Source organism: Bubalus bubalis, chromosome 6 (genome assembly GCF_019923935.1).
Source record: "Bubalus bubalis isolate 160015118507 breed Murrah chromosome 6, NDDB_SH_1, whole genome shotgun sequence".
NCBI lineage: Eukaryota > Metazoa > Chordata > Mammalia > Artiodactyla > Bovidae > Bubalus > Bubalus bubalis.
Genome location: NC_059162.1, coordinates 54,777,417 through 55,065,774, shown reverse-complemented (window position 1 = coordinate 55,065,774; position 288,358 = coordinate 54,777,417). Strand labels below are relative to the sequence as shown.

Sequence of the window (288,358 nt, the reverse complement as noted above, 5' to 3'; positions counted from 1 at the left end):
TATCACATTTGGTCTGCCATATCAATGATAAGTAAACTGGGCCAAAATATCAAAAAGCAGCAAGTATGCTGGAAGGTTTAGTAATAAACATAACACTCTGGTGGGTAGAGATAAACCCTACAAAGATTAAGAGGTCTGAAACATCAATAAAATGTTGGCGATCCAGTGGTCTGGGAGCATGCCAAGACCACCTCTCAAAGAAGAAAATATTGCATCTCCTACCTCCTACCTCAAAGAAGAAAGCATAATATCTGGCAGGCCTTTCTGAGGGCCTAGAAAAAGCATATTCCACACTTGGACTATTATTCTGACCCATATACCAGGAAACAGGAAAGGTGGCCAGCTTTGGATGCATCCAGAGCTGTTAAAGTCCAGGTCATGGTATAGGTAGTCTTGCCACTTGGGCCAGAAAAAACAGCAGATCTGATGGATTTTCAGGTATCTGTGGAAGGGAAAGACACACTGTAGAGTTTATGGCAAACTCTAATATGAAATGGAAAAGAAAATGGCAATCCACTCCAGTATTCTTGCCTGGAAAATTCCATGGACAGGGGAGCCTGGTGGGCTTCTTCATGGGGTCGCAAAGAGTTGGACACGACTCAGATATGCAAATGATACCACCCTTACGGCAGAAAGTGAAGAGGAGCTAAAGAGCCTCTTGATGAAAGGGAAAGAGGAGAGTGAAAAGGTTGGCTTAAAGCTCAACATTCAGAAAACTAAGATCATGGCATCTGGTCCCATCACTTCATGGGAAATAGATGGGGAAACAGTGGAAACAGTGTCAGACTTTATTTTTGGGGGCTCCAAAATCACTGCATTTGGTGACTGCAGCCATGAAATTAAAAGACGCTTACTCCTTGGAAGGAAAGTTATGACCAACCTAGATAGCATATTCAAAAGCAGAGACATTACTTTGCCAACAAAGGTCCGTCTAGCCAAGGCTATGGTTTTTCCTGTGGTCATGTATGGATGTGAGAGTTGGACTGTGAAGAAAGCTGAGCACCGAAGAATTGATGCTTTTGAACTGTGGTGTTGGAGAAGATTCTTGAGAGTCCCTTGGACTGCAAGAAGATCCAGCCAGTCCATTCTAAAGGAGATCAGTCCTGGGTGTTCATTGGAAGGAATGATGCTAAAGCTGAAACTCCAATACTTTGGCCACCTCATGCGAAGAGTTGACTCATTGGAAAAGACCCTGATGCTGGGAGGGATTGGGGGCAAGAGGAGAAGGGGACGACAGAGGATAAGATGGCTGGATGGCATCACCGACTCGATGGACATGAGTTTGAGTAAACTCCAGGAGTTGGTGATGGACAGGGAGGCCTGGCGTGCTGCGATTCATGGGGTCACAAAGAGTCAGACATGACTGAGTGACTGAACTGAAGTACACAGTACTAATAAGAAAATCACAACGAAGAATCCCAGAATTCTGTAGTAAAGCCTCACCACCAGCAGTGGAAAATTAGACAGCTATCAAAAACACACAGCTCTTGACATGCTACTGGGCCTCAGTTAAACTGCAGCACCCAACTATAGGACAGCAGTAACCATGCTGTCAGTACTGCCCACTGTGGGCTGGATTCTGTCCAGCCTCAAAACCAGCTGCAACAGTGGGGGCTGTGACTCATCCTATTAACTTTCCTCTTGAAAATTTTCCCCCAGGAAAAGAGGTTCAGCAAAACCCCAAAGGAGCAGTCCCTAGAACTGGTACAAGGCAAATGGATTTCATTGGCACAAGGAGGTGATTTTGGTAGACATTTAAGTATGTCTACCATACTTAAATGTCCAGTTCATCCTTTTCACTTCAGTCCTGAAGCACTCGTTCCCCCAGCTGCCCAGAGTATCAGCTAACAAGAGCCTTCTCTTTCCATGTCATGTTCCCTTCCCAGGGACTGGTCAATATAGAATAGAAAGGCTCAGTTCCCTCGGTGCAGTGCCATTTTAGCTCCAGAGCTCCCGATGGGTCAGCTGAGGTCTTCATTGCAACGACATCAGCTCTTTCCTTGGCACCATTCTGCATTCTTCACTGACCTATAGGTATTGACGCAAGAATGGTAAACTTTCTGCATGCTAATCTTCTCAGAATTTTCTTCCCAGGGAATCTGACCCGTAATAGCTGTACTTAGAGTGGGCAGCCTTCCCTTGACATACTCCCTTTCACAAAAAATGCTTTTCTAAGAGTTTTGAAAAACAGAACTAATGGTCCATCCACAATTCAGTTGTGTTTTCATTTTTGTTCCTGGGTACACTACAAGATATGAGGGATCTTAGTTCCCAGAATGAGAATTGAACCCATGCTCCCTACAGGACATGGAGTCCTATGGAAGCATGAATTCTTAACCACTGTACTGCCAGGGAAGTCCCCACAATTCAAGAGTTTAATCTTTCCAATTGCCTCTGAAAAACTAAAGTTAAAATTAAGAAGCCATATATCTCTTTATTGAAATAGTTGTTTCATTACTCTATGAACATATTTCCCATTCTATGAAATTAACATTATTGCTACATTTTCATACATTTTTCATAAAGAGATAAAATCATTGCCTTTTATTTCATTCAAACTTTAAATTTTTCTACTAATAAATAACTATAAATTCCTAAAACTCTAGTTGCTAATATTGCCAATTACTACAGCCTAATGGCGAAAGCCAGAGAAGGCAATGGCACCCCACTCGAGTACTCTTGCCTGGAAAATCCCATTGATGGAGGAGCATGGTAGGCTGCAGTCCATGGGGTCACGAAGAGTCGGACACGACTGAGTGACTTCACTTTCACTTTTCACTTTCCTGCATTGGAGAAGGAAATGGCAACCCACTCCAGTGTTCTTGCCTGGAGAATCCCAGGGATGGGGGAGCCTGGTGGCTGCCGTCTATGGGGTCACACAGAGTCGGACACGACTGAAGTGACTTAGCAGCAGCAGCAGCAGCAATGGCGAAAGCAAACATTAAACAAATAATAGCATAAATGATCATTTGAATAACAATTTTAATAAGTGATCTGAAGGAAAAGCCAGTGTGTTCTTTGCTCATACAACAGAAGACCCTAACACAGAGGTGCTTGGGCTTCCTAGAAGCTGTGGTATTTATGCTGAGAGCCAAAGAATGAATGAAATTAGCAAGATGGAAGAGGGGGAAAGGGATGTGCAAAGCAGGCAAGAAAATAAGATGTGATAAAATTTCAAGATGGATGGAGGAGATGGCTATCTTCTTGATACTTCTTTCTCAGCCCTTCACAGTATGTTTCAAAATACTGAACACTTAAGTTTTAGGAGCCTCATAAAATTACTGAAAGAGTACTCTTTGGTCTTTGGTCCCATGAGCAAAATGGCATGAGTCATTATTTCCTTTTGAAACACAGGAAATGTTCCCATCTTGTTGGGTTTTAGAATATCAATGCCACAGACCCATTTTAACCATGCTACATTTTTGCAAGCACAGGCTTTAATTGCTTAAGAGAAGAGTCCATTGTCCATTGTTTCTAGTAGTTTGAAAGCAAAAGAACATTATACATATAGAGATGTTCCCTCATATTTGCTTCTCCACTTCAGGAGAAAATTTTCTCCCACCTCCTATATACACTATATTTCTTAAGGGCAAGAATCATACAAGAACCAGGTCTTACCCAGCCCTGCATTTTCAGCTTTCAGCACAGTATCTGATACACAGTAGATGCTACATTTAAATCAAACGTTAATAATCATTTGTATTGAATCATACATTCAGATAATAACTGTGATAGATAACAGGACAAGATTTTATCAAGTTCAAAATTTAAAGAATCTTTGAAACATTTTTTTTAAACAGTCAAGCTTAATTTACAATTTAAAAAAATCTTCCATGCAATCATTTGTGAATAAGTGTTACCTGAGAGTATAAGTAGAAAGTACAAGCAAACAACCAATGCTTTCTCCTGGAATTAATCTCCTGAAATGAATCCAAGCTAGGGTAGTGCAGCCTGTTGATTCCTTAGCAGAGATTTTAGTAAAGATCACCTGACTAACATTCAGAACTCATATAATTTCAGCATCAAGTGATGCAAGGGGAGGCCTAGCGTACCTGGGTGATACTTCTGCTCCTTACTGCCTGTCCCTCACTCCACCATGAGATGACAGGCGCTTGTGTTCTCAAAGTGCCACCACTTAGGCCAGCTCTTTCTCATTTTTGTTAAAGTATGGAAACAATTGCTATACGACTTCAACCATCATCTCGTCATCACATTCTCAGCAAGTTATTTGGGGACCCAAGTGGCATTTTGTACTTCTATATATATTTCAGCAAAGTGTAATTCTCCTTTTTAGTGACTGTGCAATATAAAAAAGTTATTGCAGAAGAGATCACTATGACATTTTGATAAAAGAAGTTTTTATTTTGAGAGAAGAGAAAAATCATTGCAAATGTGAATGCAAATTTCCTTGAGAACAAAACAAAAAAGTAACTATGACAATGATAGCATTGTACATTGAAGATAACATCAGGCAGTACAGCTTCACAAAGTAAAAATTCTATGTCAAGTATAAACTCTAAATATCCATCTCCTTCGAGTTAATTATTAACTACAAATCTATATAGCAAGGAAGAAATGTCAAGTTATTGCTCTTATTCTATTACTGATAGACTGTGAAATATCTTAAAAATAATGTTCTAGGGGCATCCTTGGTGGCTCAGACCATAAAGAATCCTGCAGTGATGGAGACCAGAGTTCAATCCCTGGGTTGGGAAGATCCCCTGGAGGAGGGCATGGCAACTCACTCCAGTATTCTTGCCTGGAGAATCCCCCTGGACAGGGGAGCCTGATGGGCTACAGTCCATGGGGTCGCAAAGAGTCGGACATGACTGAGTGACGAAGAACACACACACCCAGGGCTTCTCTGGTGGCTCAGTGATAGAGTCTGCTTGCCAAAGCAGAAACATGGGTTTGATCCCTGATCCAGAAGCTCCCACGTGCCATGAAGCAAGTAAACCTGTGGGCCATAACTATTGAGCCTGTGTTCTAGGGCCCAGAAGCCACAACTGTTGAGCCCATGTGCCGCAGCTACTGAAGCCAAGAGCCCTAGAGCCCGTGCACCACAAGGAAGAGTAGCGCCCAGCACTCTCCACAACTACAGAAAAGCCTGCACATCCATGAAGACCCAACACAGCCAAAAATATATCAATAAATAAATGTTTTAAATATAATAATGTCCTAAGCCATAATTGTATGAGTGTATACATGCAGTACTTGGATACAATCTCAAAAACGACAGAATGATCTCTGTTCGTTTCCAAGGCAAACCATTCAATATCACAGTAATCCAAGTCTATGCCCCAACCAGTAATGCTGAAGAAGCTGAAGTTGAACGGTTCTATGAAGACCTACCAGACCTTTTAGAACTAACACCCAAAAAAGATGTCCTTTTCATTATAGGGGACTGGAATGCAAAAGTAGGAAGTCAAGAAACACCGGAAGTAACAGGCAAATTTGGCCTTGGAATACGGAATGAAGCAGGGCAAAGACTAATAGAGTTTTGCCAAGAAAATGCACTGGTCATAACAAACACCCTCTTCCAACAACACAAGAGAAGACTCTATACATGGACATCACCAGATGGTCAACACCGAAATCAGATTGATTATATTCTTTGCAGCCAAAGATGGAGAAGCTCTATACAGTCAGCAAAAACAAGACCAGGAGCTGACTGTGGCTCAGACCATGCACTCCTTATTGCCAAATTCAGACTTAAATTGAAGAAAGTAAGGAAAACCACTAGACCATTCAGGTATGACCTAAATCAAATCCCTTATGATTATACAGTGGAAGTGAGAAATAGATTTAAGGGCCTAGATCTGATAGATAGAGTGCCTGATGAACTATGGACTGAGGTTCCTGACATTGTACAGGAGACAGGGATCAAGACCAGCCCCATGGAAAAGAAATGCAAAAAAGCAAAATGGCTGTCTGGGGAGGCCTTACAAATAGCTGTGAAAAGAAGAGAAGGGAAAAGCAAAGGAGAAAAGGAAAGATATAAACAACTGAATGCAGAGTTCCAAAGAATAGCAAGAAGAGATAAGAAAGCCTTCTTCAGCAATCAATGCAAAGAAAGAGAGGAAAACAACAGAATGGGGAAGACTAGAGATCTCTTCAAGAAAATCAGAGATACCAAAGGAACATTTCATGCAAAGATGGGCTCGATAAAGGACAGAAATGGTATGGACCTAACAGAAGCAGAAGATATTCAGAAGAGATGGCAAGAATACACAGAAGAACTGTACAAAAAAGATCTTCATGACCTAGATAATCATGATGGTGTGATCACTGACCTAGAGCCAGATATCCTGGAATGTGAAGTCAAGTGGGCCTTAGAAAGCATCACTACGAACAAAGCTAGTGGAGGTGATAGAATTCCAGTTGAGGTATTTCAAATTCTGAAAGATGATGCTGTGAAAGTGCTGCACTCAATATGCCAGCAAATGTGGAAAACTCAGCAGTGGCCACAGGACTGGAAAAGGTCAGTTTTCATTCCAATCCCAAAGAAAGGCAATGCCAAAGAATGCTCAAACTACCGCACAATTGCACTCATCTCACACGCTAGTAAAGTAATGCTTAAAATTCTCCAAGCCAGGCTTTAGCAATATGTGAACTGTGAACTTCCTGATGTTCAAGCTGGTTTTAGAAAAGGCAGAGGAACCAGAGATCAAATTGCCAACATTCACTGGATCATCAAAAGAGCAAGAGAGTTCCAGAAAAACATCTATTTCTGCTTTATTGACTATGCCAAAGCCTTTGACTGTGTGGATCACAATAAACTGTGGAAAATTCTGAAAGAGATGAGAATACCAGACCACTTGATCTGCCTCTTGAGAAATTTGTATGCAGGTCAGGAAGCAACAGATAGAACTGGACATGGAACAACAGTACATCAAGGCTGTATATTGTTACCCTGTTTATTTAATTTATATGCAGAGTACATCATGAGAAACGCTGGACTGGAAGAAACACAAGCTGGAATCAAGATTGCCGGGAGAAATATCAATAACCTCAGATATGCAGATGACACCACCCTTATGGCAGAAAGTGAAGAGGAACTCAAAAGCCTCTTGATGAAAGTGAAAGTGGAGAGTGAAAAAGTTGGCTTAAAGCTCAACATTCAGAAAACGAAGATCATGGCATCCAGTCCCATCACTTCATGGGAAATAGATGGGGAAACAGTGGAAACAGTGTCAGACTTTATTTTTCTGGGCTCCAAAATCACTGCAGATGGTGACTGCGGCCATGAAATTAAAAGATGCTTACTCCTTGGAAGGAAAGTTATGACCAACCTAGATAGCATATTCAAAAGCAGAGACATTACTTTGCCAACAAAGGTCCACCTAGTCAAGGCTATGGTTTTTCCTGTGGTCATGTATGGATGTGAGGGTTGGACTGTGAAGAAGGGTGAGCGCCGCAGAATTGATGCTTTTGAACTGTGGTGTTGGAGAAGACTCTTGAGAGTCCCTTGGACTGCAAGGAGATCCAGCCAGTCCATTCTAAAGGAGTTCAGCCCTAGGATTTCTTCAGAAGGAATGATGCTAAAGCTGAAACTCCAGTACTTTGGCCACCTCATGCGAAGAGTTGACTCATTGGAAAAGACTATGATGCTGGGAGGGATTGGGGGCAAGAGGAGAAGGGGACGACAGAGGATGAGATGGCTGAATGGCATCACTGACTCAATGGACGTGAGTCTCAGTGAGCCCAGGGAGTTGGTGATGGACAGGGAGGCCTGGCGTGCTGCGATTCATGGGGTCGCAAAGAGTCGGACACGACTGAGCGACTAATCTGATCTCTGATCTGATCTGTACTAGCATTAAAATCATGGACAGAAAAATGCAAGAATAGAAGTGATCAGGGATGATCTATGCCATAGTTACCAAAACAACTAATAAATAATATTTCTCTGTCATTCTAACAAATATGTAATAATAAGTATAATGTATTATCAATATGTGTTTAATATATACATATTATACTGATTTAATAATAGATTTACAACTTGAAAATTTATTTAGAGTGTTCTGTTTTAAAACTTTAAAATAACATCCTTTTAAGACTGGGGAACTTACTGTCACACAGGAACACTTAATGAAACACACATTTTTAACACCAGGGCAGAGCAGACAGCTTTGATTAGGAAACCTAGAGGATATTTCATTTGATTGCTCTAAAGATGAAAAGGCAAGAAAGAAAAAGGATGAAACAATTTCAGATGCTTTCAATGCACTTATCAAATCAGAATGAACTGCTTTTGACTATGGGTGCAATAAGTCAGAAGGCATTCACTAAACCAAAAAGCAAGAACTTCTGTTCCACCATGACTAATTCAACTTAATGAAATTATTTAAAAAAATAAAAACTACACATATGAGACATAAGAAAAAAAGGGAAGATAGAAAGGCAAGCAACAGCTGGTATGTTTCATGAAAAGACAATGGCTACGATTTTGAACCGATTAATGTTAGAATTTCTGCCTGACCTTGAATTTGACAAAATTCAATATAAAGACCAAGCTTATAAAAGGCCTTCAATTATAAGAGGTTATCTAAAGAGCACTTAAACTGGTTTTCAAGATGAAATACTAACTGAAGTTTGTATTTATTTCATAAACAACCATGTTAACCTTGCTATTTGCACTGCCAATGACATCTTCCCAAGACTATAGAATCCCTTTGCTATAAATCTTTACAGATAAGCAGCTCATTCCTTGTTTGTCAAACTATGGTAGGAAGTTGTACCAGGAAAATAATATAGAAATGAATCAAATGCAATACTGTATATTACAGAAACAAAATATATTATAGAACATGCCGTATACTTCATAATAATCTTTTCTCCCCTAGAAACAAAATTGACATTACAGTAACCAACATTTATACCTCAGAGAAAGGCCTTAAGAGCTAATAAAATATAATAATAGTATTAATAACCCCTTGCATGTGTTTATTGCTTTATGGTTTACAAGCCTCTTTTGTCAGTATTCTATCAGTTGATCTTTACAAGAGTCCTGTAAGACAGGTTAAGGTTTGTCTTAGAGAGGGGACTTGATTAGCCCAAGGTCGTATGGCTAATAAGAGGAAACTTAGAATTCAAACACAATCTAATTTTTCTTTGCAACTACTTCTGTGAAGTTACTGTGTTTGGTCAGGGATAGAAGATAGGAAAAAAGAAAATATTGCAATGTCAACACTCATAAAATTTTATTTGATCTATTATAAAAAACAGAAACCCAAAACTTTCAGCTTTTAATATTTTTTAAATATCTTCCACAGATTTATTTAATAAAGCAATACTGCACAGAATTTCTTATATAGTAGAAACCTTATCAAATGTAATCAGGGACAGTATTAGGGTGCTAATTGAAGAAATCAGTGGAAGTATGAAATCATTGAAAGATAATAAATACTTAAAATATTTTATTTTGTTAAAACATATAAATGTTTTAATATTTTATATTTATATGTTAAACATATAAATGTTTTAATATTTTATATTAGATGTTATATAAAATATTTATTCACCAATTTTTTATAGGTGCAGATTTTTATTTGAGAATGGGCCCAGTGATTGTCATCTTAAATGTCTATCTTACAGCAGTCCCATATATAACTTATCATGTACAATTTTCAGTTTCAGTTTATTCAGTTTGAAGCAAGAACTTATTTAGTTGAGTAGAAACTGGATTTGCCTAATGTCAAACTATCTCCTCCATGAAATATATTGACTAGAAAGGGAAAAATGCAGTCACTACCTTAACCAAGTGATAACATAACCAGTAGTGAAATGTATCAACATCATGAACCCTTTGATATCAAGCACTGAGAATGGCAGAATATCACTTCTATAGTATTTTTGCCCAAAATGTATACACTGATTCCAATCATAAGGAAACAGGAAACAAACACAAACTGAGGGTATTCTACAAAATAAATGATCAGTTCTCTTTAAAAGTGTCATGGTCACAAAAAGCAAGAAAAGATTGTGGAACAGTTACAGATTGGAGAAGATTAAGGAGAAATAACAGCTAATTGCAATGTGAGATCCTGAATTGCATGCTGGAATAGAAAAAAGGAAATTAGGGGGAAAACTAATAAAATTCAAACAAGATCTGTTAGTAGTTAGTCATGCACACTCAGTTCAGTTCAGTTGCTCAGTTGTGCCCGACCCTTTGTGACCACATGGACTGCAGCATGCCAGGCTTCCCTGTCCACCACCAACTCCCGAAGTTTACTCAAACTCATGTCTATCACATTGATGATGCCATCCAACCATCTCATCGTCTGTCATCCCTTTCTCCTCCTGGCTTCAATCTTTCCCAGCATCACAGTCTTTTCCAATGAGCCAGTTCTTCACATCAGGTGGCCAAAGTATTGAAGTTTCAGCTTCAGCATCAGTCCTTCCAATAAATATACAGGACTGATTTCCTTTAGGATTGACTGGTTGAATCTCCTCGCATCCTAAGGGTCTCTCAAGAGTCTTATTCAACACAACAGTTCAAAAGCATCTGTTCTTCAGCACTCAGCTTTCTTTATAGTTCAACTCTCATATCCACACAGGACTACTGGAAAAATCATAGCTTTGACTAGCAGACCTTTGTAGGCAGAGTATCGTCTCTGCTTTTTAATGTGCTGTCTAGGTTGGTCATAGCTTTTCTTCCAAAGAGCAAGCACCTTTTAATTTCATTGCTGCAGTCACCATCTGCAGTGATTTTGGAGCCCAAGAAAATAAAGTCTGTCATTTTTTCCATTGTTTCCCATCTATTTGCCATGAAGTCATGGGACTGAATGCCATGATCTTAGTTTTCTGAATGTTGAGTTTTAAGCCAGCTTTTTCACTCTCCTTTTTCACTTTCCTCAAGAGGCTCTTTAGTTCCTCTTCACTTTCTGCCATAAGGGTTGTGTCATCTGCATATCTGAGGTTATTGATAATTCTCCTGGCAATCTTGATTCCAGCTTGTGCTTCATCCAGCCCAGCATTTCTCATGATGTACTCTACATATAAGTTAAATAAGCAGAATGATAATATGTATCCTTGATATATTCCTTTCCCAATTTGGAATCAGTCTGTTGTTCCATGTCCAGTTCTAACTGTTGCTTCTTGATCGGCACACAGATTTCTCAGGAGGCAGGTCAGGTGGTCTGGTATTCCCATCTCTTGAAGAATTTTCCACAGTTTGTTGTGACCCACACAATCAAAGTCTTTGGCATAGTCAATAAAACAGAGGTAGATATTTTTCTGGAGCTCACTTTCTTTTTTGATGATCCAATGGACATTGGCAATTTCATCTTGGGATCCTCTTCCTTTTCCAGCTTGAACATCTGGAAGTTTTTGGTTCATGTACTATTGAAGCCTCACTTGGAGAATTTTGAGCATTATACTTTCCTAGCGTGTGAGATAAGTGCAATTGTAGGGTAGTTTGAACCTTCTCTGGCATTGCCTTTCTTTGGGACTAAATTGAAAACTGACCTTTTCCAGTCCTGTGGCCACTGCTGAGTTTTCCAAATTTGCTGGCACTTTCACAGCATCATTTTTCAGGACTTGAAATAGCTTAGCTGGAATTCCATCACCTCCACAACCTTTGTTCATAGTGATGCTTCTGAAGGCCTACTTGACTTCCCACTCCAGGATTTCTGGCTCTAGGTGAGTGATCACACCATTGTGATTATCTGGGTCATTAAAATCTTTTTTTGTATAGTTCTTCTGTGTATTCTTGCCACCTTTTCTTAATATCGTCTGCTCTATTAGGTCCATACTGTTTAAATCCTTTATTGTGCCCATCTTTGCATGAAATGTTCCCTTGGTATCTCTGATTTTCTTGAAGAGATCTCTAGTCTTTCCCATTCTATTGTTTTCTTCTATTTCTTTGCATTGATCACTGAGGAAAGCTTTCTCATCTCTCCTTGCCATTCTTTGGAACTCTGCATTTGATGGGCATACATTTCTTTTCTCCTTTGCCTTTAGATCTCTTCTTTTCTCAGCTATTTGTTAAGGCCTCCTCAGACAACCATGGCCGACTCTTCATGATCCCATGGACTGTAGCCCACCAGGTTCCTCTGTCCATGGGATTTTCCAGGCATGAATATAGGAGTGGATTGCCATTTCCTTCTGCAGGGAATCTTTCTGACCCAGAGATCAAACCTGCATCTCTTGCATTGGCAAGTGGATTCTTTCCCGCTCTGCCACCTGGGAAGCCCAGTTAATATAGTAGTATTATGCTAATGTCAACATCTTGGTTTTGTTGATTGTACTATGGTTATATAAGATTAACACATTAGAGGAAGTTGGGTAAAGTGTATACAAGAACTCTATGTACTATTTTTATAAACTTATAAGTCCAAACAAAATCAGTTCAAAATAAAAAGTTAAAAACAACAAATACATGAAACATTTGCAAAGCAATCTGACTGCAAATGAGTAGGAAAGCAGCCAAACCCCAATAGTTAAAATAAACAAAAGGGAGTAAAGCAAGTTGTAAAATAAAAGGAACCAAATGGCCAGCATTAAACAAAGAGAAACAAGATTCTAACTTCATAGATAAAGAAATGCAAGTTAAAATATCTTTGCTTTCAAACTGACCCATTGGTTTTACATATAAAATTCAGTGTTTTATTGCATACAATTCAGTGTGTGAAGATACGGGGAGAAAGGCATTCATAACCACTACAGGTGGGAATGTAAATTGGTATATACTTCTTTGAGAAAAATTTTTTAAATTTAAATGTCCATATCCTTAGGGCCAGCATTTCCATTCTCTAAAAAGTTATTTTGAAGAAATAAATGTCAGGAATACAAAAGACATTTATTGCATGAAAAATTTTAAACAACCTAAATGTTCATCAATAGGGAAAAGAAATTATTATGATGTATTCATGAAATATTATGCAATAATTTAAAAATATAATCTAGAGTTATATTAGTTGACATAAATAGATATACATGAATTATTATTATGCAAAATATGGATAGAAAAGAACATGTATGGTAATTATCAATTATATAGTATGCCTGTTTATACTATATATACATAAATATATTTGTTTTTTTTCATATTTTGATTTTCTATTTCTTCTACAACTAACATATATGACCTTTGCAATAAAACTTTTTAAATTCATGACCCACTCAAACTTTATTTACTTTTCAAGGATCTCTGTGTGAGGAGGGTCACTAACTCCATTCAGCTAACAGATGGAAAACCAACTATGGGATAGGCCTGCACTTTTAGGACATGTCACTTGGTGGTACACTGTTTCTCTAGCAGATATTCAAGACATTTTAATTTGTTTGCCATACACACTTTGTGCTATGATCCAAAGATAAAAATCCAGTCCCATATAGCCAAACCTCAGAGATACTGTGAGTTTGGTTCCAAACCACTGCAATAAGCGAGTCTTGAGAATTTTTTTATTTCCCAGTGAACAAAAAAATGTATGGGGACTTCCCAGGTGGTCCAGTGGTTTAAGACTTCACACTGCCAAGGCAGGGGGCATGGGTTCAATCCCTAGTTGGGGAACGAAGATTCCACATGCTACATGGCACAACAAAAAAATTATTTTTTGATTCTTGAAAAGTTATGTTTATACAGTAGTAGTCCATTAAGTGTGCAAAAACATTATGTCTACAAAATAAAAAGACTCTAAGTAAAATTACTTTATTCCTAACATTGCTAACCGTCATTTGAACCTTCAGTGAGTCATAATCTTTTTGGTGATGGAGAGTGCTGCTTTGATGTTGATGGCTGCTGATTGGTCAGGGTGGTGGTTGCTGAAGGATGGGTGGCTGTGACAATTTCTTAAAATGAGGTTTGCTGCACTGGTTGGCTTTTCCTTTCATGAACGATTCTTCTGTAGTATGCAGTGCTGTTGGATGGCATGTTACCCACAGCAGGACTTCTTTCAAAACTGGAGTCAATCCTCTCAAATCCTGTTGCTGCTTTATCAACTTAGTTTATGCAATATTCTAAATCCTTTGCTGTCACTTCAACAACCTTCACAGCATCTTCATCAGAATCAGATTCCATCTCAAGAAACCACGTTCTTTGCTCATCCATAAGAAGCAACTCCTCACCCATTTGAATAGTATCATGAGATTGCAGTAATTCAGTCACATCTTTAGGTTCCACTTCTAGTTCCCTTGAAACTCCTCCTTGATCCATGTGTTGCAGAATGGACGTTGTGTTAGCAGGCATGAAAACTACCTTAATCCTATTGCACATCTTCATCAGAGATCGTGAGAAATCAAGTGCATTGTCAATGAGCAGTAATACTTTGAAAGGAATGGTTTTGCTGAAAAGTAGATCTCAACAGTGGGCTTAAAATATTCAAAAACCACATTGTAAACAGATGTCCTGGCATCCAGGCTTTGCTGCTTGCATTTGTAGAGCACAGGCAGAACAGAGTTAGCATAATTCTTAAGGACCCTAGGATTTTCAAAATGATAATTGAGCATTGGCTTCAACTTCAGGTCATCACCTGCGTTAGCCCCTATCAAGAGAGTCAGGCCATCCTTTGAAAGCTTGAATTCAAGCATTGACTTCTCCTCTCTAGTTATGAAAGTCCTCTATGCCATCTCCTTCCAGTAAAAGGCTATTAGATGAAATAGAAACTAGACAAAGTTAAAAATCTGCTATTCGGTGCAGCCACTTTCATTGATGATCTTAGCTAAATCTTCTGGATAGCTTGCTGTAGCTTCTTTGTCAGTACCTGCTGTTTCACCTTGCACTTTTATGTTTCAGAGATGGTTTCTTTATTTAAACCTCATGGACCAACCTCTGCTAACTTCAGCCTTCCCTTCTGCATCTTCCTCACCTCTTTCAGCCTTCATAGAACTGAAGACAGTGAGGGCCTTACTCTGGATTAGGCTTTGGCTTAAAGGAAAGTTTTGACTGGTTTGATCTTCTATTCAGACCATTAAAACTGTCACCATATCCGCAATAAGGCTATTTCACTTTCTTATCATTCGTGTGGTCACTGGAGAAGCACTTTTAATTTCCTTCAAGAATTTGTCCTTTGTATTCACAACTTGGCTAACTGTTTGACACAAAAGCCTAGTTTTCAACTTGTCTCAGCGTTTGATATTCCTTCCTCAGTAAGTGTAGTCATTTCTTGGTTTTGATTTAAAGTTAGAAAAATGCAACTTTCTTTCACTGGAACACGTATAGGCTATTATTGGGTTATTAATTGGCTTAATTTCAATACTGTTGTCTCAAGGAATAGCAAGACCAAAGAAGAGGAAGATAGGTGGGAGAATGGCCAGTCAAAACACACAACATTTATCTGTTAAGTTTGCCATCTCATATGGGCACAGTCTGTGGTGCCCCCAAAACAATTACAATATTAACTTCAGAAATTTCTAATCACAGATCACCATAACAAACATTTGTTGCTGTTCAGTAACGTCTGACTCTTCATGACCCCTTGCACTGCATGCCAGGCTTCTCTGTCCTCCACTATCTCCCAGAGTTTGCTCAAATTCATATCCATTTAGTTATAGAGGTCATCTAACCATCTCATCCTCTTCTGTCCCCTTCTCCTCCTGCTCTCAACCTTCCCCAGCATCAAGGTCTTTGCCAGTGAATCAGCTCTTCACATCAGGTGGCCAAAGTATTGGAGCTTCTGCATCAGTCTTTCCAGTGAATATTCAGGGTTAATTTCCTTTAGGATTGATTGGTATGACCTCCTTGCAGTCCAGGGACTCTTAAGAGTCTTCTCCAGCACAATTCAAAAGCATCAATTCTTTGGCGGTCAGCCTTCTTTATGGTCCAACTCTCATATCTGCACATGACTACTGGAAAAATTATAGCTTTGACTATATGGAACTTGGTCAGCAAAGTGATGTCTCTGCTTTTAAATAATATGTTTAATAACAAACATAATAATAATGAAAATTTTGAAATATTCCAAGAATTTCCAACATGTGACACATAGACACAAAGTGAGCAAATGCTGTTGGAAAAATGGTGCCAATAGATTTGCTTGATGCAGAGTTGCTACAAAACTTCAATTTGTAAACAATGCAATATCTGAAAAGCACAATAAAACAAGTTATGCCCTTTTTCATTTATCTAAAAATGATTTTACCTTCTCTCAAATCACTGTTAATTTAATAGTCAGTTGCTCCATTGCCTTATGGTAGGCATTCAAGAAGACTCATTATTGGGCAAAAAAGACATAATTAAAAACAGAAACAACAGATGCATTAAAAATTGAACAGTTTCTTCACATCATTTTGCTGTTTTTGTAAATGTAGTTGAACGGGTTTCATGGGGGCCTTTAATATGATATTCTGCATTGTGGATCTACATTAGAAGAAAAGATCAGCATTTCTCAAATGTATTTCAATTCCCTTCTTTTGTATAAAGTATCTTTGAAGGAATGATATTCCAAGGAATACGACTTGGAAAACCCGCCCTCAACACTTGTCCATCTTGTTTAATGAAACCACCCTAGCATCAGTCCAGCTGAAGTTTCCATCATCCTCACTTCTTGTTGTGGACTTCATCTTGACTCCACTCATATTCCCCCCCACTATCATATCCCATCTTTTCATTTGCTATAAGTTGCCCACAAGGTGCTGAAGTCTGTCAAATACAAATCCTCTGTACTTAAAGCACTTCTTGTTTGTCTCTCCTACTAGACTATGAGCTCATTGAAAATAGTAAATATGTATAGCTCATCTCAGTACCCCCCTAATAACTAGCATGGTGTCTGTAACATTGTAGGTCTTACTATATATTTGAAGAATAGATACATTAAATAAGTAAATGAGTGAAAAGGGTAATATGTTTGTCAATAAAGACTAGAAGGAGCAGCTCAGTTCTAATAATACAAAAACATAAAACTTGCATTAAATATGCTAACATTAAAATGGCTTCCTCATTCATTCATTCAATCAAAAAACATTAAGTACATTGCAGACATTGTATACAAAAGTCAATAAAAAATAATTTGGCCTTCAAGATGTACAAAGTGTAGTAGATAAAAATTTATTTAATGCTTCAAATATTTTCATGTCTGATATTCACAATAATCTAACAATACATATTTTTCATATCTACATTTTAAATCTTTTAAAAAGTCATTTGTAGCTACAAAAGAACCTTATAAAATTGTGTAAGATATAAAGTAGAATGACTAAACAAGCTTCTGTGTAGGCACCACCCAATTTAAAAAGCAAAAACATTCAGATCCTCCATCTCCCCTTTTCATTTCGCCCAAGAGAAAATGCAAACTTGAATTCTCTCTTTACCTTTTTTTTCCACTTTATCTTTAACCATATTGGTTTTATTAAGCAATATACTACATACTTTTCCATGTTTGGACTACATGTGGAAACATACTGGAAACTTGCTGTTTCTCCCCAACATTGCAGTTTTGTCTTGTTCATGTAAGTCTTAATCCACATGGATTTCATTTTTCTATATGTGGTATGAGATAGATCTCCAAAGTCATGTTTTCACTTTCAGATTACCAGTCGTCCCAATAGCATTTAGTGAAAAGTTTGTCTTTTCCTAAGCAATGTGCAGTGTCAATGTTATCTCAGTCATAGGTCGAATTTCCATTTTTGGTATAGGTCTGCATCTGAGCTCTCTTTTCTATTTTGTTGGTCAATGTGTATACCCCTGCACCTAATCCCAGACCAACTGAAGAAACAGAGATGCATAGTAAATTGTTAATTTCTGATTTAAAAAAAAACAAAAAAACAAAAAAAACACAGTTCTTTCACTTTGTACTTCTTCTTTAGGAATGTCTCTTTTATTCTTAATCATTTACTCTTGCATATACATTTAAAACTCATTTTGCCATATCTCCTTTCACATGTAACTGAGTTGTACCTCAAAATGGTTCACAATGAATTATGGTGAAGCCAAATATTGAACCCATTCCAGGGTTTCTTCCATCTAATACCAAGCATTACAGAGGAGATCTATTCTCACATGTTCCAATAAAAGACAAACTTATAAAGCTACTTCAGAATGTATCATGAAACAAATTTATCAGGAGATTCTTCAAAATGTAAAATGTTCTTTAAAACAAAGGGTTCCCTACACCCATACTAAGGTTTTTCAACAGATAGTTATGACGAGACTGCTAGTACTGATTCATCATTCATTCTCCCATTGTTTCTCACTGACAAAACCTTCATTTTGTTGGGAGATGAGGGCAAAGTGCCCAGCTAATAAAAACTAAATTCCCCAGCCTCCATTGTAGACAGACATACACACGAACAGAGGTATCCATGTGTCAGAGTTCTGGCCTAGGAGATATAAGTAGGTGTGTGAGGCAGGAAAAATGAAAATACCTAAGGGAAGTGGGGACAGACTCAGCTGGCATGCCCATTCTACACTTTGTGTCCTTTGTTCTCTCACCTTTCTGCATCTTCACGTGCAGACATGATGGCAGGTGCTACAGCAGCCACTTGCATTTGATCACAAAGGAAAAGCCAGCAAGTCCTTAGAGAACTGATATCCTTCAGTTTCTTACCATGCCTGCCTTCCTGCGTATTTTTTGTATCATGAAATAAAATTAAAATTTTGTCTAACTCAAGCCACTATTATTGATATTTGGGTGTTTTACTACACACAGCCAAATTTAAGCCATACTTGATAAAAGAGTAATTGAATTCCACATTTGTAAAGTTATACCTGCTTACAGTTATCTCTCCCATAGTATATAGCACAGAACTTTAGGGCTTCAAGCAGCCATTAAGTTAAAGCTCTTTGCCAGAACATAAAAGAAGCTCCACCTATAGGTATGCCTACCACTCATGTTGATGGTCAGAGTTAGCCACCTATAAAGCCTTCCTTGGACACGACTGAGCTACTAAACTGAACTGAACTGAACTGAAAGCCTTCCTCAGCGATCAATGCAAAGAAAGAGAGGAAAACAACAGAATGGGAAAGACTAGAGATCTCATCAAGAAAATTAGACATACCAAAGGAACATTTCAGGCAAAGGTGGGCTCGATAGAGGTCAGAAATGGTATAGACCTAACAGAAGCAGAAGGTATTAAGAAGAGGTGGCAAGAATACACAGAAGAATTGTACAAAAAAGATATTCATGACCCAGATAATTACGATGGTGTGATCACTCACCTAGAGCCAGAGATCCTGGAATGTGAAGTCAAGTGGGCCTTAGAAAGCATCACTATGAACAAAGCTAGTGGAGGTGATGGAATTCCAGTTGAGCTATTTCAAATCCTGAAAGAGGATGCTGTGAAAGTGCTGCACTCAATATGCCAGCAAATGTGGAAAACTCAGCAGTGGCCACAGGACTGGAAAAGGTCAATTTTCATTCCAATCCCAAAGAAAGGCAATGCCAAAGAATGCTCAAACTACCACACAATTGCACTCATCTCACACGCTAGTAAAGTAATGCTTAAAATTCTCCAAGCCAGGCTTCAGCAATACGTGAACCGTGAACTTCCAGATGTTTTTAGAAGCTGGTTTTAGAAAAGGCAGAGGAACCAGAGATCAAATTGCCAACATCCACTGGATCATCAAAAAAGCAAGAGAGCTCCAGAAAAACATCTATTTCTGCTTTATTGACTATGCCAAAGCCTTTGACTGTGTGGATCACAATAAACTGTGGAAAATTCTGAAAGAGATGGGAATACCAGACCACTTGACCTGCCTCTTGAGAAACCTGTATGCAGATCAGGAAGCAACAGTTAGAATGGGACATGGAACAACAAGCTGGTTTCAAATAGGAAAAGGACTACATCAAGGCTGCATATTGTCCCCCTGCTCATTTAACTTCTATGCAGAGTACATCATGAGAAATGCTGGGCTGGAAGAAACACAAGCTGGAATCAAGATTGCTGGGAGAAATAACAATAACCTCAGATATGCAGATGACACAACCCTTATGGCAGAAAGTGAAGAGGAACTAAAGAGCCTCTTGATGAAAGTGAAAATGGAGAGTGAAAAAGTGGGCTTAAAGTCCAACATTCAGAAAATGAAGATCATGGCATCTGGTCCCATCACTTCATGGGAAATAGATGGGGAAACAGTAGAAACAGTGTCAGACTTTATTTTTCTGGGCTCCAAAATCACTGCAGATGGTGACTGCAGCCATGAAATTAAAAGATGCTTACTCCTTGGAAGGAAAGTTATGGCCAACCTAAATAGCATATTCAAAAGCAGAGGCATTACTTTGCCAACAAAGGTTCGTCTAGTCAAGGCTATGGTTTTTCCAGTGGTCATGCATGGATGTAAGAGTTGGACTTGAAGAAAGCTGAGCACCAAATAATTGATACTTTTGAACTACGGTGTTGGAGAAGACTCTTGAGAGTCCTTTGGACTGCAAGGAGATCCAACCAGTCCATTCTAAAGGAGATCAGTCCTGGGTGTTCACTGGAAGGACTGATGCTAATGGTGAAACTCCAGTACTTTGGCCACCTCATGTGAAGAGTTGACTCATTGGAAAAGACCCTGATGCTGGGAGGGATTGGGGGCAGGAGGAGAAGGGGACGACAGAGGATGAGATGGCTGGATGGCATCACTGACTCGATGGACACAAGTTTGAGTAAACTCCGGGAGTTAGTGATGGACAGGGAGGCCTGGTGTGCTGTGATTCATGGGGTCGCAAAGAGTCGGACATGACTGAGCGACTGAACTGAACTTGTCTGGATGCCCCATATAAACTTTGATTGTTATTTCCCTCCAATTTCCCTCATTCTGGGGTTTGACATAAATGATGCTATTTTAATAAGCAGATATCAACACTTCAAATACTTTTCAAAACAGTCATAAGCCCTTGAAAATGAAAGTGAAAGTCACTCAGTCATGTCTGACTCTTTGCAACCCCATGTACTATACAGTCCATGGAATTCTCCAGACCACAATAACTGGAGTGAACAGTCTTTCCCTTCTCCAGGGGATCTCCCTAACCCAGGGATCAAACCCAGGTCTCCCACATTGCAGTGGATTCTTTACCAGCTGAGCCACAAAGGAAGCATAAGCCCTTAAACGCAGGCAGAATTGTTGCATGAAGGGGGGACCCCTTCCAGGGCCCGAAACTGGGCTCTTGTCTAACACTCAGAAATGAATTGTCTGAGGAGACACATGTGCTGACAAAGCAAGAGATTTTATTGGGAAAGGGCACCCAGGTGGAGAGCAGTAGGGTAAGGGAACCCAGGAGAACAGCTCTGCCACGTGGCTCGCAGTCTCGGGTTTTATGGTGATGGGATTAGTTTCCGTGTTGTATTTGGCCAATCATTCTAATTCAGAGTCTTTCCTGATGGCACACGCATCGCCCAGCCAAGGTGGATGCTAGCGAGAGGGATTCTGGGAAGTGGATGGACATGCAGTGTCTCCTTTTGACCTTTCCCAAACTCTTCCGGTTGGTGGTGGCTTATTAGTTCCGTATTCCTTACCAGGATCTCCTGTCATAAAACAACGCATGCAAATGGTTACTATAGGGCCTGGCCAGGGTGGGCAGTTTCAGTCAGTGTGCTTCCCCTAACAGAATGGTAGGATTTAGCCCAATTTCCCTTGCAGATCTCTGTCATTCTAGACACTGATCATCTGGCAAGGCATCAAGCTAAAAGTTGTCAGGGAATCAGACACTTAAGATATAACCCTTGTCCTGAAAGAGTTTATAATGTAATAAAGAAAATAGACTCACTTGATGATTCAGCCTTCTGAGATTGGGACTCAAATAGCTGAGATATGAGATTGAGTGAAAGGTCAAAGGGAACCTGTTCATTTCTACAGTTCATTTTTCTGCCATGGACCCAGAAAAAAAAAAAAGAATTGTGGCAACATTTTGCTTATCTCAGATGTCAGAGAATACCTGTTTCCTTAATTTTACGTATAAGATTTCTGTTCTCTTTTATTCCTATTTCCTTATTTTGCATAATGAGTACTATCCCCATTAAATCTGTACGTCCCCAATCCCTTTAGAAAAAAAAGAACATAAAACTAATTTATGTGATATAATGCAAAGATCATTTGTTTTTGAATGGTAAATATTGGTTCTAAGACTCATTAGCTATGTGATTCTGAGCGGGTCATCTAACTTTTCTTAATACCATGCCTCTCCCCACAGCCTGAGTAAAGCCCCTTACCATAAGGAGTTCTTATGAGGCTCAAATGATAAAAATAGGAATTAAGCAAAAAAAAAAAAGCAATGCATTGCAAATCTATCATAAACAAGCACTATTCAAAACATAGTGAATGAAAAAAGACACTTCCTGCCCACATGTAGTTACAGTATGAAAGTGAAAGTGAAGTCGCTCAGTCGTGTCCGACTCTTTGCGAATTACAGTATAGAATGTGAAAAAAGACATGTATAATAGTATCAGTAGTGAAAGTGTTAATAGGAAAAATAAAGCAGGCTATGTAATTATCATTATAGTTGAAAATAAGGCACTATTAGGGGGAAGTACCTTTTTTGGTATGCTCAACAAAGAGGAGCATGATTTGAACAGAGTCCTAAATGAAGTGAGACAGACTATGCAGGTATCTGGAGAAAAGCAATTTCAAAGAGACGAAAAAAGGCAAAGGCCTAGAGGCTGGAGTGTGTTTAATCTGTCAAGTACCCAGCAGTTGCCTAGTTAGCAGGACAGAACAGTTCCTTTGCAGCTCTGGGAGTTCCAGCTGATCGTTCTGAAACGAAGTTGCATCACTGCTTTATCTCCTTTGCTCTGGACTCTGTACCATGACACAAGCTCTTTCTTCTAGATTCCAATAACACGGGCATTCTCTCTCTTCTTCTTTTACTTTTAGCTTAAGCCTAGATTCTCACCACAGATACTTACAGTGTTCCCTTTTTTTAAGTTAACACACATTGAGAGCTAAACATATGTCGAGCACTTTACTTACTAAGCAATTTGTGTATCTTAAGTTATTTGATCCTCACAAAAATCCTAGAATGTAGCTATATTGTGTTCCATAAGTGGAAATAGCTTTGAGAGGTTAATGTGGTCACGTTCACACAGCTAATCAGAGCTTGAGTTGGAACTTGAACCTAAGCCATCTCAGGTTTATGCCCAACAGATTAACCACTATTCTACACTGCTTGCTTGCCAGTTGAAGAAGGATCCTGCAAGCCCATTGATAAATAGATTTGGCATAGACTGTTTCAGAGAAAATCCATTTTCATAATGAAATGATTCCCAGCTCTAGCCTTTCAGAACTTCTAGGGTATTTGCATTCATGCATACAACATTTCTTGAGCAAAAATTATGTGTAAGGAACTATGCGGGGTTCTGGGGACACAGTAAGCTGCTATGAGTTGTCTCTGTCCTAACAAGTCAAAGGTATAGAAAAACCATAGAAATGAAATTCATTTTCTTCCTTTAAGAGCATGATGTCACACAAATAGAATAACAAAATAATTATAAACAAAACGTTACTAAACTCAACTGCAAAGAAAAGTTGAAAATCACCTCTCTAAAGAGGTGGTCTTAAGTAGTCTGCCCTGTCCTAATCAGGTCCCATTTACCATCCTCAAGAGACTTCTCTCTACAATAGATTTTAAAATATCCCATTATAAGAATTAGCAGTAGGTCCAAACATGTTCTTTATTGTTTGATGGTCTCCATCTATGTGCATTTTTACTACTTAGGGTTTGACAGGCTACAAACTAAATTTCAAAAACCATAAAATCTTAAAATGCTATTAACTCTCAGTGAACTTATTCTTTCATTTCCTGCCTCCTTCACCCTTATTAGAATTTCACCTTTTCTCTTTCCTCTATGAATTCCAGGCTCTGTGTGCCTATGCGGGTGAATGGCGAGCAAGCACCAAGACTATATTGAATCTGTTCTTATGCTCCACAGAAGATTAAGTCCTGTCCTTCATCTACAGACTACAAGCCAGTGAAGCTGAGGAGCAATCGAATAGCACACTCTGTTAGGCAGCAATGAATTTTATGACGTTTAAATGATCCCTAATGACTTTGGGGGAGAAAATCCAAGCTAACACCAACAGCACTGTGGAAGAGCATTTTCTGGGATGACAGAAACAGTCTGTGTGTCCAGTTCAATACAATAGCCACTAACAATGGTGACAGAGTATTTGCAATGTGGCCAGTGTGACAGAGGAATTGAATTTTTAATTTCATTTCATTTTAATAAATTAAAAATTTAAACCCCATATTTGGCTGCTGGCTACCATATTGGTCAGCACAAACACATAAGGGAAAGATTTCCCTTGATTTTTAAATATTCCTAATGGCATGAAGACTGCTAAAATTCTTAAACTGACTTCTATCATAAAACAATCATTTCATAATTCTCATCTTAGGGCCTGTAATGCGAATAAAAGGTGGCAATAACCTGATTTGTAAAACTACATTTTCTTCTCGAGTGGCAACTGCAGATGTTATAGCTTGTTCATTAATGCCACAGAGCTAAATGTGCTACTTTAAAGAGATAACATTTACTAGAGCAAGATTTGGGGCATATTCAAAATGAGACTCCACCTAAAAGGCCAAACAAAGCTTTTCAGTCCATCAATGAAAGAACTGACAAAATGTAGTTTATACATAAAGTAGAATATGATTTAGCCTTAAAAAGGAAGAGATTCTGACACAAGCTACAACGTGGATGAAACTTGAAGACATTAAGTGAAATAAGGTGGGCACATAAGGACAATACCACCTGATTCCACTTACATGACTTCCTAGAGTCATCAAAACCCCAGAGACATACTGTAGAAGAGTGGATGCTGGGGGCTCGAGAGAAGGGGTAATGGGAGTTATTGTTTAATGAGTGGAGACTTAAGACTTAAGACTTCCAGTTAAGGAAGAGGAAAAGTTCTAGTAATGGATAGTGGTGATGATTGTACAATAACATGAATGTAGATAATGCCATAGAACTACAAACTTTAAAATGGCTAAAATGAAAAATGCTATGCTATATATTTTTTACCACAATAAAATATTTTTAATAACTAATTCTTTAAAAAGTACTTCACATGATGAGTTCTTACAGAGCAAATCACACACTACAATGAAGCTAATCCTCAGTCTAACCAAAGCTCATAAAGGAAAAGTACAGCTCAGATTCAGCAAATAGTTCAGTTCAGTCACTCAGTTGTGTCCAAATCTTTGTGACCCCATGGACTGTAGTACACCAGGCTTACTTGTCCATCACCAACAAACAGAGCTTGCTCAAACTCATGTCCATTGAGTCGGTGATGCCATCCAACCATCTCATCCTCTGTCAGTTCCTTCTCCTCCTGCCCTCAATCTTTCCCAGCATCAGGGTCTTTTCCAATGAGTCAGTTCTTTGTATGGCCAAAGTACTGAAGTTTCAGCTTCAGCATCAGTCCTCCCAATGAATCGTCAGGACTGATTTCCTTTAGGATTGACTGGTTGGATCTCCTTGCAGTCCAAGGGACTCTCAAGAGTCTTCTCCAACACCACATTTCAAAAGCATCAATTCTTTGGCACTCCACTTTCTTTATAGTCCAAGTCTCACATCCATACATGACTACAGGAAAAACTATAGCTTTGACTAGAGACCTTTGTCAGCAAAGTAATGTCTCTGCTTTTTAATGTACTGTCTAGATTGGTCACAGCTTTTCTTCCAAGGAGCAAGTGTCTTTTAATTCCATGGCTCAAATTCCTAATAACTCAGACATACTCCTTAACTTGAGAATGTGTGACTGGGTTATTTTTACTTTTTGTCTTGGGATCAACTTCATCAGTAAGGTTGGCCTGTGGAAATATTGAATTGCCCTAGGGTGCACTACTGACAGCAACTGGTAGCAGAGTAATTCTGATCTAACTTAACTTCCAGTGAAAGACTGCACTGAGCACATAAACCACAGACTGATAATGTGAAGGAGGAGGGAGCTGTTAGATTGGATGGGCCAAGGTCATGTCAGTGGTGCTCACAGCTGCAAACTGAAGACCCAGCATATGCCTCTATGTAGTAGACATTTAATAGATGTGCTGATTGTTTTCAGCAAAACAATGAATTAATTAATCAATAGGAAATATTTCTGCTTTGAGCCTAACCTGCATCTCCACATGTTGGGCTGCTCAGGAAAACAGATGGTATGTTATACCTGAATTCTATTCACTTGTGGGATTGAGAAATAATTGGGGGAAATAATTCTTCCAAGAGTCAAGCATGTAAGTTTGACTCAATAACAATGTTTCAGTTATACAGAGAATATTTATTTTGAGAACATCAAGGTTTGTGTTACTCGGAATTGTCTTCCATCCCAACACCTAGTCTTGCTGTGAGCCCTAAGGAGGGAAGAAACCATGCAGAAAAGCTCAATTCACTAAAATGTCTATGGCATCTTGGAAGCCCTCATCAGGATTTCATCAAGACCAAAGATGGGGGTGGGAAGTGATTTGAAGTGTAGCAGGATGGGTAGTGGCTTGAGTTGACACCACTGGTTTCAGCAGAAATGGCAAGACTAACATTCTGTATCAACAACTTTGGAGAGAAAGCTTTGAGAGAGACTAGAAATTACACCTGACACAGACTTCAGTGCCCTCAAAATGGACACAATGAAAACATTATTTGGATCTCCAAGTTTCCCGTAGTTGAAATTAAAGGGATGTTTACAAATATGAAATGCATCCCAAAGAGTTTCAGAAATATTTGAGGACAGTTTTGTTGAATCCTGGAGGTGGATGAAGGCAAAATTTCAATAATTATTATCTGTTATCGTCATTGGGTTTCCAGGTTGATGTTAACAAAGATGGCACACTTCCACTTGAACACTGTGACTGAGAAGATTACTGGGCTCATTCTTGATGGCACAAAGCCATCAAGAAAAAAAGAAAAGGATCACACTCCCCAGTGTCCTTTGTAGCTGTGAATGACCACATGACTCAGTTCAAGCCAAAGAATGTGTGCAGAAATAAAATATGCTCCCCTAGCAGACATTTCCCCAGAGTAGGAAATTGAAACCCACTCCTGTATTCTTGCCTGGAAAATTTCATTTCTTAGCACCTCGCAACCTTTTCTTCTTTTATGTGCCGGTTTCATCTTCGGGCTGTTTCTTTAATCAGACAAGATGGTAGAAACATTTCTAAGCTTCATATCTTCACCTTCAAAATCCAATGGAGAGCTTGGAGAGAGCAGCCTGGCAGGCTACAGTCCAAAGGCTCACAAAGAGTTGGACACAACTCAGCAAGTGAGCATAGTGGATATTTGGCAGGCCTGGAGTGACTTTCATTGATGCAACTGGGGTAAGGGGGATGCTACCAGCATCTAGTGGATAGAGGCCAGGGATGCTGTTAACCATCCTACAGTATACAGAACATCCTTGATTAATAAAAAATAATCTGACCCAAAATGTTGATAGTGCTAATGTTGAGAAATTGATTTAAAGAAAAGAGACACATCCTTCTCTTCTTTGCCCCTTCCATTGGAATTGGGACACAATCATGACCCATGTTTGACCATGGAGATGAAAGCAACACCCTGGAGAAGATGGAGCAACACCCTGGTCCTTTACAGTTTTACAGCACAAAGTTACTACACCATATCAGATTTTAAATGAAAGTGAAATACACTTTTATCTTGTATAATATACTGTTATTTTGAGTCTTTATTTCATGTACCTGAAATTATTCCAACCCATACAAAAACTAAAAAAATTTTAAGTAATTCATTTGTTTGTTGGTTTGTTTGTTTTTTAATTTTTGGCTGCACAGGTTCTTCATTGCTGTCCACAGGCTTTGTCTAGTTGTAGCAAGTAGGGGCTACTCTTATTGCAGTACACAGGCTTCTCACTGCAGTAACTTCTCTTGTTGCTTGTTTTCGTCATGGCATGTGAGATCTGGGGGCTTCCTTGGTGGCTCAGTGGTAAAAGAATCTGCCTGCAATGCAGGAGACCTGGGTTCAATCCCTGGATTGGGAAGATCCCCTGGAGAAGGGAATGGCTACCCACTCTAGTATTCTTGCCTGGGAAATCCCATGGACAGAGGAGCCTGGCAGGTTACAGTTTATGGGGTCGCAAAGAGTCGGACACGACTGAGCTACTAACACTTTCACTTTTCATGTGAGATCTTATCAGATCAAGGACTGAACCCATGTCTCCTGCATTGGCAGGCAGATTCTTTACCACTGAGCCACCAGGGAAGCTCTCCATTGGATTTTGAAGGTAAAGATATGAAGCTTAGAAATGTTTCTACCATCTTATCTGATTAAAGAAACAACCCAAAGATGAAACTGGCACATAAAAGAAGAAAGGGTTGTGAGGTGATAAGAAATCATTTGATCCCCCAGATCAAACTGCACCTATGACAAGACCTACCTCTGGCCCTTTTATTTGAGCCAATAAATGTTTTGTCACACAAATTTGAGTTAATTACTTGGTCACCTGCAACCAAAAGATTTCCAAGAGAGACAGAAAATTTTATGGTAGAAAAAAAATTCTGATAAGAGAAGGTTCACACGTGGGATCTTTTCACTTTACTCAAGAGTTAGGACATCATCTGCAACGTTTCCTGTATCAGGAAAACAATTACAACAGAAGTTTTGCCACTGCCTGTGTACTAGGGAACTGGATGTAAAGAGATTTGAATCACTAATGTTTCTTGGTGTGACATATGCCTCTTAGACTTTAGTCTACTACCTTCATGTATTACACTCCTGTTTCTCTTCCCCCTACTTAACTTTACCCAGGTATCCAAACAGTCAGACTGGAGAGGAACTCTGTTTTCTTTCATGTTGTTGTTCTTCTGTGTTTCATGTTGTTAGTCAAGGCTAGAGATCTTTAGCAATCATTCTGAGTATGTTTGATTGCTCAATTTCCCTAGGAATCATAAACTGTAATCCTTAAATAAATAGACCCAAATTTGTATTTGGGTTTTGTAAACTTCCACTTCATTTGCCTTTTTATTATTCCTCAGTTCCAGGTTCCCATTTTTATTAAACATTGCTTAGGAATTTATTTTCTGCTCAACAAGCTATCAACTTTAAGAGAACTTTGGGAGAAAATTCTTGTTTCCAAGATTTAACTGTTCTAATAATAGGATGTTAGGAAGGTGCCATGGCAGGTGATATTGTGGATGCTTTCAGACTAAAAGACTTGATCACTCAGACCAGACAGTTAATATGCTTGTGTCCATGATAAAAGTTTTAGTTCCCCTGTTGTCCTGTATTGTTGCAGTTAGTGGTCAGCCTCTGTGGTCGTTCTTGATCTTCATATATTACAGTGGTCGTGCTGCTCTTGATTCTAATATGTGGAGAACATTGTTGTCCCAGGTCTAGCCTATACTCAATATAATAGCCATAATTTAATGGCTCTGTAACCTAGGAAAGAACACTGGAATGGGTTGCCATTTCCTTCTCCAGTGCATGAAAGTGAAAAGTGAAAGTGAAGTCGCTCAGTCGTGTCTGACTCTTCGCGACCCCATGGACTGCAGCCTACCAGGCTCCTCTGTCCATGGGATTTTCCAGGCAAGAGTACTGGAGTGGGGTGCCATTGCCTTCTCCTAACCTAGGAAAAGGTATCTAAATGCACCAAGACTCAAATGAGAACAGATGGGAACCCAAATGAGAAGAGTGGTGTTGGGTACCACTGGTAATTACAGTGTTTCAATTCAAAAAGTCATATCCTACAACCAAAAGCTTTGGAATCTTAGCAATCCACTTCCAGGGATTTATTTTAAAATAATAAAAGACCTAGAGAGCTGTCAGGGATGTTACATTTCAATCTAAGACTTGAGGTCAAAGAACAGTTGCAAATGGATAAACTCCACAACTTTCACATATCAGATAATCAATGGAACTAACTACTACAGTGGGCTTCCCCGATGGCTCGGTGGTAAAGAATCCACCTGCCAATGCAGGAGACACAGATTCGATCCCTGAATTGGAAAGATCTCTTCGAGAAAGAAATGGCAACCCATTCCAGTATTCTTGCCTGGGAAATCCTATGGATAGAGGAGCCTGACAGGAGTCAGTCCATGGAGTCAAAAAGAGTTGTAAACAGCCACTAAAAACAACAACTACTACTACATTATTCATGAACAATTCAAGAGAAGATTACCTGGCAGAGCAGCTACCTTGACATTTTTATTAAACTACACTGACTCTTGCCTAGGGCCTTGGCATACAATGTTCTCTCTACTTGGAACAGTCTGTCTCCTCTCTGCCCTGCTGTTACCTGTACTTCCCATGAGACCTCAAGATAGCTCATATTTTCCCATGAGAGCTGAAGATCAGCTCTCACCCCAGACATCACTTTTTGTGGAAAACTTTCCCTACCTGATCCAACCATCCCACAGTTTCCAAACTATGGTCTTTATAAAACTTAACATAAAACTGAGTTTAAGTTGTCTATTTATTACTTACACAAGAGTATAACTTCCATGAGGACAGAGATATCTGTTATACACAAATACTAAGTTCTCAATAAATACTTGTTGAAGCAGCAGATTGATGGATAGCTGAATAGTAGGAAGGATGAATAGATTGGCACAGTGCATTTTCTCATGGTTGCACATTGTAAATCTGAAAAATGACAGGCCCACCTACAATTGCAAAGCATTTTTAATTTTCAAAGTGTTTTCTTTACCTTACTTCCCTGACTGAGAAATAAAACAAAGGACAATCTTTTAAAATATGTGTGTAAAGATGGCTTAAAGATAAGAAAGTACAAGAGTTTTAAATGACTTAAGAAAACATAATTGTATGGAAATCTGGATTTCTGAATTCTAACTCTGTATTTGTTTTGTTTATCCATATTCCTCTCCAGGATTTGGAACAAGGGCTTGAGTATTGAACAGGCCATTGAGAAACCCAAATAGCATGACTCTTCATACACAATAAGATATTATTCTACTGCCATCTTAATATCATCAATCATTTGCACTAGTTAAAATGAAGATATACTCAATGATGTTATCAAGAAAATGAATGAGGTTAATTGAATATGACCAAACTGCAAACATATATGATTGCTTTGACTCTACACAATGGCCATGTGTTTTGCATATTGTTGTTTTCTAAGGGGCTGGAGATTACAGTTTTGATTAATTCTACTAATTCTGGGACTTAGAATCAAACTAAGAGGTATGCAATTCTTAGGCCCTTTCTTGTCCTTTATAAACCTTCCTTGGGAGGTCTTGAAAATGACTTTCAAAATCTGAAATTAGTTTTCTTTCTAATCCCCTAGAGATCAATGCAGTGAATTTCATCATGCCATGATGATTAAAAATGCTGAAATGAGTCATGATATAATTAGGGATTTCTTTGTCCAAATCAAGCCCCATGAACTATATCTCACACTGATTCAATTTATAAAAATCAGTCTGTTCTTCCTGATGCAGGAGATGAATTTTGGCAAGGAGACTTAAAAATCTCATAACTTTAAGTATATTTATTTAATCAGTCAATTTTTCTAAATGGTACTAAAGTGACTCAGGATTTTCCAGGTGGCTCAGCAGTAAAAAAATCCACAGGAAACGCAGGTTCTATCCCTGGGTCAGGATCCCCTGGAATAGGAAATGGCAACCCAGTCCAGTATTCTTGCCTGGAAACTTCCATGAACAGAGGAGCCTGGCTGGCTAAGTCCATGGGGTCGCAAAGAGCTGGACACAACCGAGCAACTGAGGACACGAAACATCTCAGTAAGTTGGCAGCTTATGCAAAGACATAGTAGCAGAGAACAAGGAACACTACAAAAACTGCAGGAAAGTCAGTGCAGTACATGCAACATGAAGTACATGAAACAAAATGAAGGAACTTTTCCTCTTAGCCACTGGTAGGATAATTCCTCTAGGAGCTTAATTAACATCATATTTTTATTAATAAATAAAAAGTTTAATATGCTACTTGGGATGAGAGGTGAGACTACAAGGGACATATTTAAACTAAAAATAATGGCACTCAACAAGAATGGAATCTAGAAATAGAAGGCACTTTGTTTTGTTGAGCCCTTGGATGGAGCTGGGAATGTATATTTATAAACAAGGGTTAGAACAAAGCCAAATTGCTCAGTATAATAAAGGGATGAGTGTAAAGAGCTGGGGCGTGGTGCAGGCATGAGTGGATCCAAGAAGACTATATACCTTGGGGGGAAAGTAAAGACAAAGGGAAAAAAATTCTAGGAGTTCCACAGAAGAAAAGAAACTTCAGGGGGAACAAAATGTCAAATGGTAAATTGGGGATTGTTACTCTACCACATGTGATGGAAAATTCCCTTCCTATCCCCTGTGAATTCTTAGTGCTTCCCACTAAGACTTTTGTAAATAAGAATTTGTAAAGAGAATATGAAGACATGCAAGTGTTCTATGTCCATGTGGGTGTAAAGTAAAAATAAGGCTTGCTTTTACAGAGGAGACAGCTGGCCCCTGGGCGTCTATACATTGTAAGAGGACAGTGAGAAGGAATGAGTCTGGAAGGATAAGCAGGGTAATTTTATGACAGATCATGTGAGCCGTCTAAAAATGTGTGCATCTTATCTCAGGGCTAATAGCAGTGAAAAAGATTGAAGGACAAGAATGACATCATCAGGTTTGTACTTAAAAAAAAATTACTCTAGCAACAACTCAGAGAATGGGTTAGAAGAAGCAATGATAGAGGCAAAGAAAAGTTACAAAGCTTTGCAGCAGTCTAGACACGAAATAAAATTGGCACTTAGTAACCTTAGTTCTTGGAGAAGGAAATGGCAACCCACTCCAGTATTCTTGCCTGGAGAATCCCAGGGACAGAGGAGCCTGGTGGGCTGCCGTCTACGGGTCGCACAGAGTCCGACACGAATGAAGCAACTTAGCAGCAGCAGCAGCAGCAGCAAAGAAACGGGAAAGCCTTGTACTGATTGCAGTAGCAGTGGAGACGGAGAGAACTGACAGCTGGACATACTAAAATGCTGAGTCAGTGGGTCTCAGTGACTGACTGGATGAGGGGGAAGGGGTGACCAGCCTCCCTAGTTTGTCCAAGATGGAAGGGTTCCCAAGATGTGAGACTTCCAGCTTTAAAATGGGGACAGTTCCAGGCAAGTCACTCCAGTTTCCATAGATGTAGGAACTTTATGCTAAAACCCAGAAAGTCCTGGGAAAACTGAGATGAGGTAATTATCTTAAACAGGAGTTGAAGTTGTGGATGAGTGAGTATGATATCTTATTTCTGGCTTGGGAATGGAAGTACCAGTCACTGAGACAAGGAAGACAGGAACAGGAACAAATTCAGGTGGGAAAAAAAAATACCATTTCATTTTGGGACATGTTTCAGAAGCCTATAGAACATGAAAGAGGAAATATCTAGGAGACAATTAGAATTTTTAAAGAATCTGGTATTGGGGGAAGGAATGAAGGGAAGAGATAATTGGGGACTTTGGGATCAACATGTACATACTCCAATATTTAAAATGGATAATCAACAAGGACTTACTGTATCACACATGGAACTCTGCTCAATGTTATGTAGCAACCTGGATGGGAGAGAAGTTTGGGGGAGCGTGGATCCATGTATATGTATGGTTGATTTCCTTTGCTGTCCACCTGAAACTATCACAATATTGTTAATTGGCTATACTCCAGTATGAAATAAAAAGTTTTTAAAAGATTAAAAAAAAAAAGAATCTGGTACTCAGGCTATCTTTCTTAAGAAAGGAGATTGAATTTTAAGTATAGTGTTGGGAGTTATTGGCATATAGTTGGCACTTGAAGCTACGCAAATGAATAATATTGCCCAGGGATAGTTTATAACTGAGAAGAAGAGTGGAGGAAAGGAAGAGGAGGGAAGAGAAGGGATAGGAAGGGAGGGGGCTGAGGACAGATCCCTGGGAAACATCAAGACACATTCACAAGACATAAAAGGTGACTGAGATGGAGCAGCTATAATGGCAAGATAAAAACTAAGAATGCACTGTCTAGAATTCAGGACAAGACAATGTTGGAAGGAGGTGAGGTCAGTGTCAAGTGCTGCAGGCAGATCAAGTAAGATAAAGACTGAAAATTATCCTTTGGATCTAAGCACAACAGATCATTATTGATCTTGGTGAGAGTACTTTTAGAGAAATGGTAGAGAGATGCTAGACTGAGGAATGAATGGCAGATAAGAGAACAGAGATAAAGAGTAAAAAAAAAAAAACAAGTCTATTTCAAAAAGTTTCAAAGGAAGAGAGATATAAGTAGAATATATGGAGGAAGATGTGGGGTTGAGGAAAATTTTTTTATAATCAGTATCTTAGCCTGGGTCCTCTAGGAAACGGAGCCTGAAGTAAAGATCAAAACACTCTTGTTTGTGAAATCTGAGTCCAGGGATGCAGGGGTAAGGAAAGAGGGAAATAAGGCAAGCAGAGGTGCAAAGCAATGTGATGGGCTGCTTGGAGCCCTGATTGCCACTTTATAATGATGCACAAAGAAACAGGGGAATCTGCAGGCCTTTTTGAAAAGCTGTCAGAAGCAATCACACCTCAGCAGAGCCCGCAGAGGGGAAAGGTTGAGGAATTTATTTTATCCCTTCCTACTCTTGAATCTCACTGGTCATTTCATCCCACTGGGCACTTACTCCTCCACATTCTAGGCTATATCATCTGGCCTTAGCACTCATCAGGATGTTAAATTCCATGCCTGTAATGTAGTTTTTAATCCAATATGCATGAAACATTAAGGGCACCTTGGAACAGAGGATTGAACGTGTGGATCCAGGTGCTGGTGGTGGCTGTGGTTAATAGCCCAGACCAGGGACCAGCAGTGTCTTTGTAAAGAAAGTAACCAGGATAGTCTCAGGTGGACAGCAAAGGGACAATCACAACATTGTTTATCAGATATAATCCAATATACAATAAAAAGCTCTTAAAAAAATAACCAGGAAAATCTGAGAAGGTGCCCAAAGTTTGTGTTTCAATTACTGGAAAAGACTTAACACATTTAGTCGCTGGGGAGGAGTCAATAGAGAAAAGGTTGAAGGCACAGGAGAGAAGGAATCTCTTTGACTGAGAGGTTTGGCTACTGAAAAAAGAAGGTGGAGACAGAAGTAATTTCACAGGAAAGATAAAAGGAGATTGTCAATTCCCCACTTAAACTCTATTAAATTTCCTCAGTCCTTGAACATATTTATTTAGTGCTCACCTCCCTGATACTATTTGAGCTGGGCACCAAGAAAAGTCAACACTATAGTCCACCAACCTTAATCTAATCTTCCTCTAACTTTAGAAATCATATGTAAAGTTCTGTGCTCTTTGGGGACAGAGACAAAAATATAGGATAGAATAAGATATTGTAGGGCTTCCCTGGTGACTCTGATGGTAAAGAATCTGTTTGCAGAGCAAGAGACCCGGGTTCGATCCCTGGGTTGGGAAGATCCCCTGGAGGAGGAAATGGCAACCCACTCCAGTATTCTTGCCTGGGACTTTCCATGGACAGAGAAGCCAGGTGGGCTACAGTCAACGGGGTCGAAAAGAGTGGGACATAACTGAGCAATTAACACTTTCACTTTCTGGTGGCTCAGTGGTAAAAAATCTGCCTGCAAGGCAGGAAACCCGTGTTTGACCCTGGATTGAGAAGATCTCCTGGAGGAGGAAATGGAAACCCACTCCAGTATTCTCTCCTGGGAAAATCCCATGGGCAGAGGAGCCTGGTGGGCTATAGTCTACAGGGTTGCAAAGAGTAGGACATGACTGAGCAAGCGACTGAGCACACACGCAAGCTATTATAATCAAATATTGTCAGGAAAGTAACAACCCAGATAATATCATCAAGGAATAAGGAATGGCACACTGCAATTTTCTGGGAAGGCCTCTTGGGCAAAGACTGGAGGGACGGCAGTAAGCCACCATCTTGGCTTTTAGCGTTTCTGTAAGACCTGGGTGCTGATCTTTCTTTGTCATCTACTGATTGTATCTGCCAAAATTACTTAAGCTTTTGAAGTCTTAGTTTCCTCTTTTGCAAAATGAAGATGATAATAATTGTTCCTAACACATTGAGTCAGAGAAGGCAATGGCAAGCCATTCCAGTACTCTTGCCTAGAAAATCCCATGGACGGAGGAGCCTGGTAGGCTGCAGTCCATGGGGTCACAAAGAGTTGGACACGACTGAGTGACTTCACTTTCACTTTTCACTTTCACACATTGGTGAAGGAAATGGCAACCCACTCCAGTGCTCTTGCCTGGAGAATCCCAGGGACGGGGGAGCCTGGTGGGCTGCCGTCTATGGGGTCGTACAGAGTCGGACACGACCGAAGCGACTTAGAAGCAGCAGCAACACATTGAGTTTCTGTATTAGATAATATATGACAGGAAAACAGTTTGCATAGCACCTGGAACATGCTAGGCATTGTTTTTTTATGGACCTTAAAGCTGTGCTAAGTGTTGAGGATTACCATGATGAAAAAGTCACAGATCCCTAAACCGGATAACCTTGCCAAAGAGGTAAAAAGGTTCATATTGGAAACAGATCATCGATGGGGAAGCCTCTGCACTCTCTGCTTCTGCCCCACTCATGACACCTCTGCCCTGGCTCTAAACACATAGAAATTCTGGACACAATTTAACAACAAGACAAACTTTAAATACACAGCTAAATTGTGAACAAGAAAGAAATACTATCTAGTTGTTAGAAATAAAGACAGAATTCAAAGTGAGAGCCATGAGCAGAAACTGAAGCCAAAATTTTACAAGGTGATTCAAAAAAATAGAGGCCTGGAGTCTTTAATACCTACCTGAGGGACAGGGGAGTCTACGCCTCAGACACCTGATCTCTGGGACCTGAAACTGAGCTACCTGCATAAGCCTAGGAGCAAGGAAGGCTGCTCACTATGTGACATGGACCTGAAATAGGATCATCTAGGCTAGAAGCAGTTCTCTGTATAGTACAACAGATTAAAAACTTCTAAAAAAAAATTAAATCTGTGGTCTGAGTTGCACAGGGGCATGTGGTCTGAATTCAGACTACCTGTAAGTGAGGAAACCTAAGCTAGGAAGTTGACATAAACCTGGGCCAGAACAGATGGAACTTTTAAAAGTAAAAATAAGCTGGATACTGTTCATAGGAATATTTCCAGGACCTAGGACTCCCATGAAAAACAACTTACAGGAAGAATCAATGCACATCAAAAAAAAAAAAAAAAAAAAAAGAATGTTTATCTTTAAGAACAAGAGGAAAAGAAAAATCTAAAATAAACTTCAAGATAAAGGAAGTGTTCAAAATTATAAAAGAAGAATCTAAGGCAGTAAAAGAACAGTGCTTCTGTAAAACACAGATCAAATTAAAAGATGCTGGAAATTAAAAATACAAGCACTAAAATTAAATATACAATGGATAGGTTGAAATGTAAAGTAGACACAGCTGAAGAGAGATAAAACACAAAATCTAGAAAAATCACTCAAAATGCAACCTAGAGAAAATGAGAGGAAATAAATGAAAGCAAAATTAAGAGAAATAATGGATAGTGTGCTGCTGCTGCTGAGTCGCTTCAGTCGTGTCCGACTCTGTGCAACCCCATAGACGGCAGCCCATCAGGCTCCGCCATCCCTGGGATTCTTGAGGCAAGAACACTGGAGTGGGTTGCCATTTCCTTCTCCAATGCATGAAAGTGAAAAGTGAAAGTGAAGTCGCTCAGTCGTGTCTGACTCTTAGCGACCCCATGGACTGCAGCCTACCAGGCTCCTCCGTCCATGGGATTTTCCAGGCAAGAGTACTGAAGTGGGTTGCCATTGCCTTCTCCAAATGGGTAGTGTAGGAAATTCCAATAGATGGTCAATAGGAATTTCAAAAGAATAATAATCAGAAAGATGTAATATTGGAAGACAAAATGGCAGGAAGTGTTTTAGAATTGGAAACCCATGTATAGAATATGAATGGTATATACACCATTTTAGGACACACAGCACATATACCATTTTAGTGTGTTTGACTCTTGTCTGTCTCAAGTCTACTGTCTCTTTGAGCTACTACTGCAGTGATTGACCTCATTCGGGCAAAACACTTACCTCATCCTCATGCTGCACACTTGTCCCTTGTTACCTTGGCGCTTCTACATTTATATCAAGGTCCAGACGCTACAGTGCCCATATATGTATACCCCATGAATGAAAGGGAAAAAACACTCCACGGGTGAATCTCTGACATCAGCTAAGTTGTGTGCTTATCACGAATCAATCTGTAGTGTTTTCATTACTCTAATTCTTTACTGAATTAAACATTTTATAAACTGATGAAGTATGTGTGAGAAAAAAAGAATTTTTTAATGAAATTTAACTGGAATACTTTGATAAGACTAGATGAAAGCAGTTGCTAAAAAGTTACTGTCAAATGTAGATGAGACAAGCGTAAAAAATTGGGGAAAAAGTTAAAATCTCAAGGGATACAACACTAAGATTGCTTTGCAGGTATCTTCAAATTTTTGTTTGGCTTTCAGGAAATGAAAATTGGAAAACATAGGCAATGCATTATGATCATGATTGAAGAGGGAAAAAAAAAGACAAAAAAAACTTTAGAGCAAGGTTACATTTTAAAAACAAGTCCTTTACCTAACATCAAAATATTGATGAACTAAGACATCCCTGGTGGTCCAGTGGTTAAGAATTTGCCTGCCAATGCAGGGGACATGGGTTCAGTACTCTGGGCCAGAAAGATCCCACAGGCCATGGAGCAACTAAACCAATGCACCACAACTACTGAGCCCTGTGCCCTAGAGCCTGTGTTCTACAACAGGAGAAGCCACCACAGTGAGAAGCCCAAGCACTACAATAAATTAGCCTCCACTCATCACAACAAGAGAAAGCCCACGGGCAGCAACAAAGACCCAACACAGGAAAAAATAAAAATAAATAAATACATTAAATTTTTTAAAAATAATGGTGTATATATGTACATCTTTGGGATTTAATACAATATAAAGTAAAATGTTAATGGCATTCTCAATAGCCTTCCATGACATACTACTTCCATACTTATCTTCCAAATGCTGTGTTTGTTTCCCAAATCCAACCACTAAGCTAAATCCAGTGGTTTAACCAATTCTACATAATTTTACCTAGCTTAATTCTCCAATTTTATTTTCTAATCATATACCTTAACTTTAGCTCAATTAGACCTGTAATTCTTTGAACTCAGGCTCTAATTTTAAGCTCACGCTAGTCTCTTCAACTGGAAGAAAAGGAAGGAGAGAGGGAGACAGAAAGGAAAGAAGGGAAGGAGGAAGAAAGGGAGATGAAGCAAACAGGAAGAAAGGAAGAAAAGGAGGAAGGGAGGGACAGAGACAGGAAGGAAGAGAGGAAGGAAAGGAGGGGAGGAGATAGGGAGGGAAGGAGGCAAAAAGGATTAGCTGGATGAGCTAATTTCAACCCATCACCAACGCTCCCAGGACATCTGTCCTCCCACTCAGCTCAAACTACCCCATATATTGTTAGTCTCACTCAGTTGCATCTGACTCTTTGCAACCCCATGGACTATAGCCTGCCAGACCCCTCTGTCCATGGGATTTTCCAGGCAAGAATATTGAAATGGGTAACCATTCCCTTTTCCAGGGGATCGAACCCAGGTCTCCTTCACTGCAGGTAGATTCTTTACTGTCTGAGCCACCAGCGAACCCCATTTATTACATGTATTAAAATCTATGGATTCACAGTAATGGGTTATTACATGGGGCAAGCATAGGGAATGTGGGCTTCCCAGGTGGCTCAGTGGTAAAGAATATGTCTGCCAGTACAGGGAACCGCAAGAGACGCAAGTTCAATCCCTGGTTCAGGAAGATGTCCTGGAGTAGGAAATGGCAACCCACTCCAGTATTGCCTGGAAAATTCCACGAACAGAGGAGCCTGGCGGGCTACAGTCTTAGGAGTCTCAAAGAGTCTGACACAACTGAGCACACACACAGTTACACAGGGAACACATCAACCCATGAAAGAGTATAAATGAAGCCAAACCTGTGGAAGAGAGCAGAATTCAAAAATTTTGTAAGTAAAATGTAGGTAGCTAACTTTTAAAAGGACAGATGTAAATTTCAAGTGATATAAAGAGCTAATGTTCACTTGACTGTTTTATTCTGTAACTTTGCTTCAGTTCACTATCAAAAGAAATTTGTCAATATATACATAATCTTCTATGAAATGAGACGAGTTGTGAAGTCAATTAGGGGAAACTAAAGTACTCTGGATTGGAAAGGAAAAGACAGGACCCTCTGTTGGTTAACAGTCAGTTAAGCCCCAACAAAGGAGTTCTAAAACAACTGACTTTGTGATTTCAAAATAATTTCTAACTTAAATATTGAAGCTTTTGCATCTCTTCACTTCTTTCTCACTCCTGACCCAAGAGAGTTAATAATTTCGTTAGTTCCCCCCCCCTTTTTTTTGCATTACATTTCTGCCCATAATTTTATTTTTCCATTGATTCAATAAAGTTTTTCTTAAAAGTGACAGAATTATAAAGACTCTAAGTTAGAAAAGACCTTGGGCTATTATCTTCCATTTTGCTATTTTCAGACAGCATCACAATAAAGCTATCCCAGGCAGATGAAGAACTATGTTGTTTTTTAACCTCCAGAGAAGATTCTACAATCTGCCAACACTGACAACTCACACTGTCAGAAAATTCTTCCTCATATAATCTAAGTCTCTCATGCTGCTGTTCAAATCAGTTTCCACTCGGCAGAGCTGAGTCAATATTGAGAACAGCTGGTCTTCAGTCTCTATGTAGAAATTCTTCATTTGCTGCCACTGTAATGTAATATGATTGAATTTTCTGTATAGCTTTGATTTAGTCCTTAGCTTATATCCTTCTCCAAGCTGATTAACCCCTGTTCCCCAACCTACCTGGAGAGTTCATTCAAACTCTGATCTGTACTCCCACTTCACTTTGTAAGCTTCTCTACCAGAACATTATTCCAATTTAGTGTGATTATATGTATACAGGACTATTTCCCCACACTTCCTCCTGCCTTATTTGTGTGCCTATCTCTGTGATTAACATACAATAGGTCCTCAATAAATGACTATTGAATGAGTCAGTGAATTAATAAATGGCATCCCGATAAACAATTTTCTTCCAACATTTCAGGCATGGTTGTGGCCATCTTCTGTTAGCTAAGTTTCTTTGTATAACACATAATATAAACCAACTCTAGCAGTAAGAGCAAAAGCAGGGAAGTGAAAGCAAGAATATCTTACAGAATCCAAGAACTAAAGTGAGGCTCAGAAAGGATAGGATCTAGGGCAACTCCATGTATTTCTTCTGCAAGAAATTGTGGGCCTTCCTTTCAGAGCACTACACTGTGTCTCAGCTACCAACAACTTCCAATAACACTGATGCTCTTCTAGCAACATTTCCATTTCATGGGAGAAATAAGCCCATTGTCTCACTTTAGGTGAGATGACAGACTGGAATCAACAAGCCATGGTCCAGGGAACTCTTTCCTAACAATGAGATGGCTGTCGAGACAAGGCAAAGAGAGCCCCTCTCTGTGTATCTTGGCAGCTCCTCAGAGAAGCGGAACCCTAGACTGTGGGGTCACCACGAGAAGTGCCCACTCAGGCTCGTTGTCACCACTGAATTCTTGTGAGGATGTCACAGCTAAAAAAATAAGGTAATTCAACCTTAACATTTTTTAAAACTATTTTCTTTAGGCCTTCCATTACCAAGATTTAAGAAGATAAAACATTTATACTACAGTGTTGCAGTGTAAATTTCCTTTGAATTACGGATCGGTACTTGAGTTAATGACAAATATTATTACAAGGTTTACGGCACACAGAAAAATCTCCCTTTCTGAAATTCGATGCAATTTATGTATCACTGAATTGGTAGCAGACTTATATGTGAAATACTGATTAGCAAGAAACAAATAGTGGCCAAGGCCACAAACATGCCCCAATTGGCTCAGTATCCCTGCACTATCTGGTCTTGAACTTCCTCAAGAGCATACCTGCCAAAAAGACCCTAGAAAAGAAGGGGAGGAAAAATGGACCAGCTATATGGCACTAACACTCTGCAGTGATTCAGGAGTATTCCATTTAAGTTAGATTCTTTCATATCGCTTAGCCCATTTTGTAATTGAGTTAAATACTTAGAGAGGTGAAAATAAGCCACAAATTCTTTCTATCCCCTCTCACAAAGAGGAGGCAGCTTCTCCATTCCCTAAATAGGGGATGGCCTTGAAACTGGGTCTAACTGAATGAGGAGAAAGTGACATTGTGTGAATTACACGGCTATGCCTCAAGAGACCTTATGAACAAGCCAGATAAGAGGATAAGAAACAATGTGGAAACTTCCATATTCTGGAGGGTGGGGGATTGCAGAAATAGATAACATACATCACAAAAACTCACAGCTGATTTCAGACTATAATAAGAAAATAGGGGTCCAATAAGTCACTTACATTATATATATGTTTCAGTTTAGTTCAGTCGCTCAGCTGTGTCCGACTCTTTGTGACCCCTGGACTGCAGCATGCCAGGTCTCCCTGTCCATCACCAACTCAGAGCTTGCTCAAACTCATGTCCATAAAGTCGATGATGCCATCCAACCATCTCATCTTCTGTCGCCCCCTTTTCCTCCCACCTTCAATCTTTCCCAGCATTAGGGTCTTTTCCAATGCGTCAGTCCTTCACATCAGGTAGTCAAAGTATTGGAGCTTCAGCTTCAGCATCAGTCTTTCCAATGAATATTCAGGACTGATTTCCTTTAGGATGGACGGTTGGATCTCCTTGCAGTCCAAGGGACTCTCAAGAGTCTTCTCCAACACCATAGTTCAAAAGTATCAATTCTTCAGCACTCATTTATCCTTATAGGCCAACTCTTCGCATCCATACATGACTATTGGAAAAACCATAGCTTTGACTAGACAGACCTTTGTCAGCAAAGTACTGTCTCTGCTTTTTAATATGCTATCTAGGTTGATCATAACTTTCCTTCCAAGGAGTATGTGTCTTTTAATTTCATGGCTGCAATCACCATCTGCAGTGATTCTGGAGCCCAAAGAAAGTCTGTCACTGTTTCCACTGTTTCCCCATCTATTTCCCATGAAGTGATGGGACAAGATGCCATGATCTTAGTTTTCTGAATGTTGAGTATTAAGCCAACTTTCTCAATCTCCTCTTTCACTTTCATCAAGAGGCTCTTTAGTTCTTCTTCACTTTCTGCCATAAGGGTGGTATCGTAGGTATATATGAGGTTATTGATATTTCTCCTGGCAATCTCAATTCCAGCTTGTGCTTCATCCAGCCCAGTATTTCACATAATGGACTCTGCATAGAAGTTAAATAAGCAGGGTGACAATATGCAGCCTTGAGGTATTCCTTTCCTGATCTGTAACCAGTCTGTTGTTCCATGTCCAATTCTAACTGTTGCTTCCTGACCTGCATACAGATTTCTCAAGAGGCAGATCAGGTGGTCTGGTAATCCCATCTCTTTAAGAATTTTCCACAGTTTGTTGTGATCCACACAGTCAAAGGCTTTGGCATAGTTAATAAAGCAGAATTAGATGTTTTTATGGAACTCTCTTGCTTTTTCGATGATCCAGTGAATGTTGGCAATTTGGTCTCTGGTTCCTCTGCCTTTTCTAAATCCACCTTGGAAGGTGGATTCCACATCTGGAAGTTCATGGTTCACACAGTGTTGAAGCCTGGCTTGGAGAATTTTGAGCATTACTTTACTAGCATGTGAGATGAGGGCAATTGTGCAGTAGTTTGAGCATTCTCTGGCAATGACTTTCTTTGGGATTGGAATGAATACTGACCTTTTCCAGTCCTGTGGCCACTGCTGAGTTTTCCAAATTTGCTGGCATAGTGAGTACAGCACTTTCACAGCACCATCTTTTAAGACTTGAAATAGTGCAACTGGAATTTCATCACCTCCATTAGCTTTGTTCGTAGTGATGCTTTCTAGGGCCCACTTGATTTCACATTCTAGGATGTCTGACTCTAGGTGAGTGATCATACCATCATGATTATCTAGGTCATGATCTTTTTTATATTGTTCTTCTGTGTATTCTTGCCACCTCTTCTTAATATCTTCTGCTTCTGTTAGGTCCATACCATTTCCGTCCTTAATTGAGCCCATCTTTGAATGAAATGTTCCCTTGGCATCTCTAATTTTCTTGAAGAGATTTCTAGTCTTTACTATTCTATTGTTTTCCTCTATTTCTTTGCATTGATCACTGAGGAAGGCTTTCTTATCTCTCCTTGCTATTCTTCGGAACTCTGCATTCAAATGGGTATATCTTTCCTTTTCTTCTTTGCTTTTCACTTCTCTTCTTTTCACAGCTATTTTTAAGGCCTCCTCAGACATTTTGCATTTCTTTTTCTTGGGAATGGTCTTAATCCCTGTCTCCTGTACAATGTCATGAACCACCATCCATAGTTCTTCAGGCGCTCTGTCTATCAGACCTAATCCCTTGAATCATTTGTCACTTCCACTGTATGATCGTAAGGGATTTGATTTAGGTCATACCTGAATGATCTAGTAGTTTCCCCTACTTTCTTCAATTTAGATGCTTCAAAATGATGCTTCCATAAGCCTCTTATCCTTCTCCATCAGAGGGCAGACAGACTGAAACCTTTGGAACTCGGAAGGTCATAATGGCTGAACTCTTACCTATAAGAAATGGGGGACATAAAGGCCTTTGTGCCTGGAAGCCCCACAGGGCCCTGCTTGGTTTCAGTACCTCTTGCTTTTTATTTGTGCTAAGTCTCTTCATTTGTGTCCAACCCTTTGTGACCCTATGGACTGGAGCCCACCAGGCTCCTCTGTTCATGAGATTCTCCAGGCAAGAATACTGGAGTGGATTGCCATTTTCTGTCCCAGCATATCTTCCTGACCCAGTGATAGAACCTGTGTCTCCTGTGTCTCCTGCATTGGCAGGCAGATTCTTTACCACTGCGCCACCTGGGAAGCCTTTTATTTGGTATGACACAAATCATAGTCTTCCTTCAGAAATTTTTGATATGTGTTTTTCTTTACCATAAAATTAATAAGTAAGTCCAGCTTAGCTTCCTAACATTTTCAAATGATGTTCATACTTAAAATGTAGTTAATTCATGATCATTCTTCTCTAGGTTATTTAAGATATTCAGACAGCCCATAAAATCTTTTTCCAAATGTAAGACCATTTGCAAAATTCTTGCCTCTCTTTTTGCATCATTTACTGAGAGAATTAAACTTATGTTTTATACGCTTCCAGTTCTGTTCTCCTGAGTGAATTATCTGAAAGTTAACTGGGTAGTTGAAATCTATGGTCCATCTCCCTGGATGTAGAGATTTGGCTTTGTTCCACTTCATCTTCCCTGACTTCCTGATTTGGAGATCTGTCACAAGCCCCTGCTGTGAGAGTGTCTTTATTCTATTTTCCTTATCTTTACCCAGAGACTTTCAAGAACTCTTTGTTCCTCCTATTTCCATAGTTACTTTGGTATTTGAATATCTTCCTAGGTCTCATCCTGCTAGAGAGAGAAGTTTATGGATGCTTAGCCTGAATATGGAATGAGAGCGGGGATACTTTATAATAAGCACAGAAGCCAGCCTAGGAATTCCCACAGCTGGTCATATCATATACCCTTCTGTACTCATTATTTTTACTATGTTCTTTGATAATATTCTGCTTCTCAAAGACTAAATGAGTCAGTTTCTTGCCCTGAAAAAAAAAAATCTTACTCATTTTGTATGGTTCCACCTTTTATTCATTTTTAATCTAATATCTTTATTGTCCTTATTTCCAGTTTCTGATTTTCTCTTCTCCTATAATGATTATTGGGTTTTCTTCCCAGGTGGCTCAGTGATAAAGAATCTTCCTGCCAGTGCAGAAGAACTGGATTAGATCCCTGGGACAGGACAATTCCCTGGAGAAGGAAATGGCAAAACCACACCAGTATTCTTGCCTGGGAAATCCCATGGACAGAGGAGCTTGGAGGGCTACAGTCAATGGGATCACAAAAGAGTCAGACACAATTTAGTCACTAAACAACAACAATAACAAAATACCTCGCTTACTCTAAATCGAGCCTCTTTTTTTTTACCTCAGAAAAGAGATAGTAATCACTCTGATAAACAGGAGACAAGAAAAACTAAGTTCCATAGAATAAGAGTTGGAACATTATTTTAAGAGATTCCTGCATTCTTACTATTTCTCCAGGCATCAATATACCAGGCACCTCTATTCACATTCATCACTTGCTCCTCCAAAAGAAATAATGCTTTTCTGGAAGGTTGGGGAGAGGGTGGGAGGGTACTCCATGAGAAGACCAAAACACTATTGCCTGAAAACATCAAAAATAAATTACAATCCTTTTTATTTGGAGTTTACATTAGGGGGAGGAGAGAGAAAGCAAAACTTTGATCTCTTTATTCAAAAAGCACTTATTGACCACCTTGGCTATACAGTTTACATCTGCATGCCTCAGTTTCCAAAGTGCTTCATGTAAATTATATGTGAGATAAGTAGGCAGATAATGAGCTATTGCACATGAAACACTTTAATGATAATACACTGTATACATGCAAGAAATATTTCCATTTTATATGTTAAGCAAATGGCGGTCTCAAAGAAGCTGTGAGACCTGCCTAATCTGATATGCCTGTTCTCCTGACCCCTGGGAACCTCTGCATCACACTTGTGAGTCTCCTCTGTGCAGATCTCTGACTTTAAAGAGTTTACACGTCTGTTATGGGAAAATGCTGTACACAAAAAAGAACAAATAACATCACCACCACCACCACTATCATCATCATCATTTAGTGCTTACTTTCTGCCAGGCATTGTTTTACCTGCAATGATTCATTTAATTCTCTCAGCAATCTTGTTAGATAGACATTATTTTTATTTTCAATGTAGCATAGAAATAATTAAGATGCAGAGAGGTTTAGCAACTTGACTGAGATCACCAGGAATAGTGAGTGGTAGTACCAGGATTTGAAATCAGTTTCCTGGTCCAGAGTCTATACATCACAGACCACTATACTTCACTGCCTTTCTACAAAACAGTATATGGAATTCCATATTCAGTATATGAGTGTGGTAGAGCATAAGGGAGATTCATGTTGAGGAAAAGAAAGAAAAACAAAGAGAGATGGATAGAAGGAGAAAGGAAGGGAATGGAGAGGAAGGGAGGAAGACAAGAATTTGTGTCCCCCCAAAAAACTAGTATAGAACAGAAATTTAAGTTAAGATTTACTTAACTGGAAAAAGCTAAGAAAATATCATAAGCAAAAAAGAAAAAGAAAGTCTGTGCTCGGTGTTTTCAGGAACTGCCAATGGAACCATCTGACTAAAACTGAGGATTTAGGTAAGGGCATAATAGAAATTAATACTGGAGTGTTAGGTATGAATAAGTTGTGACTGGTCTATAATAAAAAGCTAACTTTAGGACTCAGCAATAAACAACAGGAGACCAAAATGCCTTCCTAGCGAGAGGCTAAAGTCCTCAAAAATCTGTTTTTCTATCATAAACAGAATAGATTAGGGAGGGGAAGACACAAGACCTGTGGGGATGAGTTAAGCAACTCTTGCGCTGGCCCTTGGAGGTCACAAGGGCTTGAACTAGAGAGATGTGAAGAGGAAGGGAAGGACAGAGAAGCCCAGTGGACATTATTCACGGAAGATTCATAGGTTCTGGTGACTGACAGGATGGAGAAAATGGGGAATGCAGAGCTGACTCGACACTTCCAAGCCTGTGAGAATGAGAAAATGATAAATGTCATTCATGAGAACAGGGTGTTCATAAGGGAACTGAGTTGGAGACACATTCGATTTGGACATAGTAGATTTGGCGTGACAGGGTGACATCGAAGGGGAAACATCAAGGAGTCAATCAGCAAGTATCTATTGAGCCCCTCCTTTGTGTTAAGGCCTTGTGCTGGTGCCTAGGGCAACTGCGTGACAAGACAGACAAGGTCTCTATGCTTGTGGAGCTTGGGGTAGAACCTGGACAGATAGAAGACTAGGCAGACTTGAAGACAAGTCAGGGACAGAGATCAAGATTTCGAAACTCTCTATCCAAAGTGGTAACTAGAACCAAGATGCTGTTCTATACTCTTTCTCTCTCTGGCTCTTTTTTTTTTAACCTTCTAAGAGATTCTTACAAAAGACCCTGATGCTGAGAAAGACTGAAGGCAAAAGGAGAAGGGAGCAGCAAAGGATGAGACGATTAGATAGCATCACTGACTCAATGGACATAAATATGAATCTGAAAAAACTCTGGGAGATAGTGAAGGAGAGAGGAGCCTGGCATGCTACAGTAGCCCATGAGAATGCAAAGAGTTGGACATGATTCAGCAACTGAACAACAAAAGAGATTCCGTTATTATTATTTAGGCTCTCACTCCATCAATTGAATTACTGTTAAGAGTTGTTTTTCTTCACAGAGAATTAAATTTTTTAAATGCTTACTTAGGAACCCAAAGAGGCAGGGAGGTATTCCAGGTCAAGAATTTGCTTGAGTTGGCTACATCCTACAAATAGGGATGATCAAGCTCCCATCACAGCCAGCATCAAACAAGAAGAGAAGAATTCTAAAAAAAATGTAAAACAGACTATTTTTAAATTCTACACAGCAATCTATTTGCTGATAAATGAGCTATGGCCCCTAATGTTGGCCACGCAGTCTCTAGGCCAGTGATGACTGTTTGCAGCTCATATCTGTGCATATCATTAGACCTTGTGCTTTCTTAATTACAGAGCAGAGAAACCAAGATCTTGATCATTTTTGATGTATAGGTCAAAGGTTGAAAATGGTGCCCAAGGGTTAGATTGGCCCACAGGCCTGTTTTGTTTGGCCTGCACAGTGTTTGCTTTTTTTTTTTTAAAGTTTGGGTCAATATTTAAAATTCAAGTTTTGAATTTAGAGGTTATAAACAAGACTCAGGATTTCCAGATGCTCTTGAAAAATTAGAGTACCCATCAACAGTGGGTTAGCTTTTCTGACTGACAATATTGGAACAGAATTAAGTCAGATCTGTTCCTTTGGACACAGCTCATACCTTCACACGAGAAATACAACCTTTCAAATGTGTAGATCTCTGCGGAAGTTCAGCAAAGGCCCTTGTCTGCAGGAGATAGTAGAGCAGAGGTCTGTGGCCCCATGCTAAACTGATATATTAGGAGGAATAAAAATGAAGGAGTTAACCAATAACCAATAGAGGGCTCTTTCGGGAGAAAGGGGCTTTGGTCATTAACAGTGAGACCTTGAACAAGTAATTTATATTTTCTAAAACTTAGGTCTCTAATTTGTAAAACGAAATTAATAGAATTTATCCGCCAAAATTGTTGATTCCATTTAATGAGGTCATGTTGCATAAAACCCTTAGTACAGTGCTTAGCTTCAGGTGCAAATACAAGCTGGTTTTTCTATATATTTTATTCATCCATGTTTATTGTGCACCTCTTGGAGCAACCCCCCCACCCAGAGAGTTAAAAAGCTGGCTTAAAACTCAACATTCAAAAAACTAACATCATTGCATCCAGTCCCATCACTTCATGGAAAATAGATGGGGAAACAATGGAAACAGTGACAGACTTTATTTTCTTGGGCTCCAAAATCACTGCAGATGGTGATTGCAGCCATGAAATTAAAAGACGCTTACTCCTTGGAAGAAAAGCTATGACAAACCTAGACAGCATATTAAAAAGCAGAGACATTACTTTGTCAACAAAGGTCTGTCTAGTCAAGGCTATGGTTTTTCCAGTGGTCATGTAGGGATATGAGAGTTGGACTATAAAGAAAGCTGAGTGCCAAAGAATTGATGCTTTTGAACTGTAGTGTTGGAGAAGACTCTTGTGAGTCCCTTGGACTGCAAGGAGATCCAACCAGTCCGTCCTAAAGGAAATCAGTCCTGAATATTCACCGGAAGGACTGATGCTAAAGCTGAAACCAATACTTTGGCCACCTGATACAAAGAACTGACACTGGAAAAGACTCTGATGCTGGGAAAGACTGAAGGCAGGAGGAGAAGGGGACAACAGAGGATGAGTGGTTGGATGGCATCACCGACTTGATGGACATGAGTTTGAGCAAGCTCCAGGAGTTGAAAATGGACAAGGAAGCCTGGCATGCTACAGTGCATGGGGTCACAAACAGTTGGACACCACTGAGCCACTGAACTGAACTGACTGTGACATTGGAAATATATAAGAATAAACATTATTCATGTCCTTGGGGAATTCCCTAGTAAGAAGTCAAAGAGTTCAGGAAAAAAGGATTAGCAAGAGAAAAAAGTTTCTGAAGTGGACAAAACCATCTAAGATGAAAAATTAGAAATAAACAACTGGAAAGAAGCAAAAGAGTCTCAAGACCTGAGTCAAGAAGATTGTATATGGGAAAATATCACAAAAGGTGAAAGCAAAAGAATATTTTAGATTATGTTGAATTGGGGATTTCTATAAAGAAATAATGTTTTATATCATGTTAAATTTGGAATTTCTAGAAAGAAACAATATTCTTGCTCCACAAAATATTATCTTCAAACAATAACTCTGTGACAACTAACCCCTATAGCACTTGCTACATATCAATCACCATTCCTAGTGATTTGCATATATACATATGTACTAGTTTATTTACTTTGCAGAACAACTTTTCAGATAGGTTCTATGATTTACCTTTTACAAATGAATAAATAACAGCACACAGAGTTCAATAATTTGTCCAACGTTATTCTACTATTAAATGGTGGATCTAAAATTTATAATAAAACTAGGCATGTCCATAATCCATGCTCATAAGAGAATCTGGAAGTAGATCCTGGAAGAAGGGAGGTATTTTCATAGTGGAAACTCTTCCAAGGGAGAAAGAAAATGTGGTCTAACACATCAACCCAAAGTGCTGTTCTCCTGGGATACATATGCAGGTAACTTCATGGAATCTATCCTTACACTTTTTCTGATCAACTTTGCCATCAGGAAATCTTGGCTTTAGTGCCAAACCATGCTTTTGAAGGTCTGAGGAAGAATGAAGGGAAGAAGATCTGACTTGGGGCATGTCCAGGAGCAAGCACACCATCTCTGCTTTCCAGCTGAGTGCTAAAATTTTAGGAGAGAAAGCTGGATTTGGAAAGTGATTGACTGACCATATAAACAATGTCATAGGATGGGATTTTGGTTGCTCTCACACTGAAGATATTGCAATGAAGAGACCTTCTCAGAGTAGGAACACGTTACTAGCTCAGGGAAGCAAGAGATTCCCAGTGGCTTTCCAAATGGCTCCTGAATACATGTCATGATTCAGTTACATACCAGATCAATACCAGGAAATCCACAAACACACAAAAGTCAATAATAATACTAGGACAATTTTACTGAGTACTTATTCTGTGTCAGATATAGTCCCAAGTGCTTTCCATGCAATATGTAATTTAACCTCACAACTCTACGAGAGGGGCAGTATTATTTTCATTTTATGGATGAAGAAACTGAGACACAAATGCCTCCACAGCTAATAAGGTCTGAAATTAGAGTTTGAACCCAAGTAGCCTGACCTGCAAGCTCTGTTTGTTTCCAAGGCAAACCATTCAATATCACGGTAATCCAAGTCTATTTCCCAACCAGTAACACTGAAGAAGCTAAAGTTGAATGGTTCTATAGAGACCTACAAGACCTTTTAGAATTAACACCCAAAAAAGATGTCCTTTTCATTATAGGGGACTGGAATGCAAAAGTAGGAAGTCAAGAAACACCTGGAGTAACAGGCACATTTGGCCTTGGAATACGGAATGAAGCAGGGCAAAGACTAATAGAGTTTTGCCAAGAAAACGCACTGGTCATAGCAAACACCCTCTTCCAACAACACAAGAGAAGACTCTACACATGGACATCACCAGATGGTCAACACTGAAATCAGATTGATTATGTTCTTTGCAGCCAAAGATGGAGAAGCTCTATTCAGTCAACAAAAACAAGACCAGGAGCTGACTGTGGCTCAGATCATGAACTCCTTATTACCAAATTCAGACTTAAATTGAAGAAAGTAAGGAAAACCACTAGACCATTCAGGTATGACCTAAATCAAATCCCTTATTATTATACAGTTGAAGTGAGAAATAGATTTAAGGGCCTAGATCTGATAGATAGAGTGCCTGATGAACTATGGAATGAAGTTCGTGACATTGTACAGGAGACAGGGATCAAGACCATCTCTATGGAAAAGAAATTCAAAAAGGCAAAATGGCTATCTGGGGAGGCCTTACAAATAGCTGTGAAAAGAAGAGAAGTGAAAAGCAAAGGAGAAAAGGAAAGATATAACCGTCTGAATGCAGACTTCCAAAGACTTTTAAGAAGAGATAAGAAAGCCTTCCTGAGCAATCAATGCAAAGAAATAGAGGAAAACAACAGAATGGGAAAGACTAGAGATCTCTTCAAGAAAATTAGAGATACCAAGGGAACATTTCATGCAAAGATGGGCTCCATAAAGGACAGAAATGGTATGGACCTAACAGAAGCAGAAGATATTAAGAAGAGGTTGCAAGAATACACAGAAGAACTGTACAAAAAAGATATTCACGACCCAGATAATTACCATGATGTGATCACTGACCTAGAGCCAGACATCCTGGAATGTGAAGTCAAGTGGGCCTTAGAAAGCATCACTATGAACAAAGCTAGTGGCGGCAATGGAATTCCAGTTGAGCTATTTCAAATCCTGAAAGATGATGCTGTGAAAGTGCTGCACTCAATATGCCAGCACATTTGAAAAACTCAGCAGTGGCCACAGGACTGGAAAAGGTCAGTGTTCATTCCAATCCCAAAGAAAGGCAATGCCAAAGAATGCTCAAACTACCACACAATGCACTCATCTCACATGCTAGCAAAGTAATGCTCAAAATTCTCCAAGCCAGGCTTTAGCAATATGTGAACCATGAACTTCCTGATGTTCAAGCTGGTTTTAGAAAAGGCAGAGGAACCAGAGATCAAATTGCCAACATCCGCTGGATCATGGAAAAAGCAAGAGAGTTCCAGAAAAACATCTATTTCTGCTTTATTGACTATGCCAAAGCCTTTGACTATGTGGATCACAATAAACTGTGGAAAATTTTGAAAGAGATGGGAATACCAGACCACCTGACCTGCCTCTTGAGAAACCTATATGCAGGTCAGGAAGCAACAGTTAGAACTGGACATGAAAAAAAAAAAAAAAAAAAGAACTGGACATGGAACAACAGACGGGTTCCAAATAGGAAAAATACGTCAAGGCTGTATATTGTCCCCCTGCTTATTTAACTTCTATGCAGAGTACATCATAAGAAACTCTGGGCTGGAAAAACACAAGCTGGAATCAAGATTGCTAGGAGAAATATCAATAACCTCAGATATGCAGATGACACCACCCTTATGGCAGAAAGTGAAGAGGAACTCAAAAGCCTCCTGATGAAGGTGAAAGAGGAGAGTGAAAAAGTGGGCTTAAAGCTCAACGTTCAGAAAATGAAGATCATGGCATCCGGTCCCATCACTTCATGGGAAATAGATGGGGAAACAGTGGAAACAGTGTCAGACTTTATTTTTTGGGGCTCCAAAATCACTGCAGATGGTGACTGCAGCCATGAAATTAAAAGGTGCTTACTTCTTGGAAGGAAAGTTATGACCAACCTAGATAGCATATTCAAAAGCAGAGACATTACTTTGCCAACAAAGGTCCGTCTAGTCAAGGCTATGGTTTTTCCTGTGGTCATGTATGGATGTGAGAGTTGGACTGTGAAGAAGGCTGAGCGCCGAAGAATTGATGCTTTTGAACTGTGGTGTTGGAGAAGACTCTTGAGAGTCCCTTGGACTACAAGGAGATCCAACCAGTCCATTCTGAAGGAGATCAGCCCTGGGATTTCTTTGGAAGGAATGATGCTGAAGCTGAAACTCCAGTACTTTGGCCACCTCATGCGAAGAGTTGACTCATTGGAAAAGACTCTGATGCTGGGAGAGATTGAGGGCAGGAGGAGAAGGGGACGACAGAGGATGAGGTGGCTGGATGGCATCACTGACTTGATGGACGTGAGTCTGGGTGAACTCCGGGAGTTGGTGATGGACAGGGAGGCCTGGCGTGCTGCAATTCATGGGGTCGCAAAGAGTCGGACAGGACTGAGCGACTGAACTGAACTGAGCCTGACCTGAAGCCCATATTCACCACAATTTATTACAGGTACACATGTAATTTTGATTTCTAAATACCTTTTAACTAGACTAATATTTTTCACTCAACTCACAGCACATTTCAGGCCTTATTAAGGCCTGAGCCAAACTTGTTTTCTAAACCTCAGAAGGCCTCCTAGCATTTCTCTCCTGCTAATGCTTCTCTGGTGGCTCAGTGGTAAAGCATCCACCTGCCAATGCAAGAGTCGTGGATTCAGTCCCTGGTCCAGGAAGATCCCACATGCCACAGAGTAACTTAGCCTGTGGGCCACAACTACTGAGCCTGTGCTCTAGAGCCCAGGAGCTGCAAACTACTGAGCCTATGTGCTGCAACTAGTAAAGCCCGTGCTTCCCAGAGCCCGTGCTCTACAACAAGAGAAACCACTGCAATGAGAAGCCCATGCACCACAACTACAGAGTAGCCCTTGCTCACCACAACTAGAGAAAAGCCCACGCAGCAATGAAGACCCAGCATAGCCAAGAAAATAAAATAAATATTAAAATTTTAAATAAAATAAATAAAATGTAGGTACAGACATAGATAGCAATGTAATGCTAGTTCCTAGACTTATTGAGAATGAAATAAGTATTTGAAGTTTGATTTGGTGAGCAAATGCATCTTTAAGTCTATAAAGATTAAGTAGTGATGTTTTCTATTTATGTGGAGTAATTGTCAATTAAGTGGCATAATAAGATAGTGAGTCTATTATATACTTATCAGATCGAAGTTGAATAAAATCTTACCCATGAAAAACTAAAATCTCTTCACTGAAGTCATATAACGGTTCACCACTAGATGGAGCAATTAAATTTTGTATTTTTTCACTAATGGCAAACCTTCAAGCTTGTTTTGAATTTAGTCCTGATTTTAGGTTACTTATTAACTGTGCTTTTTCCTTATCAGATGTTTTGATATTTACTATAGTCTCTAGTAGAGAAAATTTAATGAAACAGCATTGCTATTTAGTGCATCTGATGCTTGTAGACTTAAAGGTTTGTGAGAAAAAATTGGTCAGACAAAAGTTCATAATTTCAAGGAAAATACATAAGAAATTCAACTTAAACAGATTTTAATATGCTTAACAACTGCCTTAGCTGCCCTCCTATCTGTAATCTCCTACCGAACAATGTGCCTCATCCAGTCAAACCAAGCAAAAAATACCCTTGACCCACTAGAACAAATTTCACAGAGTTGGTTTACAGATGGCTTCATGTACTGATGGTTTTATATGTGCATTAAACAACATAAGTCCTGGCTGGAAGAGCCAAGATGCTGTTTGACAGTGGGCATAGGAAACACAACAGTTTAGGGGTAATGATTTCTGTGTAATTGAGGGTCATTTTCCTAGACAATGTGTATTATACTTTTCCCATTGAAAGCCAGAGCAATCATCATTTATTTAATAGATATTCATCGAGAGACTGCTAGGTGCTGGGCATCATAATCTCTATGACTTTCATCTCAGAGACAGAACCTTGTCTCAGAATTGGGCTGAGCTGACTGTGAGATATCAAACCCCACAGAACATTATTCTGAGCATCATTGTTAAGATAGCTACTCATAATATATGTGCTCATATTTCAAGCTGAGCCATATTCATATAATTTTGTGTATTCATTATAAATACCTGAGTTAGAGAATGTTTTTGTATATAACATTAAAATTCTCTCTGGACCAATTATAAGGGTCAAGATTCTGTTGATCAAAAAAAGCAGGTCAGGTAAGCAGCCCCTCTTAACAGAATGCTGCTGCTGCTAAGTCGCTTTAGTCGTGTCCGACTCTGTGCGACCCCATAGACGGCAGCCCAGGCCCCTCTGTCCCTGGGATTCTCCAGGCAAGAATACAGGAGTAGGTTGCCATTTCCTTCTTCAATGCATGAAAGTGAAAAGTGAAACTGAAGTCGCTCAGTCGTGTCCGAGTCTTGGCGACCTCATGAACTGCAGCCTCCAGGCTCCTCCATCCATGGGATTTTCCAGGCAAGAGTACTGGAGTGGGCTGCCATTGCCTTCTCCCTTAACAGAATGATACCTCATTAAAGCTTTTTCCTGCCTGAATAGGCCAGCTGCACTAATGCTGGCTTTCCTCATGAGCTGGTTGGGTTAGGCATTCACTCACAGACCATTTCATTTTATCTTATTTAGAGTTTGAATAAGCCTGATTATCTGGTTTCCTAGTCCTTAGCAGATTTGAAATAACAAACAAGAAAGAGAATGACAATAACAAACATTTATTGAGTATCCATTATTTTCCAGGCATTGTTCTAAGCAGTTTTATTTCACTTAATCTTCATGACAACCTCATGAGGTAGGTGCTATTATTATCTGCCACTTCATTCATGAGGAAACTGAAGAGCAGAAAGGTTAAGTAACTTGCCCAGGGTTTCCTGCTCTTACAAGACACATCCGAGATTTCTACCCAAACAGCCTGGCTCCACACTCCCTCTCAAGTCCACTACCTCTACTATGAAGAAGGGATATTAGCTGGCAGGCCTTAGACAGCAGCAAGAAATGGCTTGACAGCAGGGGAAAAGAGGAAATTTGAATGGCAGCTGAACTGATTTAAAATTCGCAGTAACCTTGGATCGTTTAAAACACCAGAAAATTATTCTTTAATTACATGTTTTCTGGATTTTTTTCAGGATACTTCAGATTTTAAGTATTTATTTCCATAATCTCCATAGTGACACTCAAAATTTTCCCACTGTTTTTCCTACTTTACAATTAAGAAAATAGTTACTACACACAAAACTTTCTTAGCAGTAAGTGCAATCAATGATGTAGCTCAGAGATCATGAGAGTCAGTGTCTGAGTGTGCCTGTGTCCTGGAGGAAATATCACTGATCCAAGTTCTCTGAAAGTTATTTGTGTTCCAAGAACTAGGGCCCATGATTAGGGGCCAGGATTTCTAAAATGGGGGCCTGGGGTGTATGCAGATGGCCTCTGCTAAGGGGAAAACTTAGAAAGAAGCCACCACAAATCTTATTCAGGTGGCAGGGCATGTGCCCCACCCCACTTGCAGAGCTAGTTACCAGACATGCAAGTGTGCATACTAAGAAACCAGTTCTCACAGCCAGTCCTGTGACTCAGCCGAAGACAGGAAAGCTGTGGTAATACAGACCCCTATCCATAAGACAAGTGAACACGAGGGAACACTGGGGTACTACTGCCTGCTTCCCCTGGAATCAACATCCCGTGTTAACTTTTTGGGGTATGCCTCCCCTTTTTTCCAAAAAAGGAAAAACTAGAAAACCTTTGGTGGGATTCTGTCAACCTCCTATTGTTGTTTAGTCAGTAAGTCATGTCTGACTCTGTTTATGACCTCATGGACTGGAGTGCTCAAGGCTCCTCTGTCCATAGGATTTCCCAGGCAAGAATACTAGAGTGGGTTGCCATTTACTTCTCCAGGGGATCTTTCCATCCCAGGGATTGAACCTGCATCTCCTTCACTGGCAGGTGAATTCTTTACCACTGAGCCACCAGGGAAGGCTGTTAACTTCCTATAGGAAGACAAAAACAGTATAAAATAAAAAGCTCAGTGTATAAATTATGCTAAGAGTGGGGTGGGTACAAGGATGGGTCCACGTTTTATGATGCCTGATGCTAGCACAATTTGGGAGTATCTTTTAAGAAAAGGAATAAAAACTTATGAATTTAATTTAATTAATTTAAAACAGGGTCAAAAATGAATATTTATACAGAATAAGAACAGAAATTACAATAAATTACAAATTTTGAAAAGCTGAAAAATATCACAAACTTCCCTAAATCCAGAAATATAACATTTTACTAATTAATTTTATGATAATGTAAAATAGTTTGCTATATTTTTGGCTATGTATTCTCTGATAACATCTTTAAATGATAACGATTTTATAAAATTATCTATAAAAGAAATTAAAAGATAATTTGTCTTTCCTCTAGAATGATTGATCAAAGATTTTTAGTTCCCTGATCAGGGAGCAAACCTGTGCTCCCTGCTTAGGGAGTGCAGGGTCTTAAACACTGGACTACCAAGGAAGTCCCCAAAGTTTTTTATTATTATATTATTACCAATAGATTAGAAAAGTTTCTTCCAGGTTCACAGTTCACTATTCCCAATGTCATTTTTAGGACTGCTGTCAAACTCTGAGAATATCAAATTTTTATTATAAATCAACTACAAGATTTTAGGGCAATTTAAGTTTTTTTGGCAGGAACTATGTTAAGAATTTTGCTGGCATATTGAGTGCAGCACTTTCACAGCATCATCTTTCAGGATTTGAAATAGCTCAACTGGAATTCCCTCACCTCCACTAGTTTTGATTGTAGTGATGCTTTCTAAGGACCACTTGACTTCACATTCCAGGATGTCTGGCTCTAGGTGAGTGATCACACCATCGTGATTATCTGGGTCATGAAGATCTTTTCTGTACAGTTCTTCTGTGTATTCTTGCAACCTCTTCTTAATATCTTCTGCTTCTGTTAGGTCCATACCATTTCTGTCCTTTATCAAGCCCATCCTTGCAATAAATGTTCCCTTGGTATCTTTAATTTTCTTGAAGAGATCTCTAGTCTTTACTGTTCTATTGTTTTCCTCTATTTCTTTGCATTGATTGCTGAAGAAGGCTTTCTTATCTCTCCTTGCTATTCCTTGGAACTCTGCATTCAGATGCTTATATCTTTCCTTTCCTCCTTTGCTTTTCACTTCTCTTCTTTTCACAGCTATTTGTAAGGCCTCCCCAGACAGCCATTTTGCTTTCTTGCATTTCTTTTGCATGGGGATGGTCTTGATCCCTGTCTCCTGTACAATGTCAGGAACCTCCATCCATAGTTCATCAGGCACTCTATCTATCAGATCTAGGCCCTTAAATCTATTTCTCACTTCCACTGTATAATCATAAGGGAATTGATTTAGGTCATACCTGAATGGTCTAGTGGTTTTCCCTACTTTCTTCAATTTAAGTCTGAATTTGGCAATGGTTCATGGAGTTCATGGTCTGAGCCACAGTCAGCTCTTGGTCTTGTTTTTGCTGACTGTATAGAGCTTCTCCATCTTTGGCTGCAAAGAACATAATCAATCTGATTTCGGTGTTGACCATCTGGTGATGTCCATGTGTAGAGTCTTCTCTTGTGTTGTTGGAAGAGGGTGTTTGCTATGACCAGTGTGTTCTCTTAGCAAAACTCTATTAGCTTTTGCCCTGCTTTATTTTGTACTCCAAGGCCAAATGTGCCTGTTACTCCAGGTGTTTCTTGACTTCCTATTTTTGCATTCCAGTCCCCTATAATGAAAAGGATGTCTTTTGGGGGTGTTAGTTCTAAAAGGTCTTGTAGGTCTTCATAGAACTGCTCAACTTCAGCTTCTTCAGCATTATGGGTTGGGGCATAGACTTGGATTACCATGATATTGAATGGTTTGCCTTGGAAATGAACAGAGATCATTCTGTCGTTTTTGAGATTGCATCCAAGTACTGCATTTCAGACTCTTTTGTTGACCATGATGGCTACTCCATTTCTTCTAAGGGATTCCTGCCCACAGTAGTAGATATAACGGTCATCTACGTTAAATTCACCCATTCCAGTCCGTTTTAGTTTGCTGATTCCTAGAATGTCGACGTTCACTCTTGCCATCTCCTGTTTGACCACTTCCAATTTGCCTTGATTCATGGACCTAACATTCCAGGTTCCTATGCAATATTGCTCTTTACAGCATTGGACTTTACTTCTATCACCAGTCACATCCACAACTGGGTACTGTTTTTGCTTTGGCTCCATCCCTTCATTCTTTCTGGAGTTATTTCTCTACTGATGTCCAGTAGCATATTGGGCACCTACCAACCCAGTGAGTTCCTCTTTCAGTATCCTATCATTTTGCCTTTTCATACTCTTCATGGGGTTCTCAAGGCAAGAATACTGAAGTGGTTTGCCATTCCCTTCTCCAGTGGACCACATTCTGTCAGACCTCTCCACCATGACCCATCCATCTTGGGTGGCCACACATGGCATGGCTTAGTTTCATTGAGTTAGACAAGGCTGTGGTCCGTATGATCAGATTGGCCAGTTTTCTGTAATTATGGTTTCAGTGTGTTTGCCCTCTGATGTCTTCTCGCAACACCTGCCGTCTTACTTGGGTTTCTCTTACCTTGGATGTGGGGTATCTCTTCACGGCTGCTCCAGCAAAGCACAGCCATTGCTCCTTACCTTGGATGAGGTCACCCCTCCTGACCTTGAATGTGAAGTAGCTCCTCTTGGCCCTCCTGTGCCCGTGCAGCCACCACTCCTTGGACATGGGGTTGCTCCTCTCGGCTGCCACCCGACCTCAGACACGGGGTACCTCCTCTCAGCGGCCACTGACAGAATGACGACTTGTACCAGAAAGCCTTCAGTTAGCAATTATTATTAAAGTCTGCTCACAGTAAAGCCAATCTACTGACACTGGGTTGTGTTGAAGGAAAGTGCAGGTTGCAGTGATGGAAGTGTACAAAAGAGTCCAGGAGAGCTCGTGCTGAAAAAAACAAAAAAAAAAACAAACAAAAAAAACCATGAACTCAATATGCCAGCAAATTTGGAAAACTGAGCAGTGGCCACAGGACTGGAAAGGTCAGTTTTCATTCCAATCCCAAAGAAAGGCAATGCCAAAGAATGCTCAAACTACCGCACAATTGCACTCATCTCACACACTAGTAAAGTAATGCTCAAAATTCTCCAAGCCAGGATTCAGCAATACGTGAACTGTGAACTTCCAGATATTCAAGTTGGTTTTATAGAAGACAGAAGAACCAGAGATCAAATTGCCAACATCTGCTGGATCATCAAAAAAGCAAGAGAGTTTCAGAAAAACATCTATTTCTGCTCTATTGACTATGCCAAAGCCTTTGACTGTGTGGATCACAATAAACTGTGGAAAATTCTGAAGGAGATGGGAATACCAGACCACCTGACCTGCCTCTTGAGAAATCTGTATGCAGGTCAAGAAGCAACAGTTAGAACTGGACATGGAACAACAGACTGGTTCCAAATAGGAAAAGGAGTATGTCAAGGCTGTATATTGTCATCCTGCTTATTTAACTTATATGCAGAGTACATCATGAGAAACACTGGGCTGGAAGAGGCACAAGCTGGAATCAAGATTTCTGGGAGAAATATCAGTAACCTTAGATATGCAAATAACACCACCCTTATGGCAGAAAATGAAGAAGAACTAAAGAGCCTCTTGATGAAAGTGAAAGAGGAGAGTGAAAAAGTGGGCTTAAAGCTCAACATTCAGAAAACGAAGATCATGGCATCTGGTCCCATGACTTTATGGCAAATAGATGGGGAAACAGTGGAAACAGTGTCAGACTTTATTTTTCTAGGCTCCAAAATCACTGCAGATGGTGATCGCAACCATGAAATTAAAAGACGCTTACTCCTTGAAAGGAAAGTTATGACCAATCTAGATAGCATATTAAAAAGCAGAGACATTACTCTGCCAAGAAAGGTCCATCTAGTCAAGGCTATTATGGCTTTTCCAGTGGTCATGTATGGATGTGAGAGTTGGACTGTGAAGAAAGCTGAGTGCCGAAGAATTGATGCTTTTGAACTGTGGTGTTGGAAAAGACTCTTGAGAGTTCCTTGGACTGCAAGGAGATCCAACCAATCCATCCTAAAGAGATCAGTCCTGGGTGTTCATTGGAAGGACTGATACTGAAGCTGAAACTCCAATACTTTGGCACCTCATGTGATGAGTTGACTCATTGGAAATGACCCTGATGCTGGGAGGGATTGGGGGGAGGAGGAGAAGAGGACAACAGAGGATATGCTGGCTGGATGGCATCACCGACTCAATGGACATGAGTTTGTGTAAACTCCGGTAGTTGGTGATGGACAGGGAGGCCTGGCATGCTGTGATTCATGGGGTCACAAAGAGTAGGACATGAGTGAGAGACTGAACTGAACTGAACGTTAAGAAACTCCTTGAATTCACAACATTCAATTGGCCAGGTTGCTAGGGTCTTCGAATCAGCCCAGTCAAGTGTTGGGCCCTGAAGCTTAAGCTTCAGTGACTTCATGATAAACCCTCTTCTGGGTAAGCAGACAATTTCCAGCTGAGATTTGGGAACCAGTAGAAAGCTCAGTGGAAGATGTCTAGCTACGCATAGTGGAACACTCCCACAAGTGGCCATCTGAAGACTGGGAGCCACTTCTAATCTTAACGACTAAGCTACACAGCATCAGCAACAACACAGAGGCTTCAGCTAGGGGATAAATCTCTGCAAGCAAAATAAGGAAGCATTGCGTGAATTTGGACCATGTCAGTCAATGGTAAGAGTGGCCAGAGCTATCATACATTATTGGTCAAAGGGAAAACATATTCCTTCTATTTCCTTTCTCGATGCCTGACTCCTTTAGAAGAGGTTTAATAAAATGCAGAGGCAAAAGGAATAGTGCATCATAATAGGTGGTTTTCAAAAATCAATACTTTACTTCATTTTAGAGGAGACCTAGAAAATATGGTATTGCAATTGATGTTTGGAGGTCACTCCTGATAAAACAGTGTATTGGCTTTGGAGGCAAGTGGACTTAACCTCAGACTTCATCATCCAGTTTAAATTATTTTAATATTGATTGATTAATTGATTTGGCTGTGTCAGGTCTTTGATGAGGCATGCAGGATCTTCATTGCATCATACAAGATCTTTCACTGTGGTGAACAAATTCTCTAGTTGTGATGCTTGGACTTCAGTAGTTGCGGCCCAGGAGCTTAGTTTCTCTGCAGCATGGGGAGTTAGTTCCCTGACCAGGGATCGAAACTGAGTCCTCTGCATTGCAAGGTGGATTCTTAACCACTGGACCATAAGGGAAGTCCTCACTTTCAAAATGTATTAACTCATGCTACCCTGGTTTCTCCTATACCCAATCTACACCCCATCTCCTTCATCTCCAAACAACTGTAAAAACAAATTCCAGGAATCATAACTGCTCATTGGCAAATATTCTAGAATGTATTTCTGAAAGAAAGGGCTTGTTTTGTTCAGCTTGGGCCACTCTAACAAAATACCATAAGCTGGGTAGCTTATAAGTGACAGAAATTCCTCACCATTCTGGAGGCTGAAAATCAGAGATCAGTATGCCAGCACATCAGGTTTTGGCCCTCCTCCAGGCTGCAGACAGCTGACTTCCAATTGTAACTTCACACGGCAGAGCCAAGAAAGGAAGCAAGCTCCCTCCTGCCTGTTATAAGGGCATCAATTCCATTCATGAAGGCTCCGCCCTCATGCCCTCATCTAACCCTAACCTCGCAAAGGCCCCATCTCCTAATACCATCACACTGGGGGAAGGGGTCAACATATGAACTTTGGGGGACACAAGAAATAGCTAGTCATATCTTCCTTTACCAATGTAAAAAACCAAAAACTTAAAAAATGAAAAACAAAAATTTTAAAAGAACAATGAACTGAAAGTGAAAAAAAAAATGTTTAAATCAGTTTTTTCCAATATGCATACATGGCAAATTCTGGACTTTGATTCATCCTTTTAAAACAAAGACAATTCCTATCCCACGTAACTCTCATTCTCTCATTATTATTACAAAGAGCAAGTAACACTTCTCAGAGCTTTAGTACCTCATCTATAAAATGGGAATAATAAATAACCACCTTATAAAGTTGCTATGAATATTGGAGGAGATGAAACATTTGAAATATCTGGCACATACCACCATTGAGAAAAAGAGATTAGTTCTCTTTCACTTTTGAATCCCAACTTCAACTTCAAACAATACTGCTACATTTCATGGTGTACAATCCTTGCTCTGATATTCTCTCTCAAGTATTCACAACAATCTGGAAAAGTAAATAGCTCAGGTTGTGTGTAATCCAGGGATCAGAGCGATTGACTTGCCCAAAGTGCACAGCTGTTTAACGATGGAATCAAGATTTGCATAGAAAAAGCTCCTTCATCTTCTGTGTTCTTTTGAACCTGTGACTTCAAGTGAAAGCTAAGTTTTATTCTGGATATTAGTTCACAAAGGCATATATATATATATATATATAAAATAGTCTTAAGGAAAACTTCCATCTAAAATGGTTATATATTTAAAGTTTTTCAAACTATTTGATCTCAGAAATTTGTTTCTTAGATGTTCAGGACAAGAGGTTTCAGTTTTATCTATGCCAAAATGAGCTATGTGAAGGCTTTTAAAAACAACTACATTGACACTCAAGTGTCCAATTTGTACATATTTCAAGTGCAGTTTTTTAAAGTTGAATGTCTATTGGTTTTAAATAATCACATTTTAAATCTGTTAATGATAGTTCACAATGATTTTTAATTTCTTAACAAACATGCCTATATTTTCTAGTAAAATAAAACCAGAAACCATTCCTGCAAGAAATACCACAACCTGACCAAATGCTCATTCTAATTAGAATGTTTATTGCAATTCAGGTTGCAGGTGGCCCAAAACCCTTTAAATTTCCTTGATGTGGTGTACTTAGAAAGTAACAAGTCACAAAGTGTGTAGCTTTCCACCACAGCTCTTCCACTAGAAACAACAGCATGTGTTCGCTTAACCCACTTCATCTGGGTGAATACTAAGTCTTTCTCAGCTACAAACCTGTAGGAAAAGTTATCTTACAGCTCAATAGTCCTGTATTTTCTTTACATGAGTCTCACATGATTCTTCTTAAGGTCATTTCGAGGTATTTTATATAGTTTTCTGCTATTGTAAGTGAAATTCCCCTAGAGGGATTTTTTTCATTGATATTTGCTGTGCCTGAGGGCTTAGTCACTTCAGTCGTGTCCGATTGTTTGCGACCCTATGGATTGTAGCCCACCAGGCTCCTCTGTCCATGGGATTCTTCAGGCAAAAATACTGGAGTTGGTTGCCATGCCCTCCTCCAGAGGATCTTCCCAACCCAGGGATCAAACCCACGACTCTTAAGTCTCCTTCATTGGTGATTGGGTTCTTTACCAGTAGCACCACCTGGGAAGCCTGGTATTTGCTGATACATAAGTAAATGATTGGGCTTCCCTGGTGGCTCAGTGGTAAAGAATCCGACTGCCAATGCAGAAGACTCAGGTTCGATCCCTGGGTTGGGAAGATCCTCTGCAGAAGGAATAAGAAATGGCAATGCAATCCGATATTCTTGCCTGGGAAATCCCATGGACAGAGGAGCCTGATGAGCTACAGTCCATGGGGTCACAAAAGAGTCAGACATGACTTAGCAACTCAGCAACAAGCAAATTATTGCAAACCTGGGTGACAGAAGCTCCTAAATATTTCTGGTAATGGATAATTACTAGCCAAAAGATTACACCAGAATTCAAAATGACCTTGAAACATTAGCAAAATGTTAGAAACAAAGAATATAGTATTTAGCGGAGCAGGCACAACACAAAACGACAACCACCCATTTTTCAAAAAGAAAGGGATTCTGGAGAAGGCAACGCCAACCCATTCTAGTACTCTTGCCTGGCAAATCCCATGGATGGAGGAGCCTAGTAGGCTGCAGTCCATGGGGTCGCTAGGAGTAGGATACGACTGAGCGACTTCACTTTCACTTTTCACTTTCATGCATTGGAGAAGGAAATGGCAACCCACTCCAGCGTTCTTGCCTGGAGAATCCTAGGGATGGGGGAGTCTGGTGGGCTGCCATCTCTGGGGTGGCACAGAGTTGGACATGACTGAAGCGACTTAGCAGCAGCGGTGGCTATACAAAAGACTGTCAGCAAAACATGTAGGGTCAAAGTGAATAAGTAGCTGACCATGAATGAGCAATGAAGGCCTACATTTTTTCTTATCAGGAATCTGGTATGTGAGAACCGTCAGTCCACATCCCTGGTGTGTTCAGTGCTAGTGGAACCTCTACCATGACACACACTAATGCTGACAGGCACCTCTTTACGAGCAAGGCAGAGATCTTAGAACCTAAGTTGACATGACAATGCTGAGGACACCTATACATTTTTTTAAAAATTAGAAGATGGAATTACCAAAAAGATAAAGGTGCTATAATAATAAGACAGAGACCAACAGTAGCCATGCACACAGATGACAAAAGATAAAACAGGCTTAACCTACAACTTGAAGTCTTGCCATAAATGGCAATGTTTTTGGATAGCAGGTTTATTAGTCACTAAAATGGATTAACACATGAGATTGTCAAATTTCCTGTTCTGGAAATGTAATTTATTAAAGTTCTCTACTGTGTTTCTCAATTCTAAGAATACTGACAACTCCAGTGACCTCAGGCTGTTTTTGAAGATGCTAGTGGCTAAGATATCCACAGCTAAGAAAGTAAATAATTCACCTTGCTCCTGAATACAAACAAAAGGATAGTCCAGCTAGTGAGTGACTGGGAAAGTACAGAGTGTTTATCTTACAGTGCTTAGTGGAAGAGGGACATGGCGTGTTTGTTATACCCAGCAACCATCCAGGTCTAGTCTGTGGTGTCTGCTGTGTTTCACAAGAAAAGACAAGGAGAAGCAACTTGGAAATAAGGTAGGATCTTGTTGGATCAAATACAAAACTACCTCCTAACACAGGCAAAAAGAGACTCCCAGCATCTGAGAAACAATCCTTAATCAAGAGGGACAAATTCATTTAAAGAGGTTTTGGACCAAGGTATGAGAGTTTAAGGTTGGTATGACCTCTTAGAGAAAAACGTTAAGAATTGATAGGGAAACATAACAGCAGTGCTAAAGATTATAGCACAGATGAAGAATTACTCCATGCTTCATTTAAAAATAAAGAGGAATATACCTTTTTTTTCATGGTATATTCAGGATTATTTGAGATATGGCCTCTTGAACTGCCCCAGGTCAGTACTCATGTTTTTATTCACCTCTTTTTGGAGCCCCATGAAGGTCACTATTCATTTTTTTTTTTTTTTGGTACATACCAGTATGTTTTCCTTTCCCATAATCCTATGTTCTTCCCTTTGTAATATGCCCTTTTCTTACTTAAAACTTATTCTACAATTCATTACATTCATGCTGACAACTGTTTCCTATTGTCTTAAACTTAACCTCATGAAAATGTGCAGATAGATCTGTAATGCAAACTGACTCTCCCTAAATTGGCTGTCTTACAGTTTGCCCCCTGTATTTATATCATTTCCTGACTTGTAATTCACTACACTGGCAGTACAGAGCAATGACACTGAGTAAGGCTAGATGTGAAACTGGAAATACGTGTGGAAGAGTCAGTCTTCTACTTACAAAGGAAAACTATACTTAGAATACCTATAGTACAGAGACTTGAGTTGGCATAGTTTGGAACAGAACATGTGCTCTCATTTTGAATACAGGGAAGTAATACTTTTTCCCTTTGATTTTCTTTGTCAAAATTTTCAGGAGATGTCCTTAGATTATCAGATTAATGCTGACCTGAGACAGCAGAGAAAGGATTCCAGTTCTTACTCTGCTGACAACAGATCTTTACACATGGTTAGATTATAGGATACGTCAACATATTTTTTAGAGGCACGCTTTTGTTCATAAGGAATCCTTGGTTTGGTCTAAGTTAGGCTTTAATTGTTTTCAGAACATTTTATTAAAGCTCCAAATATTATAATTAATACACACTAATAAAATATTATTTTAGGGTCATTAAAAATGATGAAAATAATACAATATTTGATAGCTCAGTGAAATCTAAATTTGCATTTTTATCATTTGAGATTTGGCAGAAATAGCAATCAAATATTACTCTGAATCAATGTAGATCACAAGGGGCCTTGTAGGAATCAATGTAGATCACAAGGGGCCATACAGACAGATAGGATTTTAACTGAGAAGTAATGGGGAGCCACCTTAGAGGAGCAGCAAAATCTGATTTGCATTTTAGAAATGCATCTCTAGTGGAAGTAAATACATCTAGTGGATGTAAATACATCTAGTGGAAGTGAGGCTAGAGACTGGGAAGCCTTTTAGAAGGTGATTGCAGAAGCCCAGAGGTGATAACAAGCATCTGAGGGAGGATCTAAGGCAATGGCCATGAAGATGATGAGAAGATTAATCTGAGATAGAGAGTAGGTTTGACATGACTAGTACTAGATGAGAGAGAAAATACAGAACTGAGGAGGCCTTACAAATAGCTATGAAAAGAAGGGAAGCGAAAAGCAAAGGAGAAAAGGAAAGATATACCCATTTGAATGCAGAGTTCCAAAGAATAGCAAGGAGAGATAAGAAAGCCTTCCTCAGTGATCAATGCAAAGAAATAGAGGAAAACAATAGAATGGGAAAGACTAGAGATCTCATCAAGAAAATTAGAGATACCAAGGGAACATTTCATGCAAAGATGGGCTCTATAAAGGACAGAAATGGTATGGACCTAACAGAAGCAGAAGATATTAAGAAAAGCTGGCAAGAATACACAGAAGAAATGTACAAAAAAGATCTTCATGACCCAGATAATCATGATGGTGTGATCACTCACACTCACCTAGAGCCAGACATCCTGGAATGTGAAGTCAAGTGCGCCTTAGGAAGCATCACTACAATCAAAGCTAGTGGAGGCAATGGATTTCCAGTTGAGCTATTCCAAATCCTGAAATATGATGCTGTGAGAGTGCTGCATTCAATATGTCAGCAAATTTGGAAAACTCAGCAGCGGCCACAGGACTGGAAAAAGTCAGTTTTCATTCTAATCCCAAAGAAAGTCAATGCCAAAGAATGCGCAAACTACTGCACAATTGCACTCATCTCACACGCTAGTAAAGTAATGCTCAAAATTCTCCAAGCCAGGCTTTAGCAATACATGAACTGTGAACTTCCAGATATTCAAGTTGATTTTAGAAAAGACAGAAGAACCAAATATCATATTGCCAACATCTGCTGGATCATCGAAAAAGCAAGAGAGTTTCAGAAAAACATCTATTTCTGCTGTATTGACTATGCCAAAGCCTTTGTGTGGATCACAACAAACTGTGGAAAATTCTTCAAGAGATGGGAATAACAGACCATCTGACCTGCCTCTTGAGAAACTTATATGCAGGTCAGGAAGCAACAGTTAGAACTGGCCATGGAACAACAGACTGGTTCCAAATAGGAAAAGGAGTACGTCAAGGCTGTATATTGTCACCCTGCATATTTAACTTATATGCAGAGTACATCATGAGAAATGCTGTGCTGGAGGAAGCACAAGCTGGAATCAAGACTGCCCGGAGAAATAGCAATAACCTCAGATATGCAGATGATACCACCCTTGTGGCAGAAAGTGAAGAACTAAAGAGCCTCTTGATGAAAGTGAAAGAGGAGAGTGAAAAAGTTGGCTTAAAGCTCTATATTCAGAAAACGAAGATCATGGCATCTGGTCCCATCACTTCATGGGAAATAGATGGGGAAACAGTGGAAATAGTGGCTGATTTTATTTTCTGGGGCTCCAGAATCATTGCAGATGGTGATTGCAACCATGAAATTAAAAGACACTTACTCCTTGGAAGAAAAGCTATGACCAACCTAGACAGCATACTGAAAAGCAGAGGTATTACTTTGCCAACAAAGGTCTGTCTAGTCAAGGCTATGGTTTTTTCCAGTGGTCATGTATGGATGTGAGAGTTGGACTGCGAAAAAAGCTGAGCGCTGAAGAATTGATGCTTTTGAACTGTGGTGTTGGAGAAGACCCTTGAGAGTCCCTTGGACTGCAAGGAGATCCAACCAGTCCATCCTAAAAGAGATCAGTCCTGAGTGTTCATTGGAAGGACTGATGCTGAAGCTGAAACTCCAATACTTTGGCCACCTGATGCGAAGAGCTGACTCATTTGAAAAGACCCTGATGCTGGGAAAGATTGAGGGCAGGAGGAGAAGGGGACGACAGAGGATGAGATGGTTGGATGGCATCACCGACTCAATGGAGATGGGTTTGGGTAGACTCCAGTAGTTGATGATGGATAGGGAGGCCTGGCATGCTGCAGTTCATGGGGTTGCAAAGAGTCAGACATGACTGAGCAACTGAATGGAACTGAACTGAGGATAATTCTAAGTTTTCTGGCTTGACCAATTAGGTGGCTAGTGGCGTTAATAACTAAAGTAGATAATATAGAAGGAAATGTAGATTTGAACAAAAACAATAAAATGAGCTTGGTTGAAGATAAATGGGGTTTGAGGTAGAACTACTTGTTTGTTCTTTAGAAATATTGTGATTAGGACAAAGATATGAGCAGGATAAACATATGCATAAGTAAGTAAGTGTTAGTTGCTCAATCGTGCCCTACCCTTTGTGACCCCATGGACTGCAGCCCACCAAGCTCCTCTGTCCATGATATTTTCCAGGCAAGGATACTGGAGTGGGTTGCCATTTCCTTCTCCAGGAGATCTTCCCAACCCAGGGATCGAACCCATATCTCCTGCACTGCAGGCAGATTCTTTACCAACTGAGCTACAAGGGAAGCCTAATTAACAGGAGTTGATGAATTGGCTCAGGTGTGAAACACTGATTCCTAGCCATTTCCCAGGCCAACATACCTGCATGATATATCGCAGCCCCATTGGTGACTGTGTCAATAGTGGCTTTATAGGTACGTGATCTTAGCACTCTCTCCTTTGAATGTTGAGAAAGAAAGTGACAGAATCCTTAAGAATGGATATACTTAAAGCACTACTGCTTAAACTCAATGTGTACAGATCACCCAGTAAGCCTGCTAGAAGGAAGATGCCTAGACTCACCCCCAGAGACTTGGATTCAGGGTGTAAGACCCAGGACTACACTTGTTTAAAAAGTAACTTCTACTATGTTGTATACACACTGAAGTTTGAGAGGTTCTAATAAAAAGAAAGAAGAAAAGGTAGTCAGAAGTTTGCATATGTGAATTTTACCTTTAAAATGACCATGTATTTTACTTCAATCCGATTATTCTTTTTGTTTGTTTTAAGTTCATGGTTTTAGTCAAAAGCTAGAGACTATTTTTCCTAGAAAAGTTTGTAACAAACACATTTTCCTGCTTTGATTTATAGCAGCATGATTCCCAAGACTTAACAAGGAAAAAACCTAAAGTTAAAAACAAAACAAGCCGTGAAAAAGAACTGGTTTATAAACCCTGGAAATTTCTAATTTAAAATTTTAGACTCATTATGCTTAATGGAAAGGGTGCTAGACTGAAATTCAGAAAACCTGCATTATTTGGTATTAGTACTAACCTTGAGCAAGTCCTTGGAAGTTTCTAGGCCTTCATGTTCCCATTTACCACAAGAAAACCTTGCGTTGGGAAAGTCTCATAAGATTCTAGATAAAGATGAAGTGTGATCTTTTAACTTGTATAGTAGGTTGAGTCAAGTAAAAATGATGCTATTAGTATTTAACCATTTTGACCTACAAAAAAATGGCAATTCCATATGTTTCAACATATCTAGGATCAAGCTGGAGGAGGCCATGGAAACCTACTCCAGTGTTCTTGCCTGGAGATTTCCCATGGACAGAGGAGCCTGGCATGCTATAGTCCATGGGGTGGCAAGGAGCCAGACACGACCGAGCAAACTAAGCATGGCACAGAACAGCACAGGATTGAGCTGACCCACTAGGCAGGAGCAGCCCAGGGGCTCTATATTACCCCATCTCACAGTCACAGTTTGCTTTATGTTCTCCAGCTACAAGTAGTCTTTCTCTACAGCCACAAGCAGAGCAGACACACATTTCCATCCTTCAGGTTCTGTGATTTCAAATTGAATACTCCTGAAGAAGGATTCAGATTATCATGGCTTGGATCATACCTTCACCTCAGCCAAATGCTGCAGGGTACCATTTCTGGATGGAAATGGATCACTTTCCTGTCCTAGTGACCAGAGGTATAGAATATCATGAATGGCTGCTGTTAGTTCCCTCAAAGAGGTGTGGTGCTGAACAGACAAAAACTAGATATCCTCTACATGTCTGTATGTCTCTGGGTGTGTCATGACTTAAACCATACTTTATTCATTGAAAGTAGACATTATGAACAAACCAGCCAGAAGGAAGATGATTTCGATTCAAAATCTTTATGACTTGGGAAGTTATTTCCTTCTTTTGAATCTATTTTCTCATCTGAAAAAAATTTATTATAAATACCTCAAAGGTTTATTATAGGATTATATGACAGTATGTATATGAAAATTTCATGTGTATGACATTATAAAATACTATAGAATTTAAAGAATCTTTCATTCAATAAACTATTGAGTACCTACTAAGGGCTGTGAACCTTGTTAGGTGTTGGGAATATAAAGATGAATACAATATGATATTTTTGCCCTTTGTAATATCACAATAGAGTAGTATAACACCCAGTATTTAAATTACCTCAGTGCATCTTTTAAAATATTTTAAATAGATCAAGTGCTTGACAGTTGATTCAAAGAGTACAGTAGTGTAACAAATGCATGCATGCATGTTCAGTCACTTCAGTCATGTCCGACTCTTTGCAACCCTATGGACTGTAGCCCACCAGACTCCTCTGTCCATGGGATTCTTCAAGCAAGAATACTGGAGTGGGTTGCCATTGCCTCATCCAGGGGAACTTCCCAACCCATGGATTGAACCTGCATCTCTTATGTCTCCTGCATTGGCAGGCGGGTTCTTTACCACCAGCGCCATCCAGGAAGACCTTTACAAATGCAGGGGTAGGCAATATATTACAGAATAGAGATATTACTAAAAATCTGAGTGTAAAATGAATTTCTTCAAAGCAAATCTTTCACTTGATTTACCTATACTGACAACACTTTATTTGGTTCTGTTCACCTCTTGAGCAAATGATTAATTTCCTCAAGATTAATATTTATTGCCTCAAAACTGGCTTTTATCAATAAACAATCATATAGCTAGTATTCTATTCTGTGTCTTATCTCTATACACACTTAGCCTGAAAACAGCAATTCTTACCACATAGTCTCTTGCACACACAATTTTCAAACTCTTTCCTAAACAAATCAATTTTGAACTTGATTTGTGTTCGTTTTTATTTTTATCTTTTCTTGGCACAATTCTCTTATTAAATTGTATTGTCCCACTTAAGCTCATGCCTTGGGAAAAGGTTGGTAAAACTGAGACTTGTCTATAAAATGATCTTACAATTGTCCTGCCATTTGGAATCTAAAATTACCAATATCACTAAGGACAGTCAAACATTTCTCACAGTGGTCTACATTCTCATCATTATGAAATACATTTTGACACATGACTCATTCAAAATGTTCAGATCAGTCGCTCAGTCATGTCTGACTCTTTGTGACCCCATGAATCGCAGCAAGCCAGGCCTCCCTGTCCATCACCAACTCCCAGAGTTCACCCAGACTCACGACCATCAAGTCAGTGATGCCATCCAGCCATCTGTCGTCCCCTTCTCCTCTTGCCCCCAATCCCTCCCAACATCAGAGTCTTTTCCAATGAGTCAACTCTTCGCATGAGGTGGCCAAAGTACTGGAGTTTCAGCTTTAGCATCATTCCTTCCAAAGAAATCCCAGGGCTGATCTCCTTCAGAATGGACTGGTTGGATCTCCTTGCAGTCCAAGGGACCCTCAAGAGTCTTTTCCAACACCACAGTTCAAAAGCATCAATTCTTTGGCACTCAGCCTTCTTCACAGTCCAACTCTCACATCCATACATGACCACAGGAAAAACCATAGCCTTGACTAGACGAACCTTTGTTGGCAAAGTAATGTCTCTGCTTTTGAATATGCTATCTATGTTGGCTGTAACTTTCCTTCCAAGGAGTAAGCGTCTTTTAATTTCATGGCCGCAATCACCATCTGCAGTGATTTTGGAGCCCAGAAAAATAAAGTCTGACACTGTTTCCACTGTTTCCCCATCTATTTCCCATGAAGTGATGGGACCGGATGCCATGATCTTCGTTTTCTGAATGTTGAGATTTAAGCCAAATTTTTCACTCTCCACTTTCAAAATGTTAACAAGATTAAACAATAAATTCTAAGAAAGTTTTCAGGAACTTCCTGCTAAAAAATATTTGCTTGCTCTGCACACAGTTTATATGACAATCACATATTTATTCAGCATGAACTGGCCACACTGCAATGAGTTCCTGTCACTACTGCTGCTGCTGCTGTTGCTAAGTCACTTCAGTCGTGTCTGACTCTGTGCGACCCCAAAGACAGCAGCCCACCAGGCTCCCCCATCCCTGGGATTCTCCAGGCAAGAACACTGGAGTGGGTTGCCATTTCCTTATCCAGTGCATGAAAGTGAAAAGTGAAAGTAAAGTCATTCAGTCGTGTCTGACTCTTAGCGACCCCATGGACTGCAGCCCACCAGGCTCCTCCACCCATGGGATTTTCCAGGCAAGAGTACTGGAGTGGGGTGCCATCGCCTTCTCCGCCTGTCACCACTAGAACTGTATAACATTCTCAAACCAAAGGCTAGCTTAGTGTTCATAATGCCACTCCTTCTTGCTTGTACTTTATACTTATTGTTCAGTTTGGCATGGGTTCCTAGCTCACTCTTCTTGAAATGCTTTGCCTGGCTTTGCATATTCATTTATTCAGCAAATATTTACTGTATCTTTGGGGGGTAGGTACAAAATTAACAAGGCACAATCTTTGTTCTCAAGGCTCTTACAAAGCAGTAGAGGAGACAGAGACCTAAAAAGACAACACAGGAGAACAATGTAATATGGGAAGTATGGTTTGTGTCTATCTCCTCCTAGTTCCTTTAGGTGATTCTTCCTCAACTCTACTGGTCTAAAAACTCTACTGGCTGATCATATGGGTTCAAGGATGGGCATGAAACTTGCCCACGTCTATCAAAGGACTCCTCAGAGCTTTCCTGCTGGAGTTAGAAGGGGAGGAGTATCCCTATGTCACAAGCTTCAGGTGTGGAGCCTGAAGCATGCAGGTGATTTCACTATTCGAAATGAGAAGTAGCACTTTTCCCACCATATGGAGAAAACAATTCAGGAGAGACCACAGGTAACATCCGAGGAGTAGCAGAGGAGAGCAAGACCTGAGAGATGAAGAAAGCCTTGCTGGTCCCTCGGTCTGGTATGCCTGAAGCTGTCACTTCCCTAGACTGACCATATGGGTTGGTAGGCAATTCTGGGACAGTATGGGTGGCTCCATAATCATCAGGGATCCAGGCTCCTTCTGCTTTTCTGCTCTGCAGTCCTTAACATTTGACTTCCATCCTCATATATCAACTGCACTTTCAGGCAAACTTTTATTACAGTCTCTATCATTTCTTAACATTTCTGGCACAGACATTGTGTTCTGTGCCAGTTGTCATTTATCCTCAAGTGGTGTTGTTTTCCTTATGCTCTGCCCACTTCACTCATAACTGAGTTAAACTCTGTAAGCTTTGAGAGTATTGTCCCTAATCAAAATCAAGAGGGACATCTACTTAAGTACACTCCTATTGGGCTCAAGCAAGAAGTCTAACCACTCCTTTGTTGTAAATCTTCTGAAGAAAAAAAAAGACTCATCAATGGCCATGTTCTCAACTCCAAGGGTATGGGACAATGGTGTATCTACCTATTGTGAAGGAGATGAGGTATATCTAGTAAACTTACTAGATAGATGTAGATTGTTTTTAAAGTTTGCTAACAGTGCTGTCTTTCTTTTTAGAGAAGACTAAAGTTCATTCATATAATAACATCATTTTCTGTCTCTTGTATTCTTGTATGCTTGATAAAATAGGAAGATAAAAGGGTCAGAAGTACTGGTTAATTTACAACCTTGAAGCCTATTTAAATATATTCATAAGTGTGTCATGGGGGGATGGGTGGGAGGCTCCAGAGGGAGTGAATACAGGTATACTTATGGCTGATTCACGTTGTTGTACAACAGAAACCAACACAACATTGTAAAGCAATTATCCTCCAATTAAAAAAAAGTGTGTCAGAGATTTGAGCATCCTTTATATGCAGTAGCAGCAGAATATCTAAGTATAACCCCAAAGCAGGCAGACATTATGATAAAGCTTGGAAAGGGACAGGGAGTAGAGACCAACTGTCATCACTAAATATGCAAGTCATCTAACTAGTCATGAAAAGTGCCAAATGGGATTCGCTTGTTGGCCAAATGGGGCCCTGTGTGAACTTTAGCATATGTCAGTAGTCTCCTGGGAAAGTCCCACCTTAAGATTAGGAAAAGAAGATTGATGTTAGATTTAGGAATGGAGAGTTGTGGATAAGGAAAGGGAATGATCTACTTCTGAGACCATGGCTTACTCTAGTAATTTGGAAGGAGCAAGCTGTAAATAAAGGGTATCTAAGACGAAGAATTTCAAATCAGAGATGGTGTTGCCAGAGATGTGGACTCTGCTACAAAATTTGTCTTAATGGAAAAATAGAAGGAGTCTAGGCCTTCAGGTGTAGCTGTTAGCCCCAAACAATGAAAAAAAAAGAAAATCACCTGAGAAAAATACTGGCAAGAACCTAGATGTTGGTGATGATGGCAATAAGCAGATTTTAGCAGCAGAAGATGGAGCAGCCAATTTTATAGGAAGAACTCATCCAAAAATTGTGTGATTTGGGAGAGTGCTTAGTAAGAGATATTATGAGCCTATGAGATATATTAGAGACTGTGACTAGCGAAGTGGCCTTAGGAAAAAAAATAAGGGATAGAAGTAAGAAACAGTTCAGTTCAGTCACTCAGTTGTGTCTGACTCTTTGCAACCCCATGAATCGCAGCACACCAGGCCTCCTTGTCCATCACCAACTCCTGGAGTTCACTCAGACTCACGTCCATCGAGTCAGTGATGCCATCCAGCCACCTCATCCTCTGTCGTCCCTTTCTCCTCCTGCCCCCAATCCCTCCCAGCATCAGGGTGTTTTCCAATGAGTCAACTCTTCGCATGAGGTGGCCAAAGTACTGGAGTTTCAGCTTCAACATGAGTCCTTCCAATGAACACCCAGGACTGATCTCCTTTAGGATGGACTGGTTGGACCTCCTTGCAGTCCAAGGGACTCTCAAGAGTCTTCTCCAACACCACAGTTCAAAAGCATCAATTCTTCGGTGCTCAGCTTTCTTTATAGTCCAACTCTCACATCCATACATGACCACTGGAAAAACCATAGCCTTAACTAGACAGACCTTTGTTGGCAAAGTAATGTCTCTGCTTTTTAATATGCTGTCTAGATTGGTCATAACTTTCCTTCCAAGGAGTAAGCATCTTTTAATTTCATGGCTGCAGTCACCATCTGCAGTGATTTTGGAGCCTAGAAAAATAAAGTCAGCCACTATTTCCACTGTTTCCCCATCTATTTCCCATCAAGTGATGGGACCAGATGCCATGATCTTAGTTTTCTGAATGTTGAGTTTTAAGCCTACTTTTTCACTCTCCTCTTTCACTTTCATCAAGAGGCTTTTTAGTTCCTCCTCACTTTCTGCCATAAGGGTGGTGTCATCTGCATATCTGAGGTTATTTATTTCTCCCAGCCATCTTGATTCCAGCTTGTGCTTCTTCCAGTCTAGCATTTCTCATGATGTACTCTGCATATAAGCTAAATAAGCAGGGTGACAATATACAGCCTTGACGTACTCCTTTTCCTATTTGGAACCAGTCTGTTGTTCCATGTCCAGTTCTAACTGTTGCTTCCTGACCTGCATACAGATTTCTCAAGAGGCAGGTCAGGTGTTCTGGTATTACCATCTCTTTAAGAATTTTCTGCAGTTTATTGTGATCTACACAGTCGAAGGCTTTGGCATAGTCAATAGAGCAGAATTAGATGTTTTTCTGAAAGTCTCTTGCTTTCTCCATGATCCAGCAGATGTTGGCAAATTGATATCTGGTTCTTCTGCCTTTTCTAAAACCAGCTGGAACATCTGGAAGTTCACGGTTCACATATTGCTGAATCCTGGCTTGGAGAATTTTGAGCATTACTTTACTAGCATGTGAGATGAGTGCAATTGTGCGGTAGTTTGAGCATTCTTTGACATTGCCTTTCTTTGGGATTGGAATGAAAACTGACCTTTTCCAGTCCTGTGGCCACTGCCACGCTAATGAAGTAATAAACAGACAAGACTTGGAAACTGACAATGGATAGGTGGGAAGGGAGCAGAGAGGTAAGGAATAAAAATTCACTTTGTTATTTTAGGTCTAAATAACTAGAAGAAATATATAAAAAATATAGATATACTATCTTCATATAAATAAAGAAAACTGGTAGAAAGATTATTTTAAGGGGAAAGGTGATATGTTCAGCTCTAGATAATTTGAGTTTGAGGTGAATGAGAAATATTCAAGTGGAAATGTTCAGAAGAGTCAGTAACAGGAAATGTGAGACTGAAATTAAATGAGAGAGGTCAAGGTTACATTTCTAGATTAGAAGCTATTCTCAGTGATATTAGTGGAAGCCGGAAGAGAAGATGACATCACCAAGGGAGATGCTAGAGACAAAAGTGTGCCACGTGAGCATGTCTTTTCCCTTGTTCATGCATATTAACCTTAAATATGTGTACTGCAAATACTCATTTATCGCCTTGAACTGGTGATCATTTACAGCCTATCGTCTGAAACATAACACAACAGGGTACTTGGTTTGAATTTGAATTTCAAAATTAGATTAGTGCAATCAAGAAATTTAAATATATATGGTGGGTGAGAATATTTGGATACCAAAAAGTTGCTCCTAACTTGTGTTATAACCTAAGTTTAGTGACAGGTACATTAACATTTAAACTTGCTGCTGCTGCTGCTGCTAAGTTGCTTCAGTTGTGTCTGACTCTGTGCAGCTCCATAGATGGCAGCCCACCAGGCTCTCCCGTCCCTGGGATTCTCCAGGCAAGAACACTGGAGTGGGTTGCCATTTCCTTCTCCAATGCATGAAAGTGAAAAGTCAAAGTGAAGTCGCTCAGTCGTGTCCGACCGTCAGTGACCCCATGGACTGCAGCCCACCAGGCTCCTCCGTCCATGGGATTTTCCAGGCAAGAGTACTGGAGTGGGTTGCCATTGCCTTCTCCCATTTCCTTCCCTAGCCAATACTAAATGCATAGGTTGACTTTCACATAATATTTTTCCTTAATTCTATTGCGATATGTTTTTTTAAAGAAGAATTTCAAAATCACTTCTGAATTTTTTAAATTGTATGGCTTTAAGTTAGATGAATGAAATATGCCTTTTCAAATATAGCGTTAAGGATTTTAGTACATGGTATTATCCAAACTATTACTATCTGTGTTCATGTTTAATTATATAAAGAACATTATGCAAATATTTACCTGAACAAGTAAGATATCATTATTAATGATCACTTGTGAATATAATTAGAAATGAGTAATTAGGAAAAATACAACAGTAATAAAGAGTATATTTCAAAAGTAGTACACTAGGGATATGAAAATAAGCCCTCTATATGTCCTTTACATACCAGTATAATATGCATATGGTGTTCCTGCCTATGAAATGATTTGAAATGGAAAGGTAGGAATAAAAGAATCATAATGGTCTCTTATCCTCTGAGTAATTTTAATCTTAACTACTATATTCTATTACTCAGATTTGAATAGACTAGGTATCTTAGAGCAAGTCTTATCTTCTGAAGAGCAGATTGTTATCTTATCTTCCAAAATAACATATTAAAAAAGGAGTTTTGAGGCTGGTGGATCAAGATGGCGAGTAGGAATACTCTGAGCTTACCTTCTCCCATGGACACACCAAAACTACAACTACATATAGAACAGTTATCTCTGAGAATGACCTGAAGTCTAGCAGAACAAATTTTCTATAATTAAGGATGTAAAAAAAGGCCATACTGAGAAGGGTGGGAGGGGCAGAGATACGGTCTAATCAGAACCCAACTGCCCAGTGCAGCAACCCACAAGAAGAAGGGTTATCACAACTAGGAGGTCTCCTCTGAGGAGAAAGGGGTCTGAGCCTCACATTGGGCTCCTCAGCCCTAGGAACCAGCACCAGGAAATGAGCCCCCATTACACCTGGCTTTTAAAAAAACAGTGGGGCTTACCTCTGGGAGAGGAGGAGGGCTGTGGGACACCAAGACTCCACTCCTGAAGGGACTTGCATAAAAACTTACTTACTCCAAGTCCCAGCAGAGAAGTAGCAGCTTGGAAAGCACAAGGGTCATATGAAAAGAAAATTCAGATTTTAATTTTAGAGCATGTGCCAGAGGGAAGGGATCTGATGGAACTCTCTCCAGGGATGGAAGCATTCAAGGCACCCTATTTTTTATTAAACTCTCCTTCCATCTAGCTGGTACAGAGCTGGTAGCTACCATTTTTGTCACTCTCTATCAACCTTGCTAACATCATGCACCTTGCCCAGGCATTCTTCTGAGGACCAGCCCTGCCCAGTAGGCCTGCCCTAGGAGGCCCGTCCAAAATGGTTCCCACCCCTCCCCACTTGGTGGGCAGCACTGGCCTGCACCAGCAGTATCCCCCAAAATGGCTCCTGCATTGGGGGGGTCCACCCCACACATCACCATGCTCACAACAGCTATAGCTGGACATCACAGCCAGTCATGCTGGGGACAAGTCCTGCATATTAGTGTGTCCATAATAGTCATAGCCAGGCCTCTCATTCAGCCAACTCGGGGGCAAACTCACCCACCAGCAATCCCACAGCAGTCACAGCCTAAACACAACAGTGAAATACATGCAGCACATACAGGGGATACCCCTAGAGCACCTAGCTCTGGGGACGGGGGGCTGGGGATAGTTCCACTGGCCCCACTGAACACTTCCTACATTAGGCCACTCTTTCAAGACTAGGAGACTTAGCTGACTTACCTAATACATCGAAACAAACACGGAGAGTTAGGTAAAAACGAGGAGACAACAGAATACCTTCCAAAGGGAAAAATAGGACAAAACCTCTGAAAAGGAACTAAAGAAATGAGGGTAAACAATCTACCAGGGAAAAGGTCAAAGAAATAGTCATAAAGACACTCACCAAATTTGAGAGAAGTCAGTGAAAGGGTCAACAAACAGAAAATATTAAAAAGAACCAATCATAACTGAAGAATATAACTAAAGTGAAAAATACACTAGAGGGAATCATCAGCAGATTAGAGGAGGCAGAAGAGTGGACTGAGATCTGGAAGACAGGGTAACGGAAATCACCCAATCAGAACAGCAAAAGGAAAAAAGAGTTTAAAAAATGAGTGTAGTTTAAGGGACCCCTGGGACAATATCAAGCATGCTAACGTTTTCATGATAGCGGTCCCAGAAGGAGAAGAGAAAGATATACAAAATCCATTTAAAGAAATAATGGCTGAAAATTTCCCTCACCTGGCAAAGAAAACAGACATCCAAGTCCAGAAAGCAAAGAGAGTTACAAATAAGATGAAATGAAAGAGACTCACACCAAGGCAGATTAGAGTTAAAATATCAAAAAAGTAAAATAAAATAGAGAATCTTAACAGCAGCAAGAGAAAAATAACTAGATATGTACAAAGGAACTCCCATAAAACTATCAGCCAACTTTTCAGTATTGACTTTACTGGCATGAAGGGAGTGACACTATACATTGAAAGTACTGAAAAAAACTTACAAATAAGAACACTCTACCAAGGTTATCATCAAAATTGAAGGAGAGATAAAGAGTTTACAGACAAGCAAAAGCTAAAGGAGTCTGTCACCACTAAAATGGCCTTTTAAGAGATATTAAAGGAACTTGTTTAAAAGAAAAAGAAAAATCCATAACTAGAAACAAGAAAATTATGAAAAAAAAAATTCACTGGTAAAGGCAAACATAAACTAAAGGTAGTGAATCAACCACCTACAAAGCTAACATTAAGGTTAAAAGACAAAAGCAGTAAAAAATCATCTATATCAAAAATAATTGAGTGTTATATAAAATTAAAAGATGCAAAATATGATATAAAAACATAAAGCAAGGCGAGTGCTTTTAGAATGTACTCAAACTTGAGTGACTATCAAAACAGACCCTACATACATAGGTTGTTACATATGACCCACATGTTAATCATGAACCAAAAACCTGTAATGGATACAAAAAAAATAGAAAGGAATGCAAACATATTAATAACACTAAAGAACATTATCAAATCACAAGAGAATAAGAAAGGAACAGAGAACTACAAAAAAGAAAATAAAACCTAGAAAATAATTCACAAAAGGGTGACATGTACATACTTATCAATAGTTACTTTAAATGTAAATAGGCTATATGCTTTAATCAAAGGATATAGGATGGCTGAATAGATAAGAAAAAAACAAGATCCATATATATGTTTACCACAAGAGACTCACTTCAGATCTAAAGACACACATACAGAAAGTGAAGGGATGGAAAAACATATTTCATGCAAATAGAAATAAATATGAATGGAAATAAAACTGGGGTACCAATACTTAGACAAAACACAAATATTTGTCTCTCCTAACAAGAGGCAAAGAAGGGCATTAAATAATGTAAAGGGTTCAAGCCAACAAGAAGATAAAATACTTGGAAATGTATATGTACCCAACATAGGAGCACCTGAATAAATAAAACAAATATGGACATAAAGGGAGAGAATGGCAGTAATATATTAATAGTAGGGGATTTTGACACCTCACTTACATCAAAGGATGGGCCATCCAGACAGAAAATCAATCAGGAAACACTGGCCTTAAACAACACGCAGATCAGACAAACTTAATGGGTATATGTAGAATATTCTACACCAAAACAGAATACAGCTTTTTTGCAAGTGTAAATGAAATTTTCTCCAGAATAGATCAAATGGCATGCCACAAAACAAGACTTCATAAATTTAAGAAGGTTAAAGTCATATCAAGTATCTTTTCCAACTACATAGTATGAAACTAGACATTCATTACAAGAAGAAAACTGGAAAAATAGGATAGTACTTGGCATAAATGTTTATTATTGTCATAAGAAATCTATTCGAACCATGCAAATACACATATTCACATAACACATACATATTACATTTTGTTGTTTGTGACAGTTAGGTACAAAAAGTACCAAGGTAAACAGGTAGACACAAAAGGAAGCTTCAATTCAGTCTCAAGAGTTACACTTAGAGCTAGTATAGGTCCTCTGGAGAGAGGTAAAATTGAATGTGTGTTTTATTTAACTTTAAGTTCTACTGTTGTTTTAACCTCTTTGCTTCTTTATTCTTTACTGTTTACTCTTTGTGACTCAATTAAACAGATGCCAATATAGTCATGCAGAGAAATACAAAATAGTGCCAACACAGTCAGGTGAAAACAATAACAATAAAATTGTAGGAGCAATTTGAACTAAAGCTAGAACTCAGATCTTAAACTCTGTCTAAAATGAAAAGGAAGAATTTTCTTTTCTCTAGGTTGGCTGGTCATATTGATTGGATTCACAGGATAATTCAAATTAAGAAGCAAATGGGACTCTAATACATTCTTTTGAAATTTAAGGAAATTGAATTTGGGTCACAAGTAACAAGTTGACAATTGATGGACAGAGAGTTGAATAAGTCATCCAATTAATTTAATTCTAATATATACATATATCTCTAAATTATTTTTGCTTTCAATTGCTAAATGTAAACATAATTATTCTATTTTGCTATCTATTCAGATACTCTATTTCACAAGTTGAGAGTGGAGAACTGACATAAATTTGAAAAAAATGTATAGATTTGACCAAAGGAAGAATTTTAAGATTGCAATTCACGGGGTAAAGGTGGATTATTTTTTTTTTTGGAAATTTTAGAGTTATTCTCCTGGTTGGGTTAGGTACAAAACACTTTAGAATTCTAGATTCTTAAAGTATACCAGTTCAGTTCAGTCGCTCAGTCGTGTCCGACTCTTTGCAACCCCATGAATCGCAGCACGCCAGGCCTCCCTGTCCATCACCAACTCCCAGAGTTCACCCAGACTCACGACCATCGAGTCAGTGATGCCATCCAGCCATCTCATCCTCTGTTGTCCCCTTCTCCTCCTGCCCCCAATCCCTCCCAGCATCAGAGTCTTTTCCAATGAGTCAACTCTTCGCATGAGGTGGCCAAAGTACTGGAGTTTCAGCTTTAGCATCATTCCTTCCAAAGAAATCCCAGGGCTGATCTCCTTCAGAATGGACTGGTGGGATCTCCTTGCAGTCCAGGGGACTCTCAAGAGTCTTCTCCAACACCACACTTCAAAAGCATCAATTCTTCGGTGCTCAGCTTTCTTCACAGTCCAACTCTCACATCCATACATGACCACAGGAAAAACCATAGCTTTGACTAGATGGACCTTTGTTGGCAAAGTAATGTCTCTGCTTTTGAATATGCTATCTAGGTTGGTCATAACTTTCTTTCCAAGGAGTAAGCATCTTTTAATTTCATGGCTGCAGTCACCATATGCAGTGATTTTGGAGCCCCAAAAAATAAAGTCTGACACTGTTTCCACCGTTTCCCCATCTATTTCCCATGAAGTGATGGGACTGGATGCCATGATCTTAGTTTTCTGTATGTTGAGCTTTAAGCCCACTTTTTCACTCTCCTCTTTCACTTTCATCAAGAGGCTTTTTAGTTCCTCTTCACTTTCTGCCATAAGGGTGGTGTCATCTGCATATCTGAGGTTATTGATATTTCTCCCGGCAATCTTGATTCCAGCTTGTGCTTCTTCCAGTCCAGCGTTTCTCATGATGTACTCTGCATATAAGTTAAATAAGCAGGGTGACAATATACAGCCTTGACGTACTCCTTTTCCTATTTGGAACCAGTCTGTTGTTCCATGTCCAGTTCTAACTGTTGCTTCCTGACCTGCATACAGATTTCTCAAGAGGCAGGTCAGATGGTCTGGTAATACCATCTCTTGAAGAATTTTCCACAGTTTGTTGTGATCCACACAGTCAAAGGCTTTGGCATAGTTAATAAAGCAGAATTAGATGTTTTTATGGAACTTCTCTTGCTTTTTCGATGATCCAGTGGATGTTGGCAATTTGATCTCTGGTTCTTCTGCCTTTTCTAAATCCACCTTGAACATCTGGAAGTTCACGGTTCACATATTGCTGAAGCCTGGCTTGGAGAATTTTGAACATTACTTTACTAGCATGTGAGATGAGTGCAATTGTGTGGTAGTTTGAGCATTCTTTGGCATTGCCTTTCTTTGGGATTGGAATGAACACTGACCTTTTCCAGTCCTATGGCCACTGCTAAGTTTTCCAAATTTGCTGGCATATTGAGTGCAGCACTTTCACAGCATCATCTTTCAGGATTTGAAATAACTCCACTGGAATTCCATCACCTCCACTAGCTTTGTTCGTAGTGATGCTTTCTAAGGCCCACTTGACTTCACATTCCAGAATGTCTGGCTCTAGGTGAATGATCACACCATCGTGATTATCTGGGTCATGAAGATCTTTTTTGTACAGTTCTTCTGTGTATTCTTGCCACCTCTTCTTAATATCTTCTGCTTCTGTTAGATCCATAGCATTTCTGTCCTTTATTGAGCCCATCTTTGCATGAAATGTTCCCTTGGTATCTCTAATTTTCTTGACAAGATCTCTAGTCTTTCCCATTCTATTGTTTTCCTCTATTTCTTTGCATTGATCTCTGAGGAAGGCTTTCTTATCTCTTCTTGCTATTCTTTGGAACTCTGCATTCAGATGATTATATCTTTCCTTTTCTCCTTTGCTTTTCACTTCTCTTCTTTTCACAGCTATTTGTAAGGCCTCCCCAGACAGCCATTTTGCTTTTTTGCATTTCTTTTCCATAGGGATGGTCTTGATCCCTGTCTCCTGTACAATGTCACGAACCTCATTCCATAGTTAATCAGGCACTCTATCAGCTCTAGGTCCTTAAATCTATTTCTCACTTCCACTGTATAATCATAAGGGATTTGATTTAGGTCATACCTGAATGGTCTTGGTTTTCCCTACTTTCTTCAATTTAAGTCTGAATTTTGTAATAAGGAGTTCATGATTAAAGTATATATATGGACAAAAAAATCCAGACCCTGAAATGAATTGATGCTGTAACTGTGGGATATTACACTTATTCTGCATGTCTGTCTTCACCAATCTATTGTGAGTAATTTCTAACCATGTGAGGTAAAGAAGGAGGTGAGTAGGGGAGAGCAGGGGGTCTGTGTCAGGGGGAAAATGATGGTATGTTGGAAAACATATTTTGCCACTTATAGATATAACTACCATTTTTCTACAAGCTACCTCCATCAAAGAGATACATCGATATCTCAGCACGTGTAGAAAGAATGAATATGTAGAAAACCCTGACTATCACACTTCAGATCTTTCTCAGGAATGTCCTATCTTTCATCCATTAACATTGCCTTAGACAAAGATGTTCTGTATGCACTGCATACTGATAACACATTACATATTTAATATATTTTAGCTTCTTTTTTCACAAAAGTTTTTATAGCTTCTGGCCTCATTTACTTTTCAAAGAAAAACAATGAATTGAATGTATTATTACAGCTAAGAAATTTAAATTTCTTTCAGCATTTAAGGGATAAGAGAAAGCCTGAATTGAAATCAGCTTTCACTTGGTACGTAGGGCAAGGAAAACAGGTGTTAATGAAAAATGATTCACTTAGAGCTGTCATTACCAGCATTGTTAATCTATATCAGAAGCCAGTGGGAGGAGAAAAATGCATTAGAAGGTTAATAGTTTTGGAATGACAGTTCAAAAATGAACATTTGAAGTAATGTAAGATCTGCTAAATAACCAACAGGCTGTAAAAAATTATTTGCTTTATTTTTCTGTTAACTATACTCCATGCCAAACTGAGAAGTTGAAAATGAGAAAATTTTGTTTATCTGCTGGTTTTGTTAAATATAACAGAATTTTATCATTATACAGTTATATGCAAACAATGTCTACACTGTGAGCTATAATATATGGGCATAACATAAATAGTATTTATTAAAATAACTGAAGAAAGTAACAAGTGAGCATTTATTTCCCATTATGTATCTCCTCTTGGAGAAGGCGATGGCACCCCACTCCAGTACTCTTGCCTGGAAAATCCCATGGACGGAGGAGCCTGGTAGGCTGCAGTCCATGGGGTTGCCAAGAGTCGGATATGACTGAGCGACTTCACTTTCACTTTTCACTTTCATGCATTGGAGAAGGAAATGGCAACCCACTCCAGTGTTCTTGCCTGGAGAATCCCAGGGATGGGGGAGCCTGGTGGGCTGCCGTCTATGGGGTCGCACAGAGTTGGACACGACTGAAGCGACTTAGCAGCAGCAGCAGCAGCATGTATCTCCTCTATGTATCTATGTTCCTTTGTCTTTATTCATATACTGATGAATATATTATAATGAATTTCAAATTTTAATATGGTTTGATCAGTATCAAAGGTTATAATGTAATTGATTAATGTAATATTTTGTTAACTGTTTTAGTACAGAGAAGTATTTATGAGACGTGTTTCAAGTCAGGAAGGCATGCATTTCTTAGGTGAATTACTCGAAGTACAGATTTTATCAGCAAAAGAAAACAGTGCAAATGGATATTGATAATATAGGTAAGCCATTTACCACTATTTAAGAAGTATTTATACTAAAACAAACATAATCTGGAAAAAAAACTTTAAAAAACTTATGTTCCTTTGAGTGAAAGCCCATAAAATATGTTTATACCCAAAATAGGTTGTATGATTATATATCCATTACTAAAAACTTTAAAAAATTCTAATTTATAAGGTCAGTCATTTTCATTCTTTGTTTTAATATAGATAGCTCTGAAGAGCTTTCCATTCTTAGCATGTGAAAAATAGGAAGTGTTTTTCTATGTCACAGATGAACTCATGAGAAAATCTTTGAATATCTTCTCTGCAGCCCCAATTTCAAGTCAATAGATTAAGTGCCCACATTGTTTGCAACTAAGTCACAGCTGTCTAAATTGCTTCAGAAATGTTTAGCAGATTGCTTTATAGCAGGATAACACAGTTTGAACCACAGTTTCTTGAATACATCTTGCTGAGAGCTTATCTCATTCAAATGATGAAGGCAGCTGAAGCATGGTATTTGAATCATCCACATTTTGTTCTAATAAAGGAAAATTTTAGGAAGCTCTAGTTGTGACAGGCAACACAGTAAAGCAATTGAAATGTGGATATTATATTTTACACCATTCAAACTACTTGTGTATATGTGTGTGGTGATATTTTAAAAATAAAATTTTTTCATTTGGCGAGAAGCTTACAGTTAAACTGTAAAAGCAATATACAAATCATGTGAATTGCGAACATATAAAAATAAATATGCAAATGAGTATAATATTCTTTTCCAAAATAGCATCTTTTAATAGGAAACACTTCATAAGAATCTTTACAGAGTGATGTATTTTAAAGTCATTTTTATATTTCATAAGTACTTATAACTAGCAGCTCTTATTTTTAATTAGAAAATACACATCTCTTCAGCCATACCTGAATAAACTATAGATACGAACATGAGGAATGGGTACATTCACATTTAAATTTTAAAAATTCTTATCAAAGAAGTTCTTATAAAGTACTTTCTACACATGAGCTTTACATATACTAGATGCTGTTGTGATTACAGAAGTCTGATATATTTTTTTTTTTACTCAAGAAGCTAAAAATCTACTTGGGAAACATGAGTATAATAGGATCCTAGGGTGTGTGGCTTATAAATATAAACCCAATAAATTGTAGATACTTTAAAAAGTTGTTGAGAAAGTGAATGTGTTATATACAAGTTAACTTTTGTTTTTAACTGATTAGAGAATGTATTTAAATATTTCAGAAAAATTCTATCAATGGCAAGTTTGAGAAGAAGGCTTATCTAAATATCCAGCTTGGAATGTATGCTCCAATTATCTATTGCCATGTATTGAGTTGGTCAAAAATTTCCTTTGATTTTTTTTAAGTAAAAATAAAAAGACACATTTTTCATTTTCACTAAGAACTTTATGGAACAATGGATTCACCATTTTATTACACTACCTTATGCCGTTTTTCAGGTAACTTCATAACTCCATGTTCCCAAAGGTTTTTAAGCAAAGAACTGTTACAGGTGCCTTTTCCAGTCTTCCAGGAAATTGAAAATTTTTTCCATTAAAAGAATTTTGTAAAGACCAAAACAAATGGATACCCAAAGTTGCAACATCTGGTGAATAGAGCAAATGAATCATAACTTCCCAGTCAAGCTGTAAGTTTTTTGCCTGGTCATCAAAGACACATGCAGTCTTATATTATCCTGAAGGAAGATTATGCATTTTTGACTAATTCCAGATGCTTTTCATTGAGTGCTGCCTTCAGTTGGTCTAACTGGGAGCAGTACCTGTTGGAAAGAAAAATTTGGCTTTCCAGAGGATCTCATAATAGAGGACTCCATTCCAATCTCACCATATACACATCATCATCTTCTTTGGATGAAGACTGGCCTTTGGTGTGCTTCATGGTGGTTCATTTCATTTGCTCCATGAACTCTTCCATTCCACATTATTGTACAGTATCCACTTTTCATTGCCCATCACAATTTGTTTGAAAAAATGGAACATTTTCATTACATTTCAGTAGAGAATCACATGCAAAAATAAGGTTCCAAAGGTTTTTTTGGCTTACCTTATGTGGAACACAAGCATCAGAGTGATTAACATAACCAAGCTGGTTCAAGTGATTTTCATCACTTGATTTGAATATTTTGAGTATGTCGGCTATCTCCTAGGTGATATAACATTGATTGTTCTCAACTAATGTCTCCATTTGATCACTCTTAACTCCAACTGGTCTATCCGACCATAGAGCATCATTCAGCAAGAAATGTCCTGCAACTAGAATTATCTTACAGAAAAAACAAAATGAACTTTTTGGCCAACCCAATATACCTATTGCTCCCAACCCCTGAAACAAACAATTCTATTATGCTCACAAATTATAAATTCAGAAATTTGGACAGAATATAGCAGGGATTATCTCTTCCCATAATGTTTATGGCCTCAAATAAAATGATTCTAACATTTGGTGACTTGAACAAACAGGGGCTGAAATTGCTGAGACAAGATTCGTTACCAAAATGGTTCTTCACTCACCTGTTTGGGGCCTGGGCTAAGATGATTTGAAGGTTGGGCTTAGCTGGGACTGTCGACCAGAATATTTATATACAGCCTCTCCATGAGGCTTTGGCTTCTCACAGAACGGTGGCTGGATTCTAAGAAAGCTCAGATTAAGAGGGAGTGTTTTAAGAAAGAAGTGTTTTAACATAGTAATGTCTGCAGGAGAAGAAGGGGATGACAAGATGAGACGGTTGGACAGCATCACTGACTCAATCGACAGGAGTTGAGCAAAATCCGGGAGATAGTGAAGGACAGAGAAGCCTGGTGTGCAGCAGTCCGTGGGGTCTCAAAGAGTCAGACACGACTTAGCAACTGAACAACAACGCTTGCCATGACTGTGAAAAAAAATTTTTTTTTTTTTTTTAAACTGACACAATGTATGTTTACTCTATGACACAATGTAGTCACTCAGTGACTAAAGAATCTGATAGTTACAGATCTGGAGCTTGTATTTTAAAGCTTGAGAAGTAGAACACTTTGCTGACTATAAATTCTATGTAATGGATACTGTGAATTGTCAACCAAAATCCAAATTCCTCTTCTTCAGTAAAAGGGTTGACCCATGACTAGTCAGACAGCACAAGTCTCAGCCTCGTTTGAGGCTGTGTGGTCAAGTACCTACATTCTCACAATGGAAAGGAAACAGAAATGATGTGTGCTACTTTTGAATCTGGGCCTTAAAGCAAAGTACATATCATCCTTCATGCTCTTTTTTCCTTCCTACAAGGTAGATCATGGAGTTGCTTGACCTAGCTTCAACCATGCAATTGAAAATAATGCCACAGAGGATAGTAGAGCAGTAAAATAGAAAGCCCCTGGATTTCTGGATGACCTTATGGAGCATAGCCATTCTGAAAACTTGGATTTCATGTGTGTGAGGGAGTAATACATTTCAGTGTTTTTTAAATCACAGTGTTGTCTGTTAAAAGTTTAGCTTTACTCTAATTTAGACAGTAGATGCACATGACTTAATAGTAGCTGGGTGCTAAAGAAATGATGGTAAGAAAAGCCAACTCCCTGTTGTCCAGCTCCCAAACACTTTAAAATGCTTGGTATGACTGATGTTGCATTCTTTGTGTCCATTCATTTTTATTGACATTTTGCAGTTGCCAGAGTTTTCTTCTCGAGGAAGTGCCACTAGCAAAATGGTCATGTTTTACATAATTCTTTTTTCATACCTATACTCCTTTTCTATTTTGAAAAGGATACATTTTTCATGTACCACATCAATGTTCCACTTGAAAACTACAGAAGTTTGTAATTATTTTGATGTGGTTGTAAAGCTTAAACTCCGGAAATACAGAGATCACACATCCATATTCACATTCAGAGAAATTGTACTAATTCAGAATCATCGGAAGTAGCTTCACAGGTTAGAAGAGCAGTTCACAAAGTGTGGTTCAGGTGGTCAGCAAGGTCAAACCTATTTTCATAATGATATTAAGGTGTTGACTCATCTTTTTCACTTTTATTCTCCCACAGATGTAAGGTAGAGTTTTTCAGAGGCTAAGTTCATGGGAAGAGGTCATCACTCTGATAGACAATGAAACGTGAATTTGTATATACTTGTACTTTAAAAACTCTTCAGTTTTTAACTTCTAACACAGTATACATTAGAAGCTGTAACCCACGTAAAAGTTCTTTAGTCTCCAATAGTTTCTTGGTCCAGAAAATTTTAATTTTTAATTATTAAAATGCATTACAGAATACTTTATACATTCCAAAAGAACAAAAAGTTAACAGAAATCTATATACTAACTACCAGATGGTTTGCCAATTGTAGAGTACATTTCACTTGAATTATGTAAACATAGAACACCTTTTTTGCAACAGGCAAATGAATGGCTGCATATTAATTTTTTTTTTTTCCAGTTGACATTTACTCACCAGTGAGATCTCAGAATAAGTATAAAGTACTTGGGAAAGAATCAACTGACCTGTGTTCAAGGACTCTGAAATCACCTTCTTTGTTATTATGTCTCTTTAAACTACAAGCCCCATGAAGACAAAGACTAGTCATGCATTGATAACCATTATACAGCAAGTGACAAGGAGGAAGGACTTTTCTCTTTCCAAAAAGCAGCTTTTTCTGCATCTTTGGACACATGGCAGAAAATAGTCTTTCTAGCACTAGGACCATAACACTTCCCACTCTAGAGCCACCAATTGACCAGCATTTCAATATTCTATTTCCAGTAGAATATTCTATTCTAAACCTGGACCTGTTCTATCATGGTCCATCCATAATTTTATGGATGATCTAGGTAAAGACAAATCAACATGGCTACAGAGACTTCTCTGGTGACAGAAGCGATTCTCAGAGAAGGGAATGAGGCTGAGCAGACGCCTCCAAAAGTACCTGCTATGGTCACTACAGAACTCATGTGTTCTGAACTTTAACAATCTTGCTCTTGAAATTATCTTCATAGAGCCTGACAAAGGGTTCCTAAGGAAGAAAAGGGTGGTGACCAAGTAGCTCTGACTCTGTCTCTCTTCTGAGTTTGCCTCTCCTTTGGGAGTCTCTAACTTTGATTACCACTGTTACTTTACTTTTATTCCTTGGGAGTAGGGAGTTATTCTTTCTTTTTTTTAACACTAACGTTGCAAAAACAATAACAAAACAAAAACAAAAAACCTTTCCATGAATTTTCCATAATGCTGTTGGAGAATTTCAAAAAACACTTTACTATTTAAGAACAAAAGAGAAATTGAAAAATACAAGGTAATAAAAACAGTGTGACTCACAAAGTAAAGGTTTCTGACCCTTTCCCTGGATATACAGTTCTTGTCTCATTTCTAAGAGAAAACAGAAGCCTTACCATTTGAATAGCTGACTGTCTCTTGCCAGCAGCCCAGAACACAACAAAAAATAAAGTTCAAGTCTACTAGGATTTTTACTGTAACAGTTCTTCTTTCTTAAGAAAATAGAAGATACTTTCTAATTATTGTTAATTAAAACTATTCTACATGTTTGGTCATTTCTATTTCTTAAAGACTTTATTTTCTTGGACTCCAAAATCACTGCAGACAGTGACGACAGCCATGAAATTAAAAGGCACTTGCTCCCTGGAAGGAAAGCTATGACCAACCTGGATACCTTATTAAAAAGCAGAGCCGTCACTTTGCCAACAAAGGTCTGTATAGCCAAAGCTATGGTTTTTCCAGTAGTCATGTACAGATGTGAGCTGGGCGGTAAAGAAGACTGAGAGCCAAAGAACTGATGCTTTTCAACTGTGGTGTTGAAGACTCAAGAGTCCCTTGGACTGCAAGGAAATCAAACCAATCAATCCTAAAGGAAAGCAATCCTGAATTTTCATTGGAAGCACTGTTGCTGAAGCTGAAGCTCCAAAACTCTGGTCACTTGAAACGAAAAGCCGACTCATTCGAAAAGACTCTGATGCTGATGGCAAAAGGAAAAGGGGGTGGCAGAGGATGAAATAGTTAGATAGCATCACCAACTCAATGGACATGAATATGAGGAAACCTCAGGAGATAGTGGACGACAGAGAAGCCTGGCAAGCTGCAGTCCCTGGGTTCATAAAGAATCAGACACGACTTAGTGACTAAATAACAAAAACAACTTCTTAAAGACCTTTAAAATATCCATGAAAAAAATTAATAGCTACCTTCATAACTAGTGACACAATTCAGATACTTTTTAGGTCTTTAATTTCTTATATGGAAATTAAATTTTAAAAACCCTCTTTTTCATAATTTTTTCCATTGTTAACATAAATGATAACATAACTTGAGATGAACTGTATTTAGGATTCTCTAAAGACATTTGCAAGTAGGGATTAAATACAACTCATTTGAACCAACATGATATATGTGTCCATTAAAACTTTTTCAAGTGTGCTTCATTTTGATAAATACATTCCACAATCTATTACTTGATCTTTCTCCTCACTATTCCCCCCATCATAGACTGGGATCTGGGTAGTAGTATGTTAAGCTAATTTACTGTTTAAATCACTTTTTTTTAGATTCTCAGGCAGTTTTTATATTGTCTTGACTCCCTTTTGTATTATTCTCCCCAACATAAACTAATATCAGAAATAATTCCTATAACTTTAAAAACTTTTTATGCTGGTTGCTTACATTTACATGTGATACCTGAAATTAAAATTACTATCAATACTTGATTTAGCATTGGAAACATGTAAAGTTTGAAGTCTTTTTCTTTGGTAAAAATATTAGAGAGATTATAATGTTTTGAGTTCAATTTAAATAAGGAATCTATTTTAAAGTACTTATAGCAGCATGCTGTAGGTTTAAACAAGCACAGGATTGGTAATTAGGAGACTAAGATTCCAATTTCCATCTCTGCCACTAATAATGTTTCCATGTTAATTAGTTAAGTAAATTATGACTTATTTTCTTCTACCTATAATAAGAATTGGACTCAACATTTAAGTCTCTTCTAGTTTTAAAATTCCACAGTACTAATAGGTGAACACTTTTATATCTGTTTATTTTTAAAAAGAATGCTCATTGGCTATCTAACTCCTTACATAGGTATTTTTAAATTACATCATTATTAAGCACTTGCTATGTGTGTCAGCCATCTTAAATCCATTCTGGAAAAGGGCAAGAGAAAAACAAGCAAAATATATCTCATGCATTTGATGCCATTGAACTGTACACTTAAAGTTAGTTGATATATGTTTATTACACACAGACTATATATATATATATATATATATATATATGTATCAGTTCAGTTCAGTCGCTCAGTCATATCCGACTCTTTGTGACCCCATGGACTGCAGCACGCCAGGCCTCCCTGTCCATCACCAACTCCCGGAGCTGACTAAAACTCATGTCCATCGTGAAAGTGATGCCAACCAACCATCTCATCCTCTGTCGTCCCCTTCTCCTCCTGCCTTCAATCTTTCCCAGCACCAGGGTCTTTTCAAATGAGTCAGTTCTTCACATCAGGTAGCCAAAGTATTGGAGTTTCAGCATCAGTCCTTCCAATATTCAGGACTGGTTTCCTTTAGGATGGACTGGCTGGATCTCCTTGCAGTCCAAGGGACTCTTGAGTCTTCTCCAACACCACAGTTCAAAAGCATCAATTCTTTGGCACTCAGTTTTCTTCATAATCCAACTCTCACATCCATACGTGACTACTGGAAAAACCATAGCTTTGCCTAGATGGACCTCTGTTGGCAAAGTAATGTCTCTGCTTTTCAGTATGCAGTCTAGGTTGGTCATAGCTTTTCTTCCAAGGAGTAAGTGTCTTAATTTCATGGGTGCAGTCACCATCTGCAGTGATTTTGGAGCCCCTCAAAATAAAGTCTTTCACTGTTTCCATTATTTCACTATCTATTTGCCATGAAGTAACTGGACTGGATGCCATGATCTTTGATTTCTGAATGTTGAGTTTTAAGACAACTTTTTCACTCTCCTCTTTCACCTTCATCAAGAGGCTCTTTAGTACCTCTTCACTTTCTGCCATAAGGGTGGTGTCATCTGCCTATCTGAGGTTATTGATACTTCTCCCAGCAATCTTGATTCCAGCTTGTGCTTCATCCAGCCTGGCACTTCGCATGATGTAATTTGCATATAAGTTAAATAAGCAGGGTGACAACATACAGCCTTGATGTACTCCTTTCCTGATTTGGAACCAGTGTGTTGTTTCATGTCCAGTACTAACTGTTGCTTCTTGACCTGCATACAGATGTCTCAGGAGGCAGGACAGGTGGTCTGTTATTCCCATCTCTTGAAGAATTTTCCACAGTTTGTTGTGATCCACACAGTCAAAGGCTTTGGCATAGTTAATAAAGCAGAAATATATGTTTTTCTGGAATTCTCTTGCTTCTCCGATGATCCAGTGGACGTTGGCAATGTGATCTCTGGTTCCTCTGCCTTTTCTAAATCCAGCTTGAACATCTGGAAGTTCACAGTTCACAGTACTGTTGAAGCCTGGCTTGGAGAATTTTGAGCATTACCTTACTAGTGTGTGAGATGAGTGCAATTGTGCGGTAGTTTGAACATTCTTCAGCATTAACTTTCTTGGGGATGGAATGAAAACTGACCTTTTCCAGTCCTGTGGCCACTGCTGAGTTTTCCAGATTTGCTGGCATACTGAATGTAACACTTTCACAGAATCATCTTTTAGGATTTGAAATAGCTCAATTGGAATTCCATCACCTACCTCCACTAGTTTTGTTCATAGTGATACTTCCTAAGACCCACTTGACTTTACATTCCAGGATGTCTGGCTGTAGGTGAGTGATCACCCCATCATGGTTATCTGGGTAGTGAAGATCTTTTTTGTATAGTTCTTCTGTGTATTCTTGCCATGTCTTCTTAATATCTTCTGCTTCTATTAGATCCATACCATTTCTGTCCTTTTTTCTTGAAGAGATCTCTAGTCTTTCCCGTTCTATTGTTTTCCTCTATTTCTTTGCATTGATCACTGAGGAAGGCTTTATCTCTCCTTGCTATTTTTTGGAACTCTGCATTCACATGGGTATATCTTTCCTTTTCTCCTTTGCCTTTTGTTTCTCTTTACTCAGCTATTTTTAAGGCCTCATTAGACAACCATTTTGCCTTTCTTTTTCTTGGGGATGGTCTTGATCACTGCCTCCCGTACAATGTCACAAACCTCCATCCATAGTTCTTCAGGCACTCCGTCTATCAGATCTAATCTGTTGAATCTATCTGTCACTTCCCCTGTATAATCATAAGGGATTTGATTTAGGTCATACCTGAATGGTCTAGTGATTTTCCCTACTTTCTTCAATTTAAGTCTCAATTTGCAATAAGGAGTTCATGCTGAGCCACAGTCAGCACCTGGTCTTGTTTTTGCTGACTGTATAGAGCTTCTCCACCTTCGGCTGCAAAGAATATAATCAATCTGATTTCAGTGTTGACCATCTGGTGATGTCCATGTCTAGAGTCTTCTCTTGTATTGTTGGAAGAGGGTGTTTGCCATGACCAGTGCATTCTTTTGGCAAAACTTTAGCATAAACTCAGGCTTCGTGGTGGCTCACTGGTAAAGAATCTGCCTGCAACGCAGGAGACTTGCAGGAGACACGGGTTCAACCCCTGGGTTGGGAAGAAAGGAAATGGCAGCCCACTCCAGTATTCTTGCCTAGAAAATCCCATGAACAGAGGAATTTGACATATATGTATATGTATATATACATACATACACATGTATCTGAATTTGGTGGGACCCCAACATTTCACAATTGCCATATAAAATTGCATTACAGTTTTGGATACAAGTTGGTTTCTCCAAAGGACTCAGTCACTTTGGGGACAAAGACTTTCTTAATCCTAGCTGTAGTTCCAGGGTCTAGAACACTGTCTGGCTCTTACAGGGAGCACATTCGTTCTGGCTTTTCCAAGTATTTGATATATTTTAATTATCATTTTCAACCAATCAATGTACTAAACATGTTGTTACCGTTTAGTTGCTAAGTAGTGTCCAAGCCTTTGAGAGTCCATGGACCATAGCCTGCCAGGATCCTCTCTCCAAAGGATTTCCCAGGCAAGAATACTGGCATGGGTTGCCATTTCCTTCTCTTAAGAGCTCCTTCCCACCCAGGGATCAAACCCACATTTCTTGCTTGGCAAGCAGATTTTGGCGAATTCTTTACCACTGAGCCACCTGGAAATCCCAATGTATTAAACATATGATCAGTTTTTAAACGTTTGAAATACTTATCAGAAAAAATCTTTATCATGTGGAGTTCAGAAAACATCAAAGAACACTAGACCTTCAACAAATGTTTGTAAAACAAATGCATTAGACTTTAGAAGACAAAAAGATAAACTTAAACCCTAGCATCAGCCCAACAGATCTTACATGCAGCAATAAAAGTTCAGGACAGCATACTTAAAAAGTATGCTAATGAAATCATCCTTCAAGTAGCTATCTAACTAAACAATCGCTATCACTTTCCTTAAATAGCTTTTAACAAAGCCAAGGTGTCTCAGTCTCATATAGTAAGTCACCCAGTTGCCTAGAATATCCATTCACTGCTCAGACAAAAGCTAAGGGTCGGAGATTTTATTGACATTCCTGAATACTACAGTGTCATTTCTTGAACCCAAACTTAAGACTATCTAACTCTAGGTTACTAATAGACAGGTTAGCTTGGATGTTTACTACACCAGGGAAAGCTGGCTTTTCCCCATTCATGAGGTAAAACCGTCCCACCTCCTTCACTTTAGATTCAGTTAAATAATTCAAGAAACTACCTAATTAAATTCTAAGCTCAGCGGAATGCTACAGCCAAACCATAGTGCTAGCGGTAATCGGTCTGCCAATGCAAGAGACTCAAGAGAGGAGGGTTCGATCCCTGGATTGGGAAGATCCCTTGGAGGCGAAAAAGGCAACACCCTCCAACATTCTTGCCTGGAAAATTCCACGGACACAGGAGCCTGGCGGGCGACGGGTCCATGGGATTGCAAAGAGTCCGACACGAGTGAGCACACACACACACACACATACATACATATACCATAGTGCAGCGCTTGGGAAATGATATTTTTAAAACACCGTGCATTAAAAGTTGCCAAAGGTCGAGAGCCGCTAACACGTCTTGAAATGTACAGACCACACCCAAGTTTCACCAGCTGAGCACCTTACTGGTCGCGGAGCGGCGCAAAGCAGGAGAGAGAGCAAAACGCAAGATTAATCGCTTGGGCTGCGGACTAATCTGTAAGATTTGAGTCTCGAAACGTTTGGCGTTGTGGAGGTTAGAAAGGGGTCCCTTTGCGTTAGGCCTAAACTTGGGCTAGAAAAGAGAAAGGGGCCTGGCGAAAAGAAAAGGAGTATGCTCCCGACTTCCAGCGTTCTCGGCAGGGCCGTTAAACGCAGCAGGAAAGCGGGCGTGTGTTTTCTTCTTCCATTTCCCGCCTCCCAGGAGACGCGAGCCCAAGCCGTTCCCCCCCTTTTCACCCCAACGGGGTCCAATGGCAGTCCCCGCCGCGGAGTCGCGTCGGAAGCCATCCCGCCCTTGGGGTCCCTACGCCCCACCTTCCCAGCCCGGCGGGAGGCGGTGGCCGTGGCCGTCACGTGACCTGCCTGCCGCCAAGTGAGGCCGCTTTTGCGACGAGGTGACAGCCAAATGGTGCGACAGGAGGAGCTGCCGCCGCGGCCGCACCGCCCTGCACCGAGAGGCTTAAGGCGGCTCCTGGCGTCGCCCAGAGGCAGCGACTGAGCAAAGGAGTCCGGCGCAGACGGGCGGGCGAGCGGCGGCGGCGGCGGCGGCGGCGGCGGCGGCGGGCGGCGAGGGGGAGCCCGCTACGAGTACCCTCGCTCCCCGCCGCTCTCCATGAACCTAAGCCGCGCCTCCAGCAGGGGCTGCGCCTCCATGAATCCCTAGGTTTTTTCTTTCTCTCCCCACTCCTCACCCCCCACCCCGGATCCCGTCCCGCCTTCTCCCTTCGCCGGCAGCGGCTGCGTCCAGGTGCGGAGTTCAGAGCGGATCGCAATGGCGTCCAATCCCGAACGGGGGGAAATTCTGCTCACCGAACTGCAGGTAAGGGCCGCGGCCCGGGCGCGAGGAGGTGGCGGAGGAGAGAGGGAGGGAAGGAGAGGGTCTGGCTCCGGGTAGGGGGCCGTGGGGAGCCGTGTGGCCGCCGCGCCCCTAACCCGCTAAGTGCGGAAACTCGGGGATGTCACTCGGGAGCCGCTTCCTTCTGAAGCCAGAGCCTTTGGCCCCGCCGGAGCCCTGGCCTGCCACCGCTTTAATTTGACTCTACCCACCAGAGGGACCCCATCTTGCGGCCGAATTCCGCTCTCACCCGGTGCGGGGGCGGCCAGTCCGCTGCCCCCTTCTTAGTGTCAGAGCCGCCCGCGGACACCCCTGGCGCCCCCTCCCTCCTCTTGGCCGGGCCCCGCCCCGCCTTTCCCTCGAACACCGCTCCTTAAACTCCTTTGAATGACTCCTAAGCTGTTTTCTCGTCCCTCCCCTTCCCCTCCGACTCCGCACAAAGAGCGCCCCCGTAACTTCCAGCCCCCAGACAAGTTTTTTTTTTCTTTTTTTTAAGAAAAAAAAAAAAAAAAAAAGGGAGTGGGGGGAAGTATCTCACCAAATGCTTGCTTCACTTCACCAGCCCTCTTCAGGTGACTAGATTTTTTTTTCTTTTTTATCTTGCGGGCCACTCTTTTTTTTTTTTTTTTTTTAAACGACTAGATACAGGTCCCCTTCTCAACTACTCCCCTGCTCAGATCCGGAAGCCCAGATGCTGATGCTTTTCAGGCTTTCATTTTCCCTCGTTTGAATACCAGAAAAAGAGCTACAGAAGTTGTTTACAAAGGGCAAAGCAGTCGACTCAGGGAAAATGTTGGGCACCACATGCTTGCAGAAGACGAGAACAGAATAGATCGCTTAATTAGTTAAGTCCACGTTAAGTAGCAATATTATTCTTTCCATTTTCCAGCTAAATATTTGATGATGTAGGCATGATTTTTGTTTTTAGACCTCTATGATGTGCGCTACCTTGTAGAGTTTATTTTTTTACTTTGGAGTGTACCAGAGATGTTTACATCTGGATTAAAGTTTCATGCTTGTTCTCTGACTTAAACTTATTTTGGTCTGTTTAAATATAGTCGTTTTCTAGCTACTTAAAGATTGAGATGGAAATTAAGAGAAGAAAAAAATAGCCCACTTACATTGATTTGTGTGTGTGTGTGTGTGTGTGCTGGGCAGTTAACTTTTTTGAGAAAGCTTAATCTAGGCATCCTGAAGGATTGATTCTTGATTTCAAAATTCAGTTGCTTCTACATTTTTTGCTGTTTAAATATATTTTTCGGTAAAATCCTGTATTAGTTGGTTTATTGTGCATTTAGATGTAAGCTTGACGGTACTGTTGTAATACTTGATATTTCCTCCATAAAAAATAGAAATTTCAGTAAGGTGTATCAATGCACCTTTGTGAGTTTGGAATCCTTTAGAAACGCACAGCTGAATTTCATATTACTGAACATGTTGCTGTATAGTGTTCTAATTACTCTTAGCTTTTTCTAAGGAGGTCTTACAACATACCAGTTTGCTAAATGAATGGAATTTGTTTTATTACTTTACATGAGCTTTTGAAGTGAAATTTGAGGCACATTGGAAACGCTTTCCATTATCTAGCCTTGAAATATGAAAAGCCTACTAATGACTGAAAAAAACCTTGGAAATGACAAGAGAATTTTCTTTGAGTAGAGTGGCTTCAGAATCATAAAGTATTTGGTATCCTTATTTGTATTTATAGAGAGTTGACATAAAAGATTTTTACTTTAGCACTGAATGTGAAAATATATTTTCATCTATATTAAAATATAAGATTTAGGAACTTTTGATAAGACCGTTTTTTACAGTAACAAGGAAGCATGTTAAATAAATAGGAATATTTAAACATGAGTATTTTAAAAATGGGACCAAACTAGGGGAACATCCAATCTAAAGCTAAACTTTTAAATAAACTAAAATATAACTCCCTCCAGAAAAAGCATAGTTTCTATTAAAAGTGTTACTGATAGGCTCTCATGTATATCCAGGGCATTTTTCTTGGTATACTTGACTCTTAGTTCTAATAAAGGTTATTGCATTTGAACTTTATCATGTTTATTAAAATAATTGAGAATAGTATTTATATCAGCACTCAAGATAAACCATGATAAAATTTGCTTCACAAGTATTATGCATCTGTTCAGACATTCTATTATTTCATTGGGTTATGAAACTAGAATATAGTAACCAAGTATTTATCAAACTTGTTTGGAGAACCAATTTTTAAAAACTGTCTTAAGTTGTTTGAATTTATTTAAATTGAAAAGTTGTTTAATGTGAGGTTCTTAATGCTTTTCTGCTGTACAGATTTTAAGTATTTAAATAGTAATTTGTATAGCAAAATTTTAAATTGTTTAGTTGAAAACTGTTACTTTCCCTTATCTCACTGACAGTTACATGTTACAGCCTCTTTTAATGAAATTGATATTTATTTAGAAATATTGTATATCCAACTTTTAAAAATTTATTTTTCAAATTATATTACGGAATTTGAAATACTTTACTACTTGAGATGAAACCAGTAACTTTTGGTTATGAAAAGACAAAGAAAACCTGAAACCAGTCTTGTTAATTACTGTAATATTTTTGTATAATGTAATATTCTTCACTCTTGTTAGTCATTTAGGAGGCTTATTCAGCAAGGAATCATTAGTAAAGTATACACAAACTTTGGCTGGAGGCTTTAATGTGTAAGGAAGAATATTTGCTGTGGTAAAAACAAAAATAGGCTGTTAAAAAATATAAACTTGGTTGGTAATTTCTAATTATCTCTTATAATTAACTTATGTCCTGTTCTCTTGTTTTTTATTTGAAGTGTAGTGGGAAAATTAGTGAGATACTTTTGTAAAGCCAAAGAAATTAAAGTTTAATACCACAAAAACTGAATGAAAACTATATAAAGAATCTCAAAATGAAAATTTTGGCTACGACAGTAATTTTGTAGAGTGCAGACTCAAATATTGAGTAGCATACTAATAAAATTACCTGGTTGATTATTGGAAATTCATCTTCATCAGAATGGTTAATAAAGTGTTGGGAATCAAGTTCCCTTCTCAGCAGAATTTGTTTAGGTAGAGGTGACTTGCTTAAGTGGAAGGTTGAGTTAATTAGTCTTAAATTACAGGGATTCATTTCAAGAAACATTTATTGAGTAGCTACCAAAGGTATATCAGAGGGCATAAAGATGACAGGATATGGCTTTCACTTTCTACAGGAAAGTACAAAAACATTTCTTGATTATCTGCACTATGTCAAGCAATGTACTTGGTACCCTGTGTACTTTATATAATCTTGAAAACCATCCAGTACAGTTAATGTTGTTATTTCCATTTTACAGATCAGGAAACTTAAGTTCAGAAATAGTAAGTCATTCATGTTCACACTATAAGTCTTGAGCTTGAGTTTGGATTTATATCTTTCCCACTATACCATTTGTAATATGTGGACCCATAAATAAATATTTTGTATTCTGATGTTGTAAATATGTGAACTTTCTAAAAATTGACCCAGAATATAGTTAAACAAAGCTAACTTTAATTTAAACTTCTCTTTATTAGGTTCCTCTATAACAAGGAAAAGTGATTTCCACATTTAGTTAGGTCATTTGACAGTACTTTATTACTGCAAATAAGGTATAGCATTCTATAAAGAATAACAGTACAAATAACCTTTTTTTCAGGTTTTCTTCATTTAAAATTACTGTTTCTGATGAAAGTTGTCAAACGTTTGCTCAAAACTTTCCAAAAGATTTTATATTTTTCTGTAGACTATCCATAAGATAAACTTTGCTTTAAAAATTTAAGCTATGTAACCAGGCTGTGCATATGACACTGAGTAAGTACTCAGTACATTAATTCAAAGGTTCAGTTTGTCACCTAGGATGTCTTGACTGTTAGAAGTTGCTTATGATTACTTAGTTCTCTTTAATTTACATAGCTAATCCCTTGTCCCCAGAATATTCCCTTTAAAAGTTCAAAAGGATTTCTGCACTAGTTATGTTAAATCTACATATGAAGTGAAGTGAAGTGAAGTCGCTCAGTCTTTCTGACTCTTTGCGACCCCATGGACGGTAGCCTACTAGGCTCCTCAGTCCATGGGATTTTCCAGGCAAGAATACTGGAGTGGGGTGCCATTTACTTCTCCAGGGGATCTTCCCACCCAGGGATCGAACCCGGGTCTCCCGCATTGTAGGCAGACGCTTTACTGTCTGAGATACCAGGGAATTTTACCCATTTGATGGGAAATTAGGAGGTGACATCTATTTTGCAGTGATACTGAAAAGTAGACAGTGTCTGTGTTGTGAGGATTAAGACTTCAGTGTGAGTTGGAGGAATGTAGTATGAGAATGTAGGCACATGGGTAAGACAAGTTTCACAGCTTTTTTCAAGTTATCAATGGCTGGATGGCATCACTGACTTGATGGACGTGAGTCTGAGTGAACTCCGGGAGTTGGTTGATGGACAGGGAGGCCTGGCATGCTGCGATTCATGGGGTCGCAAAGAGTCGGACAAGATTGAGCGACTGAACTGAACTGAACTGGATGTAATACAGGTTTATTCTAGAAAATCAGGAAAATGCAGAAAAGCGCAAAGAAAATAAAATGTGTTCATAGTCTCATAGTTCTATCAGTCAGTTAACTGACAAACTTTTCGAACGTATGAGTCCGAGGGCATTTGAGTTCATTTCCTCTTTTTCTTCCTTTTTATTAAAAAAAAAGAGGGAGAGATACTTGACATATAATGTGTAATTTTAAGGTATACAACATACTGATTTGTTATTTTTTCTTCCTTCTATATCCTATATTGCTGCTGCTACTGCTGCTGCTAAGTTGCTTCAGTCGTGTCTGACTCTGTGCGACCCCAGAGACGGCAGCCCACCAGGCTCCCCTGTCCCTGGTATTCTCCAGGCAAGAACGCTGGAGTGGGTTGCCATTTCCTTCTCCAATTCATGAAAGTGAAAAGTGAAAGTGAAGTTGCTCAGTTGTGTCTGACTCTTAGGGACCCCATGGACTGCAGCCTACCAGGCTCCTCTGTCCATGGGATTTTCCAGGCAAGAGTACTGGAGTGGGGTGCCATTGCCTTCTCCGATATCCTATATTACTTACTAGAAATTTACAGAGAAATGAGGTTCATAGAGTTTTAAGACAGAAATAACTATAAGTTAAAAGTTGCCACTAGTTCTTGATAAATGGATCTAATTAGTTTTATTGACTGTTTTTGTCTCAAAATATTTTGATTTTGAATAAGTCTTTGTGCTGAAACTAGTGTTATAAAATGATAGCTCTAAAATGGTCACGTTTTCTTATTGTCTCTAATTAGTACAATAGAGATTAGTTCTAGTCTCCTTACAGCTCCTACTATTCACAAATGATCAATATATTTTTTTAATTATTTTAAGTTTTTATGTATTTGTTTTTGGCTGCGCTGGGTCTTCATTGCTTTTCAAGAGCTTTCTCTAGTTGCCGCGAGTGGAGGCTGTGGTGTGTGGAGCATAGACTCCAGGTGCACAGGCTTCAGTAGTTGTAGCACGTGGGCTCAGTAGTTGTGGTGCATGGGCTTAGTCGCTCCACACCATGTGGGATCTTCACAGACTAGGGATCCAACCCACATCCCCTTCATTGGCAGATGAATTCTTATCCACAGAGTCACCAGGGAAGTCCTGTTATCAGTGTTAAGTAGGAAAGGTATGGACAGGGAGGCCTGCTGCTGCTACTGCTGCTTAAGTCGCTTCAGTCGTGTCCGACTCTGTGCGACCCCATAGACGGCAGCCCACCAGGCTCCCCCGTCCCTGGGATTCTCCAGGCAAGAACACTGGAGTGGGTTGCCATTTCCCTCTCCAATGCATGAAAGTGAAAAGTGAAAGTGAAGTCGCTCAGTCGTGTCCGACTCTTCGCAACCCCATGGACTGCAGCCCACCAGGCTCCTCCATCCATGGGATTTTCCAGGCAAGAGTACTGGAGTGGGGTGCCATTGCCTGGCGTGCTGCAATTCATGGGGTCGCAAAGAGTCAGACAAGACTGAGTGACTGAACTTAACTGAACTGAAGGGCACTTTCCAGGTGTTTTCTGTTGGCCCCAGGGCTTTGCATCTGATTCCTTGGGCTCTCCTCTCTGATTTTTAAATTTGGCAACAGTAAATTTTCATGCCTCTTATCATGTAGTTCCTCTGTGTCTATTTTTAAACAAATGGGAAGAGTGGAGTGGTAGTTTGTAGAGATGAATATCACTTAAAATAATGTTACTTCCAGACGCATATATGATATATGAATAGAGTAGTTAATTTTGCATCATTTTCTAGTATTGTGTTCTATGTTAAACAATTGTCAAGTGTCTACTGTTTTTCAGAAACCCATTTTACTCTAGAGTATGACAAAATCATGTGACATTTAATATGGTTATATACAGCAGAGTTCAAACTTGGCAACAAAGAAAGTTAAAGCTAGTTAAAAGCTTTAAAAAGATATGTAAAATCTTGACTGGAAAAAAATATACTAATGGAAAAGTAAGCTTCTAATGTCTTAGAAAAGCAGAAATAGAGAACATTTATTTTGATACATGTCTAGATTCCCTTAATTTTAATCTAATGAAATCTTACATGAAGCTATCTTGTCACATTTAGTTTTTCATAATCTCAGAAACCTTAAAGTTCTCTAACACTATATATATAACTATTATCTGTTAAAAATTAAGAACAGGAAAGCCTGAGGAGTGTATTTGGTGATGATAATAAATACCTTAGATCCGAAGGTAACATCTGAAGGTAACATCATTTAGACATCAACATCTAAATGTTGATGTCATGTTATAGAGATGAACTGATAGATAAGAATTACATAATATATACCATTATTATAAGAATTTGTCTATTTTAGGAAATGGCAATGTTTAGTTTTTAAAATTGGTTGAAGCTTTACTGCTCTGGCTTACAAAAATCTTAATTTATTGGAATGTTGTTATTATAGAATTGAGATTTTATTTTAGATTGCAGAAAATATACTTATAACCCAATATGCGTGCTGAAATTATGTATTTTACAATTAATCATATTGTTTTCCCTTTGCTATAGTTATTTGTGTAGTAATTCTCTAAGGAGGTGCTTCTTTTGTCTGTTTCAGAATTTTCATTGAACAAATTTCATTAAATTTTCAGATTTTATTTTTCTTTTTATTAAACCTTAGGTACACTGGTTTGGATTAATCCTTATCCATCTATATATATTGTAATAAACACCCAGGAATCACTACACACTCCCTAACTCCCCCACAAAGCTAGGATCTTAACCTACACATGATTTTTCTTTATTCCATTCCCCTACCTCCACTTTCTTGTCATCCAGAGTAACCATCATGTTGAGTTCTGTGTTCATTCTCTTTCTTTGAATTCAGTTTTCTTGGACATATAATTCTAAAAGTTATATCTCTTATTGAGTTGTTTATAGTCTCTCCAAACTTGATTTTTCACTTATATTGCTGATTTAACCATATTGTATTTGCTGTGTAACATTTCAATGAGTAAAATATTCAGCTCTCCCCTTACGGGATATTTGGATATTTATCCACCGATTCTTCCTTATTGGGTGTTTATTTTATGGTTTTTGTAATTGTGAACAATGATGGATGTTCTGTGCATATTTTCTTCTTGCATATATATGAATTTCTAGTAATTATACACCAACATGTAGAATTGTCGGAGAAGGCAGTGGCACCCCACTCCAGTACTCTTGCTTGGAAAATCCCATGGACAGAGGAGCCTGGTAGGCTGCAGTCCATGGGGTCGCGAAGAGTCGTACACGACTGCGCGACTTCACTTCCACTTTTCACTTTCATGCATTGGAGAAGGAAATGGCAACCCACTCCAGTGTTCTTTTCTTGCCTGGAGAATCCCAGGGATGGGGGAGCCTGGTGGGCTGCCATCTATGGGGTCGCAGAGTCGGACACGACTAAAACGACTTAGCAGCAGCAGCAGCATGTAGAATTGTTACTTCACATGGTAATGCCCAGCTTCCAGTGTGGTGGTGCCAATTTATATTCATGTCAGCATATAATAGATAAAAGATCCTTTGCTTATCCATCTTCTCTGACATTTGGTATTGTCTTAATGTTTTGCAGATGAGGAAAGTGAAAAATGCGATCTTATCATGGTCTTGATTTAGGTCTTGATTTACATTTTCCTGAATTGGTTATTCAGTTATATGCATAGCTTGTCAATGAAGTGCTGTAGTTGATCAGATTTAATATTGAATATAAATAGAAAATAGTCTTCTCTTGCAGGATTCATTGGTATTTACAGATCTAGAATACTAAATACAGTTCTTATCATTTCTGTGGTATCTTTTGATGAAAAAATTAATCTTTATTTTAGTTAAATTTATTGATGGTCTGCCTGAAAAGCTTTTTGACAAATTGAGCACTCCTTAAAATTCCACTAAGAAAAATGCATTTGTTGAATATATAAATATATTTATATCATATAATCAAGAAAACTTTATAACTTAAGGTGCATTTTTGATAAATAAGTAAATTTTACTGATTGATCATGTAGCATTTTGATACATTGGCAAATTAGCCTGCTTCCTATTTTGCAACTCTTGTAATTGAATATATTATGCAATATGGCAAGTATGTATCAATACTCATCCAGTTGTTAAATTGGATGTGTATCCAATTGTTAAATTATATGTGTATCAGTTTCAGGACAAGAATTAAATCTTACTCAATTTTCTGTCCCTAGCACCCGACATATGGCTTATAGTTAATATATGCTTGCATAAACAAATGCATAATAAATAAATGATGTCTATGACTAATTCTATGACCAGTTACTACATCTGACTTCTCTGTATCCCTAAAGGTGATCATTCTTTCCCTGGTTGACCAAACTAAAAAAATCTACTGGTCACTTTTACTTGACTGCTGTCTCAGCTTATTCAGTTGATTCTTCTACTTATGTGAAGTGAATTCATTCATCACTTTGCCACTGTGTAAGTTTGGACTCTCATTATCATTTGGATTGGATTGCAATATTCCACCTCTACCTTTTCAGTCTCATTCTGTTTTTGTTTAGACTGTGTACAACTGCTAGATTGAGAAGTTGTCTGCAGCTTCCAGGGACTCCTGACTGCTTGTGAGATATAGTCCTAATTCCTTAGCTCAGCACTGAAAGCTGTCATTGTTGTGGCCTCAAAATACCTTTTAATTCTTAACTCTTTTCATGCAGACAACCTGTTTTTTAGGCATACTGTGATTAGCGATTTTTTCTCACCTATATTCTGTCTATATTGTTAGATTTTATCAACTGGAATGCTTCTTTAGGACATAGTTTAAATCAGCTTTTTAATTTTTTCCCTTATATTCCCCTAGTCATGTATAATGTCTCCTCAAAACTTAAGTAGGCTATTTTCTATCTCGTGACTTTTGCCATACATTGTATTCCACTGTAGTTGTTTGTATTCTATCTCATCTTCTCTCCTGTGTTGAATGCTTAAAATCTTTGATGAAAAGAACTATATATGCTGTCTTCATCTTTACCCTTTTGTCCTGAGCAGAGCAACTTGTACATAGTAGCTATGTATTAAAGTTTGAGAAGGCAATGGCACCCCACTCCAGTACTCTTGCCTGGAAAATCCCATGGACAGAGGAGCCTGGTAGGCTGCAGTCCATGGGGTCGCTAAGAGTCGGACACGACTTAGCGACTTCACTTTCACTTTTCACTTTCATGCATTGGAGAAGGAAATGGCAACACACTCCGGTGTTCTTGCCTGGAGAATCCCAGGGACGAGGGAGCCTCATGGGCTGCCGTCTACGGGGGCACACAGAGTCGGACACGACTGAAGCGACTTAGCAGGCAGGTTGAATAAATATCAGTCTTTTGCCTAAAAGTCCCTAAATTTTAAGTGTATTACTTTAAACTTTTTTTTTCTTCTATTTTTGCTGTGGTATTTATGAGGGAATAGAACTGCATTATTGTTTTTCTTTAGGTGGAGCCAGTTGATCAGTATATGACTTTAAGTTTATTACCTTCAGTCGTAGTAATTTGATCTTCCCAAGTGGCTCAGTCAGAGAAGGCAGTGGCACCCCACTCCAGTACTCTTGCCTGGAAAATCCCATGGACGGAGGAGCCTGGTAGGCTGCAGTCCATGGGGTCACTAAGAGTCGGACATGACTGAGCGACTTCACTTTCACTTTTCACTTTCCTGCATTGGAGAAGGAAATGGCAACCCACTCCAGTGTTCTTGCCTGGAGAATCCCAGGGACAGGGGAGCCTGGTGGGCTGCCGTTTATGGGATCGCACAGAGTTGGACACAACTGAAGTGACTTAGCAGGTGGCTCAGTAGTAAACAATTCACCTGCCAAAGTAGGAGTCACAGGAGCCACAGGTTCAATCCCTGGTTCAGGAAGATCCTCTGGAGGAGGAAGTGGCTGGAGGGTCGGGAAGATCCTCTGGAGGAGGAATACTGGAGAAGTTCTAGTATTCTTGCCTGGGAAATCTCATGGACAGAGGAGGCTGGCAGGCTATAGTCCTTGGGGTCACAAAAGAGTTGGACATGACTGAGCCTTTGAGCATGTACACAGTAATTCAGGGATCCTAAATTACCATGGGATTACATAATAATCCTAAATTCTTGAGGAATTCAGAATTTCCATAGGACAGAGGAGGCAGGCTCCTCCGTCCATGGGATTTCCCAAGCAAGAATACTGGAGTGGGTTGCCATGTCCTTCTCTAGGGGATCTTCCCGACCTGGGGATGGAATCCATGTCTCCTGCTTGGCAGACAAATTCTTTACCAGTGAGCCACCTGGGGAACCCAGTATGTAAGTTACAGTGTACAGTATAGTGATTCACAATTTTTAAAGGTTATGCTCCATTTATCAGTTCAGTTCAGTCGCTCAGTCGTGTCCGACTCTTAGCAACCCCAGGGACTGCAGCACGCCAAGATTCCCTGTCCGTCACCAACTCCTGGAGCTTGTTCCAAACTCATGTCCATTGAGTCGGTAATACCATCTAACCAGCTTATCCTCTGTCATCAACCTTCGCCTCCTGCCTTCAGTATTTCCCAGCATCAGGATCTTTTTCCAATGAGTCAGTTCTTCGAATCAGGTGGCCAAAGTATTTTAATTTCAGCTTCAGCATCAGTCCTTCCAATGAATATTCAGGACTGATTTCCTTTAGGATAGACTGGTTTGATCTCCTTACAGTCCAAGGGACTCTCAAGAGTCTTCTTCAGCACCACAGTTCAAAAGTATCAGTTCTTTAGCACTCAGCTTTCTTTATAGTCCAACTCTCACATCCATATATGACTACTGGAGAAACCATAGCTTTTTATTATAAAATATTGACTGTATTCCCTGTGTTGTACACTGTATCCTTTTTCATACCTCTTAATCCCCTACTTCTGTATTGCCCCGACCTCCACCCCTCTCCCTACTGGTAACCACTAGTTTGTTCTATCAGAGAGTCTGCTTCTTTTTTGTTATATTCACTAGTTTGTTACATTTTTCAGATTCTACACGTAAATGACACCATACAGTGTCTGGCTTATTTCACTTAGCTTAACACTCTTCAAGTCCATCCATGTAGCTACAGATGATAAAATTTCATTCTTTTTTATGGCTGAGTAGTATTCCTTTGTGTGTGTGTGTGCAACACGTGCACGTACCACAATTTCTTTATCCATTCATCTGTGGGTGGACACTTAGACGCTTAGATAGCTTCCATATCTTGGCAAATATAAATAATGCTGCTATGAACATTGGGATTCATGTATCTTTTTGAATCTTTTGTGGGTTTTTTGGATATATATCCAGGAGTAGAATTACTGGGTCCTGTGTAGTTCTATTTTTAGTTTTTTTGAGAAAACTGTTTTCTGCAGTAGCTGTAGCAATTTACATTCTTACCAAGAGTTTAAGAGGGTCCTCTTTTCTCCATATCCTCACCAACGTTTGTTTATTTTAACTTTTTATTTCATCTTGAACCATAGTCGATTAACAATGTTGTGTTAGTTTCAGGTGTACAGCAAAGTGATTCAGTTATATAATACATGTATTTATTCTTTTCACATCGTTTTCCCAGTTAGGTTGTTACATAATATTGAGGGGAGTTCCTGTACTATACAGCAAGCAGGTCCTTGCTGGTTATCCATTTTAAATAACAGCAGTGTATATACATGTCAATTGGAGAAGGCAATGGCAACCCACTCCAGTATTCTTGCCTGGAGAATCCCAGGGACAGAGGAGCCTAATGGGCTGCTGTTTATGGGGTTGCACAGAGTCCGACACGACTGAAGTGACTGAAGCAGCATATACATGTCAATCGGAAACTCCCAAACTATGCTTCCCCCTACCCCGACCCCTCACCTCTGGCAACTATAATTTCCTTCTCTAAGTCTGTGAGTCTGCTTCTGTTTGGTAAATAAGTTCATTTGTATCTTTTTTCTTTAGATTCTGCAATAGGGGATATTATATAGTATTTTTCTTTTTGTTATTTGTGTTGTTTTTGTTGCTAGCCATTCTGACAGATGTTAAGTAATATCTCATTGTGGTTTTGATGTGCATTTCCCTGATGTGTTTTTTTGAATGATTTACATAAAGTTCCTGGTATATAGTAAACAGTAATCTTTCCCTTGGAAGTTTATATTTTAGGATTACTTCATTTTTCTTTAAATATTTAAGTTTTGTGGTTGACAGGCTGACTGAAGTTGGGCATAAAAGCTCTAGAGAACTGGTCATACTTCATAGGTTGTTTTCCCTTTTCTTCCCTCTTTTGCTTCATGTAGAATATAATGTGGATAGCTGTCTAAAAGGTGTATGTGTTTCCATGATTGTCTTAATTTAAAGTATCAGTATGCTGAAGTATGGTGTGTAAGAATAATAAAAGAAATCATAGATAAATGATGAACTTCCAGGATTAAGCTTTCATTTGAGAATCTGTTTCTTTGTCATGCAAAAAATATGCATTGTAAATATTGAGCAGTAAAACAGTTCAGAGATTTCATGAAGCAGTTTAAGTTCAGATTCTTATCTTGTCCTTTCCCAGAGGACTTTTTATAAATTTGAACTAAGATTATATAGTTCAAATTCCAAAATGGTCCTGTACATTTCAGCATTGAAAAAACAAACTTGTGGTAATAGACTTCTGAATTTTAATAAGTAATATCAACTCTAATTGAATATACTTGAGCTTTAATGTGTAAGTTATAGTAAATGTCCAATTGTCTGTTGCTTATTTGATAGCATAATTGACTTTTCATTTTATTGCTTTGGAGATTTTGTCTTTGCACTCCGGCATCAAGAGAGTTCTTTTTACTATAATTTTTTTTCTGGTGTGTGTTTTCATTGTGTTAAAACCTCATAAAACTCTGTACAAAATTCTACAGTTAGTTTTGGCTTGTCCTTTTAAGGACTAGAAATCTTAAGTATCAGATCTAAGGTAAAATTATTTTAGTTATCAAATCCCTAAAAAAAAAAGCACTTAACTAAATCTTAAAAAAATGGACCTTTCCTTTCCTTTGAAGTTGGCCAGATGGTGAATAGCCTGTATTTGACTATACTGTAATGGTAATCATAGAAATGGAACTAGTATTAGTTATAAAGTTATCTCATATAAAATAAAGAGGAAAACATTGAAAAAATATGAGTAATATTACTAATGGCAATATCACTCTACGTTTGTGAAGCATTTTTGAGCACTGTTCTATGTATTATTTCAGTTGATTCTTAATCCTTTTAGTTAGGCATGAGGAGGGATTATTATACCCAGTTTACAGGTGTTCATGTTTACTCAGCCAATGCTTGCTTTAACATGAACTGTTGTCTTCTGATTCCTACCCTTCATTTTAGTCTTCTATACAATTCTAGTTCATTGACTTTTAAAGTTGTAATTTTTTTCTTTAGTATACCTAAAAATGGTTAACATTATTAGAGCTATTTTAAAAATGCTTGTTTTTTTTTTTTTTCAAGAGAACAGAACTATAAAGGTAATATATAGTTTCCAACTAGCTATCAGTATTCATGGTAGTATCAAAGTCCTCTGTAGAATTTTTGTAATATAAAAATACTGTAGAGGTGTAGTGATGCCGGCAGCAGTAGTATGTAACTTCTGGAGAGTTTATCATGATTTAAAATATACAAAATTTAAAAATCATTTAAAGAAGCTATTACTAATGAGGTTGAATCATATTATGTAAATTATGTTAAAATGGGCCAGTCATGTTACCCACAATATCAACCTGCAAAGTGTTTCATTGTGCATGAGATGCATTAGTGCACTGAAAAAATACTTGTTTGTTTTATATCATTTAAAGGAATAATATATTTATTCATATAAGTGATGTTAAAGTTTAGTCTGTACTTTTTTCTAGTTTTTGACTGTGGGGTCAAATATAGTAACAAACTGCTTTAAATATAAAAGTTTTTAAAATTTTTATACATGCTTCATTTTATACACCCTTTTCCACTTGAGCGTCTAATAACTTTCCTAAAATATTTTGTTGTGATGGTTTAATATTTCTAGTGATTGGAGCATTTGGGCCTAAATACATTCAAATAGATGTGTGAGAAAAAAGATGATCTGTTTGTTTTTGTTATCTACATTAATTTTATCCTCCTATCTTGCACTTAAGCAATTTCTCATTAGTGGTAGTATTCTCATCTCTACCCTAGTTTTTCCCTGCTAGGCTCTTTACAACCTGAGAGCTGTACTTTTATTATGCCCTTTTACTAAAATAGAATTCATGTTATCTTCTAAAAAAGTTAAATATAACTGTACAGTTAACTGAATGTATTTCTGTTTTGTTTTTCTTGTTGCTCATTATGTGACTTGCCCAAGGCCAGCTCTATTGCCAGGGCCTAAAACCAAATTAAACCAAACAACAAAATAGATAGTACTTTACAACTCAACTTTGACTTTACTTTGTCTAGCCTTGTGCCTTCTTAAAAGAGACAATACTCTGTCCAGCTAGATCCTGAAGAAGTAGAATGCTCAGCTCTTGGCTCTAGTGGGTTAATCTAATACACCTTTATTCCTTATGGGCTTACTATAGCTTTTTCTCAGCAGATCTGATGTTTTCATGTGTAGGAAGCACGGTATTCCCTTTTTTGGTGACTTTAGATTTCCAGTTAGCTATTTTATCAGAAGTACTTATTTGGTCAGATTATGATGCTTTTGAAAAGTTTTTTGATTGTGGTGAAATGTACATGACATTTGCCATCTTAATAATTCCTGTGTGCCTTAAGTTCAGTGGCATTAAGTATATCCACTGTGTTGGGCAGCTGTCACCACCATCCATCTGTGGAGCTCTTCTCACCTTAGAAAGCTGACATTGTGCAACCATTCAGCACTAACTTCTCATTACCATCTTTCTTCAAGTCCTGGCAAAAACTATTCTATTTTCTGTCTTTATGAATTTGACATATCAATGGAATTATGCAGTGTATATCTTTCTGTGGTTGGCTTATTTCACTTCACATAATGTCCTCAAGGTTCATCTTTGTTGTAGCATGAATTGCCTTCCTTTTTAAGCGTGAATAGTATTCTGTTGTATGTATATACCATATTTTGTTTATTCACCCATTAATGGACACTTGGGTTGCTTACTTTAATGCTTTCTCTTCATATGTTTACACTGAGGTATTATACCTAGTTGTGATCATTTGATAGGCTGTAACTGTTCAATACAGTAGCCACTAGTCATATGTAGCTATTAAAACAAATTAATTAAAATTAAAATTTAATTCTTCAGTTGCATTAGCTACATTTTAAGTACTCAGTAGCCATGTGTGGCTAGTGACTGCCTTAGAAAAGCATTGATATAAAGAACATTTTGATCATCACAGAAAATTCTGTGGAATAGTACTATATAATGAATGCATAGGCCTATTTTAATATTTTTAAATTAAGGAAAACAGAAAAGTCTCTTGTGGATTATGGAAATATTTTTATTTGTATTTGAATAAAGAAATGTTTTCGTTTTGCTTAGGAAATAATTACGTCTGTTTAAAGATAGTGTTCTTTTGTGTTTTTTTTTTTTTACAGTGAGTCGAGGTTTTGGTTCACACTGATGGGGAAGTGTTAAAGTACTTTGTACTGAATGAATGTTAAGTAAATTGGTTTTCAAGGGAAGTAAATAATTAATGTCTTAGAAGTTTAATACATTAAAAATGTATAAAGTGTCATATATATTTATATATATCAGAGATTTTCAGAAAAATAGATTGCGTTTGAAATGCTGTTTTGTGTCCATCATTCTCTTAGGACAATATGTGTTGTGTTCTCTTTTAAGAGTGGGAGTTTAGTCAATCTCAGGTGTAGAAGACAGCATATGATGATTAGTAGTAATTTTTCCAGTTTTTCTTCATGTTGAAATCTTAAAACAGCTTTATCCTAGAAATTTTATGTTTAAAAATTTTAATTGTGTTTTTTATCAAGATATAATTGCTGTATAACAGTGTAATAGTTTTAGGTATACAACATTAATGATTTGATACAGTATATGTTGCTAAATGATTATCATAATAAATTAGTTAACATCACTATCACACATAGTTACACGTTTTTCTTATAAGAACTTTCATAAGATCTGCTCTTAACTACTTTCTAATATGCTATACAATATTGTTAACTAGAAATTCTGTACTGTATTCTAAGCATTTTTACTGTCATTGAAATTAGATGAAGCTTTTCTCTTTTTTTGCTGACAGTCTCAAATGCCATCTTTAGAAAACTAGGGGGCAAGTAGGGTGTGTGTATGTGTGTTTAGCATTCCTTCTATTATTCTGCGTTGTGTGTGTTCGTTAATACCAGTTTGTTGACCTGTCTTTTTAGATTACTTTTTAAAAATATATCAGAGGATATTTTTTAAATGCATGAAACAGTTTTTTAACCTACTGGTTATGTTTAGAAATTATTTTGATTGCTGAATAATTACTTGAACTTGAGAACTTATTTAAATCTAGCATTTTTATAGTAATTTAAAAAATTTTATTAATTCTGAGTATATTATTTGAAAGACTGTAAGTCAAAAATAAAATTCCTCATTTCTTATGAATAATGGTTCATATATTTCTTTTCAGAAGTAAATGGGAAATTGATCTAATTTCATTTTTCAAAGTCTATCAAATGACTTTTTTTATATCAAAACTTTTAACTGTTATTGCACTAATTTGAAAACAGTTTTTAGTTTGAACTAATATTAAGGAGCAAAAAATTAGGCAGTGTTTGTTCTTATCTAGTGGAAAGAGAATGGAGTGATATTGACAATAAGCAACTTTGGAATAGGTATCTTTTTAGGCTTAATTATTGAAGTTGGACTAAGAAAGGATACCAGTTCACATTCCAGCTCTTTGTAAAACAGAAACTTTTTGTTTTTCTGTGAATAGCTTGGCTTCCTATAGTTACAGTTAATGAGCTGGTACAGTAATGAGAAGTGGCTGAAGCTGAGGAAAGTAGATAATTTTTTAAATCTTGTATATGTAGATACCATAAAACACCTACAAATAATATACATTGAGTTCAGGAAAGAGTTATAAAACCAGAATTGCACAATTCACTATTTGAACATTAACATTTTATTTTTATCTGATGTGCTTAAAGCAATTTTTTTCATATCTAGACAAGGATAGAATTCATTAATTCAGTCAATAGGCATGCCTGTTGTGTGTCTGCTATTGTTATCAGTATAAGCAAATGAATTTTGGTATTATTGTGAAGTTAAAATAAGCACCTCTTAGTTTCAGTAGTCCTCAAAGGAAACTTTTTAAAAAATTAGTTTCAAAAGTTGCATTATTAAGATGTGTATTTGAGAGACTCCTTGAAAGGCAGTCATTAGGCATTGCCAACTAGACAGCATACGAAAATTTTTTATTCAGAACTTTTCATTTATACAAAAAAGAACAGTTTATTTTAAGGAGTTGTAATGTTGAAAGGATTATGTGTCAAACTGGCCATGCAATTTTAAGTGCACTATAACTTTAGAAAACTGATCAAAATTATTTCTTATATTACTCAATAAAAAATAATTTTTAAATGTCCATAGAGTTTAGAGCAGAGGTCGCAAGTAATATGCCTTCACTGTCTGGGCAAGTAACAAAATAGTGAAACAGTTGAGTGTAAAGAACATACACGCAACGTGGAATTGACAAGTGTAAAAGCAACTGGCAGCAATCATTTCTTGACTGTGGTCATTTGTTTCCATGCTTTTTTTTTCCATTCTCTCATTGCTTTTTTGGGAGGAGAGATGCTCTAAATTTTAAAATATTTGTTTAAATTTTTGAAAGACTTCAACAAGACATTTTTAGGACCCTCTCTTCGAGTACAGTAATTTGTCTTTATTAAATTAAATATTGAAGTGCCTACCATATTCAGGTACTATGTTAAGAACTATAGGGTATACAAGTAAACATTGGACCTGGCTACTACCCTTTAGAACAGTAGTACTTCTTGGGATGGTAGAAATGTCATATATCCTTATGGTAATTGTTCCATATGGTAGCCACTGCTGCTGCTGCTGCTAAGTCGCTTCAGTCGTGTCCGACTCTGTGCGACCCCATAGATGGCAGCCCACCAGGCTCTCCCGTCCCTGGGATTCTCCAGGCAAGAACACTGGAGCGGGTTGTCATTTCCTTCTCCAATTCATGAAAGTGAAAAGTGAAAGTGAAGTCACTCAGTTGTGTCCGACTCTTCGCGACCCCATGGACTGCAGCCCACCAGGCTCCTCCATCCATGGGATTTTCTAGGCAAGAGTGCTGGAGTGGGGTGCCATTGCCTTCTCCGATGGTAGCCACTAGCCACATGTAAATCATGGCTGGAGGTCACACAGTTTCTAAGGGTGTTGTCCAGGCAGTTGCTATAGGACTTTAGAGAGGGGAGTGGTCACTTAAAGATAAACTTTAGAGAGGAGGTGAAATTTAAACTGGCTCCAGGGATAGGTGGAATTTTATTAAGAGGAAAAGATGTTCTTGGAGAGTGGGATAATGGGAACCAAATGCATGCAGGCAGGGATAGTTAAAGAAAACTTTTCATTCTGAAGGCTGCCTCAAATTATGTTTCTTGTTTTTTTCCTATTTTGACAGGCAGATACTTTAATAGTTGAAGTTGGCCTTGATATATTTGCTGGTTCTAAACTTTGGTCAATAGCTCAAGAAATAAGGCATTGTACTGTTTTTTATTCTTTGAGATGAACAGCCAAAAAGATGTAAAGAATGTAAACTTTTAAAAAATAGCTTTAGTACCTTTCACTCAGTTTCACTGTGAGTCTAACACTACTGTAAGAAATAAAGCCTTCTACTTTATATCATATTTACTCCTTTTCCTTGAAATATGCAGATTTCACCACTTTTAAAGTTTTTTCATCAGTTATGCGTTTTCTTTCTTGGATAATGAAAGATATTTTAACTCAGAGAGCTAAGGGGAAAGCAAATGAAAGCTCTCAAATGCTTAGTTTTCATGAGATATCCTAGTTTCAGTTGAAAATTTTTTCTATTTAATAGTTGCTGAATCTTTTTGGGGGAGAATTTAACTTGCAGCATAGTGTTTGAAGTATTATGTGTCTGTTCATTCATATATCACTTTAAAGGGACTTCTTAAGTAGTTTAGCCAGGGAAATCTTTGGCTAATGCACTGATATTTTGTGTAGAAAAATGTTTTGTGAATTAAAATACTCTAAAACCCTCTTAAATAATACCTTGTGAGAGAGCATTTCCTTGATTGTCTTATGTAAAAGTAGCAGTACTTTCCACTCTACCTTCCAGCACTCCTTTCCCCCTTCTGCTTCTGTGGTTTATTTATGTAGATTACATGAAATAGAGCATGTATTCCTCCTTTATGTGCCCCATACTTAGATGGGCACTCAGTAAGTAGTGTCCTCTAACCTTCCTCATTCATGATGAGTAAGCAAACTCTTGCCTTTTAAAATTTATAGTGAGAGATACTTTTTAAAGTGGTAGTAGTTATTTTAATTTATGCTAATAAATGGTAATTGTTTTCATGTATTACAATAAAACCTAAAGCATGCAGATAGTTTTATAACCTAAAGCACTGTTTCATCATTGTTATTACCATTTATTAAACACTTGTTATGTGACAGTCATCTGCTGGACATCTTACCCTTTTTATTTCACTGATCCTTACAATAACTCTATGAAGTATTAATTTATTTTCTTTATTTACATATGACAAACTGAGGCATAGGGAATTAAAATTACTTGCTGATATTACACAGCAAGTGAGCTCAACAGGCATATGAAACTAGGGCTGTCTAAGCCAGTGCTTTTGTTTGTATATTTTATATTTTAGTTTTTTCTTCCAGTTTTATTGAGCTATAATTGATATGTCATACTATATAAGTTAAAAGGTATATAGCATAATTATTTGACTTAACATACACCATGAAATAATTATCACAGTAAGTTTGGTGAACATATATCATCTCATTTCTTAAAGAGAAACAGGAAAAATATTTTTTTTCTTTTTGGTGAGAATGCTTAGGAATTTACTCTAATACCAGTATATGTATATGTATATATGTATATGTGTATATGTATATGTTATATGTATATATAACACAGAGCCGTGTTAATCATATTCATCATGTTTATTATATCTTGTCCTCATTTATGTTATAATCCATTTCCTTCTCCCTCCACCTGTGGTACCACCTATGGTAACCACAAATCTGATCTCTTTTTCTATAAGTTTGTTTGTTTGCTTGTTTTTGAAGTATAATTGACCAACAGCAATATGGTAGTTCTTGTTACACAACATATGGTTTGGTATTACTGTACATTTCAAATAATGACCACAATAAGTCTAGTTAGAATATGTTACCATACAAAGATATTACATAGTTACTGCCTTTATTCCCCAAATTGTACATTTTATACCGATTACTCATTTATTTTGCAATTGAAATTTATATTTCTTAATTTCGCTCACCTATTTTTTTCCTCCTCCACTTCACCCAGGGATCAAACTTCAGTCTCTATTCCATGATATATTTATATACACACCATACCTTCTTTATGCATTCATCTATTGATGGATGCTTGAGTTGCTTCCATATCTTGGCTGTTGTATATTGTATAGGCACAGAGAAATAAAATTACTTGTTTATGTTACATAGCAAGTTAGCCCAACTGGAATTTGACAGTAGGTCTATCTAAATCTAAATTTATGCTCTTTTCAGTGTATAGTTCATATTTTAACATTTTAAACAATTATAGAGGTGTACTGTTGAATTTTGTAATAAACATTTTCCCCATCACAGATGTGATTTGATTTACTATAGAATTTTTAGAACAACATAATGTGATAGAAAGCTGAGGCATCTTGTCTAGTCTATAGATCTATAAAGTATTAAGTGAGAGGGCAGTATACCAATTTAGCCAACAGTATATCAACTTAGCCTAATCTAATTTTACAGATAAGAAAAATGAGACCCAGAGAGATTAAGTGATTTGTCTGCCATCACTAAGTAAGGGAATCAAGACTAGAACTAAGGTATACTAACTCGAGTAGAATATGGTTTTTAATAAACAACCTTGAATGTAATAAAAGGAAAATATAACCATGTCTACGATAAGGCAATAAGATAATTAAAAGGCTTTCTCTTTTTAAAAAAACCTTTCTTTGTTGAGATCTAATTGACATACAGTAAGCTGCACAATTTGATATAGTTTTGGCACACCTCTACACTCATGAAACTGTTACTCATGAAAGCAATCATCGTAATGAAATGTCTATCACCCCCAAAATTTCTTTTTGACCCGTTGTGATCTTGCCATTACACACTCTTTCCTCAGTTCCCAGGCCCAGAAAACTGCTCTCTTTCTTTTTGTTTGAAGATTTTTTTTTTTTAATGTGGACCATTTTTAAAGCCCCTTTATTGAATTTGTTTCAGTAGTGTTTCTATGTTATGTTTTTTGCTTTTTGGCTGCAAGTCAGATGAGATCTTAGCACCCTGACCAGGGATCAAACCCACACACCCTGCACTTGAAGGCAGTCTTAACCAATGGACCACCAGGGAAGTCCCTTTCTAAAGTATAGATTTATTTGCATTTTCTAGAGTTTTACATGAACGGATCTTACAGTGTGTACTTTTTTTTAAAACATAATTTCTTACACTGTAGTGATTTTTGAGATTTTACCATGGTATTGTGTATAGCCATAGTTTGTTCCTTTTTGTTGCTAAGAAATATTCCATTGTGTGGATATACCACAGTTTATCTATCTGCCTGTTCATGGATATTTGGATTGTTGCCAACTTTTGATTACAAATAAAGCTACTTACTAAGTTGGACTTTCCTAGTGGTTCAGTGATTAGGCCTCCATGCCATTACTTCAGGGGGGCATGGGCTTGATCCCTGGTTGGGGAGCTAGGATCTGGCATGCTGTGTGGCCAAAAAAAACCAAAAAGCAAAGCTGCTAGAAACATCTGTGTGCAAGTATTTTAGTGTATTTATGCTTTTATTGTTTTGGGGTAATTGCTTATGAGAAAAATAATTTGAGTATGAAAAATATCTCACTATTTTAATGACATCTCCTAACAGAGGTTTGGTGAGTTTCACTTCCTTATTGTTCATTCTGAATTTTCCCTGGTTGTGGTTTTTTGTTTGTTTGTTTTATTAACCAAAATATTGAAGGAAAGCAACTCTAACATTTTACATTTGTTCTTCCCAGGGTGCTTTAGATAATGTCAAAAGTAATCCATGAATAATTTACATTTGAATTGCTGCAGCACTTGGATCAATAATTGTTTTTACATTTTTCTTTTGAATCATTTTAACTTATTTTGTGTATTTGAAGAAAATCTAGCTTATCAGACAGTATGTGAGAAGAAAACTTACTTGCCATTTGGTTACATTCAGTAGCATGACTAGCACGAATGCTGATTGACAACTTGGAGTGAGGAGGGGAATCTCAAATTATTATTATTGTTATTGTTTCCTTGATACATAATGCCTTAGTGCCATTCTGTAGATTTGCGGTAATAGCCTACCTGTTATCCTCTAACTACGGTGTTTGTGGTTTAACCTGTCCAACTTGTAGTTCTTGTGTTAATGTGAATAGAAATAAGGAAACTAGTTATGGCTATTGACTGGCTCTCTGGAGGTTTTTGTTATCTAACCCCACCCGTAATGGAGTATGTCATTTTATAAGCTGTGTTCTATTTAGTAATAAAGAATAAGATAGTTCAAAGTCTTATTGTAACTATTTATCTTACTTTGGGGTACTGCTTATATCAGTGGAAAAGTTGGTTTTTCATTTTGGAGAATGTGAAATTGGATGTGTTGTGATATGATAGTCATATCACTTCAAAATTACCAATTTTAAATTGTGATTAAAATGTAGTTTAATTAAGTATTCAGACATAATTCATCGATGGGAATAAAGTATATGTTTTCCAAATAAAGTAGTCTAAACCCTTTAAACATATGAAGCATTGATTTTTAACATTGTTTTTAGAAATTACGTTTATGCCGTAAATGTCACCTTTTGCTGCCTGATTTACATAACATACAAAGAAAATTTGACTCGTTCTTGAAATATGTAGTACTTCTTATTTCTGTACCAGATGACTTCAGTGGTAATTCTTTTTTCTTCTTTTCCACTCAGGTATTATTTCTCACTGAAGTATGTCAACTTTACTCCACTCAAAGCCATTTCTCCATTCAATAAATATTTACTGAGCACCTTCTGTATTCAAAGCATTATGGGGCCTGGTCAAAATGTTCAATAATGATCAAATATACTTCCTTCTTTCAGGGAATTTAAATTGTGAAAGGGAAGATAAATGTTAAGAAATTATACAGGGATATTGGGACTTCCTTCTAAACTAAGATAATGAATGGGGGGTTCGGTTCAGTTCAGTTGCTCAGTTGTGTCCTACTCTTTGCGACCCCATGAATCACAGCATGCCAGGCCTCCCTGTCCATCACCAACTCCGGGAGTTTACTCAAACTCATGTCCATCAAGTTGGTGATGCCATCCAGTCATCTCATCCTCTGTCGTCCCCTTCTCCTCCTGCCCCCAATCCCTCCCAGCATCAGGGTCTTTTCCGATGAGTCAACTCTTCGCATGAGGTGGCCAGAGTATTGGAGTTTCAGCTTTAGCGTCAGTCCTTCCAATGAACACCCAGGACTGATCTCCTTTAGAACAGACTGGTTGGATCTCCTTGCAGTCCAAGGGACTCTCAAGAGTCTTCTCCAACATCACAAAAGAAGCATATAATCCTGGATCATCGCTAAAGCAAAACTTGTTTATAGGATTCATAATGGATACAATGTAAAGTTTGGATTAAAATTAGAACTAAAGACCAATCTGTTGGTTAAAAAAGTTAAAACAATTTAAGAATTTTCCATTGGTCTTATAGCAAACCAGTGACAGATCCATGACTAGAATTTCAGTTTTCTTATTCCTAATATCTCTCTCTGTCTACTGCCTTTAATATCCTACCTTTGCTTTATCATTGTCGATAGTTTTGGTTGTGAAAAGAGTTTCTGTATTGGAAGCATATGAGAGCCTGATATTTGCACATGCTCTCTATTAAAATAGACATGATTTTCAACTACATTTTTTATTGAGATGTCATTTTGCCAGTAATAATTTTAGTCATATTGAATAAGAGATATGCAGATGACACCACGCCTATGGCAGAAAGTGAAGAGCCTCTTGATAAAAGTGAAAGAGGACCGTGAAAAAGTTGGCTTAAAATTCAGCATTCAAAAAACTAAGATCATGGCATCTGGTCCCATCTCATGGCAAACAGATGGGGAAGCAATGAAAACAGTGAGAGACTTTATTTTGGGCGGCTCCAAAATCACTGCAGATGGTGACCACTGCCATGAAATTAAAAGACGCTTACTCCTTGGAAGAAAAGTTATGACCAACCTAGACAGCATATTAAAAAGCAGAGACATTACTTTGCTGGCAGAGGTCCATCTAGTCAAAGCTATGGTTTTTCCTGTAGGCATGTATGGATGTGAGAGTTGGACTATAAAGAAAACTGAGCACCGAAGAATTGATGCTTTTGAACTGTGGTGTTGGAGAAGACTCTTGAGAGTGCCTTGGACTGCAGGGAGATCAAACCAGTCAAAGGAAATCAGTCCTGAATATTCACTGGAAGGACTGATGCTAAAACTGAAACTCCAATACTTTGGCTACCTGATGGGAAGAACTGACTCATTTGAAAAGACCCTGATGCTGGGAAAGATTGAAGGCGGGAGGAGAATGGGATGACAGAGAATGAGATGGTTGGATGACATCACTGACAGGATGGCAGTGAGTTTGAGTTAGCTCCAGGAGTTGGTGATGGACAGGGAAGCCTGGCGTGCTGCAGTCCATGGGGTCACAAAGAGTCGGATATGACTGAGCGACTCAACTGATCTGATAGGAGATATGATTGAGCTGAAAAAAATGATTTCCATATTAATGAAGTTATTAAATCATAGATGTTTAAGTTATTACTTTGGATATACCAAGCATTTTAATAAAAGGAAAATACTTCAGGAATGTTTACTGCTATTGTTGTTCATCTGCTAAGTCATGCCTGACTCTTTGCAATCCATTAGAATGCAGCAGGCCAGGCCCTCTATCCTCCATTGTCTCTCAGAGTTTGCTCAGATTCATGTCCATTGGGTAGTTGATGCATTTTAACCATCTCATCCTCTGCCACCCCCTTCTCCTGTTGCCTTTAATCTTTCCCAGCATCAGGGTCTTTTCCAGTGAGTTGACACTTCATGTCATGTGGCCAGAGTATGGGAACTTCAGCTTCAGCATCGGTCATAACAGTGAATATTCAGGGTTGATTTCCTTTAGAATTGACTGGCTTCATCTCCTTGCAGTCCAAGAACAGCACCGCATTTGGAAAGCAGATATTCTTTGGCCCTCAGCCTTCTCAGTGGTCCAACTCTCATGTCCATGACTACTAGAAAAATCATAGCTTTGAGTATATGGATCTTTGTTGGTAAAGTGATGTCTCTGCTTTTTAATATGCTGTCTAGGTTTGTCATAGCTTTCCTTCCTAGGAGCAAATGTCTTTTACTTTCCTGGCTGTAGTCACCATGCACAGAGATTTTGGAGCCCAAGAAAATAAAATCTGTCACTGCTTCTACTCTTCCTCCTATTTGCGGTAAAGTGATGGGACTAGATGCCATGATCTAGTTTTTTTGATGTTGAGTTTCAGGCCAACTTTTTCATTCTGCTCTTTTACCTTCAAGAGGCTCTTTAGTTCCTCTTCACTTTCTGCCATTAGAGTGGTATCATCTGCATATCTGAAATTGTTAATATTTCTCCTGGCACTCTTGATTTCAGCTTGTGATTCATCCAGCCCAGCATTTCACGATGTATTCTGTATAGAAGTTAAATAAGCAAGGTGAGAATATACAGCCTTGTTGTACTCCTTTCCCTATTTTGAACCAGTCAGTTGTTCCATGCAGGGTTCTAACTTGCTTCTTGATCTGTATGCAGGTTTCTCTGGAGACAAATAAGGTGGCTAGTCCTCCATTTCTTTAAGAATTTTCCTCATTTTGTTGTGATCCACACAGTCAGAGGCTTTACTGTAGTCAATGAAGCAGAAGTAGATGCTTTTCTGGAATTCCCTTGCTTTCTCCATGATCCAGTGAATGCTGGCATTTTGATCTCGGGTTCCTCTGCCTTTACTAAGCCCAGCTTGTACATCTGGAAGTTCTTATTTCATGTACTGCTGAAGCTTAGCTTGAAGGATTTTGAGCATAACCTTACTAGAATGTGAAATAAGAGTAATTGTATAGTAGTTTGGGCATTCTTTGGCATTGCCTTTCTTTGGGATTGGATTGAAAGCTAACCTTTTCCAGTCCTGTGGCCACTGCTGAGTTTTCCAAATTTTCTGACATATTGAGTGCAACACTTTAATAGCATCATCTCACGATTTGAAATAGCTCAACTGGAATTCCATCATCTCCACTAGCTTTGTTTGTAGTAATGCTTCCTAAGGCCCAGGATGTCTGGCTCTAGGTGAGTGACCACACCATCGTAGTTATCTGAATCATTTAGACCTTTTTTGCATAGTTCTTCTGTTTATTCTTACCACCTGTTCTTAATCTCTTCTGCTTCTGTTAGGTCCTTGCTGTTTCTGTCCTTTATTGTGCCCATCTTGACATGAAATGTTCCCTTGGTATCTCCAGTTTTCTTGAAGTGATCTCTAGTCTTTCCAATCGTATTGTTTTCATCTATTTCTTTGCATTGCTCATTTAAGAAGGTCTTCTTATCCCTCCTTGTTGTTCCTGGAACTGTGCATTCACTTGGGTATATCTTTCCCTTTCTCCCTTCTGCTTTGCTTCCCTTTCTCAGCTATAATGTATGTAAAGCCTCTTCAGACAGCACTTTGCCTTCTTGCATTTCTTTTTCTTTGGGATTGTTTTGGTCACTGCCTCCTGTACAGTGTTCCGAACTTCCAACCATGGTTCTTCAGGCACTCTGTCTACCAGATCTAATCCTTTGAATCTGTTCTTCACCTCTACTGTATAACCCTAAGGGATTTGATTTAAGTCTTATTTGAATGACCTAGTCATTTTCCCTACTTTCTTCAATTTAAGCCTCAATTTTGCAACAAGGAGCTCATGATCTGAGAGCCACAGTCAGCTCCAAGTCTTTCTTTTTGCTGACTGTACAGGGCTTCTTCATCTCCGACTGCAAAGAACATAGTCAAGCTGATTTTTGTATTGACCATCTGTTGATGTCCACGTGTAGAATCATCTCTTGGGTTGTTGGGAAATGGTGTTTGCTATGATCAGCATGTTCTCTTGACACACCTCTGTTAGCCTTTGCCCTGTTTCATTTTATACTCTAAGGCCAAACTTGCCTGTTATCCTGGTATCTCTTGATTTCCTACTTACACACCTCAGTCACCTGTGTTGAAAAGGATATCTTCTTCTTGTGTTAGTCCTCGAAAGTGTTGTAGATCTTCGTTGAACTGGTCAGCTCCAGCTTTTTCAGCATTAGTGGCTGGGGCCTAGACTTGGATTACTGTGATGTTGAATGGTTTTCCTTGGAAGCAAACCAGTATCATTCTGTTGTTTTTGAGACTGCATCCAAGTACTGCCTTTCTGACTCTTGTTGACTGTGAGGGCTAAGCCATTTCTTCTAAGGGATTCATGCCCATAGTAGTAGATATAATGGTCATCTGAATTAAATTTGCCTGTTCCCATCCATTTTAATTCGCTGATTCCTAATATGTCGATGTTTACTCTTTCCATCTCCTGCTTGACTATGTCTAACTTACCTTGATTAATGGACCCAACATTTCCGGTTCTTTCTTTCTGGAGCTGTTAGTAATTGACCTCTGTTTTTCCTTACTAGCATATTGGACACCTTCTGACCTGGGGGGGCTCATCTTCCGGTGCCATATCTTTTTGCCTTTTCATGGGGTTCTTGTGGCAAGAATACTGGAGTGGTTTGCCATTTCCTCTCCAATGGACCACGTTTTGTCAGAAGGCTACACCATGACCTGTCTGTCTTGAGTGGCCCTGCACAGCATAGCTCATAGCGTTATTGAGTTACGCAAGCCCTTTCTCCATGACAAGGCTGTGATCCATGAAGGGAAGAATGCTTATAAGACCCTACAATTGTAGATAGAAATATGATCATTTACTAATATATTGCTGAGGAATTAGAGAGATGAAATCTCCATAATTTCAAACATACAGTATTAAAATGAGGTTTGAGGAATAGTAATCAAAATTTGAGGAGGAAGGAACTGTATTTTATGTACTTTTCTTTCATTGCCCACTACAGTTCTAATATAAACATATTTATGATTTGGTTGGTTTATAAAATTACTATACTTGGTATATTTATATATGTGTAAGCTTGCTCAGAGAAATGGAAACTTTAAGATAACATGACTGCAATTTTCAGATAAAGTAGATATGTTTCTGTGAATTTCAATCTGAGCCACTGCTTTATAGGAAGAATGGCATGATCATCTTTGTATCATCAGTGTCTAGAACTCTACATTTAATAAATTGTTGCTGAATGAAGCAGTTTTGAAAATGCAAACTTGTATGCTATGTTATAGAACAGAAGATATATGAGAGTTCCTATGCCAAGACCCAAATTATGGTTTATATCTGAACAGACTACTCCCACTTCTTTTGAATGTTTTTGTAGTACCTTGTGGAATATGACTTTTGTAGGAGGAACATGCTTGCAATTATGATTATTGTATACTACTATATAATTTCTCAAGAGAACTAAACACTCCACATTCTAAATTGTTAAGAATGTGTGATTCCTTCAGATGGGTAATTAAGAATGTGTGATTCCTTCAGATGGGTAATAATCAGGGGTTTTATGAGTTATTAAAAACAGTATATTAATGTACTGTTATATGTACCATAAAATATAAAATATTTTAAATTAAGGCTGTAATTCAGAATCTGTTTATGACACCAACTTGACTCCTAATATATTGGTGTCATTTTATTTGATATATTAATATTTGTGAACATCATCTTTACAGTATGAGAAAAAATCAGTGAGATACCACTAAAAATGTAAGTAAGTAATAGCTTGGAAGCTTCATTTTTAGTAATTATAAAAGAAGCTTATGTATTACATTGGACATAAATTTAAATATGTATTTAATACTTACATTCAGTATACTCTGTAACATGCCATTTAAACTTAATTCTTATCATGTTTTCAAGCAAATATATTCTCTGAGTAGAACAATTTTAAGAGGTTGGGGGGCCATTACCTTCAAAATTTCAGATGGGATTATTCTACATTAGATGACCATCCCAGAATTCTGTCGTCTTCTGAAAGTATCTTCTCAGTAATGAAATCTAGTATCTTTTACTGTTAGATAGCTCCTCCTTTATTTTTTGTATCATTCTTTCAAATGTGCATAGGGAGTATTAACTACCCATCTAAAGAAGTAAACATTACAAGTGCAATCGAATGAAGCCTTCTGGATACCTCTCTCTAGCATTTTTTCCCTTCCCATCCAACTACTTTACTTTATCCCCAACTACTTTACTAAATCTGGTATATTTAGAAATCATTTCCACACCAGAAGTTATTTCTTGATAAAAACTCTAATTCTGAAACTGTTTTTTCTTGTGTAATCAGCAGACCTGAAGACCAGTATGGACGGTGTAGTGGTTGCTCCTGTTTTCTTTCATATACCACATTTCCATCAACTTGCTAGTAAAACACTGTAACTTATCCTTCACTAAGTTTTAACTTGTTTCAACCAAGTCACTGAGCTCTTTTTTGTTTCTATTTGTAAACAGGTGTTACATATCTAGCATTAACTAATTAGGTTTACTTCTTCAGGGACCTTCTTTTGTGTTCCGTATAGTTTCATTGTTGTTCCCCAGGCCCAGCTCTGAGTAACTGACAACTTGCTTTCTATTTCTTCACCCTAATCAGTAAAATAAAACATTAAATGAGAACCCCAGGTCTGTTCCCCCCTTCCGTCCTCTCCCTTTCTCCCCTCCTTTTACCGTCCTTCCTCCCTCCCTTCTTCTCTCCTGTCTGTCCGTCTGTCTATAATCTGTTTATAATCTTAGTTTGGTTGCCTTTTATTGTATACTTTCAAACAACATGTGCATCTCTGGGCTTTTCCTTTCCAATCTCTTTTCTCTTAATATCTCTTTATTCTTACGCTGCCAAATTCTTACATTATGCTTGAAGGAAATATGCTACATATATTTTGTTTATGCCTATGTTTTAAAAAAATATTTGCCATTTTAGCTAGCACATTGGAGTTTTTGTATGATAGGTCTGCTCTAAATTAAGCATGACAAATAAAAATTAATTTTAGTTCCATATCTTCTTCACTTTGATATCCTATAATCTTTTGCCAAAGCACTTTTTGACTGGTTTTAGTGATAATGGTAATGATTGAACTGACAAAGATTTTTGTATTTTACTAATTTAATCAGTCTATATTCTCTCAAGATAAAACTTTGATTGATCTTGACTCTTCTGGTATACTTGTAGTTGTTACTATTTTATTAGAGGCTTTTGGCTTTCTTTGTCATAGTATTTGACTCTGCCTGGTCACCACTTCCCTACCTATCTGACTGTCTCTATCTTATTGTCATCATTATAACCAAAATTTCTGAGTATTTCCAGAATTATCTTAGGAGGTGATAAAGCCCCTAGTAGAAACTCGGGCTAGAAGAAATGACTTGTGGTTCACAAGTATAGATAAACAAAAATACAGTGTGTAAGTAGACCTTTAAAAATGTTGTTTACCCTTTGTTTTTAAAAGTTTCAGTTGAGGTTCAAGAGGGAGGGGATATATGTATACCTGTGATTGATTCATCTTGATGTATGGCAGAAACCAACACAACATTATAAAGCAGTTGTCCTCCTATTAAAAATAAATCTTTTTAAAAAGTTTCAGTTAAAGTATAATAGTAATAGGTGTTTGCAACTGTTATCATTATTTCTTTTAGTATTAGGACTAGAACTATAGACACAAAACAGGGTTTGTATGTTTTATCTCCTGGGAAGCACAGGAATGGGGAAGGTTTGGAATGAAGATCACCAGTTTTACCTTCAGTCCTGTGAGGACAAATAAAATCTAGACACTGAGAAGGATTTGTTTCTCTGATCATCTAGAGCACTGCTTAATATAATTTTTAAAGTTGTTTAAATTTTTAACATGATTAATTTTGTATAAAGGAGGTATTCTGGGAAGTAAATTAGTCAAGGCCTTGTTGTATGCCTTTTTGTGAATATGGTGTATTTTCCTTAAAAGTCCTTTTTGCATATTAAGCTCCTAAGAAATAGGTAATAGCTAGAACTGGTTGACAGTTCTGTTCCTCGTGTTTTGAGAAGTCTCCATACTGTTCTTAGTGGCTCTATCAGTTTACATTCCCACCAACAGGGTAAGAGGGTTTCCTGTTCTCTACCCCCTCTGCAGCATTTATTGTTTGTAAGTTTTTTGATGATGGTCATTCAGACTGATGTGAGGTGACACCTAGAAGTATGATTGATTTTTGAGTCTTATTGTATCCTGTGATACTATTGGACTCTTTTATCCTAAAAGTTTCTGGTAAATTTCTTGGGATTTCCTATGTAGATGACCATGTTATCATGTAATAATGACAGTTTTACTTGCTTTTCAATCCATATGCCTTTTATTATTATATTGCAGTAACTAGATTGTCCAGTACTATGTTGGATAAGAGTGCTGAAAGTAGACATGCTTGTTCTGATCCTGCTCTTATTTAGCCTTTCACAACTACATATAATGTTAGTTGTAAGCTTTTTCTGGGTGCTCTTTATCAAAATGGGGAAGTTCTCTATCCTAGTTTACTGAGTTTCTGATTGTGAATGCATATTGGATTTTGTCAAATGCATTTTTTCTGAATCGTTATGAGCTCTTGTTCAGCTTAAAGTAGATATGAATGTCTTTTTTAAACCATATGTCCAGTGTGAAGTACAGCATCTAGCACAGGTAATGGGTATTCGGTAAATATTTGTGGGATAAATGGATCAGTTCTGTTTGGTCAGGATATGGGACAGTCAGATTTAATCAGGTGTTTATCCTTAGAGATCTGTAGGATCATGTAAGAGCATCAAGGGGCTTCCCTGGTGGCTCAGATGGTAAAGAATCCATCTACAATGCTGGAGACCTGGGTTTGATCCCTGGGTTGGGAAGATCCCCTGGAGGAGGGAGTGGCCACCCACTCCAGTATTCTTGCCTGGAGAATCCCCATGGACAGAGGAGTCTAGCAGGCTACAGTCTGAGGCTACAGTCTGTGGGGTCACAGAGAGTTGGAACAACTGAGCAAGTAAGCATAGCACAGCACAAGAGCCTCAAAGACCTCACTAAAATCATATGGTTTGAGTGAGATAAATATTTCCCAGAAGCTCAGGGGAGAAGAGCATGCAAAATGAGACAAAAAAATTACTAGTGGCATCCTTTAGAACAAGGGTGGAAATATGACCGTGAGTTCAATTTTGTGGTGTAAAATGAGATTATTTAGAGTGATAGAGAAGACAAACATTTATTGGGGAATATTTTTCTTGATATTGGAGAAAAATCATATATAGAAGTTTGAATTGCAGTTATTAGTAATAAATTAGAGAAAATTTTAGGTTTCAAAGCAGGGAGCTAGACCTGTCAATATTAGTTGGAACTCTGATTTGTGGTAAGAGAAAACTTGAAGTCACACTAATTCAAGCAAAAAAGGAATTGGTTGGCACTGTGACTAAGAAGTAGGGGCATGAGGGTATGTTTGCTTTCAGTTCAGTTCAGTTCAGTCGTGTCCGACTCTTTGTGACCCCATGAATTACAGCACACCAGGCCTCCCTGTCCATCACCAACTGTCGGAGTTCACTCAAACCCATGTCCATTGAATCAGTGATGCCATACAACCATCTCATCCTCTGTAGTCCCCTTCTTCTCCTGCCCTCAGTCTTTCCCAGCATCAGGGTCTTTTCAAATGAGTCAGCTCTTTGCATCAGTTGGCCAAAGTATTAGAGTTTCGGCTTCAATATCAGTTCTTCCAATGAACACCCAGGACTGATCTCCTTTAGGATGGACTGGTTGGATCCCTTGCAGTTCAAGGGACTCTCAAGAGTCTTTTCCAATACCACAGTTCAAAAGCATCAATTCTTCGATGCTGGAAATGGCTTATTTCAAGCACATAACTACTGCTAAACCAATCACTAAATCTAAGGATTGAATACTCTCATCCACATGCAGCTTATGCTTCGTTTTGTGACAGGAATGGTGGAGAAGCCAGGCAAATTTTTTTAAGCAAGTCTGTTTTTTAGAATAATGACTTTATGTTTTGTTTTTTAAGAGGATTGTTGTCTGTGCCTGCGTCTTCTCAAAGCGTTAGGATGGTGAGGTAGAAAGTGGGAAAGAAAAGGAAAATTGCTTTTTCTTTTTTAACGTAATGATAATGTTAAACCACTCCCATTCCCACTTTTTATCTATTGAGAACCAACAAAATGCAGATTATAATCAGAATTGAAGAGACTGCTTAAAGATCTGATTGTCTGTCACCTGGATTATTGCAGTAGCCTCTGTATCATGTCTATTGTAGTGTAATAAACTCACCTCAGAATTCTTTGGGTATAAGAGGCGTTTCTTCTGCCAGTCTTGCCTGTGCTTAATTATGGAGCATCATTCATCTGGTGGCTAAGCTGGACTGGAATGTCCACTGTGGCCTCTCTCACAAGCCTGGTGCCTCAGCTGGAATGGCTAGGACAGCTGGAAAGCTTTGGTTCTCTTCCACATGGCCTCTCTCCACATGATCTCTCTCATTCTCCAGGGGCCTGCCGCTAGCAGAATAATCAGGACTTCTTTAAATAGTAGTTGAGTTTTCAAGAAGCAAAACAGAAGCTATTAGGCCTCTTGAGGCCTCTTCTTGAAACACCCTGCCCATCATCAGAATGTTACTTCCACTATACTATTAGTTAGAGTAAGTCAAAAGGCGCACTTTGAGTCAGTGTGGAAGGAGGCTACATAACGATATGAATATAGAGAAGCAGGATTCATTTGAGACCATTTAGTAACAATCTGCCATAGCTTCATAGCAGGTTTCCCTGTCTTTCCTTGCCCCCCTCAAATGTACTTTTAACACAGGAGGTCATACAGTATCACTTCTCTGCCTAAGCCCTATACCATTTCATTTTGAATAAAAGCCAAAGTCTTTATTGGCTTATGAGGCCCTATATAATCCTTAGATTGGGATTTATAGTTCATCTGAAACACAAAGTAGAAAGTAGGCAGTCTTGGACTTGTGTAGCAATTCAAAAAAGCTGTCAGTGTTCTGGGCTCTTCCTCTGCTTTGTCATCCTTGTTGTTTTTGTCCTATTGACCTATTACTGTCATAGGATGGCTCCTGCACCTTTACCTAGGCTTTGGGTCTGCATTCTAGGCAAAGAGAAATGGAAAAGTGGACGCTTCTTCCAAAATCCTGGGTGTCTCTTTGACAAGGATTTTCATATGACTATTTCTAGCTGCAAGGGAGTCTGGTAAAGTAAGAATTTTATCTCTGCACTTTGTTGCATCTAACAAAATGGAAATTTTCTTAGTAAGGAAACAGGGGCTGGATATTATCTCTCAGTGCTATGAGCCAGGAACTGTACCGTGGCTATAAAAGCACACTTAGAAATAATACAGTCAAGGTAGTTATAATAATTCCATTGTACTGAAAAAGAAATTGAAGCTTTAGCATGGTTACAGTATCAGAATATATGCATGGCCAGTCTGACTCTAAATGCTCAGTCCTTTCTGTCACACTGTATTAACACTGAACTTTTTGTTAAAACATGTGTGTTCACATGTGCACCACACATACACACAATATAGCCAACATTTGCTGCTTCTTTAGATTTTGTTTGGTTTTTGTGTCTGTCTTCCTTAATAAATAGAATACTTGAAAGAAAGTAGAATTGTGTCATTTCCATTATCTGCTGCTGCTGCTAAGTCGCTTCAGTTGTGTCTGACTCTGTGCGACCCCATAGATGGCAGCCCACCAGGCTCCCCCGTCCCTGGGATTCTCCAGGCAAGAACATCCATTATCTAGCACTCATTGAATATTTGAATAAATGAAGCTTTGTTTTGTTTTGTTTCTTTTAAATTAAAAGATGGGAGAACCAAACATAATTTGGCAGATGGGCAAACAGGTACAGAGGGATAGGATAACATGCTTGGGTTGTATAACTAGTGACAGATAGTTCGTGTTAGAAGTGGCTTCTTGCTTTCTGGTGAGAGCATTCTCTCCTTAGATGAGGAAGGTTGGATTAAGATGATATGAGAAAATAAGAGGAAATAGGTCCTGTTAGTATCTCTGAATTAAGGCACATAATAGTCCTTAGTTAATGCAAATCAGTAAAATAAAGGGAAATGGAAACTCCTCTCAGAAGGTAGTATGGAGTAAAAGAGCACCAAACTAGGAGTTAAGAGAATAATATGCTAAACATAGCCAGGTCACTGACTTTTATTTGTGACCCAATGTGCTTTGACCCTGCTTTCCTCAAAACTAAAATCAAGGGAGTTATACTACATGATCTTTGAAATCCCTTCTAGCTAAATAGTGTATGAATCATTATACCCAGTGAGTTTTTATGGGTTCTCTAACATTTCTTGGCATCTATCAGGTCAGGCTGTTTTATATTTCTATAATATAGAGAAAGTAACAGCTTTTTCACTTCTTCTCTGGGAACTTGGCCAGTGAAAAGTAAACATCCTTTCCTGTTTCTCCCTAAATGAAGTACTTGGTCATACGTGACAGACTTTTTTCTTCATTTTGTTCATTGAATGTGATCCTGTTCTTATTTTAATGTTTTTCTTAACTTCACTGTGAGTTTGTTGAAATATAGTAAATTGAAAATGTCAAGTTTATGTTTAAGCCTACAGATCAGAATTTCAGTATTTTGTAAAATAAAAATAGTTGTATTTATCAAATACATATTAACACATTTGTGTATTTGAAAATACTTGGCTGGCACATGATGTGATCTAGTTATAATAAGTGGGATGTGTAGTCTCATCTTTTGCAGTAGAATTGTATTGACTTGAAATAGCCTAGGTAAATAATAGCAAATATACTGTAGGGTATAAGATATCATTATAAGCTTTTATACTTGCCAAAAGTGAAATAAAGGGAAAGTTACTTTTGATGTCTTTAAAAAATGTAATCCCCTCCTAATTAGACAGGCAGCATATATTAATTGCTCTAAAAATTGAGAAAATATGGAAAGCTTTGAAGAACAAAATGAAAATCCTTCTTAGTTTTTTTTTCTTTTAGCTCAGACATAATATTTTAATCTCTCCCCTTCCAGTCTTTTTTTTTTTTCATTCTTATTTTAAACATATTTTTAAATAAAATTGTGTATACATAGCAGCAATACACTGAGGTGGACATACTACTGAGAAATAATAAACAGTATAAGTAAAAACAACTTTTCTTTATTCCCCATTCTGTTTGAAATTCTTTTGTTATGACACTTGGCATTTTGAACTTTCTCTTTCCTATATGTTTGTTTAAAGCCCTGCTACTTGTAAGTTTGTATGGGAGTCTGTCTGTGCCTAGCATATATTATTTTAAAAATTACTGCATTTACCATTCTATATAGTAATTATCTTATTAGTTTACATTTGTCAAAGTAGAATTACTGGGTCAAAGGGAATCACTATTTTAAAATTCCTTCTTACATATTTCCAACTTTTATAAAGTCTTAGAGCTTACATCTGGATTATTGCCAACAGTATGATTAGAAAAGTCTTTGTCAATTTAAAAGGTAAAAATGGTACAGTCTCTTCTGTGATAGCACAGGTTTTTTTTCAATAGAAATTAACACATACATGAAAGTGAACAAGGGAATGATGTTAAAAGTATAACGTGGGCACTGGCTTAGTTCATCTGTCATTTTCCCAAGAATGTTAATATTTTGAAGCAGCTGGCTTTTAGATTTTTTTAATTTTACAGAAAGCCTTAGCAGTATATGAAGACCTTAAGATAAAGGCTGAAAATCCTGTTTGATAGTTTGGAGCCTCTGTTATTATTAAAGAATAGTCTTCTGTTGATCTAATTATCATTCATTTGCAGATGAAAATACTTCTATTTTCTTTGTTATTTTTGCTGTTATATTCATTTATTTTATTTGCAACTTGGGATGACCTTCCAGTCTAAGGGTATATCATGCTTCAATTCTGGAATATTCTCATGCATTTATTTCTTCTTGTAGTGCTTCTCTCTCCTTGTCTTTATTTTCTTATTCTGGAGCTCTTATTAGGTGGATTTGGATCCTCTCATTCTGTCTTCCAGGCCTTTTAATTTCTCTTATCACTTTATGATGAATTCAGAGTAATTCCTTCAAGTTATCTCTCTGCCAGTATACTAATTTATTAGCTTAGTCTAATCTGCTCTTTAACCTATCCACTGAGTTTTTAATTTTGGTTCTTTTGAACTCAATCTAATTTTTGTTCTTTTGTTTTTTATTCATTGAAGTCTCTATTCCTCCTTTTATCTGTTTCTCTACATGAAATGTACTTAACCTAAAAATCATTTGATTGTACTGCTATAAATCCCAAGTGTTAATTTTACTTATGGTTTCCTTGATTTTGGATTTGATCCATGTGATTTGAATGACTGCATTAAGGATATGGATGATATAAAATTTAAAGTACATTAAAAATAGGTAGGATGAGTCAAGAAAGAGTTGAAATATTTTTTGAACAGTATTTTGTGATGGTGGATTTGGATTGATAGTGAAAGGAATAGGGTATAAGAAAAAAGACAGATGTAAGAAAATATAGCAGCAAAAATGTTAGATTAATTTATGTAGAATGGAGTGGCTAACTAAGCTTGTTGATTTCAGTGGTAATTAATGGTATTTCTTTTATGTATAGATGCCTGGAGAGTCATGAATATTATTAGGAGTTTAGTTTTATGTTTAGGATTAAGTTTGGTTTTTCCTTTTCCTTCCTTTTATTTCTTTACTTTCTGAACATATTAATGAATTTAAAAGGGTGCTTGTGGTTAGAAGATGGATCAAACTTTGCTTCATTTTGAAAACATGGGAAAAGGTTACCTACCATTTACTTTTGGAGGAGACCTGAAGTTCATTATAATAGGAGCACAAAGACTTGACTAGTGGATGAAAGTGAAACACTTGTACACGTAAATTAATATAATGTTCCTACAGCCTTTCAGAGAACCTACTGCGACAGAGATTATCACTGAAGATTTTCACTGGTTAAATAGCTGTTTATTTTCCCGAGGCTGATTTATTTCACTGTGTCAAGATTATTATTACATTGCCTAGTATTGATTCCATTCATGATGTAATTGCTCTTATTTTTTAGGGTAGAGACATAATTTAATAGATGGAATAACTCATTTCAGTGTTCCAAATGGAAGAAAATTATATTTTCCAATAACTTTCACAGTTTATTGCAACTAAAATTTTCAGGAAAGGAGTAATAGTACTGTAACCTTTTGTATCAGCTGTTAGGGGGCATAGTTTATCTTCAATTCAGTTCAGTAGCTCAGTGGTATCTGACTCTTTGCAACGCCATGGACTGCAGCATGCCAGGCCTTCCTGTAGATCACCAACTCCCGGAACCTACTCAAACTTATATTCATCGTGTCGGTGATGCCATCCAACCATCTTATACTCTGTCGTCCACTTCTCCTCCCCCTACAATCTTTCCCAGCAACAGGGTCTTTTCAAATGAGTCGGTTCTTTGCATCAGGTGGCCAAAGTATTGGAGTTTCAGTTTCACCATCAGTCCTTCCAGTGAATATTCAGGACTGATTTCCTTTAGGATGGACTGGTTGGATCTCCTTGCAGTCCAAGGGACTCTAAAGTCTCCGACACAGCAGTTCAAAGGCATCAGTTCTTCGGCTCTCAGCTTTCTTTATAGTCCAGCTCTCACATCCATGCATGACTACTGGAAAAACCATAGCTTTGACTAGACAGAACTTTGTTGGTAAAGTGATGTATCTGCTTTTTAATATACTGTCTAGGGTGGTCATGGCTTTTCTTCCAAGGAGCAAGCATCTTTTAATTTCAGGGCTACAGTCACCATCTGCAGTGATTTTGGAGCCCCCTGCCCACATCCCCCGGAAAATAAAGTCTGTCACTGTTTCCACTGTTTCCCCATCTATTTGCCATGAAGTGATAAGGCCGGATGCCATGATCTTAGTTTTTTGAATGTTGAGTTTTAAGCCAACTTTTTCACTCTTCTCTTTCACTTTCATCAAGAGGCTCTTTAGTTCGTCTTCACTTTCCGCCATAAGGGTGGTGTCATCTCCATATCTGAGGTTATTGATATTTCTCCTGGCAATCTCGATTGCAGCTTGTGCTTCATCCAGCCTGGCATTTCTCATGATGTTCTCTGCATATAAGTTAAATAAGCAGGGTGAAAAATACAGCTTTACGGGCTCCTTTTCCTGTTTGGAACCAGTCTGTTGTTCCATGTCCAATTCTAACTTTCTTCCTGACTTGAATACAGATTTCTCAGGAGGCAGGTCAACCTCATCTCTTTAAGAATTTTCCAGTTTGTTCTGTTCCACACAGTCAGAGGCTTTGATGTGGTCAGTAAAGCAGAAACAGATGTTTTTCTGGAACTCTCTCACTTTTTTGATTATCCAGCGGATGTTGGCAGTTTGATCTCTGTTTCCTCTGCCTTTTCTAAATCCACCTTAAACATCTGGAAGTATGTTCAACACAGTTCACGTATTGCTGAAGCCTGGCTTGGAGAATTTTGAGCATTACTTTGCTAGCATGTGAGACGAGTGCAATTGTATGGTAGTTTGAACATTCTTTGGCATTGCCATTCTTTGGGATTGGAATGAATACGGACCTTTTCCAGTCCCGTGGCCACTGCTGAGTTTTCCAGATTGGCTGGCATATTGAGTGCAGCACTTTCACAGCATCATCTTTTAGGATTTGAAATAGCTCAACTAGAATTCCATCGCCTCTACTAGCTTTGTTCGTAGTGATGCTTCCTAAGGCCCACTTAACTTCACATTCCAGGATATCTGGCTCTAGATGAGTGATCACACCATCGTGGTTATCCAGGTCGTGAAGATCTTTTTTGTATAGTTCTTCTGTGTATTCTTGCCACCTCTTCTTAATATCTTCTGCTTCTGTTAGGTCCATACCATTTCTGTCCTTTATTGTGCCCATCTTTGCATGAAATGTTCCCTTGGTATCTCTGATTTTCTTGAAGAGACCTCTAGTCTTTCCCATTGTGTAGTTTTCCTCTATTTCTTTGTATCGATCACTGAAGAAGGCTTTCTTATCTCTCCATGCTGTTCTTTGGAACTCTGCTGTTCTTTGGAACTCTGCATTCAAATGGGTATATCTCCTTTTCTCCTTTGCTTTTAGCTTCTCTTCTTTTCTCAGCTATTTGTAAGGCCTCCCTAGACAACCATTTTGCCTTTTTGCATTTCTTTTTCTTGGGGATGGCCTTGATCACTGCCTCCTGTATAATGTCATGAACCTCCGTTCATAGTTCTGCAGGCACTCCGTCTATCAGATCTAATCCATTGAATCTATTTGTCACTTCCACTGTATAATTGTAAGGGATTTGATTTAGGTCATGCCTGAATGGTCTAGTGGGTTCCCTACTTTCTTCTATTTAAGTCTCAATTTAGCAATAAGGAGTTCATGATCTGAGCCGCAGTCAACTCCCGGTCTTGTTTTGCTGACTGTATAGAGCTTCTCCATCTTTGACTGCAAAGAATATAATCAGTCTGATTTCAGTACTGACCATCTGGTGATGTCCATGTCTAGAGTCTTCTCTTGTGTTTTTGGAAGAGGGTCTTTGCTATGATCAGCACGGTCTCTTGGCAAAATTCTGTTATTCAGTTCAGTCACTCAGTCATGTCTGACTCTTTGCGACCCCATGAACTGCAGCACGCCAGGCCTCCTGTCCGTCACCAACTCCCAGTGTCCACCCAAACTCATGTCTATTAAGTCGGTGATGCCATCCAACCATCTCATCCTCTGTCATCCCCTTCTGCCCTCAATCTTTCCCAGCATCAGGGTCTTTTTCAGTGAGTGTGCTCTTTGCATCAGGTGGCCAAAGTATTGCAGTTTCGGCTTCAACATCAGTCCTTCCAGTGAACACCCAGGACTGATCTCCTTTAGGATGGACTGGTTGGATCTCCTTGCAGTCCAAGGGACTCAAGAGTCTTCTCCAACACCACAGTTCAAAAGCATCAATTCTTCGGCACTCAGCTTTCTTCACTGTCCAACTCTCCCATCCATACATGACCACTGGAAAAACCATAACCTTGACTAGACAGACCTTTGTTGACAAGTAATGTCTCTGCTTTTTAATATGCTGAGACATTATGTTGGTCCCAACTTTCCTTCCAAGGAGTAAGCATCTTTTAATTTCATGGCTACAATCACCATCTGCTATAGTTTATCTTAAGTTATTGATTATATTCTATTTATCTCCTGTTCCTTTCCAAAAGGTATTTGAGCCATGTCACAACAAAAGATGGGAATAAAATATGGTTACTAAAAATCCTTTTAGGAAAGGAAGCAAACATGGTAACTCCATATGATTTATATCCAATATCTAATTCTAGCCAGTATAGTTGCTGTGATTGAATATCAATTTTGCCTTTGAGCTTCCTGGACTGTGAATTCTCGTTATCACAAAGAGGAAAGCATGACTTCCTTAGCAGTGATAGATTTTCCTGAATTCTGAAAGAAAAATATTAGATAATTATATCATAATCAACAAATCATTAAGAAAACAAAACAGAACCACTCTGCCAGGCGTAAACTCAGCTCTCAAATTGTTCACAGTCTTTGGAGTTGTCAGATAAGAAAAGGAATACTTGTTTAAATAAAATCCACATTATCAGAGTACACAGGAGAGAGGTATTTAATCTAAATTCTAAGAGAGGGCATAGGCAGGAAATTCTTTTCCAGGGAAAAAATTATGGTAAATTTTGAGACAAAATTAAAGTTAACTAAGAAAAGAAGGGACTAGGAAGAGATAATTGAAGGAAGAAGGAAAAACAGTACATCCTAAAGGTGCAGCATGCATAGTAGCTAAGCCAGAAGAGATTGTCTTTGGCAGTTAATTTCTGTAATTTGATATGATTGGAATTTAGGGAGCAAATTGAAGTAGGAGTTGAAGTAGCCCAAGGGTAACTGTGTGTGTGTGAGGGGGCGGGGTGTGGGGGGCATTGTTTTTGGGTTTTGGTTTGTTTTTCTTTTGTTTTTGAAAGTGACAGTCTTTGACTCTTCGTGACTCCATGGACTGTAGCCCTTCAAGCTCCTTCATCCATGGACTTCTCCAGACAGAGATACTGGAGGCATGGGTTGCCATGCCTTTCCCCAAGGGATCTTCCCAACCCAGGGATCCAACCTAGGTTTCCCACGTTGCAGGCAGATTCTTTACCATTTGAGCTATCCAGGAACCCCCTTTTGTTTTTATTAGCCTTTAAATATTAGTACCACGACTTCCAAACCTGCCACAGAACTCTCTGGGGTGCCTCAGCAAACTCTCAGGAAGCTGCAGTATACTTTAAAATTTTCAAGGAAACACAGTGATACCATTTGTTGCATACCATGTGAGCTAAACAGAGTCTGTAAAACTTCAATATTAAGGTTATTCTACAACCCATATGTACTGGCAGAATAGGAGATGAAGGTGGGAATGTCCAATCTGATTTCAGGTTTTGAGAAATTCCAAGTTACCCAGTGGGCAGATCCTGTTAATAAGCAACTAGTTATTAAAGAATGAAATAAAAATTAATGTTTCTTTCAATGTGTATTATTTTAAACAGATACTAAATTATTACAAGTATTGATTAAGTTATTTAGACCTTCAGATCAGATCAGATCAGTCGCTCAGTCGCATCCGACTCTTTGCGACCCCATGAATCGCAGCACGCCAGGCCTCCCTGTCCATCACCAACTCCCTGAATTCACTCAGACTCACCTCCATCGAGTCAGTGATGCCATCCAGCCATCTCGTCCTTGTTGTCCCCTTCTCCTCCTGCCCCCAATCCCTCCCAGCATCAGAGTCTTTTCCAATGAGTCAACTCTTCGCATGAGGTGGCCAAAGTACTGGAGTTTCAGCTTTAGCATCATTCCTTCCAAAGAAATCCCAGGGCTGATCTCCTTCAGAATGGACTGGTTGGATCTCCTTGCAGTCCAAGGGACTCTCAAGAGTCTTCTCCAACACCACAGTTCAAAAGCATCAATTCTTAGGCACTCAGCCTTCTTCACAGTCCAACTCTCACATCCATACATGACCACAGGAAAAACCATAGCCTTGACTAGAAGAACCTTTGTTGGCAAAGTAATGTCTCTGCTTTTGAATATGCTATCTAGGTTGGTCATAACTTTCCTTCCAAGGAGTAAGCGTCTTTTAATTTCATGGCCGCAGTCACTGTCTGTAGTGATTTTGGAGCCCAGAAAAATAAAGTCTGACACTGTTTCCACTGGTCCCCCATCTATTTCCCATGAAGTGATGGGACCGGATGCCATGATCTTCATTTTCTGAACGTTGAGCTTTAAGCCCACTTTTTCACTCTCCTCTTTCACCTTCATCAAGAGGCTTTTGAGTTCCTCTTCACTTTCTGCCATAAGGGTGGTGTCATCTGCATATCTGAGGTTATTGATATTTCTCCCGGCAATCTTGATTCCAGCTTCTGTTTCTTCCAGTCCAGCATTTCTCATGATGTACTCTGCATAGAAGTTAAGTAAACAAGGTAACAATATACAGCCTTGATGTACTCTTTTTCCTATTTGGAACCAGTCTGTTATCCCATGTTCAGTTCTAACTGTTGCTTCCTGACCTGCATACAAATTTCTCAAGAGGCAGATCAGGTCGTCTGGTATTCCCATCTCTTTCAGAATTTTCCACAGTTTATTGTGATCCACACAGTCAAAGGCTTTAGCATAGTCAATAAAGCAGAAATAGATGCCTTCCTGGAACTCTCTTGCTTTTTCCATGATCCAGCAGATGTTGGCAATTTGATCTATGGTTCCTCTGCCTTTTCTAAAACCAGCTTGAACATCAGGAAGTTCACGGTTCACATATTGCTGAAGCCTGGGTTGGAGAATTTTGAGCATTACTTTACTAGCAATGGAATTGTTAGGTATTTCTTTATACCCCTAGTCTATGGGGCATAAAGAAAAAAATTTCTGAGACACTTAAGTTCTGGATTAGTACCTAGTATTAAAGTACAGATTGGTGAAAGCAATTCATGTGGTATTTTCTAAGTCTATAAAGATAGAAGCAAAAATATCAGATATCTAGAGGAATGCAGTTAGCTTAAACTTTTTCATTTAAGAATTGTTTGCCTCAGTTTACTTTACCTGAAGCTAGACAACAGAAATTTGGGATTTTCTGTTTTTATAATAATCCTTCGTATTTGATGACCAGTCAAAGGTGGATTTATAAAGTTTGAAAACTGAATAAATAGATGTTAGGACTGACATTCCATTATAAATAGTGATAAACCTAATAGACATTTTAGTCCAGATAGGAGATCACTCTGTTTGTATTTAAGGCCAGTTGGTGTAGATCACCTATTTCAAGAATTTGTAAGAGCTAAATTGTACGTACAGATATGAAATTTTATTTGTTCTCCTCTTTTTTTTTTTTTTTTGGTCAGAGTTTCAAAGGAGCTCTTGGCCCTAGAAGGTTAAGAACAAATTTATACATCAACTATATACTTCATTTTTAGGCTTCCCAGGTGGCACTTGTTAAAGAACCCTGCCTACCAATGCAGGAGACTTAAGAGACTCAGGTTCAATCCCTGGGTTGGGAAGATCCCCTGGAAGAAGGCATGGAAACTCACTCGAGTATTCTTGCCTGGAGAATCTCATGGGCCAAGGAAACTAACTGGTGGGCTACGGTCCATAGGGTCTCAGAGAGTTGGGCACAACTGAAGCGACTTGGCACACACATACTTCGTTTTTTGCGTAGTATGCCTGTTGGCACCAGGTAAATTCATACCAAAGCCAAGACAAAATCCTGGTCTTTGCATCTGTTAACACACTATTTTCAAAATATATGTTTTTCAGAGGTTAAGAATTAGACATAATTCTTGCACCAAGAATTTAAATAGAAATAATTTTATGGGTGTGATGAATTCTCAAAAAAATAAAAGAAAATCTTTTAATTACTTAGATCTGTGGTTCAAAAGATACATAAAGGGTGAACATCTCTTCTGTGTCTTTCACAAACTTAATTTCTCGTCCCAAAGGTAAAAGTTAACTTAACAACCAATAGTGTTATAGTATTCGAAGTTAAAATAGTGAATGATGTATCAGTACAAATAGCCAGAACATGTTTTCTTGTTTTAAATATGGATTAGATGTGCTTACCTGATTTGATTTTCATTTTAAGATGAATAACTGATACTTTGTATTGTCTTAGCTTCTATCAGTAGGATATGGTTTAGACATTTTTTTTTAGTAGTTATTTTTATGTAATGTCAACCAAATTATCAATTGGGATAGTTAGCCATGAAATATATAGAGTTCTAAAATAGTTTTCCCAAGCCCTAATACTTTTAATTGCTTAACTAAAAAGTAGTCATAAGGATATAATTTTATTTTTGCAAATATTATTTTATTTTTAAGAGATTTCTTATAGAAGATAAAATAGAATTTTTTCTTACCTATGGAATTTAATAATAATCTTTACTTATTAAGTGACTATATACTGGGCCAGGAATTATATTTGGAATTTCACATATGATATTTTAAATTACCATGTTACCTCTGAAAACTGCCTAATATTTAGATGTTGCAGACAATTAAACTGAGTATTTGAAAGGTTAAATAACTTGCTCAACGTTCACCGTGTAGGTGCTGCTAGAATCTAATTTGGGCTTGTGGAATATCAAACATCCACTGTTTTTACAGCCCAAAGATGCCTTTGTGTGCAGATGTGTTTATTTTAATGTAAATTTGTCAGGTAATGCTATTTAGTGAGTGGGCAGAGATTTTGAAGAATTGCCTTTAGTACAGTTTTATTCTTATACTGAATATTTTACTGAGCAAATAACTTTTTCTAAACTCCCACATTTGTATGTTTGTTTTTTTTTCTGTAGGGCGATTCCCGAAGTCTTCCTTTTTCTGAGAATGTGAGTGCTGTTCAAAAATTAGACTTTTCAGATACAATGGTGCAACAGAAATTGGATGATATCAAGGATCGAATTAAGAGAGAAATAAGGAAAGAACTGAAAATCAAAGAAGGAGCTGAAAATCTGAGAAAAGTCACAACAGATAAAAAAAGTTTGGCTTATGTGGACAACATTTTGAAAAAATCAAATAAAAAATTAGAAGAATTACATCACAAGCTACAGGAACTAAATGCACATATTGTTGTATCAGATCCAGAAGATGTTACAGGTATTTTATTTGATGTTTATATAGTGTACTAACAAGAATGTATTATTTTATAAATAGTAAGATTTTTGCCATGTATAGTCTTTAGCCTTAACAAAAGTACAGGGGCTATATTTTCTCCTACAGTTAAGGTCTTATTTATATTTTATTCAGAAGTGTATTGAGTTGATGGATGTGAAGATTAAAATATTTACTTAGAGATGAGTAATTCTGCTGTCTACTCTCTTACTCTCTGTCACTAAGACATTACTTATTTTCCATTATTTGTGTTTTGTATTGGATCAACCACATGCTCTTACCTGATTCATTCTTGTGATCAGCAGCACAGGTTTGCCAGATGACTTTTTAAAGTTAAAAATGCACTGTATGACCAAGGGATATTTTTATTTTTTTGCAAAAGTAGTTGTTCAAACCTGTGACCTCTGTTCTTTGTGCTCTAAGTGACTGAATTAACAACTTACACTACCAGGCATTTTGTTTGAAAAAGAAGAAAAACATTTAAAAAGCCAAACATTACTTTTTTTCCTTCGGTATAAAAAATGAAAGGAAAATACAACCTATAAGTCCAGCTTAAGAGCATAATTTCTAAACATTAGAATTAACAGATGTTCTTGTTGGAAATTTTTCAAATGGTACAGAAAATAAAAATAGAAAAATGACCTCTATCAAGTCTAGGCCCTCTCCCTAAAGGTACTATTGCTTTTTTGTTGTATATCCTTACAGAAAAAAAAAAGTCTGTATTTGTATCAGTGTTCATCCATTTATATTTATACATTCTTTCTAAACCTTTTTACTTAACAAATCATATAAGACACATTTGATCTAATAGTTTTGTCTTTGCAAAGAAAATATTTTAAACTAGTAATTTAATGTCTATAATCCTTAGTTTATTTATTTGCAAAGACAAAGAGTGGTATATGTAGAATGATGTATCTAGCACCATAGAAATTTTAGAAGAACCTGTGTGATTAGCTAAGAAAAAATGATATAAGTAAAATTAAAGTGAAGAAAGTACATAAATTTGATTAAGATCCATAAATTGCAAATCTTAAATGTTGTGCTTCTGATATTCCATGTACTTGATAGAATTTGTTTTAATACATTCCTTTCAACATCTGGGACTTACCTTAGGGGTTTCATTTGGAGATTCAATGTAGAGATTTTAATCATGTAAGAATAATTAAATCTTAAAAGTGAAAGAAATCATAAAGAAACCAGTCTTCTTATTTTAGAACTGAAATAATCCCAAATATGTAAATAAGTTTGCCCAGAATTACAAAACTAGCTAAAGAACTCTTCAATCTAGTATTTTTTTATCCACGTGTTCAATAATTACATTATAAATGGAAATTCGTATTATGAAATGCTTTTTTTAGCAATATCATATAAACTTGGAAATAGCCTGTTCTGTTGGAACTCTGCCGAGCTCTACATTCTTTGCCCATTACTTCTTTAGGAGAGTTCTAAAATAAGAAACTGTGCTGGAGCTTTAAACTCCATTTAGAGAAAACATTTTGCTAATCACAGAATACCAATGACTACCTTCTAATTGCAATATAAAAGTGTTTTTGCCACACAGAGAATAGCCCATTTGGTTTCCCAAGTCATTTTTAAACAACTAACTTTACTGTAGTGTATAAATTACTTATGATAAAATGCACATATTTTAAGAATATGATTTGATGTGTTTTAACAAATGGCTATATCCAGGTAACCATCACTACAGCTAGGGATCCTGACCATCACTTCAGTGGTTCTCGTATAGTATTCATAATAGTCCCGTCGATCTCTGATTTCCCATGCTTGGGTTTAGGTAACCACTGGTTTGCCTACTATCACTTTAGATTAGACTTGTCTTTCCTAGAGTTTCATATGAAGAAATGACCTTATAGACCTTCTGTCAGATTTCTTTTCTACCTCAACACTCAATTTGAATGTCACTGAATCCTTCCTTGACTTTCTCTGATTCTCTATTCTGCTTTGTCCACTCATTGTTGTATTATGTTGTATTACAATTTATTTCTGCAAATTTTAATACTCCTTACTAAACTATATGATCCTTGAGGACAGGACCATTGTTTTTATTCAGGTATTTTCAAGGTTTATCATAAAAGAGTGGAACATAGTAGGTGTTTAGTTGTGAATATTATATCTCAAAAAAAAATCCCAGTAAATAAATATATTATATTAGTTTTTATAATTATAATAATACCAAACCATAATTTATCATGGTATTTTATTTAATAACTTGGGGAATAAAACCTTAAATAAAGTTTTACGATAAATATTTCCAGAAACTTTCTTTGCTGTTCATTTGACTTATCAGATAATTACAGGGCAGATGTTCTATGAAACATAACATTCTAGTGTTACTTCTTAATGCTTAAGTTTGTTGCAATGAACTTGACAAGTTGGTTAAAATTTGAATGTATTAAAAAAAATAGTTCTCTTCGCAAATGCCATATGCACACATCTTGGTAATTTTTTTTTTTTTTTTTGCTTTGTTTTGTTTTCATTTTCTCTTATAACTTGACTGCATTAAAATCAACAACACCACAGAGGATTAAGGTAGTTAATCATTAATTTTTACGTCAGATTGCCATGAAATTTTATGTTTTACATCGCATACTAAAGTAGACAAAATCATTTAACTTGATTAGATCTGACATAAAGAGTCAAGGACCTGGTGTTTGCTTTCAGTTCTCTAAAGTATAAGTATGTGCACATACTTATGTGCAGAAGTATTTGGCTAATTCCTGTTGACTTGAGGGTATGTGAGCAAAATGAATGATTCAAGGAGACAGGGATAGAATATAAATTTGCATTGTATATATGATTGCCATGTAAGCAATTAGGAGACCTGCTTTTAACTCACTTCTGCAATAATTAACTCCTTTAGCCATTAGTTTCTAATTTGTAAAATAAGGACATTTATCAGATAAAATTTAAGACTTTAGCCATAAATGTCTCTGAAATATTGCTTATTATAGTGTGAAGATGATCATTTGAGACTGTTAATGTCTAAAATATATGTGTTCGTTTATTCTTGAGTAGTAAAAAGTGAATTTTTTTTATGTTCTCTTCATGTTTATGATACTATAAGCTTCCTATTCACCTTCCATATATTTATAGGATAGTCTCATGGAGTATTATTATTATTATTCCCGCTTGGAAATTAGAAATGTATTGTAAAATGAGGCTGACTGTACTTTGTGAAAAAAGTTTTGGATCTCTGTAAAGTGGATTTGTAATCTAGGTCATAGTTGATCACTAAAACTCTTAAATATTTAAGAAAGAACTGATTTTCTGAATCTTTGGAATCTTATATGTTATTCTTAAAGAAGAGGACAAGAATATTTCTCATATTTTATTAGGTATAACTAATGATTTGTATAGTTTAAATCCCTCTGTTTTTACCTTATTTCCTTCTCTTTCCCTCTTCCCATTTCCATTTTCTCTGACCCCAACATGCTTAGATTGATTTTTTGCCATTTGAGGTGGGGGATATTTTCTTTAATATGTAGAATATTCAGAAAGGCAGTATTGATTTAGTATAGAACTAATAGTGTTGGAATTTTGTGTGTGGTTTTGCTTGTTTGTTTTGGCTGAAGTGCACAGCATGCATTATCTTAGTTCCCCAACCAGGGATTGAACCCATGGCCCCTGCAGTGGAAGCACAGAGTCCTAACTATCAGACTGCCAGGAAATTCCCTGGAATTTTTTGGAATTAACTTTGGAAACTTCTCAATTTCTGAGCTGTATCTGTATCGAGGGCGCCAACTTAATAACTAAAATGTAGTTTATGAAGTCTTTCTTGAATGAGTACAAGTGAGAATTTAAATTTCTTTTTTATTATTGGCCTATCTACCTAAATGTAGCATAGAAATTATAGTTGACTTTTATGTTTATTAAAAGGTGTAGCTTGATTTATTACGCTATTTCTACATAATCCTTATTTCTGATTGAATTTCTCATTTTGAGGTAAGCATATGTTGAATTAAGTTGTGAACTCCTAAGGAAAGGATTGCCATTAGGTTGGTAACTATAATCATTAATTAACAAGTCACTTTTAATGCCTCTGGATTTATTTTCTTGTCTTTAAAATCATGAAATTAGTTGATTCATAGACATCTAATATGTGAATTCTTGATGATATATTTTTTAAAGTTAATACACAGTAAAACTGATTCTTCCTGGGTCCCTCATTCAGTGAATTTTAATACACAGATAAGTTCATCTAAATACCACCACAATCAGGAAAAAGGGCAGTAGTATCGCTTTGTAGTCACACCCTCTTCCTACTCCATATCCCCTGGTAACCACTGATCTGTCCTCTGTCACTTATAGTTTGCTTTTCAAGAATATCATATAAATGCAGCCATAAAGTTTATAACCTTTTAGGTCTGACTTCTTTCACTCAGCATATTTCTGTTTGAGATTCATCTAGGTTATTGCATTTAGCACCAGTTTATTCTTTTTTACTGCTGAGTAGTAGTCCGTCATATAGATGTACCACAGTTTATTTATCCATTCTTCCACCGGGAACTTTAGAGTTCTTTTAAATTTTTTGGTAGTTATCAGTAAAGCTGCTATAACTGACCATTAACAGGTTTTTGTTTGAACATGTTTTTGGTCCATCTTGGTAAATACTTAGGTGTGTGATTGCTAAATCATATATTAATATGTTTGATAATATAAGAAACTGCCAAAGTGGTTGTATTATTTTTCCAGAGTGGCTATATTATTTTTCATTCTCACCAGCAATATATGAGAGTTCCAATTGTACCACATCCTCTCCAGCACTTGGTATTGTTAATGTATTTTTTTAAGCAGTCTAACTGGTGTGTAGTCATTGACCATATATATTATTGTAATTAGGAAGAGGAAAGAAAAAAAAAAATGGCACCATCTTAAGCAGAATTTATGAAAGAATTGTGCATGCTGTAGGTACAGAATGTAGGCCTTTTCTACCAACAGTTAGGCAATAAGCAGTTTTTGAATATTAAGGTGTCATGTAACAGATGAAGGCAGTTATGAAATTTTAATGCCTAAGTCGTTTATTTTAAACAAAAAAAATTACAGCCCACAATCTTGTTTCTTTTTTTCTTAATCTCAAGATCATCAACTAAGTTTTGTTTGTTTCATATCTGTATCACCTAACATCATGCCTGAGAGTAAGCAGGTCCTCATTACCTGTTTGTTGAATAATCAAAATGAGTTATCTTTTAAGTCTATATATTAAAAGCAGTCTTTGAGCTGCAGATTGATCAAAGACTGCCAAACTCATAGCTTTGTGCTTCTCCCTGATCTTAAGTTGCATTGGATTTGTTGTTCAAAAAGCCCCATTTTCCCATCTCCTATGTGGGTTGGCTAGGGTGTAGTCTAGATGTTTCTGCCACATGCCAGATCAGCCTCAGAGCTCAGAAGGATTTATAGCTACCCAGTGGTTCTATCAGAGAAGGCAATGGTGCCCCACTCCGGTACTCTTGCCTGGAAAATCCCATGGACGGAGGAGCCTAGTAGGCGGCAGTCCAAGGGGTCGCACAGAGTCAGACACGACTGAGCAACTTCACTTTCACTTTTCACTTTCATGCATGGGAAGCCTGGTGGGCTGCTGTATATGGGGTTGCACAAAGTCAGACACGACTGAAGTGACTTAGCTTAGCAGCAGTGGTTCTATCCAGCTTCCCTGGTGGTTTAGCCAGTAAAAAATCCACCTGCAATGTGGGAGACCTGGGTTTGATCCCTGGGCTGGGAAGATTCCCTGGAGTAAGGCATAGCAACCAACTCTAATATTCTTGACTGGAGAATCCCCATGGACAGAGGAGCCTGGCAAACTACAGTCCATGGGATAGCAAAGAGTCACATGTGACTAAATGACTAAACACAGCACAGCACAGTGGTTCTATCATTTCATAGACATTTTTTCCATATGTTTTGACTCTAAACTTCAGTCGTCAGTTTTGTTTTCACACTTGGGGCCTAGTTACTGGCTTTTATAAATTAGCTCTGGGCCTTCTCAGTACTTCATTCCTTTTTAGTGCTGAATAGTATTCCATTATATGAATATACCATGTTTTCCTTAGTTATTCACCAGTTGATGAGACATCTGGGTTGTTTCCACAGTTGACCTTTTATAGATATTGCTGATACGAACATACACATACAACTTTTACATAAACTTATCTTTATGAAGGTATTTAACTTTTCTAGAGCATTTTATTCATGTGGATTTAAGTTACCAGCTGGTGCCATTTCTTCTCAATCTGAAAGACTTTTAATATTTCTTGTAAGAAAGTTCAGATAGCAATAAATTCCCGCTATCTTTGTTTAACTGGGAATTATTTCACCTTCATTTTTGAAGGATAGTTTTGCTGGATATAGAATTGTTGGTTAACGGTTTTTCCATCTAGGACTTTGGCTGTGTCATCCCACTTCTGGTGATCCTTTATCCTTTCATATGAGGAGTCTGATATTCATAGTTATTGTTCTGTATGTAGTGAGTCTTTCCTCTTGCTGCTTTCAAGATTTTCCTCTTTGTTTTCAGTTTTTAATGCTTTGACTATGATGAGCTTAGGTGTGAATTTCTTTGTATTTATCTTGAGCTTCATAGGTGTGTAGATTAATGGTTTTCATCAAATTATGAAAGTTTCTGGCTTTCATACATTTTCCTTTCCTTTTTCTGTTGCTGGTATTTCTGCTTAATTAAAAAGCATCACTACAAACAAAGTTAGTGGAGGTGATGGAATTCCAGTTGAGCTATTTCAGACCCTGAAAGATGATGCTGTGAGTGCTGCACTCAATATGCCAGCAAATTTGGAAAACTCAGCAGTGGCCACAGGACTGGAAAAGGCCAGTTTTCATTCCAATCTGAAAGAAAGGAAATGCCAAAGAATGCTCAAACTACCACACAGTTGCACTCATCTCACACGCTAGTAAAGTAATGCTCAAAATTCTTCAAGCCAGGCTTCAGCAATACGTGAACTGTGAACTTCCAGATGTTCAAGCTCTTTTTAGAAAAGGCAGAGGAACCAGAGATCCAACTGCCAACATCTGCTGGATCATGGAAAAAGCAAGAGACTTCCAGAAAAACACCTATTTCTGCTTTATGGACTATGCCAAAGCCTTTGACTGTGTGGATCACTATAAACTGTGGAAAATTCTTCAAGAGATGGGCATACCAGACCACCTGACCTGCTTCTTGAGAAACCTATGTGCAGGTCAGGAAGCAACGGTTAGTACTGGCCATGGAACAACAGACTGGTTCCAAATAGGAAAAGGAGTCCATCAAGGCTGTATATTGTCACCCTGCTTATTTAACTTATATGCAGAGTACATCATGAAAAACGCTTGGCTGGAAGAAGCACAAGCTGGAATCAAGATTGCCAGGAGAACTATCAATCACCTCAGATATGCAGACGATACCACCCTTATGGTAGAAAGTGAAGAGGAACTCAAAAGCCTCTTGATGAAAGTGAAAGAGGAGAGTAAAAACGTTGCCTTAAAGCTCAACATTCAGAAAACGAAAATCATGGCATCCGGTCCCATCACTTCATGGGAAATAGATGGGGAAACGGTGGAAACAGTGTCAGACTTTATTTTTTTGGGCTCCAAAATCACTGCAGATGGTGATTGCAGCCATGAACTTAAAAGACACTTACTCCTTGGAAGTAAAGTTATGACCAACGTAGATAGCATATTGAAAAGCAGAGACATTACTTTGCCAACAAAGGTCCATCTAGTCAAGGCTATGGTTTTTCCAGTGGTCATGTATGGATGTGAGAGTTGGACTATGAAGAAAGCTGAGTGCCTAAGAATTGATGCTTTTGAACTGTGGTGTTGGAGAAGACTCTTGAGAGTCCCTTGGACTGCAAGGAGATCCAACCAGTCCATTCTAAAGGAGATCAATCCTGGGTGTTCATTGGAAGGAATGATGCTAAAGCTGAAACTCCAATACTTTGGCTATCTCATGCGAAGAGTTGACTCATTGGAAAAGACTCTGATGCTGGGAGGGATTGAGGGCAGGAGGAGAAGGGGACAACAAGGATGAGATGGCTGGATGGCATCACCGACTCAATGGACATGAGTTTGAGTGAACTCCAGGAGTTGGTGATGGACAGGGAGGCCTGGCTTGCTGCGATTCATGGGGTCCCAAAGAGTTGGACATGACTGAGCGACTGAACTGAACTGAAAAAGTATAATATTCTTATCTTATTTTTATACTTAAGCTTGGTTCATTGGGGTTTTTCCCTGTGACAGCATATCATAGTCACAGACAATGATGGGTTAGATGTTATGCTCAAATGCTTTTTGGGTCCGATAATCTTATACCCTTTGCTGGTAGGAATGCAAAAACAGTACAGTCACTTGGGAAGACAGGTTTGTTTTTTTTTTAATTGGAGTATAGTTGCTTTACACTGCTGTGTCATTTTCTGCTATACAGCAAACTAAATCAGCCATATATACTCCTTTTTTTGGATTTCCCTTCTAGTCAGGTCATCACAGAACACCAAGTAGAGTTCCCTGTGATATACAGTAGGTTCTCATTACTTATATATCTTATACATAGTAATGTGTACGTATCAATCCCAATTTCCCAATGCATCGCACTTCCCCACTTCCCATTGGTATCCATTAATTTTTTTTATACATCTGTCTCTTTGTTTCTGCTTTGCAAATAAGATTCCACACGTACGTGTTAACATTATTTTTCTTTCTGACTTACTTCACTCTGTATGACAGTCTATGGGTCCATGTACATCTCTGCAAATGACATAATCTTTTCCCTTTAAATGGCCAAGTAATATTCCATTGTATGTATGTACCACATCTTCTTTGTCCGTTCCTCTGTTGATGGACATTTAGGTTACTTCCATGTCCTGGCTATTGTAAATAGTGCTTCAGTGAGCATTGGGGTGCATGTACCTTTTTGAATTATAGTTTTCTCTGGGTATATGCCCCGGAGTGGAATTGCTAGATCATGTGGTTCTTCTATTTTTAGTTTTTGAGGACTTTCCATACTGTTCTCCATAGTGGCTGTATCAGTTTACATTCCCACAAGTAGTGTAAGAGGGTTCCTTTTCTCCACACTCTCTCCAGCATTTATTGTTTGTAGATTTTTTTAACGATGGCCAGGTATATCACCAGTGTCAGGTGATATACCTCATTGTAGTTTTGATTTCCATTTCTCTAATAATGAATGATGTTGAACATCTTTTCATGTGTTAGCCATCTGTATCTTTGTCTTCTTTGGAGAAATGTCTAGGTCTTCCGCCCATTTTTTGATTGGGTTGTTTGTTTTTTTGAAATTGACCTGCATGAGCTGCTTGTATATTTTGGAAATCAATCCTCTGTCAGTTGCTTTGTTTGCAACTATTTTCTTCCATTCTGAGGGTTATCTTTTTGTCTTATTTATGGTTTTCTTTGCTGTGCTCAAAATTCTCCAAGCCAGGCTTCAACAGTACATGAAATGTGAACTTCCACATGTTCAAGCTCATTTTAGAAAAGGCAGAGGAACCAGAGATTCAATTGCCAACATCCGCTGGATCATTGAAAAAGCAAGAGAGTTCCAGAAAGGCATCTATTTCTGTTTTATTGACTATGCCAAAGCCTTTGACTGTGTGGATCACCACAAACTGTGGAAAATTCTTCAAGAGATGGGAATATCAGACCACCTGACCTGCCTCTTGAGAAATCTGAATGCAGGTCAGGAAGCAACAGTTAGTACTGGCCATGGAACAACAGACTGGTTCCAAATAGGAAAAGGAGTCCATCAAGGCTGTATATTGTCACCCTGCTTATTTAACTTATATGCAGAGTACATCATGAGAAATGCTGGGCTGGAAGAAGCACAAGCTGGAATCAAGATTGCAGGAGAACTATCAATCACCTCAGATATGCAGATGACACCACCCTTATGGCAGAAAGCTAAGAGGAACTAAAGAGCCTCTTGATGAAAGTGAAAGAGGAGAGTGAAAAGTTGGCTTAAAGCTCAACCTTCAGAAAACGAAGATCATGGCATCTGGTCCCATCACTTCATGGCAAATAGGTGGGGAAACAGTGTCAGACTTTATTTTTTTGGGCTCCTAAATCACTGCAGATGGTGAATGCAGCCATGAAATTAAAAGATGCTTACTCCTTGGAAGAAAAGTTATGAGCAACCTAGACAGGATATTAAAAAGCAGAGACATTAGTTTGCTGACAAAGGTCCATCTAGTCAAAACTATGGTTTTTCCAGTAGTCATGTATGAATCTGAGAGTTGGACTGTAAAGAAAGCTGAGTGCTGAACAATTGATGCTTTAGAACTGCGGTATTGGAGAAGACTCTTGAGAATCCCTTGGACTGCAAGGAGATCCAACCAGTCCCTTCTAAAGGAAATCAGTCCAGAATATTCATTGGCAGAACTGATGTTGAAGCTAAAACTCCAATACTTTGGCCACCTGATGCGAAGAACTGACTCATTTAAAAAGACCCTGATGCTGGGAAAGATTGAAGGTGGTTGGAGAAGGGGATGACAAAGGATGAGATGGTTGGATGGCATCACTGACTCAATGGACATGAGTTTGAGTAAACTCCGGGAGTTAGTGATGGACCAGGAGGCCTGGCGTGCTGCAGTCCATGGGGTTGCAAAGAATCGGACACAACTGAGCAACTGAACTGAACTGAACTTGGCTGTTCAAAAGATTAAGTTTAGTTAGGTCCCATTTGTTTATTTTTATTTTTGTTACTCTAAAAGGTGTGTCAAAAAAGATGTTGCTGAAATTTATGTCAAAGTGTGTTGTGCCTATGTTTTTCTCTTAAGAGTTTTACAGGATCTGACCTGTAATCCACAATCCTATCCATGCTGTTTTTGTAAAATACTAAGAAAGTTCAATTAAAGGTTGTAGTAGTTATAAATTATTTCAGCAAAATTACTTCAGTTGAGTGACATCTGACAAAGGTCACCCTGAGTACACAGAAATCTTGATTAAGATCCATTAATAACTAATGAGCATTTATTATAATCTGGACAGTTTCCAGATGACTGTATATGGTAAGCATATCTGTTTAAACAAGAAAGCTGCATCTGGAGGGAAATAACACAGTTAACATGATTGTAACACAGGTCAAGAATCTGGAGCAGCTTATTTTAAAAATCAGTGTATAAGTAAAAACCAAAATGTTGACCAGTGAATGGTAACTAAGAGACATAGATTGTCTTTGTGAGAGTGGTAAATAAATAGGAAGATAGTGCTTCAGTATATTACTGCTTTTATTAATTTAGATTTGGCTAGATTTACTTCAATTATATTCAATTATATTTCCTCTTATTTTAAAAAAATTAAATAAATAGTTTTGTTCCCTAAACAGACATCCTGGCTATAGAAGACAGCATTATGAATATTGAGCATTGGGAGTCAGCTAGGTGTCAAGACCATAGTTTGTATAATCCAAGGTCTCATTCCAGCTGGGCCATCATGTATTTATGTGGTTGTATACCACTTGTAGTGGTACAGCCTCTCCAGGCCTTGTTTCTCATTCATAAAACAAAGAAAATACAGACTATGCTCTTTCTATGGTGTTTGGTGAACAGGGGTTTTAATAGCCTAAGAAAAGGTCAAGTATGAGGCATTTAATTGTTGTTCTTTAGTAACTAAGTCATGTCCAACTCCACAACCCCATGGAGTGTAGCTTGCCAGGCTCCTCTGTCCATGGGATTTCCCAGGCAATAATATTGGAGTGGGTTGCCATTTCCTTCTCCAGGGGGATCTTCCCAACTCAAGAGATCGAATCTGTGTCTCTTGCATTGCAGGCCGATTCTTTACCACTGAGCCACCAAGAAAGTCCATGAGACAGTTAAGCTTTTCTAAATCTGAACATGAAACCTGTATTGGCATGTAAGTAAAATCTGAGGAAACTTTCCTGAGGCTGGGAAGTAAAGATTCAGTTACAATACTAACCTCCAAGAAAATCAAGGGAACAGTTTAAGGCTGAGCCTTAGTTAGGAGTCTTCTATGGATGAGGACTGCTCCTGTGTTCTAGAACTCTTAACTCATTTTGAAAGCCAACCGCTCAGTTGTGGATTTAGAGAAAATACTAAAAGCACCAGAAACAGTATATCTGTTGCTCTATACGTTGTTGGGGAAACTACTAGCAAATTCCATTTTTACTCATCTTTCTGCCCTTGGAAAATGTTATCCCTAAGGAGAATAACAAGAATAACTAGAGAATTGGAAAAAACATATACTTCTGGTTCACTGACTAAGCTAAAGCCTTTGAATGTGTGGATCACAACGAACTGGAATATTCTTCAAGAGATGGGGATAGCAGACCACCTTACCTGCCTCCTGAGAAACCTGTATGCAGGACAAGAAGCAGCAGTTAGAACTGGACATGGAACAATGGACTGGTTCAAAATTGGGAAAGGAGTACGTCAAGGCTGTATTAATGTCACCCTGCTTATTTAACTTATATGCAGAGTACATCATCCGAAATGCTGGGCTAGATGAATCGCAAGCTAGAATCACAATTGCTGGAGAAATATCAACAACCTCAGATATGCAGATGATACCACTTTAATGGCAGAAAGGGAAGAGGAACTAAGGAACCTCTTGATGAAAGTGAAAGAGGAGAGTGAAAAAGTTGGCTTAAAACTCAACATTCAGAAAACTAAGATCATGGCCTCCAGTCCCATCACTTCATGGCAAATAGATGGGGAAACAATGGAAAAAGTGACAGACATTTTTTTCTTGGGCTCCAAAATCACTGCAGATGGTGACTGCAGCCATGAAAATAAAAGACGCTTGCTCCTTGGAAGAATAGGTATGTCAAACCTAGACTGTTTTAAAAAGCAGAGACGTCGCTTTGCTGACAAAGACCCATATAGTCAAAGCAGTGGTTTTTCCAGCAGTCAAGTATGGATGTAAGAATTGGACTGTAAACAAGACTGAGTGCTGAAGAATTAAACTGTGGTGCTGGAGAAGACTCTTGAGAGTCCTTGGACAGCAAGGAAAGCAAACCAGTCAATCCTAAAAGATTAATCAACCCTGAATATACTCATTGGAAGGACTGATGCTGAAGCTGAAGCTCAGATACTTTGGCCACATGATGCAAAGAACTGACTCATTGGAAAAGACCCTGATGCTTGGAAAAATTGACGGCAAGAGGAGAAGGGTGTGACAGAGGATGATAATGTTGGATAGCATCACTGACTCAATGGACATGAGTTTGAGCAAACTCAGGGAGATAGTGGTGGACAGAGTGGCCTAGTGTGCTGCGATCCATGGGGTCGCAAAGAGTTGGACGCAATTTGGCAGCTGAACAGCAACAAGGAGCTTTTAACCATGTCGTATTTTCTGCTGACTTCTAGAGTGGTATTTCAAACCAAGATGGATTTTCTGGGCTTCATCTGAGAATTTATAGCCTTATTACCTTTTGGATAATTACCTGAATATAGGTATTATCCTACTGACTTTGCCTTTTGTCATGTTTAAAGTTGAACTCTTCTTTTCTGGAACACTGCCTCTAAATCTTTCCCTTTTGTTTTCTGCCTTGTTAATGGCATGGGCCCCATAATCTATAAATGAAATCTGACATTTACTATAGATTTCTTTCTCTCTTTTCTACTTTCAGTCTTCAGTGTAAGTCATTTCACCAAGCCTGTAGATTCTACCTCTGACATAGGTCTCGAATTTGTATTCTCAATCCTCACTGCTAAAGCCTCCAAGTTCAGGTTTAATCCAACCTAAACAGTGCTACCAGTAATTTTTACTTAGTATTCAGTTTTGATCCTGTTACTTTCTTGCTTTAAATCTCTCAATGACTCCATTCTTTACAGAATAGAGTACAAATTTGTAGCATTACAGAGATACCCTTCATATAATCTGGGCTCTGTCTCTTACTTCAATTCTGACGCTGTTCCTCCCAAATCTAATTATCCCATCTTTCCTCCTACCATTTATATTTGCTTTCTCTCTCTCTCTTTTTTTAATCTTTCTTCACGTGAGTTTGGGGTGTTTGTGTTTGTATGTGTGTGTGTATTGGTAGAATCTAGGTGGTGGGAATATGGGTGCTCACTACACAATTCTTTCAATTCTTCAGTATACTTGAAAATGTTAATGTATGCACACATATACTATTTAGAAATGGACATGCATACCCCTTTATGTACGTATATAGACTGTATCTTCTAAGCTGTCTGAGAAAAGGAATTTTTTTCTCAAGTCCTTTGCACAATACCTGAATATTTATGATGTAACTATTTCCCTGTGTTAAATTCCCTTTGTTCGAAATATCTAGTGTGGTTTCTCTTTGTCAACTAGACTCTTAGTGGTATACCTTCTTTCCATACCGTATAAGAAATTAAGAATAATTTCAGTCTACTTAACTCCACTTACGTGCTATCATCGTTCATATTCTAGTTCTATCATTGTATCTTCAATTCCATAAATTAGATTAATTATTATTTTATATAGTCATTGTTGGTTTACATTTATTTTCTTTGTACATCATTTCCTCATGCTTCTCAGACCTTCCTTCATTTTGTTTCTTTTTCTTCTTAAAGGTATAGACTTTAGAAAGATATTTTCTCTGGTATATCATTCTAGGTTGGAATTTAATTTCTATCAATAGCTGTAAACTATTATTTTATGTCTTCTGGATTGCCCTGTTGTTGAATAGGCAGCTGCCAGTCTAATACTTAAACTGTGCTGATATTCTGCCCTTTCTCCCTAGATGTTTTTAACAAGCTGTTTGTCTACAGTGTTCTGTATAATGGTATATGTTTCCTTTCATTTGATCTGCTTGGGATTTGTTGGGTTCCTGAATCTGAGATTTGTGTGTTTCATTGATTATGAGAAGTGCTTAACCCCTCTCCAATATTGCTCCTCCTCTATTCTCTCTTCTGTTTCATTTTGTTGCTCTAACTAGACGAATAGTAATTTCTTCAAGTCTTTGCCCATTTCTCTAATAATTTCTTTCTGCATGTCCAGTTTGGTCTTGACCATGTACATTATGTTTCTAATTCTGCTGTCCATCTATCTATATACATATATATATATTTTACTACTACAATTTATGCTTAGTTTTGTTAATCTTCGACAGTCTCTTGTTTTAGTCATTCTTTTGATATGTTTTTAATTTAACTTTACCTATAAAATATACTTTTTCACATTTTGTGCAACATAATGATAACAAATGAAATCTTTGCTATGCTACTCCTAGTTTTTTTTCTCACTCATGGTGAATTTCTTTTTCTGCCTGTACTTTGTGATTTCTAATTGTTGTACATTTTCACTGGAACTTTACCTGTGGGAATTATTTTAGTGCCTGGATTTAAAGTGCCTTCTTTCAAAAAGGATTTGCATTTGTTTCTGTAAGATGCCTGAAAGCATTAATCTGAAGCCAATTAAAATTCATGCTTAGTTTTGGCAGGGTCACATAGATAGTATGGTTTCCTGCGTCAAACCTGTATGAGAGCAATAGGAATTTTGTTTTTTGTTTTTTAAAGAATATCCATTTCCCTTCCCCCTAGTCACCCCAAGCCAAAGGCAAGTCAATAAATTCAGCTGTTATGGATGACAACTTTTGAGGTTCCTGTCTTTAATCATGTTTTTCCTGGTCTGACTGACTACTTTGTAAGAGTCCTTAGGCCTTTTCTTGAACTCTTATTAAAATCCAAGCTTTACTTCACTAGGATGATGAGAACCCAATAAGTACTTTTGTTCAGAAAAGCAAAACCATTCTCAGAAGCACAAAGGTACAAACGTCGCTTATATCTGTCCTGGAATTCTGTCACATGCACCATGAATGCACTGCCTCCTCCCTAGCCCCCAAGTGCAAGTAAGTCTGAGAAATCTTGCTTTTTTGTTTTTATTTTCCCCTTAATAAGCTGCCTCTTATTTTAAGCATGAAAGAAGGAGATTACACATGGAGTATTAAGTTAGTCAACCTACCTTGTCAGGTACTTAAAGACTTCAAATATTTCCTAGCTAATTTATTTGAGGTGTTTTGTAGCACTGTGATTTTTTTTTATAACTGTTATCTCTTCTAGAGTTATTTTTGTGGAATTATAATTTCCTAGAATGTTTTCCAAAGCTATCATACACAAAAAAAGACAGTTACAGGCCAATATCACTGATGAATATAGACACTAAAATCCTCAATAAAATACTAGCAAACCAAATCCAGCAATACATTAAAAGAATCATACACAACGATCAAGTGGGATTTAGCCTAGGGAAGCAAGGGTTTTTCAGTATACACAAGTCAATCAGTGTGATACACAACATTAACAAATTGAAGAAAAAAACTGTATGATCATCTCAATGGATGCAGAAAAGACTTTTAATAAAATTCAACATCCTTTTATGATAAAAATTCTCCAGAAAATGAAGATAGAGAGAACATACTTAAACATAGTAAAGGCTATATATGGCAGTCCCAGAGCTAACGTCATACTCAGTGGTGAAATGTAGAAAGCACTTCCTCCAAGGCCAGAAATAAGACAAAATTCTCACCGCTTTTATTTAACATCATTTAGGAAGTCCTGCTGCTGCTGCTGCTAAGTCACTTCAGTCGTGTCTTACTCTGTGCAGCCTCATAGATGGCAGCCCACCAGGCTCCACCGTCCCTGAGATCCTAGCCACAGCAATCAGAGGGAGAAAAAAAAAAAAAGGAGTCCAAATTGGAAAGGAAGAAGTAAAACTGTCACTGTTTCCACATGACATTGTGCTATACATAGGAAATCCTAAAGATGCCACCTAAAGATGCTTATCGATGAATTCAGTAAATTTGCAGGATATACAATTAATATACAGAGATCTATTGCATTTCTATACATTCACAAAAGAAATCAGAAAGATAAATTAAGGAAACAGTCCCATTTACCATTGTATCAAAAAGAATAACTAAGGAGGCAAAAGACCTGTATTCCAAAAACTATAAAATTCTGATGAAAGAAATTGAAGATGATACAGATAGAAAGATATATCCTGTTCTTGGATTGGAAGAATCATTATTGTTAAAATGACCATATTACTCAAGGTAATCTACAGATCAGTGCAATCTCTTATCAAAATACCAATAACATTTTTCTCTGAACTAAAACAATTTTAGAATTTATATAGAAACACAAAAGTCCCTGAATAGCCAAAACAATCTTGACAAAGAACAGAGCTGTAGGAATCAAGCTCCTTGACTTCAGACTATACTGCAAAGCTACAGTTATCAAAGCAGTATGGTACTGGCAAAAAATCAAGGGAATAGGCTAGAAAGCCCAGAAATAAACCCATATTCTTATGGTCAATTAATCTATGACAAAGGAGGCAAGAATATACAATGGAGAAAAGACAGTCTCTTCAGCAAGTGGTGCTGGAGAAACTGGACAGCTGCATATAAAAGAATGAAATTAAAACATTGTCTGTCGTCATGTACAAAAATAAATTCCGAATGAATTAAAGGCCTATTTAAATCCAAAAATGTTAAACTTCCAACAAGAAAACAGGCAGAACACTCTTTGACATAAATCATGGCGATTATTTTTTTGAACCCTCTTCTAAAGTAAAGGAAATAAAAGCAAAAATAAACAGATGAGATCTAACTAAAAAGCTTTTGCACAGCAGAGGAAACCATTGATAAAACAAAAAATGTATTGAATGGGAGGAAATGTTTTCAAATGATACAACTAATAAAGGATTAATATGTAAACAGCTCATACAGCTCAATGCTTTTTAAAAATTTTTAAAATAGCCCAAAGAAATCAATAGACACTTAGCCAAAGAAGAAATGCAGATGGCCAACAGGCACATGAACAGATACTCATTATTGCTAATCATCAGAGGAATGCAAATCAAAACCACAAAGAGGTATTGCCTCACATCTGTCAGAATGGCTATCATCAAAAAGCCTATAAAAAAACAAATGTCTGCAAGGAGATGGAGAAAAGGGAATCCTTGTACACTGTTGATGGTAATGTAAATTGGTGGAACCACTGTGGAAAAAAGTATGGAGATTTCTCAGAAATAATATGACTCAGTAATTCCACTCCTGGGTATATATCCAAAAAAAACCCAAACCACCAATTCAAAAAAAATGCATGCACCGCAATGTTCATAGCAGCATTGTTTATAATAGCCAAAGTATGGAAACGACCTAAGTGTCTATTCTCTGATGATAAAGAAGCTGTGGTGTGTATGTGTGTGTGTGTGTATATATAATGGAATACTACTCAGCCATAAAAAGAACAATTTTGCCATTGTAGTCATATGGATGGACTTGGAGGAGGACATTGTGCCAATGAAATAAGTCAGAAAGATAAATACTATATGATACTGCTTATATATGGAATTTAGAAAGTATGACAAATGAATATAACATAAAATAAGCAAAGTTGTTGCTAACAGAGAACAAGCTAGTGGTTACCAGAGAGGAGAGGAAAGTTGGGGGAGGGCAGTGTGGGAGAGTGAGGTACAAACTATTGAGTGTAAGATAAACTCAAGGATGTATAATACAACGCTAGTAATTACAAATATTTTGTAATAACTGTAAATGAAAAGTAACCTTTAAAAATTGTATAAAAGTTTAAAAAAATTTTAACAAATAAACTAGAGAAAGCAGGTTGAAAGAGAAAACAGCTAAAATCTAAAGAATACAGCACAGTGTTTTTCTAACCTCTAAATGAGTAAAAAGTGGGCTTTATAAAACAAGACATTTCTAAAGTTGAATTTCTGATTGGCTTATGTATACTTGTGACTTTTGCAAATTACTTAGCCTCTCTGAGTATGCTTTTTTATTTGTAAAATGAGGTTATATTACAAAATTTGTGAATTCCTTTGGAGATTAGATGGCAGAAATATCAGCTGCTTAACTGAGCCCTGACACGTAATTTTATTGAGCCCTACATTTTAGCCTAAGCACTATTCAGGATTTATCTTCACAGTAACACCCAATTTGTGGTTAGATAATTATAACACAGATATTAAGTATCTGATTAAGATCACACCAATAAGTAACAGTCACAGGATTTTAACTCAGACATTCTGACCTCAAGAGCCCAGACTCTTAACCATTGTGTTCTTTTTTTTTTTTTTAATTTTATTTATTTATTGGCTGTGCTGGTTTTTTGTTGTTGGGTACGGGCTTTCTATAGTTGGGGCAAGTGAGGGCTAGCTACTCTTTGTCTTGGTGTATGGTCTTGTTGTGGAGCACAGGTTCAGTAGTTGTGGCACACAAGGCTTATTTTCCCTGTGGCATGTGGAATCTTCCCGGATCAGGGATCGAACCTGTGTCCTTTGCACTGATTGCTAAGCGGATTCTCAACCACTGAACTGTCAGGGAAGTCCTCCAGTGTGTTATTTCTTATGTTCTTAAAATTCTTTTAAAACTCAAGATGTAATTTTCCGTGGAAACAGTATTAGACATTATAATATACAAATTGACCAACTGATAGAATGAATGGCTATTTCAGTGTCTTGGACAACGTGCTTTAATGCGCGAGAATTTCTTATTTAGTATCTTTAATAGTTTATAATCTGGTTTCTATGTAAATGCTTCCAGAGACAAGGGATTTTATTACATTTTTAAGGTAAACCATTTAATTTTTAGATAACTCATAATATAAAGAATTTCTCTTTTTCTGTGATAAAAGTTTTGCTATCGCTACCTTTACCCATTGTTTCTAATTCTCTACCCTATGAGAAGATTGTGAAAGGACAGCTTCTTTCATAATTTTTAAAATGTTTAGGCAAAAATCATTTCTCTTTCTCACTGTAGACTAAACACCATCAAATATTTTATAAGCAATACATTTCCATACGTGTCTCTAATGAGGACCTTTTAACTCTGATTCATTCCAGTTCTTTTAAAAAATGTGCTTACTAGAAATTAACTTTATGTACCAGATTTTTTATAATTTTAAGTTTTTTCCAAGAGTCTTATATCATTTATATTTTAAAAAAGGGAAATGGAGGAGAAAACGTAATTGTTCACAAATCTGAATATACTTTTTAGTCATTACTGTAACGTGCATTTGATTTATGTATTCAGCAAACACTTGTACACTGACTAGTTCTAGTTAATGTTTATTGGATTTACTATGCACCCTGCCCTTTTCTAAGCTCTTTACACATAACATTTAGTCACAATAATTCTGTGGGGCAGAGGTCATTTTCACTATTTAACAGATGAGAAATATGAAGCACAGAGCTATTAGGTAATTTATCCCATATCTCATGGTTTGTACTAAATCTCAGGGCCCAAACTGAGATTCAGACCTAGGCACAACCTCTGAAGTGTGTGTGTATGGGTGTGTTTGTGTGTATAGTTATGTCTTAATCTAGGCTACTTTAACAAAATACCATAGGGACTTCCCCAGTGGTCTAGTGGATAACACTCCACACTACAAATGAAGGGGGGCCTGGGTTTGATCCCTGGCCAGGGAACTAAGATTACACATACCACAACTAAGCCTGTGAGCTGCAACTCCTGAGCCCACACACTGCAGCTAGAGAAGCCCTTGTGCAGCAACAAACACCCAATGAAGCCAAAATAAATAGTAAATAAAAATATAATAATAATTAAAGGAACTACTTCTTAGCAATTAAAAAAATAATTTAAACAAAATTTTAATTGTTTTAAATTCTTTTTGTTTAAAGAATTTAAACAAAATACCATAGACTATGGTATTTAAACAAAATACCATAAACTAGAAATTTGTTTCTCATGGTTCTGGAGGCTGAGAAGTCCAAGATTAAGGTGCCAACATGGAGTTACAATGATGGCCCTCTTCCTCGTTTGTAGACATCTTTTCACCATATCCTCACGTAACTAAGGGAGACTACCCTTATGACCTCATTACTCCTGAAAGCCTCACCTCCCAAGTTCTCTCACATTAGAGGTTCAACATATGAATTTTGGGGGTGAACAAACATTCTGTCCATATAAATATATTTAATAGTTCTTTTGTGTGCCTGAATAATTATCTACCTTTTATAGTAGTTTTAAGTGTATGTCACTTATTAAAAAAATCAACTTTTGGAGCAGTTCGTTTGTAATATGAGAATTCAGTAACAATAAAAACCATTCATGAATTTCAATCCTAGTTAATAACTCTGACTTTACCTATTTCCTGATGTGTAAAGCGTGCCTAATATCTGTCTCAAATGGTTGTTTTTCTTAAAGAATTAATATGCATGTATACACATATTTGTGTGTATAAATTATACTGTTAAATATGTAAGTATACACACAGAGTCTAGGACACTTGTTTACAAGACTTACAAACAGCTAAAAGGTAGCATAGCACAGCAATTATTAAGCTAGACTTTGGAACAGAACTGACTTACTAGCTGTATGACCTTGGGCAAGTTTCTTAACTTCCCTGTGCTGTAGTTTTTTTTCTGTAATATAGGTATAATACTTGTTACAGTGCGGTTATGAGGCCTAGTGAGTCAAGAAAGTCCTTAGATCAGGACTTACACCTTGTAAAGTAGCTATATAAATTATAAAATGATACTATTTTGTATCAGTATATAACATAGTATCTGTATTTTTGTAAGTTCATTAACTTGGTGTGGATAAAACACAAAATAGTGAACTTCAATATGAGGAATTTTAGATATGTGGTCAAATTATTAGATGTGTTTCAACAATAATGGATTACCAAGAATAATTAGAATGTTGTATTTGAAGTTTTTGTTTCTGTTTTTGTTTCCAAATAAAAGTACCATGGTATGCTTTATGAAAAGCAGTGGACTTAAATTTTTGGTCTTCCTACACCCCCTACCATCATAGTCGAAAATAAAATGTGAAGGCTTTATGCATACACTTAGATTATTACTTAATTAATGCTAGTATGATATATGAAGTACCCTTAGTCCTGTTTATAAGTAATTATTTTAGTAGAGTTTGTTTGAGAATGCTTTATTTTCTAACTAGTCATGTAATAAGTAGGAAATTTAGTTTAATTGTTGAACAGATTAGTCAAAATGATTTAATTATAAAGTAATTGTGCTAGTAAAACTTTGAACAGTGATTAAACTCAGCTTCAGACTCAGGATAGTCACTTCTATAGTATCCTTGGCAGGTGGTCCTACAACTCCACTTGAATATTTTTCTGATATATTCTCATATTATCTGTAAGCGTGAAAGTGAAGTTGCTCAGTCGTGTCCGACTCTTTGCGATCCCATGGACTGTAGTCTACCAGGCTTCTCTGTCCATGGGATTTTCCAGGCAAGATTACTGGAGTGGGTTGCCATTTCCTTCTCCAGGGGATCTTCCTGACCCAGGGATCAAACCCAGGTCTCCTGCATTGCAGGCAGATGCTTTACCCTCTGAGCCACCAGGGAAGCCCATATAATAAATTCTCATATTATCTGTAAGCATAAGGAGATTCTATTTAAATGACTTTAAGCTTATCTCAAACTTTATAATTCTTTATTCTTTGAAAATATTAACTTGCAATTTTAAGCAGCAATTCATCCTAGTAAATAATTTTTAATGTGCTGTTTGACTTACAGATTGCCCACGGACTCCAGATACTCCCAGTAGTGACTCTCGTTGTTCCACCAGCAATAATAGGTTGATGGCCTTACAAAAACAATTGGATATAGAACTTAAAGTAAAACAAGGTGCAGAGAACATGATACAGATGTATTCAAATGGATCCTCAAAGGTAAGTACAGTAAATAAATGTAGGCGTATACAGTTGATTCTCATTATTCACAGATTTCCCCATGTGTGATTTAGCCTACCTGATAAAATTTATTTGAAACCCAGAATCAGAATTTGTGGCACTTTCACAGTCATTTGTGGACAGGGTACAAAGGTATAAAAAATTTATCTGATGTGAATGTTCACAGTTGATGTGAACGAAATGATACTCTTCTTGTTTAAGCTCTTATACTGTAAACAAGTATCCTTTGCATGGTTTGTTTAGTACTACATTTCTTGCATTTTTTGCTTTTCATGATTTTACTGTTTAAGCACTGTATTAGGATTTCTGAAATCTTTTTAACCTCCAAATTTATAAGTATTGACAATAAAACAAGTTGGAAACTAAAGATTTCTAAAGTAATACTTTCTAAATTGCTCATTTCTACCAAAATCAATCAGTACAATTTTTTTAAGTAGAATTGTCTGAGTAAAGGGTGCAGAGGAACTGTCCACAGAAAACTGCAACTTTTCTGTAAATCTATAGTTGTTCTGTTAATAAAACAAAAAATTTATTTAAAAAGATTTAAGCTATAATGAGTTTTCCATCACTATATATAGATCTTTAGGAAAGAACAAATGAAAAGAGAAAACATTCTATTGTCAATGATTGGACTCATCTTTGGGTACTTTAAGGCATCTGGTATGGACATGTTACTCCTAATTGAAAACTAGTGTTATAGGGAGCACTTGTTATTAATGGGAGTGTGTCCTTTTTCTGAGATATAATGTGAAAGAGAAAATGTTAGGAACAACCAAACCAGTTTAACATGAAGGTCCTTTCCAATCTAAGGTTTTATAGTTTTATAATTTTCAAAAAGTTTTAGCAAGGTGGATTTATTATAAAATCCACCCTTTTACTTTCAGCTTATTTATTTTAAAGATTTTTGTCTCTGTGAATTAGTTTCTTCCATATTTTAATAGAGATTTCATAATTTCAGAATAAAAGTGAGTAGGAATTTTTTTTTTTTTTTTTTTTTTTTAAGTTTAGCAGGAATTTAAAATTGGGGGAAGAGAAGGGGACAGTGGGAGTCTTTGCTTGGAGACATGTACCTTACCTAGGTGTGTGTGTATATGTGTGTGTTTATGTTATAAATAAGATTTTTTTAAGCTTAATTGTGAAAATTAGTTTCATTATATGCCATATTTCAAAATAATTTTAAAATTATTTTTAGAGAAATGTATTATTCCTACTTGATATATTATTTACATGATTTAATACTTAATAGTATACTACTTCACTAACTTTGAACTTTTATTATGGAGTAGTAGAGTTGATTTTTCTGTGTTATTATTTTTAGTATTGATCATTAGTTTGGGTTTTTGTTTTTGTTTTTTTCCCACTTTTATCAAATGTTATTTTGGGCTTCCTTTTTAAAAAGCAAATATGGTGTTCTTGAAACTGTGAATGCACCATATTATGCTGAGTGTTTTGAAATGAAAACATTCTGGAGTAAACTTTTAACCTAGGGTTGATGGATTAGATTGAGAGATTGATGAATCCTTGAAGTTATAAGAAAATTGTAGCCTGCCAGGCTCCTATCTCCATGGGATTTTCCAGGCAAAGATACTGCAGTGGGTTGCCATTTCCTTCTTCAGGGGATCATCCTGACCCAGGGATTGAATCTGCATCTCCTGCATTGGCAGGTGGATTCTTTACCACTGAGCCACCAGAGAATCCCCAGTATTCTGATACATAAGATGAATCAGAGGATGAATAAGAGTGCCACAGGTTTCACCGTACTCTCAAAGTGGTTTGTAAGCAACACCCTCCCTTTCCCAAATTTAATAGATTTATGGATGTGTTAAAAGGAAAACATAACTTATAATAACCACAGGTTGAAAAATAAAGAGGCCTGTGAGTAGAACCTGATAAAACAAATGGATAATTTCCATTTGTTTTTAATTAGCCTTTTATTTTTAATTAGATTCATTAATTTGAGAAGGGGTCAAGTTCAATATCCAGAGCATATCAACAGCCATTATAGTCTCTGAGATAGGTCTGTGAGTTATTCTTGTCTAGATTTGGTTCTAATAGTAATAGTCATCAGTTCTAGCAGTTATTCTCAATGAAAAGCCATGACTTAATGGGGAAATATCTGAATCTCCAGAAAGGCACAATAAGACATTTTCTTTTTTCCTTTTCCCCCACTGAAAGAACTTTAAGCAATGAGGTATAGTGAGAGGTGTAGCTAGCATAAAGACAAACCAGGTTATAAGTACTTCGTACAAAATTAAGCAGTTGAAATTCTATCTTATAAGATGTGTTTAGCTGCTGAAAGACTTTTAGCAAAGAAAATACGTGTTCAGATTTAAAATTTAGATAGTTCACATCCATCTTCCTCAGACTTGAAAAATTAATGAGAGGGTCAAGTCTATAGACAGCAAGTTTAAGGAAGCTTTTGTAGTAGTTCAGGTTAAACATGCTTAAAGCCTCTTATAGCACCAGTAAAAAAAAAGAAGAAGACAGAGTCAAGCAGTTTTGGTAGAATAAATATTATGTGCTATCTGGATATGAGGAAGAAGGAAGAATCAAAGATAATTCTTAGATTGGTTATATGAACAGACTGATAAATGATATTATTCTTCACAAAGATAGGTGTTTCTTAATAAGGAGCAGATTTAGGGATAGGTATGATGAATTCAATTAGGCAGTAGATAGTCCCCTTCAGAATTTTGCTTATTCGATTCTGTGATACAGTTTTTACCCCTGTACATGTTAGAGCCTGTGTTGTCCTTTTGAAAGGTAAGTCAGGTATTTTCACATGCTTATTAAAAACCCTGCAGGGACTTTCTAGTAATTTTAGAACAAAATCTTACAAAAGAGTCCTTACTGTGATCTGCAAGTTCATACATGATTTACCCCTGGTTACCTTCCTACCTTATCTTCTAAAACTCTCTCATTCGCTCTCATTACACTCTAGCCATACTGGCGGCTTTACTGTCTTTTGGACATACCAAGCACACTTACCTCAGAGCCTTTGCATTTACTGTCTCTGCCTAGATAGCTCTTCTCCTAAGTACTTTCATGGCTTTCTCACTTCATTACAATCTGTGCTCATATGGTACCACTTCGAAAAGTTCTTCGTTACTATCCTATGTAAAATAGCACCCCCTGCCTCTCTTTATCCCTTTCACTGCCATCACCTCTACCTGAAGTAATAATTTACACAATTTCTTTATCTATTTTCAACATTAAAATGCAAATTCATGGCTCTTAAATAGTACATTGATTTTCAGAATAATTTCTGAGGGCTTGATAAGACATGTTGAAGAAATGTTCCCTGTTCTTATATTCAGATGACAGACCAAGGTGTTCATTATTATATATTGGATTGTTTCTAGCCTCTACCACTTTTGAAAAAAATGCTTCTACGTTTTTTCATTCTCTTTCATCATTGAAAGTACCTGACCATCTATCTAGGCCTTCCTTTCCCAGTCTTTTAAAACAGATAGCCAGTGGGAATTTGTATGACTCAGAAAACTCAAACAGGGGCTCTGTAATAACCTAGAGGGGTAGGATAGGGAGAGAGGTTCAAGAGGCAGGGGACATGTATATACCTATGGCAGATTCATGTTGCTTGGCAGAAACCAACAAAATTCTGTAAAGCAATTATCCTTCAGTAAAAAATAAAAATAAAGTTCACATATTCCAATCTTATATATACCAAGGGAACATTTCATGCAAAAAAGGACAGAAATGGTATGGACCTAACAGAATCAGAAATATTAAGAAGAGGTGGCAAGAATACACAGAAGAACTATTCAAAAAAGATCTTCACAACCCAGGTAATCATGATGGTATGATCACTCACCTAGAGCCAGACATCCTGGAATGCGAAGTCAAGTGGGCCTTAGGAAGCATCACTACAAACAAAGCTAGTGGAGGTAATGGAATTCCAGTTGAGCTATTTCAAATCCTAAAAGATGATGCTTTGAAAGTGCTGCACCCAATATGCCAGCAAATTTGGAAAACTGAACAATGGCCACAGGACTGGAAAAGGTCAGTTTTCATTAGAATCCCAAAGAAAGGCAGTGCCAAAAAAGGTTCAAACTACCGCACAATTGCACTCATCTCACACACTAGTAAAATAACGCTCAAAATTCTCCAAGCTAGGCTTCAACAGTACGTGAACTGTGAATTACAGATATTCAGGCTGGTTTTAGAAAAGACAGAGGAACCAGAGATCAAATGCCAACATCCACTGGATCATCAAAAAAGCAAGATGGTTCCAGAAAAACATCTATTTCTGCTTTATTGACTAGGCCAAAGCCTTCGACTGTGTGGATCACCACAAACTGGAAAATTCTTCAAGAGATGGGAATACCAGACCACCTGACCTGCCTCTTGAGAAACCTGTATGTAGGTCAGGAAGCCTCAGTTAGAACTGGACATGGAACAACAAACTGGTTCCAAATAGGAAAAGGAGTACGTCAAGGCTGTATAATGTCACCCTGCTTATTTAACTTCTATGCAGAGTACATCATGAAAAACGCTGTGCTGGATGAAGCACAAGCTGGAATCAAGATTCCCAGGAGAAATATCAATCACCTCAGATATGCAGATGACACCACCCTTATGGCAGAAAGTGAAGAGGAACTAAAGAGCCTCTTGATGAAAGTGAAAGAGGAGAGTGAAAAAGCTGGCTTAAAGCTCAAAATTTGGAAAACTAAGATCATGGCATCTGGTCCCATCACTTCACGGCAAATAGATGGAGAAACAGTGGAAACAGTGTCAGACTTTATTTTTCTGGGCTCCAAAATCACTGCAGATGGTGATTGCAGCCATGAAATAAAAAGACACTTATTCCTTGGAAGGAAAGTTATGACCAAGCTAGACAACATGTTAAAAAGCAGAGACATTACTTTTGTCAACAGAAGTTCGTCTGTTGAAGGCTATGGTTTTTCCAGTGGTCATGTATGGATGTGAGAGTTGGACTATAAAGAAAGCTGAGTGCCAAAGAATAGATGCTTTTGAACTGTGGTGTTGGAGAAGACTCTTGAGAGTCCTTTGTAGAATGTAGAATGCTAATTACTAATAGTCAACTATTTTATCTAGTCTGTTAGGCTGTGTGCTCAGTCACATCTGACTCTTTGCAGCCCCATGGACTGTAGCCCACCAGGCTCCTCTGTTTATGAGATTCTCCAGGGAAGAATACTGGAACAGGTTGCCATTTCATTTCCTTCTCCAGGGGATCTTCCCGACACAGGAATCAAACTCACATCTCTTGCATCTTCTGCATTGGCAGGCAGATTCTTACAACTAGCACCACGTGGTCTGTTAGGTTGAACCAAATGAAATTGCTATTTGTTTAGTTAAAATCAGTCAGATATTGGCATGTTCTTATGGTTCAACCTATTTATATAAAATTTTTCTCATAATCTTAGGATAAAAATCAATATTTTTGTAATGTATAAACCAAGTCTTATGCTTTGGATCTTGCTTTTCTCTTGCCTTGAATGTATTAGGTGCTCAGTAAATAAGTCCATTGAATGCCTGAGAAAATACAACTGATAGTAAAAATTCATTGAATGCTGGAAAGCTTTAGATTGACATTCAGTAACTGTCAATTGCCTGTGATAGGTAACATCCGATATCACTTTTAAAAACCTTTTTCACACTTTAGCATCTGTGCAGATCTTTCAGAAGTCCATGTGGAAAAATCATTTACCTTTTCAAATGAAATACAAATACTTCTCTTTGCGTGTTAAATTAAAATAGTTAAGAAGGGTATTTCTAAACAAGTAAATGACAGAACTACTGTTTACAGATAGTGATAAAAGTAGTAAGAGGAAGAGCTTATTTGAAAAGCATAGTATTTTAAAAACACTTTACTTAATATTTATACTTTTACATTAGAACTTCATTAAAATAATATAATTAATCATTGTTTTTATTCCTCTAAAAGACAACGTTTTAATGGCAATCATGCTAGGCATATAATTTTAGTTTTATCTAATGCTTACAGCAGCTCTCTATTGTAGAGAATGGTATTCCTATTTACATGATTTCTTTAGGAAACCTATATATCCCATTAAATTAGAAGTTTTGAAGTATTAATATTTCTATTATTTTAATCTGGTCTCAAAGAAATAGAAAAGTTATTTCGAATCTTTAGTCTGATTTTCCTCCTGGATAACAGAAGGAAATTTTAAAGTTTTTTCATTTTAAACTTGGAAGATTAATATGTATATTCATAAAAGCATATATAATGAGTCATAGACAGCAATTAGATTCAAACTAGTGTCCTTAATGGTAAAGCATAGTTTTAAAAAAGTATAGTGTGTGTGTGCACGTGCATGCATGCACAGATACACACACACACACACTTCATGTAAATGAATATTTAAAGGACTTAGTAAACTATTTAAGCCCAACTCCTTGATGTGAAATCTGAATATTTTATTTAATAAACAACAAAATCTGACCAGATGCTCGTTCCTAAATTATTAACTATAGGAATAGGAGAGAAATGAAAGAAAAATTCATATATTTGCTAATTGCTTTTGCCTTCAGTGCATGTTAACCTAGTTTGGTGTTTAATGTGATACATTTTTCACTTCACTTTTTTTTTCCTTATATATATTGTCTCTCCCATCATAAATATCTCCATCCTCCCCTTTATTCAGTGTCATGATATATTGTGTGTGTTTGATTTATTGAAATGATGCTGCACATCTGATGCCTGTCTCTTAGCTTCTAGTATTTTCAAATTAATACAGACTGCCTTAGTAGAGATGCATAAACAATATGAAAAAATTGGTCTTTCCTATGATTGAGTGCTTTCTAACTTGATGCTTAGTTGTATTTATCATTCCTTTTTTTTTTCTTGTAGATTGAAGCATACTAGACTTTGACAGCTAATATAACTAACTAGGAGATGGCATTAACTTCTGTTACTTGTCTCATGACTTTAAAAAAAAAAAAAAGAAACCCTATATTGGTTACTGTGGCTGCTGTAATCAGTTAACAAATTCATTGGCTTAAAACAACTCAACTTTATTATGTTACAGTTTTATAATTGAGAAATTGGAAATGGATTTCACATTCTGGAGTATGTAGGAGAAAATTTGTTTCCTTGCCCTTTTTCGCTTCTGGAGGCTGCCATGTTCCTTGGCTCATGGCCCTATTCCTCTGTCTTTGAAGCCGAAAACAGTGGCTCCCGTTCTTCTCACATGACCTCCTCTTCTGTCTTCCTTTTCTACATTTAAGGACCCTTGTGATTACATTGGGCCCATCTGACTCTCTATTTTAAGATTGGGTGATTGACAGCCTCAGTTCCATCTGCTATCTTAATTCCCCTTTGACATATAAGGTAACAAATTCACAAAGTTTGGCGGATTGTCCCATGGACATCTTTATGTGGATTGTTATTTTGCATACCACAATTCCTAAAATGGTAAGTTTTTTGTGATTCAGTGTTACCGGAACTTGAATGAGAAGAAGGACATTATTTCACTTAATTCAGGCCCTTTCTTGAAGTCTTGAGACATATAACAGAAGTTTATTCAGTAAAACTAACTCCCAAGCTTTTAACTAATGGAATTGTTTTTCTTATTTTCCATCCGATCAGTTTGATAGTTTTTGAAAGTAAATGTATCTACAAGTATATATATTATAGTGCTCAGAAATATATTCTTTTGACCTTTGTTTTTCACTTGCTGGTATCATTTGATGTTAATTAGAAGTTATAAAAATGTTTTATTTGTCTGTGTTTCTGCTTACCTTTTCAAACTTACTTTTCATAGGATCGGAAACTCCATGGCACAGCTCAGCAGCTGCTCCAAGACAGCAAGACAAAAATAGAAGTGATACGAATGCAGATTCTTCAAGCAGTCCAGACCAATGAATTGGCTTTTGATAATGGTGATGGAACAGATAAAATTGTCATTTCTTACCATTATGGGCATATATAGTACTAAATTAATTTTATATAGGAAAGAAGTGGTGGTTCAGAATTAGGGAGGAAAGAGGCATACTGTTTTTTATCTTGAGTTTTTATCTTTGAGTTTGGGTGGCAAAAATAAAAGATTGTGTATTTTAACATTGTGTCTGTTAAGTGTTTATTTACTTCAGTGTTTATTGATTTTTAAGTACTAACTTTTCTTTTAGTATAAGGATTATTGATTTTTAAGTACTAACTTTTCTTTTAGTATAAGGATTACTTTGTTTTTCTTGAGTTTTAGTCACTATGTATTAGAAAGTCAAATAAATGGTTCAATTAAGTTTTTTTTTTTTCCCCTTCTTTAGCCAAACCTGTCATAAGTCCTCTTGAACTTCGAATGGAAGAATTAAGGCATCATTTTAGGATAGAGTTTGCAGTAGCAGAAGGTGCAAAGAATGTAATGAAATTACTTGGCTCAGGAAAAGTGACAGACAGAAAAGCACTTTCAGAGGTAATTTTAAATAAAAATTTTAGCTTAATAAATACTCAAAGAATATAATTATTTAAATGATAATGTTATCTTTTCCCTATGTAAGGCTCAAGCAAGATTTAATGAATCAAGTCAGAAGTTGGACCTTTTGAAGTATTCATTAGAGCAGAGATTAAATGAACTTCCCAAGAATCATCCCAAAAGCAGTATTATTATTGAGGAGCTTTCACTTGTTGCATCACCAACACTAAGTCCACGTCAAAGTATGATATCTACCCAAAACCAATATAGTACCCTGTCCAAACCAGCAGCACTAACAGGTATGTAGCATATATCTTCCTGATTTTTTTCATGCGTTTTAAGTCTATATTTGGTTCTGATTTAATAATAATGAATAAAAATGTGTTTATACAATTTTTAAGTATTGTGGTAAGATAGAACAGAATTTATTACTTTAACCATTTTAAAATAATGGTTAATAACATTTTAATAATAACCAGATAATGGTTAATAATATTTAATAATATTTTAAAATAATCAGAATTCATAGGCATTTAGTATATCCACACTAATTGAACAACTCTAACCGGTTTCTGGTTCTGGGATATCTTCATCACTCCAAAAGGAAACCCAGCACCCATTAAGTAGTCATTCCCAATTCCCCCTTTGCCCTCAACCCCTAGCAGTCAAAGTTGATTTTCTGTGTCTATAAATTTGTCTATTATAGATGTTTCTTATAAATAGAATTTTATAATTTGTGTCTTTCTTTGTCTGATTTCTTTCATTTTTCTGTACTGTTTTCAAGGTTCATTCTTGTTATAACATGTATCAATACTATATTCGTTTTTATAGCTAAATATTCTGTTGTACAGGTATATGTCTGATTTTATTTATCTGTTCATTAATTGATGGACGTTTGGGTTATTTCCACCTTTTGACTACTGTGAATAGTGTTTCTGTGAATTTTTGTTTACAGGTTTTTGTTTGAACACCTATTTTCAGTTATTTTTAGAATATACCTAGATGTATAATTACCAGGTCATATGGAAATCTTATGTTTATATTTTTGAGGGACCATCAAACTATTTTCCATAGGGGCTTCATCATTTTACATTTCCAACAGCAAAGCATGAGGGTTCCCATTTCTCTGCATTCTCCTCAACAACACTTGTTACAGTAAGTCTCCTAGATACAAACATGTTCATAAGTCCAATTGTTCATAAGTCTAACAAAGTTAGCCTAGGTTACCAAACACAGTCAGTTGTATAATGCTGTACTGTAATAGGTTTATAATGCTTTTCACACAAATAATACATAAAAAAACAAAACATTTTTAATCTTATAGTACCTTGAGAAGTACAGTCGTGCAGTACAACAGTTGACATACAGGGACTGGCATCAAGTGAACAGGCAAGAGAAGATACTGAGTGGAGGAGGGAAAGGGTGTGTGAGATGGTAGAGCTGAAGGATTGTCAGCAATAGGAGATGGAAGACAAGCTGCTATTTCACTTACGCCTCATGTTGATGGCACAGGTTCTGGTTCTTTGCTGGATTCAGTTCTATCTAGCTCCTTGAAAAAATGATTCAGTGATGTTTGTTTATGCTCAGCTCTCGGTCATGTGCAAATCTTTGCGGCCTGATCAGCTGTAGCCTGTCAGGCTCCTCTGGCCAAGCCAGTGTCTGGTTAGTAGCTCTTTTCTTTTCTCCTCATAGATGACACCATAGCACAGGATTGCATTCTGAATGGTTGTTGCAACCTTTCGTGTACTGTTCTATGTTCAAGTCCTGGCCTCAATAACTAATAGTGCCTCCTCACATAAAGAAAATCCCCTTGCCATTTCCTGCAGCATGAGTCTCTTTGGTTCTTCAGTTACTTCTTCTTCCTCCTATCTCTGTCCTTTCTCTGGGCCTCCAATTCCAATAGGTCTTCATTAGTAAGCTCCTCATATGGAACAACAAGTTCAGTGAAGTCATCCTCTTGCAGATTTAGCTTAAAATAATGATACTGTGCTACTGTACTCTATATAGTGTGTGCATGCTAAGTCACTTCAGTCATGTCCAGCTCTTTGTGACCCTATGGACTGTAGCCTGCCAGGTTCCTCTGTCCATGAGATTCTCCAGGCAAGAATACTGGAGTGGTTTGCCATTCCCTCCTCCAGGGAATCTTCCCAACCCAGGGATTGAACCCACATCTCCTATGTTTCCTACATTGGCAGGCAGATTCTTTACCACTAGTGCCACCTGGGAAGCCACTCTATACAATACGGGTACAGAAAAATCACAGTCACTTGTAGAGGATGCCTACACATGACGGTATACCCCAAACGCGTGAGCTAACTTATATGAACATGACTGGACATGAACACATGTTCACATCTTGGAAAGTTCTCAACTTGAAGGTTCATTTGTGGAGAATTTACTGGACTTTTCCTTTTTTTTTTTTAATTACTGCCATCTTAGCTTCATTTTTGAAAGTGTGGTAGTGGTAGCAAAGTCTCCAACTATTTTTGTAGATTTGCTTGTTTTTCCTTCCAGTTATATAAATTTTTGGTTCATATGTTTTCAGGCTCTGTTGTTCAGTGCATATATGTTTATAATTTTTATATCTTTAAATGGATTGACTATTTTGTCAAAATATAATATCCTTTTTCTACTGTAACAATTTTGGATTTAAAGTAGTCTATCTGATGTTAGTGTAGCCATTCTAGCTCTCTTTTGGTTACTGTTTACACTGAGTATCTTTTTATGTTCTTTCTCTTTCAATTGATATATGTCTTTGGTTCTAAAATGAGTCTTTTTTAGACAGCATATAATTTTGTCACGGTTTGGGTTTGTTTATTTTAATCCATTCTGTCAGTCTCTGCCTTTATTTTGAACAGTTTAATCCATATATGTTTAAGATAATTACTGATAAGGTGCAGTGCAATTCTGATGCTGACTACCCAGAGTTAGGTCAGATTTCGTAGGTTTATGGCACAGTCCCCCACAAGACTGCCTTCACTTCAGACACAAGCTGCAAGCTTGGGGTTTCCCCAACCACTCACACTTCTGACCAACTGGCTAGAAATTTAGGGGTTCCTACTACCACCTCAGACAAAGTAATTCCATGGAACAAGTCACAGAACTCAGGAAAGCTCTATATTTATAAGTAAAATTTTATTATAAAGGCTACAAATTAAAACCAAAGAAGAGACACTTAGGGAGAGATCTGGCAGTTTCCCTGCTGTCAGTATGCATCACCCTCACAGAACATCAATTTCTGTTTTTAGCCAGTAATCTCACTTTAGCTCTGAGTATTTAGAATTTTTATTGTGGCTTTATTAGTGGGTTGGCGAAAGGGTTTGTTTGTTTTTTTCCGTAAGTTGGCTCTAGTAGTACTTAATTGTCTTTAACTTCATTGGAAAAAATTTTGTTGGATTGTATTGTGACAGCTGTCATATCAGCATGCATTTTTTAAAAACTTGTCAAAATTAATGAATTTTTGTGTAGCCATTTTAATATTGAAGGGGGCAGGAAAGAAGTAACATTTTAGCATATTATGCTTTATTATTTCAAGAAAGGTAAAAATAACAACTGAAACACGAAAAAGAAAAAATTTGTGCAGTGTATAGAGAAGGTGCTGTGACTGATGGAATGTGTCAGAAGTGGTTTGATAAATTTTGTGCTGGAGATTTCTCACTGGATGATGCTACATGGTGGGGTAGACCAGTTGAAGTTAATAGCAATCAGATCAAGACATTGTTTGAGATCAGTCAATAGTATACTATGCAGGAGACAGCCGACACACTCAAAATATCCAAATCAAGCATTGAAAATAATTTCCACCAGTTTAGCTATGTTAATCACTTTGATGTTTGGGTTCCACATAAATTAACCCTTCTGGTCTACATTTCTGCATGCGATTCTCTACTTAAATGTAACAAAAACATTCTGTTTTTAAAACAAATTGTGATGGGCAATGAAAAGTGGATACTGTACAATAATATGGAATGGAAGAGATCATGGAACAAGTGAAATGAACCACCACTAACCACACCAGAGGCCAGTCTTACTCATAAGAAGATAATATTGTATAAATGGTAGGATTGAACTCTTTCCAGAAAACCAAACATTTAATTCCATCAAATAGTGCTCTCAGTTAGACCAACTGAAGGAAGCACTCAATGACAAGCATCCAGAATTAGTCAACAGAAAATGCATTATCTTCCATCAGGATAGCCTAAGACCACATATGTCTTTGATGACCAGGCAAAAAACTTGGCTGGGAGGTTCTGATTCATCTGCCTTATTCCCCAGACATTGCACCTTCAGATGTCCATTTACTTCAGTCTTTACAAAATTCTCTTAATGGAAAAAAATTTCAATTCCCTAGAAGACTGTAAAAGACATCTGGAACAGTTCTTTAAAAGATAAAAAAATTTTGGAAAGATGGAATTATGAAGTTGACTGAAAATTGGCACAAGGTGGTAAAACAAAACAGTGAATATGTTGTTGAGTGAAGTTCTTGGTGAAAATGAAAAATGTGTCTTTTATTTTTACTGATAAAAAAACCAAAGGAACTTCTTGGCCAACCTAATACATAGGAGCGAGTGATTGAATCATTGGCCACTTGATTGAAATCAGTCTCTAGACCCTGACCTTTTCCGACTTTTCCTGACTGATATGTGGGTCAAAACATGAGCTCTCTAACCATATAGTTGGTCTTTGTGCTATAGCCAGCCCCCATTCTGGAACTATGCACAGGCCTACTGTGAGTCATTTTGTTAGCATAAATTCACATGTGGTCTGAGGAGTCCACCGTGAATAACAAAGATACTGCTCTTACTAGGGAACTGACAAGGGTTTAGAAGATCCCTCTTAAGAACCAGGGAAATAAACCAGCCAAATTCATTATTATGGAACCAAAAGGCTTACTTCTACCATTTTGCTATTTGTTTTCTGTAAGTCTTAATCTTTTTTTCTGAATTCTTTTGCTTTCTTTTATGTTTGGTTAATATCCTAAATTTATAACAGTAGGTCACAAAAACTCTGCTCCTATACATCTGTGCATCCTCATCATTATATTTTTGTTGACATAGATTATGTCTTTATGCACTGTGTGCCCATTTGATTAGATTGTATTATATATTATACTACAATTATTGTTTTATCCATGTCTTTTAAGTCATAAAGTAAACACGGAGTTACAAACCGAAAATATATTAATAGTGATACTGGCTTTTTAATTTACCTATGTAGTTAGTTTTACTGATGCTATTTTTTTTTCTATGATTTCAAGTTACTGTCTAGTGTTCTCTTTCATTTCAGTCTGGATGATTTCTTTTAGTATTTCTTCTAGGAAGATCTGCTAGTGATAAGCTCCCTTAACTGTTGCTTATTCTAGCATCTTTTATTTCCTTCATTTTTTGAAGGTTAGTTTTGCATATATAGCATTCTTGGTTGACAGGCTTTTTCTTTCAGCATTCTAAAAATATCATCCCAGCCCCTCCTGGCTTTTATGCTATCTGATAAAGAATCAACTTTTAATCTTATTGAGGATTTTTGGTAACTAATGATTTGCTTCTCTCTTGCTGCCTTGAAGATTCCCCTTTTTGTCTCTGGTTTTTCACAATTTGATTATAATGCATCTCAAAATGGTGATTTCTTTTGAGTTTATTCTACTTGGATTCTTTGAGCTTCTTGATGTGTAGATTCATGTCATTCATCAAATTTGGGATGCCTGTGCGTGTGTGTGTGTGTGTGTGTGTGTTTATTGCTTACTTTAGAGATTCACATATGCATATTGAACTTAATACAATCTGTGATCATAGTATATACTCTCTTCCAAATTAGTTGCTGACCCTTGAGTAACACAGGCTAGGGATGCCAGGCCTCTGCAGTCACAAATCTGTATATAACTTCAATCAACACCCACATGTCTTCAGACTCAACCAACTGTGGATCATAGAGCACTATGGTTAAGTATTTAGTGAAAAAAATTCACATGTAAGTGGACTTGCTCGGTTCAAAGCCATGTTGTTCATTTCCAGTGTATATCTTCTAGTTTTGTTTTTACTTTAAAGAGCAAAAACTTTAAAGGTATAGGTGATCCATGTTTGGTTGAATTAGTGCATATGGGATTACAGATATGGAAAACCTACTATGAAGTTACATGCACATTTTTGACTGTGCAAATGGTCAGTGTCCCTAACACCCACATTGTTCAAGGGTCAACAAAGTATTTTTTTCAAAAAACAAAACAAAGCATTGTCCTTTATATCTAGTGACTCATTATTCTTTCTGCTCTTGTTGTACTTGAAATTTTCTGTTAAAATTTTTCTGTAGCCTGTAGTCCTTTTTTAGCATTTATTGTAGTAAACATGTGCTAGAGTCTAATTTTTCTCTTCACAATAACATCCTTCATTCCCCAACATTGAATTTCCTTCATTTATTTTTCCCTTTCTTTTCCTAAGACTGCACTTTGAATTCAGGTATCTTTAAGTTTTCTGATTTTAAAGCCTGCTCAAATATGGTGTTGAACAACTCTAGTAAACTTTAAAAATTTCAATTAGTGTACTTTCCAGCTCCAGGATTTCTATTTGGTTCTTATTTATAAATTCTATGTCTTTATTAATATTCCCTATTTGTTGAAATACTATTCTCCTTTTTCCCTTTTGGTTTCTTTTAGGTCTTTGACCACATGTAAGCTTTGACCATTTGTAAGACAGTTGGTATAGTCAATCCAACTACTACTTTGTGTAGTAAATCCAATGTTTTGACTTCCTTAGGGATGGAGAAGGAAATGGGAACCCACTCCAGTGTTCTTGCCTGGAGAATCCCAGGGATGGGGGAGCCTGGTGGGCTGCAGCCTATGGGGTCGCACAGAGTTGGACATGACTGAAGCAACTTAGCAGCAGCAGCAGCAGCAGGGATAGTTTCTGTGAATTTCTACTTTTCTTGTGAATTGGCCATACTCTCTTATTTATGTGCTTGCCTCATAATTTTTTATTGAAAGCTGGATATGGTGAATATTATTTGTAACTCTGGAATATAGTCCCATTTTCTATAATTTCTTATTGCTGTTTGACACACGATGTAGTTGTTTAGTGACTTTGTAATTATGTGTGGTCACTGAAGTCTGCATTAAGTTATTAGTCAACTAGTGTTTTGACAGACATTTTTTTTTAATGCCTGCAGGTAGAAAGAAAAATTTGCCTTATGTTTGCAGCTGAATTCTTTGTTTGTGTGCCAAGGCATACTTTCAGCATTCATCCAAGCATTTCATAATTCTGCCTTTTCTTGTACAGAGCTTGAATATCAGCCCGATGTGAAAGCTTAGTGCCTTCTTAGATCTCTTCTGAGGATGTCTGCTTTTGCAGCTAGTCTTCTGGTTTTCCAGTAACATGTAGAAACATTGCAGAACTCTTATTCCCTAAAACAGCTTACTTCCTATCTCCCGCCCCCCTAAGACTATAGGATGTCTCTTAAATAATATAGACAACTGATATCCTTTGCTCCAGGCTTCATTTGCCTTTCAATGCCTTGTACTTAGCTGTTTCTCTGCTTTGAAAGATTTCTTAGTTAGGTGAAAGAAAGGTAAACCTTTTCCGTTAGTCCTCCAGGGAGTCTCTCTGAAGAGGTCAAAGCAGCCATCCAGCGTTCTTTGAGAATGTAGTCTTCTGTGCTCCCTCTGGCACCAAGAACCTGTATCAGAAATATAGCCTGCTATCTTCAGGACTACTGGGCTTCCCTCGTGGCTCAGTTGTAAAGAATCTGCCAGCAGTGCAGAAGACACTGGAGCCGTGCTTTTGGTCCCTGGGTCAGGAAGATCCCCTGGAGGAGGGAGGGCAAGGCAACCAACTCCAGCATTCTTACCTGGAAAATCACATAGACAGAGAAGCCTGACAGGCTACAATCCATAGGGTAGCAAAGAATTGGACATGATTTGAAGTGACTGAGCACAGACACCATCATCAGGGCTATCACCAAGCCATTGGGGTTGGGGAGAGGAGAGATGAAGCAGAGATACATTAAAATGCCCCAAAGCTTTCCTACCAAGTGTTCATTGCATTTTTTGATCAAGCATTTGCTTGGTTGCAGTAAACCTATGACTGTTTCCCAGATTTCTGGTAGCATTTATTCTAACCAGTTTTCCTGGTTTTGTTTGTTTTCCTGTGTTTCTGTAAAGAAATTGCCTTTAAGGTTTGCTACCCTACCATTTTCTTACCATTACCTACAGAGATTTTTATGGCCCATGTGAATATGACATTTTGGATACACAGGCCTTCCCCATCCCCAAGAATCCTTAAATTATCAATATGAATGTCAACAGGGGCTTTACCTTAAAAATAACGTCATTAAATATTTTGAGGATATGAAAGTGTTCTTCAGAATTGCACAGGATACTGTCACATTCTAGTAGCTTTGGATATCATTATCAGTTTTATATTATGGCAGACTTCTACATTAAATCTTGAAGGACAAATTTATAGTTGGACAGTGCTGTTACTACTATTAAGATCACTCTAAAGCTTCAGTTACCAAATTGAGTTCCTAAATTTGTGGTACCTTGGGATACCAAGTGAATTCACAAGTTACCCTGGGATGCCAAGTGAATTTTCCTTCACTGCTATATTAATAAATACTATAGGAAAATCAATATGGAATAGAAAATAATAGTGGCACTTTTCAATCTAATTCCAAAGTTTGATAAATTGTACAGTGCCCAGTAGGTACACATATCTCATTAGGAAGTGATCATGGTTATTTAAGAATGAAATATGATTACTTTTCAGTATATTTTTTTCAAATAGTTATTAATTTGTTATAATATCCTACAAAACAGAACTGTTCAGTGTATCATTTAGACTACTAGCACAATGAAAAAGTTGAGATACTAGGCTACTATGAAACAGAAAAGTTTGGAAGCCTCTGGCCCAAACTTTCTATTGTATTTTAAATGTTTAAAGTATTTATTGTTTAAAGCATTTATCTTATGAGGTATCACCTCGCACTGGTAAGAATGCCCATCATCAAAAAATCTGCAGACAGTAAATGCTGGAGAGAGTGTGGAGAAAGGGAACCCTCTACACTGTCGTGGGAATGTAAACTGGTATAGCCACTGTGGAGAACAGCATGGAGGTTCCTTAAAAACTTAACAGTAGATACCATATGATCCAGCAGTCCCATTCCTGGGCATATATCTGGAAAAAAAACCATAATTTGAAAAGATTCATGCACCCCAGTGTTTATTGCAGTACTATTTACAATAACCAAGACATGGAAACAAGCTAACTATCCATCAACAGAGGAATGAATAAAGATGTGTTACATATAAACAAAAGAACAGACTTTTGGACTCTGGGAGAAGGCGAGGGTAGAATGATTTGAGAGAATAGCATTGAAACATGTATATTATCATATGTGAAATAGATCACCAGTTCAGGTTTGATGCATGGACAGGGTGCTCAGGGCTAGTACATTGGGATGACCCTGAGGGATGGGATGGGGAGGGAGGTGGGATGGGGGTTCAGGATGGGGAACACATGTACACCCATGGCTGATTCATGTCAATGTATGGCAAAAACCACTACAATATTGTAAAGTAATTAGCCACCAATTAAAATAAATAATTTAAATTTGAAAAAGTAAAAAAAATGTGTTACATATAAATAATGGAATGTTAGTCAGCCATATAAAAGAAGAAAATAATTCCATCTGCAGTGACATGGATTGACCTAGAGATTGTCATGTGCATGCCTGTGTGCTCAGTTGTGTCCAACAACTGTAGCCCGCCAGGCTTCTCTGTCCATGGAATTCTCCAGGCAAGAATGCTGGAGTGGGTTGCCATTTCCTACTCCAGGGAATCTTCCCAACCCAGGGGTTGAACCTGCATCTCTTGGGTCTCCTGAATTGGCAGACAGATTCTTTACTACTGCGCCACCTGGGAAGGCCATAGACTATCATACTGAGTGAGAAAAGCAAATATATGACATTGCATATGTGGAATCTAAAAAACAGGGTACAAATGAACTTACCTATCAACACAAAACAGAAATAGAGTTACCAGTATAGAAAACAAACTTATGGTTACCAGGGAGTAAGGTGGGGCTAGGGATATTGGGAGATTGAGATTGACATATATACACTACTGTGTTTAAAATAGATAATTAATAAGGACCTATTGTATATAACACAGGGAACTCTACTCAATACTCTGTAATGACCTATATTGGAAAAGAATCCACAAAAGAGTGGATATTTGTATACGTACAATGATTGACTTTGCTGAACACCTGAAGCTAGCAGAACATTGTAAATCAACTATACTCCAATAAAAAATTTTAAAAGTAAATAAAGCATTTATCTTTCCAACCACATCCTCTATAACTCGTATCACACATCTTTTGTCACAATCTGATTTGTGTACAGTGCCTATTAAATGTCTTTGACTTATTATATGTCTCCTTTTTTAAAAATCAAAACTGGAATATAGACCTGTGAAGAACAAAGACTTTGTCATCTACCTACGTGTACTCTTAATCCCCATCACAGGGTACTACTTTATACATTCATTTCAGTTCAGTTCAGTCGCTCAGTTGTGTCCGACTCTTTGTGACCCCATGAATCGCAGCACGCCAGGCCTCCCTGTCCATCGCCAACTCCCGGAGTTCACTCAGACTCATGTCCATCGAGTCAGTGATGCCATCCAGCCATCTCATCCTCTGTCATCCCCTTCTCCTCCTGCCCACAGTCCCTCCCAGCATCAGAGTCTTTTCCAATGAGTCAACTCTTCGCATGAGGTGGCCAAAGTACTGGAGTTTCAGCTTTAGCATCATTCCTTCCAAAGAACACCCAGGACTGATCTCCTTTAGGATGGACTTGTTGGATCTCCTTGCAGTCCAAGGGACTCTCAAGAGTCTTCTCCAACACCACAGTTAAAAAGCATCAATTCTTCAGTGCTCAGCCTTCTTCACAGTCCAACTCTCACATCCATACATGACCACTGGAAAAACCATAGCCTTGACTAGATGGACCTTTGTTGGCAAAGTAATACATTCAGTAGATACTTGGTAAATATTATTTGATAATAAGACAGGGACTGTACTTAAGTTTCCCCACCTAATGGCTCAAGACTAAACATAATATTCAAAACTTAAGAAAGATTCACTGGTTAAAATATAGTTGCTAAAGTCTTTTTAGAAAAGTAATAAAGCTACATTTTAGAAAATCAGCTTGTGTGACTGGAAATTATTTTCCTTTTCTAGTCTAGATGGTGCCTCTTCCTAACTCTTTAACCTTTTTTTAGTCGAGCCTAAAAGGAAGTATCTTAAGATATTTTGGTTTTTTAAAAAATTCCTTTAATTATCTACTGTACTTTAAATTTGGAATTAACTAGAAAGAGAAATAGTAGTGGTATTAATAAAGGATTAGACATGATAAAGGATTAGTCTAGATAAGTAGTTGGAGTATTTACTGCCCTGACTTTTTACTGCATGCTATTATTTATGGTTTGTCTCATTTACACTTGTTTCTTTTGCAGTGCTATGCTTATAATACTGAAATTTACAAATTACTTTGATACAAAGTATGATTGAATTTTTTAGTCCAAAATTTCAAGACTAGTTTCAAGTTTTTATAAAAGATTTCCTCAGAATTAAAAAAAAAAGTTACTCAATTGTACCAAGTTGAAATATTGAATTAGTAAAATTGACATAAAATAATTTTTCCAGAAAGTAAGATAAATTAAAAAATATTTACCTATTCTAATGGAATTCATAGCTATTGCTTATGAACATTTACTTCTTGGCTTTGTCTGTTTTTAAAATTTCATATTATGAGTTATAAAAGTAAAAAATTTAATTTTAAGCTATTTCTTATATGGTTCTATGCAGATGCAATTGTGTCACCTCATAAAAGAAAGAAACTTCTATATACTTAATAAAGATCTTAAATGTCTCCAGGTTTTTTCCTAAATGAAAGCAGGTGTTGAACATTGTCATCTCCTAATACATTGAGATTACTAAAATATTTAATTATTTACCAGGATTTGAAGTAGTAACCAGATGTTTTCAGTTTTCCCAGGATGACTTTTACATCCAAACATTTACAGTGGAAATGAACTAAGTTTACCACCTTAACAATAACAAAAAAAAGCAAATAAAACACACAGACACAAGTTGTTTCTTTTGAACCAGAATTGAAATGATATTCATTAAACTTACAATGAGCCTTCATGCTTTACGGTGAGATAAGGTTTCCATAGCCAAACCAAAAATAAGTTTGAACTTTTCCCTCATGCTTAGCCATCTTTATTGGGACATATTTGAAGTAATACACAAATTTTTCTGGTTTTAAATATAGTTTTACAATTTTTAGTAAATAAATATACCTGAGCTACCATTATCAATATCCAGTCTATAGAACAGTTTTATTGCATATATTTGAATTACATAATTTGAGAAGTTTTGTTATATATTTAAAGTTATGAAACCATCACCACAATCAAGTTAATTATATACATCATCTCCAAAAGTATCCTCATGTGCCTCTGTGAAACCCCTCCTTGCTCTTTTCATGCTTTTTTCCCCATACCTGGCCCCAGGCAAATCACTGGCCTGTTTCTGTCACTAGATACTAGTTTGCATTTTGTAGAATTCTGTATTAATTGAATCATACAGTGTATACTTTCGGAGGGGAAATCTGGCCATTTTCACTCTGAATAATTCAGAAGAATTGCATGTATCAGTAGCTCCTTTCTGTTTATTGCTGGTAGTATTTAATTGTGTGACTATACCATAACTTTTTTACCCATTCACCTCTAGTTGATAGTTGGGTTGTTTCCATTCTGCACTTCTTTCAAATATAACCGCTAATAACATCCTTGTATAATTTTTGTGTAAACGTGCATTTCACTTCACTTGGATAATACCTAGGAATGGTGTAGCTGGATCACATGGTAGTCTTCTGATAATGGGTTCTTTATCCACTTTTATATTTGAAAAAGCTTCATTTTTGAAACATATTTTCAGTAGATTTAGAATTCTAGGTTCATGGTTTGTTTCCTGAGTACTTTAAAGATATTACTTCTCTGTCTTGCTCTCATTGTTTCTAATGAGACATCTGCTGCCGTCCTGATCTTTGTACGTACTTGTCTTTTTTTCTCTGGTGGCTTTTAAAACTTTCTTTTTATCATTTGTTTTGAGAAATTTAATTATGTTATGCTTTGGTGTAATTTACTTATTTTTCTTTTGCTCAGTGTTTATTGAACTTCTTGGAAAGTTTCAAGCACATTATAGTTTTAACCATATTTGGAAAATTTTTAGTCATTATTTTTTCAAATGTATCTTCTGTTCTCTGTCCTCTCTACTTTTCATGAAGGTCTTTCAGTACTCATGTATTAGGACACTAGAAGTTAAACTCACAGCTCACATATGTGTTGTTTTGGGAGTTTTAATTTGTTTTTTGTCCTCCAAGTCTTTCCTTTCTATCTTCTATTTTTGATCATTTATATTGCTCTAGCTTCAAGTTCACTAGCCTTTTCTTTTGTGATGTGAATGTGCCACCAATCCCATCCAGTTTTTTTTTGTTAATCTCAGACAGTGTAGTTTTCATCTCTAGAATTTTTTTTGTTTTTTTTTTTTAATTTCTTTGATGTCTCTCTTCAACATTTTAAACAGAATATAGATAACTGTGTGAATGTCTGCTAATCATAATATTTATATCAGTTTTATTTTTTAAATGGGTCCTACTTTTCTGTTTATTTGCTTTCCTGGTATGATAGGCAGAATATTAAGAATGACTTCCAGAATCCCTCCCATGTGAATATGATGGAGCATCAGTCACTTCTGTGATGTGGCAAAGGAGAGTTTTACATATGTGATTAAGGTTACTACTCATTTGAGTTAATGTAAAGGACAGTTATCTGGATCAGCTTAATACAGTCACATGAGCCCCTCAAAAAGCAGAAGAATTTCCCTGGCCAATTATTATTATTAAAGCTGCTGAGTTGTGTCTGATTCTTTGTGACCCCATGGACTATATAGTCCATGGAATTCTCCAGGCCAGAATACTGGAGTAGGTAGCCTTTCACTTCTCCAGAGAATCTTCTAAATGCAGGGATTGAACCCAGGTCTCCTGCATTGTGGGCAGATTCTTTATCAGCTGAGCTACAAGGGAAGCCCAAGAATAGTGGAATGGGTAGCCTATCCCTTCTCCAGTGGACCTTCCCCACCCAGGAATTGAACCAGGGTCTCTTGCATTGCAGGCGGATTCTTTACCAACTGAGCTATGAGGGAAGCCCTCCCTGGCCAATGGAAGAAGGGAAAGTCAGAGAGAGATGAATCATAAAAAGGATTTTATGTGCCCTTGCTGGCTTAGAGATGGGGTCATATGACAAGGGATGCAGGTCACCTCTAGAACTTGAAAATAGCCCCTGGCTGTCAGTAGCAAGGAAATAGGATCCCTATTCTTATGGCTTCAGGAAACTAGATTCTACCAATAACCTGAATGAGTTTAGAAGCAGGTTCTTCAGATCTTCCGGATTAAGAGCCCAGCCTGGCAGACACAATGATTTCAGCCTTATAAAATCTTTAGCAAAGAATGCAGACCCTCCCACTCAAACTCTGGCCTACAGAACTATTGGGTAATAAATGGGTGTTGTTTTAAGCCACTGTGTTTGTGATAATTGGTAATACAGTAATAGAAAACAAATACACCTGGTAATCTCTGAGTGAATGCCAGACATTTTGAATTTTAGCTTGTGAGGTGCTGGGTATTTTTGTATTCCTACAAATATTACATATATTTTTGAGCTTTATTGCAGGTCACAATTAAATTACTTGGAAACAGTTTGATCTTTTGGGTAATGCTTTTTTTAATTTTTATTTTTTTGAATTATTTTTGGCAGTGCTGGGTCTTCGTTGCTGTACACAGGCCTTCTCTAGTCATGGCAAGCAGGAGCTACTCTTTGTTGTGGTGCCTAGGCTTCTGTTTATGTGGCTTTGCTTGTTACAGAGCACAGGTTCTAGAGCCCACAGACTTCAGTAGTTGTGGCTCGAGGACTTAGTTACCCTGCGGCATGCAGAATCTTCCCAGGCCAGTGATTAAACTCATGTCCCTTGCATTGGCAGGTGGACTCTTAACCACTGGACCACCAGGGAAGTCCCTGGGTAATATGGGACTACAGCATTGTTTAGTCTAAGGATTATTCTCTGTTCCTGAATCAAAGCTGAATACTTAGTCTGAGGAAGCTTCTGTACGTCTCAGGAATTCTGTCTCTGGATAGCTGTATTTTTTCCTTTATGCTGGCTGTGAGGTCTAGCTCTCGCAGTGCAATCTCTCTCGTTTCTGTCTCCTTAACTCAAGTAGTCCACTTGGCTCCACCTGAGTCCCCCCTTTCTGTACTGATGTCCACTAGCCTTTAACACTTTTTTTGTACTCTTTTTTTTTTTTTTTTTTTTTAAGTTGTTTGAGTTGAGAGTAAATACAGACTTTCTTTACTTTGCTGACAGTCCTTTGGTTACTTTTAAATAATTAAAAACTTTAAATAAAATTAAGTTTTAATTATTTAAGTTTAATGGGACAGCTTTTCCCAGAAAATACTCTTCCTAAAGTGCTTACTATATGCGCTATCTAAAATTTTAATATTGAAGAACCATTTTAAAATTTTAGTACACTAACTCTAGCCCAAATGATGACAAAGCCATATCTCCAGATAGCTAAGCTCAGAGGTCCTCAGTTTCATTTGAACACCTTTCATATGTATTTGCCTAAGGAAACTACAATTATTTTATGCTTGGATAATTATAGCCCATTATTACTTGACTAACTAAACTATTAAAGTGAAAAGATAACGTTATTTTACATCTCAAATAGAACAGAAATCCATCTATTCAACCCCTCCAAAAAAACCTATAGTCATTTTCTATGTTAACTGTGCAATTATTAAAAACAACTGTTATTCACATAGTCAGATTTCCTTGTTTCTAATTTCTGTATGTCTGTTTTAATAGGCATATTATTTAGCTTTATATTTCCCCTCCCACTTGTTTTATCCATGTAATTCTGTAATTCTTCCATGTAATTACAGAAGTGACTATTCATATACACTAGAAGATGATGTAACTAGTTTTGTTCTGTGCCCTGTAGGCAGCTTTTGGGAAGTGCTTTTCTTTCTATAAATTTTTTTTATAGTTGTCTTAAGTGAGAGTTTTTAATAAGTTTTCTAAATAAAGCAAGAAAGAAGATAGTTACCTCAAAGAACCTCTGAGAGAAGAGATTTTGTTATTTTAGCAAACATTTCCCCCCCTATTTCTTAATAGTTAACAAAGACATAATTTTATGTGTGGAGAATTAATGTTTTCTTACTTGATACTTATATATGCTATAGGTACTTTGGAAGTTCGTCTTATGGGCTGTCAAGATATCCTAGAGAATGTCCCCGGACGGTCGAAAGCAGCATCAGTTGCGCTACCTGGTTGGAGTCCAAGTGAGACCAGATCATCCTTCATGAGCAGAACAAGTAAAAGTAAAAGCGGAAGTAGTCGAAATCTCCTAAAAACTGATGACTTATCCAGTTCAGTAATCAGATTTTTTTTTTAACAATCAAATAACAAAGTCCAATACAGAGGGCTGAGCGGTGGGGACAGAAGACTGAGAAGAGTGAAAATTGGACAACAAACTTTAAAATTATGATTTCCATAATTTAAAATATCAAAAGCTGTAATGACAGGAAAATTTTAAAGGCTACAAAATTTACCATACTGAAAATGTTGGAAAACTGAATGACATTTAGCATTAATTTCTTTGGAATAATGAAATACTGAACACCACTCTTTATGACAAACTTTTTGTGTCACATCTTGATTCTTTAAATGGAATAATGACACTTCTAAAGTAATGAAGAAATTTTGATAAATAACCATGTTAAATTAGGATTATAGCCTAGTGTCCAAGAAGTAAACTGAAATGGGGGAGTGGGTAAAGAATAAAATACAAGAGGTTTATGAAGTACTTTGGAGATACTCTGAAGTAGTCATAATCTATGATGTATAACTGGTGGGAAAGGCATGTAACAATTCAGCCTAGTACAGTATATCTGCTTTCCTGTATATGGAGAGAGACTTGAGGAAAAATGTAAAAATAAAAATCATTTAAGGTAACAACCTTAATAAATAGCAAATGTAGAGGGAGAAAAACTGGGTGATTGATAATAATATATAAAAATACACCCACACATACATGTGTGGCAAACGACTACTGGCCACCTGTAAGTCCTTTCAGTAATTTCCTGATGTAAACGAAATAGCAATTACTATTTATGTTTTTATAAAACACAAAAGATAACTTGGAAGGGTCTAGTAGAAGTGTGTGTGTGTGTTTATATACAGCTAGCTGTTTAAGATTTAAAAGCTTCAGTAGTGAGTAAGAAAAACTTATTTCAAAGTACCATAAGACTTTTGTTGACATAAAACAGTGTTATTTCTATTTTAAAGGTTTTAAAATACTTAATCAAATTTTAAATTGTAATTACAGATGATGTCTGTGCAGTTTTGAAGCTGGACAATACTGTGGTTGGTCAAACTAGCTGGAAACCCATTTCCAATCAGTCGTGGGACCAGAAGTTTACACTGGAACTAGACAGGGTAAGATGAGAAACTTTTTACCCGAATTTTCATTATATTTATAATTCATTTTACATGCATATTTTATGTTTTAGAAGAGTTTGATAAATTTTATTCTTAACAGAATCTAAGAAGAACCTAGGTATTTTTGACATTTCTCATCTGATGAGGTATATATAAATCTACCTTATCAGATTGCTGCAGGAGCTTTCATTAGTGCAGTGATTTGAAAATATATACTTTGTGCTAACCTGAAAGATCGACAACCAGGTGAGATCTAATATTGAACTATTTTTTGAATTTTAATAATGTGCTCTCTAACCACTAAGGAGATTTTTCTGACTCACCACTTGTGGGTTATATTATCAAAGCTGGATTTGAAGTGAACTGTTGTGCTCAGGCATTCCTCCATTTATCTCAGTGGAGTTCATGGATACTGTGAGTAGCTAGAATGTAATCTGTAATATGCTGCAGAACCCAGCAGAAGTAAACTTGGTCCAGAGTAGAGTTAAATCCATGGTGATAATTTTACTTACATTCTGATTTATCCATTGGTGTGTGGGAAGAAAATATTAAAATTTAATCATAATTCTATCTAAAAGATAAGAAAGATGTTTTTATCATTTAGTATTCAGGTTAATGGTACATATGTCTTTAAAAAATTACGTATATTAGTGAAAGCAGATTTATAGTGCTTAATGATGATATGAGGTAGCACTTACTACTCTGGCCTCTACTTTTAAAATATTTTTTCTGGTTTATTTCTTTTCTATCTCAGAGGCAGCATCTTAATCAGGCCCTCACCATTGCTTTTCTTGGTTCAAATACTGTGTCACCCACTTAAATGTATTTGGACAAATGCTTAACTTTTTGTGTATATCATTTTCCTTATCTATAATACTATCCACCTCACTGAAGGGCTTTCCTGGTGGCTCAGCAGTCAGAGAATCTGCCTGTAGTGCAAGAGACGATTTCCCTGGACAGGCAAATGGTAACCCAGTCCAGTATTTTTGCCTGAGAAAGCCCATGGACAGAGGAGCCTGGCAGGCTACAGTCCATGGGGTTGCAAGGGTGGGTTATGACTTAGTGACTAAACTACCACCACTAAAGAGCTTTTGATAGGGAAATTGACATCTGATTTAGATGATCAGATGTAAATAATACAAATATTGTTGTTGTTGTTCAGTCGCTAAATAGTGTCCGACTTTGCAATTTCATGGGCTGCAGCATGCTGGGTTTCTTTGTCCTTCCCTTTCTCCCGGAGTTTGTTCAAACTCATATCCATTGAGTCAATGATGTCAGCCAACCATGTCATCCTCTGTCACTCCTTTCTCCTCTTGTCCTCAATCTTTCCCAGTATCAGGGTCTTTTCTGATGCTCTGAAAGAGCTCTGGAAAAGAGCTCTTTTCCAGAGTCAGCTCTTTGCATCAGGTGGCCAAAGTATTGGAGCTTCAGCTTCAGCATCAGTCCTTCCAATGAATATTCAGGACTGATTTCCTTTAGGATTGAGTGGTTTGATCTCCTTGTAGTCCAAGGGACTCTCAAGAGTCTTCTCTAGCACCACAGTTAAATGCATCAGTTTTTTGGCACTCAGCCTTCTTTATGGTCCAACTTTCACATCTGCATGACTACTGGTAAAACCGTATCTTTGACTATGTGGAGCTTTGTTGGCAAAGTGGTGTCTCTTCTTTTTAATACGCCATCTATGTTTGTCATAGCTTTTCTTCCAAGGAGCAAGTGTCTTTTAATTTCATGGCTTACAGTCACCATCTGCAGTGATTTTGGAGCTCAAGAAAATAAAGTCTGTCACTATTTCCATTGTTTCCCCATCTGTTTGCCCTAAGTGATGGGATCAGAGGCCATGATCTTCGTTTTTTAAATGTTGAGTTTTAAGCCAGCATTTTCACTCTCCTTTTTCACCTTTATCAAGAGGCTGTTTAGTTCTTCTTCGCTTTTTGCCATTAAGGTGGTGTCATCTTCATATCTGAGATTGTTGGTGTGTCTCCCGGCAATCTTGATTCCAGCTTGTGATTCATCCAGCCCAGGATTTCACATGATGTTCCTTGCATGTAAGTTAAATAAGCAGGGGCTTCCCTGGTGGCTCAGACTGTAAAGAATCAACCTTCAGTGAGGGAGACCTGGGTTCAGTCCCTGGATTGGGAAGATCCTCTGGAGGAGGGCACGGCAACACACTCCAGTATTTTTTGGAGCTTCCCTGGTAGCTCAGTTGGTAAAGAATCTGCCTGCAGTGTAGGAGAACTGGGTTCAATCCCTCGGTCAGGAAGATCTTCTGGAAAAGGAAATAGCAAACCACTCCAGTATTCTTGCCCATGGACCAAGGAACCTGGCAGGGTGACAATATACAACTTTGATGTACTCCTTTCCCAATACAAATATAGAAGCTAATAAAAAAGTTACTAGCCCATAATGGGAAAGAGTTTATAAAGGAAGAAAAAAAAAGCTCTAACAATCAAATCTTAAGCAGTATTCCTAGCATAGGAAAAGAAGGAAGATTTGCCAAGGAGAAGTAGAAAACTGGGTAGAATCAGATCATAACCTTATGAAAGCTTATCCAGTATCTAGTGAAGAGTTGCTAGGATGTTGAGATGATGAAATTCCTGTTACAGATGAAACACTTCAAAGCAAATGGGATTTAAAATCAATTATAGATTTAACTAAGATTTGGTAACTGTCTTTAAAGTGAAAAGGAGGGGCTTCCCTTGTGACTCAGTGGTAAAGAATCCACCTGCCAATGCAGGAGACATAGGTTCAATCCCTGATCTGGGAAGATCCCACATGCCTCAGAGCAACTAAGCCCCTGCACCACAACTGTTCAGCCTGTGTTCTGGGAGCCACAACTACTGAGCCCATGTGTTACAACTACTGAAAGCCTGTGTGCCCTAGAGCCCATGCCTGCAACAAGAAGAAGCCACAACAATGAGAATCCAATGCACTGCAACTGGAGAGTAGCCCCCACTTGCTCCAACTATTAGGTTCATACAAAAGTAATTGCAGTTTCAGACCATGAATTTTAAATCATTATGATTAGGCTCAAGCCCATTTTTAGCTATCAAAATAGGAACCATTGCAATCAATACATTTTGCCAATGAGAAATAAGATTGTTTATTCTTGTACCATAAAAATCATGCTTCAGGATTCAATAAACTTTTTGAAAGCATTTTCTGCCTCCTGCTGGTTGTGTGTTTTCCCTGCATAAAGTTGTTGAGATGCTTGAAGAAATGGTAGTTGGTTGGTGAGAGGTCAGATGAATATAGTGGATGAGGCAAAACTTCATAGCCAATTTATTCAACTTTTGAAGCGTTGGTTATGCGATTACGCAGTCAGGCATTGCTGTGGAGAATTGGGCCCTTTTTGTTGACCAATGCTGGCGGCAGGCATTGCAGTTTTGGTACATCTCATCGATTTGCTGAGCATACTTCTCAGATGTAATGGTTTCTCTGGGATTCCAAAAGCTGTAGTGCCTCAAACTGGAAGCAGACCACCAGAAACCATGACCTTTTTTTGGTGCCAGTTTGGCTTTTGAAAGTGTCTTGGAGCTTCTTCTCAGTCCGTCTGCTGAGCTGGTCATTGCTGGTTGTCATACAATCCACTTTTTGTCGAATGTCACAATCTAACTGAGAAATGGTTTGTTGTTCTTGTGTACAGTAAGAGAACTTGTGTACAGTAAGAGAAGACATGCTTAAAACAACAGTTTTTTTTTGATTTGCAGTCAGCTCATGAGGCACCCACTTACAGAGCTTTTTCACCTTTCTGATTTGCTTCAAATGCCAAATGACTATAGGATGGTTGACGTTGAGTTCTTCGACAACTTCTCACATAGTCGTGAGGGGATTGGCTTTGATGATTGCTCTCAGTTGGTCGTTGTCAACCTCTAATTGCCAGCCACTATGCTCTCCTCTCCTTTGCAAAACTTGAACCACCACTGTACTGTCTGTTTATTAGCAATTCCTGGCCAAATGCATTGTTGATGTTCTGTGTTATCTCTGCTGCTTTATGAACTCAAATAAAAAAGTCATTCAAATAAAAAATGTCACTTGAATTTGCTTTTTGTCTATCATCATTTCTATAGTCTAAATATAAAATAAACCTCAATTATTAAGTCATCAGCAAAAAACATAAAGTAAGAAATTCACATTAAAGTGATGTATAGTGTTGTTGTTCAGTCACTAAGTTGTGTCCAACTCTTTGTGACCCCATGGACTGCATCACACCAGGCTTCCCTGTCCTTCACCATCTCTTACAGTTTGCTCAAACTCATGTCCATTGAGTCTGTGATGCCATCCAACCATCTCATCATCTGTCGTCCCCTTCTCCTCCTGCCTTCAATCTTTCCCAACATCCAGGTCTTTTCCAATGAATCAGTTCTTCACATCAGGTGGCCAAAGTATTGTAGCTTCAGATTCAGCATCAGTCCTTCCAATGAATATTCAGGGTTGATTTCCTTTAGGACTGACTGGTTTGGTGTCCTTGCTGTCCGAGGGACTATCAAGAGTCTTCCCCTACACCACAGGTTGAAGGCATCAGTTCTTTGATGCTCAGCTTTCTTTATGATCCAACTCTTAACATCTGTACGTGACTACTGGAAAAACCATAGCTCTGACTATATGGACCTATAGGCAAAGTAATGTCTCTGTTTTTTAATCTTTGTCTAGGTTTGTGATTGCTTTTTTTCCAAGGAGCAAGTGTCTTTTAATTTCATGGCTGCATGAAATCTATACATCATGAAATTAAGAGCAGGAGTCACCACATTTATTTAAGAATGTATTCCAGTATCAAATGGCAAAGTTCAACAATGCGAAACCGCAATTACTTTTGCACCAACCTAAACAGAAAAGCCTATGCAGCAACGAAAACCCAGCACAGCCGAAAATAAATAAAATTATTGTTATTATTATTATTATTTTTAAATTATAAGGAGGAACACATAAAACAAAAATTAAAGTAGGGATAGCAGTGAGATTTCCATTTGTGTGTATTGACTAAATGGATTGGTAGTAACTTCCTCAAGCTCACTGTTAAGGTTTATTGGATGAGTTGTTGTTTATGCTGATCAAGTAGCAGTGTTTGCCAAGTGCTTTAAAAGGGGCAAGTGGTAGGTTGTAGTACATGTTCTGTTCATCCTTGAACATCCTTGACTATATGCTTTGTGAGTGTGGAAGATAAAGCAAAATCAATGATGATAGATTTTATTTTAGTACCAAGAATAGTACTGTTAAAAAATAAATTGCTACAGTAAGTTCTCTCTCAGTGAGGTTTTTTAACTTCTCATTTTATATCAGAGTGTAGTTGATTAACAATGTTTTATTAGTTTCAGTTCAGTCACTCAGTCATGTCCGACTCTTTGTGACCCCATGAACCACAGCACACCAGTCCTCCCTGTCCAACACCAACTCCCGCAGTTCACCCAAACCTAACTCAAATCCTTTGAGTCGCTGATGCCATCCAACCATCTCATCCTCTGTTGTTCCCTTCTCCTCCTGCCCTCAGTCTTTCCCAGCATCAGGGTCTTTTCAAATGAGTCAGCTCCTCGCATCAGGTGACCAAAGTATTGGAGTTTCAGCTTCAGCATTAGTTTTTCCAATGAATCTTCAGGGCTGTTTTCCTTTAGGATTGACTGATTTGATTTCCTTCCAGAGTGATTATATATTAATAAATTTCAGAGCTGATAGTGGACCATGAATGTCCTTCAGAATGCTCTTTCTTCCTTGATAATTTGTATGAGATAGAAAGTTAACAGTGGCAAAAATGAAGAAACAGCAGAAGATGATGAAAACCTGGTAAAGAGTGAATAATTTACTATTACCCAACCTACACACTTAGAAAACTACAAAGTTTGATAACTGTTGTTTGGTAATGTTTTACTTGCACTGTAATCTTCATCTGAAATTGTTTTTCTTCTTCATGATATGAGACTTTCTTCCCACTTTGGAGTAATTCTCTCTTGAAACTTTGAAGACACTGCATAGCTAAGTAAAGCTATTCATCCCTTAGGCCAGTTTGACCTTCTGAGTTCCTAATGTGCATGTTACCTATCCCTGACTGGATTAGAAGCTCCTCTTTGGGGAAGGCCACATTACTAAGCATGATAAATACTTCTGTTTATGTAGTATATTTTACCTTTCATGTGCTTTTTTAGTTTTTATTTTATCCCTTATATTTTTAGAATATTTATTTATAGAAAATGTTTATAGAAACATTTATAGAAGATATTATTTTAAACTGACATGTTCATGCTCAGCATTTTGCCTAATGTCAAGCTTCTTTGCTATGACATTCTAGAACTAAGTTGTCTATACTGTTTCTTTTCCAAAATACAAAAATTCATAGATCTTTTCATTTATTTTTTAATTTATGTTGTATTTTTGGTCATGCCATGTAACTTGTGAAATCTCAGTTTCCCAACAAGGAACTGAATCCAGGCCATGGCAGTGAAAGCCCAGAATTTAAACCTCTAGGCCACAGAGAACTCCCAGATAGATCTTTTTAGAGTTTTGAGATACTGTAGAAATTATCTAGATTTAGAATGATCTAGAAAAGTTAAAATTATGTTCATGGGAGCTTGGGGCTCTTGTAGAATTATTTCAGATACAACACAAACTATTTTTCTGTATGTGTTTTGTTTTGAGATTCAGGGTAAGATGTCATTTGAAATTTGGCAGTTTAAAAAAAAAGTTTTGAAAATTACTGATGTAAACCAGCCTCCTCATTTTACAGATTAATAAGGATATTTTGTGTTCTAGAGGTTAAATAACTAGCTCAAGGTATAAACTAGGATTCTGAAGTGTACTATCAGTTCTGAGTTCTTTCTGTTCTTATCAGGTTACCCTTTTTATATTTTCTTAGAAAATTTCTTCTTTATTAATATTTATTAGAAACACAATAGCTGTCTAATTTCACATTTTTTCTGAATTCCCTCAGCCTTCCTCTAGCAAAAAGTTTAATCCTTCCATGAGAGATTGAAATAAAAAGCAAGAATCCTTATGTATAACCTCTTACCATTCACATTTCCTTTTGATTAACTTTGCTAATGTAATGGGGAACCATCTTTATCAATATTAGAAACAGGATGAATTGAAGCTTGGAAAAATTTTAACAGGAACCAGTTCTGGAGAAGGCAATGGCACCCCACTCCAGTGCCCTTGCCTGGAAAATCCCATGGACGGAGGAGCCTGGTAGCCTGCAGTCCATGGGGTCACTAAGAGTCAGACACAACTTCACTTTCACTTTTCACTTTCATGCATTGGAGAAGGAAATGGCAACCCACTCCAGTATTCTTGCCTGGAGAATCCCAGGGAAAGAGGAGCCTGGTGGGCTGCCGTCTATGGGGTCTCACAGAGTCAGACATGACTGAAGTGGCATAGCAGCAGCAGCAGCAGCAGTTCTGTTAAGAGCAGAGTCCTAGAGAATGTTCACTGATCAATGGAAAAAGAAGAAGAGAATATTGACAGAGTGGGAGCCAGTAGAAAGGTCGTAGAATTAGTGGATTAGAAGTAACAGGTTGAAGGATCAGTGGATGTTGAGGGGCTAGAAAGACTGAGCTACTAGAATGTTAGGAGGTGATGGTCAGAGAAGGATGCAAACAGCTGAGGCTGTGGAAAGATTATAGATACTGGTGGGAGTGAGAGGCTGAAATGTAGGAATGAGGACAAGATTAGTAGAGAACTTCTCAAGGGATTCCTATTTATTGTTTTTGCATTATCAGAAATTGCCAATACATACTATTAAACTATCCACACTCCTGTCCTCATTCTTCCAAATAATTAAATTAAATCACTAACTTAGGGTTTATATTATTATGAAAGAGAAAGTGTTAGTCACAGTGTGAAAAGTATAACAACTTTTAAGTATTACTAATTCCATCCCCAGCATCAATACTACTTTCATTTGCCTGATTCAAAACAAGTTTTCCTCCCTGATACTGTTGGAGAATATGGAAAGTAGACTTCTCCATTTCTAGTTTAAAATAATGTAGTCTAAACTACCAACCTCTGGTTCAATTATGTAGTTTATAGTTCCAAAGATAACTGTTTTCAAAATACTTAAAATTCTAACTTGAATAGAATAATATAGCATTAATACTTATCACTTCTAAATGCCATTGTTGATCTTGAAATAATTATACTTCCCCTTTCATGACAAATATTCTTTCCATTAGTAATATCAGAAAGAAGCAGTGAGGTAGGAGGTCCTCAGCTCATGTGCTCACTGCCAAGGTGTCTTTTCCTTGTCATTTTTCCTGATTGTCTGTGAGACCTTCTAGCACATTGTGTCTTGACTGATTTTTTTCATGTGTTGTTTTTTGTAAGTATTTTCTGTAAGTCAAATGATTTTATTATGCATACTAGGAGTTTAGATAATAAGATGCATAAGTTCACAAACTGAAAGTTTTTATATGAAAGAAATAATGTATTACTTTGTTGAGCCTAAAGGAAAAACCATTTATCTCTTTCTATGGATGATCCACAAAATTCTGAAAAACAAAATAATGGGGAAGTCATGCTTTATAATTTAAATGTATGTAGATTATGACTTGTATGTAGAGGTCTATTTATGGCTTTGCCTCCAAATTATAAACTGTGTTCTACAAGTATATTCTACAAGTATATTTAATAAAATTGATTGTTAAAACCTTAAATATATTTTTCCACATAAGCATTATTTTTATAGAGTTTTCCCTCATGTAGATATGGTATAATATACTTGTCCCTGGTTTTGTGCAGCTTTATTGTTTTGTTTTGTCTGATATTGTAATAAATGAACATCTTTCTGTAAAAAACTTGGTTTTCTGTTTAATGCTGACCTATGCAGACCCCTGTTGGTCCTGTTACTCAGTATTATTCTTTAGAAGATTAAATGATCTAACATTCTTAAAAGTGTTTGGCATAGTGTGTGGCACACTGAAAGCAGAGAATAAATGCTGTTTACAGATGTTTTCCTGATTTAGCATTGAGATAATAAGGTTTGGACTTCCCTGGTAGTCCAATGGTTAAGACTTCACACTCCCAACGCAGGGGCCACAGGTTCAGTCCCTGGCCGGGGAAGATCCTACATGCCACATAGCCAAAAAAATAAATAAGAAAGAAAGAAAAAGGTTTGAAATGGGTTCTTTGAGGTGAACACTGAGGTCATACAATAGCACAACAAATGATACCAGTTGGAAGAGGAAAATCCAAAAGATATTGAAGCTGTGAGATGGGGAAGAGTTTCTGTGGTCATTCGTCTGTATTGTTAGTTCCCAGTTATGTATTCTTTATCTAAAAGAAATACCTTAACTGAGGAGTGTCAGAATATGAATTTCTTCCTTTTAGTAAAATATATGTTTGTTAAAGTAATACATAACAGAGAAACATTATAAAAGCACTCTTTAAAATAGTGTGACCATTGTGTATGTTATCTTTGTTTATTGTATTTGTATTTTGTACTTTTTGTAATATTTTATTCACATGTTTGTCCAATGATGTCTTCCCTGTTTTCTTTATTTTTTATTTAATTATTCTAGTCACGTGAACTGGAAATTTCAGTTTATTGGCGTGATTGGCGATCTCTGTGTGCTGTAAAATTTCTGAGGTTAGAAGATTTTTTAGACAACCAACGGCATGGCATGTGTCTCTATTTGGAACCACAGGGTACTTTATTTGCAGAGGTAATAAATGTATTTTATTTTAAATATGCATAACTGCAATTGAAGTTATATATGTAAGCAACATGATGTAGAAGTGGGAAGAGTATTTAGGCTGAATGACAGATAACTTGAATTCTTGGCTCAACTCTGCCACTAAATAGTATATTACCCTAAGACAAATCATTTTTCTTTTCTAGGTCTGTTATCTTATCTAGAAAATGAGGGGATGGAACCAAATTATATCTCAGATTCTCTTAAGTTTTTAAAACTTAGAAGTTTACTGAATTTCATGAACCATGAATCTAATACTGTATTCATGTCAACTTAAATTTTCTTCACTGCAGGTTACCTTTTTTAATCCAGTTATTGAAAGAAGACCAAAACTCCAAAGACAAAAGAAAATTTTTTCCAAACAACAAGGTAATTACTAAGAAATCAGGTACAGAGTGTTTTGGTGTTATCTTAAATGTTTTAAATGTACATACTGTTTAAAAAGTGATACCCATCTTTGCTTTTTGCTTATTTGTTCAGTTATTTACTTAATTTTGTTAGGGAAAGTTTTAAACATATATATAGAGACTAGTGCAATGTAACATCACTCAGCTTCAACAACAGTCAACTCATGTCCAATTTTGTTTCATCCATGTTCCATCACTCACAACTTCCTCAGCTTATTTGAAGTGAACCCAGACATCATATTGATTCATCCATAAATATTACAGTTAGTATCTCTAAAAGATACGAATTCTTTTTTTTTTTCAACCTTAACCGCCTATCATTACTAGACTTAAATGAGCAATTCCTACCTATTTATTTTTTAAACAGATTTTGCTTTTTTGCACTAGCCTTTAATAACAAATAGTTAAGAACTGTTTTTTTAAATGACAGATACTGTTTGTTCTTCATAAATTATAAACCAGTGAATATGAATTTTTCAGTTATGGCTTTTGGTAATAAAAAAATTACTTGTTCGGTTTTCTTTATTTACAATATCCACAGGCAAAACCTTTCTCAGAGCTCCTCAAATGAATATTAATATCGCCACATGGGGAAGACTTGTGAGAAGAGCTATTCCTACAGTAAATCATTCTGGCACCTTCAGCCCTCAAGCCCCTGTGCCTGCTGCAGTGCCAGTGGTTGATGTACACATCCCTGAATTAGCACCTCCAGCTAGGTATGTATTTTAACATTTTTAAGCTTTTATAAAATAATTATTGTGACACTCATACATATTGATTACAGTGAATCTATTAGAAGTCTCATTTTTTCCAAATAGTATTTTGAAGTTAGTGCTCGACTTTTAAAAACAATAAAATTGTTTGCTTTAATTTTAAAGCTATTTAAAATATATACTTTTGATTACTGCTTTTGGTGAATTGCTTTATCTTTTATAAGTGATTCAACAGTAACCAAGTTGGACTTTGATCTTGAACCTGAGCCTCCTCCAGCCCCACCACGTGATTCTTCCCTTGGTGAAATAGATGAATCTGCAAGAGATTTGGATACACCAGGACCGGTAAGGCATTTTAAACCTTGTATAATTCCTTTTCACCAAATAAATTACCAGTTATAGCATCATGGTAATTTATCAGCTGTAGCATCATTGGGCTTCCCTTGTGGCTCAGATGGAAAAGAATCTGCCTGCAATGTGGGAGACTGGGATTGGATCCCTGGGTAAGGAAGATCCCCTGGAGGACATGGCAACCCACTGCAGTATTCTTGCCTGGAGAATCCTCATGGACAGAGGAGCCTGGAGGACTACATGGAATTGCAAAGAGTCCAACACAACTGAGCAACTAACACTATAGCATCATAGTGAATGAGATGCACTTTTAAGTTGTTTCTTGTGAGTGAAACGTAAAAACCACTGGATGCCCATGAGCCACTAGAGATGGAATAGGTTGCTTATTCTAGGAGCTGGGAGTATGGCTGATATTAGATGAAGTATTTCCTGACTGTGCATCTTCTAACTAGGTTAACATGATACCTGAAAATGCATATAAAATGAAAGTAATGTATTCATTTTTTTTAAATTGAAATATGATTGATTTACAACACTGTTTCAGGTATACAGCATAGTGATTCAGTATTTTTTTCAGAGTCTATTTCATTATAGCTTTTTACAAGATAATGGTTATAATTCCCTGTGCCATACAATATATCCTATTATCTATTTTATTTATAGAAGTTTGTACATAATAACCCTATACCCTTAGTTTGTCCCTCTCCTATTCCTTCTCCCCCTGGTAACCACAACTTTGTTTTCTAAATCTATGAGTCTATTTCTGTTTTGTAAATATATTCATTTATATTATTTTCTAGATTCCACATATGGGATATATACCATTTCTTCCTCTGACTTACTTCACTAAGGGTAATATTCTATAGGTCCATCCATATTGCTGTAGAGGGCATTATTTCATTCTTTTTGTGGGCAGAGATTAATTTTCCATTCTATATCTATATACCACAGTTTAAAACAATTATATTGAAGTATAGTTGATATATAGTGTTGTGCTTAATTTCTTCTGTAGAGCAGAGTGACTCAGTTATACATATATTTTTTTCCATTACAGTTTATCACAGGATATTGAATATAATTTCTTATGCTATATAGTAGGACCTTGTTGTTTATCCATCCTGTATATAGTAGTTTGCGTCTGCTAATCCCACATTCCCAATCCTTTCCTCCCCCAACCCCGTCGCCCTTGACAACCACAAATCTGTTCTCTATATTTCTGAGTGCTTTGTTTTGTAGATACGTTCATTTGTGTTATATTTTAGATTCCACATATAAATGATATCATGTGGTATTTGTCTTTCTCTTTCTGACTTAATTCATGTATCATGATAATCTCTAGGTCCATCCATGTTAGTGCAGACAGCATTATTTCATTCTTTTTTAATGGCTGAGTAATTCTACTGTGTGTCTGTGTGTATATATATACACACACACACCAAGTTTTCTTTATCCATTGATCTACCAGTGGACATTCAGGTTGTTTCCATGCCTTGGCTATTGTAAATAGTGCTGCAAGAACATAGGGGTGCGTGTATCTTTTTGAATTAGAAATTTGTCTCAGTATATGCCCAGGAGTGGGATTGCTGGATTATAGGGCAACTGTATTTTTAGTTTTTTTAAGAACCTCTGTACTGTTTTCTATAGTGGCTGCACCAATTTACATTCCTACCAACAGTGTAAGAGAATACCCTTTCATGTGCCTATTGGTCATCTGTATATACCGCATCTTCTTAAACCAGTGGTCTGTTGGTGGACACTTTGGTTGCTTCCATGAAACTAGCTATTGTAAATAGTGCTGCTGTGAACATTGGAGCTCCTGTGTCTTTTCAAATTAGTATTTTTATTATTCATTTTTTATATTTTTAAGATAAGAGTAATATATAATTAATGACCATAAAAATGAATACCTAATAATAATATCTGAATTTTATTTTCTCATTCATATTTATATTGACTTAACATTTTTTCTTTATTCTTACCTAATAAGTTGTTTTCTGAATGTTTCTATGATTTAATGAGTGTTTAATATTTTGCAGGATTCAGAAACTGTTTTTGATACTGAGAATGACAGAAACAGAATACTTCCAAAATCTCAATCTGAATATGAGCCTGATATCCCTCAGTCAGGCCTAGAGTATAGTGGTATTCATGAACTTGAGGACAGAAGGTAAAGAATATATCCACAGCTTTACTTACCTGTTTGGTCCCATGCTTTTGCCATATTTTTAATCGGCATTACTGTTTTCAGATCTCAACAAATGTTTCAGTTCAGTCTACAAGACTTCAGGTGTTGTGCTGTCTTGGGTAGAGGACATTTTGGAAAGGTAATCTTTTAAATTTTCTTTCTTTGTAGGCATTCTAATCATTCAAATGAGAAATAATTATTTTAATCTAATTTCAGGTGCTTTTGGCTGAATATAAACACACTAATGAAATGTTTGCTATAAAAGCCTTAAAGAAAGGAGACATTGTGGCACGAGATGAAGTAGACAGGTTAGTTTTTAAAAATGAAATTGTTACACTTTTCTAAAGTTATAACTTATGAAAATCGATGTATTCAGTATATATCGAAATGACAAAATTATCTCTTTCAATAATACAGTTGATTGTTGAATAACATGGTCTTCAACTACGTGGGTTCACTTAAATACGGATATTTTGCATTTAGTAAATGCTATAATATTAAGTAGTTTGTGGTTGGTGAATTCATAGATGTGGAAGAACTGCAGATACATAGGGCTGACTGTAAATTATGCACGATTAATCCCCATGTTGTTCAGGGATCAACTGTAATAAGTAAAGAAACTAAATAAATTCATGCATAAGGTGGGTATTGATTAAATATTATTTTTCTTTTTAGCTAATTCCCTCTTCCCATTCTTACGTCATTTTACTGCTTGGTGAATACCAAAAAAAGTTGATGAAATCTTTAATTCTAATAAGTTTTTATACTTGGAAATGTTGAAATATTTGTATGAATTAGGAACTATTACACATCTGTGGTTGGGTGAGGCTATTTCGCATTTCATACTACAGAAGTAATAAGATGTCATTTACAAGTAATCTTCAGTTAAGTGGTTAATTCCTTCTGCTTTTTAAAATACACCTGTATCTATTTTTTCTCTATTTCTCTTAAAATGGTAGCTTTTGACCACAGCATCTTTCCTTTCTGTGTGTAAATTGGTATGGATTCATCTTCATATACGATTATTAAAATGTAAGGACTTTGGGGATAATATTGTAATTAGGTTAGAGAATATACTTTAAAAAGACTATCTCAAATTAATGGAGTGGTTCAACCTGGAAATTGTTGTATAATAAAATAGCATTTTATTACAGAAAGAGACATTTATTTTATATTTAGAAGAACCAGGAAGCATCAGTTGATATTACTAAAAGACAGCCCTATATAATGAAAACAGCCTGGGATTATGAGTGAGAAGAGTCTCTAGTCCTGATTGTTCCTTCTTAATTAATGATTTGATCCCAGGGCAATTCACTGAACATCTTTGAGCCTCAATTAACCCACATATTTTTAAAATACATTTTTTGGAAATACTTGCCTTACTGAATTGGATTATTGCCATATAATATATCAAATTGCTATTTTTAATATATTTCCATTGTATGGGAAGTTCTTAGAATTAGGATCAATCTTAAAAGATGAGCGTTTCCTTTATGTAAATCTTTTCCTTTTGGATTTGCCTATTTATTTTTTATCTGTTTCTCATACTCCTCAATTATGTCAAAATAAACTTTTCCTTGATCTAAAACAACTCAAGATTTTGCATAATATTTATAAAATATTCTGAACACCATAGTATATGCTAGCAGTTATATCAGTAGTTAAAGCAAGCCTTTAATTACACTGTCAGTCTGATTTTAATTACAGTAATAGTACGGTCAGATGTTTTTCTTTTCTGGAAGAATATTTGCTTTATTCCAGATCCATAATGGTTAATTCATTTATAGCCTAAAATAATCGTTAGTAATATGAAAGTGGTAATTACTTGGTGGTTTATATAACTTTCTGCTACATTGTTACTGTTTTGAGCCACATCTCTCTAGGAAAAAAAAACTTTGCAATTAAATATAGATAGAATAATGTTAATATTACTATTAAAGAAGAATGTCTGGATCAGAGGATGAAGCTTAGCCAGATTCAGTGGACATGGGTTTGGACTCCGGGAGTTGGTGATGGACAGGGAGGCCTGGCGTGCTGCAGTTCATGGGGTTGCAAAGAGTCAGACACGACTGAGCAACTGAACTGAACTGAGGACATTACCCCTACTTTAAGAGGTGGCAAGAATACACAGAAGAACTACACAAAAAAGATCGTAACGACCCAGATAACCACAGTAGTAGGCTCACTCACCCAGGCCAGATATCCTGGAGTACGAAGTCAAGTGTACCTTAGGAAACATCACTATGAGCAAAACCAGTGGAGGTGATGGAGTTCCAGTTGAGCTATTTTAAATCCTGAAAGATAATGCTGTTAAAGTTCTGTACTGAATATGCCATCAAATTTAGAAAACTCACTCAACAGTGGCCACAGGACTAGAATAGGTCAGTTTTCATTCCAGTCCCAAAGAAGGACAATGCCAAAGAATGTTCATATTACTACATAAGTGCACTCATGTCACATGCTAGCAAAGTAATGCTCAAAATTCTCCAAGCTAGGCTTCAACAGTTTTGAAACCGAGAACTCGCAGATCATCAAACTGGATTTACAAATGGCAGAAGAACAGAGATCAAATTACCAACATCCTTCGGATCATAGCAAGCTAGGCTTCCCTCATAGCTCAGTTGGTAAAGAATCCACCTGCAATGCAGGAGACCCTGGTTTGATTCCTGGGTCAGGAAGAGCCGCTGGAGAAGGGATAGGCTACCCACTCCAGTGTTCTTTGGCTTCCCTTGTGGCTTAGCTGGTAAAGAATCCACATGCAGTGTGGGAGACCTGGGTTTGATCTCTAGGTTGGGAAGATCCCCTGGAGAAGGAAAAGCTACACACTCCAGGTTTCTGTCCTGAAGAATTCTATGGTCCATGGGGTCGCAGAGTCGGACATGACTGAGCAACTTTCACTTTACTTTTCATTGGATTATAGAAAAAAGCAAGGGAATTCCAGAAAAAAAAATGTCCTTCTGCTTCATTGACTACGCTAAAGCCTTTGACTATGTGGATCACAACAAACTGTGGAAAATTCTTCAAGAGATGGGAATACCAGACCACCTTACCTGCCTGCTGAGAAACCTGTATGCAAATCAAGAAGCAACAGTTAGAACTGGACATGGAACAACGGACTGGCTCCACATTGGGAAAGGAGTACGTTGAGGCTGTGTATTGTCACCCGGCTTATTTGACTTATATGTAGAATACATCATGCGAAATGCTGGGCTGCATGAAGCACAAGCTGGAGTCAAGATTGCTGGGAGAAATATCAATAACCTCAGATAAGAGGAACTAGAGAGCCTCTTGGTAAATGTAAAAGAGGAGAGTGAAAAAACTGGCTTAAAACTCAACATTCAAAAATCGAAGGTCATGGCATCTGGTCCCAAATGTCGTTTGTTACTTCATGGCAAATAGATGGGGAAACAATGGAAATAGTGAGAGACTTTATTTTCTTGGGCTCCTGTTACTACAGATGATGACTGCAGCCGTGAACTTAAAAGACACTTGCCCCTTGGAAGAAAAACTATGACAAACCTAGACAGTGTATTAAAAAGCAGAAATCACTTTGCCACCAAAGGTCCGTGTAGTCAAAGCTATGGTTTTTCCAATAGTCATGTACAGATGTGAGAGTTGGACCATAAAGAAGGCTGAGTGCTGGAGAATTGATGCTTAACTGTTGTGTTGGAGACGATTCTTGAGAGTCCCTTGGACTGCAAGGCGATCAAACCAGTCAATCCTAAAGGAAATTAATCCTGAATATTCCTTGGAAGGACTGATGCTGAAGCTCCAATATTTTGATCACCTGAAGTGAAGAGCCGACTCGTTAGGAAAGGTTGTGATGCTGGGAAAGATTAAAGGTAGGAGAAGGGGACGACAGAGGATGAGATGGTTAGATGGCATCACTGACTCAATGGACGTGAGTTTGAGCAAGCTCTGGGAGATGGTGAAGGACACGGAAGCCCGGTGTGCTGCTGTTCCATGGGGTCACAAATAGTCCAACACGCCTGAGCGACTGAACAACAACAAAATTAATCTCAGTTCAGTCCCTCAGGCGTGTCCATCTCTTTGTGACCCCATGGACTGCGGCACACAAGGCTTTCCTGTCCATCACCTACTCCCGGACCTTATTCAGAATTAATCTAGCCTTAGTGAAAGGTTGATGAGTGATCTTCATTTTACTTCAGTTATAAATTCACTTATTCAGTAACATGGAAGTAAAATAATCTCCAGTAGAAACAGGGAAATATAAAATTCAGAGTGAGAAATAAAACTTGCTCTTAGAGGAATTTGAGGAAAGCATCAAAAAGAAAACAATTATAGGAAGGCAAGAAAAAAATTAATTTAGGAAATAAGAAAATAGATTAGCATGTTTTTAAAAATAATGTAACTTGAAAGTCTGAATAATAAATAACTAAGAAATCCACTATATCCACTTTTCAGTTCATTCTTTTAATAGATCCATAGAATTCAATGTTATTGCATATAAGTGCAGTTTTTTAATAGATATTTCTGGAATACTTAATGTCAGTTTTATTTTCTAAATTTTATTTTTCTAGTATGAATCTTATTATTTTACTTATAGAAAATTCCAAACGAACTTATTTTTTGTTTTTTGGTTTGTTTTTGTTTTCTGCTACTTTTATTGAGACAGAATTGACCTGCAGTACTGTATAAGTTTAAGGTGTACAGCATCATTATTTGATTTATGTACATCATGAAATGATTATCACAGTAAGTTAAGTGAGCATCATATAGATACAAAATTCAAAAAATAGAAAAATATATATTTTTCCTTGTTATGAGAACTCATTATTCTCTCAACAACTTTCATATATAACATACTGCAATGTTAATTTTATTTATCATATTGTACATTATATCTCTGGTACTTACTTACCTTATAACTGGAAGTTTGAACATTTTTTACTGCCTTTACACAAATTATGCACTAACTTCAAAGTAATGCAATTCATGTACGAAGATCACGTTTTCCACCTACCAATAGTTGAACTTTCTGAGTGCCATCTTCCCCTACTCCTAAGTAAGAATGTTAAATATATGTTACAGTTATGCCTCCTCATTCAGCTTAGTTTCTGTACCAGTTCAAATTTCCAAGCAAAAGAATAGACTTGGAAGTACATTTTTGCAGTTGCAGAACAAAAACATGGCTAGCCAGATTTTTTATATATATCATATATACATACATATGCTTTAATCCTAAGATTAGCCTTATTAGTGATATAATTTTGTACTGACCAAAATAACTATTTATACAGTTTTTAAGTTTCTAACATATCTAATAATGTACTAAAGGAAGTATGCCAAAAAAATGTTAGAATTGAACTAGTCACTTAGGGAGATAAACCATAAATACGTTATGCAAATAAAAGAAATTAGATATGCTTGAGTTAAAGATAAACAACATAGACAATCACAGCTCATAAAAGGGGAAACATCAAAGTGACAGTGCACTGGTGGATGTAGGTAAGACCTTGTAAAGAAGAATGGATTGTGCTGGTCTTTGGCAGATGGAAGATATTTGGGAACATGGAGAGGAGAAATGACAATTTTGGGAAAAATGTTTTGGACAAAATGACTAAAGTTTCAAGTTTTTCATGGACTTTTAAGGAGAACATACAATTTAGATTAAATTGGGAAAATTTAAAGACTTATGGAGCAGCTTTTTGGTGTGATGTAACATGCTTAAAATTATTATTCTTGTTTGGGTCTGTAAAAGAGCTTTCCTCCTTTACCTAAGATATATATCCAGTCCTCATCAATATTGTCAGTCCTCATCAAATAATTCTATGAATGGGATTAAAACCATTTTAAGGAGCACTCTCATCAGTTCTTTAGACCATTTATGTGTTCAACACAGGTCTAACCTTATAGTTACCCATCCAGTTGAGAATCAGTAACTCACCCATAGTGGATTAGTAATTCATGCATGAATGATACACAGTGAAGAGGCCATGTTTGTCGTCTGCTTGACAACAAAACATCTTGTCAGTTTGTTACTTCATGTGTATATTTTATCCTCATTAGCCACAATTTAGATAGACTGAGTAAATCACTTGTCTTAGAATCTAATTTGCAGATCTTGCCCAATTGTACATTATTTTCCAATACATTTAAATGGTGATAAAGTCAAAGCTATTAACTTTTCTTTTTAATCATCTGTGAATTTATTTCTAATAGTGACTTAATTTGCAGTAGCATTTAGAAACCTTGCAAATGTATGTAGACATAAGCCAAACACTCTAGAAGCAATTATAATGGGGGTTTCTGAGTATATATAAAATTATAAACAAACTGTATGAAATAGAGGGTAAGAGCTCATATAGAATATGACCATATTAGATGTACTGTAAACACTATTTCATAGGAGCTATATTTACTGTATTTAAAACTGAAGAGGTATTTTAGTTCATCATTCAGAATACAACTATATTAACAGCATTGAAAATTCCATGTTCCTTCTACACAACAGTTATACTTTTAAATGTTTTAAAATTCTCTTTAATTTTCTTGAGTCATAGCAATATAGTCTGGATATCCAGACAAATGCTTTAATCTTTAACCTTTTAAAATTAATTCTTAAGAGATCCCAAAGAAAGGAGAATGAGTCTACCTCCTTCTAACATTAGAATTTTGGTTTGGTATTTTGAAATCAACAACCACATATACACATAAACACAAATCTAAACAGTTCTTTAATTTTAAAAATAAAAGCATTATTAATGCTTTTCAACAAACTTTAATAGCAGTTTTTTATTCTGGTCTCAAAAACAAACCAAAATATGCCTATTTTATGTTAGAAACATAAATGTAAAATTAAATTTGTATAGTTATTTTGATAAGTCCTTAAAACGTTAATTCAAAGTTATATTTGAATAACGTTTGACCTGGTTTTCTTCTGCTTTGAGGTTTTTTTTTTCCTTTCAGTTATATGTGTATGTGTGTCTATTTTTCAAATTCTTTTCCCATTTAGGCTGTTACATATTATTGAATAGAGTTCCTTGTTGGTTATCCACTTTAAATGTACCAGTGTATATATTTCTGCTTTGAGATTTAAGTCAGGTTGATTTACTAAATGTTTTCAGGGGACAGAAGGTTGGTATTTCTTGCCATTTAGGCAAAATTAATGTTTCAGAGTCAATAAGTTTGACTGCTGTTCTTTTAAACAGTTTATAAGAATTCTTATAGGGAAAACCTGTGATAGCTATATAGATTTTATAGATAAATTGTATCATTCTCCAAGAGCTTCCTTTAAGCATGTTATAGAATTCTCTATGAAACTCCTTTATTTTCCAGTAGCCTTCTAAATTAAAATATTATATAGTGTATTTTTACCTCTCAGCTTTATATGATAGAATATTTGGATACCATAGCTTGTGAATTATACACTATCCTTGAAATCACCTTGATCACAAAGTCTATATTTTAAAATTATGCTTTAGGTTCCTAAATCCTCTGACCAATTTCTGAAAAATTTTCACAATTCACTTGCAATTAAGACTTTTTTATGATTACCACTAGTCTTATGTGTGCTACTCTGATACTATCAATAGTGAATTTTATGTCATGGTAATCATATTTAGATTAAAGTTATTTATATATCACATAGCTCAAATTTTCAAAGCATTTATAGCAAAATGACATATTTTATGGTTTTAAAGTCATAATGATTAAGAGCTTCACTTATTTTAAGAGTTTAGTAAAAACAATGTTATTTGCAACTAGAACTTTAAAAAAAATACCAGTGATATTTTAATGTTTTCTCTTACAGCCTGATGTGTGAAAAAAGAATTTTTGAAACTGTGAACAGTGTAAGGCATCCCTTTTTGGTGAACCTTTTTGCATGTTTCCAAACCAAAGAGCATGTTTGCTTTGTAATGGAATATGCTGCCGGTGGGGACCTAATGATGCACATTCACACTGATGTCTTTTCTGAACCAAGAGCTGTGTGAGTATTTAGACATTTCTCTGAGTTTCTTCATGACTGATTGCTTTCTGGGAAGAAAGAAAACTCTCTGAATTTTAGATTTATTTTTTTCCCTCAAATGGAAAATAGAGGAAGGAGTCTTAGAACTCTTTACTTGCCTTTTTGCCATATATAAATGTATCTATTTTTCTCTGTTGTTCATGTTGAAAATTTCATGTATTACCCTAAGTCACACTTGGCTAAGTTAGATATACCATATAGGTTTGTTTTAGTAGAATTTCTTTTTTTTTCTAGTATATTTTATCCCTGATTAATGCCATCTGGGACCATGGCTTTAAATATTAACTATACTCAAAGTACATTGTTAAGTGAAAAAATAATTTAGAAGAGTTCTTATCATATATTTGTATGAAATATTTATATTTGCATTTTAAGGGGTAGTTTAAAATAGTTTGCCTTAAGTATTAAAATACTTAATGCATGATATGCATGTCACCTCCAATGAAGGGTGTAGAATCCAGATTTTTAATAATAACTGAGTATACTGTTTAAAATTTATATTTCACTGAATACTTACTGGATGTCAGGTACTGTGTTAATTATTTTAATTTATCACCATAATCCTTTTTGTAGTTTTTGAGTGTGACATTATATGGAAGTTTTGCTTATTCAGATGCAAAAGAATAAATAATAACAAACACTTGTGACTAAACATAATGTGTATATATTCTCCCCTGTTGTTATCTCAGTTCTGTAGCTCTTAAGTGTGGAGCTAGGGATTTGACCCCAGGAAAATTTACTCTTAATAGCTACACTCTATGTGCAGGTGTTCACCAAATTTATGTCTCCAGCCCTTATATCGTTCCTAAACTTCCAACTCTAATAGCATTCAGCAGCCAACTTGACTTTTCCCTTTATGTAGCTGATAAGTATTTCAAGTATCTCAAAATGAGCTCCTGATGTTTTCCATTTCCCCCCACTTCACCCACCACTCCCCAACCTGTTGTTCTTCTAGTCTTCTCTCTTATTAAATGGTAATACCATGTACCAGTTGTTCAGACCAAAACACAAGGAGTCATTCTTGATTCTCTTTTTTCCTTACCTGCAACATCTAAATTCTGCCTCCAAAATATAAAAATCATAAACCAGTGATTAGTAAATCTTTGTTGTTGTTGTTGTTCAATCACTAAGTTGAGACCAACTCTTTGGTGACCTCTTGGACTGTAACCTGCCAAGCTCCTCTGTCCATGTGATTTCCCAGGCAAGAATACTGGAGTGGGTTGTCGTTTCCTTCTCCAAGGTATTTTCCTGACCCAGGGATTGAACCTGCATCTCCTGAATTGGCAGGAGGATTCTTTACCACAGGGAAGCTCAGTAAACCTTTATTGGGTTTATTATAAAATCTTTATCTCTTGTCTGTATTCTGACAACTGACATTTGTGTAACATTTTTACTTTCCTCCCTTTATTTGATTCTTACCATAACCATTAGAGGTATAACAGAACAGATAGTAGTACTGTCATATTTTCAAATTTCAAATAAAGAAATAGGGCATTAGTTCTGGTGGATAGTGAAGCTTTCAATAAAAGAGGCAAAAGCCACAAAATAATAGGCGGCCATTAAAAATTTGTTCCCTGCATATTTAAAAATTAAAAGCAGGCCATCTAGACTATGCCTAGCCCTGTACTAACTGCTGTGGAAATTTTGTTTTTGTTTTGTTACCCTTTTTTTTTTGAGATAAATGTAAATTCCTATTCTGCATTAACACACTTTTTATTCTTTTTGAGAGTACAGATTACATAGTACCAATGAAACAATTAACCCCAGTGAAATACAAGAATAAAATGCTACATTGCAATACTTTATATCTGCAGTACCTCCCTCTAATCATTCAGATCTCACCTGCAATGTCATTTCTTTGAAGGTCCTTTCTTGAGTACTTTATCTAAAATATCACTGTATCAATAATGTCTAAATCAGGCCATTCTATTCTGTTTTATATTTTATGTTCCCCATTCCACTTTATTTATATCTGAGATTGTCTTATTTATTTTTTACATTTTTGGTTGTCTGTTTCCACTCACTAAAGGGGCACAATGATGACTTATGTCTATCCTGTGTACTAGTGGAACACCTCGAGGGGAGGGGTGGCTCACATATGCTAGGTAAACATATTCTTATTGCTTGAGACAATGGAATCAAAATTAGTCCTAGCCTTGCTGTGTTCTAGCTATGTGATTTTAAATTAGTTACTCTGTGAGAGCTTCATTTTCTGTTTCTGTGAAATATTTATCTTAAAGGTTTAATTTGAAAATACTCCCTGTACTCAGTTATTTACTAAGTATCATTAGGACAATCTTTTTACAAATAAAAGAGAAATCAAGGTATTTTTATAATTGTCACAGTTTTGTTTTGCCACCAAAATAAGTTTGCTTTAAAAAAAAAAAATACCTTAAGCAAGTTTAGAATCACATTGTTTTAATGGACTTCACTTCTGATAATTATTTAAGATCTAATGTATAATAAAATATTTATTAATAGTTGAATTTTAAAATTCTCAAAATTATGGCTCCATCTTTATAAAAATAAGTAAACACAAAACATATCTGTATTATCTATATGTACAAATAAGTGCATTCTGAAAGTTTGGAGAACAGTCACCAAACTAATAAGAGCAGTTATCTCTATGTGGCGTTAGGATGAGATGGAGATGTATGAATGAAAAATTGTGCTTTGGGGTACGGATGTTATGTGTTTTTTATAGAGGAAATATCCTTGTATTACTTGTAAAAATAAGATTCTCTTAAGTGTCTCCTTGTAGGCTATTCTACACTGAAGACAGCCCTGCATTTTTTAATTCATTCATTTATTATTGACCTACCTCCTCATTCGTTAAGGCTATTGTGTATCAAGGATTTTGCTCAGCATTTAAGCTGAACTCTGAAAAATACAAACATGGTCCAGTCTCTCAAGAGTTAATATTCTAGCTTGGTTGAAGTTTTCCTAAGATCGAAAGCTATTTAGCCAATTTCCAGACATCTTCACCTGTCCCGAGACAATTTGAGGTCAATATGCAAACACAAACTCACTTTCCCCACAAAACTTGGGCTACTTCTATTTCTTCACCTCTTCATTATAATAAAAAGGAAACCTTGAGAATCATTTTCAGCTTTTCCTTCTCCCTCATCCTTTATATTAATAGCTAATGAGACACTAAGTCCTGTTGTGCTCATTTTAAAGTTCTCTTAAATCAATCTCTTATTCTCTTTGTGGTCACTACATTAGAGGTTCTAATGATCTTTCATCGGTACTATCACTTTAGCTTTATCTGTTCCTTATCCCTCTGGATATCTACCTACTTGCACTCCAGCCTTCACACTACTATCAAGAAATTTCTCTCTAACATAAATCTGATCATTCTGCTCTCTTTAAAATGGTTTGATTCAGTATTGCTAAAAGAAGAATTTTCAGTACAGGCATACCTCAGAGATATTGGAAGTTCAGTTCCAGACCACTGCATTAAAACAAATATTATAATAAAATGAGTCATGTGAATTTTCTGGTTTCCCAGTGCATTTAAAAGTTACATTTACACTATACTGTAGTCTATTAAGTGTATGATAGCATTGTCTTTTTAAAAAATGTACATACTTTAATGAAATACTTTGCTAAAAAATGCTAACTATCATCTGAGCCTTTGTGATAGTAATGTCAGAGATCACAGATCACCATAACGAACATAATGGTGATGAAAAAGTTTGACATATTAAGAGAATTACTAAAATGTGAGACAGAGACTTGAAGTGAGCAAATGCTATTGGAAAAATGGCACCCATTGTGTTTCCATTCAGGGTTGCCACAAACCTTCAATTTGTTTTAAAAAAAAAAACAAAACAGAGTTATCTGTGAAACACAATAAAAGTGAAAATGCAGTAAAACAAGGTATGACTTTGTTCATAATATGACAATCAGGGTCTTTTGCAACTAAATCTCAGGCTGTCTTCTCAGCCTCATCTTCCACTACTTCTTCCCTCAGCATTTACTTCAGCCACAGACTTGTTATTGGTTGTCAAACATGCTATGCCTTGTACACCGCTATTCCTTTCCCTCTTAGGGAAATGCCCTATATTTCTCCCACAAAAGTTCTACCTTTTATAACATCCTTCTGCCTCTATAATGGCATATTGTAATTTTTTCCAAAGAACCAGATCAAATATCTACGCTTAAGAACTTAAGTGACCCCCACCCAAACGAAGTTAATGGCTTCCATTTTAGAGACTGTATTTTTCTTATTTTTAAAAGACTTAGCACATATCTTACATGTCTGGCACATAGTAAGGACTCAATAAATATTTGTGAAATTAGTTGACTAGAGTTCTGCTTCAAAGCATAAAGGTATAAACTCTGGGATTCAAAAACAGTGGAATTTATTAAAATTCTTTGATTTAATTCTTGAAACAGATTTTATGCTGCATGTGTAGTTCTTGGGTTGCAGTATTTACATGAACACAAAATTGTTTATAGGTGAGTAAAATTTTGATATCTTCTAATTGCTTATTGATAGGAAGCAGAATTAAAGATGATTAAGAATAGTTTCTGTTTAACTATCTTCATAATTTTCTCTTTCATATGGTAAGTGACCACTAAAAAAGTTAAAACCCAATTTTGAAAGACATAGTTAACATAATAATTATATGATGAACTTCTCTGTTACTGGTCCTCTGACCATTACCTAATTAGAATAGTCAAATTGTAAGCTGGCCTGCTGCTACTAAGTCGCTTCAGTCGTGTCCAACTCTGTGCAACCCCATAGACAGCAGCCCACTAAGCTCCTCTGTCCCTGGGATTCTCCAGGCAAGAATACTGGAGTGGGTTGCCATTTCCTTCTCCAGTGCATGAAAGTGAAAAGTGAAAGTGAAGTTGCTTAGTCGTGCCCCACTCTTAGTGACTCCATGGACTGCAGCCTACCAGGCTCCTCCATCCATGGGATTTTCCAGGCAAGAGTACTGGAGTGGGGTGCCATTGCCTTCTCTGGTAAGCTGGCCTATGATAACACAATTTACCAACAATATTCATCCTGGTGAATATTTATATTCAGTTGATCTACTATAGAAAATTTCTATAGACTACTACTACTGAAAATTTGTTCATGATAAGTAGCTTGTGCCATTTTGCTTCCTTCATTAAGCCTTGCTTAATGAAGTGTACTTGAGGACATAGCTGATTAGCTGATTTATGTACTGGCACAAACTCCTTACCAAATTGTAGACCAGTTAGAAATACTTCATAGTCCAGCAACTCGTCTGTGGCTAACACCTTGAACAGCATTGCTCTAGATCAGACAAATTGTAGGAAGGCCAGTCAGAATTAAAAGACTATAAACATGAGTTTATTCAACTTCTAACAATGTTTTCAAGGTAATGGTTTCCTCATGACCTTATTTTACTCAAAGAATAAAATATTTTCATGTTAATTTGTAATCATTTAGTATGACTTAATAACTCCCTCTTTAATTTGAATTATTCTCTTAGAATGTTAAACCTGCTTGCTCATACCCTATTTATGCTGTTCATTGACAGTTCTTTCTTATGGATGGTATGTAGGGAATTCAAACAAGTCTCAGAGTTCCCTGGTGATCTAGTGGTTTGGATTCAGCGCTTTCACTACTGTAGACCAAATTCAGTCCCTCATACAGTAACTGAGATCTTATATGCCACGTGGCATGGCCATTAATTTATTTATTTATTAAGCTTGAATAACATGAAAGTATAGGTATCATGAAAGATACATGAACTCTTTCTAAGCTTTAAAATATATATTTAAATAAATAAAACATTTCTCTTAGATACATTCTTACTTTTCTACATAATGGAATATTCAGAAATTATATTTTGTAAAGTAATAATCTTGCCCCAAAATGAAAATGAATATTTATAATATAGTATTTATAGTAAATCTCAAACCATAATATGAAAAAACTCATTTTTTAGTAAAGAGAAAGTGTAACTCATATTAAAATGATGTTTCCACTTTATTATCTACTGATTTTATTGATTTTTTTTTCATTTTGCTTTTTTTTTATCCTGAACAGAGATTTGAAATTGGATAACTTATTACTAGATACAGAGGGCTTTGTGAAAATTGCTGACTTTGGTCTTTGCAAAGAAGGTAATTGGATATTTTAAAGTGCCTTTTCTAATAAATTACTATTGCTTTGTTCTTTGGAAGTTTTCCCGGTTTGTCTATGGAAAGCAAAATGTATTTTTTAATTTATTAAAAATTAAACTTTATTCTTTATTGAGATATTACAGATTGTTCATATAACCTAATCTATAACAATTATTAAGAATTTATTCTGTGAACAAGAATAAGATTAGGTTTTCAGAAATCACAGTATGGAAAATAAGACTCTCTTTGTATGGTTAATAATTTTGTCACTACTCTAAGAAAGCATTGGTTAATCACCAGATTTTTTGCTTTGCTGTGATTGTGCAGAGTAAATTTAAATTACATATGCCTAAAAACCTCTCCTGCCTCTTAAAACTTTTAACATTTTAAATAGGAAAAAATGCATATGTATTTTATGTATATATATGTGTGTGTGTGTACACAGAAGTAAATAAATACCTAAACTGGGACAATTTGAATTATATGTAGCATAAGAAAGTGTAAAAAGCATGGGCTTAGGCTCTGTGTCTTTGGACAAGTTACTTCTAACCTCATGGAGTCTGTTTTCTCAGCTATAAAATAAGTGTAATTCTTCTTGTTTAGGAGTATTATGACAACTAGAGAGAGTGCCACGATTTGCGGCACTGTGCCTAATATAGTAAATAGGCACATTTAATGCATTGTATTGTAGGAAACATGGTCTCCCTCTCTACCCTGGTACTTCTTGTTTCTTATTCAGCTTTCTTCCCACCATATGCTGTAGTGCTCGGCACATCTTGAGTATTCAGTGAGTATTTAATTAATAAGTAGTTGGATAAATGAATGAATGACTTTTGTAAAGCTTTGTCCATTATTTACCCACTGACCTCCTAATTATTGAATCCAGTGAGTTTTTTTCTTTTATTGGATCTCTCTGTATTGGACATGTACCAGACACTGTTGACTGAAATGGTTTTGTTCCTCCGAGTCTGGCCTTAGCCCATTGCTATTCTTAGGTAGTTTTTAGCTAGCAATTATATACTGCTGCTAAGTTGCTTCAGTCGTGTCCGACTCTGTGCAACCCCATGGACTGCAGCCTATCAGGCTTCTCCGTCCATGGGATTCTCCAGGCAAGAGCACTGGAGTGGGTTGCCATTTCCTTCTCCAATGCATGAAAGTGGAAAGTGAAAGTGAAGTCACTCAGTCGTGTCTGACTCTTAGCGACCCCATGGACTGCAGCCTACCAGGCTCCTCCATCCATGGGATTTTCCGGGCAACAGTACTGGAGTGGGGTGCCATTGCCTTCTCCCAATTATATACTAATGATTCCCAAATCTATCATTTCCTTTCCAAACATATATAGTCAACTATCTACTAGACAGTTTTACTTGAACAGTCAGTCAGTAGGTACCTGAGTCACTATCCAGACAGAAATAGTTTCTTTTCCTCAGTCTCACTGGCAGTTGATGGCACCATAATCCTGTCTCCCAGTCTGAAAATGTGAAATTGTTCTGGACTGTCTCCTCTTCATTACTTTCCACATCCAGTTAATCACCAAATTGTATTAACATCTACCTCCTTAATGTTTGTTTTTTTTTTTCAAACAATATTTAAGTTTTTCATCTCCCTTCTATTTCCGATCATCATCTTGTTTTAACAAAGCTACTTTAATAGCCTCTTAACTTTTCTGTCTCTATTCTTTTTCTTCCTCAAATCTCAACCTGCCATATAATTGCTAAAATACAAAAGAGGCCCATATAAATTCAAAGCTGAACATGGTACGTCCCTACTGAAAACCTTCAGTGACAAAGACGTGATCTTTGTCTGCCTCTCCTGATCTGCCTGCCTCCTTCTCCAGCCAGATCTCTCGCAGCTTGCTTCTTAGTACCTTCTGTTGCAGCAAAACCAAACTGCTTACAGTCTTTGTCTCTCCACCATTATCACTTATCTCAACTCTATTTGCTGACTAACATCTGCTCATCCTTTATGCTTCTCAAATATCACCTGCACATATAAGCTACCTGAGACTCATCTCCTCCTATCCCAAGTACCAAGTCAGCTTTCTAAGATGATCTGATCATCATAAGATGAATGAGCTTTTAACACTTTAGAATACGTTCAGACATTTTCTTCAATAAATAGAATTTTATTTGACTAATTTATTACTATATTATGAGGAACATATTTGGGCTTCCCTTGTAGCTCAGTCGGTAAAGAATCTGCCTGCAACGCAGGAGACCTGAGTTCGATTCCTGGGTCAGGAAGATACCCTGGAGAAGGAAATGGCATCCCACTCTAGTATTCTTGCCTGGAGAATCCCATGGACAGAAGAGCCTGGCAGGCTACAGTCCTTGGAGCCGCAAGAACCAGACACGATTTAGTGACTAAATATGAAGAACGTATTTAGAAAACCAGTTAGCTAAAATGTTAATACTGTATCTCTATATAATATAATACACTTATTCAACTCTTGATTATCCAAGGGTTTGCTTTTGGTAGTTTTCAGACTACACTCAATGCTATTTTTATAATAAAGCAAGTAAGCATATTTTAAAAATTTAATTGACAGGGTAGAAATTAAAGTTTAGAATAAGTTTTTTTTTTCTTTTGTAACTTCTTAGCAGCACTTATAAAGTAATGACAAGAAAGAAAAAATAAGTAGTAAAATGAAACACGGAAATTTTATTTATTTTTATCTATTAATTAAATAATAGAGTTGCAGTTTACTCCATATTAATTTGTAGCATTTTCTTTAAAATCTTTTTCATGGGCTACCCTGGTGGTCCAGTGATCAGGACTCTGAGCTCTCAGTACAGGGGATCTGGATTTGATTCCGGATCAGGGAACTAGAGCCCACATTCCACAGCTAAAATATTCTATGTGCTGCAGCTAGGATCTGGTGAAGTAAAAAATAAATAAATAAATAAATATAAAAAAAGAATCTTTGATGTATTTTGAGTTTGATCACCATGCACAAATTGTACACCTTTAATTTTGCTTCCTAGCGATATCCTCTGACTCTTATGCTAGATTTTTTCTTTGCTAACAAATACCTGAATTTTATCTTTTTCAGGAATGGGATATGGAGACAGAACAAGCACATTTTGTGGCACTCCTGAGTTTCTTGCCCCAGAAGTTTTAACAGAAACATCCTATACAAGGGCTGTAGATTGGTGGGGCCTTGGTGTCCTTATATATGAAATGCTCGTTGGTGAGGTAAGTAGTATAAGATAGATAAAAGGGAAAGATGATTGAGAGAACAAAGCATGTCATTTATAAAACCACTTAATATGTTTTTTGTATAAATAGAACTTAAGCTTTATAAATACTTACATGTATTAGTAATGCTTATGATCCTATGTTACCTTCACTGTCTTTTTTAGGTTGTTATATTTGTGGAATGTATACCAGTGGTTTGAAAATAGTTTATTTGAGTGTTGCTATGGGCTTCCCAGGCGGCGCTAGTGGTAAAGAACCTGCCTGCTTGTGCAGGTAGACATAAGAAATCAGGTTCAATCCCTGGATCAGGAAGATTCCCCTGGAGGAGGGCAAGGTAACCCACTCCAGTATTCTTGCCTGGGGAATCCCATGGACAAAGGAGCCTGGTGGGCTCCAGTCCATGGCGTCACAGAGCGTAGGATGCAGCTGAAGTGATCTAGCACACTCGCATGGTTATGTTTTACATACATAACTGATCATTTCATAGGAGATAGAAAGCAGGAAGACTGATAAGAGGAATGTACTCTGTATCTATAAAGAAAAGTCAGCTATACATTGGTCAGAAATAAATGTTACCTTCAGAAGCAATATAGCAGAATTGAAAAGATTAACATTTTTTTCCTACTATTTTCTTTATATTAACTTAAAATAAATTTCTGGGGATAACTTAGTTTTACACAGAAATTGTTACCACTTAGAAAACAGTGAATTATATCTAATTAATAAAATAGTAAGAAGAGATTAATCTATTTTGTTATAAATTGTTTAAAATGATTAATTAGGGTGGAATTAAGAAAGAGTAAATATTTTTTAGACAAGTAATTGAAAACTACCTAGATGGGCTTGATGGTCTTGAGATGAAAGAAAAATTTTCTTATGGAATTGGTTCCTTGTTCTGCAGTTTTTCCAATGCCAGTGACCAACCTTGTATATTCTAGGCATGACAGAACTAGTAGCTGAATGAATGAATGGCTAAATTGTTAAATGTCAGAAATTTCTAGTTTTGTTCTGTGATTGTCATTTAGTGGCACTTATCCCAAACAACTAAATAAATGATTTTAGTTCAGCCACTCACAGTGCCCTTTGATATGTAAATTGGAATGGAAACTTGGAAAAGAAATAGTGAATTAAAATATATACTATGTGCTAGGTAGGCACGGTTCTATGTGCTTTATAAGTATTAGCTCACTTAATTTTTCATCAACCTTTAATGAGCTCAATAGTAGTCTTATGTTTATTTCCAGATGCATAATTAGAGACACAAAGAAGTTAGGAACTTTAAAGTTTTACAGCTCTCATATAGTAGAGCTTGGATTTTAACTTAATCTCTAAACCATTGTACTTTGCTACCTCCAAGATAGGGGATCCACACAAATTTATTTCACCTCTGTTTAGAAAAGAGAAACGCATACAGTGCTTTAAGACAGAAAGATATATTTTACACCTTATTAGCAGTTTTCTTTACTTTCTACAAGTGCCAGAAGTACCATAATAGTTGTTTCTATAAGCTCTGATATATTTAAACATTTTTTTAAGTAACATTTTTGTTGCTTTTTTTTTTAATTTAGTGTTCAATTATGTATGAGATTTGTTACCAAAAATTAGGTGCTTGCTTAAAATTTACTCTTTGGAGATGACATGCAAAAAATGAGAGTCTATTATCAAATACTATAGAATTAAGAGCCAGTTAATTTTACTCCCCCTGATTCTAAAGTATCTGGGAGATTTGGCAGTGAATAGTGAGGAAGTTCCTGTTTCATATTGTTTAAAGGAACTTCTCATTGGTTAAGCTCTTACTAGGAGATAAAAGACAGTGAATCTGGCTATTTCTTCACAATTGCCTTTTGCAGTTTAATTTCTTTTTAGCACCTCCATAAAAGGAGAATTGGGAAAAGAAAATTAAAACTCACTGGTACATATAATTTGTAATTTTATAGCACTGGTGAAATCTTAGCATTACCTTTTCTTAAATTTATAAAAGTGAGGTTTGGCTAAAGTTTATATCTAATTCCTCTATTAATACAAATGATTGAAAACTCACTGGATATATCATATTTTCAAATTTGTATGAGTTGTGAGGACTTGAATCAACCCTAGGAATAAGCTAACATCAGGTCCCCTTTCTCTGTGCCAAAGAAGAGTGAAGGTATCAGAGAAGTTTAAAATAACCTTAGATACTAGACTTAGATCCTTGACATCTGAACAGACTATTGAATTCTTTTAATATGTGCTTAAAATAGATTTGTTAACCTTCCATTGTTAGTACTGTTAGCTTATAATCTATTTGCAGAAAAAAAACTTTAACAGCTTAACAAGTATGTAAATATATTTTCACTATTCAAAGACTTGTGGAGTGAGTTTTCAAATACAAAATTGACTTATCAGATAGGAGTCAAAATTGCTTCGTATTACCATATAAAATTCTCATTGAAAATCCTTGTGAAATAGGATTTTCCCCTGACTTACTGTATCAATCCCAGAAATTATATTGTCCCATATAACAGGTGTTCAGTGTATGTATTTTGAGTGAGTAAATGAACAAGCCTGATTTTGTACAACAAGCCTGAGTTTTATCAGGCCAAAACTGAAATTTTGATAACTGAAAAGTTTGAAATTTTCTTAGATACAAACAATAATATTAGCAGTTCAGCTTTAGTATGTTGGGTTTTGAAATGATTTTCATAGGTTCCTCAGGTCAGAGATCCCTCTCTTGTTGATACCGCTTTCTGCTTGGCTCTTGTTCTTTAACAACCAACAGGAAGTAAGCAGCCAACTCTAAGGTGTCTAAAATTCTGAGGTAATAAGTCATATCTCATAGCCATATTTTCAGTGTAGTTGAGAGTTTATCCCTATGTACATCAAATTGTTATACTGAATGTTTATTTAACTACTTTTTTTTATTACTCAGCATAATTACTGTCACTATGAGCAACCATCCTAACATTCTTCTGCTGAACTGCCTCAAGACCTGTTGTGTATAGAGCATTAAATATGCCTGAAAATAATGTGATTTTTGGCTCCTTTCAATTTAATTTTGTTTACAGTTGCTTCTTAGTACAGTCAAATTGTCTCTAATTGTGTTTTGCCATTATTAATTTAATATTGACTGGAATTCAGAACACATTCATGTCTGATGTATCTCCACAAACTGTGCTTCCCTCTGTAGTAACACTTCACCTTATGCATTTCCTTCTGTCTTTCCACAAGATTTCAATAAGCGTATATGGTGTGTCCTCTGGATAATAGATACCTATCTATTGTGTATCTGTTGTAGCTTCTTGTAGTCCTTATTTGTTTTGGTGGAGGGTTCTTGTTTCATTTTGTTTTTCCTTTTCCTTTTTCTTAGTTTCCTCACTACATGGTTCTTTGTTGTATTTCAGAACTTTGAATAGATAAGATTTTACTATATTGAAACACATTTTGACTAACTCAGGGATATTTCTTCTAGTCTCCCTTCCCTGGTGATGATGAAGAGGAGGTCTTTGACAGTATTGTAAATGATGAAGTAAGGTATCCAAGGTTCTTATCTACAGAAGCCATTTCAATAATGAGAAGGGTAAGAATTTTGTTGTAATATATGTGTTTTATTTATAAAATAAATACGATACTCCAATACGTTGGCCACCTGATGCAAAGAACTGACTCATTGGAAAAGACCCTAATGATGGGAAAGATTGAAGGCAGGAGGAGAAGGGGACAACAGAGGATAAGAGATTGGATGGCATCATCAACTCAATGGACATGAGTTTGAGCAAGTTCAGAGAGGTGGTAATAGACAGCGAAGCCTGGTGGTAATGGACAGGGAAGTCACGGGGTTTCAAAGAGTCAGACACGACTGGGCGACTGAACTGACTGATATTAAGAATATGTCCCAGTAGCACTTTAGAAATTGTTTTTCAGTCATAGATGTTTATGGTTTAGACAAACACATATCAAAAGAAACTCTAAAAGGTTGCAAGTTACGAGAATCCTTCTCAGTGAATCTCTGGTTTTATACTTACTTTCTTCCTTTGTATTGTGTTAGTTATTAAGAAGAAATCCTGAGCGACGCCTTGGAGCTGGTGAAAAAGATGCAGAGGACGTGAAAAAACACCCATTTTTCCGAGTAAGTGTGAAAGTTTACAAATTTTCTGATACTCTAGCAGTTAGAAGTAGGAAACTAAACTGGTCATTTTATATTTTGTAATCCAGCTAATTGATTGGAGCGCTCTGATGGACAAAAAAGTTAAGCCACCATTTGTACCTACAATTAGAGGACGGGAAGATGTTAGTAATTTTGATGATGAATTTACCTCAGAAGCACCTATTCTGACTCCACCTCGAGAACCAAGGATACTTTCAGAAGAGGAGCAAGAAATGTTCAGAGATTTTGACTACATTGCTGATTGGTGTTAAGTTCCTACACACTGTGAAACCAAGCAGACTGACTCACAAGAAGACCTCTTAAAAATAGCAGCCCTTCATTTGCTGTCTGTGCCAACAAAAGCTGAGTTTTTTTAAACATATGAAGATGTGTTTAAAAGTACTATTCTAATACCTTCTTGAAAAGTAGCTTTTCAATGTATTTTAAACAAAATTCTGAACACTGGAAACAGTTTCATGGAGTTTAAGCTGAATGAACATCGGCCATGAAAATCTATCACAAATTATACTTTTGGATCAATAGTCTTATTTTTTAAAATCAGAGGGGAAAAAAAACACTCTTCTACAGTCCCTAGCTTTGCCATATGCCTGCCTTAAATGGAAGGAAAGTTAATTAGTTAATTTTCCTTAAGTGTGTTTTACAAGAAGAGGAAAAGAGGGCTTAGGATGTTATTACTATTCACACGTAGTATGATTCTGTTTGAATAAGGCAAATGCTCTTATTTTTTTAAAGAAATTACTGTAATATCCAAAAAAATGTAGTAATAGTTTGTGCACATTTTGGGGCTTTTTTAAAATGAAATGAATTGATGTCTTGTATTATACATTTTCTATATTTATTAGAAAATTTTTATTGCCTTATCTTTACCAACCATGTTAACAGAGCCTCATAGCTTTCCAACTGAGCTACTTGCCAAACGATCTTATTAAATCAACCATGCTGAAACAAACAGGAACAACTAAACATCTGCATTTACTTAAAATTTTAAGAATGAGGACTTAATGATCATCCTGAACCAAGATACTGTTACCTGTATGCATTCCCAAAGTCTAGATGCTTAGTACATTCAGTCATACTTTATTCCAGAATCAGTGAACTGATTGCTCCTTTTTTTTGATATGCATTGTACATTTATCAACCTAGTTCATCTTGTTCTTGTGTCTACTGTAGAAGGGAACTATATCTTTGTTAAAACATATGGATTATCATTGTATACATGCTGTGAACATGTATATGTGCAAGTTGTAATGTATTCTATGTTGTAGGTTTATTATTTAATTTCACCACTTCATCACTTTTGTACAGTGGCCAAGCAGACACCTCAGACTCCAGCATTTACATTAAGTGCATTTGTACATTTTAGGCCACTGGATCCAGATTTTATATTGGCAGTTACTGAGGGCAGAAGCAATATATTATAACAGAATGTATAAATATTTTTGATAAAACAGTCTATATTTTATAAAAATTACTATAACACTAAAGCTGTACCTCAAAAGTCTCAAAAATAATTTGATCAAATACTTTGTACAAGGATCCATTTGTGGCTTTTTAATGCCCTTATAGGAAAGTCTTTTTGCAAGCCATGACTTTTCTACTTGCCTGGAGTTTTGGGTTTTTTTTGTTTGTTTTGTTTCAATTATTTTCCCTCCTAGTCCATAACTTTATTGTTTTTCCTTAGTTCAATAATAACATCTTTGATTCCGTGCTTAGCATGTTAGCGTTGTCATACCTCAGGAATAGCAAGTTGTTAACTAACCAATAATGAGTTAACCATTTAATCACTATTGTCTTATGTCTTAAAAAATGCTGAAGTTCCTATGAGAAAATGAAATCCTGTTGATTTATAGAGGTTTTTTGAGCTTAAAACATACATGAATATTCCACCTTGCCAGGGTATGTTGGCATGTTTTTGCTATACTCTGAGAACAGTTAAAATTGTTCAGAGATAATTTCTATTTCCTTATAAATTGATTATAAACCATGATCCCTTGGGGGAAAATCATATAGGAAAAGGGAGCAATATGTTGTTTTAAAATTATTTTAAAATGCCAGTTCACTTCCTTGGTAAAGGACAATAGAGGATCTTAGCCAAACTGTCTGCTTTTAATTTAAACAGTGTTAATACAACATTAAAAAAACACTAAATACTTTTGAGGTACAGTCTGCTCACCTTTTCTGGTTCTCAAATATGCATAGAAAGCAATGTCTAAAATAGGTTTTTAGCATTAAAAACTGACATAGCATTTTGTAACTACACAGTGTACAGAATTTTTTTTTTTAATTAAAGTCAATCACTAAAAAAAATTATAGGGCAGGGTATATTCACACAATTAAGCTGAAGAAAGCACTAATTTTTTTCTGTAGTTTTAAAAAAATATATATTTTAGTCAGATTTAAAATTTTTAAACTCTATAGAGTGTAAATATATTTTGTTATTACTGTATGTGTAAGTGACTGCTCAAGCACTTTGTAAGGAAATTAGGATATTTTAGAATGGTACACTATGCATTCAAATGAAATGTGCCTTTATGTCATTTTAAGAAAAAGTGTTTTGCAGTCATAAATTACCACAAATGCACAAATTAAAGTTTAAATAGATTGTAATTTGTAATTTTGTTTTTAAGTATTATTTCCTTTTGGAAACTTACTGTTGGTCAAAATATGTATTAGCTTTACTATATTCAAGATCTTGAAGATAAGTTAGCTTTAGTTAATTTTCTTGCAGGTACTTTTAGTCCTGGGGAAGGGCAAAATCATTAAGAATCAAACCGAATTTTCTACTTCACTGGTAATACTGGGAAAATTTTGCATTTTTTTCCTGTAAGTTTAGTAGCATCTTTCATTCAGTGGTTACTTATGCAATGCCTTCTGTGTGCTAGACACTAAGTATAGAAAAGTACAAAAAAGAAAGCACCAAAGTCTTCATAAATGAAGAATGGTATACATTAATGCTAAAATGTATTATATGTACTTTTGTTTGAGATTATTTATTTAATTTTAGGACATTTGAAAATAGGTAAACAAAAACAGATTACTAGCCATTTTGTAGTCATCTTATTCAAAAATTATGAATGGAATATTTTAGAAATGTAAAAAAGATCCATGTTATCTCTGTGACACAAATTAAGGTCATAATGTAAATCACATTATGTTGACTAAGTGAAAGCTGCATTATAGATTGAAGTCTAACAGAAGTTTTACAAGTGCTGCTAATCTTTCCAAAGCACTGAGGGGTGAGTATGAGAAACCCAAAAGAGCAAATGCCAGCCCATGGATCGTATTTTTAATTCAGAATTCTTATTTACCTTCTAGCTACTTTTTGATATCTAGTGTTGCTCTGATATAAGCTTCATATGTATATACAAATATAACTGTGTATTTATAAACATATGTATATAAATATATACATATATAAATAGAGGTAAGTTTTTGAAGTATCTTCTAAGTGTAAAAAATCTTGCATGATTTGTACTTCTAGTATCATGACTAAGTAGAAGCTCTCAGACATCCAAAAGGACACATATTTTGAGTCATTGCTAGTCTCATTAAAGATAAAAGTGGTCTCTGGCAATTCCTCACTCCAAAGTAGTCAAACAAACTTTTGAGCATGAATCTGGACACACTAAGGCTTCAGCATCTAAGAGTTAGGGAGTATCCAAGCACAAGAGTGAGAATACTCAGAGATGGGGAGATTAGTCCAGAGAAGTTGAAAGTTGGAGAGGATAAGAGCCAGGATGGAGCTGACTTTGGAAATGCAGGCACCCAGAAGAAATAGAGTTGCCAAGGATGGATTTCTGTAGCACCGTTGTTATGGGGATAACAAACTTTGGAATTGCAATAGAACTTACATTCTGTGCTAAAATTCTCTAGAGGAGCTCAAGTTCTATTTTACATATCACTGTCTGTCTACTAGTAGAATCAAATATTTTCTGAATTAAACTTCTCCAGGATGGAAATATATAGGATTTTCACAAATTAAAATCAAGCAGTACACTATCACAGATCACCAAATAGATGAGTGACAGGAAGTTATCTTTAGTGAAGCCAATAAAAAAAGCAAATACAGACTTCCCCTTCAAAAGATTGCAAACATTAGGACCCTTAGATGCAGAATATAACTATATAAAAATGTTTATATGCCTAAAATTTACCAGTATAAATAAGTAAAATGATATTTGAAGGAAATTAACATTTTGAAAAAAATTTTTTAAATATATATAATTGACCAAGTTTGAAACTCAGTGGAAGCATTACAGCAGATGAGACAGGTGAAAAAAGAACTTAGTAAGTCAAATAAAGCAATGAGAAAATGAAAAATATGAAAGGAGGTTTAAGAGGTATGGAAGACAGAAGGGAGACTCAATCAGAAGAAACAGAAGAGAGGCAGTATGTACAGAGATAATGGCTGCGAATTTCCCAGAGATGAAAAATATTTAAGAAGTACCATATTCTCCACGCAGAAACATAAATTTATGCATGGAATCATTGTTGTGAAGCTGCAAACCACAAAGGCAACATCTTGAAAATATGCAGGGGGAAAGGACTGATAGTATAAGGGCTTCCCTGACGGCTCAGACAATAAAGAATCTGCCTGCAATAACAGGAGACCTGGGTTCCATCCCTGGGTCAGGAAGATCCTTGGAGAAGGAAATGGCTACCCACTCCAGTATTCTTGCCTGGACAATTCCATCATTGTAGTGAAACTGCAGACCGCAAAGACAACATTTTGAAAATACCAGGGAGAAAGGACTAATTATCTATGAAAGAAAGACAAACAGTTAACTTTTCAATAGCAGCAATAGAAGCAGCGGAATATTATTTTCGGAGCATTGAAAAATGAAATGTCAACCTGGAATTGTGTAGAAAGTAAAATTATTTTTTTTAAGAATCAGAGAAATTTAAAATATTTTTTAAAAGTTTGGATCAAGAGTCGTACTCAAAAGGAAGTGCTTCAAGAAGAAAGAAAATGATCCCAAAATGATGATCTAAGATACAAAAAAAGGCTTGTAAGCAAATAAAATGGTAAACAAGGAAATTTAAATAAACCAGGTCCACACATAGAAGCTTTTTTTTCCCTAGGTTAAGTTAACAGAAACCTGGATAGCAAATGTAAGAAAGTGGAGAGACGATCAGAGCTAAAGTATTCTGTTGTGTTGTTGGGGTGTCAAGGTACTGATTAACTTTAGTTAAATATATAATCATAAAATGTCAAGGATATTCACTGAAAGAATATAGTGTATATAAATTTCAAATCAAAGATAAGATGGTAGAAGTCTAAATGTATAGCAATGTAAATAGAGAAAGCTGGTTAAAGGCTTTAGTTAAAAGCAAAGTAAAAAAGGAAATTGACTTTCTAATGTTTACAAAAAGATCAATCTAAAATATACATAGAGAAGTTGGATGTAAAAGTAGGAGGAAATGTATATGATGCAAAAACCAGTCAAACTGAAGCTGTGCTAGCTTTACTTAATATCGAACAAAACTGATTTTCGATGCATCTTGAAAAAAAGACGTTTTTGTCACCAAGAGTGGAGTGTTTCTACACAATGATAAAAGATTAAATTCACCAAAAAGGTACAGTAATTCAAAGCACATATGTATCTAATAAAGTAGTCTCTAAATACAAACTTTAAGAGCAACTTAAAAATAACAAATATTCATCAGGGTGGAAGAGTTCAACTCACATTCTTGGACAACAGACTTTTTAATTAGCAAAGATAAAAAATGTTGAAGAAAACAATAAGCTTGGTCCAGTGGGCATACATAGATTTCTGCATCCAGCAATTAAGAGAATCTACATTCTTTTCAAATACATTTACAAAATGGAGCATTTACAGAAATTGCAGAAAATTATAAAATTATACCAATTATATTTTCTAACTAGAATAAAAAGATTAAATATATATGAATTTTATCTCATAAATATTGATATAAAAATACTAAAAAATATTAACAAATCAGGTTCAGTGATATATACAAAACACACTATTCCATTAGCAAATTAAGAATGACTTAGTATTAGAAAATCTGTAATTGTCATTTACCATAGTAACAGGTTATAGAAGAAAAGGTAATAGATTTAGAAACAGCTGATCACATTCATGCTTTAATAGGGCATGGCAGAGTTGGTTAAACTGATAAGTGATATATATAGTAAAACAAAAAAACACAAGTAACAAAACTCAATGGCATCATCCCATATGAGGAAACATTCTCTTTAAAACTGGGGAATAGGGCTAGGATGCCTGTTATTACTACTTTTCAACATTGAACTCTGCTACTCTCAATAATATAAGCATTCAAAGGAGGAAGTAAAATGGTTATTATGATTATCAACCTAGAAAACTCAAAGACTACAATTAGCTAACAATCATAGTTGATCTAAGATTCTGGTTATAAGATGAAGATACAAAAAGCCGGTGACATGTCTTTGGATCATTATCAAGTAATTAGAATACAAAATATTTTTAAAAAACAACCTTTCAATAGCAACGAAATTTAAGTTACCTAAAAATAAATTTAACAAAAGATGTGCAAAATCAGTTGTTTCTGTTTTTTTTTTTTAATTCTTTACGGGGAGACATTAAAGAAGACCTAAGTAAATGTAGAAATATCCCATATTATCATGTGCTACCAAGTTTTCCTCAAATTGCTCTGTAGGTTTAATGCAACTCCAGTCAGATGTTTCAACATCTTTTTTTGGTAGAACTTTACAAGTTCATTCTAAAATTTATATGGGGCTTCCCTGGTAGCTCAGCTCTTAAAAGAATCCGCCTGCAATGCAGGAGACCCCGGTTTGTTTCCTGGGTTGGGAAGATCCCCTGGAGAAGGGAACAGCTACCCACTCCAGTATTCTGGCCTGGAGAATTCCATGAACTGTATAGTCCATGGAAAGTTTATATAGAACAAAAAGTCAATAATAGTAAAGAATAGTTTAAAAAATTTCTGAAGAACAAAGAGAAAGAGAAGGAATTTACCCTACCACATATGAAGAATTTAAAAAGTGTTGCAATTATTTGCAGAATTGGTACATATTACAAATTAAACAATAAGGCCAAGGAACAGACCCACACATATATATAAAACTTGATATACAAAAGTAGCAACCTGGGGACTTCCCTGGTGGCACAGTAGTTAAGAATCCACCTGCCAGTGCAGGGGACACAGGTTCAATCCCTGGTCTAGGAAGATCCCAGAGACAACTAAGCCCATGCACTGCAACAGGAGAAGCCCCCACAGTGAGAAACATGCACACCACAACTAAAGAGTACCCCTGCGCACCACACCCAGAGGAAGCCCACACAGCGATGAAGATAAAATCAATAAAAAGTTTTAAAAAGAGCAATATGACAATTTAGTGGAGAAAAATAATGTTCCATAGATAGAGCCAGGAAAATTGCTTACCCATATGGAAAGGGAAAAAGAAACTGAATTTCTGTGTAACACCATCCTAAAATTTCAAATGAAGTAAAAAAATGTCAAAAGACATCAATCAGTGAAAATACTATATACATAGGAGAAGAAAGCACTAAAATTAAGAAAAATTCATAATTCAACCATAGTAAAATTCAAAAGTTCTGTTTATGAGAAAACATCATAAAGTAAAAAGGCAAGTCACAAACTGGAAGATTATTTCCATCATGTAACAGAATGATAGCTAATATACATTAAAAGTTCCTGAAATTCAATTAGGAAGACAGTGACAAAGTTCAAAAGATATGAACAGATATTTCACATGAACAGTATATGTATCCAATCTCAACTGTTCTTAGAAGCTACAAAATCAAGACCATACTGAGATAAAATTGTGTGCTGTGCTCAGTTGCTCAGTCGTGTCCAACTCTTGTGACCCTGTGGACTGTAGCCCACCAGACTCCTTTGGCCATGAGATTATGCAGGCAAGAATACTGGAGTTGCCATTTCCTCCTCCAGAAGATCTTCCCAACTCAAGTTGAACCCACATCTCCTGTGGTTCCTGCATTGGCAGGTAGATTCTTTACACTGAGCAATTGCACGCATTCAGTTGGCAAAAATTTTACATTCAGCTCATATCAAGTGGTAGAGATGGAGTGGAACAAAGATCTTGTGTAAATTGTTTTGAGGAGTATAAAGAAATAGCCACTCTGGGAACACAATTTGGTATTATCTTGTAAAGTTGAACATTTACATACTTTGGTACCCAGCAATTCCACTTGGGTACTGTAGCCTTCCCAGGTGGTGCAAGTGGTAAAGAATCCACCTGTCAATGCAGGAGATGTAAGAGACATGGGTTCAATCCCTGTGTTTGGAAGATGCCCTAGAGGAGGAAATGGCTACCCACTCTGGTATTCTTTCCTGGAGAAATTGCATTGACAGAGGAGCCTGGTTGGCAACAGTCAGTGGGATTGTAAAGAGTTGGGCGTGACTGAGCATACAGTGCCCTGTATCCTAAAGAAACTCTTTTTACATACACACAAGACTGTTCCTAGCACTATTTGTAAGCAAAATTGGAAACAACCCAAATAGTTATCAATGGAAGAAAATGGTTTAATATAATTAAACTGTGAAATATTACAGAGCAATGATGATCAACTGCCCCTATAGTGAACAGTACAAAAGAGCAAAATATGTGAAAGAAGCTAATAAAGACTATGTACAGTGTCATATAAGTTTTTAAAAGTTAAAAATTAAGCCAAACCAAACATAAATGTGATTAAAAAAAAATTGCTTTTCTTTTCTTTTTTAAGCAAGTAATTGTTGAAAAATAAAGATAGAATTATCTGATGAAAGAATATGATAGGGGTGGAATACACATGATGATGCGAAGAGCTGACTCATTGGAAAAGACCCTGATGCTGGGAAAGATTGAAGACAAAAGGAAAAGAGGGAAGCAGAGAATGGGAGAGTTGGATAGCATCACTGACTCAGTTCAGTTCAGCCGCTCAGTCCTGTCTGACTCTTTGCGACCCCATGGACTGCAGCACACCAGGCTTCCCTATCCATCACCAACTCCCGGAGCTTGCTCAAACTCTTGTCTGTTGAATCGGTGATGCCATCCAACCATCTTATCCTCTTGATATTTGAGCAAACTCTGGGAGATAGTGAAGGACAGGGACGCCTGGCCTGCTGCAGTCCATGGGGTTGCAAAGAGTCAGACATCACTTAGCAACCGAACAACAATAATACTGATAGGTAGAAGCTTAGATCTTCAGTTTGGATGGTGATTTAATCAGTTCAGTAATATTAATAAATTATATACTCCTCACCATCTTGAATCCTCACTTTTCTCCTTTTCTACCTTATATTGCCATCTCCATCATACTGTTTAATGTATATCCTCAGCCCCCTGCTCCTCTCTTGCTTCTTAACCCTGTTAAACCCATCCAAATCTATATTAAATCTGTTTCTGCATCTAAACAACCATGCTAGCTTGTCTCACTACCATGAAGTGAGCCAATACTAAATTTCCTTAGTCTGGTGGTTCTCAAACTTTAAAGTGTATTAGAATCTCAGAATCATTAGATGAACTTGTACATGAGGTTTATCAATCAGATTGTTCGTTTTGTTTTTTTTTTATATTGGTTTGTATGAGTTCTTTGTATATTTTGGATACTAACTTCTTCTCTGATACATGGTTTGCAAACACTTTCTCCCATTCCATAGGTTGCCTTTTCATTTTGTTAATTTTCTCTTGCTGTGCAGTAGCTTTTTAGTTAATGTAGTCCCACTTATTTAGCTTTTGTAGCTTGTGCTTTTGGTATCATATCGAAAAAGTCATTGCTCGGACCAGTGTCAGGAAACTTTGTTCCTATGTATGAAGTCTTATGGTATTAGATCTTAGGTTTACATCTTTAATCCATCTTGAATTAATTTTTGTGAATGGTGTCAGAGATCCAGTTTCATTTTTTTGCACATGGTTGTCCAGTTTTCCTAGCACCCTTTATTGAAAGGGCTATCTTTTCCCCATTGAGTGTTCTTGGATCTCTTGTCAAATATTGCTGCTGCTGCTGCTGCTAAGTCGCTTCAGTTGTGTCCGACTCTGTGTGACCCCATAGACGGCAGCCCACCAGGCTCCCCCGTCCCTGGGATTCTCCAGACAAGAACACTGGAGTGGGTTGCCATTTCCTTCTCCAATGCATGAAAGTGAAAAGTGAAAGTGAAGTCTCAGTCGTGTCCAACTCTGTGCGACCCCATGGACTGCAGCCCACCAGGCTCCTTCGTCCATGGGATTTTCCAGGCAAGAGTACTGGAGTGGGGTGCCATTGCCTTCTTCATGTCAAATATTAATTGATTATAAATGCGGGGGGCATATTTCTGGACTCTGTACTGTGCTATGTCCACTTTTGTGCAAGTACCATGCTGTTTTAATTAGCTATGTAGTATAGTTTAAAATGAGCAAGTGTGAATGAATGCCTTTGGTTTTGTTCTTCTTTCTCAAGATCACTTTGGTCATTCAAGTTTCCTTTTGTGGCTCCAAACAAATTTTTAGGATTATTTTTTTCTATTTATGTGGAAAATATCATTGGAATTGTGATAGAGACTGCACTGAATCTATAGATAACTTTGAATAATACAGATGTTGTATATAGAAACACAACTGATTTTTATATGTTGATTTTACATCCTGTAACTTTACTGAATTTGTTGATTAATTCTAATTTTTTTGTTTCAGTCTGTAGGGTTTTCTTTATATAATATCATGTAATCTGCAAATAACAATTTTACTCCCTTCTTTCGAATTTGGATGCCTTTTCATTTCTTGCTCAACATTTTTCTCACTCCAGTTTTGATTGCTTGCTAACTTTGCTGTAGCTTTATTTGCTTATACGTTGGAGCCAGAAATACTGTCTTTATGTCAAAGTGATCAGTTTTTCCTTCAGCATCAAAACACATTGCCATTATTAAGATGAGCATAAGTCAAGTTTTTAAGTATTAGGATCACTTAGCACAAACACCTGTGAAAGGCATGTGAAATTGAGACCAGCTGAGAGACAGTTCACCTGGCTCCCTTATCATGTTCACTCTGAAAAATAGATTGATTAAGATATGGAGTAAAACAAGAGACAAACTGGTAGCAAAATGTACTTTTCTTTCTCTCTTGTTTAGGTGTACATGCCAAGTAGGTATTTGTATAAATGAAATATGTGCTTGATGTTGCCAAGGATATATAATTAAGTAATTTGTAAAACACCCCTCCTCTCTTCAAATAATCAGCACTGTGTATCTCCTAGGCATGAATATAAACAGAAAGAAATCTAAGATATCAAGATCACCGTCTTGGCACTGGGCTTTCCAGGGCAGTTTAAGTGTTCCCATTTTCACTGACATTTTAGATCTTGCCTTTTAACCCCACCCACTTTCTATTCGGTTCTACTTTATTCACTTGCTTGTCATCCTAATCAGATCTCTGACCTGAAACCATTGCCTGCTTGTGACCTTAGTATTACCACTTTTCCCTGTTTTTAGAAGCACAACAGTAATATTTAAAAATTTTCAGTATTCTACCATATATGATCGCATTTAATCCCCAAGGCTATCCCTGTGAAGGTGGCCGAGTGAAGTAAGTTGCCCCAGCTCACACGGCTGCTAAGTGGCAGAGGCAGAACCTTGAGCCCTTCTTTGCCCAGTGTTATTTTTTTTTTTCGTGTTATGCTACAAATCTTTTAAGTTGGTTTTAAGTTAGACCAGTAGATAGTCAACTCCCCCTGAAAGTAAGATGAAGACAGAATAAAATTAAAACTCCCATTTACTTTCCCCCAGGAATACTAACTACATCAGTGGTATTACATACTTCTTATTGCATTACATCAGGAGAAATGTAATATCACATTTTTCCAAGTTTGATCACTTGTTTAAGTTGATGACCATGAGAGCTCTCTTTGTGAAGATATATTTTTCCTTTATAACTAACAGACAATCTGAGACAATACATTTTTTCCCAAACAACCTTCCTCCCAATACTTACCTGAATAACTTACTACATTGGGAGTTGCAGAATAATTTTCCAACCCTAGTATTTCATCTACATGTGATAACTGCCATTCCTGTTAAGTTTTCCCTTTATCCTCCTAACCTCACTTAAAAAATAAAATTGAGTATTGTGTGGGTTTTTTAAAATCATTGTATTATAATCCATTGCTATTACTATTTTTTTTCTTGGATGCTTCGTCCCCAGACTTGAACCCATTGGTGTTTGAGTACCTCCTTGCTTGCTTGTGCTATGAGATGTTTGTTCTTGTCCCAATATATGCAATCCCTGCAAAACCTGGAATTAGCCCTTTCTATGAGAAAGAATATTTAGAAACTTAAAATCTGCTGTTGTGAAGTCATGATTTCTAAATCCTTTCAGTTGATATAGAAATAAACCTTTTTCAAAATTATGAGTTTATGCTGATTTAAATGGAGCATTGCAGGATTCTTTATCAACTTTTCTTCATTTCATATTTTTATGTCTCTTCTGCCATTATAGACCCTCATTTTTAAGAGTCTGTATTTGTGATTCAGTTTCATACTAGAAAGCATTATTTTTCACTTGTTTTAGAAAAACTTGTTCAGTTTACCAAAGTGATCACTATATTTGAAAAGTAACAGGAGGGACTTCCCTGGAGATCCAGTGGTTAATACTCATTGCTTCCACTGCAGAAGGCACAGGTTTGATCCTTGCTCAGGGAACTAAGATCCCACATGCCATGCCACATGGCCAAAAAAAAAAAAAAATGATATGAAAGCTTAAAAGCTTCATGTCACTACCTTCAATGCCTCAATGGGAAATAGGCAAACACATCAATGGTCCTGAAAAAATGCAATTTTTAGGTAATTGTTGATACAGTTCCTAATTTCTATTTTCTTTTTTGCTATTTATACAAAGGCATCACACTCACAAGTTTATTTCTCCTAGTGTACAGATTCATATTTTAGATTCTCAGTGGAATCCAGGTCAGTATTTTTGACATTGATAGCATTATGGTGAATTATAATATTTGCTTCTTCATGCGTTTTATATTTTAGTGAGCCATTTTTGAATTGCTGGTTTATTTTGTGAAATATGGATATAATATAAAAAATTAATGAAAAATGTGAACTAACCAAGACTAAACAATATGCAAATGAAAATACCTTATTGCCTTATCTGATTGGCACATTCTGTGTTGGTGCATGCAGTATTTAAGAATGTAATTATTAACAAGAGTTAGGTTTCTATGGAAATAGTAACTACTTTTATCTTTTACAAATTTGAAATTGTGTGAAAAAACCTTAATCCCAGTAATTTTATCTTTGGCCCCCAAACTGCTTATAAACCACTTAGTAGACTTCTAGGGATTTCCAGCATTTAAACACTGTAAAAAAAAAAAAAAAAAAAGTCATAGCTTTTTCTAATCCACCATCCTGGGCTCATCAAAACCCAGGCTTTTCTGATAAAGCAAATAAATTGCACTTTGATTTCTAAAGAACCCCTGATGCCTCCTTGGTACCTGCTTTTTCTTTGCACACTGATACTACTGCTTCACTATTCCTTCAAGTTGTGTTGTAGTCTAGTTAGAATAGGTAAGAAATAAATGCCAAAATGACCTTTTAAATGTTGTCATTTGAGGCCAATGCTGTAAATTGGAGACCTTTGAAATGAGGCCTATGAAGAAAAAAGCAGTCTAAAGTGTGCATTAACTGTTTGAACTGGAAATTACTTCTAGTTTAGTTAATAAAACTATATAAATTAAAAGTAATGCATATATATGTATTTCTTTATTCTGTGTTGTGTCTTTTCCATGTTGAGATGTCCAAGCCTAGAATTCGGGAAGAGGCCTAGGCTGGAGAGGTTTACAGTGGGAACAAGGGGCGATCTTTCAAGAAGTTTGGCTATGAGAGCAAGAAAGTGCCAAGGAGCAAAGAGTTTAGGACCCAGAAGAGACTGCAATGTGTTTACATGTTGATGGGAGGGTGCAAGCCAGCCAAACTTTTGTCATCCCCACAGGATCCAGGCAGTAGGAGGCCGCCTGGTTTGATTCATGGTGATCATTTTCAGTCTTCCCAGAGATGGGCCTAAACCCAGTGAACTCAATGGTAATCATTTTCCAGATTCTGCTAAGGGAAAAACATTCTCTGACCACTCACTCTCAATATAGAATTAATCAAGTTCTCACTTGCGCCCCCACCATAATCTGCAAAATACTCTCCATGCTGTATTGCATTTATTTGTGTACATGTCTCTTTTCTCGATAAGTTGTGTTTTATTCAGCTTAGATGCCAAGTGCACAGCTCTGTTGCTGATGCACTGTAGCATTCAATAAAGAGTAATAGGCTTTTATTAAGTAATAAGATTCATTAAAAAAAAAAAATCAGGCCTTTGTGTTACTCTACGGAATCTTCACAACAACCCTGTGAAAAACGCTAAGTATTCGCAGTTTCTAAGTAAGAAACCTGAGACTTAAGAAAGCTAAGTAACTTGTGCAAAGTCACACAGTAAGTGGAAGAGTCAGGACTCCAGCCCAGTCTTTCACAAGATTCATGCTCTTAAGCTCCCTATAGTCAGTTGGTGATTGAATAAGTGAATGACTGGATGGGTATAAAGGAATTCAAAGGGATAAAATTCCCATAAATGAACTACCACACCACTTTTTAAACATAACACATACTCAGAATGTGTAGTTGCTTGACAAATGCTTTTTGTTGGAAAAAAAAAAATGGAACAGTTGCAAAACTGAAATTAAGGGTAAACTGTTAACCACTGGAGGCTTCTTGCTTTCTTTCTTATTCTTTGTAGAATACAAAAAGGATTAACATCCATCCTATCTTTGTTCATCTTTGTATACATTACTTCAAGAGTTTAATGATACTAAAAAGACCAACTCTTCATGGGAAAAGAAAGTGTCTTTTGCTTTAAAACTTACCTGCAAAACAATAAGGCCCTATAGCAGAAAACTATAGTCAATATTGTGAGATAAACCATAATGGAAAAGAATATGTATACATAATATGTATGTATATCATACAAGAATGCTGCTGCTAAGTCACTTCAGTCGTGTCCAACTCTGTGCGACCCCATAGACGGCAGCCCACCAGGCTCCCCCGTCCCTGGGATTCTCCAGGCAAGAACACTGGGGTGGGTTGCCATTTCCTTCTCCAATGCATGAAAGTGAAAAGTGAAAGTGAAGTCGCTCAGTCGTGTCCGACTCTTCGCGACCCCATGGTCTGCAGCCTACCAGGCTCCTCCATCCATGGGATTTTCCAGGCAAGAGTACTGGAGTGGGGTGCCATCGCCTTCTCCATCATACAAGAATATGTATACATAAAATAAATGTATATATATATAACTGAATTTGCTGTGCAGCAGCAATTAATGCAATATTATAAATTAACTATGTATCAATAAAATACAAAAATAAATTTTTAAAAAATAGTACTATTGCCTGAAAAGATCACACAAACCTATCTATCCCCTCCTACTTCAGGCATAAGGTTGATTACATCTGTAACTGTCTTAGAGCCACCCAGAGCAGTATGTGAAGCCCTTGCTTGCAGTATGTGCTGGGTGTGACTGCCGCTCATGGTCCCCAGGGCCACCAGCCTAAGCTTGTTGATCCCGCTGGCATTGTATCAAGCCATCCCATGACTGAAATAACATGGGGATGTCATGATCTCAACTTTGAGATCTGAATTTATACCTAAATTAAGAACTCAATTTTATATCTAAAAAACTTCAAGAAAGTCTGGGATTTTTGGTTTGTTTTTGGTGGGTAGTTTTGCTTTCTAGCCCCTGCTATTTGGGGAAGTATGCTAGAAAGTTAGTGAAGTGACAGTGAAAGTCTCTCAGCCATGTCTGACTTTGCAAGCCCTTTATATAGTCCATGGAATTCTTATCATTGCATAATAATTACACTATATTTTACAGATTGAACTTTACTTAAATCATTCTAAAAGTGCCCTTTGTTCCCCTTCCCCCATTTTTTTTTTCTTTCAGCATTCTGAATTGTTTCTTTAGGTTTAACCTAAAGGCAATTGTAAGAAAATAACCCAAAGAATTCATCTTTATTTCACGTTGCTTCTTCAGACAATACAAGATAGGCTTTTCCCAAACCCGCTCATTATTTTCTCTGAATCATTGCCAGGGCCATTTTCATAGTAAGAGTTGAAAGTTTCTCTTTTTAAGTAAACTACTTTGTTCTAGAAACTTGCATAGAATGAGAAAAGAAACCTAAAAAGTTTAGTGCTTAACCATTTGATCTATAAATGAATCATTTAGTCATAAGTATATACTCCAGTGTGGTTTCCTATCCCAAAAAACAAATCAACCCTCTTTATTAAATTCAACCAATTCTTCCTATTGAGGTATAATTGAAAAATGTCACATTTCATTATATTAATATAGTTTCAGGTATATGACATAATGACTTGGTATTTTTATTGGATTGGCCAAAAGGTTCATTCAAGAAATTGTTTTGTAAAGTTATCACCACAATAATTCTAGTTAACATCTGTCACAATACATGGTTACAAAATTATTTTTCTTGTAATGAGAACTTTTAAGATCTATTTTCTTAACAACTTTCAAATAAGCTATAATCACCACCTATATTTTACATCCCCATGACTTACTTTTTAATGGAGTATAATTGCTTTACAATGTTGTTAGTTTCTGCTGTACAACAAAGTGAACTAATTTTGTGAGTTTATACCCTTTGATCACCTTCAGCCATTTCTCCCACTCTCCCCACCCAAGCACCAATTTGTCCTCTGTGAAGTCATTTTGATTTTTGTTTTTGGATACCATGTGTGAAATTGAATGGTGTTTGTCTGACTTATTTCACTTAGCATAATGTCCTCAGGGTCCATCCATGTTGTCACAAATGGCTGAAGAATATTCCATTGTATCTATATATCGCATCTTCTCTATCCATTCAAGGATCAGTGGACACTAAGGTCATTTCCAGAGCTTGGCTATTGTAAATAATGCTGAAATGAACATGGAGGTGCATATATCTTGAGTTAGTGGTTTCGTTTCCTTCAGATGAATACCCAGAAGTGGAATTGTTAGATCATATAGTAGTTCTATGTTGTTTTTTTTTAAGGAATCTCTATACTGTTTCCCGTAGTGGCTGTACGAATTTACATACCCACTGATAATGCATTGAGGATTCCTTTTTCTTCACAGCCTTGTTTAACACTTGCTTATTGTCTTTTTGGTAACAGCCAGTCTAATAGTTGTGAGGTTATACCATACTGTGGTTTGGATTCATGTTTCTGTGATTATAGTGATGTTGAGCACCTTTTCATGTACCTGTTGGGCATCTGTATATCGTCTTTGGAAAAATGTCTATTCAGATCCTTTGCCTATTTTTTTAATTGAATTGTTTGGGAGAGAGGTTGCTTTTGTTTTGGTATTGAGTTGTATGAGTCTCTATATTATTTTGGATATTAACTCCTTATCAGAGATATGACTTACAAATATTTTCTCCCATTCTGTAGGCTGCATTTTCATTTTGTTGTTTCCTTTGCTGCGCAGAAGTGATTTCACCTCACTAGTGATGTGAACATTTCACCCTAATGATGTTCTTACTGTAAAATGAAGGAGTTATAGTAGGTCATTCATTTTTAACCTTCCTTTCAAAATCTCCAACACATAACAAAGTCAGAGCAGAAGCAGCCTGGGGGCCCAGGTCATCACACAGTGGAGGCCTGTCTTCCATCGAAGCCCTAGCCTACATAGTTTGATGTCCATGCTACTGGAAAACCCTTAATGAAATGCCTTTTAGAGTTGTCATTCAGCATCCACCATCTCCAATATGATGGTAGACTCAAAAGTCATAGAGCTAAACTGTGGTGTAAGAGCCCAAATCCAAGCCCCTATTTTGTACTGAAGAATATACCTCTGCTCACATTGACAAATTAGGAGTGAGAGGAGCTGTTCAAATACCAGATGTTTGTTGGGCCACAGCAATGCAGCAGGATGTTGAAAGTTCTGAGTCCTTTTCTGATATTTCATTGTTAAAGAAACTGATTTCTGCATGTTAATCTTGTATCCCACTTCAACATCCTAAGATAAACCATAATGGCAAAGAGTATTTTTAAAATGTATATATGTGTATAACTGAATCACTGTGGCTTATACAGCAGATTTACACATTGTAAATCTTCAGTTTAAAAAAAAAGAGGAATGATGAACTAAAAAAAACCCCAAACCAAATAATGGCTCTACCAACCATAGGTTGTTGCAGGTCAGAAAGACTATGAGGTTATGGTACTCTGCAGAAAAAAAGTTTTATGGTCACTTTTTCCCTTCTCCTCTTTTCCCAAGTATGAGCTTGAGCCTCCCAGAATGGCAGCTAAATGTCCCCCCAGCCAGAGAAATGCCAGTAAGAATTATGAATGAAGTTTGCTTTTGAGAGACGCTGGTGCCCCGATGGCCTGGAGATCGGCTGAATGGCAGTTTCACAGTGACACCTTAAGATCTTGAGATCCTGATGAAAGAAATATGTATGTGTAATATCTGAGATGGGGAGAGTGAGGTGTTTAGGGGGCCAGGGAATCTCTCAGTAGCTCTGCAATTGGCAGATGAGATTAAAACTCCAGCAACAGGAAAAGTCAGGGCCACTGACAATTGGAAATATTGGCATGGGGCACAGAGGCCTCTTGGCTGGATTAGGACCAGATGGGTAACAGGCTGACCCTTCCCAGCTGTTCATCTTGATAATTAAAGTAAATCTTGCACCTGTGATACAAAATTAGCTCAGAAACCAAAGATAACCCTGGGTAAAGTACATTTGTTGCTCTGAACACAAAGGCTTACTATCAAGAGGCATTTAGTCTAAGCAGCATTTCAATTAGTCAGATAGAAGAACAGTTTCTAGCTATTAACTCTTTGTCATCTGAGCTGATTTAAAAATAATTCAAACCTCACTCTGAGGAACTTTCCCCAGAGCCAGATACAAATACTACATTGAATAATTCTGTTCATTTAGAAACCGGTCTATTTGAAAGCTACGACTAAAATCAGTCCTGAAGCAGCATCCTATGAAATAAACTTCAACTTTATGGTTTAGTAGAAAAGAACACTGGATTGAGAGACCACCAGACCTGAGTTAGTCCTCTCTCTGCTAAGCAAACTTGGACACAGCTTTTGGTTTCTCTGTGCTTCTCTCAACTACAAAATAGGGAGATTAAACTGGAGTAAACTCAGATTCCATGAAATTCATAATTAAGTCCTTGAATGAGATTATTAGCAGAGACTGCCAATTATTGTGGCTTTCAGTTAAACCTTTGTTTCAAATACCCAAATAGAAGGGGCCACAGTAAACGAGTTTTCTACTGTTCAAAAGACGCTGGCATGCACTTTACCTTCTTTGTTCATAGAAATGGCTTGCACAGCTCACGAATATTCCTAAGTTGCTGAAATGTAGGCCCCCGAACAGAAGGTGGCTTCAACTTCTACAGCTCTCAGTGAAGTGGGGAGCTTTTGCCACCTTGAGGTTAAGACTCTAAGTGCTGTTCTCTAAAAATGCAAATACATTTTAAAATGTATTTAAATACATTTAAAAAATGATCCATTTTTTAAAATATATTTTTAAAAAAGACCAAGTTATTGATATAGCTGAGTAGCAGGAGCTAGTTCCCTTTTCTTTTTGCTTACCTACATTTTTCTAGTTATCTTATGGCATCCGGTCCCATCACTTCATGGCAAATAGATGGGAAAATAGTGGATGACTTTATTTTCGGGGACTCCAAAATCACTGCAGATGGTGATTGCACCCATGAAATCAAAAGACACTTACTCCTTGGAAGAAAGTTATGACCAACCTAGACAGCATATTAAAAAGCAGAGACATTACTTTGCCAACAAAGGTCCGTCTGGTCAAAGCTATGGTATTTCCAGTGGTCATGTATGGATGTGAGAGTTGGACTATAAAGAAAGCTGAGAGCCGAAGAATTGATGCTTTTGAACTGTGGTGTTGGAGAACACTCTTGAGAGTCTCTTGGACTGCAGGGAGATCCAACCAGTCCATCCTAAAGGAGATCAGTCCTGGGTGTTCACTGGAAGGACTGATGTTGAAGCTGAAACTCCAATACTTTGGCCACCTGATGCAAACAGCTGACTCATTTGAAAAGACCCTGATGCTGGGAAAGATTGAAGGCAGGAGGGGAAGGGGATGATAGAGGATAAGAGGGTTGGATGGCATCACCAACGATGGACATGAGTTTGGGTAAACTCCGGGAGGTGGTGATGGACAGGAAGGCCTGGCATGCTGCAGTCTATGGGGTTGCAGAGTCGGACACGACTGAGCCGACTAGACTGAATACATTTTTTAGGCAAGAAAATGAAAAGACTAAACAAATATTACTATACCCAAACTGCAGCTTTATTTTAAAAAGAAAATATAACAAACAGAAAGGAATTAAATACCAAAATGCTGGTGACTATTTCCAGGTAGCTCATGGGTGTTTTCATTATGCATTTTCCAAATTTCTGTAATGCACATGCACTAACCTTTGATAATTGCAAAAATAACCTTTAAAAAGATCTATTTATCTGGTTGCAGCTTGTAGAACGTCACTACTGAACAGTGGTTTTGTGGTCAATCACTAAAAATTGTGGCGCATTAGAGGAGGGAGGCTACTGCTCTCAATCTACACTTGTAAAGATGGAGATGTATGGTGCCCAGGAAGGGAGATGTGATGCCCAGGAAGGGAGAGTAACCTAGGATTCTGTTTCTTCCTAGGTCCCACTCTGGGTGAGACAGGCTCTATGTGCCTGGAGTCTACATTTCACCACTATCCTTGCAATCCTTGATTTGGGTTATAGTGTTCTTGTGTCGATTTGTCTAGTATTCTCCCACAGCTGTGAGTAGTACTATTGCAATGTCCTACATTTTGTGCAAAGGAGAAATATCATTTGTCTTCATCGTCTGACCTTTCCCTTCCATGGTCAACAGAAATGACAGGGGAGGTCTGATCTTCTAATAGGGAAAATTCCTTCCTGGACCAGGGCTGGAATTTGCCTACCAAGGCCACAACAGGAGACTGTCTTTTAAATCTAGTTAGTACTGAAAAGTGAAGTGTTAGTCACTCATTCGTGTCTGACTTTTTGTGACCCCATGGACTGGAGCCCACCAGGTTCCTCTGTCCATGGAATTCTCCAGGCAAGAATAGTGGAGTGGATAGCCACTGCCTTCTCCAGGGGATCTTCCCTACCCAGGGACTGAACCCTGGTCTGCTGCGCTGCAGGTGGATTCTTTACTGAGCCACCAGGGAAGCCCAAACTAGTGTTAACCTCTTTACAAATGTATAAGAACCATGAGACCTATTTTGAAGCAGTACAGTTTACAGAGATGTTTAGCATGGCTTCAAGGCCCCAGTACAAACTACCTAACTAGTAAAAGGGCAAAATGTTGTTGGTCTTCGCTTGCACTGCCTAGCAGTCAGTTCAGTTCAGTCGCTCAGTCGTGACAAGAAACCTTAAATTAGTGTTTATCAAAGAGTGATATGCAAAACATCTTCACATCACAACCACCGAGGGGGGACGCTTGATAAAAAAATTCCTGGACATCCTTAGGCCCAACAGTTTCCATTTTAAATGCTGTTTTAGACTATGAGTATCCAAAATGTAAAAATAACAAAGAAGTATAGATATGCAGATTCTATAGACTAAAATGTAAACATCTGAAAACTGCCATCTGTCTCTACTACTAATTATTCCACTCAACTAGCTCACCAAGAAAAAACACATACTTACACATTCTTACATTTCTAAAGCCAGTGCCTTTCAAGGCCCCGTTTAATCACTTCTTGCTTATTAATACACAAGTATTAAAAAATCACACACATACCGTCTTTCAACCTGCAAACTAAATATGTTCAACAGTGGTTCCTCAAAAGCCTGTTATTTCCAGAACTTTATTAAAATAAGAAAATTAAATATATATGAAAACAGTAATGGAAAACAAGGACCTCTATCATCTTTATTAGCTGCAATATGCATTATATGTGATTATATATATAAATTAAAAAATTACATATGTAACATAATTATAACAAAAACTTTAGTTTTGAAAAACATTTTATTCAAGAATTTCAAATATTTTCCAAAATACAGTTTCCTAGATAGCTACAAAAGAAAGCAAATTTAATATGAAATTTAAATCATTAAATATGTTTCACTAGTATATACATACAGAATGCCAAGCAATTTATATTTAGCCCTGGAATGCGTACCATGTCTTTCGTTTTTCCTTATTAAAGGCTCAATCCAGCACTTGGTATATATAGGCTATGTACAACAGGCAAAGTTCAGTGTTCACAGGAATTTCACATTAGCTTCCTCAACTTATAGCTGTGGTAATTTGTCCACAGGGGTGTCAAATTTGAAGTCTGTAGGAAAGAGATCTGGGGCCCGAGGATAGATTAGTCTGTACGACTGCCTGATTGTAACATCAGCAACACCAGCAATATCTCCAATCTCTAAAAGACAAAAATCAAAGTATTAAGTATAACTTCCATCCTACCTCCCTTCCACCTGCATTCTAATCTTGGGACCTGGTAGTATAAAATGTCTAAGTGAAAAAGAAAACAAAAATACTTTTTAACAGTTAAAAAGTAGAAAGTAGGGCTACAGTAACAACAATAATGGTCTCAATATCTATTATCTCAAAGGGTTGTTGTATTAACATTAAAAAGTTTACTATATGTAAAACATCTGAACAGTTTAGGGCATAGCAGAATGTGTGGTAACTATTATATTGCTTCCTGTATTTAGAACTGACTTCTTCGCAATAAATTTTTTTGAGGATCACAGAAGTAATCCACGAATACATTCTTATAAAGAAATTCACTTTATTATTTCTGTGTTTTAAAGTTCCCCTACATCTCCCCTAGCAAACCTCTATTAAGAGGTTCTTATAAGGTTAAAACCAAATGGGATCACACTATAAATATTCTCCAAACTTTTTTCTATTTAACACATCTGAGATCAAATAGCTATATATTACAGCATGATGTAGATGGTTTTCACTATTATACACATACTGGAGCATATATATTGAGCTCATTTGAGTTATTTCTATAGTCTATTAAAGACTCCAAGAATCTGCATTTACCATTCAAACTCAAGTGTCACTTTTTTCTTTTTTTAAATGAAGTCCCAAAGGACTGCCACATGACAATTATTTGGTTAGTTATACTTAATCAAAATAGATTTTTTAAACACATCCTTTAATACAATCTCATTTTCTCTTTTCAGAGTTTTATCTTTTCCAGGTTCAAATTGGTGAGATTTTATGGCTTTGAAGAGTGGATGCGGCCATCAATAAATAATTTTAAATTTCCTTACCTTATGTTACATTATATTTTTCTGGACATAAATACCAATTTATATAAACTATTTGTATATCAACTAGCTGCTGGGCAGGGAAAGAAAGGACCTTATATTTCAAGAAAACCCTTCATGTAAAACACAAACAAAGTGTCAAGAAGATTAGAATAAACTTTACAACTATTAATAGGAATGAAGGTAAGGACAATCTGTCCAGCCACAACTTCTCAATTTTCCAAGAAGACTCAAAATTTTAATGAAAAATACAAGTGGAGCCCAAAGGGAATGGATAATGGCACATTTAAATAACTAATGGCTGGCTTCTTCTGCCTAACCATTCTTCTATCTAATTTATTACTTTTATTAACATAGGAACATACAGCCTAAGCTGAGGTAAAAGGCTATTCTGAATAGGGTATTAAGTTATTGCAGCAAGTAATTTCACTACCTCACTTTTAAATTTAGGACTGCTCCTTTTTCTTTATAAAACTTTTTGAGGATCATAGAAGTAATTAATTAGTGAATGCCGTGTGTTGTGCTGGAGGAGAAAATGGCAACCCACTCCACCATTCTCTCCTGAAAAATCCCATGGACAGAGGAGCCTGCTGGGCTACAGTCCAAAGGGTCGCAAAGAGTCAGACACAACTGAGTGACTGAGCAGAGCACAGCACACAGCTTCTCTTTCTTTATAAATCTTTTTGAGGATCATAGAAGTATTAACAAATACATGCTTATAAAGAAATTCACTTAATATTTGTCTGAAAGTTCTACAACAGTAAATTAAACAATAGCTGAAGGCTGAACAGTATTTTCATGAAGAAACTGTGAACAGCATATAAAAGAAGAAAGGGAATAGATTTCACAGAAAGGTAAAACCTGATGGTCAGCACACATTTATAGTGTGCATATCTGTAGGGTTCAGGCCAGCTCCAGAGAAACAAAGCATGGCTGCCTCCTATCAAGATTCAAAAGGTAAGTTTTGAGGTGGGAAAAAAACAAGACTATTATTCCAAATAGCCAGAAATATTTAGGGGATACAAATAAAAACAATTTCTTAAAAATGAAAAAACATGTATGAACTAAAATTACTTAATTCAAATGAAGAAAAAAGTACATAGGGTTATGCCTGCAAAATATTTTTATTTATGAGCCACTTAAAAGCAAAATATTATATTTTCTTCAGTTTTGATGCTAAGGAACTACCTCTTAAACATAGGCTCTGGATATTTGCTGTCACACCTCAGAGAACTGCAGGTTCAATTCCAGACCCCTAAAACAAAGCCAATATTGCAATAAAGCCAAACATAAAAAATTATGTTTACACTGTAGTTTATTAAGTGTGCAAAATAATTTTGTCTAAAAAAAGAATGCACATACCTTAATTAAAAAATACTTTATTACTAAAAAAAAATGTTAACCATCATCTGACAAACAGAATTGCCATAAATCTTCCATTTGTTAAAAAAAAAAAAATGCAGTGTCTGTGAGGTACAACAGAATGAGGTATGGCTGTACCTGCCTCATAACTTAAAATGGAAATATTTTCACATACTACAGCCTTCCCAATTTTATCAATACTCTTCCTGATGAAGAATCCTACCTTTTTGGGTCCTTTTCTCAGCTGATGCCTGTGAGGCCATGTAAATAGCAGCTGCTGCCACAGATATCGGGCTCCTTCCAGGAACCAAATCCAGCTCCACAGCTTTACGGGCTATATGAGTCGCTGCCATCTGTACTTGCTTAGGAAGACAAAGGTTGGAACAAAACCTGGACATGAAGTCCCCAGTTGTAATCAAATCCACACTGGTTTCTAAAGCTTTCAGAATAAGTTTAAAACATCGACCAATTTCTTTCTTAGAAATTCGTGATACAGCGCATATTTCTAAAAGACAAAAAAAGTTTAAATAAATCAATCCACCTAGGCCGTGTAGTTCACCTTAAAAATCTTACCATTTTTTATTATAAAAGTAATAAACTGCAAAATTCTATCCTGCCTTAAAGATCAATCTAATTCTCTCAGTGACACTTCTCACAAACTAATTTAAAATTTCTCAATTAATTTAAATGTTTACAAAAGCTTTTTTAAAAAAAAAAAAAAGCTAAATGTAGGTCTTAATATTTCAAAATATTAACTTCTCTGAAGTTTCAAGTCATGCAAGTTTCTTCAATCAATCAAAAATTTATTTGATATGTATTAATCTGTTGTAAGGGGTATATCAAAAAAATCAAAGAAAATATTCAAACTAAAGAATGCCTCTCAAGTTACACAATGTCATACATACATGTAATCCCTGCAATTACAGACACATCAAAATGTGATTAAGTATTTGACACTGTTGTTCTAAAATTTCAACTAACACTAAGAATAAATTTAACAGAAGTCTTAGTTTTAGTTGCAAGAACCACTGCCTCTTCAGTCTGACACAAGAAAACATATAAAATATTCCTGGATGAATCAAGGGTAATTATAGTCTTAAGCTAAAATGTACAAGTATCACAGCAACACTGAATAAGCTGTCATGTTTTCATGCATAAACTGAAAACTACATGAAAAATATTAGTTCTATCAAAGCCTTCAACCTAACTGAAAATGAAAACTGTCTAACTCAAGAGAAAAATTTCATTGATTCTAAGACTTGACTCTCTCACCTGTAGAGACCTGTGCTTGCTGGGAGCGGAAACTTTGCTGTACATCCAGTGTACAGACTTCCAACAAAGGATTCTGAGGCCAGGCCTTGAAGCTCACAAAATACAGTCAGAAGACCTTACTAGCAAAGAACACGGGGCTTACATGGACTAACATGACTTTACATGGGAAAACAGCCTGAAAAGAACACGATTGATATGATCATAGAATTTTTGTCAAGGAACAAAATAAGGTGCTGTTTAGAAAGATACTTAAGTGGATTACTGTATGTAACCAGGAAGCTTAATTTACTAAGCATCCAAGCTGCTTGACTTTGGCCTGTCACTTTAATATGAAATAGATTAACATTTATATCTAAACAATTAAAAACTTACCTTTAAATGTTCTAGGAACCCCTTCCTGTCTGCAGGCAATATAAAGACAAGCAGAAGCTATGGCATCATTGGCTCTCCCCTTTAGGCTCTTCTGTTCATACACTTGCTTGAATAGGTTATTTGTTCGATCCTTCAAAGCAGAGAAAAGTGAAAGTCGCTCACTCGTGTCTGACTCTTTGCGAACCCATGGACTATATATATAGTCCATGGAATTCTCGAGGCCGGAATACTGGAGTGGGTAGCCTTTCCCTTCTCCAGCAGATCTTCCCAACCCAGGGATCGAACCCAGGTCTCCTGCCTTGCAGGTGGATTCTTTACCAGCTGAGCCATGAGGGAAGTCCTCAAAGCAGAGAAACTAAGTTTAATTAATTCTAGGCCATTTAATTAACCATAAGAGCAAAATTTCATGTGTTCACTAAAATTATTCTAAGTCAAAGCCAGCACAGTTTACAGAATATAGACAAGAACTTACAACTATATTTCGAGGGAGGTTGATTCTGTCTGCCATGGTAGTGATTTCTTTAAATGCATTCATCATTGCCCGATCAGAACTGCTCATGGTTCTCCTATTCTGGTACTTAGAATTACCAAATTCATCAAAACTTGCAGCTCCTGTACCCTATAAAACAAAGTTTTATAACTTGTGCAAAAAAAAAAAATCTGAAAACTTGAATGAACAATTATTCTAAGAAAACAACTTGCACAATCTGACTCCATATTACCCAAGAAATCTACCCTGAGCAACCTCTATTCCTCAAAAGAAAAAATACTAGGTTAAGGTGGTTTTAAAGAGTTTTTCTAGCAAATACTTTAAATGAAAAATATTATTATAGAATTAATAACATAAACCATGAAATTTCACAGACCTAGCAGAAAAATCACAATTATCTCCAAAAGGTGCTTAAAAAGGTAAGCAAACAAATCTCCCAAGTCCAGCCCCAGCACATTGATTAATGGAGAAACATTAGCAGCATTACCACTAAAAGTCAGAAGACAAAAATGCCTCCTGTCACTACCATTTTCTAACACTGTACTAGAAAAACTAGCTAATATAACATAACTATAAAATGTAATTATATAGCAATTATATTAGTATAATTATATTAAAATTCAACAGGAAAGAGATGAGAAGTACAAATCTGAGACCAAACTGATAAACTATCTTCAGATAATATCTTTGTATATACCTAGAATTATTCAAGAAAATCACTCAAACTGTAATGAATTCATCAGAGTGGCAAGGTCAAAATTAACAAACAAAAGTCAACAGCCTACATACATGTAATCAATCAGAACATGCAAGAAAAACCTGCAATTACAACAGCAACAAAAAAGGCAAAATATCTAGATTAACTTAGAAAGAAAACTTTTAAGAAGTCAGTTTTCCCTGAGCCAATTTGAAAATAAATCTAACCAGTGAAAATAATTACCAAGTTGTTTTTTTTTTTAATAAACAAAGTTATCCTAACATTAAATGGAAAAGACCAGTAAAGAAAATGCTGAAAAGGTTATAAAAGAAGATTAATGCTCCCAAATACTAGAATAGCATAGTGTGTCCTTAGACAACTAGACCAGGTTAGAGAAAGGATAGAAAGTCCAGAAATATTCCCAAATACATACAGAAATTTAACATATGACAAATGTAGCATCTTAAAAAATTTATTTGCCACAAACGCATAAATAATTGTTACAGGAATCAGAAGAACCCAGTAGCAGTGGTTACCTGTTTCTGACAGGGAAAAGGGACTACGGTGGAAACAGAGTTTAGGGGTCAAGAGTGAGGAAAACTACTGTTCTTTTTACATGTTTTTGAATCATATATTTCCTACTGGAAAAAAGTAAATATTAAAAAAAGTAACTATTAGTTGCAATCTTAAAATTTATAAACGTTCTTAGTAATTTTTCCAGCCTGTAAAGCTACATGCAGAAACTACCTACTTTAAAATACTCTTGAATATTGTCAACTTTTTAACTTAGCCACACCATGTTTTTCAAACTTAGTATGTAAATTACAGGGCATGAAAATATGACCTGCTTTTGCCTAATTTCTTAAAAATGGACTATGCAGTAGTATAAATTGAGTCCTAAAATAGCATATGCTTCCTGGATGAGTTCTTTGAAATAATGCCACTATTACTTCCAATTCAGATAGCAGAGCAAAAGCCAGCCAGGCTGCCAGGAAGATTATGCTACTGCTTCTATATAACAGCAGCAGGTACCATTTACTGAACACATTATATACACTACATGTGTATAGATACTTGATACATATTTCCATGTAACCCTCAAAATGTCTCTAAGGTTGCAGTACTGTCACTTTACTGATGAGAAAAGTAAAGCTTAGGAGAGTCATAAATTCACCACTATTAGCAAATAGTCTATTATACAGCGATCCAATTTATCTTAGTGGTCTTAAGGGAAAAGAGAAAAGATTACTAATATTCAAGGAACATTTTAATATGAACTCAAAAAGCCTACAACACTCAATTTTTTTGGGCAAAACTGCTTCATTAAAACAAGGGCCTGAGATATCGAGTCTGTAACTTCAATGTATTAGTTTCCCATTTAAGACAGAAGAAATAAATAAGGCAACCATCATTACCAGTAGTCTTACTGCTGATCTTACTCTCAGATAGAGATTCCTCACTGGAACAGTGACTGATAATTTTGCAAAGTTTCCAACTCCAGGTCTTTGGTCAGTCTGCACCTGGCATTTCCTGCCCAATGGATTTATTACCTTGCCAATCATAGTAGACAAATCTCCATCACTCAGAAGAGGATTCTGAGAATCTCCAACTCGAGATGGATCTTTTGTTGCTTTATCATTGCTGAAAGTTCTCCACTCAGATCCTACATCGATAACTCGGTCACCTGAGAATATAAATGGAAATCTGAATTGTCTCGTCAAGATAGGATTTATTTAACACAGCCTAATGCCCAACTTAGCTCTTTTATTCCCAGAAAATCTCAACACGAACATCAGGCTTCAGCTTAAGTATCTTGTCTCAGATATTTATCTTAAAGTATTCCTATTGTGACAGTTCTATAATAACCCTCTTTAAACATTACGCTATGATTAGTCGTATTTTAACTCCTGGAATAAAGAAGTAGACAAAATAAAGACAAAAATAAAGTTAATCAATTTGATAAAAAGCTATGAAGAATCAAGATTTGAAAAAAAAAAAAAAAGAATCAAGATTTGAACAAAACGTGCAACAGGCACAGAAATAAAAACCAGAAAACACTGTTCATGATGTTATTAATACACAGTTTAAAGAAATTACAAAGTTGTTATGGGCAATGCTCTGCAAAGAACTAAGCCTAAGAGGATACTTTAGTAACTATCTGAAAATATTGAAAATATTTGGGGGTCAAATAATTCATACAGAATAAACTTAAGCCTAGAATCAGTAAGCAGAAAGGTAGGTAAACTTTTCTTTTTACACAAAAAAGCAGTGGCTAAAAACGCCACGCTAAGAAACCAGACAGGTAGATTTGGTGTAGATTACTGCTTTGAGGGGAATGCCCAATGGCTGGTAATACCTCTACCACAGACAAGCGCTAACAAGAACACCTGCATATGCTAGTCACTATGCCCTCTGTAAATGTTATTTTTCAATCCTTAAAGCTTTATAAAAATAGGTATCACTTTTATTTTATTAGAAATAAAATTAATTTGCCGAACATCACACAACTAAAACTGAAATGCAAATGGGATTCCAGAATCTGTTCTATACTGCATTTATAAAACATTAGCTTTTCCACCAATGTGATAAAATTAAAAGCAGGAACCAGACCATTTTCATCTGTGGCTATATATAGCAAACAGAAAGGAATGGAAGAAGTAAGTTATCTCAGTAGTTAAAAAAAAGTTGGTTTGACAGTCAATTAATATAATGGTTAAAATTGTGGACTCTTATCAGTTGCTGCTTAGCCTTGGACAAACTTCCTCATTTCTGTAGTAGTTCAATGATTCAGCTTGAAATTTCCCCAATTACCTTATTTTAAATTAAGTAATACAGTTTCAATCCATATGAAGTGCTTAAAAACCAGTTCAAAGTAAGTTGCTTGATATTAGCTATTTAATGCTATAAAAATAAGATGACATTCTGACAGTTTGATATTAATTCTGAATAAGAAGAGCACCAGTTATAAAACATTAACCTCCATATTAGACTTTACAAGAATTAGAGTGCTCTGCTGCAGTATCTGGTATGTAGGACAGCACAGGAGGTGGGGAGAGAACAGACGGAAGGAACTCAACGCAGATTGCTGCACTTTCTATATACGGTAAACTAAAATGCTTATTAACAGAGTAGAGTGATCTGCCCTTAGAGTTTTATTTTAGAAAACAAGTAAATACATAACAGAATCATTCCTGATGATTTTGAGAAGATGTTTTCTTCTTTGAATACTCAAATCACTTGGGAATAACCAGATCTCATTTGGACTATCATGTGTCCATGTCACAAGGCAAGTGGGATAGAGTTAGGACACCACTTGCCACACCTTAGGCAGTGAAAATGGCCAAGGAAAGCAGAAGCAAGGAGATCAGGTAAGGCAACTTCTGTGGATCAGAGATTCGGCAGGTGGCCCAAAATAAGGAGAAAAAGTTAAATGAATAGGATGGTCAAGATGCATTTCTCTGCTTCCTCCTCATAAGAGCAAACATCACTAAACATGAGAAGCAATTCTAATTAAGTAAATTGAGTTTTAAAACTTACGTGACATTAATGTAAAATGTGTAACTGTGCAGAGTTTTACTACAATATTAAGCAAGGCCCTGTCTTAGAGAGACTACTCTAAAGAGACTCATTTTTGTTCCTTTCTACAGAAGAGTAGCTGCTTACAAGAAATAGTTATATAAGCAAAATAAAATTACCTGTATTCCCAACACCCAAAGATAGCCACTGTCAATACTGTGGTATATATTTTCTTTTCCATTCATCTGTATACATATGTTTTTTTGTGAGATTAAAATTATAATGTCTAGTCCCTTACAAGCTCTTTTCACTAAATTTCTAATCAAAACTAAATTTCTAATCAAAACACCAAAACAAAACTTTTAGACAACGTTTAGCCCTTTCAATAGTATCCACTCCTCAAAAGTGTTGCCATGTCTCCATTCTTCCTGTTTTCAAAGGGAGAAAAGTGAATCTAATTTTCCTAGTCAGTAAAATAAAAACACACAACAAAAAACTACTGCAGCCTTCAAATCTAGTTACTTAAAAATTTAAGTGAAAAAAATCAAATGCCATCATTAACTTTTAACACTTTAATTTACACAATGGATGTAAGAAGAGAATACCTTCCTTATCTTACCAGCGTCTTCAGTCTCTCTGGAACACTAAAGATAAAGTACTAGTTTGCTAGTAGCATTTTCCTTTTGACCCCAAATTAACTTACCATGAGTTTCTTTTGTGCTTGCTTTTACTGCCTCAAAAAAGACAAATTGGATTAGGAGGGGAAAAAAAAAAGTTGGCCTAGGATAGTATAAATAGAAAGCCCAGAACTGGGTAGTGATGTAATTTTTCCACATACGTGGGAATGGTCTACATGACTCATTCAACAATCTGTGGTTTGTGCTCAGAGTCATTCCCTCTTTTTATACTTTACTGCTCAAAACATAGCATTTATAGAAAATAAAATTTCCAAAATAACTCAAACAGCACATCATGAAACTACAACTAGACCATCAGATTATGTGCATGAGTAATAAGAAATACAGCAGATCATTCAGAAAAAAAGTCAGAACACATAAAATATTTTCTTGAAGAACATCTAAATGTGGTAGCATTTTTAAAAGTTGCTCTGGAAAGAAACTGCATTACAGAATCTTTTCAAGGAGTAAGTGTACAAGGCAGCCATACTGTTTAGGTATAGTCAACCTTTGACATGCAGAAGCCCAACAATTAGCACATACGTGCAATAACATACAACGTCACATAGCCCTCTGTTCTACAAAGAGAGAAACATGCCAACTTTTAACAGTTCCTTTTTAAACCACTCACTGATTTTTATAAAATCAACATCAGATAAAGTCTGTATCACAGCACTACTACAATATATATAATACCACTATTCCTCCCTCCATCTATGTTGTGTGATCTCTTAACACTCTGATCAAATTTCCCATCCGAAAAGGTAAAGAGATTCACTAGTATACACACATGCACAGGTCTCAATCCATGTTATCAGAAAGGTGTCTAAAGAGTATCAACGACGATATTTTACTATATTCTAAAGTAATGAGTTTCATCTCTCTTTTTTCAGGAAGAAATTGAGAGTAACTGCCAAAATCATTCACACTAGTTTAAAACTGTTCAACTACTTTGGCACACACCTACCTTATGATTTGTGCACCACAACTACTGACCCTTGCTCCAGAACCCAGGAGCTGCAACGACTGAGCCCACATGCCGCAGCAACAGAAGCCCAAGCGCCCTGGAGCTCGTGCTCCAACGAGAAGCATGTGCACTGCAACTAGAGCGCAGCCCTTGCTCTCCACAACCAGAGAAGGCCCAGGCAACAACGAAGACCCAGCACAGCCAAAAATAAATAAATTGTTTAAAAATCTCATTTTCTAACTAGAAATTGCTATTGTATTTCACATGCCTATATTCGGCCACTTTTAATAGACTTAATTTTTAAAAAATGATCTAAATAATCCAGATACAGAGTCCCATCAATGGCAAGGAACTTGTTCCCTTTCCAGTGCTTAACTTCCATTTATATTTTGTATCTAAAGCACTTGTCAGAACCTTCAAAACAATGCCTTTGATTTAACACAAAAATGTCCCCGCTACTTCGACATTATGCATACAAGTGACAGGTGAACTGAAAGTCTTCCGTTAAAGCATCAAGCATCATTGTACTCTACCTCAGAGCATCTTAAATGAGGAAAAAGTGTTGTGCTTATTAAATGTCTATCATCTCAGTACACTACAGTATTTATTACATATTATCTTCTTACATAGCACATTGTAGGCCATTATTCTTCTAGTACTTTCGTGTTAAGACAAACTAAGTTATTTGGAGATAATAAACAGATTCAGCAGTTAGGTGGCTTAAAACAAAGATTTCTTTCTTATTCACATTACCTGTGTATAGAAGGGGACAGAACTGCTTTCTATGCAGTCCTTACTCAGGATGATGGAATTGCTACTTCTTGAGACAAGCCAGTCATCATGGCCGGGGAATGAATTATGCACTGACTTTATCGTTTCCAATAGTAACATTTCTACTCACAGGCCACCAGCCACAGCCAAAGCCAGCCATGGGATGTTTAAATTCAGAGCGAGTGGGGAAATAAAACTGTACCATGTGGCCCAAGAGAAGAACCAGAAGTATCAGTGAGTGGTCATTGGTACTCAGCAAATAAAATCAGCAAATAAATTTGACAATCAGCAAATAAAACTCAAGCTCTAAAAAAACAAACAAACAAACAAAACAAACAAAAAAAAACTCAAGCTCTGTATTTTTGTGATTTATGTATAAATTAATTTTTAAAAGATTGTTCTATGACTTCCTTCTGTGTCACAAGACAAACAGGACTGAGAGTTAACTTCACTGTATTAGCATTTGTCACAGAGAAGTAATTCATCAGTAAAATTGTAGGTCCCTTTAAGGTAACATTTTTCCTGGTTAGCTGCATACAAATTTCTGTTAATAAAACTTTTTAAATGTTAAAAGGATACATTCCCCAGTGGTGCACAGGAGTCTTGATTTTGCAACCCTAAGGTCTTCTGTGAGCAATGTCAAGTTTTCTTGTACCTTTAATACTTTATCATATTCACCTGCATCTTCAAATAGTATCATAATGGCTATCCTGTCTTTACCACTTTCCAAAATTCACTCTTTATACTCAGGTTTGTTTTCTGTTTTACTGTTTCAATCTTCTAGAATGTTGAGTCAGCTTATTGCTGTACAACAGTTTCACTGTGTTTCTCTCCTTGTGCTATCTTCTTTCTTTCTGACCCTTTTTAACAGAGACATTAAAGAAGCTTTATTTCACTGATCACAAAAAAGTAGTTATTTTCTATAATTTTTTACTGGTAAACTATATCAGGAGAGGGCTTCCTTGGTAGCTCAGCTGGTAAAGAATCTGCTTGCAATGTAGGAGACCCTGGTTTGATCTTGGTTCAGGAAGATGCCCTGGAGAAGGTAATTGGCTACCCACTCCAGTATTCTGGCCTCGAGAATTCCACGGACTATCAGTCCATGGGGTTGCAGAGTCAGACACGACTGAGCAACCATCACTATTATCAGGAGAAGAATTTTCTGTTAAGTCCACAGGACTGCTGTTCCTCCATTGTAGCTTGTATTCATAAGCCTCAGGTTGATTTTTATGCTTATTCATCCTATAATGAATTATCAGTCAAAGTCCACTGGAAAACCTTCCAATCCACCTCCTCAAGTATTCTCAGCCTCTCTGCATACTCACAAATCCCTGGCAGACAAAAAAGAACCCAAACAAAACTAAACTTCTGGTATGATTCAAAAAATGTATCAATATTAGAAAAGATACAGGTAAACATGTAATTAAAGCAAAAACAATAAAAAGTAACTTCAACAAGATAGAACTTTGTCAGGTTACCAGTCCATGAGTTATAATAATAATTTTGGATTAGTGTGACTCCCTATCTTTTTGATAAGCCATCCTCATCATGATTTGCATTCTGCAGCATATGATGACTATTGGTAGTTCCCTCCATCATATCTGTATTCTAGCCAATGGGAAGCAGAAAAAGGGAAAGCACATCCCTTAGGGCTGGTTCTAGAGAAACACAGATCTTTTCTACTTTACAATGCATCTTAGAATTCAATCACACGGCCACAGCTAACTACAAGGGAAGCTGGGGAATACACGCTAGCTGAGCAGCCATGGGACCAGTTAAAATTCAGGGATTCTTATTATTAAAGAAAGAACTGGGGCTTCCCTGGGGGTTGTGGTAAGGAATCCGCCTACCAATGCAGGAAACAAGGGTTCCATCCCCGGTTTGGGAAGATCCCACATGTTGTGGAGCAACTAAGCCTGAGTATCACAACTATTGTGCCTGTGCTCTAGAGCTCATGAGCCGCAATTACTGAGCTTGGAAGCTGCAACCACTGAAGCTTGCATGCCTTAGAGCCCGTGCTCCGCAACAAGAGAAGTCACTGCAATGAGAAGCCCACGCAACACAAGTAAAGTAGCCACCACTCACCACAACTAGAGAAAAGTCTGTGCAACAACGAAGGCCCAGCACAGCCAAAAATAAATAAATAAAATTACAAAGAAAAAAAGAATATATCAATAATACAGTGATCTTAAAAAAAAAAAAAAAAAAGAGTTCAGTAATAGCTACTGGGAAACAACCAACAGTTTCTGCTACATGGAGTAATGGGATCAGGAGAAAGAAAAGTATATCTCCTAGAAACAAGGTACTTTGCCCGACAGTCTAAAGGAAACAGTACACGGGGACAAATTAAACATTTAACCTTTGTATCAGGCAAGCTACTAAAGCTACAACCAACGGTATTTTGTAGTACAACATTAAAATCATAATGGCTTAAGATAGAAATTTTAATAGAGGGGAAAACTGCAACATACCAAAAGCAGCCAGGAAACCAATACTGGAGAGATAGTCTGACTTTCTAGCCTGACCTAGACTCAGGATATTTTTGTTCTCTGTTTTCTATTGTAAATTAACAAAAGAATTTTTTAAAAAGAGATACTGAGAGGAACTGCCCAAAATTGGAAATCTTTCTGCCATCTTTCTGGAAAAGGATTTAAGTTATTTTGGTGTACCACCCACCTCTACTAGAGAATTCAGAAGAGTCTTAGAACAGTATTTCCCAAGCTATTTGTTTTCATAAGTTAGATTTATCTAAAACCATTTAATTTAAAACAACAAAAGTTTTAAAAAGTGCTGGTAAGTCAAAAGCTTCAATAATCAAAAATATATTATTATTCAGGACTTCCCAGGTGGTGCAGTGGTAAAGAATCCACCTGCCAAGCAGGAGACATGGATTCAATCCCTGGGTTGGGAAGATCCCCTGCAAGAGGAAATGGCAACCCACTCCAGTATTCTTGCCTGGGAAATCTCATGGTCAGAGGAGCCTGGTGGGTCTGTAGAGTCTGACATGACTGAAGCGATTTAGCACACACTGGGCTTTTACTAAGTTTCAGGCACTAAATACTTTACATATGACATCCAGAACCTTTCCTAATATGTGAGAGACCTGAGGCAAAATTATAAGCGGAGATCAACAGGGTTGAAGAGTCAGATACGAAACTATTTAGGACTAAACAACAAACAACATTTATTATTATTTAAAATGGTAAGTCCAAAGCATTGAATTTTTAAATTATGTGCCCTGGAAAACTGTTTGAGCCATCACATTGTATTTTTTTAAATCTAAAGCTGAAAATGAAATGCATCATTAGCTTCCACAGCTTCCTCAGTCATCTAACCTTTCTCACATTTCAAAGAATCCAAATTTTTAGTCTAGGGTTACTATATATTCTTATCAGAAATCGTACATTGAGGATAATTTTGAAGGGAACTTTGGTCAAGACATACTTCATAAAAAATACTATTAATAATATAGTCAGTCTCTAAATCAATTTATGTTCCCACAATGCAAACCAGATACCAACTCATAATGAATTATCCTTTAGAAACAAACCAAATCATGGTTAATTTCCCAGACCAGCCCATAAAAGTCTATTTTATCCATGTTTAGACCCTTGGAGATGGGGAGAACCTGTACAAGTCAACAGTGATAATTACCATTTGGAAAATAGTCCCATCCTTGAATATGTGAACAGACCTTGCTTCTCCTGAAATACAGGCACATTTGCAGCAGCAGCATCTAAGCTAAGGAGCTATGGCTCTGATATAAGATGCATCTTAACTTAGCCACAATAACATTTAGTCATTCACACACTAATCCTTTCAGGCCTCTACCCTATGGAGTATGTTTCTTTACCCCTCTACCTGGAATGACTTTCCCTCCATAAACCCTAACATTCTTAATGATCATGTTTTCAATGTAAATTCAATAGTAATTTCCTCAGGAAGTCACCACTTCCTTCCTAGTGCTCTCCTCAAACTCAAAGGAAGATCTGTAATAGAACTTTTACCACTTTGTTGTTTTAATTCACTCCTTCCTTCCACACACTAGCCAAAGAACGAGTCCAGAGCTTGCTTATTGCATCTCATCTTTCCAACACTCTCCCTGACCAGCAGTGCTTAACAGAAGTACAACGACCAAAGGCTTTTCAAGTCCAACAGATCTAGATTTAAGTGACTATGTCACTTACTAAACAAAGAATCTTGAGTTAATTACCCAAACACTCCAAGCATAAGTTTCCCTTTCTGTGAAACAAAAACCTTCCTCAAAGAACAGCTGTGTTACCCAAGCAAAATTAGTTGTTCTCTAATGTTTAAGAGAAAGTAGTGTCTATATTAAAAATTCTGAATTAGGTAAAAACACTGTGTCTGAGGGCTTACAAGCCATGACAAAGCAAGAATCTGAAAATGAATACAAATACTCCTTACTTTAAAAATACAACTTGGCCATCTTAAACTAAATGTTTTCCTTTAGGAAACATTGCTAATGCAAATTTAAAGATGATAATCTGATAATGTTTAAAATACTATAATTGCAGCATTAAATATGCTAGACCAATAACAATCTCTCAAACACATTTTGCATACGACCTGCTAGGGAGAATGGCATCTCAGACTTAGAATCACCCTTTTTCCTACAAGGTTAAGAAAAAAGGAGCACTTACATTCCCAAAATATGTATCACTGAAATCTCATACTAAAATTCTACTGTTTATTTTATATATTACCTCATTTGATTCTTAATAGTTCCTAGTAAACATGAGATTTATGGTACATGCCCTTGAAGGGGGGGGCGTACTTATTTTACATATAAAGAAAGCTAAGCTTGGAAAAATTATACAACTTGACCTAAGTCACATTACTCATTAAGTAGTAGAGCCAAGTCTAGACTGCAGGGCCAAGGACTACTAGTTTTTCCAGGAGCTATGGACACACACAGATATCTGGTTTACAGGAATAATTTGAAGTCTAGGTCTAGAGACATGGGAAACATGAGGGCAAAGATGAAAAGCCTAAAGAAGTACAGAGATCTCAAAGAATGTGGCAATTTATAAAATTTACAGAATACATCTGTGTTTAGAGTTTCTGAAAGTGGAGCCTGCAGTCTTTTTAAACTGCTTAACGCATATTCACATTCATGTCTCAGATTCACTGGTATTAACAATATCCAGAATAACTTAAGAGGGGAAGGTCAAAGTGATTCATTTTTCTCTTTCAAATTCATCTAAACTATTCTCCCAAGAAAAAGAAATGCAAAACAGCAAAATGGCTGTCTGAGGAGGCCTTACAAATAGCTGTGAAAAGAAGAGAAGCGAAAAGCAAAGGGGAAAAGGAAAGATATACCAATTTGAATGCAGAGTTCCAAAGAATAGCAAGGAGAGATAAGAAAACCTTCCTCAGTGATCAATGCAAAGAAACAAAGGAAAACAATAGAATAGGAAAGACTAGAGATCTCTTCAAGAAAATTAGAGATACCAAGGGAACATTTCATGCAAAGATGAGCTCAATAAAGGACAGAAATCGTATGGACGTAACAGAAGCAGAAGATATTAAGAGGTGGCTAGAATACACAGAAGAACTGTACAAAAAAGATCTCCATGACCCAGATAATCATGATGGTGTGATGACTCACCTAGAGCCAGACATCCTGGAATGTGAAGTCAAGGGGTCTTAGGAAGCATCACTACGAACAAAGCTAGTGGAGGTGATGGAATTCCAGGTGAGCTATTTCAAATCTGGAAAGATGATGCTGTGAAAGTGCTGCACTCAATATGTCAGCAAATTTGGAAAACTCAGCAGTGGCCACAGGACTGGAAAAGGTCAGTTTTCATTCCAATCCCAAAGAAAGGCAATGCTCAAACTACCGCACAATTGCACTCATCTCACACGCTAGTAAAGTGATGCTTAAAATTCTCCAAGCCAGGCTTCAGCAATACGTGAACAATGAACTTCCAGATGTTCAGGCTGGTTTTAGAAAAGGCAGAGGAACCAGAGATCAAATTGCCAACATCCGCTGGATCATCGAAAAAGCAAGAGAGTTCCAGAAAAACATCCATTTCTTCTTTATTGACTATGCCAAAGCCTTTGACTGTGTGGATCACAATAAACTGTGGTAAATTCTGAAAGAGATGGGCATACCAGACCACCTGACCTACCTCTTGAGAAACCGGGTATGCAGGTCAGGAAGCAACAGTTAGAACTGGACATGGAACAACAGACTGGTTCCAAATAGGAAAAAGTGTACATCAAGGCTGTATATTGTCACCTTGCTTATCTAACTTATTTGCAGAGTACATCATGAGAAACGCTGGGCTGGAAGAAGCACAAGCTGGAATCAAGACTGCCGGGAGAAATATCAATAACCTCAGATATGCGGATGACACCACCCTTATGGCAGAAAGTGAGGAAGAACAAGAGCCTCTTGATGAAAGTAAAAAAGTAGAGTGAAAAAGTTGGCTAAAAGCTCAACATTCAGAAAACTAAGATCATGGCATCTGGTCCCATCACTTCATGGGAAATAGCTGGGGAAACAGTGGACACAGTGGCTGACTTTATTTTTCCGGGCTCCAAAATCACTGCAGATGGTGACTGCAGCCAACAAATTAAGACGCTTACTCCTTGGAAGGAAAGTTATGACCAACCTAAACAGCATATTAAAAAGCAGAGACATTACTTTGTCAACAAAGGTTCGTCTAGTCGAGGCTATGGTTTTTCCAGTAGTCGTGTATGGATGTGAGAGTTGGACTATAAAGAAAGCTGAGCGCCGAAGAAGTGATGCTTTTGAACTGTGGTGTTGGAGAAGACTCTTGAGAGTTCCTTGGACTGCAAGGAGATCCAACCAGTCTATCCTAAAGGAAATTAGTCTGGGGTGTTCAATGGAAGGACTGATTTTGAAGCTAACACTCCAATACTTTGGCCACCTGATGTGAAAAGCTGACTCATTTGAAAAGACCCTGATGCTGGGAAAGATTGAGGGCAGGAGAAGGGGACGACAGAGGATGAGATGGTTAGATAACATCACCGACTCAATGGACATGGGTTTGGGTGGACTCTGGGAGTTGGTGATGGACAGGGAGGCCTAGCGTGATGTGGTTCATGGGGTTGCAAAGAGTCGGACACGACTGAGCGACTGAACTGAACTGAAACTATTCTCCGGTATTTTCCTTACATTACTTTTAAGAAAAACGAAGGAATTCTGTTTTAAATGGTATTCAAAAAGTGGCTTTAAGTTGATAACACTATTTCTATACAACACTTCACTGTGAAATCCTAATTTATAAAAGTCTTGATAATTTACTAACTTAATACTTTACAGCCTATAAGTCACATATAAACAATGTACAAGGTCAGATTTATGAACAAATTGATAATCTAAATATGATTATACTGCCACCTAGTGCTCGACTTTTATAGTGACATAATCACACAGGATTGTGGGGGGGACCCACAATCAGTGCTGGTGGGGCCAACAGTTTCATGGTAGAAATGACAAAGCTTTGCTTTAAAAATTGGCCCTATTTGAGAGATCACTACCAATATCTTAAGGGTCACTGACAAAACAGCCAATGACAAATACTTCAAATGTCTAAAATAACAATCTTATAATTCAAATGTCAACTGTTACATATGTAAGTAGTTTTACAAAGAGCTAAAAAGAAATTGGAAACAATCTAAATTATAGGAGAGACTAAATACTACACAACCATTTAAATACTGGGGAAAAATTAAACAGGACATCAAATTGTATTTTCCAAAGATAGCAGCAATAATATCTCCCATCCACATATTCTTCTGCAATATGACATTGTTACCCTCACACTGGGGCTTCCATGGTGGCTCAGCTGGTGAAGAATCTGCCTACAATGCGGGAAACCTAGGTTCAATCCCTGGGTTGGGAAGATCCCACGGAAAAGGGAATGGCTGGCTACCCACTCCAGTATTCTGACTGGGAGAATTCCATGGCCTGTATAGTCCACAGGGTCACAAAGAGTCAGACATGACTGAGCGACTTTCATTTACTACCCTCACACTGAGGTGGGGCTATTTCTTCTCCCCTTCCAGTCTAGGTGGGTCCTAGGACTGCTGTGACTAACAGAATACAAAAGTGACCTTGTTTCAAGGCACAGCCCTTAATTACTTGAGTCCAGCTTCCATTCTCCCTCAGAACACTTGCTCTTGGGATATCTTTCTTAGAAACCAACCATCATGTATGAGCTATTCTAATACAACTATGTAAAGGCTTTAGAGGATGACACTTCAACACAGGGAGGGTCAAGGAGCAGAAAGGTACCAAAATGCAGGTGAGAAACCATTATGGCAGTGGACCCTCCAGGTCCAGTTAGGGCTGAAACAGTGGCCTAAGTGAGTCCTTCACAAATTAATGACATATAAAATTTTGAGCAAAATTAAATGGCTGTTACAAGCCATTAAATTTTAAGTGGTCCATCATTTAACTGAAACAGAAACTGGTTCCAGAAAGTATGATGTTGCTTTAATAAAGTCCTAAAATATGTGGCACTGGTTTTAAGACTGAGTGATGGGCCTCAAGTAGCCTACAAATGATGGCTTGAAGGTCAGTGAGAAGTGTTATTAGAGACTATAAAAAGGTATTTTATATCACACAAAACGTATTTTTTGTATTATGAATTATTTCACTTAGAAAAAAATAATAGTAATAGGCACTCTTACTTGATGACTCAGTAGAGAGGGGTACAATACGGCTCCAAAAATGACAGTTAAGCAGTATCTGGTCTTGAGTTTAAAATTAAAGGGAGTTAGTGACAATGGGATGCCCTAAGTTTCAAGAACACATTAATATTAAATATTAAGTACAGAGTTGTCCAGAAACAATCTAAAAGAGCTTGTTTCTAAAGTTGTCTGGTGACTATTTAAACAAAAAGCTATTCAAAGTGCTTGTTCAAGAAATGTTATAGCTAAAAACTAAAAACTTTGAGGCAGTGTAAAATTTCATGGCAAGTATAATCAACACTATGTACACCAAAATTATTTATTAGAAGACATATGATGATGCTATCTAAATATAAATCACTATGAACATCAATATCTCAAATGTTTAAAAAGTTACAAATTTTATGCCCTCAGTGGACTACAGAATATTTGCCCAGCTTAATTTCTTCTCTATCTCCCGAGTATTAGAGATAAAGGTTGAACTGAGCTGACAAAAGAAGAGCATATGCCTTTAAATCAAAATGATGATGGAAATCTGCTTATTAATATATGACAATGATATATGTTTCTGTGTATATGTATATATGTGTATGTATTTTTAAAATTTAGACTCATGGAAAGTCATGATCAATTAAACTATTTTCAACATAATTTGCCTGATGGTAACATCAGCAAAATGGAACTTTCTGTTTGCAGACTCTTTCTTGCTTGCCTCCTCTTGTCTGGTCATGAAATAGATTCTTCACTTGCAGGGCATCATATTATACATTTAACCACAATACCTGTGAATGAGGCTACTGTGTATGTTAAAACAAAAGTTTGTTATATTTTATGTCAGAAAACCCAGCATCACAAACAGATATTTCCATATACAGAAAAGTTTAATCAGATTATATTTCAAATTTTTCAGGCCTTAAAATCAAGCCTAGGGACTTCCCTGGTGGTCCAGTGGTTGAGAATCCACCTTGCAGTGCAGGGGACATGGTTTTGCTCTCTGGTCGGGGAACAGAGATCCTACATGTCATGGGGCAACTAAGTCCACATGCCACAACTAGTGAAGTGAAGAAGTGAAGTCACTCAGTTGTGTCAGACTCTTTGCAACCCCACTGACTGCAGCCTGCCAGGCTCCTCCGTCCATGGGATTTTCCAGGCAAGAGTACTGGAGTGGGTTGCCATTTCCTTCTCCAGGGGATCTTCCCTACCCAGGGATCAAACTTGGGTCTCCTGGACTACAGGCAGACTCTTTACGTCTGAGCCACCAGGAAAGCCACAGCTAGAGCGTGCCACAACTAGAGAGTCTGTGCACCACAATGAAAGATCCTGTGTGATGCAACTAAGACCAGATGCAGCCAAATAAACTGGAAAAAAAAAATTAGCTTACATCAGTAGAATGAAAAATACCATTTTTAATGCTGTTCAATAATAATAATAAAGCAAAATTAAAAGGAAATTAACTGTCTTTGGTTAGAGATAGAAAAAAAAAAAACAAGTAAAATTTAGGATTCTAAGCACTAAAAAGAATATAAGACTTGAGAATTATATCTTCCTTCTCCAGTTACTTAATTTTATCCAACTGTCTTGCTAGTTACAGCAGAAGTGAAGCTGATGGAAAGACTGGAAATATAATACAGTATTTTTCCACTATTTCTTTTTAAATGGCGACAGAAGTTAAGAGAACCAAGAAACTGAAATTCTAATTAATCTTCTGTCTCTGTCTCACTCTTACATATAATCAGTTCAATCTTACTACTTGGTAAGAATTAGAATGCTCTCATTTAACTTGGGGGTCAGCAAACATTTTCTGTAAAGGGCCATAGAAAACATTTTATAAAGGCTTTGTGGGTCCAGAGGCCAAACTGAGGTTATTATTATTATTATTATTATTATTATTATTATATATGTAATTAAACAAAAAGAACAATCCACTAGTTTTTAATTGATTAAATTAAGAATATAATAATGACCAAATATAATTTGTTATAATACAATTTCTACTACTGAGAATAACAGAATTCTCTTTTGAAGGGATAACATATCACTTAATCAGAATTCAAAGTTAGTGTTCTCTAACCATCAAAAAAATTTTTTTAATCAATTACAAATGGTCATCTGTCAGTGTTATATTAATAAAATTTTATGTATCTTACTTTTAAAAATGTCTTCCCTCATGCAGACAAGTACAATCAAATACTGACATTAATCCACAAGCATTTCTAATAGAGCATATTCACTGTTTGGAAGGTATTTATAGAATCTTATTACATTCTTCTGATATTTGCCTTTTAACATGTCACTATATTGTAGATTAAAAAATCACTTGCAATTAAAGGTTAGGTAGAATCTCCTTAATTGCAGTTAAGCAGCTTTAAAATATGAAAATTTCCTTTGCACTTGTATCCTGGTCTGAAAAACACTGATTAAAGTTTGAGTTTGGAAAATATATCCACTGCAGATTTGAGTGGGAATTAAAATCTTAGTTTTTGTTTTAACTTCTGACAACCATGGAAGTATATAAGATGTATTAAAGAAATCTGACATTACTTATGTTTTAAATAATGCTAGTTGTCAAACTGGCTTTACTACAGTGTAATCAATCACCACTTTGCCTTTGCAGTTCTAGATTGAATTTATTAATAAACACTAGCAACTCTGCAGGAAAACCTAATTTCTGAAGCCATTTGTGTTCAATAGTAGTGGTTGAAGGCAGTACTGGCTCAGAAAAACTTCAACCTTGCCCCAGAGCTTTAAAAAAAAGTCACAAGAAAACTTTGCCATTATTAAGTTACCAAATGACTGTGTGGTTGGGCAAGTCAAGATACTCACTCAGCTTCTATTTCTGACAAAAATGTATAGAACTGATGACAGTTAAGTCCATGAGATTAAATGAAATTCACCACTGACATTATATATGGATCAATAACATGTGATGAATTCAAACCTTTTCCACAGCATAGCAGATGAATAATACAATGGATAACTATACACTTGAAAAATCTTCCATTTTCACAATTTTTATAAGTTTGTCCAACTAAGTCTTCTTCACTACACATTATTTTTAACACATCCTAGCAGATTCCACTTCAGGTTGTACTGAATCAGTATTTTGGCAATTTAATTTAGAAGTAGTTTCTCCTGTAGTTGTTCCATGCAGCTGATTCAGTCTATGAAACTCTGCACTGACTCTATGAATAAACAAATCAGCAATATCAGCAACACCTGTCTAGTCATCAAGAGTCTAGGAAAAATACTTGAAATAAATTATCTTGTTTTTAATTTACTACTGATGTCACTCCCAATGTCCTCAACTCTTCAAGCAACTGTTTCTGCTGAGAGGCTAGCAGTCTTAACTAAGTTTATATTCTCTGGACACATTTCTTTAGCTACTATAAACACACACAAATAACTCATCATTGGTAAATGATCTTCCCTGTTTGGCCCACAAATGAGCCACTCAGAAACTTAACTGCAGCCTTATTTTTATTCTTTTACTTTTGTGAAGAAATTCAGCTGTGATGAGATTTTCTACTTGACGTTTTCTAAATTTTATGACCATTGTTTTCCTGAGTTAGCAGTATTGTGATGAGTGCTTAGCCTGATAACATCAATTGTCTTCTTCTAGTATATCTATAGTATGGACCACATGATAAGGACAATGCTTCGCCATTTCATCCAGTTACAAACAACTTATGCTCTGCTGCTAAGTCGCTTCAGTCCTGTCCGACTCTGTGCGACCCCCTAGACGGCAGCCCACCAGGCTCCCCCGTCCCTGGGATTCTCCAGGCAAGAACACTGGAGTGCGCTGCCATTTCCTTCTCCAATGCATGAAAGTGAAAAGTGAAAATGAAGTCGCTCAGTCGTGTCCGACTCCTAGCGAGCCCATGGACTGCAGCCTACCAGGCTCCTCCGTTCATGGGATTCTCCAAGCAAGAGCACTGGAGTGGGTTGCCATTGCCTTCTCCGACTATGCCTTAAAAACATGACATTCAGAGTTCATCTTTTTTTTTTTTTTTTCCTCATTTTGACTTGATGGGTATGCAATGGTATCAAAATAAATAAATAAGAGTTGCTGTATGGAGGTATGCCTGGCACTCAAAATGCTGCAGATGTATAACTGGGATTTGTAGTGCACTGAGCGGCAGTATGATGTGATGAGAACAACATATAAGGTTTCTTTTTTTTTTATTTTAACTGGAGGCTAATTACTTTACAATATTGTAGTGGTTTCTGCCATACATTGACATGTTTCTTTTACAACCACTAAATTCTGCTATGCAACATAAAAGCAGCCACAGACGATATATAAACAAATGAGTGTAACTATATTCCATAACATTTTATTTATAAGTTTGACTTTGATAATATTTTCACATGTCCCCAAATATTATTTTGATTTTTTAACTATTAAAAAAATGTAAAAGTCATTCTCAGCACACAGGGCATATAAAAATAGGTGACAGGTCATAATGGAACTATGGCAGTGGAACTAGACTGCTGGACTACTTAATCCTCAGTTTCCGCTATCTCTAAAATGAAGATATACCTCATAGATGTCACTAAGGAAAAACTGAGTGAATATGTAAGTCATTTAGAACAGTGCCTAGCATATAAGCTTATTAACTGTTAATATACTTACTGAGTAGAATGTAATTGCAAATGGGTTTCAATTCCTACTAACAACTCTGTATGATTTAAAACTCCCACTGGAGGTCTGAGGCAAGCAGCCTACTTGGATGAATATTGCACGTGCTCCAAGCAAGACACTTCCACAGTATAACACTATCCATGTTTCTGTTACACTGCCCACAAGCCTACTAGCAGTTTCATTCTTGAGTATTTCAAACCTTGAAGTATTATACCTTTTCTCAGGTGCTGGAGACAACCCCACCATAAGAAAAATTTCTGAACAGACTATCTCTATCCTAAAGTTATACTACAGATCTAGATTAGTGAGCAAGTAGGAATAAAGTAAAATTTTAAGAAGCAGTATTTTGGGCAATAACAATTTCACACTAGAAATTCATAAATAAATCAGTCTGTATGAGCAAATGAAATTTAAACCAATCTTTTTTTGATGACTAAAAGGCCTTGCATGAGACTCAATACCTCTATAAAGACATACCTTTATTACTGCAAAATCATTCATGCTTATCTAATTTCATTCCTCTGAAACAAATCATGTTTAAATATAAGAAAATCACAAAAGGTAAATTACATTTACTCATTATTTCCATATGCACAAGTATGCATCAAATATTTAAGCCAAAAAACTCAGGAAACAAAGGCCTAAAGGCCTTTCCTTCTGGATTAATTACCTCCATTTTAGATGTCCATCCTACCCCACATTATGAAGTATATGTGTTTCTATAGACAGTAAAATATGGTCTCTGATTTTACTCTCACATTTCCTTTTTTCTAAATCTATTTGCTTTATAAAAAAAATATGTATTATCTGTAAGAGGAAAAAGTAAAAATGTATTAAAAGAGAGTTTGGAAAATATACAAAAGCAAAGTACCCAAAAGAGTGTTTTCAATTAAAATCATAGTTACTGCTTACCTACAACCAGTCCACATTCAGGACAGATCATATCACCAGCTCTGTAGTCCTCCACTAGGATCGCATCTGGATGGTTTGGACATGTGACTCTTGGAAGAGCATCCAAACTATGTGGAAAAAAAAAAAGATTTTTTAAAATATCCTTCTAACCAATATGCAACAAAGTACTCATCTTTTGGAGGGGGGAAGAGGTGGATTCTGAACACTTTCCCAATAAATTTACAGTACATTTACACTTATAAGACATTTAAACTCAGATTTCACAGTAAACATCTTAGTTACTTTAAATCCTACTTAGTAATTAACAGATAATACTGGAACTGCCTTTTGTAAGAATAGTTCCTGGTTTGCAGAATGGAAGCCTTTAAAAATGTAAACAGAAAACAAGCTTTTTTTTTAACATGCAGACTACTAAAATGTTTATAAATCTTGATTGGTATGAAAATGACTACCTACCATCATAACACGCAACATGTACATATAACCATCCGGTCTGCAACCCTTGACACTTACTTCTCTAGTGAAAGAATAAATTGCAAGTATGTGTTTTTCTACTCGCTGGATACCTTAGTAACAAACTTGAATGTACAGTGAACCTAAAAAGGATACAAACCAAGGTGGTAGATGTGGCTCTGCTGAACTTAGGATGATTTCATTTAGTCCAGAACTAAGTTTGTTAGCACTCAAGAAATGACTTCAAAAGCTACTTTTAAATCTATTTGTGATATTAATAATTTGCTTGATTATTTTATTTTGAAAGTAAGGCAGTATTGGGAAGACACATCAGCCTTAAGTGACCTGACAGAATCGGTTCTAAAAACTATCAAAGACATTTAACATAGATTTAATAATTATTTCTATGGCTGTGGTGTCTTACAATCACAAATGTCTGGTATCATTGAAAATAAGCTCTTTTTAAAAGTTCACTTGAAGTAATACAGAACAAGCTTCACAAACATATATATAAAAGATAACATCAACTATTCTTGAAGTATGTAAACAGGTATCTGTGGTTTTGGATAAAGTTTCTCAAACTAGCAAACACAGTTCAGAATGGTAACTTTCAACAGAGGTAATATCCACTGAAAAACTGATAAAATAATCCATATTCCCAAATGTACACGTTCAGGTTAACCAGAACACACCTTGACTCTTCTCACTGGGAAAACAGGGAATGGAGGTTTAGTTTATATTCATGCTTATTAGACTCTTCAGAGTCCCTTGGGCTGCAAATCAAACCAGTCAACCCTAAAGGAAATCAATCCTGAATGATGCTGCACCTAAAGCTAAGCTAAAGCTCCAATACTTTCGCCACCTGATGTCAAGACATAACTCACTGGAAAAGACCCTGATGCTGGGAAAGACTAAAGGCAGGAGGAGAAGGGGGTGACAGAGGGTGAGATGCTTGGATGGCATCACTGACTCAATAGACGTGAGTCTGAGCCAACTCTGGGATATAGTGAAGCACAGGGAGGCCTGGTGTGCTGCAGTCCATGGGGTTCCAAAGAGTTACTGAACAACAACATGCTTATTCCATAAAATTCTACTAGGAAAATATTTTAATAAATTATAATAAATAAAACATTAAGAAATTAGTATAAATTATTTTTTTTAAACTTTGTCAAAATAAAGGACAGTGTTAGAAAAGTAACAGTAATTACAAATGTGTACAATGGGCAGCCATGTGGCACACAGCATTCAAAGGACTGATATATTTTGTACTATTAAAAAGTAGAATATTGTGTGCATGTATATGTATATAAAAATGATATGGGAACAACTCAAAGATATGCTGAATGAAAGAGTAACATAGGGATTTCAGAGAAAACTGAAAAAAGAACTACAGTTATATGCAATAACATGAGTAAATCTCCAAATGCTGACCAAAAGACACCAGACACAGAGGAATACATACGCATTTATATATAAAGTTTAAGTTAGGCAAAACAAATCTATAGTGTTAAGAATAAGGATGTGGTTTTCTTTGAGAAAGAGTACTGACTGAGGGCATAAAGGAGGTTTCCAGAGTGCTGCTGCTCCTGGTGGTATTTCATCAGGAGACTTGGGTGACAGCTACGTGTATGTGCTCTTTGTAAGTGAACTGCACACTTAAAATCTGTGTGCTAAATAACTTCACAAAAAAAGGTAAAAAGCTAGAGAGCATTCATTTTTTATATTAGACTACTTTTTGGAAGGAAGAGGGGTTAGGATTATATGCGTATGTTTGTGAAACCACAGAATCACTAGGAAAACACCAAGAAACTGGTTACGATGACTGCTCTGGAGAAGAATTAGATGGCTAGGAGTGAGGGAAAAAAGACTGCTTTTCTTCTTGCTTTTTATGATTTGCATGTGTTACCTATTCAAAATAAAACTGTGCTCAAGCAGTTAACTTTTAATTAAATAACCCACAAGGGTAATACAAAAGAGGAACCACAAGAGTAGGGCAGTGGGGGAAGTAAGGGAAAGAAACGAGAGGGAAGGAATGGAGTAAACCACCACCACTGACATTAAAACTTAGGCTGCCTAAGAAGCCACGAAATTCCAAACTTCATTTTATAGCTATCCTTTACTGGGTGCCTACTATGTGTCTGCTGCTGCTGCTGCTGCTGCTAAGTCACTTCAGTCGTGTTCGACTCTGTGCGACCCCACAGACAGCAGCCCAGCAGGCTCCCCCTTTCCGGGATTCTCCAGGCAAGAACACTGGAGTGGGTTGCCATTTCCTTCTCCAATGCATGAAAGTGAAAAGTGAAAGTGAAGTCGCTCAGTCGTGTCCGACTCCTAGCGAGCCCATGAATCGCAGCCTACCAGGCTCCCCCGTCCCTGGGATTCTCCAGGCAAGAACACTGGAGTGGGTTGCCAGTTCCTTCTCCAATGCATGAAAGTGAAAAGTGAAAGTGAAGTCGCTCAGTCGTGTCCAGCTCTTAGCAACCCCATGGACTGCAGCCCACCAGGTTCCTCCTTCCATGGCATTTTCCAGGCAAGAGTACTGGAGTGGGGTGCCATTGCCTTCTCCGACTATGTGTCTAGTACTGTACATATATTATTAATCTTCATTAGCAACCCTTCAAATTAAGTATTACCTCTATTTTAAAGATTATGCTCAGAGAATGATTTTCCTGAAGTCACAGAACTAATGAGTGGTAGAGTTTAGATCTGAACTCACAACATTTGTATTCTTCTCTGTGAAAACATCAAGCAGTTTCATAGTCCAGTAACTGTCCCTCTTCCTCAGGGGGAAAAAAGCTATCACAGAAATACTAACATCCACCTTTGTTCTCATGGGTAGAAAAAACTCAAAGAGATGGACAACTGCAATAAGCCTAGGAAGAATTTATTTCAAAGAAATATCTCAGATTTTTCCTTTTAATGAAGAGAATAAAGCACACAAAGGAAATGTTTTTTTGTTTTTTTTTTTCGGTAAAGAATCAATCAAGTGAATTTACTATATTTAACTACTACAGTATGTTATAATAAAGCCCCAATATAACCATATTCATAGTAAATCTGCCATAGGAGAATGTTATATATAGGTGTCTTTGGGAAGCTAGTTCTCCATTTACCTATAAGGAAGCCTAACCTAACAGAGCCACACCCAAATAGAATGATTGAGCATTTAATCACAGAATTACAATCAGTAAACAAGTGTTACTGGCCTTAAGAGTTGTTTCCAAGTAGTTTAGCTAAGGCTGCCTCCTGCCCCATCCTTTAAAAATACAGTAACATAAAGTAGTAAAGGCTTGGTACTCACCAGAAAGGGCCTGGTCTACTACTCAAAGCTTATTATTTTGTGATGATGGCTTTCATCAGGAACTCAATTCCAAACATGAGAACAAGTTCAGAAAAATTATGCCAGAGTTACCTTGGCTTCCAGAAGCTATAGAACTTAATCTGATACGTTTAATACATTATGAGTTACCAAGTGTGATACCAGGAAACATATCTGAGATTCTATACTCTGTTCTAATACTAACCTTGGAAAAGTCAACATGGGCATGACTCAGTTTACACTTAGGCAAAAATCCTACTATCTACCTCCTATTAGTCATGAGAGACATAATTAGGGTCTGCAAGCATTTTTCATGTCACAGGATTAAAGGCTGTCTCTAATGGCACTGTATGCATTTGCAGTAGGTATCAATCAGTACATCACGTTTTTAAAATATATTAGTGACTTTCCTGCTGCGGCTGCTGCTAAGTCGCTTCAGTTCGTGTCCGACCCTGTGCGACCCCATAGACGTCAGCCCACCAGGCTCCCCCGTCCCCGGGATTCTCCAGGCAAGAACACTGGAGTGGGTTGCCATTGCCTTCTCCGAGTGACTTCCCAGTATACATTATTTTCTGCAGGCAAAATTTTCTTCAGGAGTATACAGATGACATCTCTAAAGAAATCTCTTAAGGAGACTTATCAACTCTTCAGAAATGCCTTAGCTTCCACTTCAAAAGGCCTCGGGGATGGCTATCAGTTTCCATCAGGTTTACCAACGCTGACGTCCCTAACTTTTTGCCAGATGGATAAAGGCCTAGAACTAACCCCTTCCCGCTCTCTAGAAGAGGATTCACGGACCCTCGGCTGGCAGACCAACAGATTAAAAAAAAAACAAGCGTGGAAAATTTAAGAAAAAAGGACAGTTGGATCATACGCAAAAGACCCGAGGCCAGGGGCTGGGGACACCGGAGCCCCCCCACACGATAATGCCTGGGTGAGAAAACGACCAAGGACGCTGGAGGAGAAACGCCGGCGGCTCGTTACCCCCTGCGACACCCCTGACAGCCCTGCGTCTGGAAGTGCCTTTGTCCCGGGCGGCCAGCCGCTCCGGCTGCCTCTCCCCGCACTTCCGAGGCGTTCTGCTCGACGAAGCAGCGGGAGCGGCCGCCCTGCTAGCCCCGGCACTCGACGCCCGCCCTTCAGCTGGCTGGGCTCTACATGACGTACTAACCGGCTGGTAGACGCCATCTTCACGGCCACTGCGGCTCCAGCTACAAACAACGACAGACGCAACCGCAAACAGGAAGAGACAGTGGCGACGAAACGCCGTGAGACGGGCTTTTATAGGCGAGTCGCCCACGCAGTCGTAATAGGGCGTGGCTACGGGTCCGGAGAAGAGCCAAGAACAGTGAGCTCGGGTACGCCCCGTGCTTTGCGTTTTCTTATTTCCCTATTCACTTTCGGTCATTTTCTATGTGGCTGGGCAAATATAGGAAATCACCTGGAAAAATTCCCAAGGGCACCCTGCAAATGTGCTGCACCAGAGATACCTTCAACTTGACTGAGTTACAGCACAAAATACTGAGCTTCGTGGAGGGGGCAAAGCCCCCATCAGTTCAGTTCAGTTCAGTTCAGTTCAGTCGCTCAGTTGTGTCCGACTCTTTGCGACCCCATGAACCGCAGCACGCCAGGCCTCCCTGTCCATCACCAATTCCCGGAGTCCACCCAAACCCATGTCCATCGAGTCCGTGATGCCATCCAACCATCTCATCTTCTGTCGCCCCCTTCTCCCCCTGCCCTCAATCTTTCCCAGCATCAGAGTCTTTTCAAATGAGTCAGCTCTTCTCATCAGGTGGCCAAAGTATTGGAGTTTCAGCTTCAACATCAGTCCCACCAATGAACACCCAGGACTGATCTCCTTTAGGATGAACTGGTTGGATCTCCTTGCAGTCCCAGGGACTCTCAAGAGTCTTCTCCAACACCACAGTTCAAAGGCATCAATTCTTCGGCGCTCAGCCAGATTCTTTATAGTCCAACTCTCAAATCCATACATGACCACTGGAAAAACTATAGCCTTGACTAGACAGATCTTTGTTGACAAAGTAATGTCTCTGCTTTTTAATATGTTGTCTAGGTTGGTCATAACTTTCCTTCCAAGGCAAGTGTCTTTTAATTTCATGGCTGCAATCACCATCTGCAGTGATTTTGGAGCCCAGAAAAATAAAGTCAGCCACTGTGTCCACTGTTTCCCCATCTATTTGTCATGAAGTGATGGGACCACATGCCATGATCTTAGTTTTCTGAATGTTGAGCTTTAAACCAACTTTTTCACTCTCTTTCAGTTTCGTCAAGAGGCTCTATAGTTCTTCCTCACTTTCTGCCATAAGGGTGGTGTCATCTGCATATCTGAGGTTATTGATATTTCTCCCTGCAATCTTGATTGCAGCTTGTGCTTCCCACAGCCCAGCGTTTCTCGTGATGTACTCTGTATAGAAGTTAAATAAGCAGGGTGACAATATATAGACTTGACATACTCCTTTTCCTATTTGGAACCAGTCTGTTGTTCCATGTCCAGTTCTAGCTGTTGCTTCCTGACCTGCATACAGGTTTCTCAAGAAGCAGGTCAGGTGGTCTGGTATTCCTGTCTCTTGAAGAATTTTCAACAGTTTATTGTGATCCAGACAGTCAAAGGCTTTGGCATAGTCAATAAAGCAGAAACAGATGTTTTTCTGGAACTCTCTTGCTTTTTCTATGATCCAGCGGATGTGGGCAAAGCCCGCATCCCCGAAGGCTAAATACCCTTCCCCCAGCCTGGAGTCAGCTACTCCAGTTTGACCACAATTCTTACTTGGCAAAGGGGCGATTCCACCAAGGTATTTAGAAAAAAGAGAAATTCACTTAGGTCAGCCCCAACAAGTGTCAATTCAGGCTCTATCATCAGCTAGCAAGCTTCTTAGGCATGTCCTTTGCACTTTGGGGTAAGCGGTAATAGTATATCTGCCTTGTGTACCCTTTTAGAATTGGCAGGAGATGAAACAAAAACCATATGCGATCACTGTACCTGTGAGGCAGGAAGATGTGGGTCCTACCCTGACTGTTGTTTTCATGATCTTTGCAAATGAGGCATAGCTGAAATATAGAGAACTTAGCAAAACTGGTTAGATACTGCAAAAGGTCTCTAGGTTTATTAATTAGCCAAACTAATGTCAGAATAGTAATAAAAATAACAGCAACACTATCACTACTTTACTGAAAACAAATCACCCTTGACCCGGAGGGAATTGGAAGAAAAAAAAGGTGCTCCCGGCTTCTATGGGGAGGAGAACTTAGAATATAGTGGCTGCTTTGTTCTTTGAGCATGGGACTTAAATGCTGCTGAGCCCTCATTGTTTTCTTGCAAGGTGGGACAAACGCGTTTCCTTAGAAAGAACAAGCGGCCAAAGTTTAGGCACTGAAATCCAGATGGAGTTGGGAGAGCATTTTGTGTGTGTATGTGTTGGGGGGTGTCTTCTGTGCCCTAATACTGTAATTTAAAACTTGATTGTGCTTTTGTGGGGGATTTCTCCCTCAATATCTGGCAAAGTTTCAAAAGGCCAATTTTTTTGAGCTGTGCCAAGTAAAACCCCAGAAAGAGATTGGGGGTGCTGCACCCTAATCCAGCAGAAAGTTTTCATAGTGGAGCATTTTGGCTTAGGAGAAGAAGAGAGAGGAGAAGGAAGGGAACTGGGCACCCCTTGAGAATCAAGATAAGGACCTAATTGTTTATAGTAGGCATTCAGTAATGTTTGTGGAAGGAAGAAATCATCAGAGAAATTGAAACCTCAGAGGAGGTTTCAGTTTCAATTTCCACACCATAGAATTTACCTGTTAAGAAATCAGTGATTTTTAGTAATTTTACTGAGTTGTGCAACCATCCCCACAGTCGAGTTTTAGCACATTTCTGTCATTCCAATAAGATCACTCATGACCATGTACAGTTAATGCCCACTCCATTTCCAAGACTAAGTATCACTCATCTACGTTCTGTCTCTATGTTGTTGCTGCTCAGTGGCTAAGTTGTATCTGACTCTTTGCAAGCCCATGCATTGCAGCATGCCAGACTTCCCTGTCCTTCACTGTCTCCCTGAGTTTGCTCAAATTCATGTCCATTGAGTCAATGATGCCATCCATCTCATCCTCTGTCACCCCTTTTCCTCTTGCCCTCAGTCTTTCCTAGCATCAGCATCTTTTCCAATGAGTCGGCTCTTTGCATCAGGTGGCCAAAGTATTAGAGCTTCAGCTTCAGCAGCAGTCCTTTCAATGAACATTCAAGACTCATTTCCTTTAGGATTGACTGGTTGGATCTCCTTGCAGTCCAAGGGACTCTCAAGAATCTTCTCCAAACACCACAGTTCAAAAGCATTAATTCTTCGGTGCTCAGCTTTCTTTATGGTCTGACTCTATAGATTCGCCTTTTCTGTACTTTTCATGTAGCTGGAATCATAGTAAATGTGGTCTTTTATGTCCAGCTTCTTCCTCTTGGTTTAATGTTATGGAGGTTCATTAGATTTATCTTATGGCCTCTTTTGGAAGCATTTATATGTAAGTGTCTGTTATAAAAGTGTCTATATGATGATATTGCAAAGGTGACAAATTCCTAACTTAAGCAAGATTTGACAAATATTTAACTGGAAATTATGGAATATTTGAAATATATCATGTGACATATTTGGCTGGACTAGGAATAACTGAGGATTCACTGAAATGTATGACTGGCTCTGACTAGGATTCTTTTGGAAATGAGATAAAATGCCTGGAACATTAGACAAACCTTGCTTGCCTGGTGGCTGAATGGCCATATGTATTACTTCTAGAAATGTGAGGAGTTTGTATTTTAATTTTTAAAATGTTTTATTATGTATGAAGATTTTCAAACACACTAAAAATTAGAGAAAATACTCTAATCCTCATATACCTATCATCCTGATTAAAGTTATCATGGTTATCATGAATTTTCCACATTTGTTTTATGTATCCTTTTCTTCCGTGTTTTCTCCTTTTGCTAGAGTATTTTAAAAAACAAATCCCATATATCATCTTGGTGTATACATTACTCTACATTTCTAAAAAACGTGGACTTTTAAACCTTTTTATATAGCTAAATTGTTGTTGTTGTTGTTCAGTCACTAAGCCGTGTTCGACTCTCTGTGACCCCATGATTTCATGGGATTCTCGTGGTAAGAATTCTGGAATGGTCTGCCATTCCGTCCTCCAATGGGCCACATTTTGTCAGAACTCTCCACTATGACCTGTCTATCTTGGGTGGCCCTGCATGGTGTGGCTCATAGCTACATTGAGTTATGCAAGCCCCTTTGCCACAACAAGGCTCTAATCCATGAAGGGGATAGAGCATAATAACACTTACAGAATTGCCAATGATATTTTTGCTCACTAAGTTTCCAGGTGGTAATAGTCCTGGGCCTGCTTCTTGCTGGTTTGGCTACACTGGGCAGAAAGGTAAAGCCCTGCTGAAGGTGGCAGGGGGCCAGAGAGGGAAAGGGAAGGCCCCACATGGAACTGCAAAACCTAGGTAAGTTCTTGAAAATAACCCTGAGCTGCTTCTGCATTGGGCCATCTGTCAGGCACCTCACATTCATCATCTTATCTAGTTCTTAGTTATCTTGTCAGGCAACAATTATTAGTCTCCTTTTAATATCTTAGGTTGAATAGGTACATTGCCCAGGGTTACACAAATAAGTTCGTGCTGATGACAGAATTCAAAGCCAGGAATGACTGACACCAAAATTGTCCTACTTCTCTGCAGGCCTACTATGTAACTGTTACTGCAGGACTATATTTTTAAGCCCAAATCACTGTGCCCCGGGAAATACAGGTTACATCTGTAGAAGCATTCATTATCCTTTTGATTCTTTAATAAAGGCATAAAGTTTTATTTAAATTCAGGTAGAAGTAGTAATAAACATTAATAATCATGATATTAATAGTATTAGTAAGCACTCATATAGCACTTACTATGTGCCAGGTACTATTTTAAGGCTTTGCATATATTAAATATTAACTTATTTAATCTTTCCAACAACTTTATAAGTTGGATACTATTATTGTCCCCACTTTATAAATTAAGGCACAGAATGGTTAAGTAACTAGCCTGAAGTCACACAGCTAGTGAATAGAAGAGCTCGGATTTGGAGCCCAGAAATTTGGCTCCAGAGTCCTATTAGAAACTCAATATACAGAAATTCAGCTTACAGACTTTAAGATCAGGAAATGAGTTTAACAAGCAGTGTACCTGCAGCTATTGTGTGGGCTTGATTTTGTGGGGCAGCTGTACTCCAAAATATTCTAGCCAGCTGTCTGCCTAGGGACCCTTGTGTTTGTCAGTTCATTACTACCTAAACTGAAACGTGCTTGGCTCATGTGCTTAGTCGCTGCCTGGTCATATCCCATTGCTAAATGCACTTGCATATGTGATCCTGAATTTAACCTTTCCATTTGTTTATTGGTTTCTTTGAAAGCTTTGATTCTCCTGTACTGGCAGCTTGTTGTCCATTTGAGAATAAATCTATTTTTCCACTGAGAAAAGGCAGCAGCTTCTTCAAGTGTTAGGACGGAGAATATAGGCTTAAAACATTAATAATCTATAAGTAGAAAATATTAATTGTCATTATCTCCCTACAGAATCAAGGAAGAAGAGTACAGAAATTAACTCACTTTTTAATTCAGTGTTCAGTGGGCAGTAGTTTCTTTTAAACTTCTAAATTACTCTGCTAAAACAAAACAGAACAAAACAAAATAAAGGGTTCACACTAGTAGCCTGTGACTTTTAATATCAATATTTTTTCCAAAAAGATGTAATTTGACAATAAGTATATGACTTCAAAAGTTATGTGACACTATTTAATGTCATTTTATTATATGTCTTGAATTCAATATTTTTTCCAAAAATAACAACATTCTCATTTTATACTTTAAAAAAATGGGGATATTGAATGATATATGAGACTGTAATTTTCTAAAAATATTTCTTAAGTCATATATAAATCTTACTATAAATAAGATTTGGCTTTAAAGTCCTACAGTGGTTTTTGTGTAATGAACTGTTGGGAGAAAATGAGAACATGAAATACATTCATGTGATCCATTACTTGATACTTTTTAAAGACAGAATTTTAACATTACTGTTTCCATGAAAATCACATGTTTAAAACCTTATTGTATAAAATGCCTATTTTCAAATAATCTCTTATTATTTGTGTATTAAATTGAGTTTATTAATTATAAAGTATAACTATGTGATGAGAATATAAAATTGCT

The 288,358-nt window shown here is 37.1% G+C and overlaps 2 protein-coding genes across 3 annotated transcripts; one reads left to right on the top strand and one right to left on the bottom strand.

The window, feature by feature from the left end:
* Positions 1-99,060: 99,060 nt before the first annotated feature.
* PKN2 (protein kinase N2) lies at positions 99,061-232,293 on the top strand. 2 transcript variants are annotated; one of them, XM_025288336.3, is made up of 22 exons: positions 99,061-99,349; positions 145,924-146,224; positions 168,717-168,871; positions 176,659-176,776; positions 177,161-177,306; positions 177,392-177,605; positions 193,655-193,792; positions 194,800-194,909; positions 204,410-204,553; positions 204,877-204,952; positions 205,532-205,706; positions 205,928-206,048; positions 208,091-208,221; positions 208,303-208,378; positions 208,456-208,547; positions 216,014-216,190; positions 220,631-220,693; positions 222,261-222,337; positions 225,390-225,532; positions 228,984-229,091; positions 229,560-229,640; positions 229,727-232,293. In XM_025288336.3, the coding sequence occupies exons 1-22, from the start codon at positions 99,302-99,304 to the stop codon at positions 229,928-229,930; spliced, it is 2,898 nt and encodes a 965-aa protein (XP_025144121.2). In that variant the 5' UTR covers positions 99,061-99,301; the 3' UTR covers positions 229,931-232,293. The 2 variants fall into 2 exon arrangements, with proteins under 2 accessions (XP_025144121.2, XP_025144120.2); XM_025288335.3 differs by having other exon boundaries at positions 99,062-99,349; positions 193,655-193,840.
* Positions 232,294-251,688: 19,395 nt separating this feature from the next.
* Positions 251,689-282,428, bottom strand: GTF2B (general transcription factor IIB). Its single transcript, XM_006074862.4, has 7 exons — positions 282,276-282,428; positions 277,336-277,442; positions 258,716-258,849; positions 256,451-256,597; positions 255,979-256,108; positions 254,558-254,839; positions 251,689-252,107 (listed from the first exon to the last, which is right to left on the bottom strand). Exons 1-7 carry the CDS (start codon positions 282,290-282,292, stop codon positions 251,974-251,976), a joined length of 951 nt encoding a protein of 316 aa, XP_006074924.1. The 5' UTR covers positions 282,293-282,428; the 3' UTR covers positions 251,689-251,973.
* Between the last annotated feature and the right edge of the window lie 5,930 nt (positions 282,429-288,358).

Bases quoted from the DNA above. Each gene is read 5' to 3' on its own strand.
- PKN2 (XM_025288335.3), top strand. From the start codon at position 99,302: ATGGCGTCCAATCCCGAACGGGGGGAAATTCTGCTCACCGAACTGCAG. The intron at 176,777-177,160 runs GTGATGGAACAG...CCCCTTCTTTAG, and splicing joins TGAATTGGCTTTTGATAATG to CCAAACCTGTCATAAGTCCT. The intron at 177,307-177,391 runs GTAATTTTAAAT...TCCCTATGTAAG, and splicing joins ACAGAAAAGCACTTTCAGAG to GCTCAAGCAAGATTTAATGA.
- GTF2B (XM_006074862.4), bottom strand. The intron at 256,598-258,715 runs GTAATAAATCCA...TTTGTTTTATAG, and splicing joins TGTCTACTATGATTGGCAAG to GGTACAGGAGCTGCAAGTTT. The intron at 256,109-256,450 runs GTAAGTTCTTGT...TCTGCTTTGAAG, and splicing joins ACCTCCCTCGAAATATAGTT to GATCGAACAAATAACCTATT.